The 248983-nt window shown below is 42.5% G+C and overlaps 2 protein-coding genes and 1 non-coding gene across 3 annotated transcripts; 1 reads left to right on the forward strand and 2 right to left on the reverse strand.

The window, feature by feature from the left end:
• Positions 1–31396: 31396 nt before the first annotated feature.
• LOC126479301 (proclotting enzyme-like) lies at positions 31397–117396 on the forward strand. Its single transcript, XM_050103773.1, has 8 exons — positions 31397–31495; positions 46599–46654; positions 52468–52616; positions 65517–65629; positions 67733–67862; positions 80138–80382; positions 89120–89280; positions 114822–117396. The coding sequence occupies exons 1-8, from the start codon at positions 31444–31446 to the stop codon at positions 114978–114980; spliced, it is 1065 nt and encodes a 354-aa protein (XP_049959730.1). The 5' UTR covers positions 31397–31443; the 3' UTR covers positions 114981–117396.
• A 19-nt stretch (positions 117397–117415) lies between these two features.
• On the reverse strand, positions 117416–181451 carry LOC126420708 (tubulin alpha-3 chain-like). Its single transcript, XM_050087232.1, has 7 exons — positions 181208–181451; positions 167965–168266; positions 156586–156756; positions 135054–135410; positions 130600–130845; positions 126256–126282; positions 117416–117481 (listed from the first exon to the last, which is right to left on the reverse strand). Exons 1-7 carry the CDS (start codon positions 181449–181451, stop codon positions 117416–117418), a joined length of 1413 nt encoding a protein of 470 aa, XP_049943189.1.
• Trnas-cga (transfer RNA serine (anticodon CGA)) lies at positions 123827–123901 on the reverse strand. Its single transcript has one exon. It is a non-coding gene; the product is annotated as a tRNA-Ser (tRNA).
• Positions 181452–248983: the final 67532 nt, after the last annotated feature.

The following is a 248983-nucleotide window of genomic DNA, read 5'->3' on the forward strand; positions in this document are numbered from 1 at the left end:
ATCTATTTCTTTTGAACAAGACTGTTAGGAGTTAACTGCTTGATTTCGATTTGAATATGTTCATATTCTAGTGCCAAAGGATCATTGGGTTTTATTTCAGTATATTCGAGATTATAATAAATAAAGATTTAAGAAAATTTTATTTTATTTTATTAAATTTTATTAATTATTTCAGGTCCTACCATCATAAGGCCTGTATATACAGTGCAGTTTCATCCACTCTGACATTCCATAGTTAATAAAACATAAATATCATTAGTGATTAAAATATTCCTTTGATTAATTAACAGTATGCAAATGTCTATAAACCAACCAACAAATTCAGCTAATAATTGCTATGTTCAATAAATTCAAATCTATTCATCATAGGTAATTCTGAAGCAGATGTATTTTGAATTGATTCTATTTATTACATTTTAAATTTTATAATAATTTTCAGGTGCTGAATATTTAACATCTTAAATTCCACACAGAAAGGTTATAATATCAACACATTTTTCTCTTGAAGTTCATAAATTCAGCTGATAATTGTTATGGTTAATAATTTCAAAATTATTTAGCCAGGTTTCAGTTATTTCCTTCAGAGTGTGACATTATAGATAAGACTTTCTTTTCATGAAAAGTGTATTATACTGAGAACTCATATATGAAATATAAAATACACAGTAAGAATGTTAGTGATAAAAAGAAAACTAATAGTGTAAATATTTTATCTATACAGTTATCTAGTATGCAGCGACATGAAAGCGTGTTCATTTATTACATTTTAAATTTTATTAAAGTAATGAAAAATTTTCTTATTAACTGGATGTGTAGAAAATGTGAAGTAGAGAAGTCAATTGAAAACTTTCATTCACAACAATCAGTAAAAGATTGACCATTCATGTATATGTATAGAATGTATTAGAAACTGTCAAACAATTATACACAATAATAAAGTTATCTGAGTATATGGAAAATATATTAAATCACATAATTATAAGTAACATCTAAAACGAATTTTGAGTGATAAACATTCTAAAACATTATTATCAGTCGAAAAGAACAAACAACAAACTGGGCATAAAATGTATTGGTCCTCAAGAAATTAAATATTTAAATTGTTTTTATTGTAGTTCAACATCTAAGGACAAACATTCAAGTAGATGTAAGACCTGTATTCCAATTGATATCAGAATGAGACACAAGAATAGAACTTCAGAAGTGTAAAGTATTCTCAAAAGTCTAATGTCCTAAATTTTTCAAACATCTAATGTTTTTCAATTTTTTAAATTTTAAATACAAGAGAATAAAATGGAAGCTTTATTGAGTAGGTTTATGACCACTCAGCTTCATGACTGTTGCAGAACAAATAATTTACGAGCATATAGTAGACTGAAAAAGATGCTTGGTAGAGCACTTTCCCGCAACAGGCAAAGGTCCCGAGTTCGAGTCTCAGTCGGGCACACAGTTCTAATCTGCTAGGATGTTTCACATCAGCGCACACTCCGCTGCATTCTAGAAACATCCCCCAAGCTGCGGCTAAACTATGTCTTGGCAATATCCTTTCTTTCAGGAGTGCTAGTTCTGCAAGGTTCGCAGGAGAGCTTCTGTAAAGCTTGGAAGATAGGAGGCGAGGTACTGGCAGAAATAAGGCTGCGAGGACGGGGCGTGAGTTGTGCTTGGGTAGCTCTGTTGTAGAGCACTTGCCCGTGAAAGGCAAAGGTCTCAAGTTCGAGTCTCGGTCCAGCACACAGTTTTAATCTGCCAGGAAGTTTCATGATTTAATCAATTTAATTGTTTCATATAATTTGCCTCCTTCTACAAGCACATCCTTTTTTTAAAAGTTTAATTAAAAACTTTTTCTAATAAAAAATAATATGGAAACTTCATTGAGAAAGTTTATGATCACAACTTTGCGGTTATTGCAGGAGGAATAATTTATGAGTATAGCAGATGTAGAAGAGATGATTTAATATATTCAATTATTTTATTTTATTTGCTGCCTCCTAAAATGGCTAGATAATTTGAAAATAGCTGAAGTCATAGCTAGAACTAAGAATGTTGCTATTAGAGGATACAGTGAAGTAAGGAAATCAGAGTTCCTGGAATGCTACTGGGTTTCAGAAGTTCACATTTTCTCTAGAATTATTCCAGAATGCTAAATCAAGACCAGAAAGTGCACCTAAAATATTTTTACAGGTTTGGCGATGACATTATTGGAAAAATTCGACCACTGTGACAAAAAAAATAGTGAGACTAGATCAAATTTATCTGTTCAGCAGCAAACTATTTGAACAAGAAAAAGAGGCCAAACCCTTTAAAAAGGATTTATTCGAGTTTAAAGAAATAACATCAAGATTTAATGAAAAATTTATGGCATGGTCCATTTACTATAAAATTGTTTTCAACAATGCTAATATTGCCAAACTCGATAGCATTAGTGAGAAAACAGATTATGTAACGAAAGCACTCAGTTCCATGGTAGAAGGAGCAAAAAGTAGAACTAATTTATAAAAGGAGATCAGGTGAGTATGACAACAAAAAATTCAAAAATGTTTTATCCTATTTCTACAGGCTATAATCATCAAATAATAGTCGAGAATCTGTAAGTTCAATATTGAAATATTTTAATATTCAAATGTTAGCAGTTCCTGGAGGCAGAGGTGGTAAAGGTAAAAAAATAATAAATCTAGCTGAAGACAAAAAAACTAAAAGATGTATCACAAGAATTAATATTAATGATAATCTGTGCTGTCCTAGTCAAATAATCGCAGTATTAATACACCATACAAATAATATTTTGAGCTGAGAACTAATCAATGGTGAAATTAAGAAAATTAGAGAAGAAGGTAAATACAATTACAAAAAGAAGTAACTGACATATTATGTAATCAGATGTAATCAGTTATGTTAGTAAGACGAAGAAGGGTTTACCTTAGATGACATTAAAATGTTGAATAACTGTTGGATATTCAAATAAATGTCGTATGTGCAGAGAATTTTAATTCAGTTTGGTATATTTCTGTTATAAATGTAACAGACCATATAACAACAAAGACAATGACAAATGAAAATAGAGAGAAAAATCTGTATACTATGCAATTGTCCTGAACATGAAAGTGCAGAAAACAAGTTTTACTGTGAAACTTGCAATAGATACAGTTATAATGAAAAAGGCTTAAAAAAACACTAAGAACTTTGCACCCAGTTTATAATTGCGAAGGATGTAAGTGCATTAGTTTGAGATCTAAAGAACATAAATGTTTTGAACTATGTAGAAACTGTAAACAAGCAGTGAATATTAAAATTCATACAAGTTACATGCAAAACAGATTGCTAAAAGTAGGTATTCCTGAAAGAGAATTTGCTGAACATACTATAATCAATGCTTGTGAAAACTGTAATGAAGGAGGTCGTTACATTAATGGAGACTTCCAAGATTATTATGTTTTTCAATGCTGGGAATCCTATAAAATAGTTGTCAGTTAACAGTTTGAGAGTTGTGAAGTTGCATTCCCTATGAGAGTAAATTGTACCTACACCGGAAGATACATGTCGTTTGATTATGAATCTCAACAAGAATCTGATGTACATATTCCAAATCTCATAATAGTCACAATTTAAGAGAAATGATGAATTCCATAGGTGAATGAAATCTGAATAAAACAGGGATTACACATTCATAGCACACTATGCCTAAGGATATGATTCAGAATTCATTCTGAAGTAATGTGTTGAAAATACAATAAAATTATACACTATCTACACAGGAACTAAACTGATGTTATTGGAGATAAAACAATTATGTCTAAGAATTGTAGATAGCAGTAATTTTGTACAAGGTCCACTTAGTGGTTTTCCAGAAACATTTGATTTGAAAGAATTGAAGAAAGGCTACTTCCCACAGTTGTTTAATATGCAGGAAAATGAAAATTATATAGGACCAATTCCAGGTACTGTATATTATTATATTGACACTATGAAACCGAAATACAGAGAAGTATTTCTCAAGTGGCATAGTTCCAGAGTTAAAGAAAATTAGGTTTCAATATGAAGAAAGAAGTATTTGAGTGCTGTAATTCTGATGTAGATATTTTGAAAAGAGCATGCCTGGCTTTAAGCCATTTCTAGAGATTGCTAATATTGACCCATTCTGTTATTTAACAATTGCTAGAGTTTGTATGGCTATTTACAGATCTAAATATTTACCTGAAAACACAATTGCTGTATTGGATAAATAAAAAAAAGAAAATTATAGTAAAGAATCTACAGGTTGGTTCAATAGTTAAACAATAAAAATATTCAACATGCACTTAATGGTGGAGAAATAAAATAGTGGAGCAAAAGTAGATGGTTTTGATAAAGAAACAAATACTGGTTTTCAATATCATGGCTGTTTTTGGCATGGTTGTAAATTTTGTTTTTAAAAGTGCGACGATTAACAATAAAAATAAAGAAACAATGGATAACGTTTATCGAAATACTTTAACAAGAAGTGCTGAAATACGAAATGCAGGATATAATTTAGTAAAGATGTGGAAATGTGATTATCTTAACTCAGCAGAGTATAAAAAGCTTAAAATTAAAATAACTACCCAAAGTTGTCAAACCATCTACTCCAAGAGTTTTTATGGTGGGCATACAAATGCAATAAAATTAGATTAGATGATGTGTGCAGTCTTTATCCAACTGTACAATATTATGATCCCAAACGACATGAAGCAAGAATATATAGGCCAAAATATTATACTAAAAATGGTATGGATTTATAAAATATAAAGATTTAGCACATAGTTTTATTTACAAAAAATCTTTCACATTATTTGTAAACAATATGTCACTTTAATTTTTAAAATCCCATACTTCATAGACATCTACAATTTTATATTCTTTTTCAACAGCTTTCTTTACTTCATTTTTACCAAAGTTCTGATAAAACTTCTTTCCTCATCGTTGTTCTAGCATTTATTTTATCTTGAGATCATTTGACACACAAAGTAAACAACAGTTGCTTATTTTTATCAGACTTCATTCTTATAGACAATACTGGATAATGGCATCCTCTTTGTGCTCATGCAAAAGTCAACTTGGTGTAGAATGCTCACAGATAATACTACATACCACCCAGTGTATGTAAATATACATTAAGTCTGTTTCAACAATTATTCCCTAAATTGTTTTTAATGTCGTTACGAGTTATCGTTCTGCCTTGTGATATAATGTTGTTAGTGAATTGCAATTACTACTCAGTAGAAAGATATTATTGCTTTCGCAAAAACAGTGAGAAAACAAACTGCTTTCAGTCATAAATCACGATTTTATTACAATGCACGGTCTATTTTGAGCCCTATGGGCTCTCCCTCAGGACACTGACGTGATTCTAACATCACTGTTTGAAACAAGTCATTACAGATCCGGTTAAATGTATACAGGTCTATTACAAGTGCTGTAACGCAGCTACAGTTTCGTATAAACTCGAGACAAGAAGGAGTATTACTTACTGTTGTCAGCAGTGGTTACATAGTCTTTAGGTTCAACATGTATAAACATATTAACATGTATGTTTACACATGCTTTAGCACGTATCCACTACTGGAAAGTTGGTAGTTGATGGCTGATAACACAGCATCTGTTTTACAAATGGTTCATATGGCTCTGAGCACAATGGGACTTAACTTCTGAGGTCATCAGTCCCCTAGAACTTAGAACTGCTTAAACCTAACTAACCTAAGGACATCACACACTTCCATGCCAGAGGCAGGACTCGAACCTGCGACCGTAGCGGTCGCGCGGTTCCGGACTGTAGCGCCTAGAACCGCTCGGCCACAGGGCCAGCCCTGTTTTACAGTATTCTACGAAAGCCAGTTCATAGATGTTCGCCACTGAGGGGATCGAGTATACGGTTGGAGTTCATCCCTCAGCAACTGTTAAGTCCTGAGGATGGTGTACTGAGTCTCCGAAACTGGTTACAGTATAATGAAATAACATCATACCGACGGTTGCAGGTGTTTCATTTTACTATGTACTATTGAAAATGTTAAGAAATTCCCTTTTTGTCTTAGTTTTGTAAAATATTGTACCTACGTTACAGAACTTGTAACATACCTATGTATACATAACGGGTCCGGTGGCAAAATATGGAGGTCATGAAATGAGCCCAAACGGCTCTAAAACGTGGTGCATTGTAACGGAATTAAGATTAGTGACTGAAGGCGGTTTGTTTCCCTACTCTTTTGTACAAAAGTAGTACAGTCACGGTGACAAAACTGTCAAAAATGGACAATACGAAACTACATATTGTTTTGTCTTCTCCATATTCAAAATCTGAAGAGCGTCTGTGCTTTGTTGCAGGACCTAGAACTGTTGGGCCTCGGAAACAGCAGCAACTTCGGCACGAAGTTCAACTTGGGACCGATAGGCCATCGTCAGGAAGAAGAACAGCAGGCGGAGGAGGAGGAGGGATCGGAGGGCGAGCCAGAGGTCGGGGCGAGGGCCAGGACGCAAAAACGCGGCGCGCCCGCCCAGGGCCAGCTGCGGAACGGCTCCGACGTCACGGGGAAGCCGGCTGCGCCAGGGGCTGACGAAAAGTTTCTGGTTTGCAACACTCACACACTCTTATTATTTTCGTTTTACTTTAATTTCCGATCGACAAACTTCTTGAATTCTTCCATGTACCACGATCGCCATCTACATTTGTACTCTGCAAGCCACCTTATGGGGTGGAGCATAGGGTGCTTCTGGTATCACAGTGTGTTGTCCTCTTGTATGTCTACATCTACGTACTTAGTCCACAGGCCACCATACGGTGCGTGAACGAGGGTACCTTGTACCACTACTAGCCATTTCCTTTCCTGTTACACTATAAATAGTGAGGGAAAATCGACTGTTTATATACTATTTGATCAAAAAGTCAGTATAAATTTGAGAACTGAATAAATCACGGAATAATGTAGATAGAGAGCTACAAATTGACTCACATGCTTGGAATGACATGGGGTTTTATTAGAACCAAAAAAATACAAAAGTTCAAAAAATGGCTCACAGATCTGATCAGAATAGCAATAATTAGCATAACAAAGTAAGACAAAGCAAAGATGATGTTCTTCACAGGAAATGCTCAATATGTCCACCATCATTCGTCAACAATAGCTGCAGTCGAGGAATAAGTTTGTGAACAGCACTGTAAAGCATGTCCGGAGTTATGGTGAGGCATTGGCGTCGGATGTTGTCTTTTAGCATCCCTTGACATGTCGGTCGATCACGATACACTTGCGACTTCAGGTAATCCCAAAACCAATAATCGCACAGACTGAGGTCTGGGGACCTGGGAGGCCAAGCATGACGAAAGTGGCGGCTGAGCACATGATCATCACCAAACGACGCGCGCAAGAGATCTTTCACGCATCTAGCAATACTTTCTTTTTTTGTTCTAATAAAACCCCATGTCATTCCAAGCATGTGCGTCAATTTTTACCTCTCTATCTACATTATTCCATTGTTTATTAAGTTTTCAAACTTATACTGACTATTTGATCATCCGGTACCTATGTATGAGTCCTAATTTCTCGCTTTATCTTCGTGGTCTTTACGCGAAATGTATGTTGGCAGCAATGCAATCGTTTTGCAGTCAGTTTCAAATGCCTGTTCTCAAAAATTTCTCGTTAGTGTTCCTCGAAAAGCACATCGCCTTCCAACCAGGGTTTCCCATTTGAGTTCCCGAAGCATCTCTGTAACACTTGCGTGTTGTTCGAACCTACCGGTAACAAATCTAGCAGCCCGCCTCTGAATTTCTTCGATGTCTTCCTTTAATTCGACCTGGTGTATATCCCAGACTCTCGAGCAGTGCTCAATAATAGGACGCACCAGCATATTGTATGTGGTCTCACTTACAGATGAACCACACTTTCCCAAAAGTCTCCCAGTAAACTGAAGCCGACCATTCGCCTTTCCTAACACATTCGTTACATGTTCGTTCCGCTTCATACCGCGTTGCAACGTTGTGCCGAGACATTTAAACGAAGTGGCTGTATGAAGCAGGACACTACTAATGCTGTGTCTGAACATCAAGGGTTTGTTTTCCGTACTCATCCGCATTAACTTACATATTTCTGCATTTGGAGCCAGTTGCCATTCATCATCCTAACTAGAAATTTTGTCTAAGTCATCTTGTATTTTCGCAAAGTCACTTAACTTCTACACCTTCCCGTATACGTCAGCATCATCAGCAAACAAACGAAGATTGTTGCCCACAGTGTCTGCATTTCAGTCATGTATGTAGAAAATAATAGTGGTCCTATCACACTTCGCTAGGGCACTCCTGACGGTATCCTGTTCTCTCATGAACACTCGCCGTCGAGGACAACATCTTGGATCCTATTACTTAAAAAGTCTTCGAACCACTCACATATCTGTGAACCCATTCCATATGCTCGTACCTTTATTGACACTCTTCAACGGGACAACGTGTCAAATGCTTTTCGGAAATCCAGAAATATGGAATCTTCCTGTCGTTCTTTATCGTAGCAAATGGCAAGCTGAGTTTCGCACGAGCGGTGCTTTCTAAATACGTGTTGATTCGTGGACCAAAGCTTTCGGGTCTCACGAAAATTTATTATGTTTAACTGAAAATATGTTCAAGGATTCGCCGGACGGAGTGGACGTGCGGTTCTAGGCGCTACACTCTGGAACCGAGCGACCGCTACGGTCGCAGGTTCGAATCCTGCCTCGGGCATGGAAGTGTGTGATGTCCTTAGGTTAGTTAGGTTTAATTAGTTCTAAGTACTAGGCGACTGATTACCTCAGAAGTTAATTCGCATAGTGCTCAGAGCCATTTGAACCATTTGTTCAAGGATTCTGCAGTAAACTGGTGTTGGGGATCTTGGTCTGTAATTTTGCGTATCCGTTCTTTTACCCTTCTTCCCTATTATACTCGTGATTAGTGCGTGGGAAGAATAGCTGCCGGTAAACTTCCGTATTAACTTTAATTTCTCGGAATTTTTCGATGTGGTCATTCCGCGAGACATATATGGGAGAAGGTACCGCGGGGTTATAATTAAACTTTCTCTATTTAACACGTTATAACAGAGAAACTAATTACGTGCGAATACCAAACTTGGTAACATTAATATCAAGGACATGGGGAAGAGAAATAATGCAGAATCAGTTCAGTTGAAACACTTTTAATGCTCTGCTATGGTACTGCATACCATTATGCCGGTACCGCTACTGCTACAAAAGGGACTCAATATGGCGCCCATCAGTCTCCAGAAGAGTATGAAAGCGCAGTATTGCATTCTGCTCATCAGGAAGAAGCGTGTCTGTAGGTATGCTGGCTACCTCTCTTGATATGCTGCGCTTCAGATCAGCATATGTGTGAATGTTCCTCTGGAAACCCTGTCCTTCAATTAGCCCCACAACCAGAAATCACAGGCATTGAGATCAAATGATCGCGTCGGCCAAATGTGATTCGTAGAAGCAGGTGAACTTCAGGAGCGATGTGCGATAGGGCGCCATCTTGCATCAAAACTGTTGAGTTCAATACGTCTGTCTCCTGTAGGGCGGGTATGACACGCTGGTGAAGGTCACCGCGGTAACGCTGGCCAGTCAAATTGCACGTCTTTGATCCTTGAGCGCCAGCCTGTTCAAAAAAGAATGCGCCAGTGATGAATATAGCGGTACAGCCATACCACACGGTGACACGTTCACCATACAGAGGAACATCATACACAGTGACTGGAGGTGAAGATCCCCACACACGGCAATTTTGTGTGTTCACCTCAGCCGTCAGAGAAAAATGAGCTTCGTCTATTCATAGGATGGTCCAGGGCCAGCTTTCATCAATTTCAGTCCTTGCGAGAAAGTGAAAGCGACGTCAACACGTCGTTGTGCGTCTCGTGGTGCAAGCTGCTGTACGATATGGATCTTCTACTGATACAATTTGAAAATGGTTCGAAGCACTTTCCTTACAGTGGACCACGGGATGTTCAACTTTCGTGACACAGCAAACGCGCTGCCTATTTCATCAACCACCTGTGGTTCAACTGGTCTTCCAGTTCATTCGAACTTTTCATCATGCTAAAGAGGACCCTTCAGGAACCCTTTCAGCCGGCGATATTCGCGAAGTGAAGCTGCAGCGTTACTGTTATTTTGATGATTGAGCTTCACCAATAATGCCCTGCTCCTTTTATCCAGGCTTATGTTGATACGTCAACAAGTTTACTGCGAGTGATCAGGTGTGTGTGACTATAAATCACGATGAATCATCACGGCAACCGGTGGCTATAGTTGGAACTGGGAGGCGGCCTGTGACGTATGGAAATCATGTACTCCATACTCTGGACATTAATACTATCTTGGAGTTTCAATCGTAAACCTCTCTGTGAAGCATAATACCACTCTTGTAGCGTCTGTCACTTGAGTTAGTACAGCATTTTCGTATGATTTCGTGCCGGTTAAACAATCCCGTGACGAAACTTTCCACTCTTCGTAGGATCTTGTCTTTCTCTTCCATTAATCCAACCTGGTAAGGGTCCCAGATTGATGTGCAGCACTCAAGAATCCATCAAACAAGTGGTTTCTAAGTCACTTCTTTCGTGGATGAATTACACTTTTTTAAGTTTCTTTCTCTGAATCTGAATCTGTCATCTGCTTTTCCATGGTACTGGCAGTAGTACTGCATAGTCAGTTTAACCTAAGAGGCGAAGAAAAAGTTGTATACTACTTCTGTCTGCGAGTTGTGTAAAATTTGTTCTTTCCATTTTAGTGTTTTGTGTGTGTTTTTGAATTTTGCCCAGAAAGGTGCGGGGAAACCGTTCACAAGCAGGCTCTACGCGGTTATTTATCCAACCTGCGAATTTAGTGCAGGTTTGTTTCATTTCTCTGTCTGGCAAGCTAGATGTAGCGCACAGTGACACGCGATCACGCCCGTCTGTTCATTGCGAAATCACCAACTGTTAGAAAATGAATGTTACTTGAGTTCTGCTAACAAAGGTAAAATGAATCTGCCTCACTTTGCTAAAGCTTCTCTTCCCACATTTGCCTGACCACGGAAAAAGGAATCTGGATTGTGGTCTGCTATTCCTCTGAACTGAGAGAGGTGGATCAGCATTCTGAGGGCTACAAAATGTTTCGTGGCAAATATTAGCAGTGTTCCCTAGAACTGGTCAAGCCTCGTTTCCTATGCCACCCTTCTGGAAATGAGCAGTTCGTAGTGATCTGTCTCTAGTGTTCTTCAAAGCGGCGGGACATCTAAATCTTCTCATCTTCGGTGAACGTGAAACAGGGATTAGGATGAAGTGCTGCGATAAAATGTAGTGAGTTTCATTTTTAGCTCCATTGGTCTTTCCATATGCATTTCGATTGGCCTTCTTTGGAAGAAAGAGCCAAGGTTTTTTTTCTTTAAGCAAATTCTAACAGCGTATGAGCTCTGTCGTTTCTGCTATCGCATTCGAAGTTTTCTACTTTTGTATTAAAATTCCACCACTGCCACATTATAATGGGATATACGGTTATTTCCCAGTTTCTGTAACTCTCAGCCGAGATCTTCTGCCTCCTCACCATAATATGAGAGCAGACTACAATTTTCATGGAATATAATACTTTGTTTATTTTTTAAAAAGGGTCTTGCTATTCCATCTAAGATTTTTGCTATAACCGTAAAATAGTTTTCAATCTTCTTGTGTACAATAAAATGTACACTTGAACTTTATCTCTCTTCTATTCCTATGTAGTACAACAGATGACTTGATTTTAAGTCAATTTGGCCTTCCTGGACATTCGCTGCCCACGTGTGTGACTGACGAAATATTTTTGTACATCACAACAAATAATATATCTGTTACTAGTAAATATCCATTATCAGACGGAGTATCACAATTAATAGCAACAAATGCCATGTATGAAAGTACACAGAAGAGCCAAAGAAACTGGTATGCCTGCCCAATATCGTGTAGGACCCCCGCGAGCATGCAGAAGTGCCGCAACACGACGTGGCATGCACTCGACTAACGCCTGAAGTAGTGCTGGAGGGAATTGACAATATGAACCCTTTAGGACTGTCCGTAAATCCGTAAGAATACGAGAGAATGGGCATCTCTTCTGAATAGCACGTTGCAAGGAATCCCAGATATGTCCAATAATGTTCATGTGTGGGGAGTTTGGTGGCCAGCGTAAGTGTTTAAACTCAGAAGAGTGTTCCTCGAACCACTCTGTAGCAATTCTAGATGTTTGGGGTGTCCCACTGTCCTGCTGGAATTGCCCAAGTCCGTAGGAATGCACAATGGACATGAATGGATGCAGGCTATCAGACAGGATGCTTACGTACGTGTCATCTGTCAGTGTCGTATCTAGGCGCATCAGAGGTTCCATATCACTCCAACTGCACAAGCCCCGCACCATTACAGAGCCTCAGCAAGCTTGAGCGGTCCCCTGCTGACACGCAGGGTCCGTGGATTCTTGAGGTTGTCTCCATACCCGTACACGTCCATCCGCTCGATACAATTTGGAACAAGACTCGTCCGAACCAGTAACATGTTTCTAGTCATCAACAGTCCAATGCCGGCGTTGACGGGCCCAGGCGAGGCGTAAAGCTTTGTGTCGTGTAGTCGTCAAGGTTATACGAGTGGGGCTTCGGCTCCGAAAGCCCATATCGATGATGTTTCGTTGAATGGTTCGCATTCTGACACATGTTGATGGCCCAGCACCGAAATCTGCAGCAATTTGCGGAAGGGTTGCGCTTCTGTCACGCTGAACGTTCCTCTTCAGTCGACGTTGGTCCCGTTCTTGCAGGATCTTTTTCTGCGCGCAGCAATGTCGGAGATTTGATGTTTTATCGAATTCCTGAATTCGCGGTATACTCGTGGAATGGTCGAGATGTTGTGTCTCATCGCTCGTGTGCCGACTATAACACCACGTTCAAACTCACTTAAATATTGATAACTAGCCATTGTAGCAGGAGTAACCGATCTAACAATTGCACCAGACACTTGTTTTCTTATACAGGTGTTGCCGACAGCAGCGCCGTATTCTGTCTGTTTACATCTCTCTGTATTTGAATACGCATGGTTGTACCAGATTCTCTGCCGCTTCAGTGTATATGATAATACATGCAAAAATATTGAAGTAAACATGATTCCAAAAACGAGCCGTCTGCGAGAGAGCAGAAAATGCATGGTGCGAGAATCCTGCCGCGTAATGGTTAGCAAGAATTTTCACAGTAAGTCTGGCAGTCTCATCGGCTACCTTCCAATTTCTGTAATACTATATGTGTACGTCAATAACTCTCTAGGACAGCTACTGATTGACGTAGACGAAAAACAATTTTCTGGATTATAACAGTCGTTTATTCCGCACTGGTATCAGTACTACTGTTGGTGATTGGTACATCAGCAAAGTGCTTCAATTCTTGCAGCCATTTTGGAATAACAAATGCTCTAGTCCCATCACCAGTTGGAGTATTAACTCGCAGAGCCTCTTGTAAACATTGAGAAAGTTCTACAATCCGCTGCTATAGTTCTTCCATAGTATAAACGCTACAACTTTTCAGCTGATCCCAAAAAGAACAATCCAGAGACTTTAGTTCAAATGATCTTGGAGACTAAGGTAAGGTCCTGCTCGACCTATCTACCTTCGACCATACTGGTATGTTAGACATCATCTCATATAAGCAATAAAATATACCAGTTAATCATCGTGCATCTACCACATTGTTCAACCATGGACAATGGGTGAAATTTGAGTCCAGTTAGATGGGGAGTAATCAAAATCATTTGCACTAACTAGGACACTAATTCACACTGAAGGCTCGTAACCACACATTCACAACTGTCTCGCAAGTTTACTGGAATGTTTTTGTTTCTTTTTTCTGTGGAGCAGTCATTGTGAGAATTCCTAGCGACGTGCCACTTGAATCGACGAGAAGTCCGCTGTCAAGGTGTGTTTCCAGGAGGACTGTTGGAATCTTCCTGGCAGGCCATTGCTTGTAATGTGACTGTTGTTGATCCAGTACAGAACCTTCTGCGATGTGATCGACTTTCACTATTTTTGAATCTCTGTTTCGTGGGTAAAAAGTTGCCTGGTCGTTTTCCTTCTTCGGGCTATTACATATTCGTACAAAAAGGAGAAGGAATCATATTGTATCTGATTACAAGATTAGTGCAAAATATTTTTAAAATGTGACATGCTACAAGTATTTGTGGTTCAAATGGCTCTGAGCACTATGGGACTTAACTTCTGAGGTCATCAGTCCCCTAGAACTTAGAACTACTCAAACCTAAATAAACTAAGGACATCACACACATCCATGCCCGAGGCAGGATTCGAACCTGCGACCGTAGCGGTAGCGCGGTTCCAGACTGTAGCGCCTAGAACCGCTCGGTCACTCCGACCGGCTACAAGTATTTATGAGTGATCAGTATTAGAGAGGGCGAATGGAAGAGTTACGTTTGTGCTAAGGGCTCTCGGAAAGTGGAATGCATTTGTAAACGAAGTCGCAAACACGACGCTAGTGCGAACTGGAGAGTAATGTTCCTGTGTTTCGAGTCCTTATCAAGTGCGCATGACAACAGACACCGAACTAATTCAGAGATGCGCTACCAGTGTCGTAATAGGTAGGTGTACTCCAAACAAAAGTTTAACATAAATGCTTGGGAATTTAAATTGGATTCCTTGAAAGTCAAACGAGGATGTTGTCTTGAAAGTCTGTTGGATAAGTCTAGATAACCTATATTCCAAGAACACTTTGTAACAATTATCATGTCTCAAATGTACAGGGGGTGGACAAAAATATGGAAACGCGAAAAACACAACACGTTACATGCCTAATAATGCGTAGGAAAATCGTTGGAATTCAAAACAGCTTCCAGTCGCAGTTTTTATGGAATATTGTACCATTTTTCCTGCGAGATAATGGAAGTTCAGGCACCCCTTCTTCCAACGTAGACCACAACGGCCAGCAAGAGAGAGATCTGGTGATTATGGTGGCCAGGAGAGATGCGAAAATCCATCGTGCTCACAAAACCAGTCCTGTGTGAATAGTGGCCCTGTCGTCTTGGAACAAAAGATAACCTCTGGGGAACAAACATTATAGCCCATCGTGGAATGGATCCTGTCAGCCAAACAGTCAGACAGCCACGTAATCCTTGGCAGTGACGCGTCCTCTCAGTGTAACCATGGGGCTCGTGGAAAACCACCATATCGCTACCTAAATCATCACCGAACCCACGCCATATTTCATCCTTGGATGTAAACTATGCCAGAAGTTGGAAACGATCGGAAACAAGATTAATCCGACCAAATGACATTCTTCCATTGCTCCATAGTCCAGGTTTTAAGACTGTGGCACCATGTTTTTCCGTTGATACTTGCGTTACCAGGCTCTCTGCGGTTGACGGCTGTGGGAAGAATGGAAGCAGGACAGCCGCAAACTGATGTGGCCCGATGGCTTAATGTGAATCGTTCTGTTGTTTTTCAGCTGTGGCGAGAGCTTATAGAGATCGGAACTATACCGAAGATTACGGGGGGGGGGGGGGGGGGCACACATGTAACGTGAGAATGAGAAAGAGACAACTGTTATTTGGCTGTAACGGCACTACGGTACCGCCTTAGTACTGCACAGCGACTGGCATCTGGACGTATCGTATCCAGGCAAACGGTGTACAGAAGGCTTCGGCAGAGCGACCTTTATTGTCGGAGACCTCTAACGCGTCTTCAAAGAAGGGAACGCCTAGAATGGAGCTGTAACATGTCACAGGGGCGGTAGAACAGTGGGCCAATGATACTCCCACAGATGAGTCTCGATTTGGTCTGGGGAGTGGTTCTCGACGGATTCGCATCTGGAGGGAACGTGGAATACGATTTCTGAACCCACCGTTGTGGAAAAAGACTGATATCGAGGACGACCCCTAATGGTGTGGGCAGGGATTATTTTGACCACTCTTGACCACCTCTTCATGAAACAGTAGGTTAAATCGGCAAGGTTTAAATGGTGTCAGATATCGTGACGGAGATCTTGGGAGCTCATATGCGGTTGTTGCGAGTTGCTGGACGATAATGCTCGACCTCATAGAGCGCGGGTGGTTGATGTTTTCCTGGAAATTGAAGATATTGCACGCTTGGCGTGGCCTCCTCACTCTCCCGATTTGAATCCCATGCAGCATGTTTGGGATGCACTAGGGACACGGGTTGCATCACGTCACCATCCACCAACCACTCTCCGAGACTTGCGAGCAGCGCTGCAGGAAGAATGGGCGTTAGTGCAGCAACATGAGATTGGCGACATCATTCACAGCATGCCCCGTCGTTTGTGAAGTCTGTATTGCTGTCAGAAGTGCTCACACCCCATACTGAGCGCATTAATCAGTTGTCGGAATGTGTGCGTAAATCCGTCAAGTTGGAAAAAACGAAGAACATTTTTGTCTGCCGTTACGCATGTTGCAGTTGTTTACGTTCTGTTTTCTTTATATTGTTTCTACTTTACAATCACGTGATTATACTGTTTTGCGGCAAAATAAGCGCAGCCTTGCAAAATTTCGGTTTGTTGTTTTAATTTTGGGCAGCAGTGTACACTACTGGCCATTAAAATAGCTACACCAAAAAGAAATGCAGATGATAAACGGGTATTCACTGGACAAATATACTATACTAGAACTGACATCTGACTACATTTTCACCCAGTTTGGGTGCATAGATTCTGAGAAATCAGTACCCCGAACAACCACCTCTGGCCGTAATAATGGCCTTGATACGCCTGGGCAGAGTCAAACAGAGCTTGGATGGCGTGTACAGGTACAGCTCCCCATGCAGCTTCAACACGATACCACAGTTCATCCAGAGTAGTGACTGGCGTATTGTTACGAGCCAGTTGCTTGGTCACCATTGTCCAGACGTTTCCAAGTAGTGAGAGATCTGGAGAATGTGCTGGCCAGGGCAGCAGCCGATCATTTTCTGTACCCAGAAAGGCCCGTACTCGACTTAGAACATGCGGTCGTGCATTATCCTGCTGAAATGTAGGGTTTCGCAGGGATCGAATGAAGGGTAGAGCCACCGGTCGTAACACATCTGAAACGTAACGTCCACTGTTCAAAGTGCCGTCAATGCGAACAAGAGGTGACCGAGACGTGTAACCAACAGCACCCCATACCATCACGCCGGGTGATACGCCAGTATGGCGATGACGAATACACGCTTGTAATGTGCGTTCGCCGCGATGTCGCCAAACACGGATGCGACCATCATGATGCTGTAAACATCCGAAAAAATGACGTTTTGCCATTCGTGCACCCAGGTTCATCGTTGAGTACACCATCCCAGGCGCTCCTGTCTGTGATGCAGCGTCAAGGATAACCGCAGCCATGGTCTCCGAGCTGATAGTCCATGCTGCTGCAAACGTCGTCGAACTGTTCGTGCAGATGATTGTTGTCTTGTAAAGGTCCCCATCTGTTGACTCAGGAATCGAGACTTGGCTGCTCGATCCGTTACAGCCATGCGGATAAGATGCCTTTCTTGTCGACTACTAGTGATACGAGGCCGTTGGGATCCAGTACGGCGCTCCGTATTACCCTCCTGAACCACCGATTCCATATTCTGCTAACAGTCATTGGATCTCGACCAACGCGAGCAGCATTGTAGCGATACGATAAACCGCAATCGCGATAGGCTACAATCCGACCTTTATCAAAGTCGGAAACGTGATGGTACTCATTTCTCCTCCTTACACGAGGCATCACAACAACTTTTCACCAGGAAACGCCGGTCAACTGCTGTTTGTATATGAGAAATCGGTTGGAAACTTTCCTCATGTCAGCACTTTGTAGGTGTTGCCGCCGGCGCCAACCTTGTGTGAATGCTCTGGAAAGCTAATCATTTGCATATCACAGCATCTTCTTCCTGTCGGTTAAATTTCGCGTCTGTAGCAAGTCATCTTCGTGGTGTAGCAATTTTAATGGCCGGTAGTGTTGAAACATTATAGAATATTGTCACGTGTTCCAGTTTTTGCTATTAATTATAATATGCCGTCGATATTCTGGGTTTGTCCACACTGATACTTAATTTATGGGTCTCTTTTTTTCCCGGGAAAGGATGCAAGTTCGAGTTGCAAAGATTTTTTTCCTAGATTCTGGAAGGGGTTGAGGGAGGCGGAGCCCTCGCTTGGCTCGTCCTTATCGCCGTCGTGTAACATTGTCATCACCTGAGTGTAAGCAGGCTGTGTGGCGGTTTGTTTCAGAGCCCTCAGCCTATGACTGCAGAGCACCTGCTGACAGACGCGGAGGAGCGGGCCGTGCTTCGACCCCTGCTGGACAATGCAGACGCGCTGCAGAAGCGCCGGCGGTAGCTGCGTACAGAGCGCACTTCAGCTCTAAGTAGCGGAGGCCAGTCCACCGCCTGAGCGTCTCACATCTCAAAGCGGCGTTTCTTCTCACAACAGATCTTTTATTTGCAAGCAGGCCCCACCTTGTATTCGCTTCTGAGACTGCCATCCTATTGCCTTTCTGCTGAATATAGCATCGAGTTGTAACGTGAGCAGATCATAGTTAAAAATGCCCGTTTTATAATTCAGGATACACATATATATGCTTCTTTTGAGAAAAGAGTGTTAGTCAGCGGCAAATTTACATCTTTTTAGAGTTACAGTCTTGTCCTAAATAATACGTTTTTTGACAGATTGTAGAAATTCAAAATTAGCAAGATAAAATTACTCTTCAGTATTGCAAAGTAGGTCTCACTTCTGTCTTGTGCCCTAATTGCTATATATTTGTAACATATCTCACATTTTTTATTATTGCATCATCTAATTTTTATCTATATATTTTTCATTTTTAAATATAGATTTCATGTTGATTACAACAAAGCGTTCGTTTTTATACTGTACTACAGAACCGTTTCGCAGCACTATATTCTTCAGTGCCACAAAACATTTTCTCCCTTCAAGCAGCGTAATACATGAATGGCGCAATAGAGGAACACAACCTCTTCTCGTTTTTTTTTCTTTTTTTTTCGTGGCCCCAGATGGGGAATTTGTCTGCCCGAGGACTGGGTGTTTGTGTTGTCCTCATCATTTCGTCTTCATCATCATTCGTGATAGTGGCTAGATTGGACTGCGTAAAAAACTGGACTTTGTAAAAATTAGGACTTTGTACGAGCGCTGATGAGCGCGCAGTTGAGCGCCCCACAAACCAAACATCATCATCACAAACTCTCTTCCATTTCATATCCGAAAAATGTAATATCCAGTATCCATCATGCAAAGAAATGATCACCTCACTCTGTGTGCCTCGAGTGTGTAAGTGTGACACTGTTCTGAAGAAGCCTTCACTTTCGGCTGATTCTCACAATAACTTTTATTTTTTCCAGCAAAAATATAACAAGTTGGGACTATCAGTATGGAATGCAATCACGGTGACTTTTCGTTATTACATCTCCTTTGTACGATCTGTAATCCTTTTATGTTTGATATCAGTAGATTTATTTACTAAAATTTCTTTCGGTCGCCTTTCTTGATGTTTGCTTAGGTGGACCTGCTAATCAGTGTACCTAACCGTGCTCCAGCAGTCTTCAAAAGATTTCTTATCCTTAAACCTCATGCGTGGATAGATGCTGAGAGGGAGCGTTGATTGTCTTCAAAGCTACTTAAATTAAGTAAACAATTGCACCTGAAACCTTCTGTATTCGCACTTTCTTTTACAACAACGTGAGCTTTCACAACGAAATCTCGTTTACTAATCAGGCTGACACACTGTCTTAAACAACATAGCTTGTGCAAGATCAAGACAAGAAGTATATCTTAACATAAGCCAGTTCCACAGTAATTTGTCACGGCGTCCATTGTAGCCTTTCTCTTTCTCTCCTTGTCTTCTAAACATCTTCAAACACCTTTCGTAGCCACGGAATCTTTGAAGTGGGATATGACATCCTACAAATGTCATGTCACACTTCTAGTAATAACAATCACGATATAAAATACCACACCGGTAGAGAAACTCGTGACATACGCTGATGGAAATGAAAAGTGTTGTATCATGAAGCATCGATCTGAAATTTATCAAACTCGGTGGAGATGTTTGCCGTCTAATGTTTAAACATTCGTTCCATTCAGAAGTGATGTCCATCATCAACACGATAATGAACTGAGACCTCTAAGGGCACGAATACAGTCTGTGTCGTCGAAGAAAATGCTTCCGAATGTCTTCTTGGGGAATTTTATTGCCATGCCTGATACACGTGCTGTGTCAATTCATGAAAATTGCTGGCTGGAGGCCGGTATGAAAGTGAACGTCTTAACATCGCATCCAAGACGTCCTCTATTGGTGACAAATTATTTCAAAGATCTGTACATTCATCAAGGCCTTTTCTGTGTGAGCTGTAGTGTGGGGTCTTTCATTAACAAACAACACATAAGCGGATTTTAACGACGGGAGCCGGGTGTTTCCGACGGATTCTGGAATACCGGGAAGACTCGCCTGTGCGTTGGTGGAGGCGCGACGTTCGGGCCGTTACCCGCAGTTCTGGGAACCGGCGATCCAGCCTCTCTCACTGGGCACGCAAAAACACATTTCTGCTGTGGGCGACGTTCGGAAAGTCCGCGAGTTTTTCCGTGGTTTTCACGTGACAGCAAGTCTTATTTGCTTCAGGTATAGCGAAGGAGTGGACCTATAACCACATCGAAGACCATCTTATGGAAATCGACCCATTAATATTAATCGAACAAGAATGGAAGAAAATGGCGTACGAAGAGATGGTTGTACCATTTCTAGACTATATCCTAGCTGAGGATATTTCACGTGACAGCAAGTCTTATTTGCTTCAGGTATAGCGAAGGAGTGGACCTATAACCACATCGAAGACCATCTTATGGAAATCGACCCATTAATATTAATCGAACAAGAATGGAAGAAAATGGCGTACGAAGAGATGGTTGTACCATTTCTAGACTATATCCTAGCTGAGGACTACAATGCAATAAAAACTAGGCTACAAAAATTCACCTCGAGTCTCAGAGGTCTCAGAGAAGACCCCAGAAAGGAGGAGACATCTGAAAGAAGCGGAAAAAGGCAGGATGAACAGTGGGAATGGTGAGTGCCAATAAGAACATTTGGTGCTATTCTTCTTTCAAAAATATATCTGAAGATACTGTGCAAACCTCTGGTGACAGCCACTATCTTCTTCCTACTATTGTCCCAGCTAACTTCCTCTTTACGATGTAAACGAGTTTCAAAATCCGAAAACGTATTACAACGCAACAGGGCCTAAATACTTTCACTGTACAACATACTTTCGATGAGATACATCCAGAACTTTTGAAATTCGGCGGCTGGCCTGTAGAAAATGCACCTTAGTCGTGGGTCTGTGGATAAGTCATGAAAGTTCGCCGATTTACCCCAGACAGGAGGGGACCTGGCCTCAGCGCATGCCTGAAGGACTACATCCGATAGGCCGGGCCAGCGCTTTAGTAGAGAACAATGGTACTGAGACTGGCAAGCCGCATCAGTCAAATTTACAACTGATCCGCTGTTCTGGCCCGTCGCAGAAATGCACTCGTTTGTGGCCAGCTGTCAGCCTTCTGGAATAAGCCGTTACGTACGCTGACCATGAGGGATATGGCACCAGAGTTTATCACAGTTTCCACAACTGCCGAGCATTCAGCTTCCTTTCAACAAGTGCCAAAGCCGTCCTGTTGTCACTTCCAAAATTTTCCCACACCTGGATTTCAGAAGGTAGAGAAATATGGGTCTCTACAATGGCTTTTACCTGTGGCTTCTTGCCGGGGCTTCAACAGAAACATGGGCGTCGATCTGCTACGAGTGGGTCATTACTGTGGTCGATAAGCATTACACAACGCCACTCAATGTCCCAGCTGACTTCGGCTTCTAACAACCCTACCACAACAAAGGTCAGCATCTAATAACCATTGTGGTGTTGCTCACGCTGCGAAATACTGCGTTTTCGGGTAACAACAGTCATATTATGTGGCAGGTTTCATTAGAGCACAGTTAATAAAGTCATTTCATGTAATAATCAAAAAATTAGGCACTCATCTTTTTGTGTTTCCCACGCTGGTCTCGTCGTAAAATCATGGCTCAATCGTTGAAAATCTAGGTGGTTTTGATTCCAAGCTCGGATCCAAAGAGGCCTAGGTTTTATTCTGCTATATTCAAAAGTTTTGTAGATGCGCTTCACAAAACATTCTTCAAGATTGAACCTTTCAAAGTTAGCACAATGGTGATGTAAAAAAATAATCAGTACTCCGAATTTAATTTACACTTCCTTTTAATTGCAATATCACGTAAACACAAAACATCACTTCACAATACAAAACATACTTGAAAACATCTTCCTCACAGTCACTGTTAAAGTTCACATTTTATAAGCTGACTACAATACGCGTCTTTCCAACATGACGTCCAAGACTTGACCTTCTCAAGGTCCGACTCTCTAACAAGTTAACAACTAACTAACTTTCGCTTACGCGTCCAAAAACCAGAGTTACAAGTACGTCAAAGATCATGGTGACAAAAGAAAGAAGACACATAAGAATAATATCATTGCAATATAAACATACCGATGGATCAAAAGTGAAGTCAAATCTGAATGTTGTCTCAGAAATATGTTAAGTAGTTAATAGAAACAGTAGAATATTACTGGTATCAAGGGGTTCAGATGAGGTACCATAATGGTTACGTAATTAAAGTACCATTACGGGCTCTACGTCGTGAAAATCACTGTTGTCTGTGGTGCAGTATCAGCGTTAACGACAGATGGCAACTCGAAATCTCAAATTAGCTTTCAGCAATGTGTTACAGTCTGTGGCGACACAGTCCCTCTTACTTTTGCCCGTACACTATACGATCAAAAGTATCCGAACACCTGGCTGAAAATGACTTACCAGTTCGTGGCGCCCTCCATCGGTAATACTGGAATTCAATATGGTGTTGGCCCATCCTTAACCTTGATGACGGCTTCCACTATCCCAGGCATACGTTCAGTCAGGAGATGGAAGGTTTCTTGGGGAATGGCAGCCCATTCTTCACGGAGTGCTGCACTGAGGAGAGGTATCGATGTCTGTCGGTGAGGCCTGGCACGAAGTCGGCTTTCCAAAACATCCCAAAGGTGTTCTACAGGATTCAGGTCAGGACACTGTGCAGGCCAGTCCATTACGGGATGTTATTGTCGTGTAGCCATTCCGCCATTGGCTGTGCATTATGAACAGGTGCTCAATCGTGTTGAAAGACGCAATCGCCATCGCCGAATTGCTCTTCAACAGTGGGAAGCAAGAAGGTGCTTAAAACATCAATGTAGGCCTGAGCTGTGATAGTGCCACGCAGAAAACAAGAGGTGCAAACCCCCTCCATGAAGAACACGACCACACCATAACACCACCGCCTCCGAATTTTACTGTTGGCACTACATACGCCGGCAGATGACGTTCACCAGGCATTCGCCATACCCACACCCTGCCATCGAATACCCACCTTGTGTACCGTGATTTGTCATTCCACACAACGTTTTTCTACTGTTCAATCGTCCAATGTTTACGCTCCTTACACAAAGCAAGGCGTCGTTTGGCATTTACTGGCGTGATGTGTGCCTTATGAGCAGCAGCTCGACCATGAAATACAAGTTTTCTCACCTCCCGCCTAACAATCATAGTACTTGCAGTGGATCCTGATGCAGTTTGAAATTCCTGTGTGATGGTCTGGATAAATGCGTGCCTGTTACACATTACGACCCTCTTCAACTGTCGGCGGGCTCTGTCAGTCAACAGACGAGGCCTGCATGTACGTTTTTGTGCTGTACGTGTCCCTTCACGTTTCCACTTCACCATCACATCGAAAACAATGGACCTGGGGGTGTTTGGGAGTGTGGAAATCTCGCGTACAGACGTATGACACAAGCGACACCCAATCAGCTGACCACGTTCGAAGTCCATGAGTTCTGCAGAGCGCCCCATTCTCCTCTCTCGTGATATCCAATGAATACTGAGGTCTTTGATATGGAGTACCTAGCAGTAGACGCCAGCACAATGCACCTAATATGAAAAACGTATGTTGTTGGGGGTGTCCGAATACTTTTGATCACATACTGTTTTTATGCTGTCGTTATCCGTCTCTAGTTGTGTGAGCCAGTCAAACAGTCTTACCATCTTCTCCAGGTAAAGTCCTTCTGAAAGGAGACGAAACTACTCTCCTTGCTGTTCTGAGTCCATCTCGCCTCTTCTGTTTCTGCTGTCACGGTGCAAGAGCTGACTGTATGTGAGATTTGTCCGTTTCGTGCTCCCCTGCCCCTCAAACCAATGATTCGAAATGTCTCAAATTCAGAAAGATGGCAAACAGCTACACATGCACGTTCTCCGCGGGTGCCGTGTTGCCATCTCCAAGTGAAAAGATCCAATGGCGTTAGACACATCCAGCAGCCACCAGGTACTTCCTCGAGTCATCATATATCGAAATGTCTTTTGTCTGTACTAAAAACAATGAAAAATATGCTCACGTAAGGATGAAATTTTAATCAATATATACTACTGGCGGGGAAATACTGAAGTATCGTAGTAACTTTGTCTGCATGCTTACATTACACAGCGACTGCTTACTATTGCTGTGTTAACCAGGTGCATTTCGCTTTTATTTATACGGCTTACTTGGTTGTTATTAGTGTTTCTGCCTTTCGTTTACCGAGCGAGGTGGCGCAGTGGTTAGACACTGGACTCACATTCGGGAGGACGGCGGTTCAATCCCGCGTCCGGCCATCCTGATTTAGGTTTTCCGTGATTTCCCTAAATCACTCCAGGCAAATGCCGGGATGGTTCCTCTGAAAGGGCACGGCCGACTTCCTTCCCCATCCTTCCCTAATCCGATGAGACCGATGACCACGCTGTCAGGTCTCCTTCCCCAAACCAACCAACCAACCACCCAACCTTTTGTTTACATTTAACGTACTGCAAACCACTGCTTTTCGACTTCAACCTTCTCTAACTGTCCTAGTGCTTTCCGTTCCCGTCAGTGTAGAAACCGCGATTCTGTATAGAAGGGAAGTTACAGAAGCAACTGAGCTACAGCAGAACTGAAGTAATATTCAAGAACTAAGACTTTCATAATTGCCACAGCTAAGATCGAAATAGAGTCACGAAGAAAATCATAAGGAAAATAGTCAATTTCCGACTCCGATCGTAGCATGATTGTCTAGCACAGTGGTAGTAAACGTAGTCCCCACCACCCACTAGAGGGCTTTTCAGCTTTCATGGTATACGGCAGGCAGTTGTGTTTTGAAACCACATGCATTACGTTTTCGTAAAATGTTGACATAAAATATTTGATAATAAATTATTATTATATGCTTTAACATGCTTTAGTTCTACTTCACAAAATTTTGTTGTAGAGTTACTTCCCTGCTTTGTAAATTACAATTAATGTGAAACTGGTGGTCGGTTATAAAATTTTATTACTCACAGAGATACAAAAGCGGGCGCCAGGTAGAAAAGGTTGACTACCACAGGCATAGCTCATGCTTCTATTTACATAAATTGCGTGCAGTATTTTGCACGTTTTCTTTTGCGTATAAGTTTCACAATGGCATTAAAAGTGATGGATTGTAGTTCGTCACTTTCTGTAAATTAGGTGGCACATGTCGTCATTCGTTAATCAAGTAAAGGAAATTCTCAGATGCACAATTCTCTTTCTGTTATATATAAAGAAACATTTAAACACCAATGTCATGCAGCACTTACAAAAATTGTAAGATGTTTTTAGTGTATTCAGTGTACCCGTGCAAAAGCGGTTTCGAGAGCATGTATAGGGTGTTCCAGGGGGAATGCTCAGTATTCAGTGACATGACATGAACGATGATTCGAGGCACTACATACGGGCTCTAAAATGTATACCGTGAGAGCTGTGAGCACCTGCTCAGTACAAGAGATGGGTTGTCATAAAGCTTATAAACTCCACTCTGAAAAGTTTGCCAGGAGAATGATCATTATTCCATTGAGCGAACTGGACCCTGGTGTAGGTAACGTCGCTGTCTCCCAAGCCAGCGCTCTACGCTTTAGGCATTCCTAGCAGATCATTGGCGATATTTATCATGTTTATAAAAGTGTAAACATTAGTCTTAGCTGGCTATGGGGTGGTAAGTTATCTATTCCTCTATTTTCCTTCTCGGGAATAACAATACCACAACAGGAAAAAAATGGTTCAATTGGCTCTGAGCACTATGGGACTTAACTGCTGTGGTCATCAGTCCCCTAGAAATTAGAACTACTTAAACCTAACTAACCTAAGGACATCACACACATCGATGCCCTAGGAAGGGTTCGAACCTGCGACCGTAGCGGTCGCGCGGTTCCAGACTGAAGCGCCTAGAAGCGCTCGGCCACTCCGGCCGGCCCACAACAGGGGCCTAGATGTAGTTTTATACCTGGATTAAACAACAACAACAACTACTACTGCTACTGATAGTCTTAGTACTAATCGATCATTCCTCCGGGAACGACGCTTGTTACGTGCTCTTATTTATCATTGCAAGAGAGAAATGATAATGTAAGGGAGGGAACGGGACACAGTCAATTTAGACGACGGAGATGCAACACTTCCTCGGTAAAGTAATGACTCTTTTACATCAAGTGATGATTTTCTTACATGAAACAGTACATTGGAGAACTGATTTTTGTTCATATATCCCTATTCTGAGTACATCCAAAGTCCCTGTTTCTCCTTCATTGCTAGTGATTTATCGGTTTATTGTGAATCTCGAGCAGTGTCTGACTATGAGCGATATCTGTCAACGGACGTTTCCACGAGACTTCTGCAGATGTTCACTAATCGTTACCACTGGACAATCGCAGTTTAGATACACCAACAGTACTGGCACACAAGGAACGTAATTGCACAGCTAGCAACAGAATTCGATTCTTGTTGGTACCTTGTCAGTGAATCGAGACTGAGTCAATTACTGTTGCGTATTATTAAAGTAAATAATAGTTTTAGACACGACATGTTGTGGTGGCCATACCACTCCTTTTCAACTTCCATTGGGTAATTAACCTATCGGCTGTATCCTGTAAACTTGGTGAGCGAGGCGGCGCAATGCTAATGAACTACACCAGTATTCGGGAAGAGGACGATTCAGATTTCCGCCCAAGCATATTTCCGTTTTCTGCGATTCCCCTGAATCTCTTGTGGCAAATGTGGAGATGCTGTCTTTTAAACGTCACGGTCGATTAATTTCTCAACACTTTCCGCGATTGCTGCGATTCCCCTGAATCTCTTGTGACAAATGTGGAGATGCTGTCTTTTAAACGTCACGGTCGATTACTTTCTCAACACTTACCGCGTTTGAGCTTCTGCTTCGTTTCTTATGGACTGGTCGTCGACGGGACCCCAAAACCAAATTCCCCTTCATTCCAATGAACTGTGGTTAGGTTCCTTAGTTGGAATTACGCCTGGTTTTCTACTTGATAATTATTAATGTCTGAGAACCTGTATTTACTAACGCAGTCAAAAATAGATGGACCAAACCTTATACCATCTGAAGCTGCTTTTTACTACTAGTTTTATACAAACGGTGTACTGCAGCTCTCGCGAAAGTCAGGAACTTCATTTTTTGGGAATAAAATATGAGATTCTATGTCGCCGATAGAGCCTTTATAGTCTCAAAACTTAAGTACTTAGTTACAAAGTTAACATTGAGGCATATTAATACTTTTCATGCCTTACCTGCACACTAAATTCCCACTTCGCCGAACGACTAGAAATGAATATGTATTTACTGTATTTCGTGTCATGCACCGAAAGTGCATGGTGCCTTATTGACTGCACAGCACATCAGATGCTTGGTACTGTATGATACTAATCCTGAAGCTCATTTACTTCTCCTCCTAAACCAATGGACTGATTTAAACCAAACTTGGAACGCATATCCCCTTCTGTCATGCAACAACCGGTTTTAAAAAACATGCGAGATGTAAGAACATACATTACACGAGAGCCTGCAGTTGGAAAAATCTTATATGAAGTAGTAAAGTTCATTAAGCTTCTTCAAGTAGTCCCAATCATGACAGCAACAGCAGAACAGTCAGTTAACGCCCTTAGACATCTGAAGTCATATCTCCGATCAACAATGGGACAGAAGTGATTGAACAACTTGGGTGTTCTTCATGCCCACTGAGATGTTTTGAATGAATTGGATATCCGACCAGTCATCAACGACTCATATTCAGTAATCCAGTCAGACGGTCAACATTTGCACCTTGCTACAGACACTCTAGCCCTAATAATGGCATTTAGACCAACATTAAAAATCTTTATAAAATAGGGAATTAAATACATACATAATGTTAAACTTTCAGTTTCGAAATATTAGTACTAGTTTAGTACTGTATTACTATAGTACAGTATTAGTTATTTTCAAATACGTAAATATTTTTACTGTGTAAGACCCAATCAAAACCCGCTATTTACATACTTTTTGTCTGAAAGTATTAGGCATACTATATTAACTTTGAGATATTGTTTTTATTTAATGAACCCTGGGCCTTATTCAAAGTAAGCTTAAATTAGCTATTTCACTTATTAATCAAAGTGCTATTACTGTGCGACAGCAATATTTTATGTTTTATTCTTTTAATGATAGTTTAGGATTTATTTAAATATAATTTCAGTATTTTCAGAGCTATATATTCACTACTCTGTAATAGTCTATAAGCTTTTTACGAAAATACCGAGCGTGTTTATGTTTTGTTTCTTTTTCCAAAGCCAAAAAATGTCTCAGTCTTGTCGAGTTTCCCTAAGTGTCGAGTTATCGAGAGTTCAGTTTTCGGGGCTCTAATGTTACCATATAACTCTAAAATGCTTAAAAACTTTAAAACTCACTATTTTTCATCTAAAATTTAGAACATTTCCCAGGGCAAGACTCCCAGTATGGGCAGCCCCAATATTTTTTATAAGTCGGCGCCCCCGGGAAGCCTCCATATCCTCCACATGATAATAATTATTCTCCACATCTAAATAATATGCCGTGGTTACTGAACGTTAATGTAACTTCGAAATTGAAATAATTTGTTAATCTCTCATTCATCCATTATTGACACACATGTCATTTGTCATTGGCATATTAATACTTTTTCATGATGATTCTGAAATTATAAATATACTTAATTAATGAAATCCCTTCTCAAAAGTGATTTAGTAATTAACAGGACCCAAGGAAACTCCTTTTTATTAAATTCTTTCTTAGTAACAATAATCTTTAGGCGGTGCTGCTGCTGCATGCTGCTGCGCATTGCTGTAAACCACGAGGAAAAAGGCAGTCATCTGAAGAGGTGAGTCCAAAACTTAGGGCCAAAACAGAGATACTGACACACCACAACATGTCATGTACTCTAATCCAGTAAATTCCGTTGCACAAGTCAGATTCTGTATCACTTGTAAATTCTTGTTCAAAAACGCAGTCAGATGGCTTATCAAAATGTTAGTTTTAAGGTTTTCATGTAACGATCTGTTGAGGGCTTAAATGACGGTGAAACTGACACTCATACAACATGCGCATTGTGTTATGCAGGTTAGATTCCGTTTACTGATAGCTCAGGTTGCTTATCGAGTCCAGTTTCATAGTCGAACATAGGCAATATTCAATCATCAAGAAATAGGCAATATTGGCTGCAGCTACGTTACAAAATATACCATTCTTTCATACATACTACAAGAGATATGACGTCATGAACACTGAAATATGTGAAAAATGCCGCACCGTGGGACACGTTTTTAACATTTATTGTTTACTACTAAGACCAAGTAGATAAGAAAAGAAGGATGCTGGCGCTACATAGTTACGCTGTAGGTTGTTTTGGAGCCAGAGTGGGCACCATTTTAAGTAGCCCACAAAACTAGCAGCATACTGTTTACAAGTGTTTCTGTTCATTATTTCTGTCGCAAAAACTGTTTTAAATGCTATAAATTATAGAGCTTACGTGAATAAAATAATTTCAGTAAGGCAATTTTGAACGTTTTCTGTTCTTGAATGTGTATTTGCTCTAATAATACGACACAGAGTGGCATCATGTGGAAGTGTCACCACGTTGAACCTAATGTTTTGGGCAAGTTAAGATGGAGGACATCGGCTTCAAGTTTATGTCGTAATGCCACCTCTATTTTTTTTTTTTACCTCCATGACTAAGACACTCCTACAGTCGAGTCAAGGAAAACTGACACATGGCAGCGCTTTTGACAGCTTAGTTGTGTTCCAGGTACAAACTACGGGATGGAAACTCAAAATTAATTACTATTTTGAAATTTATTCTGGAAACAAGGTGAGACATAGCTCAGCGTAATCACTCGAGATTACGGATAAGTAAGGAAAGGTGGGTAATATACAAAAACTAGGGGAACCGAGAAGAATAGAGGACCAAGAACGAAGTGCTCGGATTGAAAAGAGTATTCAGTCTGAACGTCGAGGAAGCAATGACGGAATTAAAAGAAAGGTTCAAGAGTGGGGTTAAAATTCTAGATTAAAAAAACATGAATATTCGCTGATGACATTGCTGTCCTCAGTGAAAGTGGGGAATATTTGCAGGATACGTTGAATGGAATGAACAGTCTTACGACACACTCTTTGGATTGAGAGTGAACCGAAGGAATACGAAAATAGGGTGGAGTAGCAGAAACGAGAGTAGTGATAAAATTACCAACAAAACGGGGACCACGAAGTAGAAGAAGTGAAGGAATTTTGCTGACTTCGAAGCAAGCATACTAGCACGGGCAAAGAGGGCATTCCAGGTCAAAATTCTCTACTAGTGTCGGACATTGGCCTAAATTTGAGGAAGGAATTTCTGACAATGCACGTCTGGAGCACAGCGTCACATGGAAATGACTCTGGGACTTTTGAGAAAACCTGGAAATATGAGAATCGAAGCACTTGAGATACGGTGCAATAGAAGGATGCTGTAAATTACTTGGTCTGATAAGATGAAAATGGGGTGGGTCTCCGCAAACTGAGGCAAGAAAGGAAAATATCGAAATCATTGATATGAAAAAGGATCATAACGATAGAGCGTGTGTCAAAACATCAGTGAATAGCTTCCATGGCACTGTAGGGAGCTCTTAGAGTGTAAAAACTGTAGGGAAAGACAGAGACTGGAATAAATCCAACAAATAATTGAGGACGCAGGGTTAAGTGATACTCTTAGATTGGGACAGGAAGGAAAGTCGTGGCAGGCCGCATCAAACCAGTCAAAGCACTGAAGACACAAACACTTGTATAGATGGCGGTGGTAATATGTACGCTTACGTGCTCTTGGCTGTCATCGGCGTTTTAGACTTAATATGGTACGCAAAGAATTGCATTACAAGGGAATAAACGAGTCAAAGAATATAAGAACGGGGACGGTTTACTATAACAGAATGAAACAAAGAACTCCGCACTGTATGGCATTCTTTTACGAGCACAGAGGCGGCAGCGATAGCAGGGCGGAAGTCGCGAACTCAGATGAAGATGTGCCGCCGCGGGAATCGGTTGTGCCTGGCTTCGGTGCTGCTGGGTAAGTTTCACAAGTACTATGTGGAGGCTGCATTTTCCGTTCTGTCAATGATTATTGGATAAGTACGATACCTTATGTCATTATTCACAATTTCATTGGTGTGTACTGGTATTTGTTCCCTAAACCGTCTGAATTGGTTAGAACTGGAGAGATGCCAGTAGCTGCTCTCCGATGACGTGATTTACGGTTCGCAGCTCAGCTTACAGCAGTTGGTACGAACTGTAAGCAATTTTGACACCCCACATTGATTTGGATGGGCTGCAAAAACCATAGACTGGTTTTAGAACGAATATGTTTTTCTTTCGCAAATGCGGTCTATATTAGTCTGCTGTGCATGTAAGTAGTGGAAAAGTCTGTGCAGTTTCTGATTCTAATAGTTTCGTATAGAATTACAAATCGGGGCACAGTGTTTCCGATTGCTACTGCGACGCAAATATCTACCTCCAAGCACTCTGAGACTAATACTAAATCTGTGCTCCTCAGGTGCCGAATTCGTAGATTCTTTTGGGTGAGTTGTTGAATTGCCAACTTTTACCCTTGTTCCCTGTTATGGAATTTTCTCTGCATGCAGTCTATCATTAAACGGTGATGTTAGCATAAATGAATAGAACAAGGCGCTGCACTCTGGAACCGCGCGACCGCTTCGATCGCAGGTTCGAATACTGCCTCGGGCATGAATGTGTGTAATGTCCTTAGGTTGGTTAGGTTTAAGTAGTTCTGAGTTGTAGGGGACTGATGACCTTAGAAGTTAAGTCCCATAGTGCTCAGAGCCATTTGAGCCAACAGAACAAGGCAAAACTACCGGTATCAGTGTTGCTGATTTGATCACATTTTTCACGGGAATCGTTCTATAATTGGGCTGCTTGCGTTATGTCCGAGAAGTCCTCATAACCTAAGGTCGAAACAGTATAGAGTATATACCTAGTGCGGTTCATCATTATTCTTGTAGCGACGTTGAGGCACATAGGACATGATTATTTACCACAATGAGCTATCCAACACGGTAAGGTGCTGGCTTCGCTCACAGCGTTTCAATGGAAATGTTGATGTTGGTTAAAACCACGGCCAGTCCATCAAGAAACTCATGCTCCTAAACAGCGAAGTGTGTTGGAACTTCACACATGATCCATAATTCCCTTGTCTTACAAGGAGAGGCCACGACGTTGGGATCACACACTTACTTCAAACTTTCTACACCTTTTGTAGTGTTTTCCATGTCTGCATGACAAATACCATCCTGTATCATGTGATGTCGAGAGCTCATCCGACGAGTAATTGTACATTAATCTCGTGGCCTGGAATATTGTGACTTACTATATTAATAATTGTGAATACCATTTCTGACATGTCAATGGACGTTCGAACACTCACGCAAACGCCATTAATCGCTGCTTAGCAGTGTCACCCAGTCCGCTAACATCAGCCATCATTACAAAATTAAAAGACAGCAATACTGTAATAATACAATACAACCATGACAGAAATGATTTTCACCAGCTTCGATGCAGAGACATCAGCAGAACAAATACTTAATTCCGTAAGTGTACAGTCCAAAGGCGTACGGGAACTTTCGGGAGACCCTGTGCCCTCACATCACACTAACGTTTGCTGTGGGATGGATCTTCGTGGTTCAATAACTTCGTTAAAAAGAATCAGCTACTGGCACTTTTAACTACCACGACTTATTCGGCAACACGCTGCCATAATCAGGTGCTTTACAGTTACATATATGTTAATTTTTTTGCTATACATTCCTTTAAGTGCGGTGAGGTCTGTTTGCCGGTTGTGCCAGAGACTTGGTCTATCGAAAGTTGCCCCTGTCCAAAAATATTTCCGTGTCCACCAGTACGTGTGTTGTGCGTTTAAGTAATCTCAGCGATGTCATTAGTCACATTTTTGCTAAATATATCCTTGTTTGCCACACAGGGCACAAAGCGAACATGTTACCATATATTCACACTTTTGCTTGTAGTTGCTTATATTCCAGTGGTTCTTTGCTGCTGTGAGAAAACTTATTTCAGTTGCTAAGATAATGCACACACACAGCGGTGCTCACTAAAATAAATCAGAATTTCTCGATAGAGACAAATTTTGGAAAATAACCTCTCTGGCCTTCAGAGGAATCTATCAGTAAAAATTGATATACGTGTATTTTCAATTGTAAAGCATCTGATGATTGCAGCATGCTGCGGAAACGCGTCAGTCTCAGACCTCAATATATTCCACACAACATGGATAAATTTAAGTCAACTAAATTTTACTGCTCTTAAAATTCTAACCGAATTCTTTGCCTTTGAATCGAGAGATTGAATGTTAAAGTTTAGCTTCTCGTCGAATACACACCATTAGAGCACCTGCTCATTTCGGGAAAGACTGGAAATAGGAACTGATTGTGACTTTTGCAAAAGGCTCATCCCGGAATTCGAGTTAATTTGTTTAGGAAGATAACGGAAAATGTGAGGCCGGCTGTTCAAGCAGGACTCTGAAACACATTCTTCCTGAACCCGAGTCCAGACACTGCACCTATGCACAGTCCCGCTTGACGCATAAAATGCAAACAACACTGCAGTTAAAACACCACTAGTCTTGTTTAGAAGGAACAAGCTTTACTTAAGTGACACATGTACCTGTGCCAGTAAAAATCGTGGAGATAATGTGGATCGTATTGTATCTGTTTGATACAGTGGAGCTAACGCCTCCCCGCTATGCTCTCCACTATGAAGACGACTGTCGCCAGAGGAAATTGTTATCTCAGTCACTGGCATTCCTACCCAAGCCTGAGAGCAGTTTGTAACAGAATTTTTTTTTGCTGATTCCTTACTTCACGCATATTCCAGTCTGGTCTTCTTTTGCTGATTCATTTCTGAGACATTTACTGTATATGTTTATATATATGTGAACCGCTCGAAATTCGCACGGTTCGCACTACCTACGCCAGAATGATCTGTCTGCCGTAACTGTAATAAATTATATAAAATAAATAAAACAAAATAAAATAAAATTATAAAAAATAACTGTAATAAATTATATAAAAACCTACCTTGTAAATCTGCCTATTAGTGAAAACCATATCAGAATGTCTACAGTAGTTCCTGAGATCAGCCTTCATATACGAACAGAAAGATAAGCTTCACTGCTCTCTAGAGTTGCGGCAGCTCTTTATTTGACGGGTTTTCGCACCAGATAACTCCCCCTATGCAGTTGCCAGCTCATAGCTCCCGTCATTGCCACGAGATATCACTCCAAATGCTAATTAAATATGGAACATGTAACGACACATAATTGCATCAAAACCGCTACGGTAGTTCCCGAGACTAGCCTCCACATAGAGCTAGAAGAAACCGGTGACGGAAACATGTGTTTCAGTATTTTTGGAAATTCAACCCCTAATGGGTTTTAAATAGGGGATGAAATGTTTTATGAAAGAATTTTTAAAGTTAAATCAACGAAAATTTGAATTTGGCTTCTCGTTTGAATATAAAAACTATGTGTTTCGGAAATTTAACCCCTAAGTGAATGAAATAGAGCCTTACTGATTCACTGACTCATCGCAGCGCAGCCCAAACCGCTAAGGACAGAAACTTGAAATTTCGAGAAAATGTTGATCTTATATTGTAGGAATCGTTCAGTAAGGGATTGTTCGAAGTTCCATCCCTAAGGGTGTGAAGTAGGAGATTAAAGTTTTTTTAAAAATATGTCACTGTTAAGGTAATTTTGAAGGTAGAACTACGGAAATAGGTATTTAGTTTCCTGGTTAGAAATATATTTCATTGTATCAAAACGTTTTAAAGCTAAAACTATGAAAATGAAATTATGAAACGTGTGAGGCACGAAAGAACTCAAAAGGCAGGTTTAAAAAAGACATCTGACTCCAGCTTTAAAAATCGCTTTTTGGTCATAAGCACATTCGGAAAGACCGTGCTGCTGTGGCCTTAATTAACGTCAAAAGTTTAGAAGATGTTGCAGTTTGTGAGCAAGATTAAAATTCGATTGAAGAAAAAATAAATAAAATCTGTGGAGACGCTACAGTCTCCGCGAGCCTGCGTTAAATTGGTTTATAACATGTTTAGATTGCTTGCCGTTTCTAATTGATAGTTTAAAGTCTTATCCTGTAAGTATATTTTTTCTCAACAAACGTATCGAACCACTTTTCAAGATCGTACCACTGGAATTTGTGTAATTTCTTTTGATCATATGATTGGTGGTGAATGTTCCGGACAATTTCTGGTATCTGCCACAGCAACTGTATTAGCTGTGCCATTTTAGTGAACGATTTTAGGACGATTTGAGGATAAATAATTTAATTATCGTAGATTGTTTAGTTCTGTTGAGTGATCTTGCATAACGATAGCAAGAATCTGAAGTTACACTATGTGATCAAAAGTATCCGGACACCCCCCAAAAACATACGTTATTCATATTAGGTGCATTGTGCTGCCACGTACTGTCAGGTACTCCATATCAGCGACCTCAGTAGTCACTACACATCGTGAAAGAGTAGAATAGGGCTCTCCGTGGAAGTCACGGACTTCGAAAGTGGTCAGGTAATTGGATGTCACTTGTGTCATACGTCTGCACGCGAGATTTCCACACTCCTAAATATCCCTAGGTCCACTGTTTCCGCTGTGATAGTGAAGTGGAAACGTGAAGGGACACGTACAGCGCAAAGGGTACAGGCCGACCTGGTCTGTTGACTGACAGAGACCGCCGGCAGTTGGAGAGGGTCGTAATGTGTAATAGGCAGACATCTATCCAGACCACCACACAGGAATTCCAAACTGCATCAGGATCCACTGCAAGTACTGTGACAGTTAGGCGGGAAGTGAGAAAACTTGGATTTCATGGTCGAGCGGCTGCTCATAAGCCACACATCACGCCGGTAAATGCCAAACGACGCCACGCTTGGTGTAAGAGGCCTAAACAATGGACGTTGTGTGGAGTCACGAATCACGGTACACAATGTGGCGAACCGATGGCAGGGTGTGGGTATGGCGAATGTCCGTTGGACGTCATCTGTCAGCGTGTGTAGTGACAACAATTCGGAGGCGGTGGTGTCATAGTGTCGTCGTGTTTTTCATGAAGGGGGACTTGCACCCCTTGTTATTTTGCGTGGCACTGTCACACATAGGCCTACATTGATATTTTAAGCACCTTCTTGCTTCCCACTGTTGAAGAGCAATTCGGGGATGATGATTGCATCTTTCAACACGATCGAGCACTTGTTCATAATGCACGGCCTGTGGCACAGTGGTTACACGACAATAACATCCTTGTATTGGACTGGCTTGCGCAGAGTCCTGACCTGAATCCTATTTTTTGGGATGTTTTGGGACGCCGACGTCGTGCCAGGCCTCAGCGACCGACATCGATACCTCTCCTCAGTGCAGCACTCCGGGAGGAACGGGCTGCCCTTCCCCAAGAAACCTTCTAGCACCTGATTGAACGTAAGCCTGCGAGAGTGGAAGCTGTCATCAACGCTAAGGATAGGGAAACACCATACTGAATTCCAGCATTACCGATGGAGGGCGCCACGAACCTATAAGTCATTTTCAGGCAGGTGTCCGGATACTTTTGATCACATAGTGTATATGTAGTCAAGCAGCCTTTTGGTAAACGTTTGCCGCAGGTGTATTTGCTTTCTCTAGATCGACTATACTGCTTTTGACTGGCTATAACTATCGACACAATACTGTGATGGATGCACCCCTTTAAAAGTCGAACGGTGTGAGGATTCATAATGGCGTCTGGTATAGGGTGTCTATAGGTAGGGCGAAACTTATAGGAGTTACGGAGACAGCAGCGGCCATCTTGAAATCCAGCCATCTTCTATTTGGGTTAGTGTTTCCAATAGGAAGGCACATCATTTTAAACTGCTTCCTTCTCAGGAATACACATGTGGAATCGATTTTAAGATATTTTAATTTGCCTAGGGTTTATGACCTATTAAAGTTTAGGACATTTGTCAGATATGACCTCCATTGCGCTGGTCACCAATCGGAGTCTCTTTTGCCAGTCCTGCTGCACACGTCGCAGGATCCGTGGGTCAGCAGACGCACACACCTCCTCAGTTCGCCGGCAAGGATGGGCTACATTGTTGATTTTTACCTCATACACAGTTGACTTCAAATGGATTTCAAATGTCCCCACAGACAAAAATCAAGAGGTGTAAGTTCTAGTCACTGAACAACACTTGTAGTATGAAGTTTGGATTCATGTTACACTGATCCAGAGCTGATTCTGCAGACTGCATCCGCCGATCAGGGTCATTCTCCGTGACATGATGTAACAATTGTAAGCTGTACAGGTGCCATGTGTGTGTGTTCAACGCCCACAGGATTGGGGGCTGATCGACTCCGGTTATGACTGATAACCGACGCATACTGCGATGTGGAACTGCTATGTGGACTTTTCGCACACGATGCCACAATTGATGTTGCAGTCTCCTCGTCTGTGGCTGTCCCTGGACGCTCACTGCGTGGCTTGTCCACCACATAATCTGTGGCACGAAATTTGTCCAATAACTTGGATACTGTCATACGTGAAATGTCATTTCTCTAGGATGCCGGGCATTGAAGTCAGCAGCAGTCAGTCTGGTACTTCGTCCACCTCTCATTAACACAATTTCAGTGCCTTCATGTTGTGTATGTGCCACTGTGGATCACCTGCAACAATAAACAGAATTGATCACCGTGCAATTTCAAACTTTAACGTGACATAACTTCTACACGAATAAAGATATCTTAAAACAAATTCCACACGTGTATTCCTGAGAAAGAGGCAGTTCAAAGTGATGTGGCTTCACATTTGAAGCACGTAACCCAAATGCAAGATGACGGACTTCATCATGGCCGCATCTATCTTCATAGCTCCTATAAGTTGCGCCCATACCAGACTTTTGTCTAACCCTTTGTATACTTAGTAGGTACTATGACTCATTCTTCGATATGAGGCAGTTACCACTAAATAGTAACTCAGGGATAGTCCAGCACCAAAACACTCTTTTGAATAAACCATAATATGTAAGATCCTATGGTAAACGCGGGGACGTTAGCGGGATACTCATTCAACTTCAGTGAGAGACACTACAAGACATCACTTATCCCTCACGGAGAGATTTGCTATTGAAATTCCGATGACGCACATTCCAACAAGAATAGAGAAAAACATTACTTCCTCCCACATACACCTTTCTTAGTGAGAAAGCCCATAACATAGATGGATTCGAGCTCATATGGAGGTTTACCGAGCACCATCCGCGAATGGAAACCGAAAGGAAAGGAATGATAATTGCGCCCGAAGCATCCTATGCCACACAGTCCAAAATGGCTTGCGATGTAAAGACATACGGGGTGAGCGAGAAGTCCCCGAAACCCTAGTATCGAATGCTAATTTATTTGTTGTAGCGTAAGTACTTACTTACGTATAAAGTGTATATCGGTAAATTCCCCATCATACAGTATCATATTTCCATACGCCTGCATATTCTTCTCGACATATTTTTGGGCATGTCCGAAACTGGATATTTGTGGTAAGGTCTTATTGGGCCAAACTGCTGAGGTCATCGGTCCCTAGACTTACGCACTACTTAATCTAACTTACGCTAAGGACAACACACGCACCCATGCCCGAGGGAGGACTCGAACCTCCGACGGGGGGAGCCGCGCGGACCGTGACAAGACGCCTCAGACCGCGCGGCGGCATGCCCGAAGTTAAAGTGCGAGATATACCATCGACAGCATTGCGCAGTTCTTCGTTTGCGGCATAACGACGTGCAGGTAACGAGTTGTCTGGCGTGACGAGGCCAGGACTTCTTGGTGGACATTTCAAGGGAGCTAGTGTTGGTGATGAACCATGACATGTACACCGCCCAGGAAAGTTTTTATTTAGGAACTAAAGTACTACAAAAGCTTGGTGTCTTGCTGCATCCATATGCGTTCTGTGAGTTGTCCTCGGTATACTGATTTGCGAGGCACTTTTACGTGTCGACTTAATAGGAGATTGTTCAATCGAAGCAGAGACTCAGGCACATACTTCTTCTCATCTTTCCTTTCTTACAGTCCGCGACCTGTCTTTAAACAGTCGAAACCAAAAGTACGCCTTTTCAATCCAGAAGTGTTGCCTTTAGCTGTGAAGTCTTATTAAATCTCCCCTTGAATGATCATATAACGTGTCTCATTGTGTGCCATGCGTGTCGTTGTTCGTACACCCGCACGGTAGTCACTAAACGCTCCTCATTACTGTAACTATGACTGCTCGCATATCCCACAGCTATAGATTAAAACTCGACTGTGACTGCGAGAACTTGTAAACAGGAATTCCAACAATCGGTATGGAATAACTTAATTACCAATCTCCATAATAACAGGGGCACGGGGACTTCTCGCCCACCCAGTAGGTGTAAACTAAAATATAATGCTTCATTTCTAAAATATGGCGAAAGGTATACAGATTACAAGAGGAAACGAAATTTTATTATGTAAATGTAATCCCGATACAATATCTCGGTTAATGGTTCGGTAAAAGATCTACTACTTGAGTCAATTTGTATACGAGGTGTCGTAATCTAATAAATGAAAGTGTAGTTGAACCTACACTTCGTCATGCGTGTACTTTAGTCAAACGCAGATGACTCTCCCCATCTGCAGAACTGATCAAAACAGTTGAAGCTTCACTACGTTGCCATTTTCTCCAAATTCCTTTTTGTCAGATCCATTGCCCAGTCTATCGCGTAGATTTGCAGATTATCAACCACAGTAACAATAAAAATCAGTGCGAATGAAATAGCGGTCTGAAGGAATTTAATTCTTTACTCCGAGTGCAGAACAATGGCACTCGAGGGGATCTGAGGCTTGGAATACGTATTGGCCTCTCCAAGTAAGCGGGCAGGCAGAGTGAGGCGTGCGGCGCATGTCAGCAGCTCTTCCTGCGAGGATCTGCCACAGCTGGGGGCTCGCGGATGTCCCCAGATAGCGAGGCGTGTGTGTTGAGCCTCGCGCTGATTGCACCCACACCGGAAGTCTGTTCGCGGGCTCTGACCGCATTAAACATCTACACATCTAAAATATGGTCAGGGTAATAGCCAGCACCCTGCATCAACTGACGGGCGTTTGATGTCTATCGTTCTCACTATATTTTAGATGTGTAGATGGGCTAATGAGGCCAGAACCGTAAACAATAAGAATACGTGATCTATGCTGTGCTTTGGTCATTAAATTAAAACACAAAGTCAGAGTCAATGTTTCTCCTACAAAAAAATGCAATGCATACGAAGCGTGATCAAAAAATAACGGGATTTTTTTTTTTTTACAGAATCTTTCTTGTTCATCGTCATTAACTTTGTCCCCTTCAAAGCAATTCACTTCACATATAATACACTTGTGCCAACGCTTTTTTCAATACTGGAAGCACTTCTGGAACTCACTTTTAGTTATGGTATTCAGCTCCTTCAACGATTCCGTTTTCATCTCATCAGTGGTCGCAAAACGACGTCCTTTCATCATTCTCTTCAGGCTCTGGAATAGAAAGAAAGAGCAGGGAGCCATGTCTGGCGAATACGGTTGCTGGGCCAATATAACGGGTTTGTCTTTTTGCTAAAATATCACGAAAAAACATTCTGGTGTGAGCGGGCGTATTATCGTGATACGATTTCCATGAATGGTTTCTTCCTGCCTCGTGATGACTGGGTGTTGTGTGATGTCCTTAGGTTAGTTAGGTTTAAGTAGTTCTAAGTTCTAGGGGACTGATGACCATAGATGTTAAGTCCCGTAGTGCTCAGAGCCATTTGAACCATTTTTGTTTCTTCGAATTGCTTCACGCAAACAGCGCATAACCTGCAGGCAGTACTCCTTATTGACCGTACGGCCATGAGGTGTGGACTCATGATTCACTATCCCACTGTAACCGAATCAAACGGTGAGAACAACATTCACATGTGATCGAACTTGTCGATTTTTTTCGGTCTTGGCCTTCACGCAGTTTCCATTGGGACAATTGAGCCTTGGTTTCGACGTCATACCCGTATACCCATGTTTAGTCACCTGTTATAATCTTCTTTAGAAGTTCTGGGTCGTTGCTGACTTCTTTCAACAATTCCTGAGTGATTTCTATGGGACGTCTTTTTTGGTCCAGATTCAACAACTTCGGAACAAATTTTGCTGCTACATGTATCATGCCCAAAACATTCAAAAAAATTGCTTGGCATAAGCCAAAGATATGTTGACATCGTGAGCAATGTCTCTGATGGCGATTTGACGGTTTTACGGAACAATTTTCTTTACTTCTTCCGTATTGTGGTCAGTAATTGATGTGTTAACGGCGTAGGGCGGTCTTAGTCTTCAATGCCTTCTCGACCTTCTTTGAAACGTTTACACTAACCGTAAACTCTTGTCCTACTCATAGTAGATTCGCCAAAACTCACTGTCAACGTTTCGAATGAGGTGCTGCGCTTTATTCCATTAAAAAAATTAATGTAAATTGCTTAATTCATCTTTTTCGAAAGTAAAATATTCGTGGAGCACTCAAAAACACTTACAACCTTTAAGACGATAAACTAGATATTAAAAACAGCTGAAAATGTAGACAGACATCAGACATGTACCAATAAGATAAAAAAATTGAAAATCGAATTTATAAAGCCAGCGAAATTAAAAAATTCTCGTTACTTTTCGATCACACCTCGTACAGTTTCTGAAGCGAAAGTCTTTTGAAAGTGAAATTTTATTTTCCCAAGAAGGTTCTAACAGTCAGCGAAGTCAACCACTATAAATTATCAGGACTGACGGTAAATGTAAAGTAGCACGTTCAAGATCTCGTGCAGACACTGAATTCTGCTATCTTCACGTTAAGAATGATCTGCACTGTCCCTCAGACTGAAATACAAGACTAGTTTACTTTGCTTACTTTTATTGTATTATCTCGTACGGTATTATATTTTTATCACGAAACTAGGGAGAGAGAGACACGCATACGATACGGAAGTGAGATTGCCAATCATTAAAACAAACGAATTTTTCATAGCGGCGAGATCTTTTCACGAAATTTCAATTCTTTGTCCTCCGAATATGAAAAAAAATTATGACATTTTTTTTTTTTTTTGGTTGGACATCCACAACTGTTCAGTAATGTGTTCATGGTAAACAAATCCGCCACAGTAGGAAAATGCTTTTATTGACCGAAGTCTTCCACGACAGAAGTCGCTATACACTGCCACGGTTTCGGGGTCTTAGCTGCATCATGATGTGTATTTGAAATCTGGCAGAAGTTGGACGTCACGTCCACAACCACACAAGCCGCGCGAGATTAGCCGAGCGGTCTAAGGCGCTGCAGTTATGGACTGTGCTACTGGTCACGGCGGAGGTTCGAGTCCTCCCTCGGGCATGGGTGTGTGTGTTTGTCCTTAGGACCATTTAGGTGAAGTAGTGTGTAAGCGTAGGGACTGATAACCCTAGCAGTTAAGTCCCATAAGATTTCACACACATTTGAACATTTTTTTTAACCACACAACTAGTGGGCAAACATCTATGAAAGTCAGCGTACGGTAGATATTTGCCTATTACTTGTTGTATTAGTAGCTGCAGTAATAGTAGTAGTAAGTAGAAGTAGTAGTAGTAGTACATAGTTGCTTGAGCATGGGCGTGACTACTGTCGTGTAAAGGCTTTGGTCAATAACAGCATCTTACAACTGTGACAGATTTTACTTGCATGTCCGGATGAAAAGGCGTTGTTGACGATAGACAGCCGTCCGAAATTACTTCGAAATGAATTTGCTGAATGCGAGTAACTTGGCTTCAGCTGTGTTAGGTCTAGACGTACTACTTAATGTTGACGTATGAAAATTTGTGCCGACCGGGAACGCGAACACAGATTTCCCGCTCATCGCGAGCGGACGCCTTAATCATTATGCTATCCTTACACGCCTCCCGGACCCATCCAAACTTCCATGTCTCACACTGTCTACATCCCTTTAGCATAGTCTCGCTCATTCATCACAAAATTCTCTCAGCTATGCTCTGTATTCCCGCAAAAGTGATAATGAGACAATGAGGAATCGAGACCCACGATGTTATCGTCTATAGCAAAATAGTTAAGGCGATAAGCGAGAAAGACGGGTTCGAGTCCCGGTCCGGCACAAATTTTCATAGGTCACCAGTAGGTAGTACTTCTATAGTGTCTACCTAATACAGCTGAAACCAAGTATTCGCGTTCAGAGAATTTATTTCGAAGTGTGGCGGATTTGTTTGTCATGATCATGAAAATATTTTGTTGACTCCCACCTACATAGGTGGGAATAAACGTCGCAATAAAAGAAATTGAGTGGAAAGATCTGGAGTATTTTTTCCATTTGCTGTTCGAGAAATATGAAAGTGCCAAGTAATTGAGTGTGGACTGCAGAGTTGTCATACAGATGTAGATATTTTGGAGCAGCTCTGTGCACTACCAAAGAATATTATCAGCCGAAGAAACGGCCGCCAGAATGATCTGCATGTAGTTTACTATTCAAGTGTCTGGGAATTCTGACTCAGCATCCTAGTACATACAGGGTGATTCCTGTTAACTTTTGAAAACCTCCGAAGCGACGTAAATGATGCTGAGACACTTAATTTAATATAGAGACACATGGTTTCCCGAATTTCGGGAAATACCGGAAAAGTAGATGACAAATGTTGAACAACACGTGAAGTCACCAGATGACGTACCTCGCCGCACGTGGAGCGGCTGAGTCTATCGGTCTGCCGCACGTGATCATCCCAACCCAAGTCAAGTATTCACGTCGATGTGGCTCCAGACCTAAACGTGCGACTTTAGCTGGGGCTTAGAATTCGAGTCTTGCGTCTGGCAGTCAGCAATTTTTTCATTGCATTAGGCAATTACGTGTTTTCATTGCGGTAGGGATTATTATTTACCGAACTCGCTGTCTCCGCTGGCTTATTGTGAAGTACAGTAAAACAAAAGCCTACCATTGATTTACAAATACATGGGTATAAGCCTCCGAATTCCATCATTACCACCAGTAAATGACCTATGTTTTCTTTATTAAATAAAGTCTGTAAACAAAAAAAAGGGACAAAAGGAAAGAAACACAAAATAAGAACAACTTTTATTTGGTTACAGCGAGGATAGCAATTTTGTTACTTCTACGTTTACAATAGATAACATCTACAAAGGTTTTCGAAATTGGCGCCGTTTGCTCGCATGCAAGTACTGTATCGCTCAATCATCCCTTCACGCCCAAGCCCAACCGCTGCACGCGCGGTGAGGTACGTCATATGATGACGCCACATGTTCAACATTTCTCATCAGTTTTTGGGGTATTTCCCGGCATTTGCGACCCTTTGTCTCTTATATTGAATTACTTGTCTCAACAACATCTACATCGCTTCGGGGCTTTTTAAACGCTGATAAGGATCACCTTGCATATTCCTTGGTGGAATCGGTTGTTGTCAATATTATGTCATTCAAAAGAAACTACAACATTCATTCAGTGAAAAAATGATGGGTAAACGATATACAGTTGGATAACACTTCCTAAAAGCATTGTACAGCAAGATGTGCACTATACAGCAGGTTTCATTTTCACTAACTTACCAGAAGAACTGAAAAAATTGAATGATAAAAATCAAGTATTCATATCCAAGTTGGCTTCACAGCAGTTGAGAATTTTTCTCTGTAACTTATTATTTATTCATATTTATTATTTACTCATATTCGTATACTCTCTCAATTTTTTTCATGTCTTCTGATTCTTCAGTTACTTGGTTAACAAATTTTCTTATCAGCATTCTGTAAACTATGCACTGACATGTTCCTTGAACACGTAGTTCTGGTTGACATTTTCCCGCGGAACCCGATACATAAATAAATACAAAAAATATCACACCACCGCCGTTCTGTATGCAAATCACAGTCTCGTGTGCTACCTGGATTCCATTCATCTTGAATCTCTTTTGTCAAGTAACATTGGTTCGTCAGAACTGCAGCTGATGGAATGGTGGAGCCAATAAAATTTCTTCAAAAATGGTTCAAATGGCTCTGAGCACTATGGGACTTAACATCTGTAGTCATCAGTCCCCTAGAACTTAGATCTACTTAAACCTAACTAACCTAAGGACATCAGACACATCCATGCCCGAGGCAGGATTCAAACCTGCGACCGTAGCGGTCACGCGGTTCCAGACTGAAGCGTCTAGAACCGCACGGCCACACCGGCCGGCTTAAAATTTCTACATACTTTTTATCAATATTAGTAAATATGTAGGAGATATCGCTACACAACTTTTTAAGAATTGTAACTCGATCTGCAGACTGCTTGAGAAATGTGAGCAATTTGTGGTAGTTTTTTTTAGGAAAGTAATGTTTATCAAATCAGTCTTCTCATTGATAACTTGGTTAGGAACAATATTTTTTGTGTGTGGGCATCTATCTCTTGGAATCTTAATGCTTCACTTAACTGCTAGGTGTAAGATATTCCTGTTTGTAAGTGAGTGATGTTATTCAACAATATGAGTTGCGAATTCATGTTTGTTTAGTTTATCGAGACGTAAAGCGTCATTGGGTTCTGTCTATCTTGTCTCAAAGCTTACACCTGTCTGAATAAAGTAGAACACTTTTTAGTTATATTTGATATTGTGTATTCCAGATTTTCTGTGGGGAGCATAGACAAGATTTGCATCATGAATAGCTGTTTGACTGAAGTTTATTAGTAACAGAAAAACTGCTTTTAACGTTATTCTAGAAAACTAGGTTTAATATTTTGTACGAAATGGGGTCTGTATATAGAATACTACATAATATAGCGCGGTCTACGCTAGGGTATGAGTTGTGGGCCAGTGGCCATTGGAGGAGAGCTTTACTTTGTGCATTCGTGGTTTTTCTTTTTATTGTGTTGTAGTTATTGTTACCGGAAAGAAAGCGCTGTTTTTTAGGGCACTTCGCATTAACAAGGTGAGTGTGTTTTCGAACACTTTTTTCTCTCTATTTTGGTTGCCCTGTGAGTTTTAACAATGTTTTATAAGATTCATCTGTCACTTTTTGTATCATTTCATAAATGGTTAGTAATGGTCATTATTATTAAACCAAACTTCCCTTTTCTTTTCTCATGTTCCAGTATTTGCGCTGGTGCCAGTCGCTTCTCCACAAGAGAAGAATGACACGAAAACACTGGTAAGGTTCAGCTATAAATATTGACATACTTACTCTAGAATCATCGCCTGTTAGTAAGAGCTACTGAGCTTGTGAAGAGCTTCAGTTTGTAGTATGCTTTTCACACGACGTAGGCCCTATATTAGTTTCTGGCGGCATGGGCACAATTTTGGTAGCTTAAAAATACACAGATGATAGAAATGGCTGGGGCGTCTAGTGACAAACACTTCAGGGCAAATATAAATAATTTTGTTCCCCACTTGTTTTTCCTTTCTTCTGAGTTGTAGTTATTGATGTAGGTTTTATATCAGTTTTGTCTGAAATATGTTGACAGTAGTCATGAGATTGCGTTAAAATCACCCAGTCGAGTCCGTTTTCAGTGGGCAACTTACAGGGGTGGACAGTAATACGAAAAAGCAGTGAGAAATGCATGCATGAACATAAACGCAGATACTAGTTAAGCCTGTAGATTGCACTGTTGTATTAGACCATGAACAGGACCTACGTTGCAAGTATCATTCGTGGTTAGAACAGCGTTCCGGGTTGTTGTGAGCGCATTATGTCAGAGCTCAGTGCATTCGAACGTAAATTGTTGGTACTCATATGCTAGGCAGCAGAAGTGTTTCAGATCTTCATATCGAAGATCTGTACCGCATACACGGAAAGAGGAAAAACATCATCCACTACGTCACACGAAAGAGACTAGCATTTAAGAGGATTACGGCGAAAAATAAGACGACAACAGCTGCAAAAGTCAAAAGGCACTGCAGAACTGAATGACGTACTCGAGATTCCTGTCAGCACCAAATGAACACGAAGGGATCGCCATAAGCTGGGAACTGCACGAGAAACTGGAATTCCAAAACCAGTCACCAACGCTACAAATCTCCGTAACAGAAAAACATGCTACCGAAGCCATAGAACTGGACTACGGAGCAGCAGAAGAATGTCATTTGGTCGGATGCTTGTTGTCTCACACTGTTGCCAACCTCTGGCCGAGTTTAGTCCCAAGAGTGAAACATGGTAGGAGTTCGGTGGTATTCCTGATATTCCATGGGCCCCATGATTACTGTTGAAGGTCACATTATTGCCAAGGATTACGTAACAGTTTTGGCTGATCTGGCTCATCCCAAAGTACAATGTCTGTTTCTCAGTAGTGCTGCTGTGTTCCAAGGCGACAGGGTCCCTGTTCATGCAGGTCACATCGTCCATGACTGGTTTTGTGAGGACGAGGATTAATTGTCACGTAGCCCCCGGTCACCACAGTCATATGATCTCAGTATGACTGAGCCTTTGTGGTCTACGTTGAAGAGAAGAATGCTCTGTCGCTGCCCACCTTCATCATCTTTACCTGAACTTGTCACTATTTTGCAGGAAGAAAGAATAATATTCGCTTGAAAACCACACAACACCTGTATTTATCCATTCCGAGACGACTGGAAACTGTTTTGGATGCAAACAAATTTCCTATGCCGTATTTGGCATGGTAATATGTTGTGCTTTGGCGTTTCCATATTTTTGTCCATCCCTTGTATATTTCAAGTGCTCGTTCGTGCCAATATCGCGTTGTAGGTCAGTCATGTCTGTTGTATTCATTTAGAGAAAGACACCAAAGAGGAGCTCCATGTTCTTTTGTCTTTCTCTTGGCGAATGGAATTTTATTTTAAACCAGCTACGGTCGGGATATGGGTGTATCTGTATTACAGAGTAATATATACTGCCAGAAAAAAATTAGTACATCCTTTTACAGGCTTCCAATTCACTCAGGATTTGTTGTTGTAACAGTGCATATGGAGTATGCGAAATGATTACATTTACAGATAAATAGCGCAAGCGGTTCTGAGGTACCAGGTACCGACCCATGCTGAAACACCCAAATAGTATGCGGTGTAGTCTCCACAGGCGGCAGTGCACGGGCTGACTTTGGCATGCAAGTGATCGTACAGATGGAGAATACTGTCCTGGTGTCGTTATGTCACCCCTGCCCGACCTTTTTACGTATTTCTGTAAGAGTTTTGCTTGACGAGTTGTACGAGTCACTTCTCGTCCCATCATATCCCACATGTGCCCAATTGGAGACAAGTTTGGAGATGACTTCTGAAATTTTCCCGGCGTATTTCTTCTTCTAGTGATTTTCGCGTTTGCAGCCGGATCCCGTCAACACTCTGCCACGATATTTCGGCCCAGAGACGTCCGGCCATCCGCATGTGTGTAGACGAAGTACTGAAGAAACCTGATGCAGTCATGGTATTTATAGCGAATTCCGCGCATGGGAATCGTACTGGCGGTTTACGGCGCATGCGTTAGGAGGTGACATACGCGAGGCATCCAAGTTCTGTGTGCTGCCCTCAGTGGTGAAGTAAGAACAGACTAATCATTGAGTATGGACTGAGCATGTCGATTCCGTTGTGAGTGCATAATTTTAATAACTGAATTCCAATTTTTATCCAGCTGAAAGCCGTTATCAGGATTCATTAAATTGTCAGTAAGACGTATTTCCACGCACGGATTCTTTAATTACAAAGTCCCAGAAGCTGGAAATCGGTGCTAAAATTTTTTGGTATTGTTGTATTCCACTGAACGTCCCACGGAAATGCAATGTTCTGCCACTGCTGATTATAAAGGTTGCCGCAGACGGGTGTGTCGTCTGTGTTCTACACAGAGCACACTCACAGGGAATTTTATAAACACCCGCCTTCCTCAATTGTAAATCGTCTTTAACGGATCCGACTAAGGCCCTACTCTTTGCTAGTGGACGGAAGATGACACTAATATTATTCTTCCTAAGTAATTTGCCTGTTTTAGAAGACACGTTCCCGGCATACGGAAGGAACGCAGTTGATTTATAGTCGTCATGTCTCCTCAGAGAGCTGCTTCTTTTTATTATAATTGTACATGGCCCTCCGTATTTGAAGCGAAGTATAAACATTCTCTTTAAAAACCTTCCCCAGGCGCACCAATTCTTCGTGAAGGCTATCAGCATTCGATACTACAAGCGCCCGATGAATTAAAGTACTAAGAACAGCGGCGGTTTGTGCAGGGTGATAGCAACTGTCGCCTGAAGATGTAGATCTGTTTGTGTGTGTTTTCTGTACACCGAATGTCACTAAAATCCACCATTCTTACGGCGTACTAACAAGTCTAGAAAGGGTAAAGTCCCATCTTTCTCAGTCTCTATAGTAAACTTGATGTTCTCATGTAAAGAATTTAAATGACAAAGGAATTTTTCCAGTTCTTGTCTGCCATGAGGCCATACAACGAAAGTATCATCTACGTAACGCCAGGAAACCGTAGGCTTTAAGGCCGCAGACTCAAGAGCTTTCTCCTAGAGATCTTCCATAAAAGGACTGGCCACCACAGGCTCTTCAGTACTTCGTCTACTCACCTGATGATGGCCAGACATCTCTGGGTCGAAATACCGTGGCAGAATGTTGATGGGATCCGGCTGCAATCCCGAAAATTACTGGAAGAAGTCTGGTGATCGTGCTAGCCAGGGCAGTTGCTGCACGTCTTGCACAGCACGTTGAGTTTCACGGGCAGCGTGTGGGCGAGCATTATCCTGCTGGAACAACGCATCACCTTCCTGTTGCAAGAATGGCACAAGAACGAGCCTAACAACGTTCTGCACGTACCGAGCGCTGGTTAGTGTCCCCTCCTGAAACTCCAGATGTGAACGAGAGTTGTAGCTTATCGCGCCCCAGACCATAAAGCCTGGGATGGGATCACTATGTCTCGGACGAATGCACTCTAAGAGACAGCTCTCACCAGCTCTACGTTGTACGCGCAAACTGCCATCACTTGCTTGCATGCAGAATCTGCTAGGTATGTCACTGCGCTATCTGTTGGCGGACGATGATGAAACCATTATCAGAACATCTATTATACATATGCCGTCATCAGATAAAAATCGATGTCGTCTTTCCAGGTTTAATAATTTTTTTCGGCAGTGTATATTGGTTCAGATTAATGAGTGGTAGTCTCGCACAATGTACAGTGTTTTCTATGTATATTTTAGAGTTCTGCTTCATTCTGCAAAGCTGAAGAGGGTAGATTTCCCTTATTTGGTAGATTATTTTTGATTCTGTATATCACAACCGAATTTACATTCACTTTTCAGTTATAAGCGTGTAGAAATTATAGTACACTACTGGCCATTAAAATTGCTACACCACGAACATGACGTGCTACAGACGCGAAATTTAACCGACAGGAAGAAGATGCTGTGATATGCAAATGATTAGCTTTTCAGAGCATTCACACAAGGTTGGCGCCGGTGGCGACACCTACAACGTGCTGAAATGAGAAAAGTTTCCAGCCGATTTCTCATACACAAACAGCAGATAACCGGCGTTGCCTGGTGAAACGTTGTTGTGATGCCTCGTGTAAGGAGGAGAAATGCGTACCATCACGTTTCCGACTTTGATGAAGGTCGGATTGTAGCCTATCGCGACTGCGGTTTATCGTATCGCGACATTGCTGCTGGCGTTGGTCGGATCCAATGACTGTTAGCAGAATATGGAATCAGTGGGTTGAGGAGGGTAATACGGAACACCGTGCTGGATCCCAACGGCCTCGTATCACTAACAGTCGAGATGACAGGCACCTTATCCGCATGGCTGTAACGGATCGTGCAGCCACGTCTCGATCTCTGAGCCAACAGATGAGGACGTTTGCAAGACAACAACCATCTGCACGAACAGTTCGACGACGTTTGCAGCAGCATGGACATCAGCTCGGAGACCATGGCTGCGGTTACCCTTGACGCTGCATCACAGACAGGAACGCCTGCGATGGTGTACTCAACGATGAACCTGGGTGCACGAATGGCAAAACGTCATTTTTTTCGGATGAATCCAGGTTCTGTTTACAGCATCATGATGGTCGCATCCGTGTTTGGCAACATCGCGGTGAACGCACGCTAGAATCGTGTATTCGTCATCGCCATAGTTGCGTATCACCGGGTGTGATAGTATGTGGTGCTGTTGGTTACACGTGTCGGTCACCTCTTGTTCGCATTGACAGCACTTTGAACAGATGACGTTACATTTCAGATGTGTTACGACCCATGGCTCTACCTTTCATTCGATCCCTGCGGAAACCTACATTTGAGCAGGATAATGCACGACCGCATGTTGCAGGTCCTGTACTGGCCTTTCTGAATACAGAAAATGTTCGACTGCTGCCCTGGCCAGCACGTTCTCCAGATCTCTCACCAATTGAAAACGTCTGGTCAACGGTGGCCGAGCAACTGGCTCGTCACAATACGCCAGTCACTACTCTTGATGAACTGTGGTATCGTGTTGAAGCTGCATGGGGAGCTGTACCTGTACACGCCATCCAAGCTCTGTTTGACTCAATTCTCAGGCGTATCAAGGCTGTTATTACGGCCAGAGGTGGTTGTTCTGGGTACTGATTTCTCAGGATCTGCGCACCCAAATGGCGTGAAAATGTAATCACATGTCAGTTCCAGCATAATACATTTGTCCAATGAATACCCGTTTATCATCTGCATTTCTTCTTGGTGTAGCAATTTTAATGGGCAATAGTGTAGTATACTTCGTAAAACCAGTCTAATATTGCTATACGAACTACGCATAATTTATAAACTGTGGTATCGTGGGGTTGGGAAACATTACCTGCTAGCAGGAGAGCTACGCGTACTGTATACACAGCATCACTGCTGTGTGTTGATGAACACAACTGGTTGCATGGTAAGCTGTCGAAGCTAGTACTCACGTCCGAAAAGAGGTAAGTGCAGGGAAATGCAGCCTAGTTTATTGTAGATTCAGACGAGAGAGCACATTCTTGGTGTTAGTGTCCCACGTGTGCGCCAGGTGTCGCAGCCAGAGGACAAGGCGTACCAGCGCTGCCTGACGGCGTCCGGACAGGAGGGCCACTGCCGCTCGCTGCAGTACTGCCTGCCGTCCGACTTCCGCAGGACCTTCACCAGGCTGCTCGACTCCATGTGCATCATCAACAGGGCGTGAGTCCACACTGCTTGCTCGTCAGCCAGTTACACGATCTGTCACCCTAGTGAGACGTAGCATACACTGGCGAGCCGAGACATTATGACTACCTGCTTAATAGAATGTTGGTCAAACTTTAAAACGCAAAACGGAAGCAGGTCTGCGTGCCACGGATTCGAAAAGTCTTTGGTAGGTTACCAGGGTGTGTGGTACTAGATGTCTGCAAACAGTTCATGTAATTCTTGTACTTAACGGATCGGTGGTTTGTTGGCGTCCCAGAAACGTTCCATCGGTTTCAGATCAAGAAAATTCGGTGACGAAGACGTCAACTGTAGTTAACTATCATGCACCTCAAACCACAGCAACACGATTCAGACTTTGCGACGCAGACAGTTATCCTGCTGGAAGATGCCGTCGCCATCGGGGGAGACAAGCATGAAGAGATGCAAATGATTCAAATGGCTCTGAGCACTATGGGACTTAACTTCTGAGGTCATCAGTACCCTAGAAATTAGAACTACTTAAGCCTAACTAACCTACGGACATCACACACATCCATGCCCCAGGCAGAATTCGAACCTCCGTCCGTAGCGGTCGCGCGGTTCCAGACTGTAGCGCCTAGAACCGCTAGACCACCCCGGCCGACGAAGAGATGCAGATCATCCGCAGTAACGTTAAGTAGGCACATTGTTTTCGATTACTGCCAAGTGTCCCATGTGAGGCCAGGTGAATGTCCTTAGCATAATGCCGCCCCCACCGACCAGCGTTCTTGGCGCGGTGCACGTTTCGAGCAGCCGTTCCCATGGGTGACAGCACTTCCACACACGACCGTCGAACTGGTGCAACAAGAAATGTGAGTTATGATATTAGAAGACCCGTTTGCACTGATTCACGATCCAGTTTCGATAATCCCCTGCTGTCTGCAACCGCAATTGATAATTCGTTAGGCCAGCATGGGAACATGTAAGGGTCATTGGCTGCGGAGCGCCAAGCTCAACAATTTGCGATGAACCCTGTGCTCCGAAATATTTGTGCCTGCACCAGCATTCTACTCTGTCGTGAGATATGCCACAGATGGTCGCCTGTCCTACTTTACAGAGCGGACAACACTCCGACTTCCATGTTTCGAGATGAGGTGTGGATCTTGAACGCCTTGTACCTAATCGTGGTTTCACCGTGATTAAATCATTTCTCGTATATGATCACGACTTAGGACGCTCACAGCCGATCGGCTTGACATTTCAGAGATGCAATGTCCTAGGTGGCGGGCTGTAAAAAATTGTCCTTTGTCAGTGTCGCTTGTGCCACTGGATCTCCTCATCTGCATTTCGTATCTCCACTTATATTCAGGGTGATTATCATTAAACTCTCGCTATTTGAGCCACTGTAGACAAAAAACTATTTACCATATGGGTACCTAAGTTTATAAGGATGAAGTTCAGATTGTGCACTGCACGATTTGGGTTGTTAGTCGTGTTAGTGCCATGACTTGCCGTCAGGGGCGGTTGCATAGCGACGCTGGGTTGAATCACAAGCATCAGTGTGCATTACATTTGCAGACAGTCAACATAGGTTTGAACAAGGTGAACAAGGCTTCACTCTAAGCTTGTTTTATCAAAACAGAATCAGTAGTGTTGTTGCTCTTCGCGAGTGTCGACACTACAGGAATACGAAAAGATCGTCTTTCTGCAACGGGCTTCATAATCATAATTGGGAAGTTCCAATTAACTGGTGATTTGGGAATTGCTCTTGGAAGAGGCCGACATCAGCTGCGCCACAAATTGCTGAAGAAGTTACTGCTGCCACGGCTCGGAATGCTACAGGCAATGAGCGGTCTTCAAGCCGTGCACGAGCTGTGTTACGACAGCTGAACATTCCATGGTCCATGCTCCCAGGCTGTCGTGATGTAGATACTTGTGACACTGAACGATGTTTGTAACCTGGAACGTAAACATGGCACACAGTTGACAAATGTCACCCTCTGACAAGGAAATTAAAATGTTTTCCTTTCAATACCTGAGTCGTTCTTTTTCTTCCGCATGGCCTTGTAAATGTTTCCACGGGGTTTCATTGTCCTACGATCACTCGTTTTTCATGGGTGCCCTCTCAAGTAGCGAAAGTTTAATGGCGACCACCCTGTAATCTCCTTACCACGTCACTTGTACTGAATGTCATCAGGCAGAATTCTGTCTCGTGATGTGCAGTGGTCATAACGTTTTGGCTCACCTGTGTGACACTGTTGCTGTATCGGTCAGCAAACTTGTCTCTTGACAGCTTTCTTTGCACTGCAACGCAACTGCCGCATCGCACATCATCGACGATCACCTACGAACCATCCAAAAAAGGCCACAATAGACTAAAACTACTATTCGTACAAACATGCTAGCTGTGTCGTACGATCATTGTACATGCCTAAAGGAAGCTCATCCATCACATTCTCATCTATACTAACCTTGTATGGATCTCCGCTCCCACCTAAGTTTAACCACTCCCTCCAAATCCAACGTAATACACTCTACCTCGATTTACATATCATATTAGCCTTTCCATCCGTCTTTCATACTAGATGGTAAAGTCACATATCCAACACATAACCAACGAATGGGTAACTTTTTACGAGTCTGTGCGTAGAATGTCAGCAGTCTGAGTGTGGTAGGGACGCTATAAATATCTGAAAACGGAAGTCAAATGGAAAGAAGATAAGGATTTGTATTCAGACGAATGTAATGTAATATCAGCAACAACAGCAAATGGTTTAAAGAGAGTAGGATTCGTTATGGATAGGAAGGTAGGTCAGAGAGCAAGAAACTTTAACCAATTTGGTGATATAATTATTATCGTCACAGTTGACAGCAAACCAATGCCAACACTAATAATTCAGCTATACACGCCGTCGTCACAAGCAGAAAATGAAGAGATAGGGAGAGTATATGAGTATACTTAACTGGTTGTTCAGTGTGTAATGGGAGATGGAAGCTAATAACTATGGGGGGATTGGAACGCCGTGGAAGGGTGAGGAACCGAATACGTTGTTATGGGAAAATATGGGCTTGACAACAGGACTGAGAGAGGAGAAAGACTAACTGAGTTCTGCAATGAATTTCAGCCGTTAATAGCGAATACACACTCCAAAAATCACAAGTGGAGGAGTGATACTTGAAAAAGGCCTAAATACAAGCGAAGATCCCAATTGGATTACATCTTGGTCAAGCAAATATCTGATATCAGATACTAGATTGAAAGACATACCCATGAGAAGAAGTAGATCCAGGCCACAGTTTAGTAATGATGAAGAGCAGGCTGAAGTTGAAGAGACTCGCCCTACACAATCAACGTGAAAAGAATTCGAATACTGAAGTACTGAGAAATGATGGTGTGGATTTGAAGTTCTCTATGGTACTGTACGGTACCTCAATTGATAGACGAAAATAGGAACTACAAAGATGCTCATGGAAACAGAGGAATACAGCAATGTAAGTCACTTAGAATTGAAATAAATAATAAGCGTATGGAAGCTAAGGTTAAACGGTTACAGGAAAAATGTGAAGAAATAGAAAAGTCGTCGGAAGCACCGATTTACAGACAGAAGAGTCAAAATCCCTTATTGAAATTAAAAGCAAACATGTTCACAAAGTGCACGAGGAATTTTGCTGTCGGACGCCGAGGCGGGAGCGGATAGGTGGGAAGAGTGCACTGAAGACCGTTACGAAGGAGCGAGGGAGAGGAACATCTGGTGACGTGACAGAAGAGAAAATCGAAGTCAGTATGGAAGGCGCGAGATCCAGTATTAGAGTCAGGGAGTAACTGAGCTTCGGAAGTGTTTTGATTAAATAAGGCCGAAAGCATAGATAAAATTCCAGCGGAATTTCTAAAATAATTATGGAAATCAACTACCAAATGACTAATATAGTTCATTTGTAGAACATACGAGTCTCCAGACGTACACCAAACATGCGGAAAAATACCTTCCCCACCGACCCAGAAGATAGCTAGGACAGATAAGTGCGAGAACTATCGCACAATCAGCTGAACACAGTGATTCCAAGAAGCTGTCAAGAATAATATACAGAAGAATAGAAAAGAAAACATTGGGTCTGTTAGACGACGATCAGTTTGGCTTTCGGAAAGGTAAAGGCACCAGAGAGGCTGTTCTGAGGTTGCGATGATAATCGAAGCACGACTTAAGAAAAACACAGACTCGTTCATAGCATTTGCCCACGTCGAAAAAGCGTTCAACAATGTAAAATGGTGCAAGATGTTCCAAATTCTCAGAAAAATAGAAATAAGCTTCAGGGACAGATGAGTAAAACACAATATGTGCAAGAAACTGGAAGGAAGAATAAGAGTGGGAGACGAGGAACGAAGTGGTAGGATTATGAGGAGTTTAAACAAGGTTGCAATCATTCTTTCAGACTCTTGAATACGTATATCGAAGAAGCAACGACGGAATTAAAAGATAGAATCAAAAGTAGGATTAAATTATAGGGTGAAAGACACTCATTGAAAGAAGGTTGACACAGGAGATACTAAATAGAATGAACAGTCTGAAAGTAAAGAACGAGGACTGAGAATACACCGAAGAAAGAAGAATGTAATTAGGAGTGGCAGAAATGAGATTAGTGAGAAACTTAATATCAAATTTGGAGGCCGCGAAGTAGTCTACTCCCTTGGAAACAAAATAACTACGCTCATGTTCAGGAGAGAAAAAAAAAACCAGAACACTCTGAACGATTGGAGATAGGACGTTCACATTCTCAGGACATGTACCTTAGTGTGTTCTGCATAAATAATTAGCATTTCAGTCACCTCAGTTCAGCATGTGTCCTGTTGCGTAGTAGGGCCAGGTCCGCCATGGGCCGTGATAACTTGTTCCACGCATGACACCACCGACTCGTATAAGACGCGAATGGCGTCCTGTGATATAGCCATCCATGCTGTATTCACCTGGTTCCAAAGTTCATCTGCGATGGTTGGCATTGGGTCAGATCACTGCACCCGTCGTTTCACCACAGTCACAAATTTTCTATTGGTGACAAATCTGGTACGCCAGGGCAAAAGGCTGACATCCTGTGACACCAAAAAGGCACGTGTTCGTGCAGCAGTATGTGGTCGTGCATTGTCTTGCTGAAAAAAAGGCGTCTGGAGTGTTGTGCAGAGAGTATATGGCTAAGGGTCGCAGGATGTCATTCACATAGGTCACACTGGTCACAGTGCCCTGGACACACACTAACTGTGATTTGTGGTTGTAGCCAATAGCATTTCACACCATAAGGCTTTGAGTTGGCGTTGAACGTCTCATGCGAATACAGTCACTGTAATGTCGTTCCCCCTGTCTGCGGCGAAACAAAATGCGGCCATCATTTTCAAACAAACAGAACCTGTATTTGTCCAAAAACACTATCTGATGCCATTGCTGTCTCCAGTGACGTCTTTCCTTACACCATTGCCGTCTAGTATGTTTCTGCACATTCGTCAAGGGTCGGCAGATAAGTGGATGACACGCATGAAATCCACGCTGTAATGAATGGCGACGGACTGTCACCCATGATAGTGTACCGTGTGTTACACCCATTTCACTCTTGCGCCAGAGCCGAGGAGAACACAGACCTGTCCTTCAGTGCCATTTGGATGAGGTGTCGACCTTTTCAGGAGGTGTTCTGGGTGGTGCGATCTGATCCATCTCAACACGTTCTAGTGCCTTCCGTGAACTATTCTGTACTCACCCGTTGCACTGCCGAAACACTTCGTCCTACACGAGCAGCAGTTTCCCAGATGAATGCGTCACATTCTCTCATGCCAATAATGCGCCCCCTTTCAAAGTCATTGATTTGACGGTATGCTTTGAGCGAGGTATCCTGCACGTCTGTTCACGTCACACTGGTCCATTACTTTCGGTTTATAGCGACAACGAGAACCACAGGCACGGTTTAGCGGTAGGTGGTGTTGCGCCTTGATATCGATGTTGACATTGAACCCGCGGGTTGACGTGATTCAAATGCTAATCATTTTCTGCAGAACGTACTAATACACATGTCGTGTGAATATAAACAATTTTTGAGGAAATATGTCTGCAAGACAGCATAATATGGAAGTGAAACATGGACTGTGGCAACACCAGAAAAGATGATAATCGAAGTGCTGCAGAACGTACTAATACACATGTCGTGTGAATATAAACAATTTTTGAGGAAATATGTCTGCAAGACAGCATAATATGGAAGTGAAACATGGACTGTGGCAACACCAGAAAAGATGATAATCGAAGTGCTGAAGATGTGGTGCTGTAGACGGGTGAGGAACGTTTGGAAAACACTGACAGGGAGAAGGGACAGGATGACGGTACATGTGTTAAGACATCGGAGAGTGACGTCCGTTGTGCTGGAAGGGTCTGTAGAGGGTGAAAGCTACATCTTGAGGTGATTTTCTGCAGAAAATTTCACTATTTGCTTCCTTGTTTTTCTGAACAACTACCACCAACAACGAAGAATCAAATGACAAAATGAGTTAAATTACCAGCTGTACTGCAGAAGATAAAAGCAACATGAACGATCTAATGTGCTGTTAGGTAGAATAGAGAGAAACTCTTTGATAATGGTAAGAATCACGGAAACATGTATGGGACAGCTGGGCAAAGTTTTTTTTAAACTAAGTAGCAATAGACGGACATACGTATAAATGAGTGATTATGATCTACGATTACTGAAGTATAATATCGAATAGTTCAATTACCTTAGGATCAAATTAAGAACTTTAAATAATTCAGTTTTTACAAAGCGGATTCATCTCCTCCCTTTGTTCCTCTTTTCCTCCCTCCCTTCTCCACTGTAGCCCACTCTGCCCTGCCATGTCACCAGCGCATATAGCCAGTCTGTGTGGTGGGGCTCTTATATACCCGTCTGGCTGAGCCCCCTACAACACAATGATCGCACTTCTGATAACTGAGCTGTGCTAGGAGCGGTTGCTTGCCATTCTGGATCATCAGAACTCTCGGCAATGACCAACGTGCCAAATGGCCCTTGCTGTGGCTGGGTGGTGCCCTTAGGAAGAGCCCCTGATTGGAGTGGGTGATATCAGGGCAGATGCGTTGGGTATGAAACGTGTCAAGCTCCAGAAAAGTGGCTGTACTTCTACGGTTGTCTCTTAAGTTGGTGACGGATTATTGAATGCTGTTTTTATGACCCTGTAGCCTTCTCTTCCCTGGCTATACCCTGGGAGAAGAGCCAGGCTCGCCGGCTTGTGGTGGAACACTTTCCCTACTACCTGGTCCCTACTAGGAAAGAGGGGTACATATTCATCGCCACAAAGCCGTTACTTTTTGTGGAAAATATTGAAGACAATTTTGGCGAAGTGAAGTCTTGGGTTCCCTGTTGATCAAAACGTCTTCTACGGCCCAATCTGCAGCCCTTCATGCTTGTGATCATCTTGGCGACGTCCAAGTGTCCATTACTCCTCGCCACACTTTGAATGTGGTTCAGAGAGTCATTTTTCATAGAGAACTCATCCTTCAAATTGATGAGGAACTCCGGGCCAGTCTGGAATAACGGGGTGTTCATTTTGTTCAGTGTGTGCAGAGTGGTCATAAGGGCAATCACACCGATACTGGCACCTCTATTCTGGCTTTTGAGGCAGATACCCTCCTTGAGAACGTCAAAGTTGTGTTATCAATGTGATGTGAAGCTGTATGTTCCGCCACCCATGAGGTGTTTTCGGCGCTCGCGTTTTGGGTTTATGTCTTCCCACTGTACTGTCGACTCTCTATGCGGTGAATGTGGACATCCACACCATGAAGGGAGCCCCTGTGTTCTGCCACCCATTTGTGTTGTTATGACTGTCACTCTCCATGCTCACCAGACTTCCTGGCTTCTAAGAAAGAAAAAAGAAAAGAAGATACAAAAGTTTAAGTCCCTTGGTCGTTTACCTTACACTGAGGGTCATCAGAAATTTAACCAATTTCTTCTTGTGTCGAAGACTTCTACTTTTGCCTCTGTTATGTCCTTTCGCCCTCCTTCCTCTTCCTTACTCCAGTCCAGTCGGCCTCTCCTCTCCCCATCTCCAGTGGTTCCCATACCTTCCCCTCTGGTTGACACTCCCCTTCCCCAGCTGAAAAGTGCCAATCTTCTTTGGTGCCCAGTGGTGATGGGGCTCCCTCCCAGGACTCCTCCACCTGCATCTCTCATGCCTGCTACCACAACTCGACCATGGGACACACAGTATGTGTGCCCCAATGTTGCCAGCTCTCTTTCAGTACCAGATCTTGCAGAAGCCTACTTCCCTCTGTGGCCCCCTCACCACCTGAATCTGACTTCTTATTTATGGGTGTCATCTCATCCTTGGTGACAGACAGTGACGCAGTAGCGTGATTGGCTGCAGCTCATCCATCTCCCATTTGGATACCCACTCTGTGCTTATTCAATGGAACTGTAATGGATACTGCTGTCACTTCCCAAAGTTGCAATTGTCTTTTACTTGGCATCTTGTGTCGTTTTCTAGGAATCTCATTTTACTGATACTCACTCACCAACACTTTATGGGTTCCATGCTTTCTGTCGGAAATGGGTCAGCCCTTTGAAGGCTTCCATGTTGATATTGTTAGTACATGGATCCCACTTCCTATCCCATTGGAAGCAGTTGCCACTGGGGTACTCTAGGACTCTGTGGCTACAGTCACCAATCTATATCTCCCTCCTGAAGGTCACCTACATCTGCTGTCCTAACTGCACACATTTAGCATCTTTCCTCTCCCCACCTTCTCTTGGAAATTTTACTGCACATCACCCTTTATAGGACAGCGGTTTTCATCTAGTCAAGGGCCCCTCACTGACCAATTTCTTGTGGAGCATGGCCTGTGCCTTCTTAATTATGATTTCCCTACTCATTTTAGTGCCACATATGGCACTTTCTCTACAACTGATCTTTCGCTCTCTTCCCGTCCCCTTCTTTCTTCCTTACACCAGTCGCCACGTGATGAACTCTGTGTGGTAGTGACCGCTTCCCATAGTGTCTCTCGTTCCCTTCTCGCTTCCCGATGACTCTGTTACCCCACTGGGCTTTCCCTCATGCTGATTGGTCTCTGTATACGTCTCAGGTCGTGTTTCCACCTCTTAATAAGGTTGCAGTGATGAAATTGTCCGTGATCTGTCCAATAAGATAATCCGAACTGGGAGAATTGCTGTTCCCACTTGAGAGGCTGGTTCACCATTGGACAGTTGCATGGTGGAGCACGGCCATTACCACCACTTCAACACCTTAATCCTCCATAACGCCAACATCTCCTCCAGCTGTTTAACTGTATTTAGCTCCAAGGCATTCTCCTCTCTCAATGGAGAGACAGCATTATGGTTCCCGTCGTTAAGCCTGGCAAGGATCTGTCGTCCCTTGATAGTTACCAGTCCATCAGCCTGACCAATGTCCCCTACAAGTCACTAGGACAGTTGGTGGCTCATTGGCTAAAAGGAGTCGTTGAATCTCAGGATATTTTATTTCCTTACCAGTGAGGCTTTTGGGAGGGACCGTCTCCTATCGATTACCTGCTTTGACTGGAAACTGCATTTCGGCAGACCTTTTCTCAGCGCCGCCATCTTATTGCAGTTTTCTTCGATTTTCGTAAGGCCTACGTCAGCTTGGCGGCATCACATCCTCTTTACACTCATTGAGTATGGTCTTTGGGTCCTCCTCCCGAGTTTTATTCGCCAGTTCCTGTTCCACCAGTCGTTGTTTGAGTTGACATTGTTCCCAGCTCACCGCAGGCAGAGGAGAACGGCGTTCTACAGGGCTCCGTATTAAGTGTCCTTCTTTTCCTCGTCGTCATTAATGGACCTGTGGCCTCTGCTGTACCGTTGGTCATCCCTGCTTTTTATGTGAGTGATTTCTGTATTTGAGCTAGCTATCATTCGGTGGCCTCTGTGGAGCGACAGCTCCATGATGTCATCTGGTGTGCTTCCACGTGGACACTCTCACAGGGTTTTCAGTTCTCTCCCCTTAAGTCGATGGTGGTGCATTTATGTCGCCATACTGCGATCCATCCTGATCCAGAGCTGCACTTCGACGACCAGCGTCTCACTATGGTCTCCCAATTCTGTTTCTTGGGTCTTCTTTTTGACAACAATCTTTCTTCATTGCCCCATATGAGTCATCTGAAGGTTGCCTGTTTTCTTAAACTCAATATTCTTTGCTTCCTTGCCCACACGTCTTGGGATGCAGATCATTTGACCCTTCTCCACCTTTACTGGGCATTAGTTTTGTGTTGTCTGGACTATGGTTGTCAAGTTTATGGATCAGATGCCTCATCCACGCTGGCACATTTGGACCTGGTTCAGCATTGTGGTACCCGTTTAGCCAACAGTGCCTTTCGCACTAGCCCTGTCGATAGTCTTCTGGTTGATGATAGGATCCCTCCCCATTCGATTCGGCGGTTCCAGATCCTTGTTTCCTAAGCCATCACTATCTGCTCTTCCCCTGCTCACCCCTGCCATTCTATTCTTTTTGTGGCTTTGGGCTGTCACCCATCCACTGCCTGCCCATTGGTGGGTTTACTGGTTGGGCTCTATCTCGCTTCTGTCTGCCGTGACTTCCATCTCCCCTCCTTCTCCTCTTCTCTACGTTTTCTCCCGACCACTCCTCCCACCTCCTCACTCCTCCAGGTAGTTCCTCGGCCACAGATTCGGATGAATCACATCTGGGGTCAGAAAGTTTCCATTTCTCCAGTGGTATTCCGTTATTTGTTCCAAATATTTTTATAGGAGTTTCAGGATGGTACAGTTCTTTACATCATCATCATCATCATCAGTGTTCTGCCTAAAGGCAGGTTTTCACATGGTAGTTCTCCAGGCTGTCCGATCCTCTGTCATCCTCTTCAGGTCTGCATAATTTACTCTCCCCTTTATGTCATCTATCACCTTGTATCTCCTTCTTCCTCTCAGTCTTCTCCCACAAACCAATCCTTCCAAAGCATCTGCTAGCAAGCACTCCCTTCTCAGTGACTGTCCCAACCAGTTCTTTTTCCGTTCTCTTACAACCTTCAGCAGACATCTTCTCTCACCAACCCTTTCCAATACTCTTTCATTACTCACTCTTTCCATCCAGCTTATTCTCTCCATTCTCCTCCAAGTCCACATCTCAAATGCTTCTAACCTTTTTTCATCCTCTCGTCTCAGTGTCCATGTTTCTGCCCCATATAGTGCCACACTCCAGACAAAACATTTGCCAAGCCTTTTCCTTAGTCCTTTATCTAATTTACCACATAAGAGTCTCCTCTTTCTGTTGAATGCCTCCTTTGCTATGGCAATTCGAGTTTTCACCTCCTGGTTACATCTCAAGTCTTCAGTTATCGTGCTTCCGAGATATTTAAATTGACTTACTTGGCTAATGGTAGATTGTCCTATTTTAATATTGGACAGTCTGCGTCTTATACTGGTGACCATACTGTTTGTTTTTGCTGTGTTTATTTGCATCCCATATTCCACACAAGCTTCATTCAGATCTTTGAGCATGTTATTCACTGTCCGCTCACTTTCTGCCACTAATACCATGTCATCAGCAAATCTTATACATTCTATTCTCTTTCCACCAATACATACTCCTCTTTTCCCATCTAAACTTTTCGCAATAATCTCTTCAAGGTATACGTTACATCAATGGCTCTAAATCTATCAATCATGTAGGAAATGCTTTCGTTTATTCTGTTCGCACGGAACACCATCTCATACCTGCCACATGTGGGGTGTTTACTGTGGAATTGATGGCTATTTATGGGGCCATCAGCTTCTTTAAACAGTCCTCACTCACTGCCTCCACCCTTTGGCCCTTCGCACTGAATACGTCCTCCCACCTTCCTTGCCTCGGATATCAGCGGATGACCCTCGCATGTTTACCTCTGTTCTCGGTTTCTTCGCTAAAGTGGTTTGGGCACTCAAGTATAAGTCCTTGACGTTTGCTCTGGAATTTGAATCCCTCAGTTACCGTTGGCTTTGGTTATGGAGGCCTTGACATTCCCTCCACACTAGCCAGGTTCCCCAGCCTTTTCCCTACATTTTAACTGGTCTCTTGTGCTGTTTTGTTTCTCTTTTTCTTGTGTCGTCTTCCCCGTTGTGTTGTCCCTGTTGTATCGCGGTAATGGTATTGTGTGGGAGTTGGGATAGATCGGTGGCTGTGCTGGTGTCCCACCGCATGTAGCATTTCTGGGGTACCCCTGCTCTTCCCGTTTGCACCGACCTCCCTCCTCTTCTTTCCTCTTCGTCCTGCTCTGACGTCCCTTTTTCCTTAGTTCCCACGTTATCCCTTCTCCTTCACCGGACTGTGCTGTTTGTGTTGTTCCTCCCTTGATTTCTACCATCCTAGATCACAGGCCAGATGACCTCGCTGTTTAGCCCCCTCCTGCAAATCAACCAACCAACCAAAGTAGCATTACGGAGTCAAGATGTGACACTTTCAACACAATTTCATTAAATGACATGAGTCACATTACTTCTCAATATTAAATGCGCAAACTGACACTTTACCTTACATCAGTATAACTAAAATCCGCGAAACTTTTTATGAGTCCGAAGAGCAGCACAGCAAACGCGTTAATGACAAGGTCCTCCAGAGAGGTTACGTTAAGGAGAGCATCTTATAGCCCTCAGGATCCCATTAGCCACTTTTCCCGCCATGGACACTTTGTCCAGCTCTCTCTATTGGTAACGGAGGAATGAAGGCAGAATCCTCAAATTACATTTACTGTTAAGACATGCAGCGATTTACGCAATGGTAGTTTATTTTATCTGCATCTTGCTAATCTATTCAAGTTTGCAGACGACACTCAGACCGTGCACTGTACAGTGCTGCAGGCTCTCCTTTATATTTCTTGCAAATGTGTATGGCCTTGAACATACCCTAGATATCGTTGACAATGACATGTTTGTGGCTGTGCTGGCGCGCAGTTTTGTAGGCATCTGCTGCCCGGACAAACCCACCGCCGAGGACGGCCCCGTGCTGCCAGGGGACGGGTCCCCGCCGTCACTGGAAGAAATCGTCTCGAGGCTCAACAACCCAAGTAAGTGCTGTCTGCTGACGGCGTTTTTCTAAATATTTTCTTTTAGATAAGTGTGCTGACGCATGGTAGAAAAACTACTAACGGAAGATCAAGGAAGATTTGTTTTAAAGATGTTATGGCTAATATGCAGCAAGGATTGGTCCTCGAATTGCGAATAAACATTTCTATAGCAAATGTGAAACAGTTGTAGGCAATTAGAAGACAGTACTACAGCAGACCTACGAGAACAGATGGTGGTGCGTACATTGTTCGGAAGCGTTTTCTGGGTATTTTGGTGTAATGAGCCTATGACGTCCTGATGGCTCGTCACAGAATAATAACGTAACCATAATTTATTCAAATTTTTACCGCTATTATCTTAGTTTCTGTGAAAATATCTCCACAACGGTGAAAAGAATGTAATATTCAATTATCAAAACGTACAAAACAGAACAATGCAACAACCGTCAGATGAAAGAGGTATATTTTTATCACAGTGGTTTCATATGTTCTGTTAGTGTACAGTTACAGTACGTAACAAAAGCAAAACTGTTCCGTTTCAGGAATTGTTCAAAATGTCGACCAACATGGTCAGTTCAGAGTTACTCTGACAGAAGTCCAGGAGTTTGGCGTACTACTTCCGCACCTGGGACAATTGTGCCAACCAGGACGGCCGAAGTCTCGTAGACCAGGCTTTTCAAGGGTCTTCAGAAGAAGGCCACTGGAATAATGCTGACGATCATATCGGCCATAGAACAAGAACGCCGTGACCAATGCATTGTTGTCCAAACGAAATGCAAGGGTCGTCAGTCGTGCTTGGGTATCTCGTTCGCTTGAGCAACTGCCCACGATAGGCAAAACTCCCAACTTCGAGAATCGTCCAGCGCACAATTTTAATCTGCCATGAAGTTTCATATCAGCGCAAACTCCGCTGCAGAGAGAAAACTTCATTCTGGAAACATTCCTCAGGCTGTGGCTAAGCCGCGTATCCGCAATATCCTTTCTTCCAAGAGTGCTAGTCCCGCAAGTTTCGCAGGAGAACTTCTATGAAGTTTGGGAGGTGGCAGACGAGGTACTGAACGTAAATAAAGCTCTGAAGATGGGACGTGAGTCGTGCTTGGGTAACTCAGTCGATAAAGCACTTGCCAGCGAAAGGCAAAGATTCCGAGTTCGACTCTCGATCGGTTCAAGGTACAGTTTTCATCTGGCAGGGAGTTTCATATGAACGCACACTCCGCTGCAGAGCGAAAATTTCAGTCTGGAAATGCAGTAAATTTGCAGATGCGAAGACCAGGGCGCCTTATACCAAACTCTGACGCCACAACTTCACCCCTTCGTCTTCATGTATTATCTTCTATGCGCCAGTACCATTGTGTCATTTTACAACAGGACAAAGGTCGTTCACGCACCGCACGTGTGTCTCCATACCAACTGTCCGTGTGACGTTGAGGTGCGGCCGTGGTCAGCGAGGTACCCAGACCTGCCCCGATAGAACACATGTTGGAACAGGTCGGACGTCTACTCCATCCAGGATGTCAAGGACTAGTGACAACAACTGTGTGCTAGTTTGCTTCGGGAGAGGACGTAGGTAATTTATGACACCCTTCCGAGCTGAACCCCGCGTGCATCACGCCCAGACTGGTTGCAACGTCATACTGCCAAGTTCTTTGTAAATTTGACGCGATAGAAGGGAGAACCGATTGAGGTACTCAAAATACCCTCCGCCACACACCGTCGGGTGCCTTGCGGAGTATGAGTGTAGATGTATATGTAGATGTTCTAATCATCGAATACCATCTCTTACTCTTTCAAACAGTGAAGTTTAATTTCGTTTCCGCCTTCTCTTCTGGCTGCTTTACTTCAAGCAGTGTATGTGTCTCTTATTTCAACCTCTTATGTGCATTCTCTGTCTTGTTGGTGCAGGAAACAAGCTCTATAAAGTGATCAGACAGTGCGAGTTACGAGTCGTATGTAGTGAAGTAAACGCCGTGCTATGAACCATCCACAATTTTTTCCGCCTTGTTGTGGTGTAAGTGCTACTGTTCGGCTGCAGACCTCCCTTTTAACCGTTGCTATCCCCGCCCTTGGAGAAGGAAGTGACAGTGGACGATGTGGCGCTTGCAGCTTGCGGCAAGACGGAGCAGGGCGAGTGGCGATGGATGGTGGCGCTGATCCGCTATGGCGAGGAGCACTTCTGCGGCGGCGCGCTCATCTCGGAGACGCACGTGCTCACCGCGGCGCACTGCATCGAGCCGTGAGTACCGCGCCGCGCCGCTGCTGCGTCTCGCCTACCGGCCGCCACACTCTCCGATATCGCCAGATGTGAACATATGGAGGTCTGCGCTAAGCGCTGCAACAGAGCTACGATCTGTGCAGCTCTCGTTGATTGTTAGCAGATACTATCTACTAAAGTCATCAGAAGATCAATACGAATCTCGAAACGATTTAGACAAGATACCTGCAGAGTGCGATAAGTGGCAGTTGACCCTAAACAATAAAAAGTGTGAAGTCCTCCACGTGAGTACTAAAAAAATCCAGTTACATTTCGATTACCTGATAAATAGCACAAAGGTTTCCATCCTCGTCACTCCATTCCACCGTCATTCAGGCTTGCTTCAGTACCTCATCCCTCAACACCCTCCGAAGTTCCTCAAACCAACATACAACTCCATAAAACCTACACACCACCTAAGATCCCACGATATCCTTACTCCTGGGAGTTTACATAAATTCAACACCTCATTCATCTGCGTAAACATCTTGTTGTTGTTGTGGTCTTCAGTCCAGAGACTGGTTTGATGCAGCTCTCCATGCTACTCTATCCTGTGCAAGCTTCTTCATCTCCCAATACCTACTGCAACCTACATCCTTCTGAATCTGCTTACTGTATTCATCTCTTGGTCTCCCTCTACGATTTTTACCCTCCACGCTGCCCTCCAATACTAAATTAGTGATCCCTTGATGCCTCAGAATATGTCCTACCAGCCGATCCCTTCTTCTAATCAAGGTGTGCCACAAATTTCTCTTCTCCCTAATTCTATTCAATACCTCCTCATTAGTTATGTGATCTACCCATCTAATCTTCAGCATTCTTCTGTAGCACCACATCTCAAAAGCTTCTATTCTCTTCTTGTCCAGACTATTTATCGTCCACGTTTCACTTCCATACATGGCCACACTCCATAGAAATACTTTCAGAAACGACTTCCTGACACTTAAATCTATACTCGATGTTAACAAGTTTCTCTTCTTCAGAAACGCTTTCCTTGCAATTGCCAGTCTACATTTTATATCCTCTCTACTTCGACCATCATCAGTTATTTTGCTCCCCAAATAGCAAAACTAATTTACTACTTTAAGCGTCTCATTTCCTAATCTAATACTCTCAGCATCACCTGATTTAATTCGACTACATCCCATTACCCTCGTTTTGCTTTTGTTGGTGTTCATCTTATATCTTCCTTTCAAGACACTGTCCATTCCGTTCAGCTGCTCTTCCAGGTCCTTTGTTGTCTCTGACAGAAATCTTAAACGATCAAAAAATCAGCTGTTTATCATCTAGAAGTTGAAGCTTTTTTGCCCATGTTTGCTTTAACAATACATATGGTTTTGGATGGAGTCCACCTTTAGATAAACATAATTTTGTTTTATATCCCAAACATGTTTCACTGCAGTTGCAGCATTATGAGTGGGCTTTTATTTTATGGCTGTAAAACATAAAGAATGTTATATAAAAAAGTATGAATACATAATTTTATGTGTTCTTCAAAAAAAAAATTCTAATTACAATTTTAAGAACTAATATCTACATGTGTACAAACAGTAAAGAACATTCTTTATGTTTCACAGCCGTAAAATGAAAGCCCACTGATGACACTGCAACTGCAGTGAAACATGTTTGGGATATAAAACAAAACTGTGTTTTGCTACAGGCGGATCCCATCCATAAACACATGTACACCAATTTATCTTTTAACCAAGGCAGCTCTCCATCTTTATTTTGTGAAAATATTCATTTTTTAACGATTTGTAAAAATTGCAATACGTTTTAGACATTTTAAGATCGTTTGCCTGAAGAGAGGCGTAAAGAAAAATAAATAAAAACAAGGCGTGTTTTTTAAGTAAGGTCCGTTCTGTTGTAGACACTAGTAGTTCGCGCGCGTACCGCAACGAGCGCGTGCGTCGTGTACCGGCTTGCCTCGGGAACAACTGTGCTCAGTTTCAGCTCTGTAGCTAACCTGCACGATTCTGTTCTGTGCTCTCAAAATGTTTAAGACTATCAACTCGCCAGCCACGTGTGAGGTTCGCTCAGTGATACAGTTTTTGTCAGCAAGGAACCTGTCTCCTGCAGAAATTCATCAACAGATTTGCGAAGTGTATGGTGATATTGTCATGTAGTGGATACGAGAATTAAAAGATGGCCGCGACATCGTCCATGATGAGGACCGCTCCGGTCGCCCTTCTTTGATTAAAGACGATTTGGTGGCTTTAGTTGAAGCAAGGATTCGTGAGAACAAGCGCTTCACAATAACAGGTCTCTCAAACGAATTTCCTGACATGTCGAGATCAGTACTTTACAACACTGTTTCTGAACACCTTAAGTTTAGGAAACTGTGTTCCCGCTGGGTCCCGAAACTCCTAACAGAGGACCACAAAAACCAAAGATTTGAGTGTGCAATGAAGTTCTTGACTCGTTATCATGAAGTAGGTGACGGCTTCTTGAGTCAGATCGTAACTGGAGACGAAACATGGGTTCCGCATATCACGCCCGAATCGAGGCAACAGAGCATGGAATGGAGACACACACACTCGCCTGTAAAGGTGAAGGCCAAACAGACTCGGTCCCAGTGCAAAATCATGGCGTCGGTGTTTGGGATAAACATGGTGTTTTGTTGGTTGACTTCATGCAATGAGGAATCACTATTAATGCAGAAGCATACTGCCAAACCCTGAGAAAGCTACGCAGAGCGATTCAAAACAAAAGACGTGGCATGCTGACAAAGGGAATTGTCCTTCTCCATGACAATGCAACACCTCGCTCTGCAGGTCAGACCCACGATTTACTGGACAGTTTTGGCTGGGAAGTTTCAGACCACCCACCCCGGCAGTGAACTCTTGGTTATCGGAGAAGGCGGTAAGTTTTTATGAAGAGGGTGTTTTAAAATTGGTTGTGAGGTATGATACGTGTTTGAACACACTTGGCAACTATGTCGAAAAATAGAGTGAAGTATGTACTTTCTGAAAATAAATTTACTGTTTTGAAATAACCTTTCATTGTGTACTTATATTCAAATGGAACTTACTTAAAAAACACGCCTCTTAAGAAAAATGTAAGGCTGTAGACTTTGATACATACAAGTGGATAGAAACAATATAAACTGGAACCATTACAAAGAAAATGAAAATATTGGATGGAAGACGAACCAAAGGTTGAGTTTTAAAGACAGAATACTTGGAAGCTGCAACAAATCTACTAGCTTGTCCGTCCTCTTCTGTTACTTTGATGTATAGGATCTTTACCAGGCAGGACTGGCGGAGGATATCGAGGAAGTTCAATGAAGCGTTGCTGTATTATCGCGAAATGTCATGCGTATTATAAGCGGCTTGGAATAGCATCAATAAAACAAAGGCGTTTTTCGTTGCAGCTAGATCTTACCACGAAAATTCAATCCTCAACTTTCTCCACCGAATGCGAAAATATTTTATTAGCTCCCACCTACATAAGGGGAAATGACTCTTGTAAGAAAATGAGAAATATCAGAGGTCCTTCGAAAAGATTTAAGTGTATATTTTTCCCAACTGCTCACTTAGAATGTTTGTGGTCATCTGTTAATACCGATTCACTCTGTTACAGATAATATTCGCTGTTCACTAGAAACAAGTCGGGAACAGCACGAAAAACAAAAATTAAGTCTCTAACATGACAACATTTCCGCCACTGACTGTTTATTTTTCACTTGCCATTTTCGTCTATTCCCCCACTGTTAAGTGGTAGCTGCAAGGAGCAGGAGACAGTTACATGCAAAGTTGCCAAAACTATAGGCCTATATCTCTTATATCGAATTGTTGTAGAATTCTTGAACACTTTATATGTTCGCTTATCATGTCATTTCTGAAGACCGAAAATCTCCTGTGTAGGAATCATCATGTAAACCCAGCTCGCTCTGTTCCTACACGAGGCCCAGAAAACAGTAGACGCCGACGACCAGGTAGATGCCGTGTTCCTTGACTTCCGGAAGGCGTTCGATACAGTTCCCTACTGCCGTCTAATAAACGAAATACGAGAGTACGGAATATCAAATCCGCTGTGTGATTGGACTGAAGAGCTTCTAGCAAACAAAACACAATACGTCATTCATAATGGAGAGAAATCTTTAGAAGTAAAAGTAATATAAGACCATTACTTTCCACAGTATATACAAATGTCCTAGGCGATAACACAGAAAATTCAATGAGTATACACGGGTGATGTTGTTGTACACAGAGAAGTCACGTCAGTATAAAACTGTAGCGAAATCGAAGAAGACCTGCAGACGGCCGGCGCTTGGTACAGAGATTGGCAAACGATCCTTAATACAGACAGATGTAACGTATTCCAGATAAATAGGCAGAAAGACCCGTTATTGTATGGTTACGTGATTGAAGAACGAATACTTGAAGCAGTTACGTTCGTAAAATGGGTAGATGTATGCGTATGGAGATACTTAAAGTGAAGCAACCACATAGACCTAATCGCAGGTAAGACAGATGCAGACAAAGATTCACTGGAAGAATCATCAGAAAATGTAGACCACCCATTATGGAAGTAGCTTACAAAACACTCGTTCGACTAATACCTGAATATTGCTCCTCTGTGATCCGCAACAGATAGGATTGATAGAGGAAGTACAGAAGATCCAAACTAGAGCAGCGCGTTTCGTTACAGCTTCATTTAGTAAGCACGAAAGCGCACGTAGGTGGTCAGCCAACGCCAATGGCCGACGCTGCAAGGGAGACGTGCTGAATCTCGGCGTGGTCTATTCTTAAAGTTAGGGGAGTGTATTTCCTGGAAAAGTCAACCAATGTACTGCTTCCCCCTACGTATATCTTGTGAAAAGACCATGAAGGTAAAATGAGAGAGACTCGAGCCCACAAACAGGCTTACCAGTAAACATTCTACCCGTGAACCATCCGCGACTGGAACAGGAGAAGGGGAAAGTGAGAGTGTTGCTCGACGAACACGCCACGACGCAGGGTGAGGTGGTTTGCGGAGTAGGGATGCAGGTGTAGACAAAATGACAGAATTGGAAGCAATGACGGCTTGTTAGTACAATGAACAGGTGAAAACTTACTCGATGTGTGTGAGGACAAGTCACCAAAGCGTATGATAAGAAAGCATGACTTAGGTCAGGTTTATATCCTGTCCTCACGCATGTCAAGAAAGTTTTTACTTATTCATTGTACTAATTAGCAGTCACTGTCTTTAATTTTGTCATTTTTTGTCAATGTTGTGAAAAATTCCTTGCAGCTACAGCGTGACAAGTGTATTGAAACCGAAAATTGCCGAGTATTCGAAACTAAAATTAATTTTAGATATTTTGAATGACTGTGGTACATTCCCCAAGGATATTAAAAATTAAGATGCTCTGGCAGGTATTTGAACTCTTAAGAACTAGACATTTTTGTAAAATGTAAACTTTCACGGTGGGAAATGTCACACTTAATAAAATATTCCGGGCAATTACGCCGTGTAGAATGATTTCACATTAAAACCCAACAAAAACCAAAAACCAGAAGAAAAAGAAGTGACAAAAAATGACTAGACGAGCACAAGGGCAACTGTAGAAGGGGAGAGATTGAAACAGCAGCTGTTGCAGAACATGCTTTGCAACCAAGAGACCACCTGATTGGTTTTGATAAGACTCAGGTACTGGCAGCCACAAGCGGACACCATCCAAAGCTATACAGAGAGGCCCTATAGATTACAAAACACCCCAAGAATTTCAGTGGGAAGGAGGAGGGCGTGAAATTGAATGACATCTGGATCCCGTGGCTGAATAAGATGTGTTCCAGCCTTTCACCATTGGGTGACAGCAACATCTCACGACGGCTACCGACAACGGCCAGTTCCGCCCGGGTATTCAAAGCATTTGACGTCATACCACTGCGCGGGAGCTCGCGTAAGCGGAATTTTGCTGCAGTCAGTAGCGACCCAGGGTGTGAATCGGACACTCGAAGAAACTACGATCCCCCTTGAAAATATCCTCGGCAGATGGGAGCGAAACTTTTGGTTTCAGTGTCAAGTCCATCGAATCACAGCATAATAACAGGTAATATTTTATTACTTTAGATGTTTTTATATACTTATAAATTAATTTCGTTTTCAAAAGTTCTCCCTAACTGCAGAGAAATGCCGTGGAACAACTACTCCTTTGCTCCTTTCTTCCTCATTATCTTGGTCAGCTTCTCGTATTTTAATTTTCTAGAGAGTTGCAAAAGGAAAAGGACAGCGAGTGATGGTATACTCATAACGGCAAATGTTCCCCATTCCAAAACATGAGATGAAAACTCCTTGTCACAATACTCGAAGGCTATCATCAGTAACTGATCTGGCTGTTCAAATGGTTCAAATGGCTCTCAGCACAATGAGACTTAACATCTAAGGTCATCAGTCCTCTAGAACTTAGAACTACTTAAACCTAACTAACCTAAGGACATCACACACATCCATGCCCGAGGCAGGATTCAAACTTGCGACCGTAGCGGTCGCGCGGTTCCAGACTGAAGCGCCTAGAATCGCTCGGTCACTTCGGCCGGCTCACCTGGCTGTCACAGCGTCCTGAAAACCTGATGTGTCCTCCGATCGCAGGTAATTAACTTCAGCATTCATGAAATCGGACTATCCAAATTTCTTTGCTCTCATAACCACATGAGACACCTTAGCGGCTGGTGCATATCTGTACAGCTTGATGCTCAGTTGGCCTCCAGACGACAAAGTAGTCCGGGTGAAAGCTGTCACCGGTCAGCTGGACGCCAAGGTCGCTCTTACACTTTACTACGGTGTCCATAACGTCTACTAAGCATTTATTGAGAATCTCTATTGATATGAACAGCTGAACGCCAATTTCTTCCTCATCACTGCTAACAACTGAGGCTTAAAGTGTGAAGAATATTACGAATTTCATGTTAGAAACAGAACTGTATAGTAAGGTCTCAGTCGAATGGCAGCTTCTCGTCTCTCAAATCGCAACTTAAATGTGCGCGAAACTACATTTGCACATGCATCAAACAGCAAAACGCAGGCTACTAGCATCGAATCAATCTTACTTGGTAGAAATTATTCTAACATACCAACAGATACAGTACATTTCTTTAATTCTCTTGTATCTCTTTCATTCTATCTATCCTTCTGTCGTAAATAGTAGAGGCAATAAATCCTAACCAACTCAGTAACTAACGTTCACAGCAATAAGTAGGAAAAGAACAGTGCAATGAAATATAAATTTTCATGACCGGAAAAGACACACTTACTAAAATATTCTGTGCCATTTTTTCATGGTCCAATGAATTTCTTGCAGAAATATATCGCTGCGTACTAGAAGCAGAGGGGGAGGGAGGGTTTAAAGCTTCTATGAAGGCCTGATTCATATCCGAACTCGCTACTGAGTTAATTAAAATTTTGTTGCCGTTTAATCCCACGCAGAGGCAAGACGCCACATATTTAAGAAACTGAATTGTATCTAAACTGAAAAGCCAAAGAAACTCGTACACCTGCATAACATCGTGTAGGAACCCCCCAAGAGCACGCAGAAGTCAGGCAACACGATGTGGCATGGACTTGACTAATGTCTGAAATAGTGCTGGGGGGAACTGACACTATGAATCCTGCAGAGCTGTCCCCAAATCCATAAGAGTACGAGGGGTGGAGATCTCTTGCAAACAGCACTTTGCAAGGCATCCCAGACATGCTCAATAATGTTAATGCCGGGGAAATTTGGTAGCCAGCCAAAATGTTTAAACTCAGAAGAGTGTTCCTGGAGCCACTCTCTAGCAATTCTGTACGTGTGGGGTGTCGCATTGTCCTGCTGGAACTGCACAAGTCAGTCGGAATGCAGAATGGACATAAATGGATGCAGATGATCAGAGAAGATGCTTACGTACGTGTCACCTGTCAGAGTAGTATCTAGACGTACCAGGGGTCCTATATCACTCCAACTACACATGCCCCACATCATTACAGAGCCTCCAGCAAGTTTAACAGTCCCCTGCTGACATGCAGGGTCCATGGCTTCATGAGGTTGTCTCCATCCGCTCGATACAATTTAAACGAGACTTGTCCGACCGGGCAACACGTTTCCAGACATTAACAGTCCAATGTCGGTGTTGACAGGCCCAGGCGAGGTGTAAAGCTTTGTGTCGTGCAGTCATCAAGGGTACACAACATCGCTTTGGTTCACTCCGAGACGCCTAAACACGTTCCTTGTTGAGAGCCTTTCCTGGCACAAAGTAACAATGCGGACGCGATCGAACCGCTGTATTGACCGTCTAGGCCTTGTTGAACTATAGACAACACGAACCGTGTGCCTCCCTCCAGGTGGAATGACTGGAACTCATCGGCTGTCGGAGCCCCTCCGTCTAATAGGCGCTGTTCATGCGTGGTTGTTTACATCTTTGGGCGGGGTTAGTGACATCTCTGAACAGTCAAAGTGACTGTGTCTATGATACAATATCCACAGCCAACGTCTGTCTTCAGGAGTTCTGGGAACCGGTGTGATGCAAAACTTTTTTTGATGTTTGTATGTAACATTCCAGTATTATATAAATAGTGGATAATGGACTTTGGGAGTTGTCTTTTTCTATAGCAATCTTACGTGTTTAAGTCAGCCCAGTAATACTGAAATGATCAGCTCCGAAAAAGGCAGTTTGTCGTCGATCCCACAATAATGCGTGTTCCAGGCCATTACAACCTACCGCGGCCTCGACTTACTGTCAGGTGTGTCCACTGAAAGGGAAACAAGCAAAAAATGCATAATAAGAACAGTGCTTCGACGCATTGCTAATATTATGAAGTGTGACATTGCTTGTGTGAACAAACTGATACAGGATGCAAATATATTGTTCATGTAACCGTCAGTCAATTACTGCAAATTAAAGTATCCGTAGGGTACCTTTTTCTGGCAGTAATGGTCATTTTCAGATATGTTGTCCAGTGAAACAAACCAGATACATTAGTAATGGGGTGTGTAGATTTATACAAATTAGTGTACTGACAGAACAATAAATCATCCATGTTTGCAGTGTATTGATCAAGACAGATTGGATCCTCTGGAAATTTCAAATTAAAGTGGGTACCACTACACGAAACAGTGGCTATCAATTGGATAATGCATCTGTCTTATTTTTTCTCCATTGTCACTCAGTTCACTGCAGCGTAGGAATCTAGCTTGAGGATTTCTTCGTTCTTGTTGGAAACCATGGTCACGTTTTGGAATTTCTATGGCTCTCTGAAGAAACAGACTTGGCATCTCTTCTCCACAATGAGAACCCGCGTTTCGGCAGACTTTATCTTGTGGTCGGCGTCACATACCACGTGCGCCACCACTGCCCAACCTGCAATACCGCTTATGTTCGATGTTCCTGGTGCTGATAGATCGGTCGATCATTTCAACACAGACTTCAGTGCATGTTCACGTCATACGGTATTCTCCTGACAGCGTGAACTGAAAACCAACATACAGGGACGTTGCCTACACAAAGTTTCAATCACCACCCGAGCCAGAAAGGACGTATGATTAATACGTTATTGACGCGAGCTAGATACTTGGCGATACTTGGGTATCTCAAGTATATTTTTGGGGATAGTTCGACCTACACACCTACTTTTAACAATTTCGAGTTGTTCGACTGATTTTAAAATAACTTCAGCTGTGCACGAATTACAGACAACTCATTCAGAATCATAAAATATCATTCACAATTATGTTCCACTCCAATCAAAGAACATAGATTCCAAGATTCTCACCAATAATCACTGGGAGCTAAAATGAAAAGTCTATGACAACAGCAGATAAAAATTAAATTTTGCATCACAATTTATTGTAATACCTCAGAGATTTAAAAAGAAATGTCATTGCAGTGAAATTTTTTTGACAATTTCATTGGAAGAAGAAATGTCCGATTCGGCCTTTCTTCCATACATGCGCCTTATATTGAGCGTACACGGTGCAGAGACCATTTATAAATCAACAAAGAAGGTCAGAGAGTAACACAGATCGGAAAAGAAAAATGAAATCCACTCGCAGTGTCTGGTATATACCGCATAACGTGAACATGTGGAAAAGTATATGTTTTAATGACCACATTATCCACCAATACCAGAATCATAGAATGCACACTGGAATGACAAAAATCATGGAATATCTCCTAATATCCTGTAGGACCTTGTTTTGCTTGGCATAGTGCAGCGTCTAGATGTGGCATGGGTTCAACAAGTCGTTGGAAGCACGCTGCAGAAATGCTGAGCCATGCTCCCTCTATACACGTCCATAATAGCGAAGGTGTTGCAGGTGCAGATTTTGTGCACGAATTGACCTCTCGATTGCGTCCCATAAGATTTCAATGGGATTAATGTCGGGCGCACTGGGTGCCCAAACAGTTCGCTCGAACTGTTCAGAATGTTCTTCAAAACAATCGCTAACAAATGTTGTCTGATGACATGTTAGGGAACACGAAATCCATGAATAGCTGCAAATGGTCTCCAGGTATCCGAAAATAACAATTTTGGGTCGATGATCAGTTCAGTTGGGCCAGAGGACCCAGTCCATTCTTTGTAAACACAACCCACGCCATTACGGAGCTACCACCAGCTAGAACAGTGCCTTGTTGACAACTTTGCGTAGGGGTTCGTGGGACCTGCGCCACACTCGAACCTTACCATCGGCTCTTACCACCTGAAATCGGGACTCATCTGACCAGGCCACATTTTTCCAGTCGTCTAGGGTCTAACCGATACGGTCATGAGCCCAGGAGAGGCGCTACAGGCGATGTCGTGATGTTAGCAAAGGCCTGCTGCCATAGCCCATTAACGTCAGGTTTTGCCGCTCTGTTCTAACGGATACGTTCGTCGTACGCCACACGTTGACTTCTGTGGTTATTTCACGCAGTGTTGATTGTCTGTCAGCGCTGACAACTCCGCGCAAACGCCGCTGCACTCGGTCGTTAGGTGAAGGTGGTTGGCCTCTGCGTTGTCTGTGTTGAGAGGTAATCCCGGAATTTGGTAATCTCCGTTCTCGGCACGCTCTTGACACTGGAGATCTCGGAATACTAAATTCTCTAACGATTTACAGAATGGGATGACCCATGCGTCTAGCTCCGACTACCGTTCCGTCTTCAAAGTCTGTTAATTCCCGATGTGCGGCCATAACTACGTCGGAGACATTTTTCATATGAATCACGTAAGTACAAATGGCAGCCCCACAATGCACTTATTACCTATACCTTACGCACGCGATGCTATCGCCAGCTGTATACGTGCTTATTGCTACCCCATGATTTCCGTCACCTCAGGGTAAACGCTGTTGTGTTCTGGAAGTGGAAGAGTCGGCCGTGGCGCAAACGCACAGTGCGACTCTAGCCACATATTGAAATTCACCGATACGCAGGTTCTCGGTGTGGAGAAGTGCTTCCACGCCCGTTTGTTCAGGGGTGCCATAGAAATTCACAAAAATGACAGTAGCTTCAACAAGAAGGAAGAAAGTCTCAAGGTAAACGGATCATGAATTGTCAGGCTGCAACGAACGACCGTTACAGGTAGCAAGGGGAGAACCACAATGGTAATGACCAGCCCTCAGATGTTGGCGCAATGGGTGCACACATGGAGATTCAGCTGCCGCTACAGATGGGTTGTATGCAACCTGCAATGCCTTCAAATACCACACACAAAATTTTCATATCCTCTCGTTCGCTAAGTGCAAACTTTTAGTCCTACAGAAAAAAATGAATATGACCTTTTTGTAGGAAATATAACGTAGCTACATTTTGTACTGGTATACATTTTCGGTAGAGGCCATTGTTTTCTAATTATTCTAGAAAAACATCCAAATGTGACATTCAAATGCGTTTTTCTTGATTACATCGAAAACCGTGGTATTCGGCGAAAACGTATCCCAGTACAAACTCTAACGCATAAAATTTCCTACGAAAAGATCCTGTTTATTTTTTCTGTAGGACCAATAGTTTGCACGTTGTGAGCGAGAGAATATCAAGATCTTGCGGCTGGTTTTTGAAGGTGTTGCAGCTTTCATAAAACTCATTGATATGGGAAGCTGAATCACCGAATTTAATCTACGGACACAGGCTTGAGTCCAGTTCACCACCAGCAGTGGAGGGTGAATCGCTGACAATACTAGCCACTTTTGTTGGCGAAACATGAGAAAACTCGGTAAACCAACGAGGGCCAAAGATTCCAGAACGAACATATTCTTCACTGAAGTCTGAACAAATTGAAAATCTCAGAAAGAGAGAAAGTAATGGTTGTTTCTGTTTTCGTAGGCATAAACTGACCGACATCACAGTACGCTTGGGAGAGTACGACCTGGACCGGCGCGACGAGACCCGTGCCGTCGACCTCCGCGTCGTAGAGGCCACGATGCACCCGCGCTACGACCGCTCCACCTACGAGAACGACGTCGCGGTTCTGCGCCTGCGCCGCAGAGCTGCCTTCAACTCCTACGTCATGCCCGTCTGTCTGCCGGCCATCGACGAGGGCTTCGTCAACAGGACAGCCTACGTCACTGGTGAGGCAGATGCGCATCTCTTCTCTCTCTCTCTCTCTCTCTCTCTCTATCTATCTATCTATCTATACATATATATATATATATATATATATATATATATATATATATATACATATAACGGCTAGGGAGAAATGCTTATCTGACAAAAGATACTACAATCGAAATTTATAGGATGATGTAATCTAAGATAGGAAGGCCGTCAACGGCAAAGTATCCAGAGAAGCTGGAGTGTTCTACCAGTGGTGAACTGAAAAATCTACTGCATGCACCAGTGTCAATATTTTTAGATGAATATAAATAACGAGGGAACAAATATTCTAATAACCTTTTGTATTAAATCGTTTAAGATAGCGCAGTAAATGCCGCCGAAAGACTGTAGACTACTTAGAAGAATACTCTCTCTCTATCTATGTACATATACATCTGCACTATCTTATACGATTTAATACACAAGGTTATTACAGTGTTTGATTCACCATTATTTATATTCTTCTAAAATACTGACGCTAGTACATGCAGTAGATTTTTCAGTGAACCACTGATGGAACACTCCAGCTTCTCTGGGTACTTTGCCGTTAGTTGATGCCCGTGTTATCTTAGATTACATCATCCCATAAATTTTGATTGTAGTATCTTCTGTCAGGAAACCATTTCTCCCTAGCCATTCAGTGATTATATATACAGGGTGTTACAAAAAGGTACGGCCAAACTTTCAGGAAACATTCCTCACACACAAAGAAAGAAAATATATAATGTGGACATGTGTCCGGAAACGCTTACTTTCCATGTTAGAGCTCATTTTATTACTTCTCTTCAAATCACATTAATCGTAGAATGGAAACACACAGAAACAGAACGTACCAGCGTGACTTCAAACACTTTGTCACAGGAAATGTTCAAAATGTCCTCCGTTAGCGAGGATACATGCATCCACCCTCCGTCGCGTGGAATCCCTGATGCGCTGATGCAGCTCTGGAGAATGGCGTATTGTATCACAGCCGTCCACAATACGAGCACGAAGAGTCTCTACATTTGGTACCGGGGTTGCGTAGACAAGAGATTTCAAATGCCCCCATAAATGAAAGTCAAGAGGGTTGAGGTCAGGAGAGCGTGGAGGCCATGGAATTGGTCCGCCTCTACCAATCCATCGGTCATCGAATCTGTTGTTGAGAAGCGTACGAACACTTCGACTGAAATGTGCAGGAGCTCCATCGTGCATGAACCACATGTTGTGTCGTACTTGTAAAGGCACATGTTCTAGCAGCACAGGTGGAGTATCCCGTATGAAATCATGATAACGTGCTCCATTGAGCGTAGGTGGAAGAAACTAAAAGGAGCTCTAACATGGAAATTAAGCGTTTCCGGACACATGTCCTCATAACATCTTTTCTTTATTTGTGTGTGAGGAATGTTTCCTGAAAGTTTGGCCGTACCTTTTTGTAACACCCTGTATACTGTTCGTCCTAAAAGTTTCGAGACTGATTTTATTCCTGGTGTGCAAGCGACATCAGCGCAGTAGCTACGGTGGCAACTTGAACCAATAATTTCAAATAACAGGTGATTTTCGACTAGTCGGTTGTGAGCAGGCCGAAGTCGGCTTGCTGTCGTGGTGTGTCAACGTTGTGTCAGAAATCACCATGAGCAACATCTCTAAATCAAATTTTCGAGATATTTTTCAGAACTTTTTAAAACATAGAAGAGTGTGTGAACTTTTCTACCGCACTTCTTTCTCCCGAACAAAAACAACGATGATCGAACGACTATCACGCCTTGATTGAAATTCAAAACGCGGAAAATTTTATTCTGGAAAAAAACCATCACGGGTGACAAGGCTTGGGTGTTATCAAAACGAACCTCCCACAAAACAACAAAATGTAAAAATTCACGGGAAGGGTCAACGCTTTGCCAAAATAACCGACATTCAAGTCGATGTGACGCACGAGATGAAAAACATATCAAAGAAGGCAGTTACACATGATCGTATGAACGTTATGTGCGCTGTTCTCAAGTTGGGGAAGACTATGTAGAGCAGTGGCCGTCAAACTTTCTTGCTTAAGAGCCAATATTGACAACGTATGGCGACTCCTCGAATAGCATTGGAGGAAGCGGATAAGAGGAGGGGGCAAGCGACCACTCAAAGAGAAATTCTATTTTCACCAAATCATTGTTACTGATAGAGACTAAAACGTGCATTTCTCTGAAGGCTTACATAGTGGCCAATTTTCCACAGCCAAGCGGATCCTATGTTTGTTTTTCTGATTTCCCGCGCATTTTCTAAGCATCTGTAGACCGTAGTATCTGAAAGAATACCGAACGGCTGAAACAGACAATTTTCAATTGGACTTCTGTATTTGTATAATAGATTAGAGACGGGTTCAAATAATACAGGTGAATTAATTCAAAATTGTCACAAGGGGGTAGAGTAATGGATGGTAACTTTGAATACAAAGGATTTAGAACTCAATTTTATATCTTGCATTATGTGTGTTTTTTGGAAGTAACTAACTTTTACTGGGGTAAACACTTTGGCCACTTTTCCTGACCATTAGTGTGTCCTCCTTTCCAGACTGGACGCCATGTTGGTATTACTGATGCAAAGAAGGAATTATCAAGCAGAAAAAGACGTTGTTGAAACATTGATATTGTAAAAATTTATTACCCTTCATACAAGTGAGATAACAAGAATAATATACACTGAAGTGCGAAAGAAACTGGTATAGGCTTGCTTATTCAGATACTGGCAGAATACGGCGCTGCGGTCGGCAACGCTTATGTACGTAAGACAAGTGTCTAGCGCATTTTGTTAGATCGGTTACTGCTGCTACAATGGCAGGTTATCAGGATTTAAGTGAGTTTGAAAGTGGTGTAATAGTCGGCGCACGAGCGATAGGACACAGCATCTAAGAGGTAACGATCAAGTGGGGATTTTCCCGTATGACCATTTCACGAGTGTCCCGTGAATATCAGAAACCCGGTAAAACATCAAATCTCCGACATCGCTGCGACCGAAAAAGATCCTGCAAGAACGGGACAACGACGACTGAAGAGAATCGTTCAACGTGACAGAAATGCAACCCTTCCACAAACTGCTGCAGATTTCAATGTTGGGCCATCAACATGTGGCAGATTGCGAACTATTCAACGAAACATCGTCGATATGGGCTTTCGAAGCCGAAGCCCCACTCGTGTAGCCTTGATGACTGCACGACACAAAGCTTTACGCCTCGCCTGGACCCGTCAACACTGACATTGGACTGTTGATGACCAGAAACATGTTTCCTGGTCGGACGAGTCTCGTTTCAAATTGCAACGAGGGGATAGACGTGTACGAGTATGGAGACAACCTCATGAATCCATGGACCCTGCATTTAGCAGGGGTTTCTTCAAGCTGGTGGAAGCTGCGTAATGGTGTGGGGCGTGTGCAGTTGGAGTTATATGGGATCCCTGATACGTCTAGCTGCGACTCTGACAGGTGACACTTATGAAAGCATCCTTTCTGATCACCTGCATCCATTCATGTCCATTGTGCATTCAGATGGACTACGGCAATTTCAGCAGGACAATGCGAGACCTCACACGTCCAGAATTGCTAGAGAGTGGCTCCAGGAACACTCTTCAGTGTTTAAAAACTTCCGATGGTCACCAAACTCCTCAGACATGAACATTATTGAGCATATCTGGGATGCCTCGCAACGTTCTGTTCGTTCTGTTCAGAAGAGATCCACAGCCCCTCGTACTTTTACGGATTTATGGGCAGCACTGCAAAATTCATGGTCTCAGTCCCCTCCTGCACTAATTAAGACATTAATCGAGTGCACGCTACATCGTGTTGCGGCATTTCTGCGTGATCGCGGGGACCTACAAGATATTAGTAAGATGTGCCAGTTTCTTTGGCTTTTCAGTGTAGGTAACTTATCTTACACCAGTCGACCCAAAAACAAAACGTTTTTTACTAAAAAACTAACGGAAAACTCTTTCTCTGTCAGTTCGTTGACAACAATAGCAATGCTTCTTAGAAGCAGTCTGAGAACTTCGTGGCAAACAGCAGTGCTGTTGATGATATAAAAATATGCAATGGCCATTTTTGCCATTCTGGCCAGTTTACAGCCACATCAACATGATTACTCTGCAATTCACAATTAAGTACCTGGCAAGGGGTTCATCGAAACGCCTTCAAGCTACTCATTCACCGTTCCACTCTTGAACAGCGCGCGTGAAAAACAAACACTTAGGTATTTCCGCGCGAGCTCTGATTTCTTTTATTTTATTATGTAGGTGGGCGTCAACAAAATATTTTGCACTCTGAGGAGGAAGTTGGCGACTGAAATTTCATGAGGAGGTACCGCCGCAACGAAAAACTCATTTGTTTTAATGACTGCTACCCCATTCAGTGCACCATATTTGTGGCACTCTCTTCCATATTTCGAGATAATACAAAACGAGCTTTTCTTCTTTGAACTCCTTCTTTGTCCCCCATCACTCCTGTCTGATGCAGATCCCATACATTCCCCTACAGATCTCGCTACTAATTGGTAACCTACATAAATTTATATGTTATATTAATTAATAAATGTTTTGATTTGAATGTCATTTTTCTTTTACTCATCGTATTGTATTATATAGCCTTAATTTGGTTTCATATAATTTACTAAAAGGGTATACCACATTTCAAGAGGACTGTCTCTACAATACACATTCACGAATTCATGTTACTTCCATTTTACGTTTGTATCATAGTGGCTGACTGGCGCTAGTTGCGCACGTTGCTGAGTTGTCAGCATTGTAAGACAAATAATGAGATATTCCCTCCCTTATTTCTGTCAGTTCCGCTGTGGTCGCGCTACATATCACACTGTCCCTGAGGTGAGCGGCAAACTTCATTCAGCGCACGGCCCAGTTCATCAACATCAATTGAAATTAAGCACATCTCAGACTATTATTGTCTCTGCAAGTATTTTTGTTTGTTGCTGAGCAAGAAAAATACACTTCTCAGAAGCTCTCAGCGTTAGTTGATGTTGTTATATTCTACTGTTAGTTGCTGGAAGCACACTAACTGAACTATAAAATACGGCTGAGAACCAACGCTTGATTTGGACCGCATGCTGCCGGCGGGCTGCAGTTTGATGATCACTGATGTAGAGTCACTGTCTTAAGAGTATTCTTTTTTTTTTTTTTTTAATCGAGACTCCAAACTTTTTGAGAAATTTTGATAGTTTACGAGTTAAGCTTGTAAAGTATTTCGTAGTAAATCGATACTTGTGACCTATATTTCTGTGTTCTATTGGTCACAGTAGTAGTATATCGCTTCGTAAAACTATTTTCTCTCAAATCCAGTATTTATTTATGTGATTGGCACTATAAATTTTTGTAATCGAAAATTATATTATGACACAGTTGGCTGATATGAAATTTATTGTTTCTACCAGTTTCTGATGTAACTAATCATCAGCATTATCAGGCACAATCAGTTTTTCAATTACAGTATGTGGGTAGATACATACACGACGTTCCATTTCGCTCTACTTAACGTGGAAAACATGTGTTTGACAAATATCTGCAAGCTGTGCGACATCAAATATCCTTACAATCTTCAAAGATCTGACGGTTGATTAATTTTCGACGAACAATTCACAATCCGGACGTCCTGTGCAACTGAAGTTAGCTTCATTTTTATTTTTTATCTACTGTTGTAGACGTTTTATTTTAGCTCCGAGTGAATGTAAGTAAGTCTCCTCATTTAGAAGCTTGGGATGTACGTTCCTTGACTTTAACTGTTATGGAATACCATTGCGAATGATATTTTCTAATTTGGAATGAATTGTCTAAAGTTCGTGCACATGTTAAGTTGTTTTTACGTCAGTCGAACAACTCGATAAAGTGTTGAAAGTAGGTGTACTGGGCGAGCTATTCCGAAAAACGTCCTTGAGGTACCCGAGTATCGCAAATATATCTACTCCCACGGATGCTGTTTCCCCTGCAGAAAAGGCTCGTCCGCAGCTTGCCCGTCTACTTGACTGTTAGTGGCTTGTTAGTGGGAAGACCAGGTACGTTGCACAAGGGAAGCAGTGTAAGGGGAGAGCAGGAATTGAGGGAATTAGGTGAAACAAATTATTATTAATGTCCACATCCGAATAAACGATGTCTGCTGTCCATGTTCTGATATCATACTTGGTTCTTTCCAACTGTTGGCAGCGAAGGTAAAAACAACCAGTCTTGCTTGTGGCATTTCGACGAAACTCGCAATCTGTAACATTGCTCCCAGCAGTGACCGTCGATCTCCATGTTGGAGCAGAATGGAATACCTGCACCATACACTTTGGCGTAGACTTTTTAGGCCTGTACGACAGAGCCATACTGATCAGAGATGAATTACACAGGAGAGACGGCTACATTGCAGCTTAGTTTGTGTGGAAAGCAAATTTTCATTTTTTTAAGTAAGAAATCTCGGGTGGCCAAGATAAACGGTGCTGCAGGGAGGTGGGAAATACTCATATCACACTTTAGTAAGCCCATGAATCGTTGAGGCTGGAAAGATATTAATGATAAATTAAGGGGCATTCGAAAAAAAACTGCTATAGTATAGCCACTAATGTCTGCATCTGCAAAGAATTCGTGTGACAGGAACGCAGCAGCCAGACCAGTGTGCTCAGCAGCCGGACCAGTGTGCTCTATGATACAGTCTGAAGCAAAACCTATGATTCTAAAAGCATTATTGTTAGTCGAATTGCGTCTACGTTGCGTGGCTGTTGTGCTAGAGAGCAGCAGCTGACTGTCCTAAACTTTTAACAAAACGCGCTTGTGTGTTGTGTTTTACGCCCCTTTCATGTTGTTCCTATTAGTGCCGAGAAATCCGTTGTTAAAGGAATATACATTATTACTGGTCCTATGCAAATTATCTTATAAGAATTTTAGAGCACCTTCTGATAAGTCTCACGAAACTATCAAATTATTGATTAAAGTGTGCATGAATTAAGAATAAGATGCGTTCTTTTGTTAAAAATACTTACCAGTATTTGAATAAGAGTAAGTCTTTTTAAGCCTATTGTATTGGCCTCTGTGTCAGACTACGTTTTAACCCAATCCTGGGCAGAAAATTAATATTGCGTGCATATTGAGAGGAATAGTGTCATAATGGCAGCTGAAAACGAAATGAGATGTGGAGACAATGAAAAAAGCTATCGATGGCATATTAGCTGGAAACCTTAACATCAGAGAAGCAGCAGGTCACTTTTCCCTGCGTAAGAGCTCATTAGGTTAACGATGCTATTTTCGGAAGAGGGAATGGTACACAAATGATACCTCCCTTACGCACATTTAGAAACTTTTCATTAATCAATTGAAAGATGAGCTAATCAAACACCTTAAACATTTAGACTTTTGCCCCTAAAGAAAATGAACTTTTAAAATTAGCTAATGATTTAGCGGAACACTTGAATCTGGCACATCCCGAAAACTCTAGGCCATTAATTGTTTTGGGGTTCCACGAAGCAGCATCCCGAAATTGCCTTACGGTCCGCCATATCTACCAGCTTTCAAAGAGCACAACGTTTCACAGAGAGCATTCAACTGTTATTTTAAAGTTCTATAACAACAATGATATTACTGTTCTCTTTAATTTTCTTTTTGTATTCAAACTCCCAGTGTTTTGTGCTTCATACATTGAGTTCTGTGTTGGAAACAGTACAAACATATTGCGGTGGCCCGGTGTAATGTTAAGCTCTCTCTACACAGCTTAAGCGTTTTCGTGGACTTACTTGTTGAAGAATGCTGGTTCTGCTTTCTTGCAGTGCCGATGTCTTCTGCTAGCACCGGACGCTTCTCCGAAGATTTCACTGCTAGGAAGAGGAAATTTTCACTCTCTCGCTCTCTCTTCTTATTTAAAAAATACGCTACTCTTGGAATATCATTCAAATGCACCAGAACTTATTTATTTCCACTTTGTACAAAAAAACAACTAAACTTTATGACGTAAGCCCACATATTACCGGGCACCCAGAATCAGTTAATTACACATTTTTGAACACAATTAATACATAAGCTTTTATCGTGGCTGACTATCCACGTCCAGTCCACGTACTCTCAACATCAGTACAACGTCTAATAAACAGTCAGTATTTCGAGTCTCTCCCTTTGTTTTTTTAACAATACAATGCTACATTACTCTTTGCAGCCGGCCACGGAGCTTCCGGGCCGTATTTGCTTATTCTTGGCAGGTCGCGTTGAACACTTGCCAGCGCCGACGAATTATCTCCCTTCCGGTTCCTCCTGCACAAACGATAAATGGGTGCAGTATCCCATGCTCATACTTACGCCCTGCTTTAAAATAACGCGTTTTCGAAACGGCTGGAACACAAGTGTTTCCAGACTTCGGTAAAATTCTGGGGGCACTACAGTATCATTTTAAATACTTATTAAAATATAATCAATGATGTTGAAAAATACTTATTTTTTTATTTTCGTGAATTTTAATATTAATGTATATTTTCACCATGAAACAGTTTTATTGTAATATGTTAATAGGATTCCTATGAATTGTGTGTCCGCCAGTGGCCAACATCCCTTGTTGATTGAATGCGAACAACGAAACACGAACAGCAAGGCTGACAATGAAGTCAATTAGTGGGGCAGTATTTAACTGTATCATTGGCAACCGCGGGACGGTAGGACTGTTTCCCTAGACCCCGACTCGCCCCTCGCAAACATTCCTACAGTGCACAACTTTTATTTTTTTGCGCAGGCTGGGGCTCCATCCAGTTCGGCGGCCCCGGCAGCCCGGTGCTCCGGCAGGTGGGAATCCCCGTGTGGCCTCACCAGCGTTGCGAGCCACTCTTCTCGCAGCCCATCCTCGACACACACCTCTGCGCAGGCGCATACGAGGGCGGCAAGGACTCCTGCCAGGTGAGGTACTCGCTGCACGCGACACACCTCAGCCACCAGCATTCTGCACATTTCTTGAAGGGAAGATTATTAGAGAAATATTGAGATCATACGACATAATGCACTGATCAGTCTAAATATTGTTGTTGTTGTTGTGGTCTTCAGTCCAGAGACTGGTTTGATGCAGCTCTCCATGCTACTCTATCCTGTGCAAGCTTCTTCATCTCCCAGTACCTACTGCAACTTACATCCTTCTGAATCTGCTTAGTGTATTCATCTCTCGGTCTCCCTCTACGATTTTTACCCTCCACGCTGCCCTCTAGTACTAAATTGGCAATCTCTTGATGCCTCAGAACATGTCCCAGCAACCGATCCCTTCTTCTAGTCAAGGTGTCCCATAAATTCCTCGTCTCCCTAATTCTATTCAATACCTCCTCATTAGTTATGTGATCTACCCATCTAGTCTTCAGCATTCTTCTGTAGCAACACATTTCGAAAGCTTCTATTCTCTTCTTGTCCAAACTATTTATCGTCCACGTTTCACTTCCATGCATGGCTACACTCCATACAAATACTTTCAGAAACGACTTCCTGACACTTAAATCTATACTCGGTGTTAACAAATTTCTCTTCTTCAGAAACACTTTCCTTGTCATTGCCAGTCTACATTTTATATCCTCTCTACTTCGACCATCATCAGTTATTTTGCTCTCCAAATAGCAAAAGTTATTTACTACTTTAAGTGTCTCATTTACTAATCTAATTCCCTCAGCATCACCCGACTTAATTCGACTACATTCCATTATCCTCGTTTTGCTTTTGTTGATGTTCATCTTATATCCTCCTTTCCAGACACTATCCATTCCGTTCAACTGCTCTTCCAAGTCCTTTGCTGTCTCTGACAGAATTACAATGTCATCGGCGAACCTTAAAGTTTTTAATTCTTCTCCATGGATTTTAATACCTACTCCGAATTTTTCTTTTGTTTCCTTTACTGCTTGCTCAATATACAGATTGAACAACGTCAGGGAGAGGCTACAACCCTGTCTCACTCCCTTGCCAACCACTGCTTCCCTTTCATGCCCCTCGACTGCCGTCTGGTTTCTGTACAAATTGTAAATAGCCTTTCGCTCCCTGAATTTTACCCCTGCCACCTTCAGAATTTGAAAGTGCGTATTCCAGTCAACATTGTCAAAAGCTTTCTCTAAGAACACAAATGCTAGAAACGTGAGTTTGCCTTTTCTTAATCTATTTTCTAAGATAAGTCGTAGGGTCAGTATTGCCTCACGTGTTCCAACATTTCTACGGAATCCAAACTGATCTTCCCCGAGGTCGGCTTCTACCAGTTCTATTCGTCTGTAAACAATTCCAGTTAGTATTTTGCATCCGTGGCTTATTAAACTGATAGTTCGGTAATTTCACACCTGTCAACGTCTGCTTTCTTTGGGATTGGAATTATTATATTCTTCTTGAAGTCTGAGGGTATTTCGCCTGTCTCATAAATCTTGCTCACTAGATGATAGAACTTTGTCAGGGCTGGCTCTCCCAAGGCTATCAGTAGTTGTAATGGAATGTAGTCTACTCCCGGGGCCTTGTTTCAACTTAGGTCTTTCAGTGCTGTGTCAAACTTTTCACGCAGTATCATATCTCCCATTTTATCTTCATCTACATCCTCTTCCTTTTGCATAGTATTGTGGTCAAGTACATCACCCTTGTACACACTCTCTATACAGGGTGTTAAAAAAAGGTACGCCAAACATTCAGGAAAAATTCCTCACACACAAAGAAAGAAAAAATGTTATGTGGACATGTGTCCGGAAACGCTTACTTTCCATGTTAGAGCTCATTTTATTACTTCTCTTCAGATCACATTAATCATGGAATGGAAACACACAGAAACAGAACGTACCAGCGTGACTTCAAACACTTTGTTACAGGAAATGTTCAAAACGTCCTCCGTTAGCGAGGATACATGCATCCACCCCCCGTCGCACGGAATCCCTGATGCGCTGATGCAGACCTGGAGAATGGCGTATTGTATCACAGCCGTCCACAATACGAGCACGAAGAGTCTCTACATTTGGTACCGGGGTTGCGTAGACAAGAACTTTCAAATGCCCCCATAAATGAAAGTCAAGAGGGTTGGGGTCAGGAGAGCGTGGAGGCCATGGAATCGAGGAAGTACAGTACATACTGACGAAACTAAAATGAGATCTAACATGGAAATTAAGCGATTCCGGACACATGTCCACATAGCATCTTTTCTTTATTTGTGTGTGAGGAATGTTTCCTGAAAGTTTGGCCGTACCTTTTTGTAACACCCTGTATATTCCTTCCACCTTTCTGCGTTCTCTTCTTTGCTTAGAACTGGGTTTCCATCGGAGCTGTTGATATTCATATAAGTGGTTCTCTTTTCTCCAAAAGTCTCTTTAATTTTCCTGTAGGCAGTACCTATCTTACCCCTAGTGAGATATGCCTCTACATCCTTACATTTGTCCTCTAGCCATCTCTGCTTAGCCATTTTGCACTTCCTGTCGGTCTCATTTTTGAGACGTTTGTATTCCTTTCTGCCTGCTTCATTTGCTGCATTTTCTCCTTTCATCAATTAAATTCAATATTTCTTCTGTTACCCAAGGATTTCTACTAGCCCTCGTCTTTTTACCTAATTGATCTTCTGCTGCCTTTACTATTTCATCCGTCAAAGCTACCCATTCTTCTTCTACTGTATTTCTTTCCCCCATTACTGTCAATCGTTCCCTAATGTTCTCCCTGAAACTCTCCACAACCCATGGTCCTGTGAGTTTATCCAGATCCCATCTTCTTAAGTTCCCACCTTTTTGCAGTTTCTTCAGTTTTAATCTACAGTTCATAACCAATACATTGTGGTAAGAGTCCACATCTGCCCCTGGAAATGTCTTACAATTTAAAATCTGGTTCCTAAATCTCTGTCTTACCATTGTGTAATCTGTCTTAAACCTTCGAGTATCTCAAGGACTCTTCCATCTATACAGCCTTCTTTTATGATTCTTGAACCAAGTGTTAGCTATGATTAAGTTGTGCTCTGTGCAAAATTCTACCAGGCGGCTTCCTCTTTCATTTCTTACCCCCGTTCCATATTCACCTACTACGTTTTCTTCTCTTACTTTTCCTACTATCGAATTTCAGCCACCCATGACTATTAATTTTTCGACTCCCTTCACTATCTGAATAATTTCTTTTATCTCATCATGCATTTCATCAATCTCTTCGTCATCTGCGGAGCTAGTTGGCATATAAAATTGTACTACTGTGGTAGGCGTGGGCTTCGTGTCTATCTTGGCCACAATAATGCGTTCACTATGTTGTTTGTAGTAGCTTACCCGCACTCCTATTTTTTATTAATTATTATTCCCACTCCTGTATTACCCCTGTTTGATTTTGTATTTATAACCCTGTCGTCACCCGAACAGAAATCTTGTTCCTCCTGCCACCGAACTTCACTAATTCCCACTATATCTAACCTTATCCTATACATTCCTCTTTTTAAATTTTCTAACCCTCCTGTCCGATTAAGGGATCTGAAATTCCACTCTCCGATCCGTAGAACGATGTCCTCCTGAGTAGTCCCCTCCCGGAGATATGAATGGGGGATTATTTTACCTCCGGAATATTTTACCCAAGAGGACGCCATAATCATTTAACCATGCAGTATAGCTGCATGCCCTCGGGAAAAATTACGGCTGTGGTTTCCCCTTGCTTTCAGTCGTTCGCAGTACCAGCACAGCAAGGCCGTTTTGGTTATTGTTACAAGGCCAGATCAGTCAATCGTCCAGACTGTTGCCCCTGCAAGTACTGAAAAGGCTGCTGCCCCTCTTCAGGAACCACACCTTTATCTGGCCTCTCAACAGATACCCTTCTGTTGTGGCTGCACCTACGGTACGGCTATCTGTATCGCTGAGGCACTCAAGCCTCCCCACCAACGGCAAGGTCCATGGTTCATGGGGGGGTCTAAATATTATGACCTGCTTAATATCGAGGAGCGTGCGCCCGATAACGTCCCAGATGTGTTACATCGGGTTCAGACCAAGCGAACCAGCTGGTTAAAATATTAACGTGAGTTTAGCACCATGCACCTCAAACCACTGTAGTACGAGTCTGGCCTTGTGACACACAGAGTTATGCTGCTGTAAGATGCCAATGCCACTGGAGAAGACACCAAGCGTGGACGATTGCAGATACTCCGCAATAATGTTCACATACTCCACAGCTCTTATAATTGTCACGATAGACACGAAGGTAATAGCCACCACAGAAGCACAAGCTGAAATGCCAACTGGCTCCGCAGGTGATAAAAAGATTGAAAGACTGCATGATGAGATAAAGGAAATGATTCAGCTAACTCAAGGAGACAAAAATTTTACTGTCTTGGGTGACTGAATTCGTAGTATGAAAACGAAAAGAGAGAAGAATAATTGGAGTACAAGGACGGGGGTAAAGAAATGAAAGAGGAAACCTCGTGGTAGAATTTTTCACAGATCATAATTTAATTATCCCCAGCATTCGGTTTAAGAATCATGCATAAGGGCTGTATCATGAAACGACTTGAACACACTGGAAGGTTTTATATTGATTATGCAGCGTATCTCTCCTAAGAGTTGTCAGGCGCTTTTTCTCTGGTGTTTCGGAATATATTTGCAATTTCGTTTTTGCAGTATGTACCTGGAGTCAACCCTGACAAACGCTACACGCATTATCTTTCAAGTGACGCCCATTGTCTGCTTCTCTCCCGTTACAAATCAAATGATCTTTGAAGTGGAATTTTACATGCTCTTTTGACAGAGCAGCCTCTGGCGTTAGGAACTTGCTTATTCTGTATAAGAAATAGTAGTAAATAATAATAGTGATGCTGTAACTGTTGGTTGGTAATATTTACTGACAAATTGCAACCTAACGCTAGATTGCGTACTTACGGCTATCCTGTGTGGCCGTATTTTTAATACTAGTTTAAAAGAGAGAGAGATTATTAATTGATCACCGATGTGTCGATTCTCGATTGTATTCAGGAGTCGTACGGATTGATTACGCGAATAATTGACCTTTTGACCAGGATTGCCTTCACGCAATCAGAATCTTCGATGAAAAAACCTAAGGGACCTATTTGAATATAAAAATGGAAATGAAAGCAAATTAGTGGAATTTCGTAAGAGAAAGATTAACAGATCGGAAGTTGAACATATTAGTGGTCTCCCAAATACAATCGAGACACCGCGATAAAGAGCGAACCTGTAACAAAGCTCATATACAATTTGAACATCATTTCTGGTTAGTGAAAGAAAAGAATAAGAAAATTACTGCATCGTAAAATATTAATATATTTTTAACAAATTGGCATCAAACTTCTAAACATTGACAAATACACAATAAATGCATGACTTACATCTGATATTTCTTTTGTAAATGTCGCAGTCCAATAATCGTTGCTTTGTCAGTCCGTTCCATCTTAAAATTAAATGTCCTTGCGTGTGCGTAAGTACATTGTGTCCTCACCCGAGTTACCGAAATGTTTGTTCATCGTTTCACATAGTTTTTACACAAAATAAAAGTACAACTTGTAGCAATGCTATGTAGTACGTCTTAAAATGTCGGCGACCAAAAGTACAAGGGTTAATGAAGTCTCCAGAACATTTCTTAACAAAAGATACATTGTTCTTTCTTCTGTTTCGCAGCTTCTTGCTATCAAGCGCTGCGGCAATGATTTTAAATATCTGTGCCCAGCGGGTCAAAGTGTTTATTTAGAGTATTTAAACGCTGGACGCGCGTCTTGGTATAGGCGCACATTAAAAAAAAATATTTCGTCTCTTTACTCTCGCTCTGTGATGCTTACCATTTTTACGAACTACAGCTCGTTGGCTGCCCTTTTCTTTTATGACAAATATCTCATATGCAAAGTATCTGAAATCCAATAATATTACAAGCCCCACATTAGCCTAGTTCAAACAAGGATCGTAAAAAACGAAGATCAAACAGTACTCTGAGCAGCGCTACAGCGGTAGCAGTCGCCGCAGGCCAGAACGGCGCATTCGCTGCTGGAATACTGGTTATTTCTCGTGTTAAACTCTCCATGTTCTATATCTCGATAAAATGAATATCGCACTAAACTGATTTAGGACCGCTCAATCGAATGGGCACTTAAAATTCAGCTTTAAAATCACTTTGTTTGAAGCGAGGAAAAATGATTTCCACCGACACTGGGGGCACATGAAAGACGTGATGAGCACTGTTTATTTGGGCTGACTATAGAAACACATTGAAAAAACAAAATTGCAAATATTTGCCGGAGCGTCAGAGAAAATGCGTTGACGACTCTTAGAACAGACATCCGGTATAATAGTAAGACAGCGATTTTAAACTGTAAAGCATTTCCAGGGACAGATGTGGACACCATAATTTTTTGCTTACGAACTGCAGAATAAAAGTATAGAACCTTGAAAAAAGCAGGAAACTAAGGAGATGAAACCTGGATAAATTGAAAGAACCAGGTGCTGTTGAGAATCTCTGAGAGAAAATTAAATAACGATTGACTAAAACAGGGGAAAGCAATGCAACAGAAGGCGGAAGCGTAGCTGTGAGAGATGGTATAACGAAGGAAGCAGGTGTTAAATTGTGAAAAACACAAGGACCAGTAGTAATTCTCCTATAACATAGGAGATATTAAATATAACTGACGGAAGAATAAAATATAAAAATGTAGCAAATAAAAGAAATGAGATTGACAGAAAGTGCTAAATGGCTAATCAGGAATGGCTAGGAAACAAATGCAAAGTTAAAGAACCGTGCGTAACTACGGCTTAGGTAGGTGTCGCCTAGAGGAATATTAAAGAGATGTTTGGAGGAAAGCTCAGATGGCATGCCACTATAAAATAAAGAAGGGAAAATTAAAAGGAGGAAGGAGTGTATAGAGTGTCTATATAACTCGAACTCAGGACATTAGTATAGAAAGAGCAGAAGAAGCAGATGAAGATCAGATGGGAAATATGATATTGCGAAAAGAATTTAACAGACACTGAAAGACCTAAGTGGAAACATGACTCAAGGAGTAGACGACATTCATTTATACTTATTGAGATCCTTAGGGAAAGCCAGCCATGACAAAATTATTCTACCTGGTGTGCAAGATCTATGAGACATGCGAAATATCTTCAGACTTCAGGAAGACTTCAATAAATCCAATTCCAATGAAGGCAGGTGACAGATATGAATACTATCGAGCCATTATTTATAGAAAATGGAAAACCTGGTGTATGTCGACCTCGAAGAAAACGAGTTAAGGTTCAGAAGAAATGTAGGACCATGCTACGTAATATTGACCTTACGATTTATCTTAGTGGATAAGTTGAGAAAAACTATGTCTGTAACATTTGTAGATTTTGAACAATCTTTTGCAGATTTAGAAAAACGTTTTGTCAGTGTTGACTAGAGTAAGGTTTTTGAAATTTTGAAGGTAGCAGGAATAAAATATAGGAACAAAAGATTATTTACAACTTGTACAGAAATCAGACTGTAGTTATAAGAAACGAAGGGATGAAAGGGGCGCCATAGTTGAAAATGGAGTGAAACAAGGTTGTAGCCTGTCCCAGATGTTATTCAATCTGTGCATTGAGCAAGCTGTGTAGGAAATCAAGCATAAATTTGGAAAGGGAAAAAGAAGTAAAACCTTACGGTTTGCTGATGACATTGTAATTCTGTCAGATACGTCAAATGGCTTGGGAGAGCAGCCGAGCGGAATGGGCAGTGTATTATAAAGAGATTATAAGATGAAAATCAACAAAAATAAAACAAGTTTGATGTAATGCAATGGAATTAAATCAGGTGATGCTCAAGTAGCCAGATTAGGAAATGAGACACTAAAAGTAGTAGATGAGTTTTGCTGTCTGGGTGGCAAAATAACAGATGATGCCAAGGCAGAGAGCATATAACATACAGATTGGCACTAAAAAGAAAAGTTTCTGAAAGAGAGGAATTTGTTAACATCTAATATAAATTTAAGTGCTATTTAGTCTTTTCTGAAGGTATTCGTCTGGGGTGTACCTTTGTGTGGAAGTGAAACGTGGACGGAAAGCAGTTGAGACAAAAAGAGAATAAAAGCTTTTGAAATGTGGTGCTATAGAAGAGCGCTGAAAATTAGACCGGTAGATGGATTAACTAATGAGGAGGTACAGAGAGTAGATTTGGGTGATAAAGCAGTCTTGACTAAAAGAAGGGATCTGTAGTTAGGACACACCTTGAGGGGTCAAGGAATCGTTAATTTGGTAATGGAAGGAAATATGAGAGGTATACACCGTAGAGGGAGATCAAGGGTTCGTTGCAGTAAGCAGAGTCAAATGTATGTAGGATGCTGAAGTTACACAAAGATGAAGAGCCTTGCACAGGACAAACTAGCATGGAGAGTCTTCCGACTGTTGATCACAACAACAATCCACAGCTGTCATGGTGCTTGCCATTACTTCACAGGTAACATGGAAACCCAGGTAAGTATCCTCCACAGCATAATACTACCGCCACCAGTCCCTGCCCGTGGCGCAGTGCGTGTTTCGAGAAGACGTTCGCCTGGATGACGGCGTATTAGGACACGATTGTTGACCTGCTGCAACAAATGTCTTTCTTCGAACCAGGTGATATGCTTTCATTGATACATGGCCAATCTCGAGGATTCTGTGACTACTACAGTCGTACGTAATAGACGATGTCATCGGTTCAACATAGGAATACGTAAGGGTTGTCTACTGCGGAGCCTCTAGTTCAACAATGTGCACTTAATGCTCTGAAACACTTGTACTTGCGCCAGCATTGTACACCAGACCTACTTTATGGGGCGGACAAGCCTCCAAGCTCCACGTCCTGGGCCGAGCGGTTCTAGGCGCTTCAGTCCGGAACCGCGCGACCGCTACGGTCGCAGGTTCGGATCCTGCCTCGGGCATGGATGTGTGTGATGTCCTTAGGTTAGGTAGGTTTAAGTAGTTCTAAGTTCCAGGGGACTGATGACCTCAGATGTTACGTCCCATAGTGCTCAGAGCCATTTGAACCATCCACGTCCTGAGACGAGAGTGGACGTCCAAGAGCTTATCGCCTACATATGGTTTCAGCGTCGTTCGACCAATTTCCATAGACGTTCACGACAGTAGCAAGTGAACGGACGACCGTTTTCGTTTTTACCGAGACGCTCGTACCCAGGCGCCAGACCATGTCACTGTCAAAGTCACTTACTTCAGTGGATTTCCCCATCTGCGCTCCGTATCGTCGTTGGAATGATTCCCCATTTGTCTGTGCTTCCCTTATATACTTTCCTTGCAGTCTCAAATGCCCACAACACTAGCAGATGGCTTTCAATCTCGCTGCTAGTTGTGGTCCCAAAGTTTTAGCTCATCAGTTGGAAAATTTGGAAATTTGTGGTAAGGTCTTATGGGACCAAACTGCTGAGGTCTTCGGTCCCTAAGGATGCAAACTATCTAATCTAACTTAAACTAATTTATGCTAAGGACGCCACTCACACACCCATGCCCGAGGGAGGACTCGAACCTCCGAAGCGGGGAGCCGCGCGGACCGTGACAAGACGCCTGTAGACCGGGCGGCTACCCCGCACGGCGGCTCATCAGTTATACGACAGTTTACGGCAGGGGTGTCTAGCCAGAGAATGTTTTTGACGATGCAGCACAGAAATTAAAACCGCGGTAGCAATGGTGAAGGAACCATTTTGTAGGAACAGCAGAGTTTTCCGCAGCAGTATGGTAAAGACTGAAATAATGTTTTGTATGGAGTGTCGTCCTGTATAGTGTTGGGCTGGAGGCTTTTGAATTGTGGACATAGCGGAGGATGGAAAGAGTATGTTGGACTGTTAGGGTGAAAATGAAGATGTACTAGGGGGAACAGGACAGCAGAAACAATTGCTGAGAGTAATAAAAAGAACTAAAACAAACTGGACATGATACATGTTAAAAAAATAAGGAGGGATTTACGAACACAGTCTTAGAATGGCATGTGGAAGGAAACAGGAGAAAAGGAGATGCTGGAAGATATGCTGGACGGCAGCACACACAGCAGCATAAAGAAGGAAGATAAGGACCATCTGAAGTGCATACGCAAAAAGTCTCATAACACAAGAGAACACGGATAATGTATTACTATTTATTCTTATGTCATAAACCTACATATCTACACGATTAACAAACATTACTTCATATACAATCCGACCAAAGTTTGGCCACTTCTAGTGCATTCGCTGCGGCCTGATACAAGTCGTGTCCCATACATGAGTTTGGAGACAGTCGACACTGAAGCATAGATTTAACTGTCTGGTCTCCTCCACAGTAGCACTTGACACTGTCTTCTTTGTCGTAATCCCATCTTGCCATATTAACCCTGCATGTGCCTACTGCTCAACAATGTATGTGCGTATACGATATTCGAAGGATATGGCGGAAGAGCCGAGAAGTTGCCTTGCTAAACCGTGGCAAAGAACAGGGCAGTCGAAGAACTTTAGACCAGCTGCAGTACTATGTCACATCTACAAAGTACTGTAAATACAGATCTTAAATCGCCCTCTCCCTGTAATTGACCCTTTATTTATACTTCAGCAATTTAGATTTCGTCCTGGCACAAATTGTACTAGAAAAGTCCTACATTTCACGCATTCTTAGAAGATAGTTTTGAAGTTCTTGGGGCGGCCGGAATGACATTTGTCAACTTATTAGCAGCGTGCGACACCGTCAACCATCGGCTACTGTTAACTAAGCTCCACAACCTGACCACGGACTTCAGCCTAACCAGGTTCATCGAGATACTTCTGCAGAATCGTAGAATCTTTGTTGACTTCCAAGGACAGCACAACCGACGAAGGTTACAGAAGAACAATGATGATAATATGTTAGGAAGGCCTGACGTGTCGTCATATGGGTAAACCTGCGAAAGCTGAATTATTGAAATGAGTTGTCCCACTCTTTTGACACTGATAATCGATTTCGTTCAAGTACTGAATATCTTGATTGATTGTAGTTGCAACCAGACCCAGTCGAAGGTGGCGTGTCCAGTGTTCACTAATCAGCCATGAGTAATTGACATTGTACAATTGTTCAGTACTTGAATGAAATCAGTTATCATTGAAAAAATGCGGTATTAGACTACAGTGAAAGTGATCCTCAGTTGATTAAACCTTTTTTTAACAGATTATCGCCGAAAGGCAGCTACCTTTCGATGATGACATATTACAATAATTTTTATCACATGAGGGCGCGTCTTCTAGTAGCTCGAAACTGGTCGTGACTTTTAATAAAAATTATTCCATAACCAATGCAGATTATTTCTTTAAAAACTTTTTACACAGATTTCATCACATTCCGTGGCCTTATACCGGCATTATGTAAGAGCATACTCGTATGAGGCAGTGATGAAAAGTAATGCCCGAAATATTTTATGTGCAATCTCTTAAACTTTTTAAATATAACAAACGTTATTAACATTCTTTATATTTATTCTTCATTTCTACACACCCTTCTGCCACTAGAGGGTTCCGAATTATAGTGTGTACCATGACGGTGTATAACGTATGTATGTTGATGCCTGAAAAACAGCGAGCTGTAATCGAGTTACGAATTCCTAGAGTTCCTCCACACGTGGGGCACCCTCTCCTTCAGCATAACAATGCCAGACCACACAAGAGGGCTGCGACACCTGCATCACTCCGACACCTTCGGTTCACTGTCATCGATCATCCTTCATACAGTTCCCACTTGGCCCCTCCAATTTTCATCTCTTTCAAAAATTTAAAGAATGTCGTCGAGGACTTTGCTTTGATAGTGACGAAGCGATGCAAACAGAGCTGATATCGTGGCTTCGACAGTGTCAAGCACTTTACAGTGACGGTGTCAACAAACTGGTATCTCATTGGAAGAAACGTGCTCGTCGCCAGGGTGACTACATTCACAAATAAGTATCTGTACATGAAGAATAAAGATGTAGAATGTTAATAAAGTCTGTTTTATTTTAAAAGCATTAAGAATTATCACCCTAAAAAGTCGGAGACATTACTTTTCAGCATGCCCTCGTATATTCCCCGTTAGCAAAATGTCGTGTCTTGTGGTCGTAGGCCGGCCGGAGTGGCCGAGCGGTTCTAGGCACTACAGTTTGGGACCGCGCGACCGCTACGGTAGCAGGTTCGAATCCTGCCTCGGGCATGGATGTGCATGATGTCCTTAGGTTAGTTAGGTTCAAGTAGTTCTGAGTTCTAGAGGACTGATGACCTCAGATGTTAAGTCCCATAGTGCTCAGAGCCATTTGAACCTTGTGGTCGTAGTCATGTTTTCACTGCAAGTATTACGCTCTCTTCATCTTCCAAGTCTATCCCACGCAGACAAGTGGCTCAAAAAGACTGCAATCCGAGGCATCAGGTCTGGGCTGTGCGGCAGATGATGCAATGAGGATCACCCCAGTTTGGCAATGGGTTTCCGTGTTCTGAGACTTGCGTGTGTTTAAGCATTGTCGTTTAGGAACAAGATTTCTTTTGGATTCATGTCAGACGGAACGTCGGAAGAGATTATTGAGTTTATTCATTGTCTTCACATATGCTTTTGAATTAATGGTTGTCTCTTTTAGCAGCATTCCCACAAGAATGACACCATAACTATACCAAAAGACTGTCATCATGACTATGCCAGCAAAGGGAGTTGTCTTGAATTTCTTCTTTTTCGGTTATTTCGGGTGGTGACACTGTAGTGTCTGCTTTTTGCTACCGGCTCAAGATGATACACCTAGCGACCGTAACGACCCGTGACAGAAAGGCATCTCCAATAACATCAGTCTACTCCAAAGATTTTGATGAATTTGCTGTACCTTATATATTGCGGCCTCCTGTGCGCACCCGTCGAAACCATCTTGAGTACTCATTTGAATATCCAAGAGTCTCAATCATTGCGCACGCACTTCCAACTCTCAGCGATAGCAGTAGAGCTAACTGCCGAGTTGTGACGCACCGCTCTGCACGAATAATGACACCCGCGCGGTTCACCAAAAGGAGAAGAGGCTGTGAAAAAACATTCCGAACATGGCCGAGCATGGCGTTACTCTTCCTGATGTTCTTTTTACCCATCACCCAAGAGTACTGTTATCAAATGCGTCATTACCATACACCACAAACAAACGTTTATGGATCTGCACCAGGATTTCTTTCCCGTCAACCAAGAATTCAATTTCAGCACGTTGTTTGTAACGAGTGTCTCGCGTAGATTTCATTTTGGCGGTTCAAAACGGCTCTGACATCTGTCGAAGTGGTTTCAAACTCTGGACATTGCAGATTGAAGCACCTAAAATGTTCTGAAATTTGGTACATTATTTATTGGACGACCTTCGTACAATCCATCACTTAAGTACATTGTAATCAGGAGTACTTATTGCAAAGAGTTGCATTAGTACCTTTCCTAATTAATAAACACAGATCTTTACCAGCTTTGGGCTTTATTTTCGTTCAAAATTGAGCTGCTTTTTCTCCCCTCCCCTAAGCTGAGATTCTAGGTATGGCCTTATTACTTACGTTAACACTTGTGTTCTCGTTCGTTGCTGTGTCGTAAGCAGTACGTTCCTATCAATCAGTTTATGTATTTTCAATTTTGGAGCAATAGGAACATTACTATGCTACTGTTTTTAAAGATAGTAACACCCAGAAGAATGGTCTGAATCATTCAAAATAGAAAGGCGGTTACAACAGTGGAATCATAACGAGTGATTAAGATTTCAGAAAGATATCTTGCACGTAGGCCCAGCAGTGCCCTGTTTTGCGTGACCGGAGAGATCAGTGTTTCGCCACGCTCATTTGGTGCAAACACAAACGAAGTGGAAACGTGCAAGCGAGTTCCGGTAACCCTCGTCAACGTCAAAGGGCGCAATATTGGCTTGTCAGTGAGTTCGAACGGGGCAGAATGATTTGTCTCCGAAAACACATTTGATGAACTGTGACGTTCTACCTCGGGCAGGGCACGCTGCTACGACAATGACTCTTGTATCGAAACAGTGGGCAGAAAAGGTCAGTACAAATGGAAGAGCGCCATCTTGTCTGCATGGCCGCAACCAACAAAACGGCCTCATCCACACTGTTGGTTCGACGTTGGAGCACCACAACAAGTGGGGATATGTCTGTATCGACGGTTCGACACCTTCGCCTGAGACCTGAGCGATTGTACGCACGCTACTGCTTCGGTTTCCATCACTATAGGTGTGCTGAGTGTCATACCAAGTGTTTTCGGGCGAGTCCTGCTTCACCTTGACCTACAGTGATGGCCGCGTACGTGCTAGACACTACCGTCGCGAACGCAATCGGCAGACTGCATTGACGGGCGGTATAGCGAACAAACGCCGAGTCTGGTGGTTTGGGGCGCCATTGGGCTATAACATGCGGTTTCACCTCTTACATTTTAATCCCACAATTTAAGTTGTCCCCTCTCTCATCAATGAAAGTCGGCTGATTTTGTGCTGCTTCGAAATGTTTGTGCTCTTTCTCAAACTTAGTTACGTATTGTGCACAGCAGAAATAAGTGCTTGTTATGTACCTGCGTGGTAGCTAATATGTGGGAAAGCTCTGGGGAATGGATATATTCAAAAATAAGCAAAAAATTCATATATATTCTCGCATCCGTCGGCTGTCGTAATTTAATATATTATTATTATTATTTTGATTGTTGCCGACTTACGTGGTGGGCCTTAATAAAAATGATATTTCATTCAATTTTAAGTTATGGTTAAATGCTTTTGTGAAGCTCTCCTTTTAACAATATTAATCTTAAATTATTTGTTACATTAATGGATGTTAGACCCGCTGAATCTTAGAACATGAGCATATAAGCTGAACAATGTAATAAACTTTTCATATTAATTTCCTCGGCTAGTCAGCTCACTTTAAAGCAAAAGATATTTAGTTATTAATTACAATTGCGGCCCACACACGCGCGAGAGTATTTTTTCTTACCTCCGTTAACCATTGTATTGTAGTCGGAGTCCTGGCTCTGGCTCTCGGCTATGGTACTGACAATAAGAATGGTAAAGCTACGTATTTCTGCAACTTCGTGCCGCTGTGGAGAAAAATGAATATTATGTTAATAGCGGGCGAGTTTTTCGCTTCTGCTAAATTTTTATAAGTTAATATCGCCACGTAATGGCGTCGTTGGCTGCATCGGCCGCTGCGATTGTTGAATTGTAAATTAGTTGAATGCTGGTTAATTCAAGGAAGGCGGACATGAAATCGGGATCACCTCTTACAAATTAAAAGTGCACAATAATATTGAATCAATATATTATCTGCCCTTACTCATACGAATATGCTTACATTTGCCAGCACTCGCAAGATGTCCGTCTACACACAACCAAGACAAGAGAAGTAGTGAAGGCGACTAAAAAATTAACAAACGAGCGTATCTTGTCGTCTCTTTCGATCATTTTGTTATATTTCTTTGCACTCGAAACTTACACAGAGAAATTATTATTTTACGGGCACATTATGAAAAAATAAATATTTCCTATTTCATGTCCACACGCAGGTTTTTCTTTCACAGTCTACATATATCACATCGTATGTTTAAACCGTTGTAATTACTGAGGTTTGTTGCACACAAAGTGTAATACAGATGAAGTTATTTACATAACAATATAATATACAATTGGTTACGTATACAGTTATGTACCAAAGGACATAGAATACAATTAATTTCATTTTGGCTGCTTCTTTTTAGGGTTGCAACTTTTGCCGTGTTCAAAGGTATACAATCACGAGTTAGTCCGTAATACTTGAAGTCGCAGTGGTGTCACCTGTTCGCTCCCCATTCGGCGCGGCCGTAGGGAAACCCTGGGGAAAACCTCGGCGGAGCGACAGACTAACTGCTTTGGTTACTTTCACTTAATTGTTTCTGGGATGTCATTGGAGTACAGGATGTGCATGCATTACGAATAATTTTTTGTTGCACTATGCAAAAAATGAGGTAATCATAACAATATATCGCCGTTATTGAATACGGTGTCGTTGATGGTCTACGCCACGACGTTTAGCTCGCGACGGCGCCAGGTGGTGTGTTCGGTGCTCGGCGTTCGCGGCGACTGCGGAGAGGTCAACGCCCGCTCGACGCCAGCGTGTCTCTCACCGTCGCGGAACGTCAGAATCAGCTAATCGGCTGCACGGTTGGCGATGCGCTTCTGTCTCGCCCGGGCGTGGCGGAGTGGGATGATATTCGCCCCCCGCGCTTGTTGGCAGGAGTCAGCTCTGCTACGCATCTCCGACGTAGTACATGAAACATACACACAACCAACGTCATATTTGTTTCCCGCTGCAGATGGTTACGCTAGTGGGAAAGAAGCATTTATTAGTGCAGCAGTTGTTAAGTTTTCGCAGTTTCCGAGTGTCAAGCCAGCACTGTCCCGCAGAATACATGACATGGATCTTCTCCCGCGAATGCAGTTTTGATGTGCCACTGTTTCCATGACACGTTAGTTTTTGTCTTGATAAAATTAATTATGTTTTCGCCGCACTCGCAGGCACTGGTGAGTGTCCCAATACGAGCTTAGCACAAACATTCGCCGTTTCTGCGGTCGCTGTTTTGCAACAGTCCACGCATCGCATTCCAATCTCGCATTATTGTACTCACTGAAATTGCAGTCTGTCCCAAAAATATTGACTGTGGGTTCACTTCACGTTAACAGTTCACATTTATAAGCAAATTCACAGTTTTTCGTGCGTAATATTGGCGTTTGGCGTCCTTACCGCTGTTGAACGTTCAATATTAGCACTTCACTGTCCGTATCACAGTTTCACCTTCACAGTTTTTCACACTGTTTAAAGTAACTGTTTCGATTAGTTAACTAACACTGATGTATTTCATTCAGTCTGAACTGGATTTTGGCTCGTGCTGGGTTTTACCAGTCTCTCGCACTAATTATTTCTTTTTATTTTCCACTTAGAGTCGTACTTGCCTTCAGATTTTTTGACTATACAATTGTATTTCCGTCTCATTTGAGGTAAGTCCCCATGTCATGTCTGCCCACTCATTGCGTACTTGCCCTCCAGAGCCAGGCTCGACTTTACAAAACTTTGCCTCTCGCATTATTGTACACATTTTATAATCTAGGCCTAGGGTGCAAGTTCCTAGATCTTTCCAAACATGACTTCTAGTGGAGTATAACCGGTGGCTGAATGTGGCAATCTATTGTGGAGTTCCTCAAAAGTCGAAACGTATTCTGCCCACTTGGTGTGGCGATTCGGAGTGTAAGTTCTCATGAACCTGTTCAACTCTTTAAAGGTACGCTCTACAAGACTGCTCTCCGGGTGAAATCGAGCTACAAAAATGTGTTTAATACCTTGCTCTTGTAGAAACGTTTTCCAGTTGAGACCAGTAAAATAGGTGGCATTATCGGATAATATGATCTGTGGTTTGCCAACATTAACAAAATAATCTGTTCGTAATTTCTGAATGAGGGGTATGGCCGTTGAAGCTTTTACAGGATACAATTTTAGAAATTTGGAAAAGGCATCATATACAGCAAATATAAATTTCACACCACCTCTGCCAGTGGGTAGTGGCCCTAGAATGTCAACAGAAACCAGTCGTAATGGTTTGTTAGGAACAACAAGGTGCAATTCACTTACTGTCGGCAGATTTGTAGGTTTCTTCCTTTGACAAACTACACATGTCCGTGCAACATTCTGAATTATTCTTTTCATATTCTTAAAACGACATTTTCTTGCGAGAAGTGCTCTACATTTTTCAATGCCCACGTGTCCCCACCAAAGGTGCACGTGCCAGATTAAATCACTGATACATACTTCCGGTACACAGATACACCATAAGTCCTTGTTAACATCCTTCCGGTAATATAATACCCTATTTTGCACAAAATAATGGGTACCTATCTGATTTCCACCCGAAGCTAGGAGTTCTTGTTTGAGTTTTCCCAAGGCGGAATCTTCGTCCTGTAAACTAGGCAGTTGCTTGCACGCCTGCAGGAACTTTTTTCGACAAGTAGGGACTTTCATAACTAAAATTTTGTACCCTGTTGCCTGTTCTAATATTGTTGTTAGCTCAGGCAGACCTTGTGGCAACCGTGACAAAGCATCAGGTACTACGTTGTCACAACCTTTTATATACAGTATTTGAAATTGATATTCCTGCAGAGCAAGCACCCACCTAGTCAACCTGTCGTGCATTAACGTGCATATCAGCAAAAACCTTAAGGCCTGAACTTCTTCATGGCCCATACTACTGCAAGTGTTTCGAGTTCGGTGACTGTATATGATCGTTCACAACTTGACAACACTCGGCTTGCGAAACCGATTATTCTTACGTTCTTGTTTCCACCTTCCTCATCGATTTGGAATAAACAAGCGCCTAGTCCGACAGTGGAAGCGTCTGTAGCAAGGCAAAATTCCTTTGACATGTCAGGATGTGACAGTAGATTAGCATTTAGAAGGGCTTTTCGTAATTGCTCAAATGACTGCTGGCACAGTTCATTCCATATCCAGGGTGTATTCTTTCTCAACAAGTTTAACAGGGTATTATCATTTAAAAGCTGGTCAGGTACGAATCGTCTGAAAAATGACGCTAGACCCAGAAATGCCTTTAACTGTTTCTTGGTTCTAGGAGGAGGGAAGTGCTCAATTGCTGCCATTTTCTTCGGATCGGGCACAATACCTGTAGGTGATATTACATGACCAAGAAATTTTATTCTCTCCCTGCCAAATTTGGATTTTGCAAGGTTTGCTGTTACGCCTACCTCAGAAAATCTTTTTAGTACGCATCTCAGAGTGTCCATGCGGCTTTCCCAATCGGGAGTAGCTATTAATAAGTCATCGACATACAACGTTACTCGGTCCAACAAATCTGGTCCTAATACTGTATCGAGCGCTGCAATGAAGACACCTGCACTAACATTTAATCCAAATGGTAAAACTTTTAATTGGTAACTTCTGCCGGCAAACACAAAGGCAGTGCACTTTCTTGATGATTCAGTTAGTGGGATTTGCCAATACGACGAACGCATATCGACAGAGGTCTGATATTTAACTCCATAAAACTTCTGTATCTGTTCATCCAGGTTTTCTGGTCGCGTTCTGACAGGTACAATTATTTTGTTAATATCGCGCGCATCAAGCACGAGACGTATACTGCCGTCCGCTTTCGCTACTGCAACGAGCGGACTGCTGTACGGAGATAGAGATGGTTCAATTATCCCCCAATCAAGCATTTTTCTTATTTCCTTCGTAACTGCCTCCTTCTTTGACCACGGGATGGTGCAGTTTGCGTGACAGAAAGTATCGTGAGGTACCACTTCGATATTATAGGTGTAGCCCTCGATAACACCGGGTTTTTCCGAAAACACATTCTCATAATCTGAAAGTAGCTGAGTCAATTCGTTTTGTTGTGCTTCAGTCAAATGTTCTGACTCCCTCACTTTCATGGCTATCAGTTTCCCTTTTTCCTCTTTGTCTTCAGTAATAAATTCTTTATAATATGCTTTTCTTGTACTTAAGTCAGAATATAAATTCATTACCTGTATTCCTTCGAATCTAGACTGACAGTTCCGGCAATATTTACCGTGCACTACCCGTGTCCTCAACAATGGCAAAACTACACGTGTACCCTCATTCATAAGGCTTACCGCAAAAGAGGTCGATTTTTGCGTCCCTCTGGCGTAAAAATTCCATCCCCAGGATGCAAGCAACACCTAATCCCTTAACTACTAGGAGCGAGCTTTTCATTGCTTCATTTTCTACCGTAAACTAGTAGTGGAAGCTTGCTCTACAGTTCTCACTGGACTAGTGTTTAGTGTGTACTGAACATTATTCCTCTACCAGGAATCGAATAGGCTATGTCCGAGAAGGGTACTTCCGAACAGTCATGGGTTAGCAACCTCAGCTAAAGAGCGACGTGTTATGTCTGACTACTTGCCACTGGCGTGACGCCTTCTCGGCCGTATTCTTGTTTGACTAGCGTCTGCTGTACATTTCTTGCTAAAATGTTTTGTAATGAGCACACGGTGGACATGCACTTGAAGTATGGACTTGCAAATTGCAATGCGCCTGAAGCCACACGTTTTTAGGCCTAAATATTTCGTAATAGACATTTACCGAACAATATGGTCTTTCAGAGAATTCGTGATCGTCCTGTGAAGATATGGTCGTTTGAGAAAAGGTCATTTCATTGTGGAAAACCATCTAGTTTAGAGCACCTGACTTAAACTATCGGGTACTTCGTCATACTGAGGACAGTAATGGCATCGGCTCCCCCCGTCGGAAGTTTGAGTCCTCCCTCGGGCATGGGTATGTGTGTTGTCCATAGCGTAAGTTAGTTTAAGCTAGGTTAAGTAGTGTGTAGGCTTAGGGACCGATGACCTAAGTAGTCTGGTCCCGTAAGACCTTACCACAAATTTCGAAGTTATGACATCAGTACCAGACAAATAGCACCAACTGAGAATATGCGTCTTGTGACAAATTGGAAAGAGTTACGAGAGCATGTTCTTTATCCATACTATCTTGAGAGAATGCAAGGCAGTGCTGAAACAGATTTTCAAAGCATAAAAGGTTTTTGTAGTTGGTTATTGGGGACGTGTTCTCAGGAACAATACTTCTTGCCTATCATACCATTCACTGACCAAGCATAGTTTACCAGGAATGGGGTGTAGAATTTTCATCCCACTCATGTATGGATGGACGAGAATCCTTTTGCAGTTTTGGAAACAACAGTTTATCATAACTGGAGACAGATTAACTGGACTTTTCATTTTGCATAGAACACTGAATAGAGTATCATGTGATGAGTTCGTAATAGAGCATTTAAATATTTTGCTGGAAGGCTTTCCAATACAGTTACATCTGAACAAGTGGTTCATGCACGGTGGGGCACCACATCATTTTGCCCTGTAAGTAAAAAATGGATCGATCGTGGGGCAGCATCTTGGTCTGATCGATCTCCTTTTTTCAATCCGTTGGATTTTAATTTTTGGGAGCATTCAAAGGACGTAGTATATTCAAGACCTAATGCGAATGTTGACATTGTCCGCCAGCATGTTCAAGAAGGATTTCAGCAAATACAGCAGACACATGGAATAGGGGTGGGGGGGTGGGGGAGGGCAATCCATCAAAGTGCTTTTAGAGGCTTGTCTTAGAGCTAATGGAAAACATTCTGACCATTTCGTTTAGCCACCAGAAGGCAACATTTGAAAAGAAAAAAGATGTGCAGGACCAAGCTGGAAATGACAGAAATGAATCAAACATAAAAAAGTGTTTGTAACTAAGAAGATAAAGAAAAGGCCATATATGAAGGGCTTATTTCAATAGTGATACAAGTCCATTTCTGTTCATTCTGGGATACGGAGTCCGCAAAGTTAAATAAGCGCTGAAAAATTTGCAGTTGAGGTACCAGAAATACTCAAGTATATAAGTACTTGAATATTTCTGGTATACTTGAATATTTCTGGTATCTCAACTGCAGATTTTTCAGCGTTCGTTTAACTTTAGGACTCTGTATCTCAAAAGGAACAAAAATGGACTTGTACCACTACTGAAATAAGCCCTTCATGTGTATCTGAACTTTTTTGCATCTTTTTTAGCTCTCCATCCATTCTTCAGAGTTCTCCCATGTATTAGTTAACACTCTGCGTAGTATTTAACCATGTAGGGTGTTATGCGTAGTGGTTAATATTATTATACAGAAGAATGAGCGAAGGGGATGTATCTGCTCCTTCTAACGCCTCGCCACCATATTTCGTGTCCCTTTTGCGACGCATTAACCCGTTACATGTTCGTTTCTTTAATAAAAATCTATTTGCTGGCTGCCCTAGGAGAATGAGGCGAGGCTTGTACCAGAAACTAATGCGCTATGAGCCGATTTCAAGCTTTCGCTCTCAGCGTCTTCCACATAGGGGCGAAGTTAAAGTGTGCGATTAGTATTGAGGACAATCCGAACAGCGGCCGCCACATCTGGGAAGTTTTAGAGCCCGAGGTTCTAATCCTCCTTTCGGCAGCTCCACAAGGCATATTTCAGTAGTAGGACAATGCACAGCGGTATGTGGCGAGCAATGTGCAAGCCTTCTTCGAAAAATGACAGGTACCACTGTTTCCCTCGTCTGCACGTTCCCCCCTCAAGCATGTCGTGGGTATGATCAGCAACTTGTTCGTCCTTGTCCTCATGCAACCACTGTCGATGCTTTGTTGACGCGCCTACAAACCGCAGAGCAGCGCGTTCTCTAGCAGCATATGCAGACCCTGTTTGACTCTGCCCCTCGACGTCTAGAGGCTCCGATTTCAGCATGTAGCGTTTTCACATGGTACTGAATTCTCACAGCAGAAAGTGCATGTACGGTTTTGTAATTCTAATCATTTGTGTATTGTCACGTCCTTGATCTGTGGAATAAATGTCATTGTAATCGCATGTCTCCTTCTTGATACTGCAATTTTTACAGAAAGCAGTGTCGTACTAGTGCACAGCGATCAGTTTTTTAAGCAGACACAATAAGTGGCTTCCTTTCAGCATTAGTACTGTTCGGTAGTTTTGGCATAATACATAATTGACAGAATAAATTGTAGGCTTACCGGTGGTACTGGTAACACTGGTAGGGAAAGAAAAATACATGAATTTGTAAGAAAGAAACTGGAAGCCGACGGCTTTGTATTTTTGTTTTGTTTGTTTGGTTGTTTGTTTTACACAAAATTAGAACCGCTCATCATTCAGTGTTAGTCCACTGTGCATTTTATAGCCTTACGACATATAAATTGCATTTTATTAATAATAAAAATTAGTTGATCCCGTAACTGCATTTTTATGTAACCAAAGCAATTACTTCTGATGCAAGCACAATTTACGTGCACAAATCTAAAAAATACATAATTATTGTAGTTAGTATGTACTTGATATAAAGTTCTTCATCATGATCAAAGGCAAGAGTTTTCTGTTACTATTGATAAGTGCGAAAGATGTTTACGAAGAACAGAAACAGGTTTTGTGTAAGTTCAGCGAAGTATTGAAGCGATGTTTGATATACTTTTATTTTGCGTTTTTTTATGTTACCTTTTTTTGGGGGAAATTGCGTTTTCTAGCGCTATATGATAATTCTGTATTGGTTGCTTTATGTTCGCTACAACATCATTCTGTTTCATGTTACAATCAATAATTTTCCAATAATACTGGAATTAAACATTGACAGTTTCTTTTCTATTATAAATGCTGCTTATTTTTAAGTAACGGGCGGGAGTATAATTATGTAGAACAAAAATGTTCCATAGACCTTGCGGCCCTTAATGTATCCTCTCTCTCTTTCTAGACGGTTCACCGCTTTCGGTTTCTCGAGGGACCTAGTAAAATACTGGTTGAATACGTAAAGAAAACGATCGTTATGAGGTAACGCCCGACTGGTATGCAACACACATAACGTACAGGTATACAGGTAACATCGGTACGACCTTAAGGACGGTATTCTTTGACAAAAAATATGATTAAATATTCTACAAATTTCTTTGACACAGATCTTCGACGTGTTGCTAAAAAGAGGTATTACACTGTCGTCTTATCGTTCGTCATAGTTCAAGATGACGGACAACAACGACTTGTTATTATGCGCTGCAGTCGTTTCTACAACAGCTGCATTGTGTGTGCATTTGGAAGCGGCGGGAAAAAAGGAAACATATTTGGGTGAGGCCTTGGGTTTTACGTCGAGATAATAAAAGCATTCAGCGAAGTTTCTTACAAGAGCTTGTAACATCATAGACTAAGGTTCGACCTGCGACAGCAACTGCACAACTTGCGTACAGGCCGCTATACGCCGCCGCGAGCGCTAAGAGTGCATTGCGATCGCAGGCGTGCGTGTTGCGTATGGGCCGCGAGATGCCGCCACGAGCGCAACCGTATATAAGTGCCGACAGAGTTCGGCCAGCTCTCATTTTGTTGGCATCTCATTTTTGCCTACTCTCTTATTTGCTTAGTTGCTTAGCTCTTATTCGTTTATGGTTCATGTTATTGTGCTCTCTTTCAGCCATTCTGATTGTTTTGATTTACTCCCAATTGAGAAGTGCTCATTTTGGCATTTCACTTTTGCATATTTCTCATTTTGCTAATAATATGCTCCTTAGCTTTTTACAGTTAAATTGATTAACATAGTCTCATGAACTGTTTGTTCATTTCAGACTGTTCATATTTTGGTGTTCTTTAAATATTGTAATAATTATTGGAAGCATTTCTTCCCTTAAACGTGTGTAAAGTATTGTCGATGTAGGATTTGTTCTGTGACACAGGTGTAAGGTTTTGAATATAAATTATATACGAGACTGTGCTTTAAAAGGAATTTATTTTTTCAGTTTGTACTACATCAGACAACAATTTTGTGATATGAGGGAGAAATTTGAGGGGCGAACCCATAGAAATAGTATTAAGTGATGCCCTTTAAAAACAAAAATTTGTGTAACACTGAAAGACGTGACACTGTAGGCACCGAAAATTTATATATATAAAATTATACGTCACAAGCTGCAAGTGGAGGACATCAAGTCATATAAATTACGAATGGAAGAGAGTGCTTTTCAGTAGTTACTCAGGAAAGTGGTTCCTCATATTACAAGGCAGAATGCTCACTTGAGTAATGCTGTATGTGCAGAAGACAGGTTCACCATAAAATTGCGATATTTTGCTACAAGAGAGAGCTACTCTAGCTTACTGCACACTACTTGAATACCGCAGTGCACATTAACCAAAATGATTCCAGAAATGTTTGAAGTGATTTATAAAGCACTGAAGGAGGAAGATCTGAAGATCAATAAATGTTTTGTGCACTATATGTGCATTATGAACTAATTTTATTTTTGAATAATTTTGTTAATACAATTAGTGCTCCAGCAACTACAAAATTAATGAAAAGTACGAAACAGATGATGCACTTTTTAACTTGTGGCATCCAGAATGCAAAAATAAACAAACTAGACGGAGAGCTAAGAAAAAATTTTATTTTAGTGTATGCCGTCCTCTATTCGGGCTTGCTGAAAAGCTGCCTGAGTGTTTCCAGATGTAGCTGTAGCTGCGATTGTGAATTTGAAGTCACCTGCAACATACCTCACCTACCCATCAGCATATGATTAATAGCATGCACTGTGCGCCTGGCTCACTACCCTACCCCTGTCGAAGGAAGGTTATTATAAAGAGTCGAAGGAACACACCAATTAAATTTTGCAGCTGTATCGATGCCAGCGCTCCAAGCGGTTACATGTCACATAGTACTGGACAGAAGACGAACGACTATTATGATCAAATCTTCGGAGAGGCCCTAGATTTGATCATATTTCTTTGACGAAAGGCGAAATTTGAGAAAGTTCCCTATTACAGTATCAAATTTCTTTGACATAAATGTTTAACGTATCAGCTTTGACAAAGAAATATGATAGCGTAATACCGGCCTAAGTGACCAAAGCTACTTGGAAAACTACCGTAGTGTATGCTCACTTATGACAGTAAACAGTGGCCTATGACAGTTTCACAACTCTAAGTATACTACAGTATAATATAATATGTTGTCTTCAGGGTGACTCTGGCGGCCCCCTGGTGATCCAAGAGGAGGATGGTCGCTGGGTGGCGGTGGGCGTCGTCTCCTGGGGCATCGGCTGCGGCAACAAGGACAGCCCCGGCATCTACACACGCGTCTCCAAGTTCCTGCCCTGGATAGCCAAGACCATGGCATAGGCCAGCTGGGCTACAGGCTGCCACCTGGTTGCCAACATACTAATGCCTTGAAATGTGCTACTGGTCAATTGTAGATGTACAAATTTTTAACTTTCCGTCATTAATCTATGTCATTTACGGTTTTATCACAAGTTCTTCATACCGTATAGCTTGGTGAGAGTAGGGTGCCTGCGACTGGGAGGGGGAGGGAATTATTTTATATTTACAGAAACGCGAGGGTATCAGTACAAAGCATCACTTGCATTTTATGACAATAAAGTTTTAACCTGTAAAATGAGATAACGTCGTGCAGCCAGTTCTTAAGAAGTCTGAATGTGACTTTGCCGCGTTCAAGATTGTTTGTGAGGTACCTGGTACCTGTTGCCGGCTACAGGTATTTTGGCGACCTGAGCGGGTAATATATTTGGTGAGTTCCTCTCTCCTTCTGGGCGCTTATTCGTATTATTTCTATTCCAACAAAATAAAAATTGGTGGGTGACTAATAAAACAGTAACAATGCGTCAGAAATCCTATAGCAAAATAATGCGAGATTCTATTAATATTGCAAATCAACAAAGTATATGAAATAGGAAGATTTGAAAAAGGACACTTACATTGACTAGGTCTCAATTACTGTGTTCAAGTACAATAATTAAATAAAGCCCCTAATTCCCTGTTTGTGCCAGCCAAACTGAATTGTAGATAGTGAAAGTTTCTTTGAGAATGTGTTCTTATATCATATAACATTCAGAACAATTTTGAGTCTGGGGGAAAAAGATAGTCAGCGCCCTCAAGTGAAATTCAGCCCTTAAATTTGGATACAAGACGCAGACACAGTAAAACCTAATCCTCCTACGCTGAAAAAATAGTAGCAATCATCATATAATTACTAATTAAACTAACGAGAGCCAATGAACATCTGTAGTAAAGGAAATGATTGAGAGTTTCAAACTACAGCAAACTCTTAGTAATGGTAAACAATAATAAAATCCTTGTAATATATAACATTTTTAATCTCCATGCGGATAAACTAGTAACTGAGATCGCACTTGGCGAGTTATTGCGTGGTCAAAATAGCAACGCTGATCAGGAGGAAAAATCGCTAACAACGCGAGCAAACGTGTACCCATTTAGTGTAATTTTCAAAGTATTTGCCCAGATTTTTGTCTTCGCTAATTTCCCACACTCTAGCGGCCACCTGGTTCGCCACTTCGGTAGAACAAATGCTACTTTCACCTAAGCTGTGTAATAGTCTTGCACAGCTTACCAGTACTTATTTTTCTCCGTAGCTGGATTTATAAATGTGATAGATGGAACAACGGAAAAATGAAAGATATCTTTTTCAGCATTTTATTATTGTTGAAATAAACCAAAAATGGCACAACAATGGTGAAACGTAACTGTAAGCGTCTGTTAAAACACATATTGCAAACTGGTCATTCCTTACAGAACGCGCAGTTGAGAGCCCCTCGCGAGCTATGCAACCGTGCGACACGAGCTGGATGTTACAAGAAGACATTACGTACTGGACAGTGTATAACGTAAAAACCTTCTAATCGTAAAGTTTCAGAGCAACGTTATTGGTCTATTCATTTGACAGTACTGCATTTCTGTATCAGACTTTTATTTATTTTCATACGACCAGTTATAAAAAATAAAAGACATTATTATTATTAACGTGATTCAGTTTTCTTAGTTAGCATTTCCATTTATTAGCCTGTATCGAATTTAAATGAAAGTAATTGCTCGAGGATTCTAATAGCAAGTTTATCATTATGACATATGCGTTAGTCACTCAACTGTCGGCGAATATGTCAGAAAGGCTAGAAATTATTTGTACTGAGCAGTGCTCGGAAATCTTATACTCTTCAAAGGTGATTTTTTTTACTGCTTCAGGAAATTCAATATAAGGCATCCTCCTTTCAAGATGAGCATGAAGAAAATCGAAGAGGGCCACTCCATCAAGTTCTCTTGTTAGTACGTGTACTTACAGAGTCCGTATAAGATTAGGAGATTCCGTTTTTTATGTGACGGCCCCCAGCGCCCAGTATATTTGTTTGTAGCTTGTATCAATGTACAGAAAATCAAAACTAATTTATTTTTTTATAAATTCCGCTCTACCACTCTACACTCACATCATAGAGTTACTGTCTAAAACGTATGCCACTTTATCAACAATGAAACGTCCTCTTCTGAAGTTTAGAGCCAGCAGCTATAGCTAATCGGAAGAAACAACCTGCTAGCTGCAAAGCATACATAATTGTATAATGGACGTAGCAATAAATTTAAATTGTTTGTATTCTAAAATTCCTTATATTTATTCTTTGTGCATCCTCAGATAATGTAGTGAAATTTTAAGCTTGAGACACGATGATAATGAAGTACTGTTTAACATGATTTGCACAATTAAAATTTGGAAATAAAAATATAATATGTATTCTTCTGAGAATTACTCTTCAAACCATGGCACTGGGTACACCCACGTTACTCTTGAACTGCTGTTTCCTTTTAAGCGAGTTGCACTAAAACACAGAGCAAGCAGTGCAGGACGGTGTTACAATCGGCCAAGGACCAAAAGCTGCGGCGATTCTGAAAGAAAAAATATGAAGTGTTTAACATTGGATATAGACGTCCAAGTGGATCGTCTTGTCACTGACATCTGTCGGCAGCAAAATAAAACGGTACATTGCAGTCTACATATAAGTGGCCATACCTATTTAACAACATAGTAGGTTACTGCCCAGGAACAATGAAATATTTCGCTTTGACAAACTTATGTTTACCGTTTTAGTGCCTTCGTCTATCCCTGTGATTTTTGTAATCCACACTCTCTTCCTTTACGAATAACTATTCTTGGATGTCACAGAATGCGTCATGTTTAGCTGCCCCTCTCTGTAGTTAAGTTGTCGCGTTGGATTCTTTTCTGCTTGAGTTGAATAGAAGAGAAAAGAGCTTGATGGAACAATTTTGAGACCCTGAGACCTAAATATCTGCCTGCTACAGATGAAACTATTCACGTCAGCACAAAGAAATATACTAAAACGTACAAGATTTAGTTCTATTAACTCTTTCCAGAGCTACAGTAATGTGCATTAGTGGATAAAGAGTGGCATTATTACTGCTATATTTTTAAGTGCTACTTACCTGATGTGATAATAAGTATAAATGATATGATGTGTCTGTCTCGTTGTACGCTCTTCGACAGATGGTCCGGCCCTTACTTCACGGGCACCACAGAGGTTAGCAATAAGTATTGTTAAAGCGAGGGTTTTAAAACAACAGTTAGTCACAATCATTGCCATCGCTATTTCATCCAGAAGACGGGAACAGTGGAATACGTTATTTTACACTTTTTTCCTGTAGTGAGGAACCTGTAACGTGCCACAACATGGGAACCTATTCAAATCATACTGCATCTGGTCCCCAATACAAGTTTTTGGAGGGTATAATGGGAACGTAGAAAATCTTGTGTATGTGACCCTGGGGAGCGGGAGGGAGAGATTACAAGTTTAGATATGACATAGTGTCATTGAGGCTCCATCCTACGTTGGTTACTCACCAGGAGAGTAGCAAGTTGCATATTTAGCTTTCCACGTGTGCCTCTATAGTTTAATTCTTAAATCTCATCTGAAACGTGGAGGAGGCCCTGCCTACGACAAGCAACGATGTAAGGTGCACTTGTGTTCACGATGTGGCTCACGTCGGCACTAATTATGTCTGTCACTTGGGTTCTGAGGCCATCCGTACGGACGACTGGCGGAAGTGGTGGAGGTTGTTGGCCTCGCTTGCGGGACTCAAGAGGAACTCACAATTTACAGCATCTTACCCAGAGCTGAGCAGGGTCTTTTGGTCTGGAGCCGAGTGGAAGGTCTCAACCAAAGGTCTTGTCGATTCTGCGACGACCTTGGTTGCAGATTTCTGAACCTGCGTCATGGGCTGGAGAATTGTAGGACTCCCTCTATAGGCCAGGGGTGCGCTTCACAAAGGAAGCAGCTGTTTCGCTAGCAGAGAGCTTGTGGAGTATACATAGAGGTGTTTTAGGCTAGGCGGTAGTTTGAGATCCTCTGATAAAAGCTTACCAATCGATACGCAGAGAGCGAAATCAGACTGTACACAAAGCAAAGACACTTCGACTGTTGGAATTTTAAGAGTGAATTGTCGAAGTGTTCGTAACAAAGTTCCTAAATTTACTGCCCTCAAGGAAAGTAATCACGCTTGAGTTATTCCCGGAACCGAGCTGGCTGAAATCCGATGTAAAAAGCTCCGAAATATTTGGCGGGGCATGGAACGTACATCGACAAGACACGTTAGACGCCATAGGAGGGAGAAGGAGGGGGGAGGGGGATGTTCACTGCAGTCCACAAAAATATTGTGTTTATCGAGGTCGAAATTGATTCTAACTGTGAAATTATCGGGACGTGAGTACCGGCCACCCGATTCTGCTGTGACAATCATTCAAAAAATGTTGGAGGCGACTTTAACCTACTCAGTATAAACTAGACGTCTATGGATTCATTGCAGGGGGTACGGACAAGCAGTCTTGCGAAGTGCTTTTAAACCAACTGTCCGGAAACTGTCGTGAGCAACTGGTTCGACAGCCTATACACAATGGAAATATTTAGGACCTTGTAGCTACAAACAGGCTTGACCTTATCGACAGTGTCAGTATAGAGACAAGGATTAGCGATCATGAAGTCTTCATAGCGACGATAGTTACTAAAAATAAACCATCAAACTAGGAGAGTATTTTTGGTAGAAAGAGCAGATAAGTGGTTGTTAGAATTCCACTTAGACAACGACTGGACTAATTTAGTCCCATTATTATGGACGTAGAGGAATTATGAGCAAGTCAAACAAAGGAACATGTCGGAAATGTTCCGATTTCCCCACACGGTATTCCATTTCCTGGCACCTACAGTTCCACTCACTATCTCCAAATCACAAAATGACAATATGTAAACTCAGATAGCAATAGTAAATTACAAGTAAAAAATTACAATCGATAAATAAATCCATAGCAACAAAAATACCAACATGCAAAACAGAAACCACATAACAGAATCGAGTACATTGTCCTCGGCGGCCAAGTGTTCATCAGAGACGAAGATATCTTCAGGAGTGCCCCAGGTACGTGTGATGGGATTGGTCTTACTCTCTGTACACATTAATGATCTGACGGTCAGGGTGAGCTGCAATCTGCGGCTTTTTACAGATGACTTAGTCAGAATTCTAGTTGGTGTGACGAATGGAAGTTTGCTCTAAGTACGATGATGTTTGGTTTGTGGGGCGCTCAACTGCGCTGTCATCAGCGCTCGTACAAATCCCGGTTTTCACGCAGTCCAATTTTTACACAGTCAGATCTAGCCATTGTCACGAATGATGATGATGAGGATGAAATGAGGAGGACAACAAAAACTTCCAGTCCCCGGGCAGAGAAATCCCCAATCCGGTCGGGAATCGAACTCGGGCCCCCGTGATCCGGAGGCAGCAACGCTAGCCACCAGACCGCGAGCTGTGGACTTTGTCCTAAGTATAGGAAAAAAATGTATTAATACAGATGATTAGTAAAAACAATCCCGTAATGTTCAGATACAGCGTTGGTAGTATGCTACTTGACACAGTGACATCGGTGTAACTTTGCAGAGCGATATGGAATGGAACGAGCAGGGAAGGCGAATGGTCGACGTCGGTTTGTTGGAAGAATTTTAGAAAAGTTCAGCTCATCTGTGGAGGGCCCGCATATAGAATAGTAATGCGATCCATTCTTGAGTATTTGAGATCCCAACAAGGTCGATTCAAAGAAAGACATTGAAGCAATTCAAACGTGTGCTGCTAGATTTGTAAACCGTAGGTTAGATAAACACGCAAGTGTTACGGAGATCCTTCGTGAACTCAAATGGGAATCCTTGGCAGGAAGACACGTTAGTTCCGTAAAAGACTACTGAGAAAATTTAGAGACTCGGAATCTGAGTGTAGAAAGATTCTGCTGCCTCCAACAAACATTTCCCGTAAGGATCACGAAGAAAAGATATGGGAAATTAGGACTCGTTCGAAGGTATCAAAGCAAAAATTAGAAAACTACATTAGACCTACTGTATATTATAAGTTTGAAGAAAATCTTTTTCCCTACCCGTATGTTTTCCTATCAGAAATATCTCATCCGCAGCCAAATGGCTTATTCGGCTTGCGACTACAGTTTCGTCTGGAGAATCGAGAGTTCAAGGGATCAGATTCCCCTGACGTCTCAGTTACAGAGGTGTTTCTAAATGTTGGTAACGCAGCTACATCTATCAGTTACAGTGGTTTAAAAAAATAGGCGGAACAGGATACGAAAAACTACTGAATTACGAAAGACAACAATAACGAACATAGTACAGGGCTATTACAAATGATGGAAGCGATTTCATAAATTCACTGTAGCTCCATTCATTGACATATGGTCACGACACAATACAGATACGTAGAAAAATTCATAAAGTTTTGTTCGGCTGAAGCCGCACTTCAGGTTTCTGCCGCCAGAGCTCTCGAGAGCGCAGTGAGACAAAATGGCGACAGGAGCCGAGAAAGCGTATGTCGTGCTTGAAATGCACTCACATCAGTCAGTCATAACAGTGCAACGACACTTCAGGACGAAGTTCAACAAAGATCCACCAACTGCTAACTCCATTCGGCGATGGTATGCGCAGTTTAAAGCTTCTGGATGCCTCTGTAAGGGGAAATCAACGGGTCGGCCTGCAGTGAGCGAAGAAACGGTTGAACGCGTGCGGGCAAGTTTCACGCTTAGCCCGCGGAAGTCGACGAATAAAGCAAGCAGGGAGCTAAACGTACCACAGCCGACGGTTTGGTAAATCTTACGGAAAAGGCTAAAGCAGAAACCTTACCGTTTACAATTGCTACAAGCCCTGACACCCGATGACAAAGTCAAACGCTTTGAATTTTCGGCATGGTTGCAACAGCTTATGGAAGAGGATGCGTTCAGTGCGAAACTTGTTTTCAGTGATGAAGCAACATTTTTTTCTTAATGGTGAAGTGAACAGACACAATGTGCAAATCTGGGCGGTAGAGAATCCTCACGCATTCGTGCAGCAAATTCGCAATTCACCAAAAGTTAACGTGTTTTATGCAATCTTACAGTTTAAAGTTTACGGCCCCTTTTTCTTCTGCGAAAAAAAGTTACAGGACACGTGTATCTGGACATGCTGGAAAATTGGCTCATTCCACAACTGGAGACCGACAGCGCCGACTTCATCTTTCAACAGGGTGGTGCTCCATCGCACTTCCATCATGATGTTCGGCATTTCTTAAACAGGAGATTGGAAAACCGATGGATCGGTCGTGGTGGAGACCATGATCAGCAATTCATGTCATGGCCTCCACGCTCTCCCGACTTAACCCCATGCGATTTCTTTCTGTGGGGTTATGTGAAAGATTCAGTGTTTAAACCTCCTCTACCAAGAAACGTGCCAGAACTGCGAGCTCGCATCAACGATGCTTTCGAACTCATTGATGGGGACATGCTGCGCCGAGTGTGGGAGGAACTTGATTATCGGCTTGATGTCTGCCGAATCACTAAAGGGGCACATATCGAACATTTGTGAATGCCTAAAAAAACTTTTTGAGTTTTTGTATGTGTGTGCATAGCATTGTGAAAATATCTCAAATAATAAAGTTATTGTAGAGCTGTGAAATCGCTTCAATCATTTGTAATAACCCTGTAATTATCTAAGAATGCCACTGCAACGATACACTTACTTAAAGAAATCTGTCAACTTCCGTTGTTTTTTTAGTGCTTCGTAAGCTAAAGCTCATATTGCTTACCAAAACTGTCTCATAAATACCCGTTGAAACAAACAAAAAAAGAGGTTCTGCGATTGAGGCTGTCAAGTAAGTCAGCTTCATTTCCTACACCGTTGAAGCTGTGTGGAGAGACAATAACGATGTGTGCATGTGCCTGACCTTTCGAAACACGCACAATTCACGGAATTTCTATGGGTACGTATAAATAATGAAACATTCGGTTTATCAATTTCGAGATATATCTACAAATATTTAAAATTCCGTACGGTAAACTGAATGTCTTCCCACTTTTATTTGGAGTCGTTCCCGAGAGTCGCCAGATGCCCTTTCTTTGGTGTTTCGTCAGATATTTCCAGTTTTGTTACTGCGATGTGTGGATGGGAGTCTTCCTAAAGGCCCCGTGTGGTATTCGAGCGGTCCAGGGCGCCTTGTCACGGTTGGCGCGGCTCCCCCCGTCGGAGGTTCGAGTCCTCCCTCGGGTATGGGTGTGTGTGTTGTCCTTAGCGTAAGTTAGTTTAAGTTCGATGAAGTAGTGTGTAAGCATAGGGAAAGATGACCTCAGCAATTTGGTTCAATAAGACCTTACCACAAATTTCAGTTTTTCTGCCTAAAGAAATACTTAGTCATCACGTGATTCATGCGGTACCACGAGTCAATGGGGAGAATTGCTTTGTTTCTTGTTACAAACAAAACGTGTATTAAAGCGAAAGCTTATAAACCAGTTCGATGGAGCGGTAAAATAAAAAACTTCCTGGCAGATTAAAACTGTGTGCTGGACCGAGACTCGAACTCGGGACCTTTGCCTTTCGTGGGCAAGTGCTCTACCAACTGAACTACCCAAGCACAACTCACACCCCCTCCTCACAGCTTTACTTCTGCCAGTATCTCGTCTCCTACCTTCCAAACTTTACAGAAGCTCTCCTGCGAACCTTGCAGAACTAGCACTCCTGAAAGAAAGGATATGGAGGAGACTTGGCTTAGCCACAGCCTGAAGGATGTTTCGAGAATGAGATTTTCACTCTGCAGCGGAGTGTGCGCTGATATGAAACTTCCTGGCAGATTAAAACTGTGTGCCGGACCGAGACTCGAACTCGGGACCTTTGCCTTTCGCGGGCAACTGCTCTACCAACTGAGCTACCCAAGCACGAGGACGGGGCGTGAGTCGTGCTTGGGTAGCTCAGTTGGTAGAGCACTTGCCCACGAAAGGCAAAGGTCCCGAGTTGGAGTCTCGGTCCGGCACACAGTTTTAATCTGCCAAGAAGTTTCATATCAGCGCACACTCCGCTGCAGAGTGAAAATCTCATTCGGTAAAATACAGTTTAAAACCATTTTCGATTCCATGCTGCATCTTAACAGGGCCAAAAATAAAAAAGAAAGAAAAGAACACCACACGAAGGTTATCTTGTATTCGAGTTTCTAAGCAATGTAAATGTACGTTTCCACGGGCCACAAAAATTGCTAAATGCCGACACTGTGTCCCGACAATGTTGTTCGACAGTATTGCGGTCACATGAACTGCAGCCAGTTGTACGACAACAGTACCAGCCACTACTGCCTGACTAACTTCGTGGCAACAAATTTCCTACCAAAAGAGTTTACAGGGGGTTAAAGAGCCACCATAAAATGATGAATGCGAGCTAGTGGAAGTGAGTGTAGTTCTACTGCCATTAGATAACTCAAGAAATAAGTTAGAAAGAACAAGATAAATAGGGCTTTGCGCACGTGTTACTTTCTAAGTAAGAGGAATGTTTCACAAAATCTAACATGAGAACTGGTTCTGTATGCATACCTTTTCTCAGAATCTTTCCAGAATATCATATCATGATTAAGAATATTTCGTTAATGAATTTGTCCGAGAATTTCTAAAAAATGTAGACTACACAGTCAGACGTCGACGTGCAATCACCACTCACAGACGGCAGGTGGCACTACTAGCAGTGGAGGATATATAAAGCGTGTCGAGGTAGACGTGGAAAACAGTGCAGTCGTTGTAATGCAGAAACGGAGCGATTTATCTGACGTCCAGAAGGGTATGATGATTGGCTTTCAGACCAAGGGCGTAAGCATTTCCGAAATGGTTAAGTTAGCAATCTGTTCGTGTGCCGCCGTGGTTAAAATATACCGTGGCAAAATGGCGCTATTCAAAACCGGCGCCGAGGCAATTGTGATGCACCACTGGCCATATATGACAGGGGTGAACGACAGCTGCAGAGATGCATACGGGCGAATAGACGTGCAACTGTTGAGCAGCTAACCGCCCAGATGAACCACTGTGCTGCCAACAGTGTCTCCCCAACGGCAGCGAACACTGTTGCGTGTGGGCGTCTGCAGCAGGTATCTGTTTCAGGCTCCCATGCTGACTGCTGTTATCGGCGACGAAGGTTGGAACTGCCACGCCAGCACCACATCTGGACGTCCACTGAATGGTGACGGGTGACCTTTGTAGATAAATCACGTTTCGTGCTCCATCGAACAGATGGCCGTCAGCATGTACGGCGTGAAACGTCTGAAATCAAACACCTGTAACAATCGTCGAAAGGACACAGGCCGGAGGAGGAAGTGTTATGGTCTGGGGAATGTTTTCGTGTCATTCCCTTGTTGATCTCGTCATTCTGTAAGGCACAGTGGATCAGCACAAGTATACATCTATGCCTGAGGACCATGTCCACTCCTAAATGTAGTCTGTTTGTCCTCGGTACGATGGCATCTACCAGCAGGACAATGCAACGTTTCACAGGAGTCCGCACTGCAAAAGGTGTTTATTCGGGATTTTGCCAGGTGGTCAGTGGACAGCATAGTTACAATCCGATTGGCCATCACTCGTCTGTTTTTAGCTACTGGTAGTCGTACAGAAAAATATTACTTTCATACACGTTGAATACATTTGCTTTAAACATGTCCTAATAAACATGTCCTAATATAATGAAGCCATGGTGATAATGTCAAAACACAGACACAAAATCAGCTTAGCGTCGTCACACACACAGTACTGACAATATCGCGTAAACTAGGCCACAGTGACGGTAGAATCATCCTATTAACAGCAATACTGTTCATAATAAAATGCTATACAGTAGCAACAAAAAATGTGCCGCAAGCTCGTTACATGTCACTACCGTACTCCTATACGTATTCGTTCATTATGTAATTGTACGAAATGCAGTAAAATGAAAACTGCAATAGGTAAAAATCTATAGTGGGCTTATCATGTATGAAAGTAATATTTAGATGTACACTGTCCACCAGTTTCATTTGGTTTACCCATGTTTTGCTGCAGATCTGACAGTGGTCATCGCTCATCGAAACCAGAAGTCTAAGCAAAAAACAATTTTGTGATCATAGGCGGAAATAAAAGAAATGTATCCTACACTTTCTGGACGACTGTTCTATTCGTGATTATGTCACAGCTTGTGAGACAGAGATAGATATTGCCCTGCAACACGAAATATTCTCCACCCTTTGTGGACAACACGTCGGCAATACGTCGGCAACTATCTGCTACATCAGCAATACTGTCCAGACCAACCTTAAAATTGCCGTGTACTGCATCTACATTCATCAATGTTGACAGCAACGCTATTGCGCCCAGATACTACCAAAAAATGCCTGTGTAAACAAACCTTAAAGTCCATCTCACAAAGAGTAACATTCGCTAAAAGCTTACTTGCTGGGTCGCGCAACGGCCTCCAAGTCTTCTCCGTCGACGGCGAACCTGCTTCTCTGGAGGGAGGTTCGCATCTTTTCCCGCGATGGCTCCGATGCCATTTCCCTTTCAGTGTTCCCTGAATTCTACCTGCGCTGGCCAATCAGGAGTTCTGTTGACGTCTGATATCACAGCCTGGAAGATAGTGAGCCACATCAAACGTGTCTACGCTAGGGAATATAAGCTCAGAGTCCATTTTAATTACCACAAACGTCTCCACAGTGAAGTAATGAAAATAATATTGGTTTAATTAATGCGTACAGGGAAGAGACGGTCTTATATGCTGAGAGAACACCCAGTTATTCTAACAAACATCTGTACCTGAAGCGGACATACACTGAGGTGGCAAAAGTCATGGGAAACTCCTAGTATCGTGACGGACGGCGTAACGCGGCAACTCGACGTGGCATCGAGTCAACAAGAGTGCCTCTATAGCCGTCCATAATTGTGAAAGTGTTAGCGGTGCAGGATTTTGTGCACGAACTGATATTTAGATTACGTCCTATTATTCCTCGACGGGATTCAAGTTGAGCCAACTGGGTGGGCAAACAATTCCCTAGAACTGTCCAGAATAACCTTCAAACCAACTGCGGAAAGTTGTGCCCTGGTGACATGGTACATTGTCACCCATAAAAAGTCCATCGTTGTTTGGGAACATGACGTCCATGAATGGCGGCATATAGTATTCAAGTAGCCGAATATCGAGAGGACCCAGTGTATTCCATGTAAACGCAGCCCACAGCATTATGGAACCACCACCAGCTTGCACAGTGCCTAGTTGACAACTTGGGTCCATGGCTCCGTGGGGTGTGCCCCAAGCTCAAACCCTACCATGACCTCTTACCAACTGAAATCGGGACTCATCTGACGACGCCACGGTTTTCCAGTCGTCTAGGGTCCAATCGATATGGTCTCGGGCCCAGGAGAGGCACTGCAGGCGATGTCGTGCGGGTAGCAAAGGCACTTGCAGTGGTCGTTTGCTGCCATAGCACATTAACGACGTATTTCGCCTCACTCTCCTGACGTATACGTCCCACATTGATTTCTGCGATTACTTCAAGCAGTGTTGCTTGTTTGCCAGCACCGACAACTCTTTGCAAGCCCGCTACTCTCAGTTGTTAAATGAGGGTCGTCGGCCACTATGTTGTCCTTGGTGAGAGGTAATGCCTGAAATATGGTATTCTCGGCACAGTCTTGACACTGTGGATCACAGAATGTTGAATACCCTAATAATTTCCGCAATGGAATGTCCCATGAGTCTAGCTTCAAGCACCATTCCGCATTCAAATTCCCGTCGTGCGACTATAACCACATCGGAAAGCTTTTCATATGAATCGCCTGACTACAATGACAGCTCTACCAATGCACTGCCCTTTTAAACATTGTGTACGTCATGTTACCGCAATCTGTATATGTGCATATCGCTGCTCCATGACATCTGTCACCTCAGTTGCCTCGACAGAACTGTGGCGTCTCAGTTTTATTTTGCGCTCCTAATGTGACACAATCCATGCACAGACGTATTAATTTAAAGATACTGGCTTCTACCGTGGGTAGAGAATAGATTTCATTTATTTTTTAGGAATACAAATGTATCCCCTTTTGCAAAGACGGAGACGACACCAAATAAAGTATCGTACACGTTCATCGGCTCAATGTTCAAATGGTTCAAATGGCACTGAGCACTATGGGACTTAACTTCTAAGGTCATCAATCCTCTAGAACTTAGAACTACTTAAACCTAACTAACCTAAGGACATCACAAACATCCATGACCGAGGCAGGATTCGAACCTGTGACCGTATCGGTCGTGCGGTTCCATAATGTAGCGCCTAGAACCGCTCGGCCACCCCGGCCAGCGGGCTCAAAGTGTTAGGCGCTTTAGTAACGTGCTCCACGCGTTACTGATTATTTAGCGATATTTACTGCAGTGCTCTTACGTAGTATTATATGATAAGTCCATGTTGCATGACGGTCAACATTTTGGTGACCGAAGCAAATAACGAAACCAGATTTTTATGTTTCCAACATACTGATCACAGAGGATCAGAAGAAAAGAAATTGTTTTATAAAATTCCGTCTCTCATGATAAGAGACGAGTCGGTCAAACAATTGTAAGAAATATCTAACGTGGGACTTAAAGGCATAAACGAAAGATATTCTAACAAGGGAACCTCCCCATCGCACCCCCCTCAGATTTAGTTATAAGTTAGCACAGTGGATATGCCTTGATAAACTGAACACAGATCAATTGAGAAAACAGGAAGAAGTTGTGTGGAACTGTGAAAAAATAAGCAAAATATACAAACTGAGTAGTCCACGGGACGGATAGGCAACATCATGGAGACAGTGAGCTGCTGAGCGTCGTGGTCCCGTGGTAGCGTGAGCCGCTGCTGAACGAGAGGTCCTTGGTTCAAAGCTTCCCTCGAGTGAAAATTTTATTTTTGCGTAGTTATTATCTGTCCGTTCGTTCATTGACGTCTTTGTTCACTGTAATAAGTTTAGTGTCTGTGTTTTGCGACCGCATCGCAAAACCGTGCGATTAGTAGACGAAAGGACGTGCCTCTCCAATTGGAACCGAAAACATTTGATCGCAAGGTCATAGGTCAACCGATTCCTCCACAGGAAAACACATCTGATATATTCTATACGACACTGGTGACGGCATGTGCGTCACATGACAGGAATATGTTGTCGACCCACCTAACTTGTACATTTGGCGAAGGTGTAAAAAGACTCTTCTACTTTGCCCGATTTAGGTTTTCTTGTGGATGTGATAATCACTCCCAAAAAAGTGATGAAAACATAAGAGTTTGTCACATAAACTGAAAATAAAAAATTGAACTTTTCACTCGATGGAAGATTTGAACTAAGGACCTTCCATTCCACAGCTGCTCACGTTACCACGAGACCACGGCGCTCCTGCCTTCGGAGTGTCCTTGACGTTGCCTATCTTCCCATGAACTACTCAGTTTGTATATTTTGCTTATTTTTTCACAGTTCCACACAACTTCTTCCTGTTTTCTCAGTTGATCTGTTTTCAGTTTTTCAAGGCCTATCCACTGTGCCAACTTATAACTAAATCTGAGGGGGGTGCGATGGGGAGGTTCCCTTGTAAGTATAAATCTGCCAGAAAGAGGAAGGAATTATATTCCAGTACTGCTAGATTACTAAATTCTCGTACAATTTACGATTGCAGTTATCACCAGTTCTGATATTGTCAGTTTTAGGTGTAAAAAAGAATATTTTGTACTAATTTTTTACGTGACGTACCACAGGAGACCTTATAATTGTTGCTAAAAATAATTATGACTTTCTTTGCATTATATTTGCAGTAGTAAAATTTACGATGGTTTAGTAACAATGTAACAATGCCTTCCTAAGTGTTCTAGGGTTAAACTGTGTGACAGATTTTGCATGCGAGATAGCTGTCCCTACTACCAGCTAGCCAACATTCTAGCACGGCAAATAGCAAATATACAGCGAATCTTGTTCCGCGAAGCAAACACTTACGACGAGATGTGTGACCTGATACAGGACACATCGTTAAACCTAATATTGCGCTGAACTAATTTGGGCACGTAAGGCATGATATTAGAAAACATTTTTATCCGTAACCAGAAAGAATCCCCCGTTTTACGTGAGCATCGGGTATCACCAGAAACACGGTAAAAGCAGTTATTTGTTTCGAATGTCTACATCTATCAACTGAATAACATACGCTGAAGATACCTGTGGAAAGACCAGAAAAATCGGCCTAACAACTCTTTGGAGAGAGAGTCTGTAGAGATGGAAGGTCAGGTGGTCTCATTCATACAGACATGAAAAACGATTCCCACTTATCGAGGCCTCTGTCTTCCCCCACCGTCAGGAGTGGGGGGGAGAGGGGGAGGGACAACCAACAGCCAGTCGCATTTCTTCTTTCTCCAGCGCCACATGCATCCTGTGTTGTCAGTTTTGTGGGTACGTGCAGAACCTAGTCAACACTGTTCTCCGCCTCGCGGTCTGCCATTCACAAAATTACATTATTCGAGCTACACTATCACGGTGTTTTCTCACTTCTCCAGCTTTCACTTAACCTGATACGACTATACTACTGCTTTTTGGCCTGCGTACCAGTGCTCAGGTGTCTCTCTCCACCTCTTTGTAGTCCCGTACCAAGGCGCGAAGGTTGCTGCGCGCTTCGCCGAACTCTCCCTCCTCCATGCCCTCTCCGACGTAGTGGTGCACGAAGGCGCGCTTGGCGAACATGAGGTCGAACTTGCGCCCGAGGCGTATCCACGCCTCCTTCACGGCCGTGGAGTTGGCAAGCATGCAGGCAGCGCTCGGCGTTGGAGCCAGGTCGCCGCAGGGCACCGGCACTGGAGGCTCGCTGTTCATCCCGACCTGCAGTGGTGCCAATCTCAAAACATCTAGGTCTGCATGCTTAAACTCTCTGATAATAAATTATCACAGTTTAATTAATTTTCGGCAAGCTGGCTGTTTAACTGATTGTAAAGCTCAGATCAGAGGATCACACTTGTTTTTTTTAACAATGAGTGTGTGCTCTAACCAATACAAATACAGCTACAGCCATTATTACGAGAATGTACTATTAATGACTGTGAAACTACTGAATGATGACCGTTTAAGTTTCAGGACAACTTTGAATTTATTATCAAATTTCAGTCAAAAATGGCTCTGAGCACTATGGGACTCAACTGCTGAGGTCATTAGTCCCCTAGAACTTAGAACTAGTTAAACCGAACTAACCTAAGGACATCACAAACATCCATGCCCGAGGCAGGATTCGAACCTGCGACCGTAGCGGTCTCGCGGTTCCAGACTGCAGCGCCTTTAACCGCACGGCCAAAATATCAGTCACTCTGTTTACCACCTCTTACAACCATACTGTAGAAATCACAATTGTACCTTTCACATTCGTGAGTCGTTAATCAGCTACAATGGTAATAGTTATTTGGAATATTCTGATGTAAGATATATTCAGCATAACTAACTCACAATATCATTTCCTCCCTCCCCTTGCAGCTAACTGTATTATAGCACAATATTATCTCAAAATCTCCATTAAAACTACAATTCAATCACATAACATGCAACAAACGTCAAATTGTCATGAAGAATACTACATTCTTGGATATGCATTTTCGGGGCAGTCACACTACGTAGGTACGAGTAACGCCATCTATAACCTGTACGCAACAAAAGATTAAGCAGTGTGTTCCTTATTAAGAAATCGCATTTGTATGTTGGCTGCTGGGGAGAAGATCGCTGTTATGCCTTGTGTAAGTAGGAGAAATGGTTCGCACGCTGACACTTGTTGATGGCCCAACACTGACACTTGTAGATGGCCCAACATTGAAATCTGCAGAAATTTGGGGAAGGGCTGCACTTCTGTGACGTTGAATGATTCTCTTCAGTCGTCGTCTGTCCCGTTCTTGCAGGGTCTTTTTCCGGTCGCGGCGATGTCGGAGATTTGATGCTTTACCGGATTCCTGACATTCACGTACACTCGTGAAATGGTCGAACGGGATAATCCCCACTTCATCGCTACCTCGGAGATGTCGTGTCCCATCGCTCGTGCACCGACTATAACACCACGTTCAAACTCTCTTAAATCTTGATAACCTACGATTTTAGCAGCAGTGAGCGATCTAACAACTGCGCCAGACACTTGTTGTCTTGTATAGGCGTCACCAACGCAGCGCCGTATTCTGCCTGTTTACATACCTCTGTATTGAATACGCATGACTATACCAGTTTGTTTGGCGCTTCAGTGTATAATAGATAAGAACGAGAGCCTGTTATGCAACCCGTCTGGTCCTCTAAAAAGAGTGCGGTATTGTTGGTGTTTTGCCGAATATTATTTCACTCTCTTTAAAAATTAGACATTCGGAGCTATAATGTTTGTCTGCTGCTCTCTTTTTACGTCGTAAATGCAACTCCTCACATCACCACAGGTTAGATGGACCAGCTCGCTGCCCAGTGCTGTGCAAGTTAAACGCACTGGGTAAGCTGTTATCGCGTATTGTCGTCCAATCGACGTGCGTGTAAGGCGCAGCGTAAAATGTATCCTTACTATCGTACATGACTGTACTCGAAACAGCTTGGCTTCCGCTCCACGTGAAAAAGATGAAAAGAAATCCCATGAGATCCCAGCAAACGCACAAGAATACGTGGTGTAACGCTTACATCAAGTTCATTCTTATGGTGAACACAGTATAGTACCGCTGCGAGGCTATCGCTGCGGTGTCACTATGTGTGCACTGAAACAGTTTCTGACGCCGCGGTCTCGCTGCAGGGTCGCGCGGCTGGGCTGTTACTCGTTTGTGTGAACCGAGCCTCGGAGCTGTTGTATCTACTAGAGGTTACAGCACTGTGTTTTATATTTCACACTCTGTACAGACACAAATCATCTACAAATTTAATCATGCGTTGTTTCTGCAACGTTGTAAAAGCTACAACAGATTAATTTTCATTGTTTGCTATCCTTCCTAGCGTTGGCAGCAGTTTGTTATCGTTTTTTTTCCCTTGCCATTGACACGGGTAACAACAACAGCTAGCTGGCAAGCAGTGTGGACGCTAACCCAAAGTGAAGTCACCTAGCATCTAGCATCCGTTCTGTCGGAGTTTTCTAAAAAAATTGTACGCGTCACGACATTCTAGTCTCTTGTGGTACTATGAGATGCAATTTGCTTCCATAACTTGTGGTATATGGCACTTGCCATACGCGTATCCTTCGCCTTTCGACTCGGGTCGGCTATAGTTTTCTTTGAAAGACCCGCTGGTTCGATCTATTGCGCTCAGCGTAAGCTGACAATGAATGCCCTCTTGCGGAGCGCAGGGGACACGCGGAGCTCCAGCGAAGGCACGGAGGCGAAAGGTTGTTGTGAGGGATCAGCTGGACAGTTATTGAAATCGTTTGGGTTGTTATAGTGTGGTTTTAAGAACTACACAGATGAGTTTGGCAGTCTGTGCACTGTGCGTTCGTTAGCTTTTCAGCAGTTTGCTGCTTAAGCCTACCAGTGGTTTTAGTGGCTGTTCAGATCAGCTGGGCAGCTGTTGAATTCATCTGACTTGCTTTAGTTGTTGACTGAGTTGTCGTATATTTTGAGTGCTACACAGATCAACTGGGCAGCCATTGTATTCGTTGCCTTTGTAGCAGTTTGTTATTTAAGTTCACCGTGGTTTTAGGTACTGCTCAGATCAACTGGGCAGCTGTTGACTTCATTTGAGCTGTAATAGTTGTTGACTCAATTTTCGTGGGTTTTAACTGCTACACAGTTTAGCCGGGCAGCTGTTGGTGTGATTGACGTTGCTGCAGATTTTGATGTTATACATTAATGTGGATATAATTACTGCGCTGCTCAGGCTAGCAGCTTTTGAGTTAATTAACGGCCGCGAGGGATTAGCTGAGCGGTCTAGGGCGCTGCAGTCATGGACTGTGCGGCTGGTCCCTGCGGAGGTTCGAGTCTTCCCTCGGGCATGGGTGTGTGTGTTTGTCCTTAGGATAATTTAGGTTAAGTAGTGTGTGAACTTAGGGACTGATGACCTTAGCAGTTAAGTCACATAAGATTTCACACATATCTGAACATTTTTTGAGTTAATTAACGAGTCAGCAAGTTGACATTAGGGCTCCTCATGATAGTTCTGAACTGAAAGGAGCTATTGCCGATATTAACCATTTCTGTCAGAACCGCAGTAGTAACCGTTGGATTATACTTCAATGGTTATGAAATTGTCCGTTGTTATCGGATTAAAATCCATTTGCGTCGGAAGACGAGGATGACAGTAGTCGCAGAATGCTGTGAAACAACTATATCCTTCAGGCTTGCGTAACGGCAATTGGTGTGCGCCCTAGCGGCCCAAGTGTGTTGTCGGTTCTGGCCGGTTGTTTGGTTGTTGAAATAAGGTATTGTAATTGGGATAATTCCCCAGCCCTTCACTCGAGAATTATTCCTGAGATAGAGTTCGTGTTGCAGCTTACATTTAAATAGATTCATACTAACTCCACAACACACACAGTGAAAATCAACTGATTATGAACTCAAGACCGCGTAAACGTCTTGCATAATTCTATCTATCTATCTATCTATCTATCTATCTATCTATCTATCGCTTGAGGTTTGTCCCGCAGTTACGCAGGGTCAGCCATCGTTAATCGGATTCGGCATGTTAATGTTTAAGGGGTGGCCGTATGCCCTTCCTGCCGCCACCCCGTACCCCCCGGGACGGAATTGGTGTACCCCAACTGTCTGTGTCGAGTGTAATTCGTGGAATAGTGCGAATGTATTCAAATGTCTGCGAGCCGTGTAACTGAGGCGGAACATGGGGACCAGCCCGTTATTCACCTAGCAGGATATGGAAAACCGCCTAAAAAAAACCACATCCAGGCTGGCCGGCACATCGGCCCTCGTCGTTAATCCGCCGGGCGGATTCGATCTGGGGCCGGTGCGCCTACCCGAGTCCAGGAAGCAGCACGTTAGCATTCTCGACTACCCTGGCGGGTAAAGGTCTTGCATAATATAAACCATAAATATCAATGAAATCCTACAAATGTAACCCTAGTTGCTTATACTACTACTGGCACTTACTTTGAAACCAGTAGGGCACCAACTGACGAAGCGCACGGACCGCATGGCCTTGATGTTGGCCACGGCCAGGCTGATCTCGTTCGGCGCCACGCTGCCGCGGTACAGAATGCAGCAGGACATGTATTTGCCGTAGCGAGGGTCGCAGCGCACCATCTGCGCGGCTGGCTCGAAGCACGCCGTGAGCAGGCGGTCGGCGGAGATGGACGAGAAGGACGCCCTGCCGGGAGGCATCAGCGGCGCGTACGACAGAACAGGGAAGTGGACACGTGGGAACGGCACCAGGTTCGTCTGCACCTCCATCAGGTCCACGTTTTTGTCGCCCGGGAACCGCAGCGAGGTCGTCACGGAAGAAACCACCTGTTAGGGGACCACAAAAGCTCTGCTCTGAGCGTGACTACCAACCTGTGCATCTCTCAAGACAATGCAAACAAGGGAACCGCACGGATTGACTATCTTCGACCAGCTTCCTAAAGCAATACTGTGCCGCTCATTTTCTTAAACCATCTAGATAAACCGACTTTGAAAATTAAAAAGTTCCCGAATGCTCTTGAGTAAAAAACGCTTAGAACGGTAGCCGCCGATAGCTGTTTACATAACGTGAAAATATACACTACTGGCCATTAAAATTGCTACACCACGAAGATGATGTGCTACAGACGCGAAGAAGACGCTGTAATATGCAAATGATTAGCTTTTCACAGAATTCACACAAGGTTGGCGCCGGTGGCGACACCTAGAACGTGCTGACATGAGGAAAGTTTCCAAGCGATTTCTCATACACAAACAGCAGTTGACCATCGTTGCCTGGTGAAACGATGTTGTTATGCCTCGTGTAAGAAGAAGAAATTGCGTTTTATCGTATCGCGACATTGCTGCACGCGTTGTTCGAGATCCAATGACTGTTAAGAGAATATGGAATCGGTGGGTTCAGGAGGGTAATACGGAACGCTGTGCTGGATCCCAATGGCCTCGTATCACTAGCAGTCGAGATGACAGGCATCTTACCCGCATGGCTGTAACGGATCGTGCAGCCACGTCTAGATCCATGAGTCAACAGATGGGGACGTTTCCAAGAGAACAACCATCTGCACGAACAGTTCGACGACGTTTGCAGCAGCATGGACTATCAGCTCGGAGACCATGGCTGCGGTTACCCTTGACGCTGCATCACAGACAGGAGTGCCTGCGATGGTGTACTCAACGACGAACCTGGGTGCACGAATGGCAAAACGTCATTTTTTCGGATGAATCCAGGTTCTGTTTACAGCATCATGATAGTCACATCCGTGTTTGGCGACATCACGGTGAACGCACATTGAAAGCGTGTATTCGTCATCGCCATAGTGGGTGTATCACCCGGTGTGATGGTATGGGGTGCCATTGGTTGAACGTCTCGGTCACCTCTTGTTCGCACTGACGGCACTTTGAACAGTGGACGTTACATATCAGATGTGTTACGACCCGTGGCTCTACCCTTCATTAGCCGGCCGCGGTCTGGAACCGCGCGGCCGCTACGGTCGCAGGTTCGAATCCTGCCTCGGGCATGGATGTGTGTGATGTCCTTAGGTTAGTTAGGTTTAAGTAGTTCTAAGTTCTAGGAGACAGATGACCACAGCTGTTAAGTCCCATAGTGCTCAGAGCCATTTTTTTCTACCCTTCATTCGATCCCTGCGAAACCCTACATTTCAGCCGGATAATGCACGACCGCATATTTCAGGTCCTGTACGGGCCTTTCTGGACACAGAAAATGTTCGACTGCTGCCCTGGCCAGCACATTCTCCAGATCTCTCACCAATTGAAAACGTCTGGTCAATAGTGGCCTAGCAACTGACTCGTCACAATACGGCAGTCGCTACTCTTGATGAACTGTGGTATCGTGTTGAAGCTGCATGGGCAGCTGTACCTGTACACTCCATCCAAGGTCTGTTTGACTCCATGCCCAGGCGTATCAAGGCCGTTATTACGGCCAGAGATGGTCGTTCTGGGTATTGATTTCTCAGGATCTATGCACCGAAATTGCGTGAAAATGTAATGACATGTCAGTTCTAGTATAATATATTTGTCTAATGAATACCTGTTTATCATCTGCATTTCTTCTTGGTGTACCAATTTTAATGGCCAGTAGTGTAGTAATCCTAAGATCGCTGATTCTCGTTTTGGTTATTTTTTAAACATTTGTTTACGTTGTGTATTTTTTATCAAATGGGAACAATAATTAACAAATACGCATTCACAACTTCTTAATAAAACAATATCATTTTTTAAAATAGTAGTTGGACGAAATCAAATGGAAATATGAGACTGACATGCGAAATACCCTAACATCAGATAAAGGAAACATGTATGCATCAATAATACTGTTAAACACATGGAATTAAAAATATGCTATTTTCTACTTATGGCTCGCATTTTAGTACCAAATATTAATTTATTGTGGTTCTCACATTTTCATACAGTTAATAATTAAAAGTAAAAATACTATTATCTTATTAAAAATTACGATAAATAATTGTCAATTAACATTTCTATTTGTTAATAAATATGCAATTTAAATGAACGTAAAAAATAGGTTGCTAAAAGTAAGACACGAAATCCTATCTTTAGGATTACAAAACTCCTAAGCTACGCACTTTTTCCTTTAGAGCTGTCTAATTTTTCACACGGTAAGTCCAATAATTACGTGTCTCGTAAAGAAATAACATACAGTTGATTAACAAATTAAAATTTAAAATAAACTGTAAAAAAACTGCTTCCTTGTGGTCTCACTTCTGTACTACGGCACAGTAATTCTCATGTGATCGTTGAAATTTTTATCTAACGCTAATTTTCTGAAAATATACGTACTTTTCGTTGTACTTTTTCGTGGTGTTGTGTACTGAGATATATCCGTAATCTTCTGTGGTTTTCTTTTTGTTTTTCATAATAAAATATGTTATGTGTCATTTAATCAAATCACTTGCATGCCTTTTTTGCATTTGAGAACTGTACCTTGTTGGGATTTAAGAAATCTGTCGGTGTTTCAGCGTTTGGCAACATTCTATTGACGCAAATGATTATTCTGTCTGGCGCAGTTCCCTATTTTTCCATGCTTTTATATACAAATCACTGCTATTCTGCGTCTATTAAATATGCAACAGGTCGATGAATCGGCTAAATGTATGCTTAAATTAAATATGCAACAGGTCGATGAATCGGCTAAATGTATGCCATTTAGTTTGAAGCAGATAGTTCTTTTCCTGTTAGCTGTGCGATACAAAGCAAATTTCGCTTCAGATGGTAGGTCACGATCATAGATTTTCTCGATATTGATGGCCAGTCAAAAACAGTATATTGCTGTTGAGTGAAGGTCTTATCCTTGCCTTCCATTATGTTCATTTGTACATCTTTCACTTTGCATGTCAACTTTTCTGGAGTTTTTAGCTGAAAGTCGCCATATTCCATATAAAATACTTGAGGTGAAGGAATTCACATAAACTGGGACATGCAAGTTGGTTGGAACTATGTCACTGATCAAGTGGGCAATAAAATTATTCGATATCTTTGACCACTGTTTATACAGACTGTTAGGGCTATTGTACAGATATTTTGGTGTTCGGTACCTTATTATGTACCCGCTTCAGTGTGTTAATTGTTTTTTCTCTGCATCTAACAATCTTGCCGCAAAAACGTCACATAATTTACTAACTGATGTTTTCTGTATGGACGTAACTGCACCGTTAAGTGGACTACGTCTGGCAGTATAGAGTAATCATTTTGCCTGCATCCAAACTTCAACACCTGATGACCTGCTGCCCAGGAGAAAATAAGCATTAATGGCTTGCCCTTGTGACATTTACTTGGAGGTACTAAGCAACACGAAAACATACTACTCCTAATAGCTACAATTACTTGTCTGAAAATGAAGTAAACTCTGATATAATGAAGTTCGATATACTGTCCTCAGTCACCTATAAAAATATCTGCATTTATACACTTAAAACCGAGCGAGGTGGCGCAGTGGTTAGCACACTGGACTCGCATTCGGGAGGACGACGGTTCAATCCCGCGTCCAGCCATCCTGATTTAGGTTTTCCGTGATTTCCCTAAATCGCTTCCGGCAAATGCCGGGATGGTTCCTTAGAAATGGCACGGCCGATTTCCTTCCCCATCCTTCCGTAATCCGAGCTTGTGCTCCGTCTCTAATGACCTCTTTGACGACGGGACGTTAAACAGTAATCTCCTCCTCCTCCTCCTCCTCCTATACACTTAAAATGCTGTACATGCTATACACAGATGCGCTATTGATTTGTTACATACTATACCTAGCAAAAAAAGTGAAGCACTCAGAAGACTGAGTCGAATGTCAATGTAACTTCTTACATGTACATATCGTTGGAGGGTATGTCAGTGATGAGAGCTGCAGTTCTCTGTGGCAGGTAAAACCGTCACCAGGGTGCATTACTGCTCTTCGATTTGGTTTTATTACAAAGCTCTGTTAGGGCTTATAGGTTAAGGGGATCGAACAGCATCAGATGTTGAGTGATCACTTTTACGAACACGGATGTGTCGCGTACTCTTATGAGACAGCGTTATCAGCATCTGACAGTTTGGAAACGGCTTCATTGTGGGTCTCCGTTTGGCTGGCTGGGCGAATCATGCAATATCCAGATTTTTGGAGCATTCGAATATGGTAATGGCCTGGTGTTGGATTTGCATGTGAGCGTGAGGAGATGCATTCTCGTCATGAAGGTACTGATCGACAACGTCTGGCCATCACAAGGGAGAATCGTCGTATTGTGCACCAAGCACATCGTAACCCCTTTATACTTGCATCTGCAATTCAGGAATAGGTCAGACTTATGACAATGTCCCCAACCGAATTAGGGCATAAGGGATGGACTTAATTCCGTTAAGTAACCTCATGCCGTCAAGATCTTTGTAAATTAGACTTAATTTTATAATTACTGAAGTAACATAACATACTCTCTCAATGTGTGAAGTTTCATTTCGTTTCCTTCTCCACTTCTGCGTGCTTGATTTTGTTTGTCAGTCAGTGTACATATGAAGATTTAATCCTCCTTCATTGCAAGCGAGTGCTGACGCGTCATATGTCACTTTAAAAATGTAGCTGCGTGTCACAAAGTACCTCATTGATGATAAGATCCATTCATCCACCGGCGATTTGTAAAGAACCTTTGAATTCTTTTACAAATAACAACCCTCGAAAAACAGCTAATATTCAAAAGTGATTTTTCTTCCTTTTTCTTTGGCACTGCGTCGTACTGCTTTAGACGATTTATTTACGGGTACTGAGCTTCAAGTCCTACGAGACTGAAGAAAATCGAAGAGAATTACGAGGTCCCCTTGTGATAGTAAATACGAACGCAGCGAAAATCTAAAGCTGTATATACACTGAAGAGCGAGAGAAACTGGTTCACCTGCCTAATATCGTGTAATGCCCCAAGGAGCACGCAGAAGTGCCCCAGCACGACGTGGCATAGACTCGACTAATGTCTGGAGTGGTGCTGGAGGGAATAGACACCATGAATCCTGTCCATAAATCAGCAAGAGTACGAGGAGGTGGAGATCTCTTCTGTACAGCAGGTAGGAAGGCATCCCAGATATGCTCCATAATGTTCTTGCCTGGGGAGTTTGGTGGCCAGGGGAAGTGTTTAAACACAGAAGAGTGTTCCTGGAGCCACTCTGTAACAGTTCTTGACGTGTTAGGTGTTGCATTGTTCTGCTGGAATTACACAATGGACATGAATGGATGCAGGTGAGGCCGGCCAGAGTGGCCGAGCGGTTCTAGGCGCTTCAGTCTGGAACCGCGCGACCGCTACGGTCGCAGGTTCGAATCCTGCCTCGGGCATGGATGTGTGTGATGTCAATGGGTTAGTTAGGTTTAAGTAGTTCTAAGTTCTAGGGGACAGATAACCTCAGAAGTTAAGTCCCATAGTGCTCAGATCCATTTGAACCATTTTTGATGCAGGTGATCAGACAGGATGCTTACGTACGTGTCACCTGTCAGAGTGGTATCTAGGCGTATCAGGGGTCCTATATCACTCCAACTGCACACACCTCACACCATTACAGAGACTCCACCACCTTGAACAGTCCTCTGCTGACATGCAGCGTCCATGGATTCAGGACGTTGTCTCCATACCCGCAAATGTCCATCCGCTCGATGGAGTTTGAAACTAGACTCGTCCGACCAGGCAACATGTTTCCAGCCGTCAACAGTCCAATGTTGGTGTTCACAGGCATAGGCGATACGTAAAGCTTTGTGTCGTACAGTCATCAAGGGTACATAACTGGGTCTTCGGCCCCGAAAGCCCGTATCGATGATGTTTCGTTGAATTGTTCGCACACTGACACTTTTTGATGGAACAGCATTGAAATCTGCAGCAATTTGCGGAAGGGTTGCACTTCTGTCACGTTGAACGATTCTCTTCAGTCGTCGTCAGTCCCGTTTTACCACATTCACGTGTGACTTTAATAGTTTGGTAATAATATACACATTTCCTACAAATATTTTGGTGTCCATCTTTTCGATGTATATCTTTATGAAATTCAGTAATTTTTTTTCTTCCATACATTGACTACATTGCAACCATTATTTTTGCAAACAACAACAGCAGAAGTATATTCATTTATATATAATTAACATACTATAAAACATTTTTTCCCAACGAGTATTGGTTAATGCTCAATTTCATTTTCATCTGTTTGAGATAGAACATTTATTTTAATATGTTTTCTACAATATGGACAAGTCTCTTATTCTTTTAGCCATTCAGCAATACACTCTTTAAGAAAAACATTATTACACCTTGTTTTCACAAATTGGTGATTCTCATTAGTTAAGCATATAATACATTCCATATTTTGAGTGTGTTCAATTAGTTCTTAAGGTTTAAGTACTTTGCCTAAGAATGCTTTTGATAGGTGTTTATATTCTAAAATTAATCCCCAATTCACTTTATCTTTAAATTCCATTAAAAATCAACCTCAGTCAATTTTTGAGCAGTTGATGTACAATCCCAATTCAGTTTAACTTGAAATCTCTTATAAAATCTTCAGATAATATTTGATTATATGATATTCTTTTCCAATCTAATTTATCTTGAAATTCCCCACTCAAATCTTGATATACCTTCCTACCTAATTTATCTTGAAATTCTCTCATTAAATCTCCACTCAGATTTTGATATAAATTTCTTATCTACTTGATCTTGAAATTCTTTCATGAAATTTTCAGACAGTTTTTGAGCAGTTGATATATGATCCCAATTCAATTTATCTTGAAATTCTCTCAAAAAAATCTTATGACATCATTTGTTTATATGATATTTCTTCCCAGTTTAATTTGTCTTGAAATTCTCTTATAAAATCTTCAGATAATCTTTGAGACATTGATATATCAAACACCAGTCTAATTTATCTTGAAATTCTCTCATAAAGTCTTCAGATAATTTTTGATTTTATGATACACAAACCCCATTCAATTTTACCTTGAAATTTTCTTATAAAATCTTCAGATAATTTTTTGCACATACATACATGAATCCAATTCAACTCATCCTGAAATTTTCTCATAAAATTTTCAGATATATCTTGATAGATTGATAAATTATTCCAATATAATAGTTCTTGAAATTCTCTTATAAAATCTTCAGATATATTACAGCTTCTTACTATATAACCCAAATCCAATTTATCATGAAATTCTTTTATAAATTTTTCAGGTAATTTATACACTCTTGGAATTACATGTTTCCAGAAATATTCACTAAATGGATTTTCCTTTTTAATATATTCAACCACTATATTTCCACACATTGCATTTATTAAATACAGAGCATATGATTCTTCAGAATTTAAATTTTTACACATAACATATTCGTCCCAATTAATTGTTTTTCATTCATCTCATTGTTAATGAGCTCAATGAGTTGTTTTTGGACGTTATTCGCGCTCAGCATTTATTATAAATAAATTTTTTAGTTATAAAAAAAGGTATTTTATGAGAGTCATCAATCGAATAAATCGATTGAATTCTACACAGTATTCCATGCACTACATTTTTAGTGCCAGAAATTGTATCAAAAAAGAAAAGAATTACCTAAGATATTTTATACTCTATTCACTGTGGAATTCCAGAGGTTCATTTTTTACCAAGCTGTTTATGATAACATGACTGAAAATGATAGAGAATGTGGATGTTGAAAGCACAAATAATTATGAAAGCTTATGGATGGACTAAAGACCCCTCATGCATAATGAAAAACAAACGATTTCCATCACAGAGATGCAGTCTAAAGAAAGCTTAGGCAGTTGTCTAATCAGCTCTAGATAAACTTATTTCTAAAATTTTAAATATTTTTAGAAAACTACTAAAAGTTTTTTCCAGTAAATGGAGTCGATTGTAGATCTCATTAACAGCAAGCTCACATACAACAATAAGCAAGTGTTCATGATTACTGATGAAAAGAATAAGCCTTGGTTTCATGCAAATGAAGTTGCTAATCTTTTAGGCTCTATCTGACCTAGGAAAGCAGTTCAAGACTTCGTTAAACAAAAATATTGTAAATCATTTGAAAATTCATAACTACCAAAACATATACAAAATCCAATTACATTTATCAATGAAACTGGCTTATATTCTTTAGTTATGAAGTCCAAGATGCCTTATGCAGAATATTTTCAAGATAGGTTAATAAAGAAGTTTCACCTTCAGTTTGGATACATGGAGAATATATAATTAAATAAGAAATAAAAGAAATGTATAAAGGTCAAATAAATCACTTACAAGAACTGATTAAAATTAAGGATAACTGTATAAAAAAATCAGATGAATAACACGATAGAACCGTAGAAATTTTACGTGAAAGAAATAAAGAAATAAATACATTATTACACATGTTGTTCCTCAAACACTTAACGAAAATTTAAAACCAACTTTTAGTCTTTTGAAGTTATTTGATGATCAATGTGAATATGATTATTATGTGATAAACCACAGAGGAAAAATTTACAAAAAAAAGCTATATAGAATAGAAGATTGACATCCTTATTGTGAACAACTATTAAGGCTGAATTATAACGCAATAAATTTTTATCAATGAATGAAAGCAACTTAAAGAATTATTTGTTGACACAATTACTTTAATATTTTGAATAATTACACTCAATAACAGTCGAGTAATCGTATTAATACGCTTCACACAGTCTAAGACAGCTTCAGCTGTCACTAGTCTTAGACCGCATCTGCTTCATCAGTCGCTGAATTAATATCATATTTTATTTATTATGGAATTCCACTGGAATCTGATTATTCTCATGAAGATCGAAAAAGTAATTTATATAAAAAATCAGCTTGGCAACACTGGCCACTCTGAAATGTGGATAAAAATGTTTTGATAACAAACAACATTTTGTGTTTATTATATGGAATTCTAGAGGAGGAGAATTCCCCCTTTACAAATTTTATACACATGAAAAAGGATTAAAAATGATTTATCAGAATGTTAAAAAACTTTGCAAGTGCATATTGCTGATAAATATAAGAAAAATTTCTTAAATTTATATGGGCCCCAAATTGGATCCCAACCTAATTATTAATAATGAATTAGGTGTAAGTCAATTTCTTACGCTTTATAGAGTTACATTCTCTTTATTTACCCAACTATTTGCGAATTATCAAAACTCAACCATTTTACATACACTTTATCACCTTTCTTTCTCAACAATTTTTCAATGAGATACATAGCTGAATATTTTGTTTTCTGTAGGTCATACTCATAAAAAATTCTTTTTACTTCTTCTCCATCTAAGGCCTTTAATTTATATGTGATTGGATTAGACTGCATAGCTGATGTAATTTCAGATATTTTCGTCGACCAATTGGCAGAATATCCTTTTTCAAAAATTCCTTTTAATGTACTTATTGTCAATTTATCACCATTTAACACCTTTTTTAAAAATTTCGCTTTTTCATTAGCTACAATGGTGCCTATCATATAATTTTTCTCATTAACTTCTATTGGTTTCATTTTTATAGTTGACGATTTTGCGCTATTGTATTCATCAATTACTTTCCAGACTAGATCGATCCATTTATAATTTCCTTCAACAACAGATGCTTTTAATTCTATAAAAGTTGAGTAATGATTAATGTTGCATTTCTTCATCAGCTCACAAAACTCTTTATTGTAGAATTCTTTGCAATTATCTGTCTGTAAATTTCTTGGTTGTCTCGAATTGAATATTTTTTCAAAAGCATAAACAACATTCTTACCTGTCTTATCTTTAACTGGGATAGCCCAAGGAAATCTAGAAAAGACATCAATAACAGTCAATAAATATTTATATCCTCAATTTGTCTTCAAAATTCGTTTCAGTTTTCCAGAATCCATTTCGACTGGATTGTTGAACTATGTTGGATATGAAATTTGCAGTTCATCAACATTGAATCTTTTTACCTCTATTTTGAAGTCAGTAGGTGACAGGTCACGATTTACATTGGCTACAAATAAAATAATGCTCTTGATTTTTACATCATACCCAAATGTGTATTTCAGTATTCCTGCACCAGTATTAAAATCAAATTTCAGTTTGTTTGTCACACATTCTTTTCTAAAGATCACTTATTTGACTTAGATATGGTGTTACATCTGGATATCATGGATCCTAATCGTTGTGTAACTGATTCATACGAAATCATATACAGTTTAATGGCACTATATGATAAGCTCGTTGATCTGAAAAAAGTGTATGGGACCAGAAGATGGCGAAACGAATTGCCGAAACTGGTTGCTTTCGAAATGAAATAAAATATCTTAAAGTGTACGACTGTTGGTGAAGTTTATTGAATTGAAAAATGACTGTTACTTTTGATAATGTGGACAATGCTAACGGCAGTGACATGAGTATCCAAATCAGTCTTTTGGCACTCTAATTCTGATTCTGTGTAAGATCATGAAGACACATCTTCAAAAACTGAGTGAAAACAGAATTCGTTATGTCCATGGCAGCATTTGGTAGACTTCAATTATGTGTATAAACACGCTAATAATAAGGCAAAAAAACCAGATATTGTATGAAAGCAGAACAGTTACTGGACTAGCCGCAATCAATAAGTATCTGCAGTGTGCATATGGAGCAGCTTAAAGTGGAACGAGAACAATATTAATCACCGGTAAGCTAGATACCAGACTGAAATCCACTGGATGGATCTTCAGGAAGTATAGTCCAGTCGCAATGGAAGTAGCTTACAAAACTGTTGGCTTGAATATTGCTCATCAGTCTGTGATGAGTACCAGATACGGTTAACAGGGAAACAGAGACGGTCGAAAGAGGAGAAGCACGTCTCGCTACAGGTTCATTTACCAAACGCGGAAGTGTCACTAAGGTGCTCAGCTAACTCCAGTGACAGACGTTGCAGGAGAGGCGTTTTGCATCATGGTGTGGTACACGGTTAAAATTTCGTGAGCGTACTTCCTAGAATTACTAAGTAATATACTGCTCCTCCTACGTATATCTCACGAAAAGACTATGAAGGTAAAATTAGAGAGACTCGAGCTCTCACGGAGGATATCCAACAAACGTTCTTCCCGCGAACCATCCACGACTTGAACAGGAGATGCAAAAAGCGATGGTGGGACGCAAAGTAACCTTCGCCACGCATGGTGAGATGGGTTTCGAAGTATAGATGTAGATGTGAATGCTCTAATTCTTGCTATCAATTGTACGAAGGGCGTTCAATAAGTAATGCTAATATTTTTTTCCTGAAAGCAGGTTGGATTTATTCAGGATTCCAATAAGCCATGTTATTCGCCGCTCTTTAGACTACAAATCCCTATTTTTCACCATAATCTCCATTCAGCCCGACAACCTTACACCAACATTTTGGAGGGCCTGTATGCCCGCTTGAACCACTCTACTGGTCGACGTCGGAGCCAACGTCTTGCTGTATCAATAACCTCCCCACCATGTACATATTGCTTCCCGCGGAGTGCATTCTTCAGTGGGCCAAACAGTTGGATGTTTGAAGGTGCGAGATACGGGCTGTGAGGATGATGGGGAAGAACAGTTCAATCAAGATTGGTGAGCTTCTCTCGGATGCGCAGACTTGTTCGAGCCTTACGATGCCATGAAGAAGGAGAAGCTCGTTACATTTTTGTGGCGACGAACACGCTGAGACCGTTTCTTTTCCTGAGGGTAACACAATACACTTCATAGTTGATCGTAGCACCACGATGGAGGACATCATACAGAAAAATCCCTTTAGAATCCCAGAAGACCATCATCATGACTCTACCAGCTGAGGGTGCAGTTTGAACTAGTTCTTCAGAGGAAAGGTGGTGTGGTGCCATTCCATGGATTGCCGTTTGCTTTCCGGTTCGAAGTGACGATTCCATGTTTTATCGCTTGTGACGGTACTCGAAAAAAAATTGTCATTATCAGCTCCGCAACGAGCGAGTGATTCTGCATAGATGGCCCTTTGTTGTTCATTATGGCCTTCCATTAGGCGTTGAGGAACCCAGTGGGCACACAGCTTTCAGCACCCCAACTGCTAGACCAGAGCGTCAGCACTACCAACAGAGACGTCCAGTTGTGGAGCAAGGTATTTGATTGTGATCCATTGGTCACTTCGAATGAGAGTGTCCGCGCGTTCCAACATCACAGGAGTCACAGCTGTACGCTGCCGGCCGGCACGTGGGTTGATAGGACAGGTCTGTGCGACCTTGTTGCGATAATTACAGACGCCTCATCCAATGATTCACTGTGCTTTTGTTCACTGCCAAGTCTTCATAGACATTCTGCTGGTGCTTATGAATACCTACAATGCTATGGTATTTCGCCAATAGAAATTCAACGGGTGGTCCCTGCTTGGAATGGACCTTCATTAAAAGAGCCATTTTGAAGGCTCATATAGCGCCGCCACCTATAGGAACTTCATGAAACTATAGGCGCTGAAGCGGGAATGTTTCATGATATCCCACAACAAATTCCGCGCTTATTTCCATTCTCATTAGTACATTACATTTCCATGCATTTAATTCATGTCATAATCTTAAATCTAACGATTAGAAACAAAAACTTCATTGGGTGAACGGATAAGAAATACACCACAGTAACACAGAAAATAAAGCGCTGAACAATGCAGTCTTTGCCACTTCTAACTTACCGATCCTGGTCGAATGTATTCATACGCACGAATCAGACGATAAAAATACAAAGGTAACAGAATGTTGTTCGATCTCTGCAGCATATGTCATCTGCTGCACTTGTAGAATATCTGTGAGTTTGGGGGACACAAATATATGTATATGGGAAAGTCTAAACTGCTGTGTATAAGTCTTGTATCTGTATATTTATTTCGAAGCCGTATATATTGCAGACCATGCAATGCATAAACCGTGCGTGGTATGCGACATTGATTTTATAACATTTACGGGAATGATGAACCCGTATATAAAACGCTCTTGACAATGAGCAAAGCCGAGAACTAGCTATCTATGTTCAATAAAGTGCTACTAAAAAAACAGTCTGATGAAAACGACATCATTCTTCACATTTATCGAGGCTGTTGCACCCATACTGAAGAAGTTAATCATTAATACAGAAAAATACAGAATTATACGATTGCTACGACGTTTATTTCTTATGTAGAATACAGAACATTAAAAAAACCGCTGCGTGAGTAAAAATAATAAACAAATTGCGATTTTAAAAATGAAGTTTTTTGTGCAATTGGAATGCATTGCTGTGTTAACGTTAACAGTACGCGTTCTTTCAAACGCAGGGAAAGGTCTGAAGCGTTTTGTAACTGTAATGGATAAGTGGCGGCGAATCATTGCATTCTTAAGTTATTTAAAACAAAGCAAGAACAGACATACATTGTGGTACGAACAGTCTCTTTGTCATCCACAGAATTGTTTTGATGCGTAACTAGCCTCTTAACGACCCACTAAAGTATAGCAAAACCTTTCTCCTAAGTGTATTACGCATACACAATCGTTTTTCCTTCTGTAGCTACCCTCTCATTTTATTATAGATTGAGACTTGGAAAACACATTAAACGGCGATAAATGGTAATAATATTACTGAGACAACTGAAATTGGAGCGAAAAACAACTAACAGTGTTCGTAGCGACTGCCGATCTAGTAGACTGGTACAACAGATGCTTGACAGACCTCTCTCCGCTATAAGGACCTGAGACATTGTTGTTGGATCATAATAGCACTTATAATAATCCAGGAGGAGCAAGACTGTCATGCCTCACATAAAATGACTAGAGAACTCTGATACATTATAGATCTAACATTAGGGAAGTATTTCATCTACACTGAAAACTTTTCTGTGCAAATCAGGATTCCTGTCTACAGATTGTACTATGGTTGCTTTTTATATTTTTTTATTTAATGGAAATAATATTATTGAATTCATTTTATTAGCCTATTTTGTAAAAATGGATTGGTTTTATTGTAGTTGATTTGTAAAATAAGTGACTATGAAACTTTTTATGTTTATTGAAGTACATTTTATGTATTGTACCTTTCGTATTAGAGTTTACCTAAATCTTAGTATTTTTTTTATTTACCTCAATATCAGTTGGTTTATAATTTGTAGTTAATATATCATAATTATTTGTAGAAATTGAATGTTTATCATATTCAAGATATTTTATTTCTTAAGATGAAAGCAATTTTTATACTAAATTTTGTTTTACTGAATCTTTAAGTTCAAATATTAACTTATTTCTTCTTTAGGTGATAACATCTGAAGGTAGATTAACCTATAACACATATTTAATATTAGGCTTTGAATGAGCTATAGATTACATTGTTGTTCAATATTTTTAATTTTCATTTTATAATTATTTTAGTTTTCCATTAAGAAAATAAATTTAATTTAGAAATTTTTGCAAAAATTATAAAATTATTGCTGCTTCCCACAAAATATCCGCTCCTACACAGCCTAGTAGCCCAAAGAAGTCGCATTTGCTGTGACAAACAGTAGTTCTGACAGTGCGACGATTGCGAGTATTGCAGACCAATACTATTCTCCAGAATAAAATTTTCAATCTGCAGTTGAGTTTGCGCTGATACGAAACTTTCTGGCAAGTTAAAACTGTGCGCCGGACCGGGGTGCGAACTCGGGACCTTTGCCTTTCTCGGGCAAGTGCGCTACCAACGGAGCTCGCCAAGCACGATACAACCCGCCCTTTCCTCTCACAGCTTTACTTCAGCCAGGAGCTCGTCTGTTGTCTTCCATATTGTGATGGTGGGTAGCGAGTCGTGCTTGGGTAGCTCAGTTAATAAGCACTTTCCCGCCGAAAGCAAAGACCTTCTCAATAGCAGGAACCCGATTCTGGATTAACTTTCGGTATTCTATTAGAGAACTGAATAACATCTACGGTTTCAGAAGATAGTTAATGAAATATCTACTAAAGCAATAATATAGATTGTCATTGTCTTTGTACACACTTGTTACACTTGTACATCCTTGTTCAGAAGCAGATCTTCCTTCTTTACCAGTATTCCTAGCTCTGCAATCTCCTTAAATTTCCTTACCGCAGAATTCGCTGTCAGAAAACCTCTATTTTTACACCCATCAATCATTTTTATATTTGTCACTATTATTTTTATCATTATTCTCTTTATTATTATTATTATTATTATTGCACTGACGCCAAAAAATCGCAATACCAAAAAATAACTCATGTAGAGTAATGAAATTTCTGGAATACATTTGTCTAGTTAACAGATTTTAGTAATTAACGTTGCAAGGTTACAGGTAAGAACGAGATAAGCCATTGCAAATGCGAAATGATAGTACATTAATAACCGTTGTAACCGCCAGAATGTTGGAGACAGTCATGAGAACGTGCGTGCATTGTATTGTACACGTGCTAGTGGAGCGGTTAATGCTGCTTGTGGATGACACTGGATTTGTTGTACGACGATGTCCCATTGGTGTTCAGCTGCGAACAGATCTGGCGATCGAGCAGGCCATGGCAAAAAGTCGACACTCTGTAGAGATTGTTGGGTTACAACAGCGGTATACGGGCGCGCGTCAACCAGTTGGAAAACACTCTCTGTAATGCTGATCACAAACAGCAACCAACAGCTCCAATCACCAGACTGGCGTACAGATTTGCAGTTAGGGTGTGTTGGATAGCCACGAGAGTGCTCCTGCTGTCATAAGAAATCGTATTCCAGACCGTAACTCCAGGTATAGGCCGGCCGTGGTGGCCGAGCGGTTCTAGGCGCTACAGTCTGGAACCGCGCGACCGCTACGGTTCGAATCCTGCCTCGGACATGGATGTGTGTGCTGTCCTTAGGTTAATTAGGTTTAAGTAGCTCTAAGTTCTAGGTGACTGATGACCTCAGAAGTTAAGTCCCATAGTGTTCAGAGCCATTTTGAACCAGGTATAGGTCCAGTGCGTCTAATACGCAAACAAGTTGGTTACAGACCCTCAACTGGCCCCCTCCTAACCCGCACATGGCCTTCACTGGCACGGAGGCAGAACCGTCTTTCATCAGAAAACACAGCAGACCTCCACCTTGCCCTCTGCCGAGGTCGCAAATAGAGGTGGTTTCGGATCAGTGGAATGAACGCTGCATAGCGTCTGGCACGGAGATGTTCTTGAAGTAACTGATTTGAAACAGTTTGTTGTATCACTTTGGTGCCAACTGCTGCTCAAACTGCTGTTGCAGATACATCAGGATGCGCCAGAGCTTGGTCTCCCCTTGGTAGTGTCACGTGGCCGCCCGGAGCTCGGTCTTCCCGCGAACACCGCTGCCAGCAATCATGTACAGTGGCTACATTCCTGACAAGTCTTTCTGCGATAGCGCAGAAGGAACATCCAGCTTCTCGTAGCCCTATTATACGACCTAGCTCAAACTCAGTGAGATGTTAATAATGGCAGCTTTGTCGCCTTAAAGGCATTACTTACTAAGGTTAACAACGTCCAATCTCAAAGTTAACTATAGCAAACCTGATTTACATCTTCGTAAAGGTGCCACTCTTGTGCGATTGGCGCTAAATTTGAATAGATATCATCTTTTTGATGTAAAAATACGCTTACCAACTTTCGATTATGTCGCACAACTCCTTCTTGCTGTTGCGATTTTTTTTTTTCGTCAGTGTATTATCACTATTAGTGGCAGCAGCAGCAGAAGTACTGCTAGTATTAACTTTATTAGTTCATACTCAGTATTATTTACACACATACCACTATAGACAGTCAAATCATTTTAATACTATTTGTCATGTTAAAATTGTTTTTTCTTAAGTAACTGTGATGTAAGAAAGGTACTGTATGTGTGAAACGCTTGTCCGATCTAAGAAAGGACCATGGATCAAAACTCTTCTCAACATTGCTTTTCACCAGACGTTTAGAACAGCTCTAGTTTCTCACAGAAATGGCATTTCTTGCCACTACTACAATGCTGGTTGCTTCAAATGGCTCTGAGCACTATGGCACTTAACATCTCAGGTCATCAGTCCCCTAGAACTTAGAACTACTTAAATCTAACTAACCTAAGGACATCACACGAATCCATGCCCCAGGCAGGATTCGAACCTGCGACCGCAGCGGTCGCTGGGATCCAGACTGAAGCGCCTAGAACCACTCGGCCACAGCGGCCGGCACTGCACTGCTGTTTCGAAGTGATAGATAGTATGTATTCCTTGGGCATACAATGCTACATTTATTTTCATATGCAACTATGGACATCAGAACGAAATATGCTGCTACTGTACTGCGGTGAGTTCATGTGCATCTCTTAACCATTTTAGAAAGCTGAGGATAAACAGGACGACCCAGTGGCCTTCTCTCCGGTTCGCCAGATTTCATCATCATTTGTATTTCTCTTGTGGAGCTATACAAAGAGCTTAATTTACGTTAGAAAAATTATATGCAGGAAATAGGAATGCACTAATATTGCTTCTGTTATTTTATACTACGGTCGCAGGTTCGAATCCTGCCTCGGGCATGGATGTGTGTGATGTCCTTAGGTTAGTTAGGTTTAAGTAGTTCTAAGTTCTAGGGGACTGATGACCACAGATGTTAAGTCCCATAGTGCTCAGAGCCATTTGAACCATTTGTTATTTTATAATATCAGCAGGAATAGCTGTTTAGTACCAAGAGCACTTGCTTTCGTTATCACAAAAAGCAGCAAATGATGATCGTGATCTGGGAAAACATACTCACCAAGTGTGAGCAAATATGATGTTGGGAAACGCGTGGTCTACGCTTGGGTGCGTGCTTTAGCCTCAAAACCTCACGTTCCAGGTAGTACCACGAAATCGTAAAAGTGACCTTACACCTTACAGACACCAGCACTCAAGCACAATTTTCACACTTGCTGTCTGTCTTCCAGTAGTAAAGTTTCGTTTGAATACTTTCTTTTTCTTGGATTGTTCTTGGTGTGTTCCGAATGCCGGGAAAAGTCTATCATTCCATTTTAAAAAACTTTTACGTATACAGACAGTTCATCTGTTCTGGGAATCGAGCATATCGATCACTTTTCCTTTTCTTGACATTAATACTGGCAAGATATAGGTCCCAAAGGATTCCAAAACTCTCTAGAATGTTTTAATTTCGAGTTTGAAGTCGGATAACAAATGAAAAATATTTTTGAATGTGATATGGTTACAAAGTAACGAATTTCTCATTTTTTTCTCTTTCTTTGTACTGTAAAACCTTTCCCCTTGCCAAATTTTATAATTATACGTCAACGGAAAGTACCCTAAAGGTGTTAATGATTGAGTTTGCGAGTATCAAGTAACATAAGTGGCCGTATGTTTTGATTGCACTGCCTTAGAAGCTTTACGTTTATACATTGACATGGAACCATACACCTTAATATGCGATATACAGTTAAACTTAATACGTTTACCCGCCCCTAAGAAAAAGGGACGTTAACGCACGAACGAACAGACAGACAGTCTGATAAGAAATAACAATTCTTTTCATGTAATATAATCACGAATTAACAATTTTCAGATTTGTTTGCTTTGGTTATACTGTGAAATCTTCCTTAATGAAAAATTTCATGATTCTTGGTCAACGGGAAGTACACTGTAGGTTTTGATGAGGGAGTTTGCGAGTGCCAAAATATGTGACATAAATGGTCGTATCTTTTGATTGCACTGGCTTCACTTTTTTTACCTCGGCAATAGGCCGTAGACGTTAATATGTGACATGAATTTCAACTTCACACGTCTACCCATTCCTCAGAAAAAGGGTTTTGAAATGTCGGCCAGACAGACAGACGGACGGACAACAACGTGATCCTACAAGGGTTCCGTTTTTAACGACTGAGGTACGGAATCCTAAAAAAGTGCTTGTTTGAATATTTATGGTGATAGAAGAGGCAATAATATTACATGCCCGACTTCGCACTGTTATTTTCAGAAAATCTTGTTTCGATATCTTGAGCTGCTGACGAAATTAAAGAGGCACAACTTTCAGGTGATTCTCGAATAAGTTTTGGCCCCTTACGGATATTTGCAATGTTTTTCCACCTAGACAGATGTTGACAATGGGCTGATGGAACGAAGTCCAAGCTCCATTTAAAAAAAAAAAAATGGACGTAATACACTGGGGTCCAAAATTAAAGCAAGAAACTGGTATTTGTGTCTAATTCACGATATAATCATAAAAACTGTCAACAGATGTCGTTACGATCGTGTTCTGCACGGAAGATGGCATTCCGATCAACGGACAACCACGCCAGCAATGACGTCAGGGCATCTATCAAGCGGGGTAGTGTTTGCGGGGTAATGCCACATCCACAGTCGCTGTGTACACAGTCACAGACGGTGCAGTATGGCACAAAGAAGACGCCTTCAAATTCACTGCTTTGGAGAGCCATAGGAATATGTGGACCGAAGGCTTAACGTGAATCGTTCTGTTGTTTCTCGGATGAGGCGACAGTTTTTAGAGACCGAAACTGTATCTTGGAGACCTGAACAGGGCCGATAACGCGTGACATCAGAAAGAGTGGACCGTTATTTGGCTGTAAGGGCACAGCGGTACCGCCTTACTACTGCACTGCAACTGCCATCTGTCCTCGCACCATCCCCTGGATGTGTTGTATAGAGGCAAACGGTGTACGGAAAGCTTCAGCAGAGTGGCCTTTATTGTTGGAGGTCTGCTGTCTGTTTACCTCGGGCGTGTCTTCACGGGAGGGAACGTTTAGAGTGGAGCCGTCAACAGGCCATCTGGACGGTCGAAAGATGGGCCAATGTTCTTTCCACAGATGAGTCCCAATTTGGTCTGCGGAGTGATTCTCGACGGATTAGCATCTGGAGGGCACGTGGGACACGATTTCTGGACCAAAACAGCGTGGAAAGAGACCGATATCGAGGAGGATCCCTAATGGTGTGTGCAGGGATTATGTTGACCATCGGTCACCTCTTCTTGAAATAGTATGGCTGAACCACCAAGATTTAACTGTCGTCGGTACCGTGAGATTGTTGCGCGGTGTTGTGGGCACGGACTTCGTGTTGATGGACGATATTGCTCGACCTCATACATTACAGATGGTCGATGTTTTTTGGAAGCGGAAGATATTGCACGAATGGCGTGGACTGCTCACTTTCCCGTTTTGAATCTCATAGAGCATGTCCGGGGTGCACTAGGGAGACGGATTGCATCACGTCAGCATTCACCAACCACTCTCCAAGACTTGCGAGCAGTTCAGCAGGGGCCGGCCGGTGTGGCCGTGCGGTTCTAGGGGCTTCAGTCTGGAACCGCCTGACCGCTACGGTCGCAGGTTCGAATCCTGCCTCGGGCATGGATGTGTGTGATGTCCTTAGGTTAGTTAGGTTTAAGTAGTTCTACGTTCTAGGGGACTGATGACCACAGATGTTAAGTCCCATAGTGCTCAGAGCCATTTGAACCAAGTTCAGCAGGAAGAATGGGCGTTATTGCCTCAACATGAGATTGATGACATCATTCACAGCATGTCCCGTCGCTGTCAGGCTTGTATTGCTGCCAGAGGTGGTCACATCACTTACTGAGCACATTAACCAGTTGTCAGAATGTGTGTACAAATCCATTAAGCTGAAAAAAACGAAGAAGATTTTTGTCTACCGCTATGCATGTTGCAATTGTTTGCGTTCTGCGTTCTTTACGTTGTTTCTACTTTACTATCACATATTTATACTATTTTGTGGCAAAATAAACGCAACCATGCAAAATTCCCGTTTGTTCCTTTGGTTTTGAACACCAGTGTATTTTTCGCAACAGAGTAAGGGAAGTGTTTGAGACAGACAGACCTGTATTACTACTTCGCAGGACTGACAAGGATTTACTGAGTACAAACACATTGAACGTTGAGATTTTGGTGCTGCTGTTGGCCCCATTTGAATAGTGCGGGGCCCATAAGTTTATGCCACCCCCCGCCGTCGAGGCGTCAGACATAATGCTTCAGCGTTAGGCTTTCGAGAGATTTAAACATGGCGTAATCCTTCGGACTGCGCGCCATTCAAACGGACGTAACGACGGCACAAAAATCGTCGTGGGAGGCTGACCTGTGCTATTAAGCGGTTGACGTTGGTGTAGGTGGGCCGCGGCACGTCCAGGAACCTCGCGCAGATGTCGTACAGCGCCTCGTTGTCCAGAAGGAAGTTGCAGTCCTCGAACTCGAGCGAGCCGTGCATCGTGAAAACTGCGTTGTACGGCTCCACTATTGTGGGCGACAACTGTAAAGAAACCATCAGGTCTGTTACTGAATGTGACTAGCTGCAAAAAATGAGATTTGCTTCTGGGCGTACTCGTCGATATTTCTTTGCCCGGCTAGAAGGTGCTCGTACGATTCAAACCAGGCTGTGGCTCATTCTCGGCAGTAAAGGATGCAGAACCAAAAGTTGTGGATTCCCCTCTGTCATTTCCGCCCATGTTGCTTTCCACAGCCTATCGTAATTTTCTTAATTTATTTTCTCCGATGAAAATTAAACAAGTTACTGTAAACTCGAGAGCCAAAGTATGAAAATCCTTAAATTCAGCGGCGAGTTGCACGACTATGTGATGTAGTGTTGCACAGCAGCAATGAGTAGTCTTGCGAGAAGGAAACAGGACGAAAAAAACTTGGACCAAGAAAGTAGTAAATGGTTTAACAGGAAATAGAAACACGAATCTCACACGACTGTCAGAAAGAATGGTAACAAGTAAAATAATAAAAATAAAATTAGAAAAGTACTGATGATACTAATGTTCATAGCAAGACGGAATTTCGATTCATGTATAATCCGACGTCGTCGATCGTTCTGCAACGACTGTGGAAGTACGTATGATAATAGTAATGCACTAGACTCTCGCTAATCCGGCCCTCAGTAGTCCGGCCTCTCGGTAATCCGGCGCACATTCAAAAACACGGGCATGATGAATTATCATGCGCAACAATACTTAGTTAAACAATGCTTCATATACTGTATTTGAAATTGTAGCTCTCTTTACAGTTCGGAATCAAGTCTTCTAAAAGGAAACACGTTACACTACACGTCAAGCAGAAACGCGAAATTTTAGGTAAATTAAATCGAGGTTCTTCGCAGAAAGCCATTGCTGCTGAGTTCATTGTTGTACGAGCAACCATTTATGACATCAAAAAGAAAGAAGATGTTATTTGACAATACTCAACACAAATGGATAGTGAGTTGGGAAAAGCGGAAGGCTATGCGAAAGAGTGAGAATGAAGAACTGGACCTAGCTGTTAATAGATGGTTCATACAACAACGCAGTAAAGGAATTCCGGTTAATGGCCGATTATAAAGGAAGAAGCAGCTGCATTTAACAAACAACTTGGCGGTAGAAGCATTTGGTAGAGGCAACGAGCGAAGGTTGGCTTAGAAACTGGCAAAAACGACATGGCATTCGGCAGCTGACGGTCACCGGGGAAAGTCGCTCAGCTAACGATAAAGATGCTGATGAGTTTGTAAGCAAGATACGGAAGATAATAGAGGAAAAAGATTTAACTGATAATGCCTTGTATAATGCTGATGAAACAAGACTTTTTAACGAGATGCTTCTTTCAAAAGCATTAACTGTCAAGAACGAGAAGGAAACTCGTGGTTAGAAGCAACAGAAACAGCGCGTAACATTAATTGCGTTTTGTAATGCGAATGGGTGTCATAAACTACCGCTCATAGTGACTGGAAAATCCCAACATCCACATTGTTTTCAACACACAGTATTGCGCTCACACGAAAGCGTGGATGGACTGACAAATATTCTCTCGGTGGTTCGATGAAACATTTGTACCAACAGTGAGAAAAGAGCTAAAGAAGAGAAAGCTTCCACTGAAAGCTTTCCTTATAATTGACAATGCTCCCAGTCATCCTTCAGATGTTTCTCTAAAGTCGGATGGTATACATGCCCTAATTCAGTCCATGGACCAGGGAATTTTGGAATCAATTAAATGTCATAATCGACATTCACTTCTCGTCTCCTTGCTAGTTCTGCAAGGTTCGCAGGAGAGCTTCTGTAAAGTTTGGAAGGTAGGAGACGAGGTAGTGGCAGAAGTAAAGCTGTGAGTACCGGGCGTGAGTCGTGCTTCGGTAGCTCAGTTGGTAGAGCACTTGCCCGCGAAAGGCAAAGGTCCCGAGTTCGAGTCTCGGTCGGGCTCACAGTTTTAATCTGCCAGAAAGTTTCATATCAGCGCACACTCCGCTGCAGAGTGAAAATCTCATTCTGGAGATGATGAAGATGTTATTAAGCGGCTGAATGAGGAGAACTCTGATACGGACCAAACTTTAACAGATGAAGAAATAATCAAAAGCGTGCAAGAAAACAATGATGATAGTGATGAAGAAGAGGACACAGGAGGGGAGAGCATGAAGATTCCTCACACTGCTGGTGCTGAAGCTTCCGAGGTCATCCTGGAGTACATTATGCAACAACCAAATACATGCAGTACCGATGTAATGCTTGTAAAGCAGTTGCGTGATAAAGCATGCCACCGTCGAGTATCATCATTGCGACAGTTAAAAATTAGGGACATGTTTCATAGTGAGTGATACGACTGTATAATTATGTACAGTATACACCCAAGGACTAAGTTTCCTTTGAAAATTAATGTATTTTTGGATTTAATAAAGTATATCCTCTATGTTTTAAAATCGTATCCTTCGGCTTAGCAAAGTACAGTACACTATATCTCCTATGTTTTCAAAATAAATAAAAAACAACATAAATGAATAAAAAACTTTCAGACACCCAATAATCCAGCACTTCCGTTAATCCGGCACCCATATGTGCCAGGAATGGCCGGATTAGCAAGAATCTAGTGTACTATACAACTTAACGTCATTACGTTTCTCTAGATTTTACATTTTATTATATTGTGTCTTGGCAGTCACCCACGCTTCATGATTATCCAGAATAATTCCTTCAATAATTAAATAATATAGTTTTCTTAAATGTCTTTTCTGATCAACTAACTCTATCAGTTTTTGTACTGTACGTAGTTCCTGGTTAACTAGATCAGTTATGTCCTTCTCACAATGAAGTTCTCTATTATATGTTCAGCTTAGATATTTAAGTTTCTCACTGCCCTTTATAATATTTCTGTTCACGTCTAGATGATGCGCTTCATATAATACAAAACGATGTTTTCTCAAATCCTATTGCAAATTCCACTCATCTGAACCATTCGCCAAGCTTACTCATCGTTCAGTTGCTATTTTACGTATCCGTTGCTATTATTAACCGCTAACCTAGAAAGGCGCGAATGATCAGCCGGTACCGTCGTCGTTAACATAACGTCGGCCAATGTACATTATTACGAGAAACAAATTGTGAATGAGGCTGGAGAGAGATAATAGAAATCGTTTCGTTGTTTCAAATTATCCAGAAAATCTGTTCCCATTTTTCACAGAGGTCAGTGGATGCATATGCAACTCACAATTTTTAACAGCTGTTCGCTGTTGGTCTGGAGAACATTCTGGACAATTCGAGCGAGTGATTTGGCCACCCTGTTCGCTCGACATGAATCCGTTTGAACATTTATGGGACATAATCGAGAGCTCAGTTAGTGCACAAAACCCTGCACCGGCAACTCTCTCGCAATTACGGACGGCTATAGAGGCAATATTTCCACAGAGGACTTCCAACGACTTGTCCGACGCAGCGTATCACTCGGAATACGAATCGATTAATCAAGGCGTCTTCTCTGCCGGCGGACATACAGAGAAACCTGCGCAACACAGAAGCCCTACCACCTCGGCTGTATGGATTACCCAAGATCCTTAAGATCAACGTTCCACTGAGACCGATCGTTAGCGCTCCTGGCTCACCAACGTACAAACTGGCGAAACACTTGGCCTCTCTGCTCCAGCCACACGTGGGGAAGACCGATACATACATTAAGGACTCAGGACATTTCATTGAGAAGCTGAAGAAACTGAAACTTGCGCCAAACGACATCCTGGTCAGTTTTGATGTTGTTTCGTTATTTACGAAAGTGCCACTCAATGACGCTCTGGAGCACATCGGTTCCATGTTCCCGCAAGACATCAAAAAGCTCTTCCATGCATGTCTCACCACGAGCTATTTCACTTGGAATGGCGATTTCTACGAACAGCTGGAAGGCGTCGCCATGGGTATTCCTCTCAGTCCAGTGGTGGCCAACTTCTTCATGGAACAGTTCGAAGCACAGGCACTGGAGTCGGCGACTTGCAAACCTAAGGTGTGGTACAGGTACGTCGATGATACTTTCGTGGTGTGAAGCCATGGTGAAGAACAGCTCGGTGAATTCCTGAGACACTTGAACAGCCTCCATGCCAACATAACATTTACCATGGAAGTAGAAAAGGACAAGAAACTGCCATTTCTAGATGTGCTGGTCACAAGGGACGGCGAAAACCTGGGACACAGCGTGTATCGAAAACCGACACACACGGACCGATACCTGCACAAACTGTCAAACCACCATCCGAGCCAGAAAAGAGGCATGATTAGTACGCTCGTAACGAGAGCAGGACGAATATGTGAGCCGCAACACCTCAAACGAGAAATGCTACACCTGGAAACTGTTCTGAGGAGCAATGGGTACTCCACAAATTATATTAGAAGTGTAACAGAGCCAAACACTCGGCGAAGTAAGGAACCAGAAAAAGAAATGTCGGGTACGGCCTTTCTGCTATACATTCCCAGAGTGACGGACGGAATCGGCCGTATATTGCGCAAACACGGCGTAAAGACGATTTTCAAACCGACAAGGAAGATCAAAGAGTGTCTTAGATCGTCGAAGGAGAAAAGAGACCCACTTGCAATGTCGGGAATATACTGTATACCATGCACATGCGGAAAAGTTTATGTCGGAATGACTGGACTATCAATTAACACCAGGATCAAACCATAAGCGACATTGCAGGTTGGGGCAGGTGGAGAAATCGGCCGTGGCAGAGCACGCACTGAATGAGACCGACCACGTAATAAAATTCGCCGACACGGAAGTTCTGGCTGTAGAGAAGCACTATTACACGCGCTTGTTCAGAGAAGCTGTAGAAATCCAAAAACACGAGAACAGTTTCAACAAGAAAGAGGAAAGCCTTAAGGTAAACGGATCCTGGCTTCCCGTACTGCAGCGAACGACCGTCGCAGGTAGCAAGAGGAGAACCGCACCGGAAATGACCGCGGAGAAGCCCTCGGACGTTGGCGCGCCAGGTACATATAGTCTGCGGCCGCGAGCTCGCCTCCAGTTCACCACCGGCAATGGAGGGTGAAGCTTTGACAATGCCAGCCACTCGTGCTGGCGAAACGTCAGAAAAATCATTAGATGAACGTCGGCCGAAGTACCCGAGACAGAAGCCAATAGGCAGTGTGTCAGAGGAAGAGTTCGTAACGCCTGTTAACCAACTTTCTCAAAGGATAGTCAGTGCATGGTCATGAATTTGAAGGAAGCTGAAAAGCAGATAGCTGATCGAGTTCTATGGAGGAAACTTGTTGTCCAGTTTGCTACTTAACATTGGAGGAAGTAAGTCTAAGTATGTAAGAAGGAGACTGAATTGGGACCCTAAATATCGCCTGTGATCAATAGATAAAGTTAAATGTGGAACATAAATGTTTGATATGAACGACACAGAGGCGTTATCTCGTTGCTTAAAAGAAAAAAAAATGAAAGAAAATATATTACTTCACTGAATTATGGTGTATAAATCTGACATAGCCCTTCTTTATAACATTTTACTATTGCAGTGTACAGCGTACGAATTTGCGTACAAACGTAAGGAAATCTGAAGTTGTTCATTTTTTATGTAATTAAATGCTAAATGTACTCCTGAGATTTTTTTGTCGTTCTCTTACAGGCACCATTTCACGATTAAATTAAATAATAATATCCTTTAGGTAACGGCCAGGAAACAAATTATATCGGATAAAGACAGTATCACATCGAGGCACTGCAGTTTGAATATAAAGTGTTCATTTCTTTGGAAATGACACATGCAGCTTTACTAGCAAACAAATAAAGGAACACGTTAACTAATTAGTTTTCGTGTTGCGCATTAGTTGTCAAGGGCCTACTTAAAAGCAGCAAATTATTTAGTGGAAAAGAAAGAACAAGCAGCCTAGATTTTTTTTAAACATTCTTTTCGTGGTACTTCCCAAAGCTACATACGAGATGCTAGAAACGGAGATGTATGTCATGTTAATTCAGTATGATGTATAAGATCCTCTGGCCTGGAGGTGAGGCAAAAATTGAAGTTCTCAGAGTCTTGTCTCGTAACATTATCAAAAGTTATTACACTGTGCAGTCACATTAATGCGACCACCTACCAAAAGCCTAAATAACCACCTCCGCATCATGGACCGCTGCGAGACGTGCAGGAAGTGAGTCAGTGAGGTTGTAGAGGAAGGTACCGACAGGGATTGGAGCCATGCCGACTCCAGCGCCTTGGTCATCTACCCCTGGTTTCTCAGTTGAGAGTCCATGGCGCGAACAGCCCAATCGAGATGGTCCCACATATTCTAAACTGAATTTAAACCTGGGAAGTCTGGTGGCCAGGTGAGTACGGTAACCACGTACACTGCGAGCTGCGTGACACGTTGCATTCTCTTCCTTGAAGATTCCATCGTGCCAAGGAAAAACAAACTACATGTTGAGGTGGGCATGGTCCCCAGATGTAGATGGATCCTTGTGATGACTCATTGTGCCTCCAGAATGAGAATATCACCCAGGAAATTCCACGAAAACATTCCCCGGACTATAACTCTTCTTCCTCCGGCCTAGAACCATCGGACGATTGTTACAAGGTGTTTGCTTTGAGACGTTTCACGTCACACGCACCAACAGCCATATTTACGATGGAGGATAAAACGCGATTCATCTGAAAAGGCCACCTTTCGTCATTCGACAGGCATCCAGTTGCGTTCGTCGCCAATGAACAGATGTCAGCATTGGTGCATGAACCAGGCATTTGCTGCGAAGGCCCAGAAGCAGCAACGTTAACTGAACAGTCGTCGAGGAGACACTTTTTGAAGTCCTTTGCTTCATCTGGGCGGTCAGTTGTTTAGCAATTGCAAATCTGTTCGCCCGTACACATTTCCGCACCCGCCGTTCGCCCCTGTCATCTACGGCCAGTGATGCAGCATAGATGTATCGGCGCCGGTTTTGGATAGCGCCATGTTGCCATGCACAGTATACTTTCACCATGACGACACGCGAACAGTTTACAAACTTAGCCGTTTCGGAAATGGTTTCAACATTGGCCCGAAAGCCAATGGTCATGCCCTCTTGGACGTCCGCATTGCGAAGACGATTGCACTGTTTTCCGCGTCCCGCTCAGCCCTCCCACCCCCCCCCCTCCCCCCAGACACGGTTTATACACTGGAGAGCCAAAGAATCTGGTACACCTGCCTAATACCGCTGGGGTCCCCGCGAGCACGCAAAAGTGCCCCAAAACAATGTGGCATGGACTCGACTAATGTCTAGAGAGGTGCTGGAGGGAATAGACACCATGAATCCTGGAGGGCTGTCCATAAATACGTAAGAGTACGAGGGGTTGGAGGTCTCTTCCGAATAGAGGGTTGCATGGCATCCCAGATATGCTCAATAATGTTCATGCCTGGGGAGTTTGGAGGTCAGCGGAAGTGTTTAAACTCAGAAGAGTGTTCTTGAAGCCACTCTGTAGCAATTTTGGACGTGTGGGTTGTCGCACTGTCCTGCTGCAATTGCCGAAGTTCGTCGAAATTCGCAATGGACATGAATGAATGCAGGTGGTCAGACAGGATGCTTACGTGTCACCTGTCAGAATCGTTTCTAGACGTACGAGGTGTCCGATATCACTCCAACTGCATACACCCCACACCATTGCAGAGCCCCCACCAGCTTGAATAGTTCCCTGCTGACATGCAGGGTCTTTGGATTCATGAGGTTGTCTCCATACCCGTACATGTCCATCCGCTCGATGGAGTTTGAAACTAGACTGGTCCGACTAAGCAACATGTTTCCAGTCATCAACAGTTCAATGTCTGTGTTGAGGTGCCCAGGTGAGGCGAAAAGCTTTGTGTTGTGCAGTCATGAAGAGTACATCAGTGAGCCTTCAGCTCCGAAAGCCCATATCGATGATGTTTCGTTGAATGCTTCTCACGTTGACACTTGTTGATGCCACAGCATTAAAATCTGCGGGCAATTTGCAGAAGGGTGTACTTCTGCCACGTTGAATGATTCTCTTCAGTCGTCATTGGTCCCGTTCTTGCAGGACCTTTTTCCGGTCGCAGCGATGTCGGAGATTCGATGTTTTAACGGATTCCTGATATTCACGGTACACTCGTGAAATGGTTGTAAGGGAATATCCCCACTTCATCGCTACCTCGGAGATGCTGTGTCTCATCGCTCGTGCGCTGACTAACACCACGTTCAGTCTCAGTTAAATCTTGATAACCTGCCATTATAGCAGCAGTAATCGATTTAACAACTGCGCCAGATACTTAGTGTCTTATATAGACGTTGTCGACAGCAGCGCCGTATTCTGCCTGTTTACAGATATCTGTATTTGAATACGCATGCCTCTAACAGTTTCTTTGGCGCTTCAGTGTATATCCCACACTGCTAGTGCTGCCACCTGCCATCTGCGAATGGTTATTGCACGTTCACGTCGAACATAGGTGGTGGTCAGATTAATGTGGTCGCTGCAGTGAAAGAAAAGAAGATGCTAGTGAATAATTAGATAGCTTTATCGAAAGAAATAGAAACATATGTTATTTTGTTGCTCTCTTATTGATTCTGACTGGCACAGAGCATAATGTATGGGGGTCAATTCGTTTTTTCTTCTTTCTTTCACTGGTGCCATGTCCCACACTGACGCAGGGTCGGCATTGTTAGAAACGGATTTGGTAAGGTTAGTGGAAGGGATGGCCGGATGCCCTTCCTGCCTCCACCCCGTAACCCCCGAGACGGAATTAGTGTACCCCTGCTGTCTGCGTAATTCATGGAATAGTGCGAACGTGTTCAGATGTCTGCGAGTCGTGTAGCTGAGGCGGAACGTGGGGACCAGCCCAGTATGCACCTATCGGGATGTGTAAAACCACCTAAAAACCACATCCAGGCTGGCTGGGACACCGACTGACGTCGGTAATCCGCCGGGCGGATTCGATCCGAGACCCGTGCGCCTACTCGAGTCCAGCAAGCAGCGCATTAGCGCTCTCGGCTAACCTGGCAGGTATATCTGGGCCCCTATTTATTTAAATATTACTTTATTGGCCAGGCGACGAGCTGCAGATCATTAAATGGACAAGGGAGACAGCGATAGGCTCTACACTAAGCAAACATGAGCTAACAACACCACAGCTACCATATCCTAGTTTCGCCATTGCTCTTTGCAAGTTGAAGGAGGAGTACTCAGAGAAACAAGAAGTGACAGGAACGCTAGTTCTGTCAGAAGTAATAGATTTACATTTAGATGGATACTCTGCAAATTACAGTTAATTGCCTGGCAGAGGACTCATTGAACCACCTTCACAATAAGCCTCTCTTACTCCACTCTCGAACAGCGCGTGGAAAAAAAAAAGAACAGCTATAGCTTTCCGTGAGGGCTCTGATTTCCCTTATTTTATTATGAAGACAATTTCTCCCTATGTAGGTCGGCGTTAGTAAAATATTTTCGCATTCGGAGAAGAAAGTTGGTGACTGAAATTTCGTGAAAAGATCCCGTCGCAACGATAAACGCCTTTGTTTTAATTATGTCCACCGCAAATCCTGTACCGTGTCAGTGACACTCCCTCCTCTATTTCTCGATAATACAAAACATGCTGCTCTCCTTTCAACTTTCTCGACGTATTCCGTGAATCCTATCTGGTAAGGATCGCACGCCGCACAGTATATTCCAAAAGTGGACGGACAAGTGCAGTGCCTGTTGCATCTTCTAGGTGTTCTGACAAGGAATTGCAGTCTTTGGTTCGCCTTTCGCACAACATTTTATATGCGTCCTTTTCAATTTAAGTTGCCGTAATCGTACTTCCTAAGTATTTAGTTCACTTTGCGGGTTTTAGATTTGATTTATAGTGTAACCGACGTTCAGTGCATTCCTTTTAGTAATCACGTGGCATCCTCACACTTTTCATTATTTAGCGTCAAATGCCAATTTAGGACCATAAAGATACCTTTTCTAAATCGGTTAACGGTTTGTGATTTCGTAGACTTTCCCGGCGTAATAACTGCTGATATTCTTCAAGGTTTTGCAGCCGGATCATGTCGTCGTCCAGGCACAATATTTCGGCGGACCAACTGGCATTTCTAAGAAAGGACGATGGCACTTTTGTGCATAGTGTGTATCGGAAACCTACTCATACTGACCGCTATCTTCATGCGACCAGCTGTCATCCACCATACCAACGTAGTGGAGTTTTGCGGACTCTGGTAAAAATAGCTTATGCCATTTCTGACGAGGAACATTTGAAAGAAGAACTTGATCATTTGAAGATTGTTTTCAAACAGAATGGATATACGGAACAACAAATACGCCGTGCTCTTCAGTTTGGTCCATCACACGAGCCAATAAAGGATACTTTTTAAGCTGTTGTTTATTTACCTTTTGCGGGAAGTATATCATCCAAAATTTCAAGAATTTTAAGAAAATATGATATTAAAAGTGTTTTTACGGCGGTGGCCAAGACTAGAGTCCTTCTTGGCTCAGTTAAGGATAATTTGGGCTTGAGGAAGCCCGGAGTTTATGAAATTCCGTGTGACTGTGGAAAGAAGTATATTGGTCAAACTATTCGAAGTATTCAGGACCGGTGTGTGGAACATCGTCGGCACACTCAGTTGTTCCAACCTGAAAAGTCGGCAGTGGCGGAACACTGCCTTAACGAAGAGCACAGGATGATGGATGACAAGACACAATTGATCTCTCCTGCTTCTCGCTATTGGGAATGTGTTCTTAAAGAATCCATTGAAATTAGATTATCAAGTAATATTATTAACAGGGACAAAGGTTTTCCTCTAAGTAAGACAGGGAATCTGAGTTTGTCCGACATTAAACAACAACGGTCTTATTTTCCATCATTGGATTCTTCCAACTAGTGCTGTTGCGATTTATCGTTTCTGCCGTCTTCTCCCATTAGCGCACTGCGTGTCTACTTGCCGCCAGAAGGTGCTCCCCATCATCTCGCGCACGCGCGGTGCTCTGTCCGTGGTGTATAAAGGTTTCCGTAGTTGTGGTTGGAACTCAGTTCCGGCGAGGCAGTGCACGAGCATTAACTCACCTGAAGATGGCGGCCAGCTGGTCCGCCGAAATATTGTATGTGAACGACGACATGATCCGGCTGCAAACCCGTGAAGAATATCAGCGGTTAACGGTTTGTTTTGATCTTCTGATGACTTTACTAGCTGATAAACGATAACATCACCTGCAAACAACGTAAGACGGCTGCTCAGATTGTCTCCTAATACAATATGGCGAGTGACGGATACGAACCCTGGGCGCAGGGAAGATGCCGAACTCGATCTTGGGCAGGCGGCCGTAGTCGCGGCAGAGACACTCGAGCATGAGGTTTCCGAATCCGGAGCCGGTGCCGCCGCCGAAGCTGCGGAAGAGCAGGAAGCCTGCGACCGAGGGGCAGGCCTCGGCGACGCGCCGCACGCGGTCCATCACCAGGTCGATCATCTCGCGGCCCAGCCGGTAGTGGCCGCGGGCGTAGCAGTTGGACGCGTCCTCCTTGCCCGTCACCAGCTGCTCCGGGTGGAACAGCCCGCGGTAGCAGCCCTTCCTCACCTCGTCTGCGCACACGCACATGCTCACGCTCGGCTGCTGCCAGCTCGATTGCTTTGCGTTTCGGGCGCTCAACTTCGTGGTTACTGGCGCCCATACTAACATTTTTTATATCCCTTGTAATAACCATTCAGTCATTCGTTCATTCACACATCATGGTCCAGAAATCCCATCATGAATGAGAGCCTTCTGGGTGAGGAACGCCTTAAATATACCGGGTGATCAAAAAGTCAGTATTCATTTGGAAACTTAATAAAGCTCGGAATAATGTAGATAGAGAGGTAAACATTGACACACATGCTTGGAATTACATGGGGTTTTATTAAAACCAAATAAAAAACTTTGACTTTGCGACGCAGACAGTTATCCTGTTGGAAGATGCACCGCCATCGGGGGAGACATCAAGCATGAAGAGATGCAGATCATCCGCAGTAACGTTAAGTAGGCACATTGTTTTCGATTACTGCCAAGTGTCCCATGTGAGGCCAGGTGAATGTCCTTAGCATAATGCCGCCCCCACCGACCAGAGTTCTTGTCGCGGTGCATGTTTCGAGCAGCCGTTCCCATGGGTGACAGCACTTCCACACACGACTGTCGAACTGGTACAACAAGAAATGTGAGCTATGAGATTAGAAGACCCGTTTGCACTGATTCACGATCCAGTTTCGATAATCCCGTGCTGTCTGCAACCGCAATTGATAATTCGTTAGGCCAACATGGGAACATGTAACGGTCATTGGCTGCGTAGTGCCACGCTCATCAATTTGCGATGAACCCTGTGCTCCGAAATACCAGGTGATGAAGAAGTCCGTACATATTTGAAAACTTAATAAACTACGAAATAATGTAGATAGAGAGGTAAAAACTGACACACGTGCTTGGAATGACATGGGGTTTTATTACAACCACCCCACATTGCTAGACGCGTGAAAGATCTCTTGCGCGCGTCGTTTGGTGATGATCGTGTGCTCAGCCGCCACTTTCGTCATGCTTGGCCTCCCAGGTCCCCAGACGTCAGTCCGTGCGATTATTGGCTTTGGCTTTGGGGTTACCTGAAGTCGCAAGTGTATCGTGATCGACCGACATCTCTAGGGATGCTGAAAGACGACATCCGACGCCAATGCCTCACCATAACTCTGGACATGCTTTACAGTGCTGTTCACAACATTATTCCTCGACTGCAGCTATTGTTGACGAATGATGGTGGACATATTGAGCATTTCCTGTAAAGAACATCATCTTTGCTTTGTCTTACTTTGTTATGCTAATTATTACTATTCTGATCAGATGAAGCACCATCTGTGGGACATTTTTTGAACTTTTGTATTTTTTTGGTTCTAATAAAACCCCATGTCATTCTAAGCATGTGTGTCAATTTTTACCTCTCTATCTACATTATTCCGTGATTTACTCAGTTTTCAAATTTATACTGATTTTTGCTCACCTGGTACGTTAACTGGAGACTACTTCTAAACAACGAACTATGACAGGTGCAAACACCGTCCATCCAAGAAGTTTCGAGGCTCATTTTGTTCCTGGCGTATAGGTGACGTCAGGGCAGTAACTACGGTGGTAGCTTGAACTAACAGCTGTAAACAACACATGTGCATTAGCCCAGTCAGTTGTGAGAAGCCGGTCGATTTGGCCGAGCGGTTCTAGGCACTTCAGTGTGGAACCGCGCGACCGCTACGGTCGCAGGTTCGAATCCTGCCTCGGGCATGAATGTGTGTGATGTCCTTAGGTTAGTTAGGTTTAAGTAGTTCTAAGTTCTAGGGGACTGATGACCTCAGATGTTAAGTCCCATAGTGATCAGAGCCATTTGAACCATTTTTAGTTGTGAGCAGATAGTGCTAAGTAATGGTCGTGCGACTGTATTGTGTCAACGTTGATGTGTCGTAGATCACAATGGAGCAACATCTCTAAATCAAGTATCCCAGGCATTCTCTAGAATGTTTTGAAGAACGTAGAAGTGTGTGAAAAGTTTATCCTGTACGCCTTGACTGCCGAATAAAAAATAATAATAATAATAAAAATAAGAACGATGCGTGGACGCCTACGGCGAGTTGATTGAAATCCAAAACGCGAACAGTTCTTTCCTGGAAAAAAAGGGAGAAAGGGGACCTCGATTTTCAGCAGTTTGTGGACGCCTATCGAGGAGACCACATGTTCAACTACCGCCTTCTCTGCAGTCTTTTAGGACGACGATTTTCCCCAGTACATGTACTGCATTATGACCCGTTCATTACGAATGCTGGTTTCTCACGACAATTTCGAAGTGCAATTAGAACTGTGACGCATTTTTTTCCAATGAGTTGTGGTAGCGTGTATTGGCTTCGATTACCTGGGCTGCAGGGTGGTTTTTGAGCAGACATCTGTAGCGAACTCTGACATCAAACAATGACAGATTCTGTATGTTTACAGGTAATACCCTTTTTAAATCCTCTTTGTCCAACACCAGCATCTCGTCAGTTGAACGTATTTCCCACCAAAAAGAATAAAGATAGTACCTTACACCCCAGCCTTTTTCCTGCCAGCATGTAGGTGTAAGGTAGATTCTGAGTGTCTGTCGCTAGTTTCGAGTGGTATTACGAAATTTTATCCCAGTGGGGTAACACCAGTTGTACGGTATCATCAGTTTCTGAATTGTACTGCGATTTTATTCCACGCTTGTGTAGCACTATGCATATGTGCATGTAATTAGGCCCTATCTTTGTGATCAATTACGTATTTAGGATCGATCTTTGCATCAGTTTCCTGACCAAAATAAATAAAGTACACTAACCTAGTCATCCTCTCCTGCATCTGGACGGTTTCCATGTATTGTGGGTGCTCTTGGGCTTTCCATCCACTGTAATCAGGTCTCGAGTCTCAGAAAGGGGGATGCCATTTCTAATTTCCTGTCAGTTCCAAGCGCCTCTGGTGGTTTGTGATAGAGGGGTGCACTTGGGCTTTCCGCCTAGGAGGACCAGGGTTCGAGTCGCAGAAGGGGAATTGCCAATTTTAATTTCCCGCAAATTCCCGGATGGGGGTGGGTTAGGACGTCAGCACAGACCTGGGACTAAAAAATTCCCACGAAATTCGAAATTCCCGCCAAAATTCGAAATTCCTGCCAATAGGATAGGTTGAGGGAGAGGCTGGGGGAGGGGGGAGGTGGGAGGGGGAGGAGGGGCCTGGAGCACATGTGCAGCTGAGAAAATACATGACGCCACCGGGGGGTGGGCGGGGGTGGCGGTGATTAATTGATCGTTTTGATTAATTTTCATATCAATTTGATATCAACATTGAGCTAGAAACCCCATCTCCGCACTACTAGGGAATGCCACAAAAACATTCGCCAGGCCATAACACCGCCAGCCGTAGCCTGGAGCAATTTCCTCTCAGACATTTCATGCAGTACAAACGTGTTTCATCTGGGAAGACCGCCTGTAGTCACTCAGTAGAAGTCCAGATGCGGTCATGCAGTGCAAATTCAAGCCTTTTTCCCTGATGAAGAGCAATCAGAGATGGGTGCACGAACCAGGCGCCTGCTGTGGAGGCCCATATGCAGCAAGATTTGCTGAACAATCATTCAGGAGAAGCTGTTGATAGCCCCTTGATTCAGTTGGAAGGTACACTGCTCAACTGTTGCACATCTATTCGTCCGTACACATATCCGTGACCGTCGTTCACCAGTGTCGCCTATGGCCCATGGTGCACCATAGTTGCCTCGATGCCAGTTTTGGACAGCGCCGTTCTGCCATCCACGGTACACTTTAATCACGGTGGCTCGCAAACGGTTTACAAACTTAGCCGGTTCAGAAATACTTCCAACCTTGGCCTGAAAGCCAATGAGCAAGCCCTTTTGGACGTCATATAAATTGCTCCGTTTTCGCATTATGAAAACGGCTTCACTGTTTTTCTTGTCCGCCTGACACGCGTTATATACCCTCCAGTGTTCCTACTGCAACCTACAATCTGTGAGCGGTTATTGCACGTTGACCTGGTGGTCACGTTAATGTGACTGGACCATGTATCATTAAGCTGCTGCTTTTGGCTAATACTTCAAACAAAGCATTTATGTAGCTTTACACAGACTACTATCAACTGTCTGTATTAGAAAGTCCAACATCTGTTTAATTCAAACACTAGATTTATGTGGCATTTACATCTCTGAAGTCAAATATTCTGATAAATTGTAGAAGAAGTTACTTACTGATAAGGAATTCTTATACTATGTATGTAAATATATAGCAATTTTCTATTTCTTGCCTGATGTTTGACAGTAATCTATGACAGACCAGGCCCCGTAACTGAAGTGCCCAACACGTACCTGTGGGGTGGTGCTCGACTCGAGGTGGGTCGGTTCGAATCTTGGCGGTGTATGAAATTTTCACTTCCAGCGTTTGGCAGGCAATGGGAGGAGAAGTGGTGGTTTAAGAGGAGCCGGAGGTGGTCAAATCCAAAAAATTACGATTTTTTTGCTACCAAAAATTAATTGGAACATTCCTCTTTAAGGTAAACTTTGAATTATTGTTCTACTTGCCCTAGAAGTGGAGTTATTACCATTTTCCCCCACGCCTGAAGAGGAAATGGGCGGCTGCTGAATGCATCTAACACCCTCTCGTGACTTCCTGGCGAACTGCTTGGGATTTTCTCGGCCTGTTACGCATACAGCGCCTTATATTACGCATACAGCGAGTGTGCAACGGTTGGCTACATTGTTTTCTGTGACAAATGAAGCGCTAAGAGCGCGGAACATCGTCTCTTTGCTGTTTACTGTTTCGAATTAGTTCAGTGTTGCGCCTGTTGGTGGTAGTATTATACTTCTTGTGTAAAGCGTTGTTCTGGTTACGATGCCACGTTTTAGTAAGCGTGTATATAAGAAGAGGAAGAACGTAGGGGAAAGAAAATTAACACTAATACCAAGTTGCGATACTACAATTACTGAAACAGTGCATTCTTCTGCTAAGCAACACATGGCCGGCCATGTGTTGCATTTTCCTCAAACTTAGTGATTTTAACATGGGCAGCATAGGCACCTCCGGCTCCCCTTAAAATTTCTTATCACCAGTCGTTGAGCCAATGTCCTGGATTAAATTCCAAACCTCTCCAAAGTGTCTCATGAAGCGAGGGTATGGGACACTGTTGATGATCCGTCCATCGAATGGCGTCTTTAAAGTGGACGATTCCCTGGTCCAATTCAAGAGGAGTAGCCTATGAGCCGGCACCGCGTTTTACACTCTCCCTTCTCTCGTCACCTCCAACACGAACATGGACCTACGCTACACACACACACACACACACACACAAACCCTTTACAGTCACACTACACTTAACAGTTACGGCTCTCCTACTTCTCGAAGGAATTATGCCTGCAGTCGTGAAGGATAGGGAAAACCTTTCCAAGCATGCCTCGCCTTCATGGTCTCCAAGCCATTCACCCCAGACGGTTTTACTCACATACTATAGACTTCTGTACCAGTATATAAACGTCTATACATAATTTTTATTTCCAGGATTTTGGTCGTGAATTTCAGCGCACATCTTAATTTTAATCTTGTCAGAGAGCTGGCTGCTCTCTGCAAAAAAAGAAAAAGAAAAAAACGAACTTCAACGGGAACAATAACGAACAAAATGCAAAAGAAAAAAGTAGTAACATGTTTTCCTCCGAAGCAGCTGGCCCGGATTCGATTCCCAGCCAAGATGGAGATTTTCTCCGCTCCTGGACTGGTTGTTGCGTTGTACTCATCATTACTGACGCGTAAGGCGCCCAATGTGGCGTCACCTGAAATAAGACTTCAACTCAGTGACCGAACTTACCCAAAAGGGTCCCTCCGGCACACAATGCCACACGATGATTTCTTTTTTTGTGTGTGTTAGGTGATGTGAGAATCCAAACAACACTCAGGGGTTTTCGATTGATGCTCAGTTGTCAACTTTACACAATATTCCTACTGCCCGCTTCTGTAGAATAGATACTTTTTTGACCTTAGCTGCATTGATCCAGATGATTATGTATGCCACAGGGCAGTGCTGAACGAAAGTATACAAAGTATCCTAACCATTTCATTTGCAGGTCAACGTTTTGAGACAGAGTTCTAAGCACAAGACAGGCGTAATTCAGAGTTTTAGTTGACTTATCCGAGTGCTGGTACCAGCTCAGTTTCTTATCCATCTGCACACCTAGGGGCTTCACACCTAAAGCCTCATCTCTACTTCGGGTACCTGTAAGTAATTTGATTTGTCTGTAATTGCGGAACACGAGTCTTTGTAAGATTAAGTGTTAAACTGTTTGTTGTACTCCAGTTGTAAGCCCATTTCCTTTTTCGCGTGGTTGTGTCTGGTATGTACATGTCTGGGTACTTTGTGATTATACTAGTGTAAACATAAAATTTAACGGGTTGTTTGAATTTTCCGGTTAAATCACTTATGTTATTCAAGAATAAAGATGGGCTTGGAAGTTATAAGAGTCGAGGGATATGAAAGGGAAGCAGTGGTTGGGAAGGGAGTGAGACAGGGTTGTAGCCTATCCCCGATGTTATTCAATCTGTATATTGAGCAAGCAATAAGGGAAACAAAAGAAAAGTCCGGAGTAGGTATTAAAATCCATGGAGAAGAAATAAAAACTTTGAGGTTCGCCGATGACAATGTAATTCTGTCAGAGACAGCAAAGGACTTGGAAGAGCAGTTGAACGGAATTGACAGTGTCTTGAAAGGAGGGTATAAGATGAACATCAACAAAAGCAAAACGAGGATAATGGAATGTAGTCGTGTTAAGTCGGGTGATGCTGAGGGAATTAGATTAGGAAATGAGACACTTAGGAAGTAGTAAAGGAGTTTTACTATTTGGGAAGCAAAATAACTGATGATGGTCGAAGTAGAGAAGATATAAAATGTAGACTGGCAATGGCAAGGAAAGCGTTTCTGAAGAAGAGAAATTTGTTAACATCGAATATAGAGTTAAATGTCAGGAAGTCGTTTCTGAAAGTATTTGTATGGAGTGTATGGAAGTGAAACGTGGACGATAAATAGTTTAGACAAGAAGAGAATAGAAGCTTTCGAAATGTGGTGCTACAGAAGAATGCTGAAGATTAGATGGGTAGATCTCATAACTAATGAGGAGGTATTGAATAGAATTGGGAGAAGAGCAATTTTTGGCACAACTTGACTAGAAGAAGGGATCGGTTGGTAGGACATGTTCTGAGGCATCAAGTGATCACCAATTTAGTATTGGAGGGCAGCGTGTAGGGTAAAAATCATAGAGGGAGACCAAGAGATGAATACACTAAGCAGATTCAGAAGGATGTAGGCTGCAGTAGGTACTGGGAGGTGAAGAAACTTGCACAGGATAGAGTAGCATGGAGAGCTGCATCAAAGCAGTCTCAGGACTGAAGACCACAACAACAAGCACCGAACTTTCTGGGACACCATATTTAATCTTTCCCCATTGCAAATTTAGCCTTATTCCTGTCGTGTCACTTGTTAATGAATTCTTATACTTCCTATTGTTAAGAAGTGACTGCATCCATACCTTTAACTGCATATCATTTTAGTTTCCGGAGTAGAATTTATCTCGTATCAACCGGAGGCATTCGTAATACTACTGAAATCGCCAACAGGATTTTTTAATTGTTTAACAGAACCAAAACCAAGTTAGTGAGACCATATATTGCTTTCACAATACAGAAGCCTTTACGGTAGCCAACTGCGCTAGTAACCTCAGAAAGGTTCAGTATTTTGTTGTAAGCTACCGGTTAAAAAATGTTTTGATAACACGGGAAAGACGGAGGTAGGTCTGAAGTTAGAGTAAAATCGTTTATCTCCGTTTTCATAAATGCGTAATTAGTACCGCATAGCTCAGTCTTTCAGGACATACGCTTTCTAAACTCACCGCAATAACTCGGTACAGTATTTGGATAATACATGAGCACAGGCAAAGGAGTTACTGTTTTTTGGTGATTTAATTATTTCTGAGATGTCTCTCACAGATGATTTGGCAAAACACTGTCTGATGGAGCTTGCAGTGGCAGTGTAAATAGCAGTAAGTCTAATGGATACTCTACTGATGGAGTAATTTTTGTCCTTGTCTTTTCAGCTACTAATTATCTGAATTTAGTGGCCAGTTATTTGAATTTAATGTTACCACCGAGAAAGAACTTAAAGGTGCCGATTACTTACAAAAATTTCTGATTTAGACTGCGAACGACATGCAGGATCAGCATTCGTTTACACCTGTGCAACTTTCCTTGTGCACTACGTACAAGTGGCCGTTGCACGAAGAGGCAAGAGAGCGTGTACAACGGCGCGAAGACACGCATGACTCTGGTTTGAGCGCTCAGGCCACCGCACTTAGGCGCAGAAGTCTCCCACTGACTGACGGAGAGACACGTGGAACAGTCGTGCGCCTGTCCGCGCTTCTGTTCAGTTGGTGTATTTCTTTACTATGTCTCACTATTGAAATATTCAGTTTTTCGCATACATACAAATTTGTCTCTGCGTCACCTGACTGGTCTTACGAAAAGCACAAGGAATTGGAAGAGTATTAGCGTGCACTTTCTTGTTCGTGACTGGTTAATACCGCGGATTATGAAGACAAAGACATCATCCGCGTTTCCGACGATTACACGTTGAAGAAAAGGTGTGATTCTTGAGCCATTCATGTGCCGACGCTGCCTGGTACCTTTACCAGTCGCCTTGATTCACGAATAGTTTGTATCGGCGAAAGCAACTAAAAGAATACATAAATAGTGCTCATAATATTGAAATGGCTACTTTCGCTGTTGTGTGGGTACTGCAGAACTGTATGTTTTCCGTTCATAAACCCATGACAGCGAGGAAAATTCCACCTTACTTCTAAATCTCGCGCGACGTCCAAAACGCTCTTGAGGAGTGTGGACGCTGAAGGCAAAACAAAAAATCTAATTAAATGCTTTTGACAAAGGAAGTACTTCCCTCATCGACACACACACACACACACACACACACACACACACACACACACACACACACACACACGCTGGTTAATTGGATTTGACTCACGTGTATGCAAACAGAAATGAGTTATCCTTTCAGAGCTTTCTTTCCTACAGTATTGTATGTTCAGAAACAAACACAATTTGCCTATTGTTGAACTGTTGGCGATAAACGTTAACCATGGAATAAGTATTTCGTTTTTCGGAAAAAGAAACGTTAAAAGTAAATTTGAATAAAATTCTTTTGGGTATTAGGACGTCATTACGAAACACTAAAACAACTGAAATGTGGACGTTTCGACCGACTTTGCAGCTGTCCTCCCCAGGGTGACTAATAGCAGTGCTGAAGAGTCCACTACAAAGTCGATCGAAACGTCGGCCTTTAAGTTCAAAAATGTTCAAATGTGTGTGAGATCTGATGGAACTTAATTGCTAAGGTCATCAGTCGCTAAGCTTACACACTACTTAACCTAAACTATCTTAAGGACAAACACACACACCCATGCCCGAGGGAGGACTCGAACCTCCGTCGGGACCAGCCGCACAGACCATGACTCCAGCGCCTCAGACCGCTCGGATAATCCCACGCGGCTCGGCATTTGAGTTATTTAATATCTCACAATGATGCGACCTAGTACTCAAAATGATTTTTTTTTTAAATTGAGATTGGCCGTGGAAGTCTACAAAGCTAAAACTTTAAGTGGTCATCAACCGAGTGCAGTTTTTTAGGGATTTCACAAGAACCTTGAAATATCATTTGGCGATGTTAGGATTCTATCCAATAGACACCTTGAACTGGAGCTTGAAGCAGAGGTAATTGTCCCCAGTAATAAGAAGTCGAATTATTATTTATAAATTTAAAAATTATTGAGCCCAGCAACCAGTCGTCCTTGTTTTGCAGGTTTTATTTTGCAAATCCAGATTTCGGCTAGTGCCTAGCCATTATCAGTGCACTATTTTCTAGTCTCAATGCATGACAGGTCCCTGTTGTTCGGGTGTCAGTCACAGTTCCAATGGCTAGGCACTAGCCGAAGTCTGGATTTACCAAATAAAACCTGCAAAAAAGGACGACTGACTGCTGCGCTCTATAATTTATAAATCATATCACAGTCGCTGAGTGCACCTTCCTGACCGCCTGCTTAGCTGGCTGGTACCGTGCTCGCCTCCCATGCAAGCGGGCCAGGCTGGGTTGGAGATTTTCTCCGGTCGGGGACTGGGTGTTGTGTTGTCCACATCGTAATTTCATCCTCATCACCGGCGCGCAAGTCGCCCAATGTGGCGTCGAATGAAATAAGACTTGCACTTGGCGGCCGAACTTCCCCGAATAGGGGCCTCCCGGCTAACGATGCCATACGCTCTTTTCCATTTAGTGCACCTTCCCAATGGAAGGTAACCTGAGGAAGTCGAAGTGTCAGGCAAACCTTATTGCCACTGGTGTAGTGTATCCTATTTTGTGTTTTCCTTAGCTATCAGTGACCCAACAGGGTGGAGTATTACTTCGAAATCACGACTACAATAATTAAAGATAAAATTCATTTCCATCCTTATCTCTTCTCCCGAAGTCACACAAAAGGTACAAGTGACAATCAAAACGCTTCCGTTGCTACAGCATACATGCAAAGCAACGCGACTCTGCATACAAGCACCGACATCTAGGCAAGGGATTAGTATGGCGTTCGCGTTTTTCCGACGTGCGTGCGGTATATGCGAAAACGTGAACTATAGTGTCGTTATTACCAATGTGAACGTACAGGACGAACGTGCTGTTATTCTTTTCTTGGCTGCCGAAGGACAGAGCCGGTAGACATCCACCAGAGAATGAAGAATGTTTATGGGGCAGCATGTCTGCCGAAACACGGGAAAACTGCTGCAAGGAGTGCTCCTGCTTCATGATAACGCACGTCCTCGTATCGCAAATGTCGCGATGGAGAAGTAACGCGAACTCAAGTGAGGGACACTCGAGTACACGCCCTACAGTTCTTATTCCTCCCCAGGTTTTAGATTTTTAGAGTCCGGAACCGCGCGACTGGTACGGTCGCAGGTTCGAATCCTGCCTCGGGCATGGATGTGTGTGATGTCCTTAGGTTAGTTAGGTTTAAGTAGTTCTAAGTTCTATGGGACTGATGACCACAGATGTTAAGTCCCATAGTGCTCAGAGACATTTGAACCATTTTTTTAGATTTTTAGATTTCCAAAAGGCTTTCGACACCGTTCCTCACAAGCGTTTTCAAACTGCGTGCCTACGGAGTATCGCCTCAGTTGTGCGACTGGATTCGTGATTTCCTGTAGTAATAGACGGAAAGTCATCGAGTAAAACAGAAGTAATATCCGGCGTTCCCCAAGGAAGTGTTATAGGCCCTCTATTGTTCCTGATCTATATTAACGACATAGGAGACAAACTGAGTAGCCGTCTTAGATTGTTTGCAGATGATGCTGTCATTTACTGTATTGTAATGTCATCAGATGATCAAAACGACTTGCAAAATGATTTAGATAAGATATCTGTATAGTGCGAAAAGTGGCAATTGACCCTGAATAAAGAAAAGTGCGAAATTATTCATATGAGTACTAAAAGAAATCAGCTAAATTTCGATTATGCGATAAGTCACACAAATCTGAGGGCTGTAAATTCAACTAAATACTTAGGGACTACAATTAGAAATAACCTAAATTGGAACGATCACAGAGATAATATTGTGGGTAGAGCAAACCAATCACTGCGATTCATTGGCAGAACACTTAGAAGGCGCTACAGGTCTACCAAAGGGACTGCTTTCACCACGCTTGTCCGCCCTATTCTGGAGTACTGCTGTACGGTGTGGGATCCTTACCAGATAGGAGTGACGCATGACAACGAAAAAGTACAAAGAAGGGCAGCTCGTTTTGTATTATCGCGAAATAGGGAAGATAGTGTCACAGACATGATACTTGAATTGGAGTGGCAATCATTAAAACAAAGGCGTTTTTCGTTGCGACGGGATTTTCTCATGAAATTTCAATCACTAGTTTTCTCCTCCGCTTGTGAAAACATTCTGTTGGCACACCTACATAGGGAGAAATGATAATCACGATAAAATAAGAGAAATCAGGGCTCGCACAGAAAAATTTAAGTGCTCGTTTTTCCTACGTGCCGTTCGAGAGTGGAACGGTAAAGAGACAGCATGAAGGTGGTTCATGGAACCCTCTGCCAGGCACTTTATTGTAAATAGGAGAGTAATCACGTAGATGTAGATGTAGATATAGGTGTTTATCACGCCCTCGGCCCCTTAAAAAAGGCCTTGAAGGGTCGACGTTTCCTGTCGGACAAAGATGTGCAGCAGGCAGTTAATAAGCCGTTCACACAGCGGGACACTATGTTTTACCAAACAGGTATTTTCAACCTGGTGCGTCGGTGGAGTGATTGCCTCAATCCTCACGGCGATTTTGTCTTACTGGTTACCCATCCCGGACTGTACGGCCTGCCAACGGAAACTTTCCGATCGCCCATTACATTAATTAGCCTAGTACTTGGGCTACTTTCTACGTATTCGTCCTGTCTCAAAATATACCAGTTGCTGCGACAACTAATGTTAACAAAGCGGACATCTTTATCAGTGGAACAGCGTGCGTCGTTGTATGTAGGTGCGAACAGAATAGCGCATGAGTGTATGTCGAGAAGAAAGTGTTCAAATGGTTCAAATGACTCTAAGCACTATGGGACTTATCATCTGAGGTCATCAGTCCCATAGACTTAGAACTACTTAAACCTAACTAACCTAAGGACATCACACACATCCATGTCCGAGGCAGGATTCGAACCTGCGACCATAGCAGGCGCGCTGTTCCTTACTGAAGCGCCTAGAACCGCTGGCCATAGTGGACGGCTGAAGAAAGAGTGCGGCTGCACCGGTGCATCTTGTTGTGTGTGATGCAAACACAGGCACGTGGCATTAGGAGCAACTGTTATTAATATCTTATGCTGACCGACGTGAAGGCAGTCTATCCGGACACGGACGTACCGATGACGGTGGGCTCGAGGTCGACGGCGACGAGTCGGGGCACGCACTTGCCGCCGAGGCCCTCGCCGAAGAACGCGTTGTAGTCGTCGACGCCGTAGCAGCAGCGCGTGAGGTTCCCGTTGGGCAGCACGCCGTGCTCCAGGCAGAACAGCTCCCACACCGCGTTCATCACCTGCACGCCCGCCTGGCCCACGTGCAGCGAGATCACCGCCCGCTGCGGAAGGCGGCAGCCACCTCTGTACATCGCCAATACATCTATCTACATCTACATTTATACTCCGCAAGCCACCCAATGGTGTGTGGCGGAGGGCACTTTACGTCCCACTGTCATTACCTCCCTTTTCTGTTCCAGTCGCGTATGGTTCGCGGGAAGAACGACTGTCTGAAAGCCTCCGTGCGCGCTCGAATCTCTCTAATTTTACATTCGTGATCTCCCTCGTATAAGTAGGGGGAAGCAATATATTCGATACCTCATCCAGAAACGCACCCTCTCGAAACCTGGCGAGGAAGCTACACCGCGATGCAGAGCGCCTCTCTTGCAGAGTCTGCCACTTGAGTTTATTAAACATCTCCGTAACGCTATCACGGTTACCAAATAACCCTGTGACGAAACGCGCCGCTCTTCTTTGGATCTTCTCTATCTCCTCCGTCAAACCGATCTGGTATGGATCCCACACTGATGAGCAATACTCAAGTATAGGTCGAACGAGTGTTTTGTAAGCCACCTCCTTTGTTGATGGACTACATTTTCTAAACACTCTCCCAATGAATCTCAACCTGGTACCCGCCTTACCAACAATTAATTTTATATGATCATTCCACTTCAAATCGTTCCGCACGCATACTCCCAGATATTTTACAGAAGTAACTGCTACCAGTGTTTGTTCCGCTATCATATAATCATACAATAAAGGATCCTTCTTTGTATGTATTCGCAATACATTACATTTGTCTATGTTAAGGGTCAGTTGCCACTCCCTGCACCAAGTGCCTATCCGCTGCAGATCTTCCTGCATTTCGCTACAATTTTCTAATGCTGCAACTTCTCTGTATACTACAGCATCATCCGCGAGAAGCCGCACCGAACTTCCGACACTATCTACTAGGTCATTTATATATATTGTGAAAAGCAATGGTCCCATAACACTCCCCTGTGGCACGCCAGAGGTTACTTTAACGTCTGTAGACGTCTCTCCATTGATAACAACATGCTGTGTTCTGTTTGCTAAAAACTCTTCAATCCAGTCACACAGCTGGTCTGATATTCCGTAGGCTCTTACTTTGTTTATCAGGCGACAGTGCGGAACTGTATCGAACGCCTTCCGGAAGTCACGGAAAGTAGCATCTACCTGGGAGCCTGTATCTAATATTTTCTGGGTCTCATGAACAAATAAAGCTAGTTGGGTCTCACACGATCTCTGTTTCCGGAATCCATGTTGATTCCTACAGAGTAGGTTCTGGGTTTCCAAAAACGACATGATACACGAGCAAAAAACATGTTCTAAAATTCTACAACAGATCGACGTCAGATATGTAGGTCTATAGATATGCGCATCTGCTCGACGACCCTTCTTGAAGACTCGGACTACCTGTGCTCTTTTCCAATCATTTGGAACCTTCCGTTCCTCTAGAGACTTGCGGTACACGGCTGTTAGAAGGAGGGCAAGTTCTTTCGCGTACTCTGTGTAGAATCGAATTGGTATCCCGTCAGGTCCAGTGGACTTTCTTCTGTTGAGTGATTCCAGTTGCTTTTCTATTCCTTGGACACTTATTTCGATGTCAGCCGTTTTTTCGTTTGTGCGAGGATTTAGAGAAGGAACTGCAGTGCGGTCTTCCTCTGTGAAACAGCTTTGGAAAAAGGTGTTCAGTATTTCAGCTTTACACGTGTCATCCTCTGCTTCAATGCCATTACCCAGAGTGTCTGGATATGCTGTTTCGATCCACTTACTGATTTAACGTAAGACCAGAACTTCCTAGGATTTTCTGTCAAGTCGGTACATAGAATTTTACTTTCGAATTCACTGAACGCTTTACGCATAGCCCTCCTTACGCTAACTTTGACATGGTTTTGCTTCTGTTTGTCTGAGAGGTTTTGGCTGCGTTTACACTTGGAGTGAAGCTCTCTTTGCTTTCGCAGTAGTTTCCTAACTTTGTTGTTGAACCACGGTGGGTTTTTCCCGTCCCTCACAGTTTTGATCGCACGTACCTGTCTAAAACGCATTTGACGATTGCCTTGAACTTTTTCCATAAACACTCAACATTGTCAGTGTCGGAACAGAAATTTTCGTCTTGATCTGTTAGGCAGTCTGAAATCTGACTTCTATTACTCTTGCTAAACAGACAAATCTTCCTCCCTTTTTTTTATATTCCTATTAACTTCCATATTCAGGGATGCTGCAATGGCCTTATGATCACTGACTCCCTGTTCTGCACTTACAGAGGCGAAAAGTTCGGGTCTGTTTGTTATCAGTAGGTCCAAGATGTTATCTCCACGAGTCGGTTCTCTGTTTAATTGCTCGAGGTAATTTTCGGATAGTGCACTCAGTATAATGTCACTCGATGCTCTATCCCTACCACCCGTCCTAAACATCTGAGTGTCCCAGTCTGTATCTGGTAAATTGAAATCTCCACCTAAGACTTTAACATGCTGAGAAATATTTGTGAAATGTATTCCAAATTTTCTCCCAGTTGTCCTGCCACTAATGCTGCTGAGTCGGGAGGTCGGTAAAAGGAGCCAACTATTAACCTAGCTCGGTTGTTGATTTTAACCTCCACCCATAATAATTCACAGGAACTATCCACTTCTACTTCACTAAAAGATAAACTACTACTAACAGCGACAAACACGCCACCACCGGTTGCATGCAATCTATCCTTTCTGAACACCGCCTGTGCCTTTGTAAAAATTTCGGCAGAATTTATCTCTGGCTTCAGCCAGCTTTCTGTACCTATAACGATTTCAGCCTTCGGTGCTTTCTATCGGCGCTTGAAGTTCCGGTACTTTGCCAATGCAGCTTCGTCAGTTTACAATTACAATACCGATTGCTGCTTGGCCCCCGCACGTCCTGACTTTGCCCCGCACCCTTTGAGGCTGCTGCCCTTTCTGTACTTGCCCGAGACCATCTAACCTAAAAAACCGCCCAGTCCACGCCACACAACCCCTGCTACCCGTGTAGCCGCTTGCTTCGTGTAGTGGACTCCTGATCTATCCAGCGAAACCCGAAACCCCACCACCCTATGGCGCAAGTCGAGGAATCTACAGCCCACACGGTCGCAGAACTGTCTCAGCCTCTTATTCAGACCCTCCACTCAGCTCTGTACCAAAGGTCCGCAGTCAGTCCTGTCGACGATGCTGCAGATGGTGAGCTGTGCTTTCATCCCGCTAGTGAGACTGACAGTCTTCACCAAATCAGATAGCCGCCGGAAGCCAGAGAGGATTTCCTCCGATCCATAGAGACACACATCATTGGTGCCGACATGAGCGACCACCTGCAGATGGGTGCACCCTGTACCCTTCATAGCATCCGGAAGGACCCTTTCCACATCTGGAATGACTCCCCCCAGTATGCATCCGGAGTGCACATTGGTTTTCTTCCCATCTCTTGCTGCCATATCCCTAAGGGGCCCCATTACGCGCATGACGTTGGAGGTCCCAACTACCAGTAAGCCCACCCTCTGCGACCGCCCGGATCTTGCAAACTGAGGGGCAACCTCTGGAACCCGACAAGCAGCCATGTCCGGCAGAAGATCAGTATCAGCCTGAGACAGAGCCTGAAACCGGTTCGTCAGCAAACTGGAGAGGCCTTCCGTTCAGCCCTCCAGAATTTCTTTCGCCCCCTGCCACACCTCGAGACGACCTCCCACTCTACCACGGGTGTGGAGGCAGCTTCAATGTGGGCAGTATCCCGGGCAACCACAGCCGTAGTCCGATCGGGGGATGCGTGGGACGAGCTGGCCGTCCCCGACAAACCCCCATCCGGACCCCCACAGTGATTCCCATTGGCAACAGCCTCAAGCTGTGTGACCGAAGCCAACACTGCCTGAAGCTGGGAACGAAGGGATGCCAACTCAGCCCGCATCCGAACACAGCAGTTGCAGTCCCTATCCATGCTAAAAACTGTTGTGGAAAGAACGTCTGAACTAATCTACAGAGAGCACAAACAATTCGACACAAAATTTAAACGGTTATTAAAATATAAGATTGCCTAGTAAATGCAGTAATGCTGTCACTTGCGCACTGCTGACACACTGCTCGGCGGCGGAAGGAGACTACGCGATTTTACACTATTCAGGTACTAAAACGCGATGCTACAACTCTCAAATACTATAATACGCCCGAAATTTATGAATAAACAACGCAAATACCAAAAACACGCAAAGTAGTTAAGAATTAAACTATGTAACAAATAAGTGACCTTTCTCCACGGCACAGTGGACTGTAGTTTACTTTAGCTTAAGTTACTTGCATCATCCGTTAGTTAAAACTGCCACCTCTCACTACGATGTCGAGAGAGTCGTTAATAGTTTACAATTACACTGAAGCGTCGAAGAAACTCGTATAGCCAAGCCTATTCAAATACAGAGGTATGTCCGAGGGTAATCCCAAAAGTAACGTTTGCTATTTTTTTATAAGTACATAGAAACTGATGTAAATCATTGTAGAAATAAACAGGTCTATGTACTTATAAAAAAATAGAAGACCTTACTTTTGGGATTACCCGTGAATACGGCGCTGCGGTCGGTAACGCCTATGTAAGACAATAAGTGTCTGGCGCAGTTGTTAGATCGGTTACTGCTGCTACAATGGCAGGTGGCAGAATAGATTTAAGTGGGTTTGAACGTTGCGTTACAGTTGGCGCAAGAGCGAAAGGACACAGCACATCCGAGATAGCGATGAAGTGGGGATTTTCCCGTACGACAATTTCACGAGTGTAACGTGAATATCAGTAATACGTTACAACATCAAGTCTATGACATCGCTGCGGCCGGTAAAAGACGACGACTGAAGAGAATCATCAACGCGACGGAAGTGCAACTCTTCCGCAAATTGCTGCCGATTTCAATGCTGCGCCATCAACAAGTGTCAGCGTGCGAAGCATTCAACGAAACATCATCGATATGGGTTTTCGGAGCCGATGGCCCACTGGTGTACCCTTGATGACCGCACGACACAAAGCTTTACGCTCGCCTGCGCCCATCAACACCGATATTAGACTGTTGATGACTGCAAAGATGTTGCCTGGTCGGACGAGTCTTATTTGAAATTGTATCGAGCGGATGGACGTGTACGGATATGGCGACAACGTCATGAATCCATGGTACTGCATGTTAGCAGGGGACTGTTCAAGCTCGTGGAGGCTCTGTAATGGTGTGGAGGGGGGAGGGGGGGTTACAGTTGGAGTGATATGGGACCCCTGATACGTCTAGATACGACTCGGGCAGGTGACACGTACGTAAGCATCCTGTCTGATCACCTGCGTAATCTCATGTCCATTGTGCATTCCGACAGACTTGGGGAATTACAGCAGGACAGTGCGACACCTCACGAATCTAGAATCGCCATAGAGTGGCTCCAGGAACACTTTTCTGAGCTTAAGCACTTCCGCCGGCCACCAAATTCCCCAGACATGAACATTATATATAGATTTCCATAATGAGAACCATAGCAGTTTGCTGAGCATGTGTAAGATGGCCATATCAGTGCAATCATTCAAACGTGAAATATGTAATGTAACAGATAAATTAATTCTGAACTCAAACCCCAGACTGTGTAGCAGTTTGATTATAAAAATGCTCCACTCAGAAAACGAAATTACAGAAATCGTATTGCATTCATCGTTAAATCATGTGAAGACATACCTTGCAATACTTGTGAATCGTCACAAATGACATAGGAACACTACTGCCAGCGGAACAGACATAGGCACCTGCAGGCAGTTGTGGCCAAAGATCGGTGGGGGAGGAGGTTTGGGGGCGAGAGAAAGTTGGGCCTGCATGTCTTGGGTAAACAGTGGCGAATGAGGTCGAATTATCTGAAGGAATAGGGAGAATTTGATTCGCAGACTACGAATCTAAATTGACTTTAGCCGTACTGTTTATCGGTGACATATGAAAATCTGTGAGTGGTCGCCCTAACCGCTTCGGCTATCCGAGCTAACTTCCAGGACCGATCCAATCATCTATGTCACACTTATCCACATCTCGTAAGGCTGGTACAAACACTATATGATTCCCGCTAGATGGGGGCATTCTGCGTGACCGTCCTTTTAACCCATTAAGGCATGTAATACCTATTAGGTGATTGTACAAGGCCTGTGTTAACAATTCACATGTAACAATATCCGCCCCTGTAGCTGAGTGATCAGCACGACAGAATGTCAATTCTAAGGGCCCGGATTCGATTCCCGTCTGGGTCGGAGATTTTCTCTCCTCACGTACTGGGTGTTTGTTTTCCTAATCATTATAATTTCATCCCCATCGACGCGCAAGTCGCCGAAGTGGCATCAACTCGAAAAACTTGTACCCGGCGAACGATCTACCTGACGGGAAGCCCTAGTCACACGACATTATTATTATTATTATTATTATTATTACGTGAAACGATGTTCCTTCCGACATCCATGCATTTCTGAAGACGGAGACACCAAGTGACGATTCACAGCTTGTAACGTCTAGTAAGAAACAAAAACAACATATTATGTAGTAACGAGAAAATTATATGTATCATATTGTGTTATTGTATAAAATTATGTATTTTTTTTATTTATTTCTGAAAACGTCTGCGTCGGCGAGTAATAAAACCGACACAGAAAATAAATGTTAAACAGAGATTAAAAAAGGAACTAGTATATAATACGTGTTGAATATGAATGTCTTTGTCTTCTTCATCTGGGAGTCGAACGAGTAAGATATCCTGTGTCGTAGTAGCGAATGCTAGTGTAGCATTCTTTTGTCGAGACTAAGCAATGTACGCCATTACGTGTGAATTCACAAAGGTCTGTAATCACTGAGATATTTAAAGGTTTTAATAGAGTTGTTTAAATGAAAACTTGTATTATTTATTGTTAAGCTTGCTTGCATATTATCCCATCCTGTTGAGACATTTTTCAGTTATATAAATATTATCTGTGGTGCTGAGCTGCGTGGAGAACGAAGAGCCGCTGCCGCGGCGTATTTAAACGACTTACAATATAGTCGAGCATACCGCAAGGAAGCGGTAAAATAATAGTAAAATAATATTATTTCTTTTAGCTCCCAGACTGGCAGTGAAGATCAGCAGATTTTATGATGTGTTGCAGATTGACGCGGGCTGCTGATAGGATATAATTTACAGTGCAAATAATTTAATGTACCTTCAGAATCTGATAGGAATCTTGCTGTGCTCCGTTCTGATCTGGCAAACTTTATAGTGACAACGTATTTTTCAATGAGAGTCTCATGTTCTTGGGCTAGTCGTGGTATGAAATAGCATTTTAACGAGGAATAAAATCCACTGCGAACTTGTGTTTTTGAACGATCACACGGACTGTAACATCAGTGCTCATAACAAAGTAATTTCAACTTTTAATCACTGTGAAGTAGGGAAGATATATTGATTCTTAGCATGAGTTGCAGTTACGAAAAATCGTTCCTTAAATTGTAGGCCAGATACAGAACAATAAGACTTCCATATATACATTTTATTCCGCTAAAGGGTAATGATGATAAAGAAAAGCAAAGAACAGCATTATTAACAGATATTTCGCGGCTCTTTTCGTATATGCGATAATAAAAAACGTGAAACTGTCGCCCAAAAACGCGGGGCCCGAATTTGCTGTGGCCACAAATATAAAATTTTATGTATTTTTCTTTCAGTGTTGATTGTTATGTATGTGTAGATATATATGTATTTAGTGATAAATGTACGTATGTATATCATGATCAATGCTATGTATTAATGAATGTGCAACCACTCTTTCATGAAAAAACGTACTACTGCAAACGAGTCTGAGAAGACGATCCTGATAGTACTGAGAAGCTGTAACGACTACGTAATCCGGGGGCAGCCGAACCCCGAGATAAGATAAACTAAAGGTAAGACTACAGTGTAGTTGTCCTGTTTGTAGAAGTCGAGCTCCAGTGAAGTGATCTCATTTCGCTAGTGGTGTGCATATTGTGCGTAGTTTGATGTTAGTGTTTGTGACAGGACAAAGTTGATGGTAGATAGTAATTTTTAGTGTGCAGTTAGTGTAGATAAATTAACGTATTTTGTGTGCAAGGGGCAAAACTGTCAGACTTTGTGGTTTAGTAAGCAATTTATGAATATGGTTAAGTTGCGTAGTCAACGTCGGAGCAATATGGATACTGAGGAACAACAATTAGTTAGTGCAGGAAATGTGGAACCGGGTACCTCAAGTAGTACTAGTACTCTCTTTGAGGATATAACATGTGAGAATGTGGGGGCAGGGGCACAGGAAGTGGTGCCACCGCCCACTAGTCCTCAAGGGGATGTAGAGAAAGAAGTTGTACCACCACCAGAAAAGCAGGAATCAGAGAGTGGTAATCTGCCTGGTGGGTATTCGCTTCAGGCTATATTAGAGCGCGTGCTGAATTACCAGGCAGAATTTGCGCAACAGCAAGTCGAGCGAGACCGCCAGCAAGCTGAGCGAGATCGCCGGCAAGCTGAGCGGGACCAGCAACTTGTGCAATCGTTAGAAAACATGAAAAAAGAGATTGCAGATATGAAACAGAATTATGAGTCGATACCTAAGGCCGTGCAGGAGCTGACTGAACAGGTCAACAACCTGCAAGTAGCAAACACTAACAGGGTAGACGAAATAGGTGTATTAGCCAATCGAGTAGAAAAGCTAGAAATAGATTCCACGCAGCTTGTAGAGCAGAAGTGGAACGAACAAGCAACTAAAATTGAAACAGAATTCAACTCATGGCTAGAAGTGAAGGAGTGTGAGATTGACAAGAACATTAATTCCAAAGTACAAGCAGCCATAGCAAATAGAGGCTCCGAATCGTTCAGTACCGCAGTGAATAGTCAGGTACAGAACGACGTGCAAACCATCAAACAAATACTCAGTGAGGATATTCCGCAGTGGCAAGTGAATATGAACAAACGGATATCCGACCTGGAGAAGGGTTTAGCACAAAGCAGAAAACATTTGGAACAGGAACCTCTGTCGCCAACAGCCCATGGTTTCGGCAACGCACAAACTTATACGCGATACAACAATGGGGAATCTGTAGTCGATAATGCGAAGAGCTGTAGCTTCGGTTCGGAGCACACAGCATATGTCCAAGGAGCAAAACCATGTAGTTCAAAAATATTAGTGGAAGAAAGTTTAATCAAAAATAGACAATTTCAAACGTTTACTACTGAACGGAAATCAGTACACCCAGTAGTATTCATAAAAAGCTTTAAAAATATCTTGCCCAGTGTGTGGAACGAAACACAGAAAATTCAATACGTAATGTCGTACATACAAGGTGATGCAGCGTTGTGGGCTACAGAAGTAGCAGACAGCTGCATGACATATGAACAGTTCGAAAGGGCATTTCTATCGAAATATTGGTCGCCTTGTATACAAGAGCGGCTAAGAAAAGAAGTATATAATCCCGAACCGTACTCACCTCGTCTGGGGAATTTGAGACGGTATTTTGAAAAATATATAAACAAAACACGCTACTGGGACGAGCCTATATCACCAAGAGACATAATAAGACTATTAAAATCACATTTACCCATTCATATCAAAGAGAAATTAATACACGTACCAGAAAGCGATATGGAAAACTTCCTGTCTGTTCTAGATTCTATAGACTTGATACAGGAAGACGCAAAATCAGCGTGTGATCACTCGCGGAATAATGGGTCAGGATGTAAACATGACAGAAATAGTAGTGCACAAAACCACAACCATGGAAATGGTGGGGGTGGTAACAAGCGGCAAGAACATTCGCAAAATGGTAGTAATGGTAGAGGCCAGAACGGGTATGGACAAACAACTTATAACAAAAGGCGTCGATTTGACGACCGGTACGAATCTGGAATGTCAGGGACCAACCGCTGGAAAAATGCGCGAGGTCAGTGGCAGAGCAATTATAGTGATAGTAATCGAAATTGGCAGCAAAATCAGCGAAGAAGCCCAGAGCGACAGGGTAATGACCGGTATGACAACAATAGACCACCGCCGCAAAACGCGCCTATTGCGCAGCCGTGGCGGCCGACAAATCAGAGTGTACATATAGTGGAGGTCGCGGACAATAGCCTTCCAAGTACTTCACAAGCAACTAATCCAACAAACTAGAATCGGCCTCGATATGCTCTCCATCGATGGCCGAGGGATGGAGTGAGAGCAACACGAGTGATAATAATATACCTGGGATACGTATGCTGCGATACAACGATGGTGTCAGTATGGATAAAGATCTACTGAACGAACCACACGAATGTAAGAAAGATAATAACGAAAATGTGCAAGCTATTATCGAAGCGAAAATCAATGATGTTGCAGTGAATATAATCATCGACACAGGTGCCTCAGTAAGTGTAATGAGTATGGAGTTATTTAAGGCACTGGGAAAAGGACATAGCATTCCGACTTTCCCGGTTAATAATTGTAAGGTGTCTGGAGCCATTGGTGCACAGAGCCAATCAGTTAAGTACCAGGTGCAGGTGGAGATTTGTAAGGAGGGCGAAGCCATAGTGAGCTCGTTCCTCGTTGTTAAAGGATTGAAGGTGGCCTGCATTCTGGGAGTAGATTTTCTCCGTGAGAGGGACGCATTGATCGACCTCTCCTTGGGGAAATTAAGCATAGTTAATAGGGGTAGGAGGATTGAGTTATCTATGATGAAATCGAAGGAGGTACTTGTGCCGTGTTGTAATCGAATCAATATCAAGGGTAGGAACCCTTGGGTACTACACCTTGATGATTTGTCACATGCAGCAGACCTCTATTACCCGAATTTAGAGGATCGAAATTTTGAAAGAAATGTTGAGGCATTTCAAACCAAAGTGCAGGAATCTGAAGGTTTAAGCGGTAAACAAAAGCAACAGTTGACGCAGCTGCTATCGGAATACACTATGGTATTTACCGACCGACCAGGAATAGTCAAAGGGTACCACTATCACATAGAGGTGATGCCCCACAAAACATACTGTCGAGCAACTTACTCCATCCCTTGGTCGAGGAGGGAATTAGTAGCTAAAGAGATTCGGAAGATGTTAGAGTGGGATATCATTGAGCCCTCCTTCTCTCCATACAGTAGTCCTCTTGTAGCAGTGGCGAAAGCCAATGGAAAAATCAGGCTAGTGTTAGATGCGAGGGACATTAACAAAATTATCATACCTGTCCGGACTCGCCCTGAGAATTTAGATGAGCAGATACAAAAATTTCATGGAGCACAGTACTTGACCTCGGTCGATCTGAAAAGTTCATATTGGCAAATTCCCCTTACACCGGAATCCAGGAAGTACACTGCTTTCATATTCGGAGGGCGTAGTTACCAATTCAAGGTACTTCCCTTCGGATTGAATGTGAGTGCTGGAGTGTTTATTACTGCACTAGACACGGTACTGGGTCCAGACTTATTAGAAAAAATCACTGTATATGTTGATGATCTGGTAATCGCTACTGCTACTTGGGACGAACATATGGAATTGTTGCGTAGAGTACTAGAGAGATTTAAGTAAGCAGGTGTGACAGCAAACCTAGAAAAGTCAAAATTTGGACGAAATAAAATTAAATTTTTAGGCCATCTTATTACACCACTTGGTATACGCCCAGACAACAAAAAACTAGAGGCGATCCGAGAATTTCCAAGCCCCCGCACTAAGAGGCAATTGAAAGCGTTCCTTGGGCTCACGTCTTTTTTCAGAAGGTTTGTGCCCAATCAGTTGTTAAATGACGCGTCGCTACTAAATCTGCTACGAAAAAGTGTGCAGTGGGTTTGGACTGACAAATGTCAACAAGCTTTTGAAGCGATTAAAACCGCCCTACTGAATGCAAATATTTTGCAGCACCCAGATCTGTCAAAAGATTTTTGTCTTGCGACGGATTCATGTTCCTATGGCCTGGGAGCATGCTTATTTCAGTGGGAGGAAGGAAACGACCCGACAACAATAAAGATTATCGGCTTCGCCAGTAGGACTTTAACTAGCTGCGAGAGAGCCTACTCGGCAACCGAACTGGAAGCACTTGCAGTAGTCTGGGCTGTGAAAAAGTTTAATTATTATTTACAAGGGAAGGAGATTAAAGTGTATAGTGACCACCAGGCGTTAAGTTTTTTGATGTCATGCAAACTATTCCATACCAGACTGAGGAGATGGATGCTTGTCTTACAAGAATACCGGATAAAGATTATGTACATAAAAGGCCAAGATAACGTAATAGCGGATGCTCTGTCGCGACTGCCGGTAGGATTACCGGATTTAGCAGAAATGTTAGAGCAATCCGCGGAGTATAAAGTGCTGTTAGTGCGTGACAATACTTACATGAAGGATTTTTTATATATATGTAAAAACCTGTGCGAATTACAAAGGGCAGATCCGATGTGGAAAAAAATCATTAATAATATTGAAGAGGGTGTTAACAATAGAGATGAGCAAGGTTTTAAAATAGTGAACCATATTTTGTATCATAAACTTAATACGAAAGAAGACTGCTGGGCGGTATGTATACCTAACCAGTCGGTAAAAGTTATGATATGGCACACGCACTTGGCATGGGGCCATGCAGGGATTGGAAAGTGTGCAGAGATCATGGCGAGATACTGCTACTTTCCTCGTATGAAACACCAGATTCAGGCAACAGTTAGAACTTGCGTGATATGTCAAAAAGCAAAACATTATAATAGATCCACTAAGTTTGAATTACATCCCATAGTTCCACTCAGGCCGCTTCAAATAGTATCTGTGGATGTAGCCGGTCCTTATCCCATGGCCAGAGGAGGTATGAAATATATACTGGCCATGTACGATATTTTTTCCAAATACTTGGCAATTTATTGCATAAAATCAGCTGCTGCCAAAACCATGGTCAGGCGGATCAGTCAAGAATACTTGCCCCAAGTGGGAAAACCCGAAGCCATAACGACTGATAATGCTTCTTATTTCACGGGTCGAACTTGGAAAAATTACCTACGGGAACAAAATATACAGCATATTCTGGTATCCCGGTTCCATCCCGAAGCCAGTCTAGTTGAAAGAATATTCAGAGAATTGAATAAGTTCCTTAGAATCTACATAGGGAACCGACATACAAAATGGCCAGGATTAGTACCTAAATTTGTAGAAATACACAATTTAACACCACATTCAAGTACAGGATACTCCCCGGTAGAGATATTGAATGGAGTTAATGAGACACCGAATGAATGGCTCACGCCTTTACCGAGATTACCAGCCAAGGCAGAAACAAGGGAGGAAAAGATAAAAAAGATATGGAACAAACTAACCAGCTGTGCGGCAAAGAGGAAAAAGAAGTACGACCGAGGTGTAACTAACGAACAGAAATATAATGTAGGGGACCTGGTACTTATTCGTAACCACCCTAAATCCTCAGCCACCTTAAAACAGAATAGTAAGTGGCAATTGCTATATTCAGGGCCTTTTGAAGTAATAAGCGTGCCACACGAATGTAGCTATTTGTTAGCACATCCCCATACGGGGAAGATCAAAGGATTGTATCCACGTAAAGATGTGAAGTTATTTATTCAGTGACATATCACATATAAAGAGTAATAGTTGTAAGAAGATTTTAATTGTGTTTTAGAATATAAGTATGTTAGTATTAAGAAAGAAATTTGTGTGTAATGAAACTTGGAGGAAGTGGATTCAGAAAGTAGGCAATAGCTTACACAGGAAAGATTTTGTTTACAGACAATTAGAGCCATTTAAAAATTATAGGCTCATTAAGCAACGAACAATCTTCTTGTTGATAAAGTGAGGATTAATTTCTTGAATCATTATACAAAGGATTAATTTCTTGAACCATTTTCTATGTGTAGTATGTAAGTGCAATTAATGATGCAATCTAATATAGCAAGGTAACTGTTGTAATTGTATTAGGATAAGGAACCCTGAGAGAGAGAGTCTTGATTAGCCAAACATGGACTCTGTAATATGCAACAATTATGTGATGTTTGCTGCCAGTAGTGATATGAGAACGACACTGGAGCATAAGCTAATCAAAAAACAAGCCCGTTCCGTGGAAAATCCGCTTTGTATATAACAATGCTTCAATTGAAGCCTGTGTACTTGGTACACGCCCTTGAATATTCATTACGCGATACGCGAATTAAGTCAACCAATGTGGAACCTACACTGTAGTCATATAGGAAAAATCATTAAAAATAATGCTAGTACTAAACGAAGTATTTATTGAACAATATGCCCAAGTCAAGCTGTCATGCACATGGTAAAATCTGTTTGCTAGATGGGTGATAACCTGGCAAGCTACACTAAAAGAGGAAAAGAAAGCTATGTAAAAAAAAAAAAAAAAAAAAAAAAAAAAAAAAATCACACACCTTTAAATAATTACAAAAAAGCAATATATGCCTAGTAATAGTATTAAAAGTGTGTAATGAGAAGGTAACACAATGGACTCAATGTAGATGAGAGTGATTATGCTAAGAACAGTTGTTATGCATTAAAAATAAACTGTGTGCATAAACAACCTAGGAAGGGACGGAATATTGTGTGTAGTAGGGACAGAAAATGACTGTTGTATCTGCACCAATATATACGTCGGTATAAGTTAAGTGTTGAGTGACTAACTGTCATAGTGCAGTGCTCAACGAACAGTAGTACACTGTGAGTAAAAACGGTAGTTAGTGATCCGTTCGGAGTCGATTCAAACAAACATCGCTCGACGGAGACATTTAGTATGTGTGTACCGAAATATTTTCGCGTGTTGAAATACGCTCTGGCAGTGTATCAACCGTGAGAACAAGTGAAAGTGTGTAGTACAATGTGCGTGTGACGAACCCTGAATACCAGTGTCACAATGCCACAAGAAACCTGTTATCATGCCAAAACATCCTGTGCATACCAGCGAAGCGACGGCGTAATGAACAATAAACACTTTTAAACAAGTTGCATTTTCTTCCACAGCTAGTAATCTGTGTCCTTAGAGACAGTACACCGTTGTGGAATGTTTGTTTCATGCACTACGACGGGGAGCCATGCGGAGAAGCAGAGACGAGTGCCTTGCCGCCAGCCGGCCGGTCGCGGTAAACCACGGCAACTCACCGACATCGGCGAATGGTTCGGCGCGGTTCGCGACTGCTTGCGTCACGTCAGCATGACGTCGCTGTTACTGAGAGCCGGTCGTCGAACCCAGCTGCCGTCGGCACGCGGCGTTCCAGACGACGCGACTCAACAATTGCTTCGCGCCGCCAGCTCCGTACAACATTGTTGTCATTCAAATGAACTACCAAATATGTGTTTAATGCACTAACATGAATAGGGTTTAGTGGACACGAAATGACGTGACAAACATTTGTTTTTTTTTTCTTGAGTTATTCAATACGGACCCAAAGTATTCATTGGTTCAGTGATATATAGATATAATATGTTTTCGTCATGTTAATGAAGTATACTCGCATGAATGCTAGACATTTTAAACCAATTGTCGCGAGTAAATGCAAGGACGATTCATGATACTACTGTAAAAATGTGTAATAAGTGACTTTCACTACAGTCCAAAACACAAATATTATATGGGTAACAAAGAGACTAAAGGTTTAACATGCTCTCACAAATAGCCTTTGTTATATGTGAACATTGGATAGAATCTGAACTTTTTGTGATCAAACTGGGTATTAAAACAAACCAGACGAGATGACCATGGCTCCGGCGCAGTTTTCCCAGGTTTTCTGATCGCACGTAGCCCGAATGGGGGAGCCAAATAAATGTAATGACCCTGGGACTAGGTTTATGGTCACCTCGCAAAGTGTAAGAACAGTATAAAAAGTGTAATTAAACCTACAGTGTAAAAGAACTAAGAAGTTTAAAGTGAATGTTCTAACCAAGGTAACAGACAATAACCAAACAGACGTTAGTGGCAGCATATTGCCGAACATTCTTAACGTTAGTCAATTGCTGCCAGGGGGCATTGTAACGTCTAGTAAGAAACAAAAACAACATATTATGTAGTAACGAGAAAATTATATGTATCATATTGTGTTATTGTATAAAATTATGTATTTTTTTTTTATTATTTATTTCTGAAAACGTCTGCGTCGGCGAGTAATAAAACCGACACAGAAGATAAATGTTAAACAGAGATTAAAAAAGGAACTAGTATATAATACGTGTTGAATATGAATGTCTTTGTCTTCTTCATCTGGGAGTCGAACGAGTAAGATATCCTGTGTCGTAGTAGCGAATGCTAGTGTAGCATTCTTTTGTCGAGACTAAGCAATGTACGCCATTACGTGTGAATTCACAAAGGTCTGTAATCACTGAGATATTTAAAGGTTTTAATAGAGTTGTTTAAATGAAAACTTGTATTATTTATTGTTAAGCTTGCTTGCATATTATCCCATCCTGTTGAGACATTTTTCAGTTATATAAATATTATCTGTGGTGCTGAGCTGCGTGGAGAACGAAGAGCCGCTGCCGCGGCGTATTTAAACGACTTACAATATAGTCGAGCATACCGCAAGGAAGCGGTAAAATAATAGTAAAATAATATTATTTCTTTTAGCTCCCAGACTGGCAGTGAAGATCAGCAGATTTTATGATGTGTTGCAGATTGACGCGGGCTGCTGATAGGATATAATTTACAGTGCAAATAATTTAATGTACCTTCAGAATCTGATAGGAATCTTGCTGTGCTCCGTTCTGATCTGGCAAACTTTATAGTGACAACGTATTTTTCAATGAGAGTCTCATGTTCTTGGGCTAGTCGTGGTATGAAATAGCATTTTAACGAGGAATAAAATCCACTGCGAACTTGTGTTTTTGAACGATCACACGGACTGTAACATCAGTGCTCATAACAAAGTAATTTCAACTTTTAATCACTATGAAGTAGGGAAGATATATTGATTCTTAGCATGAGTTGCAGTTACGAAAAATCGTTCCTTAAATTGTAGGCCAGATACAGAACAATAAGACTTCCATATATACATTTTATTCCGCTAAAGGGTAATGATGATAAAGAAAAGCAAAGCACAGCATTGCTAAAAGTATTTCACGTAACTCTTTTCGTAAATGTGTTGTTACAAAGAGAATAAATAAACCAAAGAGCAACAATTTTACAATCCGCGAGAGAGTTGTACGTGAAAAGCTGCTCATTAAATATTTCGAAATGTGATTTGCACCCTATCAGCTGTACTACTCATCGGTGACGTATGAACATTTGTGCTTGATTGGAACGCGTGCTCGGATAGCCGAAGCGTGTAAGGGGACCACTCGCGTAAAGCGGGATATCTGAGTTCGAGTCCCGGGCACCCACAAATTTTCATACCTCATTGATAAACAGCACAGCTGAAGTCAATGTAGGTTCTCAGTTTGCGAATCAGATTTCTAAATGTTTAATGAGCAGCTGTGGATCGTCACACTTTGTTTGTCCCTTTCTTAATCTGTCAACACAGACATTATACAATTACATAATAAGATAATTAACAGCTTTGAGATAGGACACTGAGGACAGAAGGTAGTGCTGTAGACTGAAAAAAAGGTATTCTAACAAATGCAAGATAGAGAAAACGGTATGGTGCAACAGGTAATAATAGCGGCGACGTAAGGAAACGGAGGAAATGGTAAGTCATAAGGTAAAATAAATGAGTGTAGGGCTCTTACATTTCAGTACGACATTTGCGTACAACTTTACATCAAGAAAGGAGCGACACAGTCCACAACAGCTCAGCTCAGCTCATATTAAGGTAACAAAGAACAGAATTTTGTTGCATCAGTTGCTGCATAGCACCTCAGACCAAGAAGAGAACGACTAGAGAATACCAGGGTTCTATGCAAGTCACAGATTCTATAAATAACTTTCCTTGCAATCCGTTTCCATTCATAAATGCAGTCAGATTCAATACTATGGACTGACATATAAATTTAGTTTTGCACATAAACATTAACATTTAACAAACAGAGAACACTAAGTATATTAAACTTGCTGATCTATGCCACTGAAAGGTAGTAGGCCCGTTACCATACCAAAATAAGCAGTTACAACGACAGCGCACATACTTGGCTCAGCCTGCCAGGAAACGATATAGCTCCTATATTACAACATATCATTTCCAGACCAAGCCTGTTTACTCGTTTCTGCGGTTATTGTGTTCCCAGGAAAAGAAGATTCCTCCAGTCTGGAACTAAGGGCCCGGTGTTTCCCTAAACACCCTAGATGGGTGTTTAGGCTCTAGGACGTGTGATTTTCTCGTGGTGGCCGGTGGTCTCCAATACCCATTGCAGAGAAACTTGTAAAAGTCCTCGCAGGATCCAGCACCTCACAGAAGTGATTTAAGTGAGAGCAGGAAATAGCTAAAGAAAATGACTACACTCTACACTTGATTCTGTTTGGCCAAAAGGTCTAGAGCTTAAATAATTTCGTGGTGCTGTATGGAGTTCGCGAAACCCAAGAGTCGGCTGTGGCACTCTTGGGGTGTAGAAGTCGTGTGCCCTGTGGGGTGGAAGTGGTATTTTCGTATAGTGTATTTAAGAAATCCATCGAAATTTCTCAAATTCTTGAGGGAAATGGCAGCCGAACGACTATTCAAGTTCGTATATAGAATCCTTGGGACAGGCAACGTACCATCAGATTTTTCGGAAAAATATCATCCTCCAATTCCTAAGACTGGAAGAGGAGATAAGTGGCAGAATTATTGCACAATCAACTTAACAGTTCATGTACTCAAGTTGCTGAAAAGATTAATATACAGAAGGACTGATTGAAAAGAAAATTGAGGATGTGTTAGATAACGATCAATTTTACTTTAGGAAAGGTAAAGGCACCAGAGAGGCAGTTCTCACGTTGCGGATGATAATGGAAGCAAGACTGAAAAGAAATCAAGAGAAATTCGTAGCATTCGTCGTCCTAGAAAAAGCGTTCGACAGTATAAAACGATGCAAGACGTTCGAAATTCTAGGGAAATAGGAGTAAGGTATAGGAAAAGACGGATAATGTGTAACATGCACAAGAACCAAGAGGGAAGAATAGGACTAGAAGACCAAAAACAAAGAGCTTGTATTAAAAAGAGTTTGGCAGGGATGTAGTCTTTCAACCTCTACTACTCAATCCATATATCGAAGAAGCAATGACGGAAATAAAAGAAAGGCTGAAGGGTGGGATTTAAAGTCGAGGTGAAAGGATGTCAGTTATAAGATTCACTGATGAAAACGCTATCATCCTCTCTGAAGGTGAAGCAGAATTACGGAATATGTTGAATGGAACGCACAATCTTATGAGTGCAGAATATTAACTGAGAGTAAACCGAAGGAAGATGAAAGTAATGAGAAATGGCAGAAATAAGAATAGCGAGAGGCTTAAAATCAAAATTAGTGATCACAAAGCAGACGGAGTTAAGGAATTCTGCTACCTTGGAAGACGGACGATGCAAGGAGGACAAAAAAGCAAACTAGCATAAGCAAAGAGCGTGTTCTCGGCTAAAAACGTATACTAGTATCAGACATAGATCTTCATTTGAGGAAAAAATTTCTGAAAATCTGCGTTTGGAGGACGAACATTATGTGGTAGCGAATCATGGACTATGAGGTAACCTGAACAGGACAGAATCTAAGTTGGTGGGATGTGGTGCAACAGAAGAATGTTGAAAATCAGGTCGACTGATAAGGTAAGGAATGTGGAGGTTCTCTGTAGAATTGGGGTGGGTAGGAATATGTGGAAAACACTGGCAAGGGGGAGAGACAAGATTGATAGGACATCTGTTAAGACGTCAGGGAATGATTTTGATGGTATATAATGAGCTGTAGAGGACAAAAATTATAGAGAAAGACAGAGATTGGAATACATTCAACAAGTAATTGAGAACATTGTGTGCAAGAGGTACTGTGACATGAAGACAATGGCACATTAGAAGAATTTAGTCAAAAGACTGATGACTCAAAATTTAAAAAAAAGTTAAGAAATCGGGAAGAGTGGTCCTGATCCTCCACGATCAACGGAGTTATTTCTTGAAGTACGAGATACTGAGAGACTCCCTAAGTGCATTACCATTCGCGGACGTTGATTTGGACTGAAGGTGCCAGTGTTATAGGCGAGTTTTGTCATTCAGTGAGCGTGTACGAGCTCGGTATGCAGAGCCCTCACATGAGATCGAAGGGCGAATAGGTAGCTGGACGGTAGTGTTTTAGTTCACAAGACTGACTTCCCGAACATTAGTAGTTGCAAGTAACCTATATTTGTTTCCGCAGAAATTTGAGTGATTTTTGTTGCGAGTCTTTCCCTATTGACTTATAGCTGTATTCCAGTGTTGTTGTGGTGAGGCTGTGAATGCACTGTTGGTGATGAACATATTCCAGTCCAACGTTCGGTAACATAATCTTTCCTGAAAGTGGTTAGACAGCTACATGGCTTTTAATTATTGAGTTTGGAGATTTGAAAAATTGAACTTTTTCTTGCGGGTCAGAACGAGGCACGTGACCCTTATTTAGAATGAGTGTTAGTACAGGAGTGCAGCTAAATAATCTAGGTCCACCAGTAAACGTTTCCGATTATATCTATGGAACAGTACATCGCCTCACGTTGCTAAGTATGTTTTGGGTTTAGGACATAGCCGCCACTGGGACCTGGTGCGACGCTATGGAAGCTCTGAGAAATGAACAGAAGGAATGTTTCGGTCATTTACATAATGCTCTTAAGCTACGTTTTTACATACAGCAATTTATAAAATGGTTCAAATGGCTCTGAGCACTATGGGACTTAACTGCTGTGGTCATCAGTCCCCTAGAACTTAGAACTACTTAAACCTAACTAACCTAAGGACAACACACACATCCATGCCCGAGGCAGGATTCGAACCTGCGACCGTAGCGGTCGCGTGGCTCCAGACTGTAGCGCCTAGAACCGCTCGGCCACTCCGGCCGGCAGCAATTTATACTTAGCTATGTTGTCTCTCTATATACTGCCGGAAAAGAATTATTACACCTGGAAAGATGACGTCGATCTGGATCCGATGAAGGCATATGCCACCTGGGGGATAGCAGATGTACGTCTACGGGTGTGAGAATGTTCTCGTGACCAGGACAGAGCTCGCCCCCACACTGTCCGTGAAACTCAACGTGCTTTGCAAGACTTGCAGCAGCTTCTCTTGCCAGCACGATCTCCAGACTTGTTTCCAATCGAGTACGACCGAATACTTGTGGGATATGATGGGACGACAAGTGAAACGTGCGACTCTTCAATCAACAACTCCTATAGAAATACGTGAACAGGTTAAGCAGGTGTGGCATAATGGATCTCAGGACAGTATTCGCCGTCTGTAGGATCTACTTGATGCCAATGCCAGCGCCTGCATTGCCGTCCACGGACGCTACACCACACAACAACAAGGGTGTTTCAGCACTGATCGAGACCTGGTGCCTCAGAACGCCTGTGCTACTGATCTGTGAATAGAATGAGATTTTCACTCTGCAGCGGAGTTTGCGCTGATATGAAACTTCCTGGAAGATTAAAACTGTCTGCCGGACCGAGACTCGAACTCGGGACCTTTGCCTTTCGTGGGCAAGTGCTCTATCAACTGAGCTACCAAAGCACGACTCACACGCCGTCCTCTCAACTTTACTTGGTAGAGCACTTGCCCGCGAAAGGCAAAGGTCCCGAGTTCGAGTCTCAGTCTGGCACACAGTTTTAATCTGCCAGGAAGTTTGATCTGTGAATGTAATCATTTCATGCGCTCCTTATGCTCTATTGCAACAATACGTCTTCAGACTCTCTCTCTTTCTCACATGCATACACTCTCTCTCTCTCTCTCTCTCTCTCTCTCTCTCTCTCACACACACACACACACACACACATACACACACACGAGTGCTACGCATTCAGAAATTATTCTATGCAGCAGGAGGAGTTGTTCAGCAGATGTGTTTTCAGTTAGTGTTTGAAGTTAATTTGATTACTTATTAAGTTATTTATAAGGGCTAGTCAAATGAAATCGAGACAGATGGGAAAAGGGAAGTAAACTGCTTACTATTTCAAAAGCAATCGCCAAAGCTGTCAATACGTTTATCCCACTGTGCCGTAACCTCACCTCTGCTTGCACCGCTTCGTCACCATCAAAGATAAATCCTCGAAGATGTTCTTCAAGCATTCGAAACAGATGAAAATCAGATGGGGGCAAGTTGGGACTGTATGGAGGATGATCGATGGCAATGAACCCAAGGCGGCGGATTGTTGGAGATGTTGCTGCGCTTGTGTATGGTCTGGCACTGTCATGCTGATGGAGAGGGTTCTCCATGTGTGGACGAACTCTTCGAATTCGAACTTGATTACAATACGCTGCTTCTCACGCGTCGACACAGTTACGTTACGCACCATCATGTTACACGATACAATTCGAAGCCCTCTAGCGGCACAGGGTTGTTAATATGTCGACATGAACAATAAAGATGCAGAAAGTTAATAACGTTTGTTTTATTGAAAAAGCTTTAACAGTTTTCACATAAAAAAATTCGAAGGCATTATATTTCAGCACACCCTTGAATGCACTGACGGGAAAAAAATCGCAACACGAAAAAATTGTTAATATACAATTATAAAATTTCGGGAATACAGGCCGGCCGGTGTGGCCAAGCGGTTAAAGGTGCTACAGTCTGGGACCGCGTGGCCGCTACGGTCGCAGGTTCGAATCCTGCCTCGGGCATGGATGTGTGTGATGTCCTTAGGTTAGTTAGGTTTAAGTAGTTCTAAGTTCTAGGGGACTGATGACCTTAGAAGTTAAGTCCCGTAGTGCTCAGAGCCATTTGAACCATTTTCGGGAATACATTTGTCTAAGTAACATATTTAAGTGATCAACACTGCAGAATCACAGGTTAATGTAAGCACGACATAAGCCATTGAAAATGTGAAATGCTGGTACATTAATAACCGGTGTAGCCGCAAGAATATCGAATGAATGCACGCAAACGTGCATGCGGTGCGTTGTACAGGTGCGGGATGCCAGTTTGTGGGATGGAGTTCCATGCCTGTTGCACTCGGTCGGTCAATACGGGAACGGTTAATGCTGGTCCTGGATGACGCTGGTGCTGACCGATGGTGTCCCAAATGTGCTCGACTGGAGACAGATCTGGTTATCAAGCAGATTAAGGGAACATGTCGACACTCTGTAGAGCATATTGAGTCACGACAGTGGTATTCACACGAGCGTTATTCTGCTGGAAAAAACTCTCTGGAATGGTGTTCATGAATGGCAGCACAACAAGTCGCACAACCAGACTGACTGACAAATTTGGAGTCAGGTTGCGTGGGATAACCACGAGAGTGCTCCTGCTGTCATAACGAAATCACACACCACGCCATAATCCCAGGTGTAGGTCCAGTGTGCCTAGCACGCAGACAGATTGGTTGCATGCCCTCAACTGGCCTTATTCTGACCTTCACTGGCAATGGGGCAGAACCACTTTTCATCAGAAAACACAACAGATCTCCAATCAGCTCTCGCTTGAGGCCACTGAAGTCGAAAATGGCTGTGGTTTGGGGTCAGTGGAATGCACGTTACAGGGCGTCTGGCTCGGAGTTGTCGCCGAATTAACCGGTTTGTAACAGGTCATTGTGTCCCTGGAACTCCGGCTGTCTCATGCTGTGACCCTTTTTGGCCGGATTGGTCTTCGGTTCTTTCTCCGTTAGGAGGATGTATCCATTGCCATCAGCTGGGCGGCTTCGCGGTTGGTAATAGTCCCGGTAGCGAGGAGCCGCAACGGGACCGGCTCGGTGTCTACTTGGCCGGTTTCTGCCCAAGCGACCGAGTGGTCGGTCTCGGGGCGGTGTTCGAACCGGGTGGGTGGGGGGGAAGAGGAGTACGCGTCTCCAATAGCCTCTGCTTCCCAAATGCCCCTGTCCGCCTTCTCGTGGTGAAGCTGTTAAGCCTTCGGGCGACCAAAGGACAGGGGGCGCAGAGCTGGAAAGGTGCTGCCAGCTCCGTTTCCGTAAATGTGCAGTGGACTTTAGCGACCGCCATGAGGCGCGCGGACGAACGTTGTGGACCTATAGGAATGGATATCTTGGCTTAACCGCCCGGATTGCAAGGATGGTCCTCTATAAACAACCCCCACCCCCAGTCTCAAGGCTTGTATGCGCCGATGGGATGCTTGGCTGAGGGGGCAAAGTCAGTCGCGAGCAGCCATCTCTGGGGCAGCGGCCGACGCCCCTGCAGTAATAGGCTTACCCAGGCGAAGCGGGGCAACGACCTGGGCGTACCGTTATCCCTTCCTGCTCGTGGGACCAAGATGACTACAGCTGAAGCTTCTTCTTTTAATTTAAACAAACAAACATCACAGACTAGACAAGAAGTGGAACTCGGTTTTATTGCCTCTGCGCAGTATTTCAAGGTCATGGGATTAATTGACTCCATCAGTGCTGGTCATGTGAAGGTGACCGCACAACAGTTGAAGACACTACGAGAGAAGTTAGTAAACTGGGCGGTAACAACAGCCTAGTTCGAATGACAGGTGCAGGAATTGCAAAGACAAAATGAGATATTGGTAAGAATTCCATCAAAGTCTTACTCTGCAGTCGCTAGTACAACTGCTGGAAAGGGATCCACTGAAGCGCCAGTGATACCAATAACAATCTTATTTATAAAGCCTAAAGAAGGAACTGATATCAAGGAAGTGAGAGAGACATTTATTAAAACAGTGGATCCTAAAAAGGAAAAAGTAAAGATTAATAAAATAAGAATGGCAAAAAATGCATTCAGAGTGATCAACAATTGAGGACTCTGCGAAAATTTTGGTCAATGGTGTGTTGAAAGGTAAGTATAACTGTGAAACGCCTAGTAAAAGGCGTCCATTGTCAATAATGTATGGTGTTCCATCATACAGGAGGGATGAGGATGTTATGAGGCAATTTACAGTCAAAATTTTGCAGAGGTTTATACCAGGGAAAGTTTATGAAAGAATTTAAATTTCGTTTCAAACGAGGACAGAAGGATAAAGAAACTGTCCATCATGTATTGGAAACTTCGCAAGATTTAAGGAAAAAGATCTTTGTGACGGGAAGACTGTATGTAGGGTTCAGTTCTGGTGCTGTTAAGGACTACTCGGTAGTGTCAAGGTGCAATAAATGTTGTGATTGGATCCATTTGGCCAGATTCTGTGATAATGAGAAATCAGTGTGTGCCCATTGTGGCGAAGTTAACCATATGAAGAAGGACTGTCCGAAAAAGGACGAGAAAGCAGTGTGCATTCCGTGCAAGTATCGGGGCAAAAAGTGTGAGTCACTAGATGTTGACTGTCCGACAAATAAAAAGCAGCTGGCAAGATTGATACAACGAACGGATTATGGCTAGTGAAGGTGCAAGGCCAAAGGTATAGATCACCCAGTAAGGCTAGGAGGGACGCAAGGAGGGGACATTTAAGACGAACAGCTCTTCATGGGAGCGCTTCGAGTGTTGAAGTTGAGAACAACGATGATGTAGATAAGTGTGGCGAGGCCTGGCAGACTGTGTCAATGGAATTTTGTGATGAAAGTAAACATCCCGCTCGGGGTGTTGGGATTCAAACAGGGGAACAAGATGGCACCATGGCTGGGCAGGCAGCTGGCAAGAAAAGAATCCCGATGAGTTGAGAACAGTAGCCTGGGAAATGTATACACATTACGTGAAGATGCCTTGCGTTTAGCAAGGTTGAAAGATCCTAATGTGTTGATCGTGGCTTTAAGACAGCTTGTGCGTTAGAGGCACCCGGAGGGAGATAGAATTACCTATCCTGTTCTGGAGGATGTTGATTTCATACAGTTGGCTTCTTTAAATCTCCCAACAAATCATGAACAGCTTTGGAAGTTAGTAGAAAAAGTATACAAAAGGCGGGGTAGGAAGTTAGATTTAACAAATCTGTACAAGTAGATGGTTCTAAAACGTCGTCTGACTCGACTGTTTGTACGGGTCATCCCCCTCCCCCTCAAACTCCTTGATCATTATTTAAAATTAAAATTTTACAGTTAAATGCTATGAGAAGCCCAAGTTGTAACACAAGAAATTAGAAAAGTGGTCTAAGAATGACAAGGAGACATACTATTTGTTCAAGAACCTTATACCTGGAGGTGCAGACTCCCAAACATGCCTGTGACATATCAATTAGTTGTAGAAGGAGATGCTCCAATGACTTCTGTAGTAATACTTAATAAAGAAATACGAGTAGAGAAGTTAACTAATTATCGTAACGAACATGTATTGTAAATATTTTCAACTGTCATTGGTTTGTAGTTAATATATATTTCCAGTACAGGCATAAGATAGAAATATATATGGCACAGTTGAGAGAAACAGTGCAGGCATTAGAGGGTAAAAGAGTCATAATAGCTCTTGATGCGAATGCTAAGTCACTGATGTGGTATATTGGAAAACAAGAAGACAAAGGCGCGGCCTTAGAATATTTTATAATGGAATTTAATTTACATGTTGTTAATGAAGACGATAATCCTACTGCCTACTTAAATAGAGCTGGAGTGAATACTGAAATAGATGTAACGCTTGTAACTGAGTCAATGGTGACCAGAGTTCAGGGCTGGCGGGTCCTGGATTCTGTTACCACCAATGATGATAATGTGATTGAAACAGAGGTAGGAGATGATCAGGAATACCCACATCAGTGGCAAACAATGAAGAATCACACTAAAACTAACTGGGAACTGCTTCTCCGGGAGTTTCAACCTACAGAGCAGGACGGCGGACCTTTGCCCGAAGTTGACATAACCGCAGAGAGTGTGACGGCTTCTGTGAAGGACGTAATAAATAGGACAGTACCAGAGACGAGGGGATCACTTGCTCCGAGTCTTGTACTATGGTCTCCAGATACCACAAAATCTATACACCGGATAGAAGACAATTTTTATTACAAATTTATAGAAGGAATCGTCGGACGTATAAGGAAAGAATAAAGGAGGTACGAAAACGAATCTGGGATAAATTTGCTAAGGATAATTTTTCTCTGGATCCATAAGATCGTCTGAGAGAAAATTCGAGCGCCCACAGTCCTCTCCACCATCGAAGAGGACAACAGGGATGCTGAGACTACTCTGGACTGAGATAGTGCAGCAGATGAATTATTAAAGGTTTTCTTACCAGACGATAATCCCCAAGAGGACACACCTGTACAGGTCGAATTACGGCTTGCTCTTGAAGAAAATTGTGTTCGATTCATCCATTTTCGATTCGTGAGGTAACAGAGAAACTAATGATGTTTAAAAGAAAAAAGCATCTGGTCCGGATGGTATACCAGTTGTTGTGCTTCGAAAGCTACCTAAATTGGCCCCAGTGTTGGCTCAACTGTATATTGCCTGTTTAGAACAGACGAAATTTCCCAAGTACTGGAAGAAGGCCAAAGTAGTAGTTCTTCAAAAAGGAAAGGACAGAGATCCGGCGAATCCAAAGTCTTACAGACCAATTCGTCTACTGGACATTATGGGGAAAACGTGTGAAAAGCTTCTCTGCTATAGACTGGCTAGTCATCGGCTTTTGCACGGCATGAAAGAGTGGCAATTCGGATTTCGGAAAGAAAAATCGATGGAAGACGCAATTACAAGGCAATCAGTCTTGCACGCTCTTTGGAGTGCAAATATGTAACTGGAATCACGGTCGATATTGCAGACGCTTTCGACAACCTGTGGTGGCCCTCCCCCTTCCCCCAGTTAAGGGAGATGGAGTGTCTGGGGTTGGTAGAGTTAGAGGCCCCAGGACATTCTGTCACAAAGAGGATAACTAAAGGTTGCCCTCAAGGCTCGGTATGCGGTCCCATATTTTGGGACTTCTACATGGAGCCGCTGCTGAACATCTTGCAGCAAGAGGCAATCGTCCTGGGGGCCATGGCTTATGCAGATAATCTGCTAGTTATGGTCCAATCCAATTCTAGAAGGCATATGGAAGAAAGAGCAGCATTAGCAATGCTAAGGGTGATGGGCTGGTGCGAAAGATCCAAATTGGAAGTGGCACCACAAAAGTCTAATTTTATAATGTTCAGAGGCAAAATCCAAAGAGATACAGGTATCAATATAAATGATGTGGCGATAAGATGTCAAATTGAGGCAAGATACTTGGATGTCCACCTCGACCAGAGGCTGAACTTTGACTCACATATTGAGCAAGCTCCAAGTAAAACTCTTTCTTTATACAATAAAATAATAAATATAGGGCAACAGAGATTTCATCTCCCATCAAATGCAATAAATATCTAACTTACGAGTCTGCTTGCATCAATACTTAGGTACGGGGCAAGTGTCTGGGCCCATAGTCTCAGGCTGGTCAGGCCGTCTATGGCCGTTAGATGAGTCCAGAGAAACTTAATTATAAGATCGATTAGGGCGTTTGGAACTTCCCCACTGATGGGATAAACGTTATAAGGGGTTCATGTCCAGTTGATTTAATTATAAGGCATCGAGCTGTAATGTACTGGATGAAAAATCAGGGTTATATCAGGGTAGAGAACATAATGGGAAGTGCTTGTCAGCGTAGTACACATATTAAAAATCAAATCTAAGAAATCTGGCAAAGCGAGTGGGAATCCTCAGAGACAGCTAGACGAGTACATGGTGGAGGAGATTAGTGTTTAACGTCCCATCGACAACGAGGTCATTAGAGACGGAGCACAAGCTCGGGTTTGGGAAGGATGGGGAAGGAAATCGGCCGTGCCCTTTCAAAGGAACCATCCCGGCATTTGCCTGATGTGATATAGGGAAATCACGGAAAACCTAAATCAGGATGGCCGGACGCGGGATTGAACCGTCGTCCTTCCGAATGCGAGTCCAGTGTGCTAACCACTGCGCCACCTCGCTCGGTCGAGTACGTGGTTTCTTACCTTCTATTCGAGAAAGATTAAAAATGAAATATTTCCAGCCCGCAAAAGGGATAGTACACATTCTAACTGGTCAGGAACCTTATCCGTTGTATTTAAACTCGATAGAGAACAGGCCAGGGCCAGCCTGCGACTGTGGAGCACAGGTTGGCACCCCAGAACATATAGTCTTCGGGTGCCCAAGCAACGCACAAGTTGCCTATAGGGAGAGCAAATAATTGGGGGACAAGATGCATATAATGCTTTACGTGGTGTAGAGAAATGCAAGATGCTTCTAGATTTGACCGAAAATATCTAGGTCCACGCTCAGAACATCTATCAAAGAGCAATGCTGCAGCGCGCGAAAGATGGAGAGAAAAGCCGTATGGGCTGAGAGGCACACATTGTCAGTAACTGGACATGAGTTACACTAAATCAGTGTCTTCCGCCGACGAGGGCAGGCCGGCCTTTGGCCAGGCCGCTTCTCCTTGTAACGGATATAAATACCTGACTCACTAGGAAGGTCATAGAGACAGGGATGAAGACCAGGTGAGACTTCCCCACCTAGCGAAATCTAGGGACAGGGTGAAATCTATAGGAATGGAAATAGCCGATGGTTTGCCATTTTCTGACCTTCCAACTTAACCTAACTAGAATCAAATAATGTATGGGGATGCTCTTGGTGGTGGATTTGTTAATGTGAGCACCAGTAGGAAAAATAAATAACTGTTAATATTGAAAAATGAGTATTAAAAAGTACGTTATATAATTAGCTGTAAGAGCACTTGCCCGCGAAAGGCAAAGGACCTGAGTTCGAGTCTCGGTCCGGCACACAGTTTTAATCTGCCAGAAAGTTTCATATCAGCGAACACTCCGTTGCAGAGTGAAAATCTCATTCTGGAAACATCCCCCAGGCTGTGACTAAGCCATGTCTCCGCAGTATCCTTTCTTTCAGGAGTGCTAGTTCTGAAAGGTCCGCAGAAGAGCTTCTGTAAAGTTTGGATGGTAGGAGACGAGACACTGGCAGAAGTAAAGCTGTGAGGACGGGGCGTGAGTCGTGCTTCGGTAGCTCAGATGATAGAGCACTTGCCCGCGAGAGGCAAAGGTCCCGAGTTCGAATCTTGGTCCGGCACACAGTTGTAATCTGCTAGGAAGTTTCATATCAGCGAACACTCCGCTGCAGAGTGAAAATCTCATTCTGGAATTGGCTGAAGTTTGTGCTACGTATTAATCCCCGCCCACTTCCACGTAGCTAGGTACGGGTACTGGCCACCTTCTGGGGATTGCTAAGAGGCGGGATATATTGTAACAAGATAAAAAGTAGAAAGCAAAACTACTGTAAATAGGAAACGTATAATAAAGAAGTAGAATTGTTTAGTCGTAGCAAGCTGAGGGTCTGTTCACTGTCCTCTAGAAAACAGACCAGTAGTGATTTGTAAGATGAAAAAAATAAAAAAATAGATGTCACTGTGGTGCCAACTACTGTTGAAAGTGCTGCTGCAGATGCAGTACAATGCGCCAGAGCCAAACGCGGAACACGATGGTCTTCCCTCTGGATAGTGCCACGTGGCCATCTAGAGCCTGGTCTTCTTGCGACCCTAACAATCCTGTACAGTGGCTACTTTCCGCAATGTCGGATAAGGAACGTCCAGATTTCGTAGCCCTATACACGACCTCGTTCAAAATCAGTGAGGTGTTGATAATGGCGGCTTTGTCGCCTTAAGGGGATACGGAATCGGATTTTGGGTTAAAAAATCGAATTTTTTTTTATTGGCGTATTATATTCTGCCATGTTTCCTCTTTAAAATGACGTATCATACATAGCTCTACTACAATTATAACTATTTTATTTTTATATATTTGTGAGATCGGGTATTGCGCTTTAGTTATACACGTCTCTCGTGGCTGACCATGAACTTTTTGGCAGTACCTTTAAAGTGACATGAATTCAAATATCCCGGTTTCCAGCGACTATTTATACACTAGTTGCCCGAAAATGTTTCTCTCTGGTTTCCTCAAGTTACTCTTTGACTTTGTGGCGGGACTGTTTTGTAAACAGTGTGATATAAGAAAGTAGTTGTTGTTGAGTTATTTCGTATTTAGTGCTTCATTTTTCGCAGTGAAAATGCCTAGAGCTAAAGCAAAAGTATTTAAAAAGCGTGTGAACTGGCAAAAGAAAAGAAATAATGATTCATTAGCAAAGCAAAGCAGTTCATCATCATCACTGTTGGAAAATGTGAATCCACTTATTACTGATTTGCCGAACGAACTTACATCAAATGAAAACAGTGCTTCTCATAAAAAACTAAGAGATTTGGAAGAGAAATATAATTTACTTGATAGAGGGAATGAAGTTTTTGAACTCATTGATACGAATATATTGTGTGAAGCTCTTGAAAACAGTTTGTGCTGCAAAAAATGTCATGGAAACGTTTCTCTGAAAGTAGAATCCCATGTTGGCCTGGCTGCCCAGTTTAATTTAATATGCAGTGTTTGTAAATACAGCTGTAAGTTTCCAAGTTCAGTTTCAGTAACTGTAAATAATGGATACAAGAAAACTGAACTTTATAGTGTAAATATTAGGTTAGTTTATGGATTGCGAGCAATTGGTAAGGGCAAAGCAGCTGGTGATATGCTATGTGGTGTTCTAAATCTTCCAAGTGCACCTTCAAAGTTTGAAGCTTGCAATTATGTACTAGGATCTGCAGTTGAAGATGTAGCACAGAAGTCAATGCAGGTTGCTGTGGAAGAAGCAGTGGAAGAAAATGACGGCAGTCGTGACCTCACAGTGGCGTTTGATGGCACGTGGCAGAAAAGGGGCCACACCTCCAACAATGGTGTTGTAACAGCAACTAGTGTTGATACTGGCAAGGTTATTGATGTTGCAATAATGTCTAAATACTGTAGGTGCACAGGCAGGCTGAAAAATGAACACAGTGATGACTGTATTGCTAATTATTATGGTAGTAGTGGTGGCATGGAGGTTGCTGGGGTGAAGAAAATTTTTCATCGCTCTTCACAGTGGTATAATGTTCGCTATGTCAAATATCTGGGAGATGGTGACTCTAAAGCATTCAAAGAAGTTTTGGAAAGCAAACCATATGGGAACAGTGTAAATATAAGCAAACTTGAATGTATAGGACATGTGCAGAAGAGAATGGGTGCCAGGCTGAGAAGGTTAAAATCAGTTATGAAAGGGAAAAAACTAGATGATGGGAAAACCTTGGATGGCAGAGGAAGATTGACTGATTCCATAATAGACCACATTCAGAACTGCTACGGCCTTGCAATCAGGCAAAATACAGGCAATCTTGCAGAAATGAGGAGAGCTATATGGGCTTTATACACTCCTGGAAATGAAAAAAAGAACACATTGACACCAGTGTGTCAGACCCACCATACTTGCTCCGGACACTGCAAGAGGGCTGTACAAGCAATGATCACACGCACGGCACAGCGGACACACCAGCAACCGCGGTGTTGGCCGTCGAATGGCGCTAGCTGCGCAGCATTTGTGCACCGCCGCCGTCAGTGTCAGCCAGTTTGCCGTGGCATACGGAGCTCCATCGCAGTCTTTAACACTGGTAGCATGCCGCGACAGCGTGGACGTGAACCGTATGTGCAGTTGACGGACTTTGAGCGAGGGCGTATAGTGGGCATGCGGGAGGCCGGGTGGACGTACCGCCGAATTGCTCAACACGTGGGGGGTGAGGTCTCCACAGTACATCGATGTTGTCGCCAGTGGTCGGCGGAAGGTGCACGTGCCCGTCGACCTGGGACCGGACCGCAGCGACGCAAGGATGCACGCCAAGACCGTAGGATCCTACGCAGTGCCGTAGGGGACCGCACCGCCACTTCCCAGCAAATTAGGGATACTGTTGCTCCTGGGGTATCGGCGAGGACCATTCGCAACCGTCTCCATGAAGCTGGGCTACGGTCCCGCACACCGTTAGGCCGTCTTCCGCTCACGCCCCAACATCGTGCAGCCCGCCTCCAGTGGTGTCGCGACAGGCGTGAATGGAGGGACGAATGGAGACGTGTCGTCTTCAGCGATGAGAGTCGCTTCTGCCTTGGTGCCAATGATGGTCGTATGCGTGTTTGGCGCCGTGCAGGTGAGCGCCACAATCAGGACTGCGTACGACCGAGGCACACAGGGCCAACACCCGGCATCATGGTGTGGGGAGCGATCTCCTACACTGGCCGTACACCACTGGTGATCGTCGAGGGGACACTGAATAGTGCAAGGTACATCCAAACCGTCATCGAACCCATCGTTCTACCATTCCTAGATCGGCAAGGGAACTTGCTGTTCCAACAGGACAATGCACGTCCGCATGTATCCCGTTCCACCCAACGTGCTCTAGAAGATGTAAGTCAACTACCCTGGCCAGCAAGATCTCCGGATCTGTCCCCCATTGAGCATGTTTGGGACTGGATGAAGCGTCGTCTCACGCGGTCTGCACGTCCAGCACGAACGCTGGTCCAACTGAGGCGCCAGGTGGAAATGGCATGGCAAGCCGTTCCACAGGACTACATCCAGCATCTCTACGATCGTCTCCATGGGAGAATAGCAGCCTGCATTGCTGCGAAAGGTGGATATACACTGTACTAGTGCCGACATTGTGCATGCTCTGTTGCCTGTGTCTATGTGCCTGTGGTTCTGTCAGTGTGATCATGTGATGTATCTGACCCCAGGAATGTGTCAATAAAGTTTCCCCTTCCTGGGACAATGAATTCACGGTGTTCTTATTTCAATTTCCAGGAGTGTATTTCCACACCGCATCCACGGATGAGCATCCACAACATGGTTTGTGCCCCAAAGGTGAAAACAGCTGGTGTAAATACAATAGGGGACTAACAACAGGAGAGAAATACATTCACCACCACAGTCTACCATCAGCCATCATGGCAGAAATAAAGCCCATTTTCAGAGATCTGGCTGACAGAAGTCTTCTGATGAAATGTCTTCACGGAAAAACGCAGAACCCCAACGAGTGCTTGAATAGTGTGATATGGCATCGTCTCCCAAAAACAGTGTTTGTCGGAATTAATACACTACATTTTGGTGTGTATGATGCTGTGGCAACCTTCAATCTTGGAAATATAACTAAATGCCAGGTCCTTCAAAAGTTGGGTATGTGTGTTGGTTCCCGTACGGTACGTGCTATGTTCTTTTTAGATCAGCACAGACTAAGGCATGCTGATAATATAATCAAGACATTAGTGAAAAAAGCAAGACAGGTGCAGAGGGGTGCCAAAAGAAGACTTGAAGATGATTATGAAGACTGTGAAGGGGGTATTAGCTACGGATCAGGAATGTTTTAATCTTCTTTCTCCGTTTCCCGTAAGTTTACTTTCTACTTCATCTAGGAACATTATCTCAGGTACTGGTCAACCTAGAAGTCTGAAATTTTTATGACGTAGTGACATAGGTCCCTATTACATACTGAAACAACGATTTTTTAATTACTTGATTTACAAAAGACTTAGGGGTGATAGTCTAGTAAAAAGCGATGGAAAAAATTTACTTAAAAATAAATGTACAATATCTCTGTAAGAAAATACTTTGACAATAAACTGTTGTTTCAGTCTTGTTGTAACATATGAATGCACATACAGTAAAATTTTTACCTCTCTGTCTCCAGTAGTTTGTGAGAAAATGTTCCCTATAGTAGGCATATATTAACATTGCGGGGATAGGTGATTCCGTATCCCCTTAAAGGCATTCTTGATTAACATCTACTAACCACATCCGATTTCAAAGGTATCTAACACTCATGACCGTTGCAGCGCGTATTTAGAGCAAACCTGATCCGAAGCTTCATAGTGGCGTTACTAGCAAAGTTTTAATAGACATCATCTTTCAGATGTAGAAACAAGCCCACCAAATTTCGTTTATGTCGCGCAACTCCTTCTTGGTGTTGCATTTTTTTTTAGCAAGACGACGGACCCATGATTGCCTCAAAAACTTTGATGTATTGGTCTTTGTTATCAGCATCTTGCTGAAAAGAAGTGGAGTATCGCTTGCGTTTGTTGCTTCTGAGAAAGAACACTGAACACATTCCACTTTCGAGTACTTCATGTATTGACTGGAAGACGACTACCAGAAACTCCTGTAATCGACTTTACTTCATGGAGTTTAACCTGAAATGTATGAAGCGATGGCCATGCTTGGCAGGGAAGCAGAAATACCGGACATACGTTTCCGCTGTGAGGCTGCTGCACTCTCTGCAACGACAGACGTTGTATGCTTAACGGAAGGTTTCATATATCTGGCAAGTTACTCTGCACGTCGTGTTTCGCAAGAAATATCTTACCCTCCACCAACGCTCCTCTCAGAACACGAATGACCAAAATTGCTATCAAGTGGACGTTTGGTAGTGCTCTCTGATAAGTGGATACGACTGATTTTAGAATTTGAGCTCATTATCCGTGAAGGAAGCAGAACTGGCACCTGCTCAAAAGAGAACAAATATCTCTAAGAGATTAGTCGACAGTGAATTCATGAGAATCCTCACGCGGCTCCGAAGGCAATTAAAATATCCTTACACACCTCATTGTTGTTGTTGTTGTGGTCTTCAGTCCTGAGACTGGTTTGATGCAGCTCTCCATGCTACTCTATCCTGTGCAAGCTTCTTCATCTCCCAGTACGTACTGCAACCTACATCCTTCTGAATCTGCTTAGTGTATTCATCTCTTGGCCTCCCCCTATGATTTTTACCCTCCACGCTGCCCTCCAATACTAAATTGGTGATCCCTTGATGCCTCAGAACATGTCCTACCAACCGATCCCTTCTTCTGGTCAAGTTGTGCCACAAACTTCTCTTCTCCCAAATCCTGTTCAATATTTCCTCATTAGTTATGTGTTCTACCCATCTAATCTTCAGCATTCTTCTATAGCACCACATTTCAAAAGCTTCTATTCTCTTCTTGTCCAAACTACTTACCGTCCATGTTTCACTTCCATACATGGCTACACTCCATACAAATACTTTCAGAAATAACTTCCTGACACTTAAATCTATACTCGATGTTAACAAATTTCTCTTCTTCAGAAACGCTTTCCTTGCCATTGCCAGTCTACATTTTATATCCTCTCTACTTCGTCCATCATCAGTTATTTTGCTCCCCAAATAGCAAAACTCCTTTACTACTTTAAGTGTCTCATTTCCTAATCTAATTCCCTCAGCATCACCCGACTTAATTTGACTACATTCCATTATCCTCGTTTTGCTTTTGTTGATGTTCATCTTATATCCTCCCTTCAAGACACCATCCATTCCGTTCAACTGCTCTTCTAAGTCCTTTGCTGTCTCTGACAGAATTACAATGTCATCGGCGAACCTCAAAGTTTTTATTTCTTCTCCAAGGATTTTAATACCTACTCCAAATTTTTCTTTTGTTTCCTTTACTGCTTGCTCAATATAGAGATTGAATAACATCGGGGAGAGGCTACAACCCTGTCTTACTCCCTTCCCAACCGCTGCTTCCCTTTCATGTCCCTCAACTCTTATAACTGCCATCTGGTTTCTGTACGAGTTGTAAATAGCCTTTCGCTCCCTGTATTTTACCCCTGCCACCTTTAGAATTTGAAAGAGAGTATTCCAGTCAACATTGTCAAAAGCATTCTCTAAGTCTACAAATGCTAGAAACGTAGGTTTGCCTTTCCTTAATCTTTCTTCTAAGATAAGTCGTAAGGTCAGTATTGCCTCACGTGTTCCAGTATTTCTACGGAATCCAAACTGATCTTCCCCGAGGTCGGCTTCTACTAGTTTTTCCATTCGTCTGTAAAGAATTCGTGTTAGTACTTTGCAGCTGTGGCTTATTAAACTGATTGTTCGGTAATTTTCACATCTGTCAACACCTGCTTTCTTTGGGATTGGAATTATTATATTCTTCTTGAAGTCTGAGGGTATTTCGCCTGTTTCATACATCTTGCTCACCAGATGGTAGAGTTTTGTCAGGACTGGCTCTCCCAAGGCCGTCAGTAGTTCCAATGGAATGTTGTCTACTCCGGGGGCCTTGTTTCGACTCAGGTCCTTCAGTGCTCTGTCAAACTCTTCACGCAGTATCGTATCTCCCGTTTCATCTTCATCTACATCCTCTTCCATTTCCATAATATTGTCCTCATTATAAAGCTTAAAATAGCAGCATCACAGTGGAGAAAGTGAAATCCTCGGAAGGATCTAACGAGATAAGTTATAGTAAATTTTGTGTTCGTAGCCTTGTTCCTAACGATGCAGCAGAGCTTCACGCCCTTAACTATCAGCTAAGCTTCGTCACTGACGTCATTTCAGCGACCAATAGCAAATCTGGCTCTACCGCTATAGAAAAGCTTTGGTTTACATGATTCATGACAGCAGTGGGCTCCGGACGATGGATAAGCGCTAGGAAAAAGAGTGTTATAAAACAACTCACCATTGTAGCCACTTGTCGTTCGTTAGGTAGAACAGTTCATTCTTTCCCAAATTGCCTGTTTAGGGTGTTCCCTTGACAGACTGTAGTTCCGCCATCTCTTTACTTCTGTTCTTTGTCCTGAAAGAAGCAGAAATAAAACTGCAGTGAACGGCTGATAAAACTTCTCTTCAGCACAGTAACGCACACGTACTGAAATTATGTTTTTAAATTCGTTGTACTAAAATAAAGTACTATTTTTAACTGCGGACAGGATTGGTGTAATAAGTCGTTTTCATCATGGCCAGTTAAAAAGAAATTCCTTACCTTTCCGTCCTCTCAGGAACTTCCACTACATATACTGGGAAACAAACTACTGAAGACTATGAGATCGGGCTTATATATAAGTTGTCTAAATATTCCAGACAAATATAGTGTTTAAAAACTGATGTTTTGAAAGTGGGGGCTCTTGACCTAAATAAATATTCGACGAGATCGAAGTGCTGCGAAAGGAACACTGTCCCTTGACTGCAATGATGAAGATAATACTATACATTCAAGTTAGGAAAAACTTTTCGATCATCTACAGTGGCGGAATTTTACGCGACAAAACAATACATTTACACGAGGACATCTAGAACGTTTATTTCAAATCATCGTATGGAGTTCCGTAGTTAATGGACATAACCTAACCGTATGGAATAGCTCAATATTGATACTCACTCACCATGTAGCCCAAATCTAAAGCACGAAAAAGGAGATAAGGAATTTTGCTAACCAAACACAATCTACATCTTGAAACAAATGCGTTGTTATGGAAATGAAATGTGCGCTTATGTCATTGTTCATAGCTCGTTACCTAACCATCTTCTTCCGGCGCCTCTTTCCCTCCGAAATCACGTTACGCGTGTATCCGTTACCTCAAGTTGCCTGGATATCCAGTTTGCCCGAATTTATTTATTTTATTTATTTACACGTGAAGTTCCGTAGGACCAAATTGAAGAGTAAAACTCCAAGGTCATGGAAAGTGTCAGTACATGAAATTACAACATAAAAGTAATAACGCATAAAAATAAATGTTCATGAACCTGAAAAAAGTCGGTCCATAAGTTTAAGTAAACGCTATCAGCAATACAATAAGAATCAGCTTAATTTTTCAAGGAACTCCTAGACAGAATAGAAAGAGTGACCCACGAGGAAATTCTTCAGTTTCGATTTGAAAGCGCGTTGATTATTGCTAAGATTTTTGAATTCGAGTGGCAGCTTATTGAAAATGGATGCAGCAGTATACTGCACACCTTTTTGCACAAGAGTTAAGGAAGTCCGATCCAAATGCAGGTTTGATTTCTGCCGAGTATTAACAGAGTGAAAGCTGCTTATTCTTGGAAATAAACTAATATTGGCAACAAGAAACGGCAATAAGGAATATACGTATTGAGAGGCCAATGTCAAAATACCCAGACTCGTGAACAGAGGTCGACAAGAGGTTCGTGAACTCACACCACTTGTTGCCCGAACCGCCCGTTTCTGAGCCAAAAATATCCTTGTAGAATGGGAAGAGTCACCCCAAAATATAATACCATACGACATAATCCAATGAAAATAACCAATGTAGACTAATTTTCGCGTCGAAGTATCACTCACTTTTGATACCGTTCGAATAGTAAAAATAGCAGTATTAAGTCTTTGAACAAGATCCTGACCGTGGGCTTTACACGACAGCTGACTATCTATCTGTACACCTAGAAATTTGAACTGTTCAGTTTCACTAATCATATGACCCTTCTGTGAAATTAAAAGGTCAGGTTTTGTTGAATTGTAACTGTAAGAACTGAGTCTTACTGTGATTCAACGTTAGTTTATTTTTTTACAAGCCATGAACTGAAGTCATGTACTATTTGAAACCGAGTCAATGTTGCACACAACATCCTTTACTACCAAGCTAGTGTCATCAGCAAACAGAAATATTTTAGAGTTACCCATAATACTAGAGGGCATATCATTTATATAAATAAGGAACAGGAACAGCCTCAACACTGATCCCTGGGGCACCCTCTACTTGACAGTACCCCACTCAGATCCCATATCACAGCCGTTATCAACATTGTGAATAATGACCTTTTGCTGCCTGTTGCTAAGGTAAGATGTAAACCAATTGTGAGCTACTCCCTGTGTTCTGTAATGGTCCAACTTCTGGCGCAATATTTTGTGATCAACACAATAAAATGCCTTAGTTAAATCAAAAAATACGCCAAGCGTAAAGAGAATATAGCATTTTCAGTAATTAAACGACTTCTAAAGCCGAACTGTACATTTGATAGGAAACCGTATGATATAAAATGATCAATTATCCTTACATACACAGCCTTTTCAATAACTTTTGCTAACATTGATGGCATAGAAATAGGACTAAAATTGTCTACATTATCCCTTTCTCCCTTTTTATAAAGCGGCTTTACTACTGAGTACTTAGATCGCTCAGGAAACTGACCATTCCTAATGGAAAAATTACAAATATGCTTAAATGCAGGGCTAACATGTGCAGTACAGTACTTTAATATTCTGCTAGACACTCCATCATAACCATGAGAGTCCTTAGTCTTCAGTGATTTAATTATTGACTCAATCTCCGTTTTGCTTGTGTCACAGAGGAGTATATCAGACATCAATCTTGGAAAGGCATTTGCCAAGAAAGTTATATGATCTCCTGTAGAAACTAAATTTTTATTTAATTCACCAGCAATGCTCAGAAAATGATTGTTAAATACTGTACATATGTCTGATTTATCTGTAACAGAAATATTGTTATTGCGAACTGACTTTATATCGTCAACCTTGTGCTGCTGACCAGACACTTCCTTCACAACTGAATATATGGTTTTAATTTTATCCTCTGAATTAGCTATTCTATTTGTTCTAAGTATTAAAAGTGACTTTTTGTTTCCTGTCGAAGAGCCCCTAAAATACGATGTGTTTCCAAAAACTGAGTTACAAATTATTATGGCAGGCCAAGTAAGTTTTACTGAATGCTCCACTACACTTCAAAGTGACACCGATGCATGACTTTTTTTTTTCAACAAAGAAAGCATCCTCCATCCTCATGTATCATATGCGCTGCATTCAAATTTTACTTTTCTGTAAGGGACGTTCAGGAAGTTTTCGTTTGAGGGCATTGCTGCAGCATATATACGACGTAATACGACACCTATGCGGTAAGCACCGCTGCAGGTATATAAGCACCGACATTTAGGCAAGGCATTGGTGTAGCAATCGTGTCCTTCGGATGTGAGTGCGATAAATGCGGAAACATGAACTATGGCGACATTATTACCAAATCCAGTCAGACAGGACCAAAGCGCCGTTATTCTTTTATTAGTTGCCGTAGGAAAAACACCGGTAGAATGTGTGTAGGGTAGCATGTTTGTGGAAAGCCACAGTAGTGCAATGGTGCGCCAAGGGCTGCTGCTGCTGCTTCTTGATAACGCACGTCCGCATATCGCAAATGTCGTAATGCAGAAGTTAAAGCCATCTCAAGTCTCTTCCCATGCGATTATCAAGCTGTCGGTCCTTTTAAAAAGGTCTTGAAGGATCAACGATTTCTGTCGGGAGAGAATGTGCGGTATCTAGTTATTGGCTTCTTTACGCAGCAGGACACGGTGGTTTATCAAACGACAATCTTCAACCTGGTGCGTCGGTGCTGTGATTGCCTCAGTACTCACGGTGATTTTGCCTGATTGGCGTACCGATTCTGGATTGTACGTCCTTCCTACGGAAACTTTTTATCGCCCCTTACAGCTCGGAGAATAATCTAGACCAGCTGTGCCGGTTTGTGACAGGTATTTTACACCATGTGCATTCAGTAGATCACTCGTCTTCGTTTCTATGTTTCCTATAGTTGACAGCAAGTACTTCAAGAAAGCTTTTTATCGCAGTGTCAGCATGTGTTCCACAAATAAACGTAATTTCTGTTTGTTTTTAGTAATTTTTGACTATAATGTTTTTATAATATGTTGTAGTATTTTAATATAATGTAAACTAACAAATAATTGGACGCTTATTTCATCATTTTCGGATGTGGCATTGAGAGTATATCCGGCAATGACCTATAAGTTCACATTCCAGTAGCTCTCTTTTCACGTTTTTTAGGTGATTAATACTGAGTTGTTGATTATTGCACGTATTTCAGCTACTTTCTAACATAAATAGCATTCACTTTGAACATGATCAAAAATGTTGGTGAATCACACAAAATTCTTTAAATTTAGTATTTTAAACTTATTTTGACCCAGATCAACGCCTTGACCACCAATACAAACTTTTCACTCATAAATTCTAGACTCAGGACTGAGGTGGTCGGTCACCAAGTAGCTGTAGGCAACGGTCGGAACGTCCTACCAATCGTTCAGTTCCTCGGATAAAGAAATCCACTCCTCGGTCACGGAGCCAATCCAGAACCGCTCCGTGAACGTCTCATCGTCGGAAAATGTGCGACTGCTGCTCGGAAAATCTGCAACTGCTGCGAATCCGTTCCTTCACTGCCTAGACATTGTTGTTTGTGTTCGACGTCGATGGCAAGACTTTTCTCCCTGATCAACATCACCCACGTCTGTGCGGCACTCGTCAAATTGTCGGAAACATTTCACGATGACCTGGAAGCATCATTGCATTTTGATCCACCGGCTGCCAAAATTTCACAGTGAATTTGTGCGGAATTTAAACGTTTTGCCCGCAAGAATCGTACTGTCTCGGGTTCTTCGACTTTGGAATACGTTTCCGGTTACCGATTCAGTTCATTCGCACACTTACATGCGCGCGTTATTCGTACCGCAACAGAACTGCGTCCGCAGGGTACCCAGAAGTTTTTCTTTCTTCTAACAATGAGGCACACTTGATAAGCAATGATCTTAGCGTGGGACGACATGTGCAGCTAACTTTTTGAAGCCCCCTCGTATTTGGAGCGCGGGATCATGTCGCAGCATCGGAAAGCTTTAGTCTCACGAACAAAAGCATTAATGAATTCTCGAGCTTTTCCTGAAATACTGTCTCATTTACCATCCCTCGTAGTGTGTGAGACAAATAGTCTGAGAATAAATTATGGACATGGAAATATTTCACAAATGTACAAGAAAATAAACTGCTATGTTAAGAACTTAATACATACGTTCTCCACATTACATAAAGAATACATCTGGTAGATATATTTTTGTGTTTATAAAGTAAACTAATTACTATTTGTCCTCACCTTCTTTCGGCTAAGTTGCTGAAAACACAAATTTTAGACCAAAGACAATATAACTACTAGAATAATTCAAAGTAAGTCAACCACCTCACTTCATTTTTCTGGATAATGATATAATTCGTTTGTTTCTGAAGATTATCTGATCTAGGATTTGTCCAACGTTACATGTTAAATGAAATGTCAAATCAAAGAAGAGGTTCATTAGTTCAGCCTAAGATCGCAAATTACAGTAAATGAATGCTTTCATTTGGCGGTCTACCTTCTGTACAAACAAATGCAACTTAATGCGCATTACTAAGCAGAAAGCTTCATTATTTTATGACTACACGATTGTGGAACAATCACTGGAAGCAATCACATTCATTAAGCATATGGGAACAAGTATACGAAGCTATTTAAAGAGAAACATTCGAATAAATGCAGACCAAGACGAATTGCAAGTACCCTCAGGAGTGTAATACATCCACGAAGGAGATACCTTACAAAATACCTGTTCGACCAATACCTGAATATTGCTCATAAGTATGGGATTCGTATCAGACAAGACTGACAGAGGAATTAGAGAAGATCCAAAGAAGAGCAGGGCTTTTCGTCGCAGGTTCATTTACTAAGCATGAGATATATGTGGATCATATTGTGGTTTACTGTTAAAATTTCGAAAGTGTTCTTTCCTAGAGGAGTCAGCCTATTATCTAATGCTCCCTCCTATGTTCAGTCTCTGATCAAAAGTATCCAGACACTCCAGTGTAATGCGGAGTAAGAGGCCGACCCGCTTGTATAAAACGACCGCCAGTATAACAGGACCACCAGTATAAAAGAAAGCTTGGGGTACTGTGACGTCGGTAGAGAAGCATAAATAACAGAAGGCGTCGGTCAGACGAGCTTAGTGACTTCGAACGTGGACAAATTATTGGATTCCAGCTAAGTAACGAATCATCAGACACATTTCAGAACTTCGAAAGCTACCTAACTCGACTGTTCACGATATGGCTGTGAAGTGGAAACGCACAGGAACAACCATATTTTAATCCAAGATCAATCAGACCTCATGTAGTGGCAGACACTGACCATCGAGAATTGCGGAGGGTGGTCGTAAAAATCACAAGAAATCGGCGGAAGGAGTCACTCGTGAGTTCCAAAATACTACCGGCTGTCCAGCTAGCAGAGTGACTGTGCCTAGGGAGTTGAAAATAATGTACAATGGTCGAGTTGCTCCTCATAAGCCACATATTTCTACTTCAGGTGGTATAAAACGCGACGCCAGCGGACAGTGGACGGCTGGAAACGTTTTATTTGGAGTGATGAATCACGCCGTACCCTGTGGCAATCTGGTGGGACGGTTTGGGTTTAGCGAATCTCTGGATCACATTGTCATCCATCACGTGTAGCATCAACAGTGAAGTACGTAGCAGGCGGTGTTACGGTATGGGGATGTTTTTCGTGATTAAGGTGTGTGTTCCCATTATTGCGCTTAAGAAAATGCTAAATGTGAAAGACATGAACATGTTTTGCAGCATCGTGTTCTGCGTTGCAGTAGGGGTCGGAGACGGTGATTGAATCAGCATGTCAATGCACCCTGTGATAAAACAACATCTGTTAGGTTACGTTTTGTGGGCAATAACATTGCTGAAATGGACTGGCCTGCCCAGAGTACCGACCTGAACCCAGTGGAACATCTTCGAGATGAGTTGGAATGTAGATTTTAATCCAGACCCCAGCGTACAGTATGACTACCTGTTCGGGTTTCGATTCACGAGGAAGAATGGGCTGCCACATCTGTGGTCATCAGTCCCCTAGACTTAGAACTACTTAAACCTAACTAACCTAAGGACATCACACACATCCATGCCCGAGGCAGAATTCGAACCTGCGACCGTAGCGGCCGCGCGGTTTCAGACTGAAGCGCATAGAACCTCTCGGCCACAACGGCCGGCTTCTGCCATTCCCCCACAGACATTCAGACATATCATTGAAAGTGTTCCCAGCAGAGTTCAACCCTTCACAAAGGCGAAGGTGAACACATCCCTGTAACAGCATCCACCAATAGATACCCAGATAGTTTTGGTCTGATTCGATCTCACAGTGGGGCTTACCAACAAATATTCTTCCGGCGAACTATTTGTGATTAAAACAGGAAAGTGGGGAGTCACAGTGTTACACAAAGAACCCTCCCCCACACACTACAATGTGACTCGTGGAGTCGAGACGTAAATGGAGAGGCATATCAAGGTACGAAATATAAGGCCCCATACTGACTTGCACTGAACGACTTTGTTATAAGCAGGTATCGAGATTATTTTAGTAAAAAGATTGTTTTTCCAGAAAATGTGGCAAAAAGAGATCGTAAATTTGCGTGCTGTGAGTTCAGTTAGAATTAATAATCAGGCCTGCGATTAAACTCTGATAATTCATATGACCGAAGTTATGAATAAATGTTGCATTAATTTTGCAAAATAATAAGAGTTTCGAGTAGAGAGTCTTGCATTCGTTACGAAATTACTGCTGTTAGCACTAAATCCATTTAAAAAAATCACACTTTTCTCTTACGTAATAAACACGGTTTTAATTTGTAACTGAATACTACCACAGTCGTTACTGACTACAAAAATATTCATCATTATTTTGCTTATGAAATTATCAGTTTTGTCTTGTTTGTACATGCTTATTGATTCTGCTGTGTATTGTGTGTGAATGCGGTACCAAATTACAACAGTATTATTTGTTGCCTAACATATCACGCAGAGGAAGCGTCGGGGTAAGTCATCGATCACATCTACAACAACCTTAATTAAATTATATTTTCTGATTTGATTGGTTTATTTTCAAAATAAAACACTTTAAACTACAATACTCGAAAAAACGCGTTTGTATTTTGTTAGTTGAAATACTAGAAATACTATGTGTCAGATTCGCTTGTGATCGGTATCATATTTGTCATATATCAAGAGAAAAAATGACTTTCGTTATTCTTAGTATAATACTTTCATTAAAAGTGTTTTACTCACAAAAGGGATGAATAACGTTGCTTTGTAAATCTTTATTCATTTGATGTGGACGAAAACAAAAGGTCAGAAACAATACATTAAGAAAACTGGCTGTAATAACTTGGCGACTGCAGTATATATTCTACACAGCACCAACCAATCGCTAGTGTACTCTCTTGGAACTTTGTGTACCAGTATGGTGCAAAAGCAGGCACACTGACACAATAAATATATACTTAAATGAGTCAGTGCAATCTGTATCTAAAGCCACAGTGAGACTTTGGCTCCATGTACTCGCAAACCTCACTCTGCCAGACCTCAGCAGACGACAACCCACAATTCAAAACTGAATAAGTGGCAGACTACCAAGAACAATTCCAATCCACAATTACGAATAATGCTCCATGCTCCCATTTGAAGTCACGCAGATATGCACTGAGATGATGTCCTGTTTCAGCGGCAACCTTTTATTCTGGAGAAAGAATGGAAATATAAATGGAAGTCGAACAAAACCCCTCTACAGCAACGTTAGACTGTAAATTATCCAGGTAGATTTCATGCCCTCAAAAACGAGCTCCGAACACACCATGCCAAACCTAGGGCATCCCCACATACATGAGATATTCTCAATAGCCCTGAACGTGACAGCAGAGCAGCAGAACGGACCTAGGTCGACATCATCCAACAGCGCTCCAGGAGAAGAAAACTCCAGAAGTGCAGTGATGTCCTAAGATCAACATCTGAATCTGTTAATTGGACAGCTACTATTTGTATGGATTTGTGAGAGTCTATATCTGCAGTAAAATGATATTTTTACATAATTTATGAGCTGTGTTTTTTTCGAATTCGGGATATGAATTTTTTGTTGAATTTGTGATCCGCAACTTGGTTTTCTTTTACAATATTTGTAATATGTATAACCTAGTTTACCATATGAGAAAGAAATGATACAAAATAATATACCAAAGATAGCTTAAAAGTCTTCTTCAGGATAATTTCTTCTATTTTACTAACGATGTGTATTTAGCTACTTGTGTTCATTATGCAAAAGAATCAGTTACTTGCATCTGTTGTTTACATAAAAAACTGCTGTTTCGTCGACTTATCTGTAAAAGGTCTGCATACAATTATTTTCTTCAAATGATGGCACAAAGAATTCGATGCCTTTATCAAAGGGTGAGCAGTAGAAACGGTGAAGACCTAAAGCTTTCGCTTATTTGATACCCCAATAACTATAATGCAGGTGGCAGAAAAGTTTCTTTCAGTGACAAGGCAGAATGACAACCAGGTAGGATTCATATTCTTTGGCTAATAGTAGAACTCCTCGGACCACTATTAACTGCTGGCGTACTGTAAAATACTTTAATACAGAGTTTTCATGTGGGTAGGGAGGTGACTCATCCAGCCTTTTTGTATTCACCCTTTTACCTTCCTCGAAACTGTATCTTTTGAATGCTTGATAGCTACATGGGATGCTGTGATGAGGAGTTCATCCAGCACGTGACAAACTGTCTTGTTGAGTTGGAAAGAGACAATTTTCTGTATGTTGAACTCTAGGTTGAGGCTGATTGGTTACTGCAAGAATACATTAGCATTTAGATCCTGACTTGTCAGCTTACACTAAATACTGTGGGACTACCTGCTTAAAAAGAGAACTTGCCTGTGTAGTCTTCGTGTGTTGTACGCACACTAATTATTATCTGGAACTAAATAGCGACAACAGAGGCTACAGGTCAGTTTTACAAGAAATTTTTCTCTGTAAAGCAAAGCACGAAATTTTCTAAGCGTATATATTATAGTGAGAGACTCCACCTCAGTGTGCATGTAATGAACTTCTTTGCATTAAGATTTTAAAACTGTGGCTGCACCATACCGATTTCTTTCTAGTGGAATAACACTGCACTAATAACATAATTTGACGGATCCACAGCGAGAACCAGAGGTTTGCAGGACAAATATGGTAAAAGACACAGTGCTACTCGTAATTTCTGTTTTAGAGTTGGAAATACCTCTTCACACTCACGCATCAATTTGAAATACACTCCTGGAAATGGAAAAAAGAACACATTGACACCGGTGTGTCAGACCCACCATACTTGCTCCGGACACTGCGAGAGGGCTGTACAAGCAATGATCACACGCACGGCACAGCGGACACACCAGGAACCGCGGTGTTGGCCGTCGAATGGCGCTAGCTGCGCAGCATTTGTGCACAGCCGCCGTCAGTGTCAGCCAGTTTGCCGTGGCATACGGAGCTCCATCTCAGTCTTTAACACTAGTAGCATGCCGCGACTGCGTGGACGTGAACCGTATGTGCAGTTGACGGACTTTGAGCGAGGGCGTATAGTGGGCATGCGGGAGGCCGGGTGGATGTACCGCCGAATTGCTCAACACGTGGGGCGTGAGGTCTCCACAGTACATCGATGTTGTCGCCAGTGGTCGGCGGAAGGTGCACGTGCCCGTCGACCTGGGACCGGACCGCAGCGACGCACGGATGCACGCCAAGACCGTAGGATCCTACGCAGTGCCGTAGGGGACCGCACCGCCACTTCCCAGCAAATTAGGGACACTGTTGCTCCTGGGGTATCGGCGAGGACCATTCGCAACCGTCTCCATGAAGCTGGGCTACGGTCCCGCACACCGTTAGGCCGTCTTCCGCTCACGCCCCAACATCGTGCAGCCCGCCTCCAGTGGTGTCGCGACAGGCGTGAATGGAGGGACGAATGGAGACGTGTCGTCTTCAGCGATGAGAGTCGCTTCTGCCTTGGTGCCAATGATGGTCGTATGCGTGTTTGGCGCCGTGCAGGTGAGCGCCACAATCAGGACTGCATACGACCGAGGCACACAGGGCCAACACCCGGCATCATGGTGTGGGGAGCGATCTCCTACACTGGCCGTACACCACTGGTGATCGTCGAGGGGACACTGAATAGTGCACGGTACATCCAAACCGTCATCGAACCCATCGTTCTACCATTCCTAGACCGGCAAGGGAACTTGCTGTTCCAACAGGACAATGCACGTCCGCATGTATCCCGTGCCACCCAACGTGCTCTAGAAGGTGTAAGTCAACTACCCTGGCCAGCAAGATCTCCGGATCTGTCCCACATTGAGCATGTTTGGGACTGGATGAAGCGTCGTCTCACGCGGTCTGCACGTCCAGCACGAACGCTGGTCCAACTGAGGCGCCAGGTGGAAATGGCATGGCAAGCCGTTCCACAGGACTACATCCAGCATCTCTACGATCGTCTCCATGGGAGAATAGCAGCCTGCATTGCTGCGAAAGGTGGATATACACTGTACTAGTGCCGACATTGTGCATGCTCTGTTGCCTGTGTCTATGTGCCTGTGGTTCTGTCAGTGTGATCATGTGATGTATCTGACCCCAGGAATGTGTCAATAAAGTTTCCCCTTCCTGGGACAATGAATTCGCGGTGTTCTTATTTCAATTTCCAGGAGTGTATATGCCTTTTATAAGTGGCTGTAGCAATTTGTTACCCTAAAATCTGTTGTCTGTAGTTCTTTCAGGTTGCGGCACGTCGCTTGTTCAGTAGGTGATAAACATTTTTACTGCCAATAAAGCCTGGACGCACCATCAGTCTTTGAAAGTATAAGCGTTTGTTTGGATTACAACTAACTGTAAGACCTCCAAATTGCAAAGTTCCATAAAATTCCTATAAATTTTCTGTATGCTCCTGTCTATAGCACCAGTAACAATAACAAGATCAATACAGCTAAAAATATGAATTGCTCTTTGAAAAGACAGAGGCTGTAGTATTGGTGTAGTCGGAAATCAGTGTTTCATACCAATAATTCTTGTGGCAGTTCATCTGATAAATCAATATTTAAAAAAAAATCAGACCATTCATAACGCGAGCATAAATGTTGTGATCACTGACAGCTCTAAAGTCGTCAAAAACGTGGAGAAATCGGATGACTAAAAGGGATACCCAAGGACTCGTTGCTATGGTCGTGAACACGTTCTCATTCTGGCAGTTCTCTATCTCTGCCTTTATGACGTCTTGCATCACATGTGGGATGGGACATGCACATGCCGGTACTGCTTCTAAGGGCATGTGAATACGAACCAGTTATTTACCCCTTATCCTAGCAAAAAGGAAAACACTCCAGGAAAACTGCTTGAAAAAGTGTTTTTTCGCTAATGTGGTAACTGGCCATTTTATTGAAAAAAAAGTTCTGAAAACATCTGTTCAAAATTCTTGATATTCATTGAAGCAATGATTAGAAATCGAATTTCAGGAGATACTTGTCTGCAGACAACAAGACAAAACCGTATTGCAACAAGAAGCTTGTGCTGACCATATGGAGTCGCTGAGTTACTAAAAGACGATAACACAGGAGACCAGTGGAGAAAATTGGTATTTCAACCTATTAAGGACAGTAAGGCGTTTCCATTTGTAAAGTCATTGAGGTATGCATCATTGTTTGCTTATCTGCCTTGCGGCAGTTTTAGAGTTAATAGTCCACTATGCTTCCCTGTCATCCGCTTTCCTCTTCCTTCTTTGGTTCTCGCCTTGCGGTCTACTGACGTCATCCAGTATCCGGTATCTACGTCTGCCGTTCCCTCTCTTCCCCGTAACAAAATCTACATTTGCCTCTACCAGAAGGCAGTCTCGTCTAAAATTATGCCCCATCCAGTTTAGCGTCCTATTCTTCACTGTCAGCAACTTCCTCCGATCTTCTCCAACTCTTCTCCGTGCCCCCTCATTCCTAACTTTATCAGTCCATCTGATCTCCATTGGGTGGCATGTCCACATTTCACAAGCTTCAGTTTTCATCTTGGCCCGTTTTCCCAATGTCCATGTCTCTACTCACTACAAGGCCATTCTCTAAATCAGGCTTTTCGCTAGTCGGTTTCTTAATTCTGTGTTCAAACCACTAGCTAATAGTATTTTCTGTTTCTGAAATGCCTCTTTCTTCAGCGCCATTCTGACTTTGATGTCATGTTCACAATACATAACTTCCCTAATTGCCCTTCCCAAACACCTGCATGCTCTCGCCTGTTCTATAGTTTCAGGCCCTAACTCATACTTCGTTCTTCTTTTATTTAAGCCTTTAACCATGCATTTCGTTTTCTGTTATTATTTTTGTCATTCCGTACGCTACACAGGCTACATCCAGGTCATTTAGTATTTGAATCAGCGTCTCTTCATTTGCGATTCGTACCCTTCCCTTCTGTTTGAAGTACAGATTTGTCGTCTTCTCTCCTTCTACTTGTGACACCGAAAATGCGTATAAAATACGCATTTTTATAAGTACATAGACCTGTTTATTTCTACAATGGTTTACATCAGTTTACAGCTTGAACATTTAGCTATTTTTCGACATAATCACCATTTCTGTCGATGCATTTTTGTAGGCACTGTGGCAGTTTTTGTATGCTCATGTCATACCAGCTCGCTGCCATGCTGTTCAGAAAGTTACGAACCTCGTTTTTCACCTCGTCGTCCGAGCTGAATCACTTTGCGGCCAAATGTTCTTTTAACTTAGGGAACAGGTGACAGTCACTGGGCGCCAAGTCAGGGATATAGGGTGGATGGGTGATTATGTTCCACTGAAACTGTTGCAGGAGAGCAACGGTTTGCTGAGCGATGTGTGAGCGAGCATTGTCATGGAGAATGTGTACACCCTTGCTCAACATTCCTCTTCTCCGGTTCTGAATTGCCCGTTTGAGTTTTTTCAGAGTCTCACAGTACCTGTCAGCGTTAATTGTGGTCCCAGTGCTCAACCTTCAACACTGTCTCCTCAGAAATTGACGGTCTCCCGCTCCTTTGTTCGACGTGAATTTCGGTCCGACCAGCTGCAAACACCACTTATGAACATTTTTGACATCTATGCACGACTCACCACACACTTCCGTCAGTTGGCGATGGAATTCAATCAGCGCAGTGCCCTTTGCGTTCAGAAACCGAATAACTGCGCGCAATTCGCACTTGGCGGTTACATCCAACGTGACCTCCATTCTCAACGGCTGCCAAGCCAAGACTGAGCGCCCCAGCGCGGTGTGTGCGTGTTTACACACAGCGCGTGAAGCACTCTTCATAATAGTGTGACCAACTGCCACACAGAGTTCTGTACTTATAAAAAAAGTAGGAGACCTTACTTTTGGGATTACCCTCGTACCTTCTGCATTATCCAGAATTTTTCGCCGTTCAGTCTCCATTGATAACTTTTACTGTACTTCGGATTCTAAATATGTAGGCTTTATTGCAGAAATTATATTTAATTTGTAATGGATGTAATACTGTATATATTTCTGGATGCATATAACTGATTATAATTATAATGTAAATACTGTAAATTGCTGGGTAATAGCCAAGGAAACGTTAATTTTCATGTATTGATAGCAACGACGAAATGCCAGTGGTTGTGCCGTTGTTCATCATTGTCTCTGTCCCACTGCGAGCAGAGAGGAAGCAGAGCAGCTTGAGTCATGAGAGAGTGCGTAAGTGTTTGTTGGCCGCGCCCGCAGACGCGGTGTGCAGCTATGATCGCGCCAGTGTTGACGCATCTAATTCGTTAACCCCCGAGTACCGAGAGCGCGGTAGAGGTGGACAGGTGGAGGAAGCTGCAGTTATAACTGTTGCCTGTCCTGTAATTATCCGTGGCTCTGGAGACAACTCGGGGCTCTCATCCAGCAACAGCAACAGCGGCAGCTCAGCATTGTCGTCGGCTGCATTCTTCGTCTTCCGCGCAGCTAAAACATCGTAAGACTCTTAAGTGAAAAATATAATATTGTACAGGCATTAACCAGTTAACCAGTGACATTTCTTTCACAAAGTATGACTAACTTTAATAATAATCTGCAATACTTAAAACTCGTAGGGCACTTGTGTTGTCATTGTCCTCAGACATTATTACAAGCAAGGTCTGTTTCCTTTCCATCATAAGAATACGAAAACTGATTAACGATTTACTGCCAGTTTTTTTGTGTGTGGTGTGCGTACTGTGTGGTGTGTGTACTGCAAGACCTTCAGTACACACACCATCAGATTATTTGACTTGTCGCTCTAACGAAGTAGGAGAGTGTCAGCAATATGTCTCATGGTCTTATCGTGGGGTTTTTATCTTCTGCCGTTAGGTCAGACGATAGAAATGCCACTTGCACACTTAGAGTCGCAGATTGACTGTGACCAACTTTAAACAGAACTTGATTAATTTTCACACACATTTATTAAAATAATAACAAGCATAAAAATTACTTGACTTGGTTCTGGATGCTATTTGCAATTGACAATCTGAAGTTCCTTTGGTGTGGATACGTTAATCTTATTCTCACATATATCTCTGATACGTGACAAAAGTGTCTATACATTTATCTTCATGGCTATGTACAGGAATATGGTAATCTTAATAGGTGCAGACTGAAACTTGACTATAGACTTGTACAGACAAACGTAGAACTCATACAGTCTGGTACAGACTAATGCAGACTGGTACAGACTGATGCAGACTGGCTAATCGGAGATCTGTACACTCGTTATAATACCTCACGCGTTCATGTATCACTGCGCAAGTGTGATCCGCGAGGAGAAAAGGTTCTACGTTAGCAGCAATCTCATTGGCTGCATTACATATTAATATGCGAATCGGCGGAAGCAGAATTTGGTCCGTCTCTATGGAAGCGCCATCTCGAAGTGCGGAGAAAGATGAACGCTGCGCCTGCGCTGTTGTGCTTAGCGGGGCGCGCTCTAGTGGGAAAGTTGTGTACGCGCTGACTACACGGAACTATGTACACAACATTTTGTAATGACCAGTTTCAGTATAAATTTTCTGCCTCAGTAACTGTTTATTGTTGTATTTCATAACAAAGGATTAACTAATTTGTAGTTTTGAATATTAACTTCATTCATTTGAAGTAACGTAAAATGTCACTGGCAAATCTAATAACTAAAGATACAGTATAAATCAAGAGTGCACAATTACATTTTTTCTGTATTTAGCTTACCGAGTGACTTCTGCTTGGTTGATATGTATTTTACTGTTGTTATTTCAAAAGTAAATTGAGTTGCTCATTTGCTTCAATTAAACGCAAGCCAGTCTTTCAATAATCAAATGCAAATTTTCTGCATTATGTTACACGGAGGATACTGAAAGTCTTTTTATACATAACAGAGTTTTAGTTGCATTTATTTAACCAGTAACTTGATTTAATTTTACTTTCAAAATTTAGTATTTCAGAATAAGTAACCGCAAACTTAGTTCTTTCTGATTCATTTATTTCCTCGTGAACTGTTGTGTTGTAGAAAAGTTTGACAACCTTCTGTTACTAAACCAGTGATTATTTGCTTAAATTTCTTTGACATTACCTTTCTTAAGATTCTGGAGATTCATTGCCCAGCTGCTCTTTTTAGCTAAGCAGTGATTTTTTGTATTATCAGTATTTTTTGTATTAAATATTACGTTTAATGCAAACAGTCTCTGGCCCCAGTAGGGGCCAGTTCCTGCAGCGAGAGGTGACTGACATGTCTTGTTCAGGAAATTTTTCTCAAACTTCGGGTCATGTGGGCAGCCAACTACAGCTGCTACTGCACCGACTGGCTGACTGTAGTAGCCAGCCCTGTCGTCTACTTGAAGATATCGCTACAGCATAACCAAGTCCAGCTGCCAGAGATTGGCATGCAGGAAGCCACAGGGATGACTGTCAACACCATCACTGCGAAGATCGTCTTTGTCGTGACCTACTAACTGCCCAGAGGACTGTTCCAGGTGGCGGACCTCAGCATAGGGAAGGGCACCGTCTTTCTCACACTCTACAACGAAAAGACGACGTTACCCAGGGGCCATTCGACCCCATCTGCTGTTCCATAAATGGCACCAATCACGAAACGCCGCGTTAATCGCATGATGCGGAAATTTAGGCGGCTGCTGAGAAGCACAGAAACCAGGACTGGGTAGAGACTGTGTCCACACTCAACCCTGACGTCGGCAGTGCCTGGAAAATCGACAAAAGCTTCCTGCGTCGCCTGCAGCGCGTCTGCCACTGCAGTTCAGCCACGACTTTATCTGCAGACCAGATACAGTGCCAGTGTGCTAGCAGACACATTCGCAGCCAACTTCACGCTGATGACTGACGCTGTGAACGAGAAGCACATCCACCAGGTCAAAGAGCAGCTGCCCACCTTAGTGGCAACCAGGGTAGAAGAATCTCTGAGCGTCAGTAGGCCAAGAGGCAATGGTGGGGCCAACAGCCACCTGCTGAAGAACCTTGGGGGTCCATCGACCCTTAACCATTATCTTCAGTCTGATGCTTTAGTCTATCCTTCAACACAGAAACCTGTAGAAGTCATGGACCGACGTCAGGCAGCCAACCAAGGCCCATCTGCTTGCTCCTGTCCCTCTATAAAGTGTTCAAGAGGGGGTATGCAAAGGGGCTGAAGCAACACATCACTCAAGAGAGCGTCATACCAGACAAACAGTTTGGATCTCATAGCCTGTCCACCTCTTACCAACTGTAGCAGTTGGTGGAGTTGGCGGTGAGGGCTCTGGAAACAAGGGAGTATCCTGGGGTGGTGCTTCTCCCTGTCTAGGGCATTTGACTCTTGTGACATCACAGCCTCCTGTCCAGACTTTTTGCACTCGGGATACTGATGTCACAAGGGGTTCTTCTTCAGTTCTAACTGCTGGGAAGACATTCAATGTGAGGGTAGATTAAAGGTCGTCCACAGTCCGGCAGATACTCGCGGGGGTACTACAGGAATGGGTGCCTGGCCCCTTGCTGTAGTCCTTCTACACTGCAAACACACTGTTGGTAGGGAGTGTAGAACTTTCGCTTTACGCTGATGATACAACACTGTTCATCTGCAGCATGAACGTGCAGATAACGGATTGCTGCCTACAACTTGGATGCATTGCACTGGGAGCATGCACTACAAAGTGGCGACATAAATTCAACGCCACCAGGAGCCAGGCATTAGTCATCACCCAAAGGATGCTGATGCCAGATCTGCACCTATCAACATCATGGGAGACATCATCCCACCTCAAGGAGACTCTCGACCAGAGACTCATATGTGCCCAGCAAATATGTGATGTCGGGAGCTGAACAGTGGAATGTCTTCATACTCTGTATCGTCTATTTAATCCTCAGTCATGGCTGCCTCCGCTCCACAACATTACATTTTACCTAACACTGGTCAGACCAGGGCTAGAGTAAGTGCCACAGTGTGGGTAAAGGTCACTGACTAAAATATCACAATGCTGCAGAGGGTGTTGAAGTGAGCTCTGAAACTAGGTCTGATTCGGTATTCAACTCCTGTGTTGCACAAAGAAATAGGCATCCCACTGCTGTAGGACAGGATATGGTAGAGTGCTTGTGCCTTGTACGAGAATTTGGGTCAATCCCACAACAGGCTCATCCTGGAACTGGCCCACCAGCAACAGCGCAGATCAACGACACATTGGCTGGACGCACTGAGAGAACAACTTTCTCTGCAGCACCATGACAACTCAGCTGCACACCAAAAGAGACCAGTCTTGCTGCGAGCATAACTGTCTTCACAGCAGCTAGAGCACAAGCATCTCCACATCACCTGAGACCAGTCCAGCAAGTCAGCTGGTCTAACATCACATCGAGAGATCTAGTGTGAATAATTCTGATGTTTAACCTAGACACATATCAAGCAGGGAATGCTCGCCAGACAAGCGAATAGTGTCTATTGTGGCTGGCACTATTCAAGGTCACGGCCGCTGCCTGCCGCCAGCAGGGGCTGCGGGCTGTGATTCGCCTACCTCTCGGCTTTGTTGCCATGTAGATACCGTTAGCAGTGCGGTAGGTCAGAGCAGCTGAAAGTTCAGTGTTACCATGCTGTACCGAGTGTTCACGTCTGATCTCAGTTACTTACTTTCTTTTAAAGGTGCTTTGACGTGTGTTCGGTGGTGAACAACAATGCAGGAGCAATGGCCTACTTGTAATACTCCTCTGGTCGTTGTGCGCAAAGGGCCGAAAGACATTCGTAAACAATCGAAAATTATCATATCGAATATACTCAAGTTTTTTACTGATCTGGCCGACAATGAAGAAGCGAGGAATAGCTTAAATTTTGCGTAAATTCATAAACTTACTTTAAAGTGTGCGGTATCTCCAAGTCAACTGTAGGCCTATTAGCAAATCTGTGTCATTTACAGAATTTCCAGACGTGAATGAGTGTTTAGATTCTCCAAGAAAGGGATACAAACGTGAACGGAGATCAACTTTGGCGATTTTAACAAAGAGCTCGTGCTTAGAACTGTACTTGGATATTACGACAGAGGAGAGTATCCAACGGCTAAAAAAATACAGGCTTACCTCGGTGAAAAAATTAATTACTTGGGCTCAGAGACCTCCGTTCTTCGTCTTCTCCACTTCTTTGGTTTCAAGAAGTGTAAAGACGGGCGGAAATTCTTAATGGAACGAAGAGACATTGCAGCAGCAAGAGCGAAGTTTTTGTGTACAATGCACTTCTTGTGTGCTGAAGACACCAGGCCTGTAGTGTACATGGATGAAACTTGGGTTTCACAAAACCACACCAATAAGTATATACGGCACGACTCCAAAGGAAACGGCGGATTGAAAGTGCCTACTGGTAGAGGTGGCAGATTAATCATCGCCCATGTTGGTTCATAAACCATAGGCTTTATACCAGAAGCCAAACTTGTTTTTCGTGTTGGGAAAAGATCTTGCCAATGCGATTACCATACAGAAATGAATGGAGAAGTTTTTAAGAATTGGTTTATTCAATTGTTGTCTGCGCTGGAAGAAGGGTCAGTTATCGTGATGAATAACGCCAGCAGCCATTCCATTCGGATAGGAAAGCTGCCACGTTCAAATTGGCGCAAGACGGATATTATGGAGTGCTTAAAGAGAAAGAATGTTTCATTTTCAGTCGATGAAACGACGGCTGAACTCCTGTCTAAGGAAGAAATCGAAGGTGCCAAAAACACTTACGAGTTAGATCAACTGGCAAACGAAATGGGACAACAAGTGGTACATCTACCAGTGTATCACTGCCAGTATTTGCATTTCATCTTCCTTTTTGCATTTTCAAGTTTGCCAGATTTTAACACGGTGCAAACATCCCCATGTACCAGCCCACAACTTTCCCTCTTCCTTTTTATTGTCTTTACTGCTTCCATTAACTTCAGTGTACAGGGGAGTTATAATTAAGCTTTCACAACTTGAGAGGGGTCCCATGAAAAATGTATGATCATAGAACAATAGAACTTCGTGGAAACTTTTGTGAGGGCACCTGCAAGAGATATAACAAATAAACCATTAAAAGAAACACATTTTAACTTCCATGTGAGGAGGTAACACTTGTTAACTGAGTTCCATGATTAGATTCCAGGTTAAAAATGTTGCACAATATGACGACTATCTCCGTCCACAACAGACTGGAACCACACGGCAGATTTCTGTACCGCTGCCTGAAATATCTCAGGTGGGATGTTGACTGTTTCCCTTGCTATGCTCATCTTCATCTTCCAATGTGTGTTAGAGACCCATTGATAAATCCTGTCCTTAAGGTAATCCTACAGTAGTGATAGTTTAATTATAATTGCCTGTACTCCTCTCCTGGTGAGCTGATTGACGGGATGTTTTACGTCTAGTGTCAATACTTTGCACATAGATGGCCATGACAAATGTACCTTGTGAATAGTGATGTGGTAGCCTTCAGTTGCTTTCCACATACGATATTAGCCACCCAATCTGGGTCAAAATTCGTTTGCATTCACTCACTCAGAGTCGGACACTGCAGTTGCCTGTTGGTCTGCAGGAGATATTTGATTGCCCTCCTACCACCCATATCTGGGAGGCATTCCTCAATCCGCTGCCCTTGCTACAAATTAACTGTAATTCGACAAACAGAGTAAGTGCCATGCCAGTTTGTAGATTACGTTGGGTTTGGTTGCAGTGGACGCTCAAGGCCAATTCTCACTGACCATAACATCACAGAACCGTCGCATCAGGATGTGTTCAAACACTCATTTTATTCTCTTAGCAAAATATTGATGGCGAAAGTGAGGTCACGAGTTATCATCTGTGATACAAAAAGTCACAGTATAGTGTCAGAATTGAGGAACTAACAATGATAAAGTTTATTAATGGCCAAAGCAAACTTCATAACGTATGTTCTTGATCACTTTTGTGTGATAAAGTGCTAAGAAGTGGAACAACAGTTCAAAAATCAACGTTTATTTGTTAGCGGAAAAATATATATACAAACACATCAAACACATTGTATAAGGGAATAAATAGAGCCTGTATGCCTTACCCATTATGTTTTTTCCTTGTATCGCAAATAACATCATAAACGACTGATTTTTTTCCTTTATTTGTTGACTTTTTCACTTGAAACGTTTTTTTTTTTTTTTTTTTTTTTTTTTTTTTTTTTTTTTACTGAAAACTGCTTCATCAACTTACATTCTTATTTATATACAGTATAGGCATCAGCTCTGTTCTGTTACTGTACGACCTAAATAATTTTTCGCTTTCAAATGTCTGACCTCGCTTGTGGAAGATCACTGCATAGAAAAATTATCCAAGTCATGATGGAAGATTTGCACTTTGCCACGAAAAAAAGGCACAACAATAAAAATAAAGGTTAAGAAGAAACAAAAGCACAAGATCCCATTTCTGTGAGTGAGTGCAGCCAGTTAGATTAACTTCAATTGTCATCAGCTGACGACACCATCGAAACTTTCTTCCCAAGAAACATTGACGTGACATTCCTAATGGCCAATGTGAATTGGACTTAATCGTCTTCATGTTGCTTGTTTATTGGAAATGACATACACATGTTGAATGTGGTCCATTATATCGTGGCGGAAACTAATCGCTTCACCCTTCAGCCTTGGCAAAACAGTGACTGAATGACTCCCAAAACGGTCTGTATGTAATAGCAATCTAATCGATTCCAGTTGCAGTGTCTGTTCACTTGACGTCAGTGAAATCAACAGGTCAACTATTGGTAACTAAGGAGGTTAAAATAATATGCTAACTCCCTGTTGCTCACTATAGAGAATAAATATTATTATGTATATAATTTATACTCTGTAGTGCTCATTAGTTGCACAGACATGCATTCTTAGACTGGCAAAGGCACATCTTTTACTGAAGCCTGACGTTTGGTGAAGTAAGATGGCAGCACCAGGAAGTTTGTCAATATACTACTACAATTTCCTGAAACGAAATGACGTTTTAAACTTTACTAGCTGGACTAAACAAGTTCTGCAGTTGAGCAAATATTTGTGTACTAGTTGAGTTTAACAAATACTTTGTAGAATAGCATTATGAGAATATCAGCTTACATATAGACACATTTAAAGCAGACTGTGGTTTTCATAATAACACTCAAATGAATAAAGACACTTCTTATCAATTACAAATAGCGTATTCTACTTATAGGAGCACTTTCATAACAAATATACTATTCGAAGAGAAGCCAAAGTTGATCAAAACTGGTTAAAACTACATTGATTAAACCCCTGAAAATATACATGAACTATTTAAAGACTGCCGGTTTTTTTAGATGAGACAAACTGTAACGTAATTATTTAGGCTTCAATACAGTAAAAAAGCAAAAATACGGAAGACGTTTCTAGTCATCCTTGCAATTAGACATGTTCCTTGTATCTTCCGTCTGCTGTACGAAAAACTACTGCCAAACACGACGCATGTATTGACCATTGTGTCGAGAATCTAAAGGTAACGTAGCTACATCGGTTTATCACCATTTCTTAAGACTGTTTTATCATTAAACAACCGGCTGGTTATACGTCCTTTCCGCTCGCTGCCACATTGCGATTCTAAAGTGCTGGCCTCAGTGACATCAGTGTATTATAAAGTACGGAAAGTACTGGCTGAGAATTATAGATTATTTAGGAATAAAGAAAACAAGTCACTGAAAGGCAGAAGTATTGCGTTGTTGACAAGTACACAAGCAAAAGGTAAAGAATTTTGTTAGCTTTTGCAATGAACTTACTTTTTCAAATTTGTAGGAAAAACATGCACACAAGCAAAAAAACACTCACAAACATGCACACACCTGTCTCTCTACACTGTGCTCAGTCAACTGACAGCTCTTTCCTGGCTCTTGGTGAGTGTACTAGGGTCCTGGGGTTGCAGGTTTGGTGGGGTGAGGGATGGAGAGAGGCGGGATGCAGGGAGGGGGTTGGCGGGAAGCGTGTAGCGGATTGTGGGAGAGTGGGGAGTGGGGAGCCGTCTATGGGCTAGCTAGGGGGAGCAGTTGGTAGATGGCTGGGCACGCGATTTCATAGACTAGGGTGTGAGATAGCAGCACACAACCAGCTGACATAAAGTGGCCAGGGTACTGGGGTAAGGAATGGTGTACACACAGTCACATCCAAACACAATATTGGGGGGGGGGCAGAAAGTTACCTTAGGTTTAGGCCAGTGAGGTTATAAGAGTGAAGGATATGCTTAAGGATACTTCCCATCTTTGCAACTGAGAAAAGCTGGTGGTGATGGGGAGGATCCAGATGGCATGGGATATTAAGCAGCCACTGAAATCTCACATTTCATGCTTTACTGCATAATGTGCCACTGGGTGGTCCATCTTGTTTCTGGCAATGGTTTGGCGGTGGCCATTCATTCTAGTTGACAGCTGGTTGGGTGTCATACCAATGTAAAACACTATGTAGTAGTTGCAGCACAGCTGTTATATAACATGGCTGCTTTCACAGGTGGCCCAGCCTCTGATGAGTAGGATATGCCTGTCACAAGACTGGAATAGGTGGTGCTGGATGAGTGGATTGGGCAGGTCTTGTGGCGGGGGATTGGAGGTGGAATTGGCATAGGGATGGACTAGGATATTGTGGAGGTTGGATGGGTGGCAGGCCACCACTTTGGGAGTGGCTGGAAGTATCTAGGGTAAGATGTCCCTAATTTCAGGGCATGATGATACATAATCAAAGCCATGGCGAAGGGCAGGTTTCAGTCCCTTATGGTACTGGGTGAGAAGGGGGGTGCTCCTTTTTGGTTGATTCTTGGGATGGATGTGAGAATCAGGTGTTTGTAAGGATATAGTATGGGAAATCTGTTTGTGAATAAGTTCTGGAGGGCCAGTCTTCGAAGGCGTTTGTGACGTCTTCAGCATATTGGGAAAGGGACTGTCATCACTGGAGATGTATCTACCATGGGCGCCCAGGCTGTATGGGAGGGATTTTTTGGTGTGCAAGGGGTGGTAGATGTCAAAATTGCATGTGCTGTTGGTGATTGGTGGGTCTGATGTGGACCGAGATGGGGATGGAGCCATCTAAGAGGAGGAGATCAACATCTAGGAAGGTGCATGATGAGTGGGGGAGGACCAGGTAAAGTGGGTGGGAGAGAAGGCGTGGAGGTTGTGGAGGAATGAGGATGAGGTGTCCTAGCATTGGGTCCAGATTATAAAGAGATCATCAATAAACCTGACCAAGACCAGGGGTTTGGGGTTTTGGGAAGCTAACAATGTTTCCACTATGTGGCCCATGAAGAGGTTGACATAGGAGGGTGCTATGCAGCTGCCGTTGGCTCTGCGATGAATTTGTTTACATGCCTTCACTTCAAAGTAATTATGGATCAGGAAGTAGTTGGCTGTGTGTATCAACAATGAAGTGATGGGTTTGGAATCTGTAGGGCATTGGGAGAGGTTGTGTTCATCAGCAGCAAGGTCATGGGCATGAAGGATGTTGGTCTTTAAGCAGATTGCATCAACAGTGATGAGTATAGATCAGGAAAGTAAGGGTGTGAGGATGGTGGAGAGCTGATGCTGGAAGTTGGTAGTATCTTTAATTAGGAAGGCTAGGTTTTAGACAACTGGGTTCAGATGTTGGTCAACAAAGGCCAAGATTCTTTCGGTGGGGGCACTGTAACCAGCCAAAGCGAGGCACCCATGATTGTTAGGTTTGTGAATTTTGGGGAGCATGAAGAAGGTGGGTGTCGATGCTGTTGTTGAGGTGAGTAGGGAGATGGATTGAGGGGAGAGGTTCTGTGAAGGGTCTAAGGATTTCAGCAGGGATTAGAGGATATGGTAGACTTCTGGGATGGGGTCACTTTGGCAGAGCTTGTAGGTGGAAGTGTTAGACATCTGGAAGAGGCCCTCTGTCAGTTAGTCACGCCAGTCCATCAAAACAGTGATGGAATCTTTGTCTGCTGGGAGTATGATAAGGTCAGGATCCGTTTTTAGGTTGTGTGGGCAGTTCTTTCTTCTGCTGAAAGGTTGTTGTTCTTAGAGAGGGACTGGGGAAGGATGTTGAGGTCAAGCTGGAAGTTAGGAATTCCTGGAAGGTGACCAGGGCTAGTTAGGTGGAAGTGTGGGAAGGTCACAGTTGGATGGTGGTATGAATTGGCACGTTCAATGTTGGGAATGAATTGGCTTTGATTGGAGGGGCTGGTGGCAAAGAATTGTTTCCACTATAGGGAGTAGGAGAAGGAGAGTAGGTATTTCACAAGTCCAACATGGTTAAACCTGGGAGGAGAGCTGAAAGTGAGGCCTTTGGATAAAGCTGAAACTTATGTGGGGCTGAGGATTTTGGTGGAGAGGATAACAATGGATAACTTACTTTCTATAAATAAATGCTATTCCAGAACACCATTACATTGAGGATCTGCTGAAAAGGTTCAATAAATTGATATTAAATGTCAGATAATGAGTTACTGGCTTCTGAAGGTTTCTTGGTTCGAGTACTGCCATCTCCAAAAATTTTATTATTCACCTTCACAGTTCTCAGGGCTTATGCGACTACTCATTGTCAATAATTTACAAATTACGCTAGAAACACGGAAATGCGGCTGAATATTCAAAACACTTTGATTATCTTGCAGAAACAAATCCCCACTCATCATGAGAACAAAAAACAAAAACAAAAAAAGATTGGCATGTGAGAAAGAATTAAAAGATGGCTTAGTCTCACTGTCAGCTGCCTGTAAAGTATAATGAAAATTTACACGCTACTTATTGAGGAGACTTCTTTTCCAAACAAGAATGTCTTGAAATTAAGATATATGCAGACGAAATATATTCTGGTGTTAGTTTAGGCATATTTCTGCTCGTGTTTCACTTACTTTCAAGAGCAAAGGAACAAGTTAACTTTCCTGGCAGTGAATTGTAATTTTTTGTGCACATTGGATTTTTAATACATACCACTATGTAAATAACTTGTATGTAGTTGACAGATTCTCACTTTCAAAGAAAGAAAATACGACAACATTTGTAATGTTTCGCACAAATTAGAACATACGTCACACAACCAGCATACATTCTTTGAAGGGCCAAGGAAACTGGAACGACTCCCTAATATCACGTAGGGCACCTGCGAGCATACAGAAGTGCCGCAACACGATGTGGCATGTACTCAACTAATGTCTGAAGTAGTGCTCGAGGGAATTGGCAACATGAATCCTGCAGGTTTGTCCATATATCCGTAAGAGTATGAGGGGGTGGTGATCTCTTCTGCACAGCACGTTGCAAGGCATCCCCAATATGCTCAATAATGTTCATGTATGGGGAGTTTGGTGGCCAGCGGAAGTGTTTAAACTCAGAAGTGTGTTCCTGGAGCCATTCTGTAGTAATTCTGGGCATGTGGGATGTCGCATTGTCCTGTTGGAATTGCTCAAGTCCGTCGGAATGCATAATGGAGAAGAATGGATGCAGGTGATCAGACAGGACGCTTATGTATGTGTCACCTGTCAGAGTCGTATCTAGACGTATCAGGGATTCAATATCACTCCAACTACACATGCTCCACACCACTACAGAGCCTCCACCAACTTGAACAGCCCCCTGCTGGCATGAAGGGTGCGTGGATTCAAGAGGTTGTCTCCATACCCGTACATGTCCGTCCACTCAATACAATTTGAAACGAGACTCGTCCGACCAGACAACATGTTTCCAGCCATCAACAGTCCAATGTTGGTGTTGACAGTCCCAGGTGAGGTGCAAAGCTTTGTGTCGCGGAGTCATCAAGCATACATGAGTGGTCCTTTGGATCCGAAAACCCATATCAATTATGTTTCGTTGAATAATTCGCAAGTTGGCACTTGTTGATGGCGCAACGTTGAAATCTGCAGCAGTTTGCAGAAGGGTTGCACTTCTGTCATGTTGAACGATTCTCTTCAGCCATCATTGGTCCCATTCTGCAGGATCTTTTTCCAGCCACAGTGATGTCGGAGATTTGTTGTTTGATGGATTCCTGATATTCATGGTACACTCATGAAATGATTGTACAGAATAATCTCCACTTCATCACTACCTCAGAGATGCTATACCCCATCGCTTATGGGCCGGCTTCGTCATCATGTTCAGACTCGCTTAAATGTTAATGATTAACCTGTCATTGTAGCAGGAGCAACCGATCTAACAACTGCGCCAGACTCATGTCATCTTATAGAGGCGTTGCCGACTGCAGCGCTGCATTCTGCCTGTTTACATATCTCAGTATTTTAGTACACATGCATACATGTTTCTTTGGTGTTTCAGTGTATGTGACGCTGAAGCAGCACGTTAAGTACTTTTCAAACAATAGACCACTGTGTAACGAGTATAAATTGGGCAGGTTGTCACTTTCAAGGAAACAAAAGAGAAAAATACTTTGCAAATTTGCAATGAATCAACAAGCCGAGCATATAAATAGTTTCTGCTTTAATTCGTCTGCTACAATGGCTGCCTCTTTCATGAGGATACTACAGTCTAACATAACAGTTGCGACACTTCGTCTCGATTTTGTTGCCTACTGCGCTAGCAGCTTGCCAAGCAATCAGTAAGTTAAACTGTTAAGTTTGACATGCTCGTGAAAGCAAAAGCGAATAGTAGTTGTTTATTTTGGTCTATACAATGGTTTTTACAAATAGGAGCGTAGCGTGGCGCAATAAATTGCAGCAACAAGAAGAAGAACATACCACTTCTGTCTTATTTTAGGTTTCCTAAGGACCCTGAGAGGTACTGGTATACACGATCATATTACTTAATTGCATCGTCAATATTCGCTTGCAAATTATATGTATATTGATGATAAATGTTTTGTTTTAGGAGTAGAAAATGGCTAGTGAATAGCAGACGAGAAGATCTTATGAAAAAACACCCTGTTTACCTTTATAATAATGTTAAGTTTTGTTCGTTATACATCGAAGAAAACCAGTTCATGGATGCAGACAATAATAAACTAGTGTGGAATACAGCTAACCACATTGTTTTACATTCCAAATACCCAAATACACCACCTCAACTGACAATGATGAGGAGCTGCCAAAAAGGCTGGACAATCCGTCTAAAGCTGTAAAACACTCCTACAGCACAAAAGCAGCCAGTTCAACTCTCTATATATCAGTGCCAGATTCATCTGAATCGTCAATACAGACCTGCTTTGACGATGAAGTGGGAAAATTAAGTGCAGTTACTCGTGTTTAGAAAAAGTGTGTGGATTATCAGAATGTGCAGATTGCTATACTTCATGCAAAACTGTTATGGGACAAGGAAAGTGCCTATCACTTTAAGTACAGATATCAACAGAAACTATCAGAAGGATCAAGTGAAGAAGGACAAATAAATTTTGAAGACTTTTGCATCCCAATATTTAAGAAAAGGTGCTCTTGACTTGTTGTTAAACCAGATTAGCATGCCATCTGCAAGATGGAAAGACCAAACTAAGCTGTTTGCTCTAAAGTTATTATATTACAGCACTCAGGCATACACGTTTTGTCAGAATGTTTTATGTTTCCATCAGTGTGTACATTACAGAGGTATGTGGAAGGCATACAAATAAAATGTGGGATAGGTGACAATATGTTCCACTTCTCTGATACTGATAAACTAGTGTATATGTCAGTGGATGAAAAGTCTCTAATGGCGAATTTAACATATGACAGCACTTCTGACAATGTTATTGACTTTGAGGACTTGGGGTTTACACTCACAGTATATTTCTCCCACTATACGGCACTTGCTTGTCCCACCTAGAATAATACAAATATTTAGGTCGTACTTGTGGCAACAGGTGACAATGACTAAAATACAGTAGGTCTATGGAACACCAAATGGAAAGTCGATTCCTTTTGAATGTAGAGGTATATATCTGTGCTTCTTATGTGTGAATCTATGTTTTTATATTCCATTGATATCAACGTGATAAGCTACAGTTCTATCCAATGAAATAAGTGTTTCTTCACGAACGTATTGTAACTCGCCACTGGATTCAAGAGTTTTATCTCTACTTGTACTTATTTTAGAATCATTTTGGGAACATCTGTCTTCTGATATTACACAAACTTTTGGAGGGAAAAAATAAATCCAATATTTTGTAAATCACGTAGGAAAGGGATGCAAAACACACACTATGCTTACGACGCATCTGAAGTTCTCCTTCGTCCCCGCTTGGAGCGCTAGTGTCGCTCCAGCTGTCAAACTGTAACAACTTTTACAGCAGTGAGTGTCGCGACTGATACGTTAGACTTTGATGATACCTTGACAACAGAGACATCTACCGATGCCTTCGTGAAAGCCAAAGTATATCATTGAAAGGAGCATACGCCACAATACTTTTTGTGGTGTATATATATCAAGGAAGTACATACAAATAAAGGCATGTTTGCAAGTCTACAAACATATGTCGGTGTGCTAGTCTAATGAACATGCATTTATTTTCTTATAGGTTACGAGAGCTGCTGTGACTACACTTCTTTAAGTATCATACTTTATTGGAAGCATCTCGCAGAGGCCATATTACATTCTGTTAAGCTCGTATTTAGCGTGTTTTATATGATAACCACGTTATAACTTATGTCCTATAAATAAATGCTGTTTGATGCACTAGCACACTAAGGATCTCTCGAAAAGATAGAGTTAACTGATATTTAATGACAGATTATGAGATATCGGCGTATGAAAGTTCGAAATTGTCTTGTTTCACTGTGGTATAATAGATGATGCCATGAGTGAAGAAAATTAGGGATAGATTTGGTTATTCGATAATTTTGGTTAGTGTAGTGGCATTGGCAAAAATTTTATTATTCATCTTCAAATTTCCGAGAGGTTCTGGTACGTGTAGGTCCCACTATTTCACAAATGTAGCATAAAACACGCAAGCGTGAGCGTATAGCCGGCCGTTGTGGCCGAGCGGTTCTAGGCGCTACAGTCTGGAGCCGCGCGACCGCTACGGTCGCAGGTTCGAATCCTGCCTTGTGCATGGATATGTGTGATGTCCTTAGGTTAGTTAGG

Source organism: Schistocerca serialis, chromosome 1 (genome assembly GCF_023864345.2).
Source record: "Schistocerca serialis cubense isolate TAMUIC-IGC-003099 chromosome 1, iqSchSeri2.2, whole genome shotgun sequence".
Classification (NCBI taxonomy): domain Eukaryota; kingdom Metazoa; phylum Arthropoda; class Insecta; order Orthoptera; family Acrididae; genus Schistocerca; species Schistocerca serialis.

Coding starts and splice junctions, on each gene's coding strand:
- LOC126479301 (XM_050103773.1), top strand. CDS start 31,444: ATGAAGATGTGCCGCCGCGGGAATCGGTTGTGCCTGGCTTCGGTGCTG. Junction 46,655..52,467: donor AGAATGACACGAAAACACTG/GTAAGGTTCAGC, acceptor CGTGTGCGCCAG/GTGTCGCAGCCAGAGGACAA. Junction 80,383..89,119: donor CAGGACAGCCTACGTCACTG/GTGAGGCAGATG, acceptor TTTTTTGCGCAG/GCTGGGGCTCCATCCAGTTC.
- LOC126420708 (XM_050087232.1), bottom strand. CDS start 181,451: ATGTACAGAGGTGGCTGCCGCCTTCCGCAGCGGGCGGTGATCTCGCTG. Junction 130,846..135,053: donor GGTGCCCTACTGGTTTCAAA/GTAAGTGCCAGT, acceptor GCACCACTGCAG/GTCGGGATGAACAGCGAGCC. Junction 117,482..126,255: donor TGGACAGTATTGCTGATGTA/GCAGATAGTTGC, acceptor TCTGTGTTTTAG/TGCAACTCGCTTAAAAGGAA.